At 43.3% G+C, this 229,180-nt stretch overlaps 3 protein-coding genes and 1 pseudogene across 7 annotated transcripts; 2 read left to right on the forward strand and 2 right to left on the reverse strand.

Moving 5' to 3' along the window:
* Positions 1 to 22,005: 22,005 nt before the first annotated feature.
* DLL4 (delta like canonical Notch ligand 4) lies at positions 22,006 to 31,152 on the forward strand. The gene is made up of 11 exons (XM_027553577.1): positions 22,006 to 22,411; positions 22,516 to 22,785; positions 23,276 to 23,333; positions 24,114 to 24,377; positions 24,776 to 24,836; positions 24,923 to 25,053; positions 26,520 to 26,689; positions 26,873 to 27,092; positions 28,242 to 28,944; positions 29,430 to 29,538; positions 30,073 to 31,152. The coding sequence occupies exons 1-11, from the start codon at positions 22,346 to 22,348 to the stop codon at positions 30,076 to 30,078; spliced, it is 2,058 nt and encodes a 685-aa protein (XP_027409378.1). The 5' UTR covers positions 22,006 to 22,345; the 3' UTR covers positions 30,079 to 31,152.
* Positions 31,153 to 43,154: 12,002 nt separating this feature from the next.
* On the forward strand, positions 43,155 to 45,551 carry CHAC1 (ChaC glutathione specific gamma-glutamylcyclotransferase 1). Its single transcript, XM_027553578.1, has 3 exons — positions 43,155 to 43,546; positions 43,978 to 44,013; positions 44,455 to 45,551. The coding sequence occupies exons 1-3, from the start codon at positions 43,325 to 43,327 to the stop codon at positions 44,854 to 44,856; spliced, it is 660 nt and encodes a 219-aa protein (XP_027409379.1). The 5' UTR covers positions 43,155 to 43,324; the 3' UTR covers positions 44,857 to 45,551.
* A 17,522-nt stretch (positions 45,552 to 63,073) lies between these two features.
* On the reverse strand, positions 63,074 to 186,770 carry INO80 (INO80 complex subunit). Of its 4 annotated transcripts, none has more exons than XM_027553582.1 (37): positions 186,066 to 186,770; positions 158,993 to 159,178; positions 158,578 to 158,747; positions 158,417 to 158,484; positions 155,250 to 155,432; positions 152,730 to 152,850; positions 151,439 to 151,653; positions 145,747 to 145,800; positions 144,479 to 144,682; positions 142,087 to 142,282; positions 141,145 to 141,212; positions 139,806 to 140,015; positions 138,751 to 138,831; positions 137,787 to 137,882; positions 131,610 to 131,669; positions 131,052 to 131,194; positions 129,429 to 129,513; positions 128,391 to 128,508; positions 127,390 to 127,475; positions 124,599 to 124,766; positions 124,243 to 124,376; positions 123,111 to 123,178; positions 122,269 to 122,362; positions 121,334 to 121,505; positions 106,651 to 106,791; positions 103,635 to 103,688; positions 100,866 to 101,091; positions 96,008 to 96,135; positions 86,506 to 86,600; positions 80,266 to 80,338; positions 71,477 to 71,635; positions 70,738 to 70,840; positions 69,823 to 69,911; positions 68,160 to 68,312; positions 67,699 to 67,858; positions 66,782 to 66,997; positions 63,074 to 64,657 (listed from the first exon to the last, which is right to left on the reverse strand). In XM_027553582.1, the coding sequence occupies exons 2-37, from the start codon at positions 159,133 to 159,135 to the stop codon at positions 64,440 to 64,442; spliced, it is 4,752 nt and encodes a 1,583-aa protein (XP_027409383.1). In that variant the 5' UTR covers positions 159,136 to 159,178; positions 186,066 to 186,770; the 3' UTR covers positions 63,074 to 64,439. The 4 variants fall into 4 exon arrangements, with proteins under 4 accessions (XP_027409383.1, XP_027409381.1, XP_027409382.1 ...); XM_027553580.1 differs by having other exon boundaries at positions 68,160 to 68,315; positions 186,066 to 186,768; XM_027553581.1 differs by lacking the exon at positions 186,066 to 186,770 and having other exon boundaries at positions 68,160 to 68,315; positions 158,993 to 160,050.
* Positions 186,771 to 201,628: 14,858 nt separating this feature from the next.
* On the reverse strand, positions 201,629 to 202,835 carry LOC113900116 (annotated as a pseudogene). Its single transcript, XR_003513068.1, has one exon. The product of XR_003513068.1 is annotated as a small ubiquitin-related modifier 1 pseudogene (transcript).
* Between the last annotated feature and the right edge of the window lie 26,345 nt (positions 202,836 to 229,180).

Below are 229,180 nucleotides of genomic sequence, written 5' to 3' on the forward strand. Positions count from 1 at the left end.
GTAACTCAGCTGGTAAAGAATCCACCTGCAATGCAGGAGATCCCAGTTCGATTCCTAGGTCAGGAAGATCTCCTGGAGAAAGGATAGGCTACCCACTCTAGTATTCATGGGCTTCCCTGCTGGCTCAGATGGTAAAGAATCTGCCTGCAATGCGGGAGACCTGGGTTTGATCCCTGGGTCGGGAAGATCCCCTGGAGGAGGGCATGGCAACCCACTCCAGTATTCTTGCCTGGAGAATCCCATGGACAGAGGAGCCTGGCGGGCTACACACCTTGGGGTTGCAAAGAGTCTCAACTGAGCAACTCAGCACAGCACTCCCAAGTCTAGGAGCAGGGTCTGTTCTTCCCCTTGGCCAGCAGATGGTGCTGCTCCCCACAGAACTCTCCACACTCAGGCAGCTGGGGGCGCTGACTTCTCAAGTCTTGGTCTGTTCCCTCCCTGGTTGTCCCAGGAGTTTTCTGCTAATCTCAATGCCTAATCATAAATCTAAGCCCCTCATTCTTCCTACCTCCACTGGCTCATGTTAGATTTTGTTAGAATTTGCTTGCCTGTCTCTTCACCAGCCTGGAACCCTGCCTTCTCAACTTCTGCCCAATTTTGATACTGCCCTACAATCGATGTTTGTTTCATTTTTTTCATGGAGTCTTAACCACTGGACCACCAGGGAAGTCCCTTAACCGTAATGCAGAGGTCCACCATGGAGGTGAGACTGCTGCTGCTGCCATCCATAGCATTTGGCAGATATGTTTTCTCCCTATCTAGCTCCTATGACCTACCCATCCCCCCCAACTTATACTTCTTTAGTTGTGGCTTGAGGCTAAGCCCTAGGAAGTCCTGAAGCAGGGCCTTCCTGTGACATCAGCTGAGCACCCTTTGCTCCATGGACTAGTGTTCACAGTCCACTGCCCAGCTTTATGGGTGTGGTCAGTCAGCTGCCCAGACTGAGACGAAATAACTAGTGAGTGTTCCTGGAATCAGGCTGGGGTCAAGTCACCTGGCTAGTGATGACAGGCTTCTCTCTCTTGCCCGGGCAGCCTAATCCTCTCCCAAGACATTTATCCTCTGCAGTTCTGGGAGAATCTTGTCCTGCTGATTTCTTCCCCAACCACTAGAACAACAGGGTTTGTTCATGGCCCCTGCCAAGGGATAGGGCCAGAAGCTGTCCATCTTTGATGAGCCTCAGACTCTCCATCTTCCCCCTGAAACAAGAATGGAAACAAAGGGGACCCTACCCATCCTAATCCTGTTCGCTTTCCAGTGCCCCAGGAAGATTTGGGGGGCCTCCTGCTCCCTTCCTCTCCATGTGGCCTAAGGCTCCCCTCACACCTAGACATGACCAGTCCAGGGCTCAGGGTAATGCTCCCCACTGTCTGCTAGGTAAATCTTGGCCTACCACTGGCCTGGTCACTTGCTTACTTGGAACAGCTTGAGGCTTCTGTTTTTGCACATAATGTGTGCCTAATAACATGTTAGTTAAGCAAAGGCTGCCCTACTGTTCCCTCCTCCCAGAAGACTTGGCTAAGACAACCTGGGACACCCCTGCCCCTTCTGTCCTTTCTTAAGCCTGCCCATCTGGTCCTAGGCTGCTTCCTCTTTCCTGGAAAAAGGCCCCAATCTTCTCTGGCACCAACAGAATGGGGTTCCGTTGAGTCAGGGCAACGGGAAGCCACGGCTCTTAGATCCCTGGAAACCAAGCAAGGCCTGGAGTGGAGGGAAGAGAGAAGGCCCTCGGGGCCTTGGCCCTAAGCCTGGGGGAAGGACCAAGAGGGGGTGGGGTGGGGTGGGGGAGCAGCTGCGTGGGCAGGGGCCAAGATGAATGAGCTGCTTCTGGAGCGGTCACTGGAAATAGGAGGAGTGGCCACAGTCAGTGACGCTGGGATCAGGGCAGGAGGCCTGTAAACAAGGAAGCCACCTGGGGGAGATGCAGGGCGGCCACTGGTCCTGGGGAGCAGGTGCTTCCTGAGGCCCGCCCTTGAGAGGGCCCTTGTGGGGGGGCTGCGGGGGGCGCCTGGCTGAGTCAGCAGCGGGCACTAGGGGGCGCTGTCTACTGGCTTCCCTAACCCACCAGCTCCTTTCCTCTGCCCCAGGGGGAGTGGCCCCGAGGGTGTGCCCGCCCCATGTCTGAGGCTCGGCCGACTGCCCACCGCCCTTCTCCTGGCCAAAGCCAACCCTGGCAGGGAGGGCGCAGGGCTCAGAGCCCGGACAGCCCGGGAGTGAGTTCATTCCCCAGGGACCACCGCCTCCCAGCAGTTCCTGCTCAGCCCCCTCTTGCCCCGCTGCGCCCAACTCGTGTCGCAGGCGGGACACCCTAACCCCATTGGTTGGGAGGGGGCCACCAGGCTCCAGGCTGCCCTTGGCGCTGCCCCCCTGGCGCCAGGGAAACAAAAGGTTAGGGGGCCCAGAGGGAGTTATCTGGCCCCCCTACTAACACCGGGAGAGGGGGCAGGGAAGGGGGCCAAGAGGGGCACACCTCCTCCTCACTCCCTCAACTCTGCAGATTCTTCGAGACACTTTCACAGGCGGAAATTCCCAGAGGTCAGAGGAGGGAAACGGTTAATTCCTTTTATTCAATGGGTCCCCCCTACTCGCCTCCCCCCAACTTCCTCCCTCCACTTCCCGCCCCCCCCTGTGTGAACAGGAAGTGGAGAGGAAAAGGCTTTGAGCAGTGCAGCTGGGAGCAGGAGGCAGGGAGTGGGCGGCAGGCTTAGTGCCAGCCCTGCCCCTCACGGTTACTTGCTGGAGGGCCAGACCCACTGTGGTCTGGGAAAGAACCTGCAGTCCCGCGGGCGGGTGGCAGCAGAGCCGGGAAACTGCCTTGAGTGCGAGCGCCCTTCCCTCAGCCTGCTTCCAGGTCAGAGGCTGTTGCACCGAGGGTGCAAAGCGTCCTCGGCCGAGACCCAGCTGCCCTTGCCACTGCAGCCCCACCCCCACTGCAGGCTGGGCATCCCGAGGCTGGCAGGCATCTCTTCAGGCAGCCGCCGGTCCTGGCACCGGCTCCAGCCACTCAGCCCCTTGGCCCTGCCAGTTCTTTGAAGCTCATGCAGCGCTTCCTGTTTGGGGCAGGCGATGCCAGGGCCCCTCCCCCACCATTGTTCTGTAGAGACCATAGGTCCATCTGTTGCCCCATGGTGGGGCCCCTAGGCAGTGCCACAGGGGAGCAGCCCCACAAAGGACCCTGCTGGCAAGCTTTGCTTACATGGAGTGAGGCTGGGCCCTGCAGCAGGTTGAGGGTGAATGGTGGTCAGAGGCAGGGCCAGGATGAGCAGTGGGACAGAAGGAGAATGCTAGATAGTTCTAGGGCCACCCTCTGCTTCCTCCTTCACCTAGAGCATGGAGACTACACATGCTGGGAGCTATGCATGCTGAAGCCACCAGGAGAGGGACACCATTCTTACGCCCAGCTTCCAAAATGGAAAACGGAGGCACAGGGACAACTCTGTCTAGGGCTGGCCCATAAAGGAGCACCAAGTAGGGTCCTTCTTTCAAGGTGATTAGCCTTGCCCACTGAATGCCCTCTATTAGGGGCTTTCCTCTCTGTGAGCAGCTTTGCCTTTTCTCAGCTTTCACCTTGAAGTAGGCTGTGAACTGAGCAGCAGGAGCCAAGAGGTCATAGGAGGTTAGGGTGGTCCTTGGCTGGCGACCACAATTGATGTCCACTGAGAACAAGCCCAAGCAGGCCTGGAAGAAAAGGAGAAAGGGACATAGGTTTGACCCCCAGGAAGGTGGGTGCTACTTCTGGTTTCCAGGCTGCTGTGGCCAAAGGTCTATTTGTGTTTCTCGGGTGGAGAGGCAAGTGCCATGTGTCTCTAACTCACCTCCTCTGCCGAGGCCTGATCTCATGGCTCTGACCTTAACCTGCTTCCTGCCATAGGGCTAGGAGCCCAGACATGGCTTCCTGCATTTCCCTCACTAGATCCTCTGGCTTCTCTCCCCAGCCCAGGACCTGCCTTGATCACGGCTCCCAGAAGGTCAGAGTTGCAGGGACCTCAGGTGGAGGTCATAGAGTGCTGTGGGACCCTTATTCAAATAAAAGCGTCCCTTATGGATGTCCACTACCTTATATTGATATGCTGAGCTTCCCTGATGGGATCTGGGCTGGAAGAAGGCAGGGAACATCCCTACTCACCATCCTTTCTCCCCCATCCCAATTTCTATGAGATGCCAGGATGCCCAGAATCCAAGTTGGAAAAACCACTGAGCTGGCAACCCCACCTCCTGCTCTTATAGATGCTGAATCTAAGAGGAGAAATTTGTGATACACCAGGCTCCATCCAGGATCCAGTCCCTTCTCCGTGAGATTCAGCATCAGTCAGTAATGATCCCATACCTTCTGGGAGCCAGATGCGGTCCTAGACCCTTTATTGTGCTCGCTCTCCATCTCCAGTCAGGTGGGTTGAGCTGAGAGACAGGGAGGCGATCTGGAAAGAGCAAGTGCAAGTCTTTGCTCTACTATTTACCAGCTGTCAGTTTAATCACACCCTCAGAACCTCAATTTCTTCACCTGTTAAACTCAAACATAATAGACCTTGAGAGGCTCATGTGAGATTAAGGGAGAGCAGGGCAGCACATCTGTGGTTAACCCAGGGCCCAGCGCCCACACACCCCTGATGCTTGCTTCACCTCCACTCTCCTTGTGCCTGTTCCTCTAGAGCTGAGAGCCTGTGACCCCCTCTCATGGCTCTCTCCTCGTGAACCCTTCTGATCACGTCGGAAATCCGAGTAGAAATGGAAGAAAGACGCTTACTTGAGATTTTTCTGCTTCTCAAAAGATGGTGGTTCTGGGGAGGAGAGGTTCAGGATGAGTATTCGAGACGAAGCCCTCAAGCATATAGAGTGTGGCCAGTGAGGTGGGACGGGGTGCTGTTGGGGGGCGGGGTCTGATCTCCTGAAGGAGAGAGGGCACTACTCCAGCTCCAGGGAACAGATATGAGAGGCTGAGGGGACTAGGCCAGGCACGGCTCTTCTGCCAGCTTGCCCTTCTGGTTCAGCCCAGAGCTTGCACAACAGCCTGGCTGGCTGGCACTCCCCAGAGAGCCTCAGGAAGTCCCCCTTGTCCCCCCTTGACCTTTGACCTTTTGGGCCTGCTGCAGGCCAGAATTCCAGGCAGCTGTCCTTTCTTTACCTTCTGTTCCTGGCGATTTCCCTTTAAGGCTGGGACTCAGAGACACCCCAGACCCCCACCTTACAGTTCATCTTTTTACATGCTCCCAGTACAGACCAGCTGGAGCCTCCCCTAGGGCAACTCGCTCTGTGAGCCAATGGGGACCCCTGGCCACAAGCCAGGATCCTTGGCATCGGAACGGCCCTGTCTTTACAGGGGAGCCCCCCCCAACAAGTGCTCCTGAACTCCAGACATCCAACTTTAGCCAGACCCAACTTTTAGCCTTGTCTCAAAGTCCAGGGGGTAAAGCCAGAAACAGCAGACGGAACTCCTCTTCCTCCCCGTCATCCTCTGAGCACAGTCAGGAGAACCCTTGGTACTGTTCCACTTTAAACCATGTTCTACCTCACGGCACTGGGCTCCACAATCAAATAATTCCCTTTGGTTTTTCTAGCGGACTTTTTGCTTTTATTTTTTAGGGTTTCTAGGCCTTTTTTTTTTTTTTTTAAAGCAATCAGTCTAAATTTGTCATCACACATCCCCCATTTCCGCCCCCAAGGGCCTCCTTTTCATCCCTTGGAATCTGGAAACCATATGTGTGGGCAGAAACCCCCCAGCATCCCCCAGGCACCCTGGCTAGGCTTGGCCTCCACAGGGGCAGCCTGATAGCTGGGGAGAATCTAAGACCGGGCTGGGGCTGGAAAGGGAGTTTCTCTTTGGACCTTCCCAGCTCAGGCCATGGAGAAGCCGTGTGGTCTAGTGGTTAGGGCTGGAACACACGAGTTCTGTCCCCAGCCATCTCTTTGACTAATGCCAGAAGCCTGGGAAAGTCCCCTTGGTACCCAAGGGACTCAGTTTCCCCACCAGCTGACAGTCTCAGAGCTTCACTTGCTAGCTCATCTCCTATCTGCCTTGGTAAAGAGTTTTTGATCCAAAAATTTTTGCTCTGTCACAAGCTGTGTGATCTTGACAAATGGCTTCATCCTTCTGAACCTCAATTTCCTCTTCTGTTAATTAGAGAGTGTTATTCTGCCTGTCTCCTGGTTGTTTTTAGGCTTAAATAAGAAAACATACTCTCAAGGACCTAGCGTCAGGCCTGCTGTTAAAAAAAGCTCAATAAACAGTGGTTGTTATTGTTAGCAATAAGTAGAAATATGTAATGAGGTGGGAGTGTGTTCTCAGCAGGCATGGCTCCGAGGCCCAACCTGCCCCTGCCCCTCCTGCCTAGGCTGTCCGTCTGGACCTTCCATGGGCCTTCTCAGCTCTAGAAGGCGCAGGGATGCGTTACCAGTAACTGTGGATCAGGGCCGAGGCCCTGCTGCTCTTCCCTGTCTCCATGACGACCCCAGCCCCTCCCCTCCTTCCTTCCTCGGGAGCTTTCTGTTTACTGTAAACAGCTGCCCCAGCTCTGCCCTAGCCGATCCTGCCCAGGGCCAGCCAGACCCTCTCTGAAATGGGCACAGGCTAGATGTTTGAAGGTCTGGGCCCAGCATCTGGGCTCCACACAGCCTTGAACAGGCTCTGCTTGGCCACCTTGACCAAAGGGGAGGGAAGGAGGGGGAGAGGGGGTTACCTCAGCCTAGGGCAGCCAAAGCCTCAGAGACAAGGAGCAGATGGAGCATAACTGAAGAGAACCATGTTGAGAGAGCCTGACAGAGAGACCTCTGGCTTAGCCTTGGACTGACCTGCGTTCAAATGCTCACCTAGATTTGCTTACTGTGTGACCTCAGGCTGGTCATTTAGCTTTTCTCGATTTCACTCAGTTTATTGATTTGTAAAATGGCGATTATGATACCTTCCTCAGAGGATTGGTTGGTATTTAGATTGGTGATAATGCATGTACATTATCATGGTGTATTGCCAGCCTGCGCTGATGATATCTGAATTTATTATTTCACCTCTCAGATGCTCTCATGCTCAGGGACCTTGCACGAATCCCTGTCTCTTCCACCACCTCACATGCCTCAGTCACACTAACCTGCAGGCTTAGGTATGTATACATGCAGCAAACACATACAAGCCAGGCAACGAAGTGAAACTCACAAGTGTCTGAGGCACGAGAGAATCTTCATGAAAGTGGAGGAAGAGTCGAGCTGTTTCCTAAGCCATTATTGGGCCTAAGTGACCCGTCATTGGAGCTGGGGCGTCTGTGTGTAACACCATCACCAGGTCACCAAATCTGCCTAATTGTGTCTCCAATCAGCCCCCAGGATCACACCCACTCTCCTCACTCAGTTGACCACAGTGCGGGAAGAAAGGGGACGCTGTTAGGGCATGGCTCCCCTTTCCTGGGGTCAAGCTTTTGGGGCAAGATGTCTGGGACGTGAGGGTCCTGGCTCCCAGCTCCCAAGGGGCCCACATTGACTCCATTGATTCTCCAGCGTCCTTGGAAGGACCAGCCAGTTAGTAGAGCCAAAAAGGGAAAAATACAGACCTGCCATTCCCCTGACCACCAGAACCAGGGCAGGCTGGGGTTAGGCAGGGGCATTCATTGATTTGAGTCATTCCCCACAGGACCATGAGTAAGTGTGGCTCTGGATTTCCAGGTCCTACTCCCCACCAAGAGGCCTGCCGGGGTCTTCCAGGACTGGGTCCCTGTTGGCCCCAGGTGTGGCCCTGGGGCTCCGCCTTGGACTTGGCTCATTATGGAACAGGGAGTCACAGCTGGGGAGACTTGCGGGCTTAGCTGACTCTGCCCCCACACCCCTTGGCCGACAACCGGGCCCAACTCTGGGGTTTCTGTCCTCACCAGGGCCTGGGCTGCATGAGGAAGGAGAGGAGCCCCCAGCACTAAGTCAGCCCATGGACAGGGCTGGAAATCCCCCACTTCTTACCTTGGCTGGTTGAGGAAACAGCCTCCCGGCAGAGGGCCGCCTCCCGCCAGGGACTTTTCTCTTGGGGTGACACAGCATCCAGGGCAGCTAGAGGGACCCCAGCCGCACTTCAGCCAGCCTGGGGTATAGGGACCATCACACACAACCACTTTCTCCCTGGTGGGAAGCATGGCAGCCAAAGGTCCTAGAACCCAACGGGAACATAGAGGGCCTGAGAGGGTGGGCAGGGAGAGGGGAGGCCACAGCGGGTAGTGATGGCCCGGAAAGTCCACAATGCCGGTGACGTACGGGCATCCGACCTGGCCCAAATGGTTCTGCACCCAGAGCTCACCAGCCCCTCCTCCACAGTTCCCTTCCCCCACCCAGTCTGGAAGCTCTCACTGATCTCCCAGAGTAGTGGTCTCCGAATTTTTTAGATTATAAATATCTCTGTATAGGTTATATTCCAGTCAAAACACATATTAAGTATTATTAAAGTTCAACTTATTTTTTAGATAAACAATTAATCTCAATAGAAATTCTATTTCCTCACCCCCTGGACAGATAGCCTTGCTCACCCCTGCACACAGCCCACTGTGGAGCTATCACACAGAGATAGGAGGGTCCTTTTCAGAGCTGACCATCCACTTTGCAGGAGGGTGCAGGGCATGGGAGGGGGCGGGCTAGTTTTCTAAATACATTTGCAAACCACAAACAATAGAGTAATCCACATCTAAAGCCCTTCCGTTTGTTGTTGTGAACCTTAAAAAAAAACCTGGTCATCTTAGGTAAGGCCTTATTGCTGCAATCCTGGTTATGCTAAAGCTCCCCGCCCCAAAATCTCAGGCGGCCTCTCCCTAGAACCATAGCACCTCATGTAGAAAGTGAGCATTTATTGAGGAAGAATACAGAAGCCCAGGATGTGTGTGTGTGTGTTGTATATCCACAAATGTGACTGTGCGCCTAGGATGTGCCATTCAGACAGAACTTACCCGATGGGCACTGCTGAGTGGCCTGCTCTTCCTGGCCCGCTAGAGGGAAGGCAGGCCCCAGATCCTCTCCCTGCCCTTGGGCATGTGACCCAGACCATGGATCAGCCCTCTTAGCAGGGAGCAGGGCCCCCTCAGGCAGAGGATAGGGGCCTGACTTTTCTCCCAAGGCCAGAGTTGTCACTGGCTCCAGCTGGCCTGGCTGGCTCTTGGGCCAGCGCTTCCTCCTTGGTTCAAAAGCCCTGCCCTGGAAGGGTGGCAGAGAGGGAGGGTGAAGGGAGGGCTCAACCTCCAGCCCCCTCCCCCCTCACTGACAGCTGTAATCTGCTTGGGAAAATCTCTTTTTTTTCCGCACAGGAAAAAATATTAGTTGTCCCGATAACAAGGAAAACAAAATCCAGCGCAGGGCATCAGAGACTTCCTGAGGCGGGAAACAATGTCCAGGGAGCTCAGTGGAGAAGCCCGAGCTGGGAGGCTGAGGGGGAGCCGAGAGAGGACACTGGTCCAGGCCTATCCGGCCAGCCGGCGGGGCGGGGAGGTGGGCGGGGGGGTTGGGGAGTGGGATGACAGATCGAGGAACTTGGAAAAAAGATTTCCCCCTCAAAACCTTGAAGTCTGAGCTGTTGAGCTATATCCGGGAAATGATTCAGGACCAGCGCACGTCCCTGAACCGGGTCGGGCTCCATCAGCTCAGGTGCTCTGAGTCTATCTCTCTTCCCTCCTGCTCCCCTGTTCTCCTGGTGTTGTCTGGGGGGCTGGGGGTGAGGTAGGAGGGTCCCTTCCTGGGGGCCCGAAAAGGCCATGGGAACCTCCCCAGCCATCTTGCCTTGTCTGCCCAGAGCCGCTTCCCTAGGTAACTTTCCACTGGGTGAGGGGGTTTCAAGAAGAGGAGGACTTTCCCAAAGTCCCCACCCCCAGGCCTAGGAGACTCTGTTGTCCATTTCCCTCTCCGCCCGGGGCACCTGCACTGTTTGGTCCAGTAGGCAAGACCTCTGATCGCGATGGGCTTGGGGGAGGGGGAGGTGAAGCCCTAGGGTTTAAAACAGGGCCCTGTGCTCCCAACAAGTGATAGTTCTCAACTCTGGCTGCACTCTGGGTCACTTAGGAATCTTTTGGAAAATACCAGTGCCTCCTAGGCCTCGTCCCAGATCGATTACATCAGAACCTCTAGGGAGCAGCTCAGGTGATTCTTATGTATAGTCAGGGCTGAGAACCCCTGCTCCATGAACCTGTGACCCTTTGGTCACTTGCTGGCTGATCCCCTTCACCTCTAGCATCTGCACTGGCCTCACAGGATTCTAGCCCCTCCGAATTTACCACCTTGCCGGTGGCTCCAGAGGTGCCCACAGAGTTCCCTGACCAGCTGGAGGCCAGCTGCCCAACCCAATAGCAGGTTCTGGGATACCCCGCCCCCTCCCTCTGCTCCTTCTCCTTCCCTCTGGGCAATGACGCCTGGGGCCTTTGTTCTCAGCCAACAGGAGTGTGACCAGAAACCTACCCGCAGCTTAATTACAGCCCCATTCACTGGCCATAGGCTGGCCACGGTCCATACTCAACCTGCCCAGCTCTCCCGCCCAGCATCCCCCACCCCCACCCCACCCCCTACGGCCTGCAGCCCAGGCAAGCCCAGCACAGCTCCTCTCTACCTCCCAGGGTCATCTCCAGTTTTGTTCTCAGGATGACCAGAGGTTCCTTCCCCACAATGCCCTTAGCCCTTGCTGTCCACAAAACTTAGGGTCCTCAGGGAGATCTCTGCTCTGAGCCTTTGTGACTTTCCCCAGCAACCGGGGGGCCCTGCCAGAGTGCTGCTGCTGTGCCATGCCAAATACTGAGCTTACTCTAAAGTTAGACTATTTCTGATTCTTTTTTTTTTCTTGGTTCATTTTTAAATGTTCATAAGCATGTCCCAGTCTCCTAAGAGCTTTGTCTACAAGGGGATGTGCACACACAGAAAGCCACAGCCCCTCCTCTCAAAGGCTTTCTCAAAACAGAGGGAGGGACTGTAATGAGCTATCACAAGGTAACTACCATCTAAATTCCTTGAAACCTTCTCATGAATTCCCCACCAGCACAGTGCATGGAGTATTTTGAACACTTCAGAAATGTTTGTTGAATGACTATTTGTTTCTTAAGTGGAGCACAGTATGCACCTGCCCTAGCTGCTGCTGCTGCTAACCTCCCCTAGCAGTATACATAAAAGATCTCTCGGGGGTCTGGGACAAGGTGGGGTTCCAGTGGCATCAGATGGGGGACAGTGGAGGGTAGAATGAGCTGGGGCCTGGGGCCTGACTGAAGAGAACTCACTAGGGTATTTTTTTGCTTCTGGCCAGGCTTTTACCAGGTGAAGGGCTTACAGGTCCTCAAGGTCTGTCCAGAGGGCCAGTGGGTTACCATTCCTTCTGTCCAAGTTGTCTTGCCCACCTGCAGAATCACCAGAGATCTTGAAAGGCTGGACTACAGACCAGGATTCTCCCTTCTTGGCCTGGGATTCTCAGGGGTCTCCCCTTTCCCCCTGGAGAAGACCACCCCGGCTCCCAACCTTCATCACAGCCCTTTCCAAACAGGTGGAAAATGCTGTGGACAAGTGGCCACCTGGCTACAGGAAAGGGGAAGCCCCAGTGCAGGTCCCTGGGGCTTCATCCTCCCCCAGGGGGAAATGATTGGCCAAGAAGCCACTGCCTGCTCCCCAGAAGCTAAGGCTCTGACCCTTGGCCTGGGCAGCACGCAGCAGGCTTCAGGAGCTTGGGGTGAGGGGGCTTAGAAGGGAGGGGCTCCAGTCCCAGCTGCCTAGCTTTGGGTACTAACAGGCCACGCCGGGGCAGCCGAGATTGGGGGGGGCACCACCACCTGCTTTTCCTTGTTTTGTTTTCAGGGCACTAATTACTGTGCTGAGCTCTGAGCTGCCTAATGAGGCCGTTTGGATTTCCTGTTGTTCTGGCTTCCCAAGACCCTTAAAGGGCCAGCATCACTCTAGGAGCGTGCCCGGTGGGACACCAAGTGCTCTGGTGAGGGTGAGCAAGAAGGGGCTATCCCCAGGCTTGGCCTGAATGCCAAGGGCAGTGAGGGGCTGATGCAGTAATTTCCCGGCCACCCTCTCGCCTTCCATGAGGACCTGCTCAGAAGTGCCCTTGCCGGAAGCAGGAGCTTCAGAACGTGTAGCCTGGCCAGAGTGTGCGGTGGGGGAAGGGAGAGGCAAGGAGGCCAGGACCAAGGAGGAAAGGCTGGTGATGTCACCAGTGCCCAGACTGTGAGAACCACTGCAGCACCAGGCAGGAGGGAAACGCGGTGACGTCCTGTTCCCCTCACCCTGGAAAATAAACACTTGTTGTCTGAGCAGCCAGCGCCGCTTCCGAAGGGCCAGGCCTGCCGAGTTAGAGGCTCGGAAATGGGCCTGAGCCCAGCTTTGAGCAAAGGTCTTTGCCCAAGTTGCATCCAGAAAGGCTTGTGGGTCAGGCTGCCTCGAGCTCAGCACCTCTACAGCACATCACCCAAATGGGGCATACAGGGTACATTCACCCCCTTCTGCACCTTAGCTCTCATCTTTGCACAGGGAGGAGCTGCAGACAGCTAGAGATGCCAGGGAAGCGCCTTCCATGCTTGCGGGCTGCAGATACACCAGCAGGGCATGCGGTGGCGGGGGGTCACCCGCCTCCTGAGTCCCCCTCAGATTTGAGGCACAGCCTCAGCCCTGAGACCTGTCCCGAGTGCTCCTCAGGTTGCCCTGAACTGTGGGTCCCATGGGCCCCAAGAGGCCTGGCCCACAATGCCCTCCCCCCACAGACGGGGTGACGACATTGTTGTTCTTATACGGGGCCTTCCGCCTGGAGTTCCGGCTCCGCTAAATGGTGGGAATGAGGGTCCCAGAGACAAAGCCAGCCTGGTTCCCGCAGCCACCTCAGAATGGACGGAATCCCCATTGTGTGCGGGCGCCCCGTGCCCGCCCTCCCCTTGCCCGCGCCGGACATGCCAACAAACAGCTCATTGAGCCCGGGGGAGGGGCCCAGGAGACAACAATGTCCCCCAGCGGGCCAGGGCAGTGAGCTCAGCTGGGGGTGGGGGCTGCCATGGAGGCCGGAGGGCGATGATCTCAGCCTGGGGAGGGCCGGCCTTTGCGACAGCCTGACCCTAGCCTGGCCTCCCGGTGAGGCTGACAAGGCTGACGGGGCTGGCCTGGCCTCGCCCTTGCTGCCCCACCTCCGGAGCCGAGCTGGGAATTGACTGGCACTTCTCACGGTTAAACTGCCCCAGCCCAGGGCGCCAGGCAGGCGCAGCAGGGAGGCCCTCAAGACCCAGCAGAGCCACCTTAGACCCAAGAGGCTGGTGGACCCTCCCTCTGGCAGTGCCACTCCAGAAGCCCCTCAGCGAGGCCCAAACAGAGCTCTCCCACACCACCAGTCTCTGATCACAGCAGGACTTTTGGATCAACCAGAGGATGTACTTTCTATAACCAGAACCACCTAAGGAGCAGGATCAGCCTGAGGAGGAGGTGAGGGTCCTGTCTCTAGAGGTATTCAAGCACATGGGTATAGAGTGTGGGGTGGGCCTAGGTGCTCTTGAGAGCTTACCTCATCCTGAGTTTCTAGATATAAGGCCCCAGCTCATTCCCTTGAGACACCTGTAGATTCCTGCAGTGGGTTTCAGGCCTGAAGATGGATGAACCCAAGCTTGACCCAACCCTTTACCCTCTTTCAGGCAGGCTGCCAGGAAGGGCCTCAGGCCTCTGAGGGAAAAAGGAGGAAAGGGGGCGGGATGGGTGCGAGAGGTGGCTTAGACAAAGCAGTCCCCATGCTCAGTATAGGAGTCAGGGATGCTCTGTCTAAGTTGGGGTGGAAGGAGAGAGCAGCTGCTGGCAAGGACAGCGTGGGGCCTCTCCCAGCAGGTCATCAGGGGTCTGGCAACCTCAGGTGCCCAGACATCTCAAGGACAGGACCCAGGCATTGGTGTATACCTGGCCACCAGCCACAGATGCAGAAAGGCTCGTAGCTGTCTCTGGCCCTCCCTCTGCACCTCCCTATTCCAGACCACCTGCGCACCACTGCCAGATAATGGCTGAACACCCTCCTCGGCTCAAGAACCCAAAGGCTCCCCGTTGTTGTTGTCGTTCAGTTGCTAAGTCGTGTACGGCTCTTTGCAACCCCATGAACTTCAGCACGCTTTATTCAGTTCAGCAGGCTTCCCTGTCCTTCACTATCTCCTGGAGCTTGTTCAAACTCAATATCCATTGAGTTAGTCATGCTATCCAACCATCTCATCCTCTGTCGTCCCTTCTCTTCCTGCCTTCAATGTTTCATAGCATCAGAGTCTTTTCTAATAAGTTGGTTCTTCACATCAGGTGGCCAAACTATTGGAGCCTCAGCTTCAGCATCAGTCCTTCCAATAAATATTCAGGGTTCATTTCCTTTAGTATTGACTGGTTTGATCTCCTTGGTCTCCAAGGGACTCTTAAGAATCTTCTCTAGCACCACAATTCGAAAGCCCATTGATCAAGGCTGAATTAATCTGCCTGATAGATCTCCATATTCTGTCCAATGTCACATCCGACCCTCCACATACAAAGTCCACTCCAGCCATACCTACTTCGTTTCTACCTGATCCTTTTCCTCCCTCCACCCTGCTTGGCAGGAATACCCTCTCTTCTCTTTTTCTATGTCCTGCTCTTTTTCTCCAGGTTCAGTGTGTTTCCCCAGTCCACCCAGAAAGCCTCCCTTGACTTGGGGTCCCCCATGCCTCTCTGAACCCTGGTTCCTCAGGACATCACATTCCTTTTCAGGACCGTCAATGTTATCTGCATGTCCCATAGGCATTAGCAACTGAATCTGATGTTCCTTTTAGCCTCACTGACCACAGCCCAGTGCTAGACACATAGTCAACCTCATTCACAACTGGTTTACTAATGGACCAAACTCTGAGTGTACATGTACCACATGCATAGGCCCTGACCCAGGAGGACCCATTATGGGGGTGCACAGAGCCATGCTGCAAATGGAGCAGGTCTTTTGCCTGCATTCTTTTGATGCCCACTTGATAGACCCATCCCAGGTCTTCCCAGCTTCCTCCTTACCTAGAGAAGGGTGGTGGTAATGGGGGTAGGGGATCAAGCCTCTTAGGAGAGGAAGGGAAGCAAGAGACAAGGGTGTCGACCATAGCCACGGGGCGACACACACAGGGATCTCAGTGCAGGATGACTCCAGCAGTGGAAATGTTCGTGCTGCCTGAGCAGGACTCATGAGAGTTGGGTGAATGGGCACAGAACCAAGCTAAAGCCTGTCTATTTCTAAACTTATAGAAATAGCTAAGGCTGGTGCTGAAGCCCCTGGTGGTGGAGATCCTAGGTATTCACCATTGCTTTGGAAATTCTCTGTGAGTTCCCAGACCTTAAAGTAAGCCTGCCCCTTTGCTGCAAAGTTCAGGTGGCTGGACAGCTCCACAGGGCTGGACCTAAGAGCAGCAGCCAGAGGACTGGGGGCAGGAGAGGCAGAGGACATTGACCCACAGTGGTCTAACACTGTCCCCAAACCCCTCAGGGCTGAGAGGAGGCCCAGGTCCTAGTGCCTCTCAGGCTTCCCTGGACTTCTTTCTGGACAAGGAAAATCCTCTGGGTTGGCAGTTCTTGACTAATCACAGGCAAGACAAGTTACTCATTAGCAGCATCAACATGCATTTCTCATCAACTCCAGGGGAGAGTTCAACGTGGATTAACGACTGGGATACATAGTGTAGACACTGTCACAGGAAGTTCTCCCATATGTCTAACCTAAATCCTTCCTGCCACGATTGAAGCCCATTTCCTCTCATTCTGACTGTGGTGGGAGACGGAGTCAGTTGGTCACCATTCTCTGCTTAAGACCCATCACCTACTTGACCATGGCAGTCAGACTGCTCCTCAGCCTTCCTCAGGGAGCTGTTCCTCAGGGACCTGCTCAGGCCGCTGTTCATGGAGCTGGCACCTGCCCCTGGCTTTTCTCTGTGTGTGAGAATATGTGAAGCACAGCACTTCCTGGTTCTAGCCCGACCTTTCCCCCCAGGGAGGCTGGAGGGGACCCTGGCCCATCTGAGGAGTCCCCACTCCCAGGCTCTGGGGCTGCAGAGAGGGAGAGCTGTGACCCCAGCACCTATCTCTTCCTCGCTTCAAGTCCTGGGTGGAGGCTGGGCCCAGAGATCAGAGGTCATGTGGAGAAATGAAGAGAGGTCAGAGTTTCTTCCAGGAGATGAGTTGTTGCTCAGCAGAGCAAGGTGAAGTGCACACGAGGACATGGAGGGGTCAGGTGCAATGTTGGGCCTTGATGCTAAACAGAGGCCAGGGCCAGGAGAGGAAAGTGAGGGCTGAGCAGGCGGGTGGGGCTGGCGAGAGCTTCCCACCTGTCAACGTTTACTGAAAAGAGAGGTTTCAGGGACAGGTGAGCTGTATGCTGGGGAGGGGACAAGAGCAGAGGACATGGAGGCTAGCACACTCAGGGCGGGGGCTAGTGAGTGAGAGGGAAGAAAGTCCTTGGGGCAGAGAAACTGGTCCCAGATAGAGGGCTGAGGAGGCGCCTGAACCTTTACCTTCAACTCAGGCTCTGCTCCCCATCCCATTCTGTCCTTCAGCACGGTTGGCAGAAGGTTCCCTGTTCTCAGCAATGCCTTTGTCCCATGCCCTCTGTTCTCTAGCCCCGTGAGCCCTCTCAGAGTCCCCTCTGTCCTGAGAGACCCAGCAGGAGGCAAGGGCAGGCTGGGCAAGGCCTGCAGCCTGAGGGTCTCCACGAAGCGCCTTCCCTCCCTTCCCCGGGGCCTCCCTCCTAATTTGTAGGGTGGGGACAGGAAGGAGCTAGGGAAGGGGAAGCCAGGGGATCTGGGAAAGTTGCCGTGGAGGCTGCCATAAACCCTGGACTCATCTGTGGCTGGAAATACCCGCGGCATGGCTCCTGGCCCTAGCTCTCCAGGCTTCCCCTGGGTTTGGCAAATGAAGCTGGGGCAGCTGCCAGGTCACCACCAATGAAGGCCCTTGCTTCCAGCCAGCAGGTCTCTGCCCTGCCTTCCTCTCTCTCCTTCTTTCCTTCTAACTAGCACACAGGAAGCCTAGGGAGCGCTTCCTTCCTACACAGTCAGAAGAGGCTTCCCAGGTCAGGGACGAAGAAGTTTCTCAGGTCAGGGACGGACCCTCAGCTGCTTCTCTCTTGGGCCCATTGTCTCTTCAGGCCAAAGCTGTTCTTGTTGAGAAGGAGAGGGCTCAGTCCAGAGCAGTTGCCCCAGCCCTAGGCACCATCTGCCCCAGTCTTCTGAGAAGGTAAAGGAGACAGAGAATGGGGCTAGCCCAGGCCTGCAGGCTTCTGGGAGCCTGGCAAAGAGAAGGTGGGAAGCCCTCCTGGTCTTATGCAGAGCCAGAGCAGGCACTCTGACTCATGTGTAATGGCCTCACCCACTTGGACATCCTTTCCTTGGGACATTTGGGTCATCAGTCACGAGCCATAAACCAGCGGACAGCTCAGCCCAGTCTGTGTGCCCTCTTGCTGATGCACAGAGGGCTGAGACCCCTCAATAAGCAGGGCTGTCCAGAAGTTGACTTCTCCTCCCAATGCCTCTGCTGTGAAACCCCACTGTGAAGGAGTAAGGGTGAGAGCTTGAGACCTACATTGGGCCCTGGCTGGAGGGTCATGTGGTCATGGGCAATTGGTTCTTCCAAACCATCTCTAAACCCATTCTCTAAGCTCCAGACTTCTGCTTTCAGTTGAGAACCTTCTGGTCCTCTTCTCACAAAAGACCCGCACAGGGCCTTTTCCAGTGGAGGTTGTGCAGTCTCCCTTCCAAGCCCCACCTAGCTTTCCTCGCTTTGTTTCCATCCTCTGCTCCTTTGCCTCATCCTTTATAACTGCCTTCAGCTCTCCTTTTTTTCTGCTCTTTTCTCCTGGAACTCATTTGCAAATGCATACTCAGTTGCCCTCCCATCCTTTATCCCCATTGCACAAATAGGAAAACTAAGGTGTAGAGCCATAGTTGAATTACACGCCCAAGACCATATGGTTGAGAAGTGCCCAGAGTCAGGTCTGCATCATGCTTATTCACCCCACTCAGGCAGAGGTGGAGGAGAGGCCCCACTCCAACTCAACCCTCCCGGGCTCTGCCATGGAGATTCTTCAGAACCCAGTGGCTGTCAGCACAAGTGTCCCAGGTGCTACCCCTTCCTCCTTCTCACAGGGGCTCTCACGTCTTATCATCAGCCACTGCATTGTCTTCCCCCTGTGAAGCCCCCAAGTAAGTCTTGAAGGCCACCACCAAGTCATCATCTTCCTCTCTCCTCCACCAGCTTCAGGCCTGTCCTATGGGAAACCCGCTCTGTCCCGCGGGAAAGACCCAGAGCAGGCAGTTCCTTGTAGGGACTCCAGAGAGAGGTGACAGAGGCCCCGCGGGGCGCCGCCTGCCGAGCGGGAATCCCGGCCCTAACCGCTGGCGCCCCTCGAGGGGAGGGGCGAGGGCGGAGGTGGTTCTGCGGCGGCATCTGTCCCAGGCGGGCGGGAAGCTGCTGCATTAAATTGTAAAATCGATTTATTGACCGGCAGGTGCGAGCAGCGGCAGATGGAGAGTAGCGCTGCTGGGGCGCATCTGCGGGGAGCGGCGGCATCGATCCCGGCCCCCCTCCGAAACCCGTCGGTCCTGGTCCTTTCACGTCGGCTCGCTCCCAACTGCAGGGCCAAGGTCCGCGAAACTGCGGCGCCTGAGCGGCTAGGGTAGCTCGGCCCCCCTCCCCCACCCGCCGCCTGGCCTCGGGGCCCGGGCTGCGCCCCCACGGCTGCCAGGCCCTGCCAGCCCCACTGCCCCAGTTGGCACGCGGCGGGCCGGGCTGACGCGTGGCAGCGCCCTGCGGCAGATGAGGCACGCGCCGGCCTCATTTCAATGTGAATGGATCGAATGGAGCAGCCATGTGGCAGCAACAGTTTGCAAATCTCCCCGCCTTCTGTGCAGCTCCCGGGCCGCCGCTCCCTGCACGTGGCCCCTTCTCCGCAGCGACCGCAGCGGCGCCCCTTAAGGCTTAAGCGCCCCGCCCAAGCCAGACTAGCTCCCCCACCCCTGGACCCCCTCGGCGGGCGCTGTCCCCTGCCCCTATCGCGCTCCTACCTGGGCGCAGGTCTTCCCGCAGAGAAGGCTGTCTCGGGGGTGGGTGTGCAATCCGGCGCTGAAAGCCGGGACGACGCGCCGCCCCCTCCCACCGGGTGGGGGCGCGAAGGCTACCGAGTAGGGGAAGGGGCCTGAGGCTCTACTCGGTCCCGGTCGCACCCTAATCATTGGGGGTCAGCTTGGGGGCAAGGCTTCAAGACAACTTTGCCCCCTCCAGGCCCCAGGTGCGGGTCTTGCCTGTTGGGGTCACTGTGTACAGCGGCCAAACGGAGAGGACAGCAGAAGCCAAAGGTTCTTGGGGTGGAGGCTGTGGGGCTTGCTTGAAGCCAGGCCTCGACCCTCCTTGGGCTCCAGACGTTGGGCAGTGTTGTGGATGCTGGTGGAGATGAGAAGCCGTGGACCCTCGAAGGCCCACAGTCAGTCCAAGGAAGCCCAGGTCCTTGGGGCCTTGCTTCCATGCCCTCTCTCCAGAGCCTGGCCCAGGGTCTGCATAGGAGCAGGGTCCACACACGTCCTCGTGGGTCCCACCCCACTGTGATTTTCATCCTCTGACACCCTCACAGCCTCTTGCTCCTGGGAGCCCGCGGACACGTTTTGGGCCACAAGTCACAAGTGGGAGGAAAGTGGAGGAGCTCCAGTTGTGAAGTCTTCACATTTCTATTTCTTGCCCACAAAGCGACCCTCTCCTGCTCACAAATGTGAGCAAAGCTGGACCCCAGAACACTGGAGTGGGTATTTAGGGCCAAAGACCACATCCTAGAGTCCTAGGGGAGTAAATGAACTTCTGAGACAGCATCCCTTAGCAAATAGGTGCTTTCTGAATGCCTTTTGATGGGGAAGATAATTTAACCCTTTCCTCTAGAGGTCAGAGGATTTCTATTTCTTGGATCCCTTGCAAGAATTCTTGATTCTGAGGATAATGATATTTGTGTTTGGTCCTTGACTATTTGCAAAGTGCTTATAGGCGCATTAGTACGGATGTGTAGAGGGATGGAGAGTGTTCCAGTTCTTCCAATACTGAGAAAGATGTCTCCAGTGGGACTGGATGTTTCCCTTGAGTGTCAGGCTAAAGCCAGAGCCAGATAAGGAGCCAGGTTTTTGGGTTTGTTTGTTTTTCTTATTAATGAACTCTCACGCTAGGATTTTTGGGTTGAAAAGGACAGAACTAGATAGGGTTGGATACCACCTCAGAGGAAAGTGAGGGGCACTCTTTGGCACCCTAGGCAGGACTAAGGGACCCGTAGGGTATGGGCGGAGAACCCACTTGTCAAGATCGCTGGGAGGCCAACCCTGGGCTCCCCCTCCCTCTGGCCTGGGGACTCCGCCTGTCCATAACCTACATTAACTCTGGAGCGCAGCCTGGGCCCATCTGCCGGCCCCCGCCCCACCTCGGTTCCCCACGCCAACCCGCTCGCGCCAGATGGTGGCTGGGAGGGGTGGCCGTGCGTGGGGGACCCCGGAGCCCGTCTCCTCACCTCGCCCCTCCCCCAACCCACGCTCCCAACCTCTTGTTTCTCATCCTTCTCCCCCAGTCCACACTACCACCCTCAAGTTAAAAAAAAAAAAAAAAAATCAGATCATACTCGATCTAGGCAGCTGTTGAGCTCTGCGCCGTGCCCCTCCAAGACTCCCCCGGGCCCGCGCCGCGTCCCTGCTCCCCCCGCACCGATCTTATCGCCCGACGACAGCCATAGCTGTGCGGGCGGCCTGACAGCTGAAGCCACAGGGCCCCGCCGCCCTCAGCGTCTCAGAGGGAGAGCTCTCCTGCACCCCCCGACACTCGGAGAAGCCGGCCCTCCGGGGTCTAAAGCCTCCGGGGATCACGCGGGTTCCGGGAAAGCAGCTGCACTGCCGCCGCTCTGAGAAGTGGGGCCACCCAGGGAAGACGCTAAGGAAAGACGGGGGAAGCCGCCTGAAACTCAAACGAGTCCGCGCGCTTCCAGTTCCAACCTACATGTCACCCAAGGAGGAGAGGACCCGGGTCTGCCGGACCTCGGCCCCTCACCCGGACTCTGGTGGCTTGAGCCAACTCTGGAGCCAGGAGAGTTCCTCCTTGCCCCAACGGAGCGACAGGACGCGGGGGCCAGGGCTTGAGGCTGTTGGGGTGGGGGGAGAAGGTAGGCGCTGGAGCTGAAGCTAAACCCAGGTGAGAAGAGGCGCTGAAGGCGGAACCAGACCCTTATTACCATACAGCTGAGGACGCGCCCCCCTTCTTCTATGTTGGGGACCACGCCCCCTTACCCCCAGCACGGGGACCACGCGTCTTGGGACTGGCACGCGCCGAGCCCAGGCGGGAAGCAGAAGGGAGGAGGCACGCGCTGGACACGCCCCCTGCAACTGGGGAGGGAGATGCCCATCAGGTGGAGGAACCGAGCCCCCGAGCCTTGGACACTTGGCCCCTCGCCTAGTCTGCACTGGCCATAGAGATGTTAATGCGTCCGCTGGCTTCCCTGCTGCGCAGGGTGGTGGTAGGGTGGTAGGGTGCGGGGCGGATGGACGCTCACAGGTTGGGGGCCGACGACGTCAGGGCTCCCGAAGCTCCGGGAGGGTAAAGGAGATCCGAGTCCTTCAGCGCTGGTTTCGCTTTCTGAGCTTAAGTTCCCTTTACCTGCTCGAGGGCTGCAGGTAACTAACGCCGGCCGTGGACACTCCGCCCACGGGGACTCCCCAGTGTCTCCGCCCCCTCTACCATCCGGGAACCACTAGCTCATCTTTCGCCCCATTCCCGCTGGTGCTCCCCCTAGTCCTCCCGAGGCCGATGTCTCCTCCTGTAACCCCGCAATTGCGGAGAACTGGTCACCTCGGCACGCTCTGAGCTGGGGGACCCAGGAGCTGAGTGAGAGCGGCCCAGAGGGGCGGGGACCTGTGCCTGACTGGCTGGCGGGGAGGGGGGAAGGCGGGGGCGGAGGCCCCTCCGGGCGGCGCTGGGACTGTAGCAGCTAGAGGCCGGAGGGGAGGGGAGAGTGACCACGAGTCTGAGTGACAGGCGGGTGAAGAGAGGAGCCAATATATATAAGGAAAGCTCGGGAGAGCGCAGGTTTCAGTAGCGGCGCTGAGCGCGGTCAGTGAACGCAAGGCCAAGAGCCGCAGCTCAAGCCGCCTCAGTGCCGCGTAGCCGGACACTAGCCTGCTTACAGCACCAGGATTAACCCGAGGACACGTCCTCAGAGCGGCTGCCACCCAGCCGCCCTCACCTGGATTACCTACCGCGGCAGTTGGAGCGCAGTTAGCGCGAAGGAGAGGCGGAAGGAAAGCCCCGAGCGGAGCCTGGCTTCTCAGGGACCCCTCCGGCGGTGGGACGCGCGGGAAAGCTTCCTAGCCCGCGGGTGGAGAGAGCGACGCCCCAGGGGATGGCAGTCGCGTCCCGTCGCGCCTCGGGCTGGGCGCTACTGCTGCTGGTGGCACTTTGGCAGCAGGTAACATCCCCACCACTCCCTCCCACCGCGCCCGGGGCCTGAGCCCCGGGCGTCCACCGAGCTGACCGCTCCCCTTCTTCTTTCTCTTGGTCCCTGTGCAATAGCCCGCGGCCGGCTCCGGAGTCTTCCAGTTGCAGCTGCAGGAGTTTGCCAACGAGCGCGGCGTACTAGCTAGCGGGCGGCCGTGCGAACCCGGCTGCCGAACCTTCTTCCGCGTCTGCCTTAAGCACTTCCAGGCGGTCGTCTCTCCCGGGCCCTGCACCTTCGGCAGCGTCTCCACGCCTGTGCTGGGCACCAACTCCTTCGCCGTCGGAGACAACAGTAGCGGCGGGGGACGCAACCCTCTCCAACTACCCTTCAATTTCACCTGGCCGGTGAGTACAGCGTTGGGCGCACTGGGAGATCACGAGAGAAGGGGGCTCTCCTGGGAACAAACCCTCTCTCTAGATTTCCTCACTCCCTCCAAAAAAAAAGGGGGGCACTCTTTTCTGACCCTTCTTTCCGACTCTTTCCTGGGACCTCACCCTCCTGTAGGCTCTCACCAGTCTCTCTTTTCCCAGTTCTACGTCCCATCTTTTCCTAGACCTTGGGATACAATTTTCATCACCTGCCACCCCGGCTATTCCTCACCTCCGAAAGACTCCCCCGTACATTACCCCTTCTTCAACTCTCCTCCTACCCGGGATTCTCTCGCCTTCCCTGCTCGCGCGCGCTTCTGAGCACAGACCCGTTATGTTGACCCGGGTGCTGTAACTGTATCCTGCAATTAGATTAATTAAACCGGCTGCCGAAAGGCACCCCCACCATCCCCTGTTCATCTCGCCATCTCTCTGTCTTCCCCCGCCCCCTCCTTTCTGTTCCCAGGGTACCTTCTCACTCATTATTGAAGCTTGGCACGCACCAGGAGATGACCTGCGGCCAGGTGAGTAGCTCGCTTCGCGGCCACAGGGGGGCGACACGGCGCAGCGCCGAAAGAGTTAATCTGTAATAGGCGGGGGAAGTGCAGGGTGGGGGGTGGGGGGCAGGACGCTCAGCTAGGCTGGGAGCTGCGCCCCGCGCTGGACGCTCGGATTCCGCCCGCTGCCTGGACTCTGAGCACAATTGCGTTTCCTGCGGGTTATTTTTGGCGTGGGAACGCGGGGAGCACGGCGGTGAGAAAGGCCGAAGCTGCCAGCGCCGCTGACGGGCCCCTTCCTGTATTTTACACCTTTCGCGAATTCCGCTCCTTTGGAAAGGGAATAATGGCTTTGGGATGTTGTTCTGACACAGAGGAAAAGGATATTTCAGCAGCACAACAATTCTCACTTTGAAAAGGAAAAAGAAAAGCATTACCCATCTTTAAGGGCAGAACCCCTGAATGGGCACCAGAGGACCCTTTGCTCCCAGGGTCCTCAAAGGCCTGGAGAACTTTTCTTTTTTTTTTTCTTTTATCCCCTCATTTTGACCTCTTTTCCTCTTTCCCCTGCCTATCTGCCTCCAGAACACTGGGATATCTTAACATCCTTCTATTGTCCCCTTTTTGAATGGTATCAGGCTCTCTGCACATGCACATACAGAGCAGCTAAGCAGTGGGACGCTTGGGTTCCTGTGGCCCGTGCTTGCTGGCAGGTGGGGGTCATCTGGACAACTGGTTTGATCCAGCAGTTGCTGGCACTACTGGGGACTGGCTGCCCTTCCTTGACCCGGCCCTCTGCCCCTTCAGAGGCCTTGCCACCAGACGCGCTCATCAGCAAGATCGCCATCCAGGGCTCCCTAGCTGTGGGCCAGAACTGGTTACTGGATGAGCAGACCAGCCCTCTCACAAGGCTGCGCTACTCTTACCGGGTCATCTGCAGTGACAACTACTATGGGGACAGCTGCTCGCGTCTATGCAAGAAGCGCAATGACCACTTCGGCCACTACGTGTGTCAGCCAGATGGCAGCCTGTCTTGCCTGCCCGGCTGGACGGGGGAGTACTGCGAACAGCGTAAGCAGCCAAGCTCCCACCTGCCTGGAGGGGGGTCCCCGGAACAAGCACAGTGGCATCTTGTCGTCTGCAGTCTGCCTCCCTTGGAGAGCGGTCTGGGCTGTCCACTAACTGGGCCTCAGGAACAGCTGGGGATGCTTAGGACGGGCTTGGACTCTGCCCTCTCTCTTCTTAGCGTTCCTCCCCATCATGCTAAGTCCACAAACACCCCGTTATTGCACTGGATTCTCCTTCCCTGTGCCATTATTTCTCTTTAAGTCATCCATGGCTCCCTTGGGAGGCCAGGAGTGGGAAGTAAGCCCAGGAGAGCTGGGGGCACCCCCAGGGCAGGAGAGGAAGAATAGGACTTCAGAGTCATTGGCATCCCGCCCTCACCCAGCCCTGTTTTCTTCCCTCAGCTATCTGTCTTTCTGGCTGTCATGAACAGAATGGCTACTGCAGCAAGCCTGCAGAGTGCATGTGAGTAGGGGACCGGAAGCTGTGAGGGGGGAGCTGTCCCCTGGCCAGGCCTTCACCTCACCCCCAGCTTGTCTTTTGTTCTACAGCTGCCGCCCGGGTTGGCAGGGCCGCCTGTGCAACGAATGCATCCCCCACAATGGCTGTCGCCATGGCACCTGCAGCACCCCCTGGCAATGCACTTGTGATGAGGGCTGGGGAGGCCTGTTCTGTGACCAAGGTGAGTCAGGGCAGAGAGAAGGGATGGGCTGGGGGTGGAAACCAGAGCTGTCACCTGGACCTTTCCTACTTGATGACTGATGAACTTTCCCATTATACTTCAAGGAGCTTGGGACTTGGAAGGATCTTAACAACTGGCTTAACGTGAGCTGGTGGGTCCTTCTTCCTCAGGTGCTAGGGAAAGAGGGTGGCTGGAGAAGCCAGGAGGGTGACAAGTTGGCAGCCTGAAGGTGGCCTCATAAATTCCAACAAGGCCAGAGAGAGGGGTGCCAGGCTCAGTTCCTCTTTCGACCTTGTAGTTACCTATTAACCCCCTAAGTGTTTGCTTACCTGCCAGGGCTGTTTGAGCAGCTCTCCCCTAAACAGCTGTCTGGTGGGGTGTGCCCACGGGCTGCCCCGAGGCTGTGGGTGCGGGGGACCTCTGGGCGGAGTGACATCTAACCGCCTTCTCGGTGAGGCAGAAACAGCCTCCCTTGTTCTCCCCAGTAGCACTTGCCAGGCAGCTGCCTGAGCCCACAGTCTTCCTGGTGTTTGGGGGGCCGGTCACTCTTCTGGCTGTATGGGGGTCTGCCAGCCTCAGTGGTGGGGGAGGGAGCCTTTTCTCCTTCATCCTCATAGCCAGCTGCAGCGCGTTCCTCCCATTTTCAGGGTCAAATGGGGTGGCTGCTGCCATGGAGACACCAGCACAGGCCTGGGTAGGGTGGGCAGGACACTTGCCAGGATAGAAGGAACTTGCCTGGGCCCTGACTTGCTGGCAACAAGGGGCTTGGAATTCAGCCCCTGTATTCTTTGTGCGTGTGTGTGTGTGTCACTTTGTCCCCCCTCCACGCCCCTCAAACACACACACACACACACCTGGTTCCTGCCATGTCTCTTTCCTCGCCCCACATTTGCTCCCAGGTGACACAGTCATATACTCGTCTTATTCAAACATAGCCCTTACAGTCCCTGTATTTGCTCTGTCTGGTTCTCCCTCTCTGTCCTCCCTGAATAAGAAAACAAAGACTTATATTTCAAAATACCCCCGTAACACATTCCGCTTTTAAAAAATGCCTGGTAACCACCTATGATGGCTCTAGCCTTCCCACTACTCTTTCCACCTGTTAAAATTGCATCCCCCTTCCAGGCTTACCTCAGCTGCCCCTCCCCCGTGAAGCCTTTGCTGACTTCCTCCTCAGTATGTGGCCTTGCTGTCGCCTTCTCTTCCTTACCTTTATGTGTTTGTGAGCTGACCTGCAGGCAGGTGTCCAACTGTGTTTTTTCAACTTTGATTGATTGCACTCCTCAGATGTGGTTCTAGGTACTTCGATATACATAATTTCACTGGGGGAAGAAGAAGGGTATTTGGACCTGGAAGACTTTGGGTTGAAGCGCCAGGTCTGACCATGGACAGTGAACTTGCACTCCATGGAGCCTGGAAGTGGAGACCATTTTTTGGCTCTGCTCAGTTGGTTCCTGTCTCCACAGATCTCAACTACTGCACGCACCATTCCCCGTGCAAGAATGGGGCAACATGCTCCAACAGTGGGCAGCGGAGCTATACCTGCACCTGTCGCCCAGGCTACACTGGCGTAGACTGCGAGCTGGAGCTCAGCGAGTGTGATAGCAACCCCTGTCGCAACGGAGGCAGCTGTAAGGTGAGGCCTAGGCCAGCCCAGAAAGGCAGAGCTCTGGCCAGGTGGTACCCGGGCATCCCCACCCCAGGTGGCCAGTGAATGTGCAGCCATGGGCAGGCACTATGGGCAGGTGGGAGCTAGGTCCCAGCCATGAATCCCTGCTCCCCATGGTTTGACTTTGGCCCCTTTATGCTCTCATTCCAGGACCAGGAGGATGGCTACCACTGCCTGTGTCCCCCGGGCTACTATGGCCTGCACTGCGAACACAGCACCTTGAGTTGTGCTGACTCCCCCTGCTTCAATGGTGGCTCCTGTCGGGAGCGCAACCAGGGGACCAGCTACGCCTGTGAATGCCCCCCCAACTTCACTGGCTCCAACTGTGAGAAGAAAGTGGACAGGTGTACCAGCAACCCATGTGCCAATGGTGCGTCCTGTTGCCTTGCTAACATGCTGGATTGGCCCTGGGGCCCAGAGAACTTTCTGGTGAGGGAGGGTCACAAGAGGAGGAGAGAGGCCTTGTGTGTCACTCTGGGCAGGCTGAGATGGATCTGCATCTGCTCTGGATGCTGAAGAGCTTGTTTGATTATCTGGGTGGCTTTGGAAGAAGAGCAGGTTAGCAGTGGGTGCAGGCCGTTGGAGAGGAAGTAATATGCACACTGCCTGGCTTCCATTCCTATTCTCATGTCCTGATCTGGCTAGGGTGGCCTCTGACCCTCCCCAAGAAGTCCTGGCTAGAGAAAGGGACTTTGAAGGCCTCATGTCCCTCTTTGAAGGTGGCTAGCAGGTGAGGGCCCGGCTCATGGAGGCCTCACCTTGCCCCATGGCTATGGGGAACCCGGAACCTTAAGGTGTCTGGAATGTTCAGCATTTTGGGGGACACCACGTATGTTGTCTTTGGTCTTTGTCTCCTTGCTCCACTGGTGACCATCTGGGAGACAGACAGACAGCTGTGCCGGGGAGAAGGCTGGAGAGGGACCAGAAGGGCTGAGATGGAATCTGTTCTCTGGCTAGTCACTAGTTAACTCCCCGGAGCCATAGTTTCTTCATCACCAAGTGGGAAAATGTACTACCTGTCCTCTTTCATGTGGTTGTGATGCTTAAGTGAAACAATAATTTATTTGAGCGTTTACTATACACCAGGCACGGGCTCGTGTCTTCATGCATTATTTTACCTGACCTTCAAAAGACAGCCTATAGCATTCTTCTCCAATTTAACATATGAGGAAACTGAGGCTTAGAAATAAAATAAAGCAGCAGGTGCCAGATCCTTAGTTAGAGAGAGACAGCTGAGATTCAAACCCAAGCATATCTGCTTGATTCTACTGTAAAGCTCTGTAAGCAGCCAGTGGTTTTTCTACATGAGCCCACTGAGGCATAGAGGACCAGGGTCATCCTTAACTCAGGGTCTCCTGACTCTTCATGCAAAGAACTCTGTAGCGGGATCTGTACATGCTGGTTGTGTTCTGGAGGCAGGAGGACCTGAGCTCGGAGCTGGTTCCCGGGATGGGGCACCCTCTGCTCCAGGGAGCGTTCCCTGGAGATGGCTGACTTGTGGCCTGTGTGTACCCCACAGGGGGCCAGTGCCTGAACCGAGGTCCGAACCGCGTGTGCCGCTGCCGTCCTGGATTCACTGGCGCCCACTGTGAGATCAACATCAGCGACTGTGCCCGCAGCCCTTGTGTCCATGGTGGCACGTGCCACGACCTGGAGAATGGGTTTGTGTGCACCTGTCCAGCTGGCTTCTCTGGCCGGCGCTGCGAGGTGCGGATGCCTGCCGAAGCCTGTGCCTCGGGACCCTGCTTCAATGGGGCCACGTGCTACCCTGGCCTCCCTCCTGACAACTTCGTCTGCAACTGCCCCTATGGCTTCGTGGGCAGCCGCTGCGAGTTTCGCATGAGCATGCCCCCCACCTTCCCCTGGGTGGCCGTGTCCCTGGGCGTGGGGCTGGTGGTGGTGCTCGTGTTACTGTGCATGGTGGCAGTGGCGGTACGGCAGCTGCGGCTCAGGCGGCCCGACGGCGGCAGCAGGGAGGCCATGAACAATTTGTCGGACTTCCAAAAGGACAACCTGATCCCCACTGCCCAGCTCAAGAACACAAACCAGAAGAAGGAGCTGGAAGTAGACTGTGGCCTGGACAAGTCCAACTGTGGCAAACAGCAGAACCACACATTGGACTATAATCTGGCCCCAGGGCTCCTGGGGCGGGGGATCCTGCCCGGGAAGTATTCCCACAGTGATAAGAGCTTAGGGGAGAAGGCGCCACTGCGGATACACAGGTAAGCAGCACCTGGAGGCCCAGGGGCTTCCCAGGGTCACACCTATAGTCCTGCCTGGGCTCTCCCAGGACAGGTGGGAGGCTGGCCCCAGGCCCTTGACTGCTTTTAAGCAAATAGGGGCTCTTACCGCTGACAGGCTACAAATCCAATAAGATTTCTTCCAGGCTCTTTTTATCCCTCCTTCCCATTCATTCATTCATTCATTCAAATATCCACACTATGTCACTTGTGACTCCAATTTTCCCCCAGCATGGCTTGCCTCCAGTGGCAAACTGGCCTTTTCCAGCCCTGAGACCCTCTGTGGCTCTCTCAAGGCCTGTTCCCAACTGCCTACCAGGCTAGCACTGAGTATCCCTAATCCCTGTGTCTTCTCCCGGAGCCACCTTGGCCAGTTCCCTTTGGCTCTCCAGGGTCCAGCTTAGTGCCCCACCTCCTCCAGCCCTCTGCTCATCTCTCCCTCACCGGCCTGTCTTGTGTTCCCTCAGTGAAAAGCCAGAGTGTCGGATATCAGCCATATGCTCCCCCAGGGACTCCATGTACCAGTCTGTGTGTTTGATATCAGAAGAGAGGAATGAATGTGTCATTGCCACAGAGGTGAGTGATGGGCCCGCCTTCCCGTCTCGCATGTGCCCTCCTACCTTTAGGGAATGAGAAAGTGGTCCGGTTACTCTTGACCCCAGCGGCCGCTCCTGAAGGGTGGGTCGGAACCCCTCCTTGGCAGGCCTGGTTCAGTGGCTCTTGGATCTCTGCTGGCCTCGTTGCCACAGAGGGTGTGAAACAGGAGCCGCAGTGGTGAACCAGCCCGGTCTCTTCCTGCTGTGTTAGTGCTGGGCTGGGCGGCCGTGGCACCTGGCCAGCTCCCGGGAGCTGCTTCCCAGCTGCTGGTGGGTGAGGGTGGTTGCCTTGGGCCCCTCCTGCCCCTACTCACTGGCTTCCTTCACTGGCCCCCTCATGGGCACAGACTTCCAGGCATGGGTATGTGTTGGGCCGGAAGACCAGGAGGGCTGCCCCACTTCCTCTTCATACCACCTGCCTCACTGGCTTCTCCCAGGGAGGCCCAGGGCAGCCGTGGAGGGAGTGCTGGTACCCCAGGGTAACCCACTTTTTCCCTTTCCACATGCCACCCAGGTATAAGGCAGGAGCCTCCCCAGGACATCCCAGCTCCACCCCAGCAGCTGGACCTTCCTTCTGCATTGTTTACATTGCATCCTGGATGGGACATTTTTAATATGCAACGTGCTGCTCTCAGGAGGAAGAGGGAATGGCATGAACTGGACAGACTGTGAACCTGCCAAGAGATGCAGTACCCTTCCACATCTTTGGGTGTCTGTCTGGCATCAGATTGGCAGCCGCACCAGCCAGGGGAACAGAGGAGAGGAGAGGTGCCACTTGGACCCACCCTGCCGGCAGCGGCCTTCAGAGGGCTCCTTGGGGAGCCTATTTTCCAGAGGGAGGGGCAGTGGTCCCATGGGGCCTGGAGCTGCTCTGGCTTCCACTGGCATCTGTGTTTCCAAAAGTGCCTTGGCCCGGGCTCCATGGCGACAGCTGGGTCCAAATCAGAGAGGAGAGAGGAGGCCAGTAAGGGCAGGGCCATCCGCCAGCCAGGAAGCCACCTGGTGCAGCTCTTGGCAGGAGTGTCCCTGCAGGTGAGGTGAGCTCCCGGAGCGGAGAGGAGGAGCGCTTTCTGCCCCATGCTTCCAACGACTGCATGTGGGCCTTGCTCCTGACACCACCCCATCCTCTCCCTGGCCTGGGCTCTCTGGGTAAGGATATTGGTAAGCCTTCCCAGGCTTCCATAGCCTCTGGCCCTGGATGTCTCAGGCTCCTGTGAGCAGATGGGGGAGGGCCTGCCCCTCTTCCCAGCCAGGGGCACCAGGCCTAACTGGGGAGCTCCGGACAGAGATGATGGAAATTCTGGTGAGGGAGAAACTGGGTGCTGTGGACACCCAGATCCTTCCCTCCTTGAAGCCCATTCCAACGGCTTCGAGCCTGGGCTCTGCCCACACCCACTACTGCCCCCGGACTACCCTTGAAGCCGATCTTCAGAAATCAATAATATGAGTTTTTATTTTTTTTTGTAGTTTATTTTGGAGTCTAGTATTTCAATAATTTAAGAATCAGAAGCACTGACCTTTCTACATTTTATAACATTATTTTGTATATAATGTGTATTTATAATATGGAACAGATGTGTACAGGAGTTTATTACTTCTTGGGTCCTGTCTTTGTGATGACAGAGTGGGAATCCTTCTGAATCCCCTTCTCATATTTCTGCCGGCTTCCCCCCACATCCCCCGCAGAACTCCTGGGACCTGTGCGTGCACTTGGGATTGGCCTCCTGTGCTCTGGGCCCTCGTCTTCTTCTAGTCCTTGGTGAACCTGGCTTCACCCATCTAGTCCCCAGCCTGGGCCAGCCTTCTCTACCCGATGGCTTGAGTTTGGCTGCAACCCCCTCTTGCTCCTACCATTCCTTGGGGGATATGCCCCCTGACCTGACTTTACCCCTCTTTTCTCTCTTAGTCTGAAAAGGCTTATGGACACCCTAGTCAGCCTGGGAGATACAGGAATTCAGGGGAAGGAGACAATCCAGCCACTCTTGCTCTTTTCAAAAGGAGTCTCTTGTCAGAGCACGGGGTCTCTAAACCACGATAATGTCTGGGCCCTTCTTCCTGCTGCTGCAGGGTTTTAGATGGACTGGCACCCTGCTCTTTTTTTAAGCCGTGGCAAGGCACTGGTCTTTGTGCCAGGGGATTTGCCTTGGGTCTGTCCTCCTTGCAGCTGGGCAAGAGAGCTGGTGCACTGTGCCTGTTCTGCCCGGAGCTGCTAGAGTTTCCTGAAGACTGTAGAGAGGGGATGAGGAAGAGGAGGGAGGCTTCCCTGAGTCCGGGTTTCTCTGGCTGAGGCACTATTTTTTTGATGGAGTTTCCAGTCTCAACTTCATGGCTAGCTTCCTCTAAGGCTCAAGATGGTCCCTAGGGTGCCACAGTCTTCTTGCTACAGCCACAAACATATCCCCTGGAGAGCAAGTGATGAAAAATGAGCCACTGACAAAAAGCTGAGCAGATGCTCCTAGCTCTCCTTCTGTCCAGTAAAGCAAAATAGACCCAGCAGATGCTCCCAGTGGAGACCAAGCACATGCAGCACTTCGTGCTTCCCTTGTCTCCTTCTCCCTGACATACACAGCATACTCAGCCCTAATCTGGGTAGTTATGCCCAACACAAGGGAGCAAGAGACCGAGGCTCGTGCACACTCACCCAAGTGCACACATTCCACGCCTTGCCACTTCTCTCTGTTCCCCTCACCGCACACACAGGGTATCAAACAGGAAAGCATTCAGGGAACCGTTCCCACAGCCTGAGCCGGCAGCAGGGGGAAGAACAACACGACCTCACTCTTCCTGCCCAAAATGAAACAGGAAAGCAGCTCCCGGGCCCTGGGGGGCGGGGGGAACTGGGCTGGGACACGAAGGCGAGATGACGAGGCTCCCATGTGGGGGACAGGTAGGACACCCGCGGGCCTGCACGTCCACACCACCGTGTTGTGCTGGGCTGCACGGGCTGCCAGGTCCTGAGGAGAGAGTCCTGAGGGGAGCTGGCTGGTCAAACCCCCTCACCCGATCTGATACCAAGCCCGCTTTCTGGGGGAAGAGAGGATCTCCTCATGCACTTGGTCTGGGCAGCTTCACCCCGTAGCTTGTGCCAGGTTCCACCTCTACTGCCATGCACCAGGCACTAAGGGTGTGAACAGGCCACAGTGGAAGCCCTTCTTTCTCTGGGATGTCCAGGTCACTCCCTGAGGGTTTGGCCTCTTCTCATAGGTAAGGTACCCAAGTTTTTCCTGATGGAGTGTTCAGGTGTACAGGAGAGGCCCCAGGCTTGGCAGACACAAAGCCAGATGATAGCTGTGGACTCGCTGTGAAGTGTTCCTCATGGCTTATCAAAACACCCATGCTTAATCTGCACTGGCATTTCACAAGAGAATTCAGAGCTTAGCAGTTCCTTAGCCTGGAGGCAGTGACCCATCTAAAGGAAAGCCTAACCCACGGTGACTTCCAGTTCCGAGGACAATGGCTTTTCCAGGGCTTACTGGCTGGTAACCACCTGGATATTACCTTGGGAGGTGAGGTAGGGAGAGGCTGTGAAGAAGGGTGGTTCAGCTAGGGTTCCCTCTCCTGCCTCAGAGCCAGATTGGTCAGGGGATAGAAAAAAAGGAGAGTGGCTCTTACCTCGCCCTCCTTCCCCACCTCCTCCCCCGCCCCGTCCCGGGCTAGATGAGGCCACTAGAGAACTCAGGTTGTGCGGTTGTTCCACTTCTTACGAGGACCCACAAGGGTCCTCCTCCCTGCCACTCTCTCCCCGCGGGTCCGCAGGATGACGACCCAGCCCTCCGCCCCACGTGGCCAGCTGCATTCCGGGAAGGGATGGAAGTGATTCATTGACTCAGGGAACTGTGAGTGTCCCTTCCCGGGGAGAGGATGCGCCTGGGAGGTCCCAGTGGCCTTCCCCAAGCGGCCGTGCCCTCCCTCGCGCCCAGGGCGCACGGCACTGCTGGATCCCGGCCGGCCTGGAGCCTCGAGCGGCGGCGGAAGAGGCAGGTGCGGCGCGGGCGCACCTGCCGCCCCGGGCGCCCCGGAGGTCCCGCGGCTCCGCGCCCCCCGCCCCCCTCGAGCTCTTTGTTACAGCCCGACTTCCTGTTTGCGGCCTCCCGACCCCGGCTCACTTCCCGGGCCGGGAAGCCGCCGAAGGCCGCGAGTTTCTCGGAGACTCCCCGCCCGCTCGGCTCCGCCTCCTGCAGCCCCGAATCCCGCCCCCGGCCGGGGAGCCCGCGCCGGGCCGCGGCCGCGGGAAGCCGGTGTCGCCGGCGGGCCATCGGGCGGGACTGCCTGGGCCCCGTTGCCCGACAGCAGGGGGCGCTGAGCGGCCGCAGGGCCGCACCTGGACCGGGACCGCGGTCGCTTCGCGAGGCTCGGGGTCAGCCCGTCTCTGCCCTGGAGGTCACCAGGAGGAGCCGGAGGAGGGGGCAGCCCGACGCGAGTTCCGTGTCATCTTTGTCGCGCAGAGCTCCCTCCAGGCCTCGGCCCCCTAAGCAGAGAGAGTAGACTGGAGAAAGCTCAGCGCGATGCTTTCCCCTAACTATGCTTCAGCTGTGCCTGAGAAGCGAGCCCATCCCCAAACTCTGAGTTGTTTTCTCAGCCAGCGCCCTCCCCACCTCACGGCCCTCTGGGCCATCCCTGCCCTCATCTTGAGTGGAAGGAAACGGGGACCGGCCAGAAAGGACACCAGGTTTGAGCTGGGAGGCTGAAGCTTCTTCTAGGACCACCTGTCATTGCCAGGTGACCTGGGACAATCCATGCATTTCTTCATTCCTTCTACACTAACTGAGTAACTTTTATATGCCAGGCATTGGCGATAAAACATGATCTGTACCTAGGAAGCTAGGGGTCTAGTTAATTATCTTTAACCTCTCAGAGAATGGCAATACCTTGTGTACATTACTATGAGGTTGAAATGAGTTAGTGTATGAAAATATTTGTGAGCAACAAGGCTGTTCCCCCTCCCCTGCCACCCCAGGTAGGTTCAGTTCAGTTCAGTTGCTCAGTCGTGTCCGACTCTTTGCGACCCCATGAATCACAGCACAGCCAGGCCTCCCTGTCCATCACCAACTCCCAGAGTCTACCCAAACTCATGTCCATCGAGTTGGTGATGCCATCCAGCCATCTCATCCTCTGTTGTCCCCTTCTCCTCCTGCCCCCAATCCCTCCCAGCATCAGGGTCTTTTCCAATGAGTCAAAGTCAACTCTTCGCATGAGGTGGCCAAAGTACTGGAGTTTCAGCTTCAGCATCAGTCCTTCCAGTGAATACCCAGGACTGATCTTCTTTAGGATGGACTGGTTGGATCTCCTTGCAGTCCAAGGGACTCTCAAGAGTCTTCTCCAACACCACAGTTCAAAAGCATCAATTCTTTGGCGCTCAGCTTTCTTCACAGTCCAACTCTCACATCCATACATGACCACTGGAAAAACCATAGCCTTGACTAGACGGACCTTTGTTGGCAAAGTAATGTCTCTGCTTTTTAATATGCTATCTAGGTTGGTCATAACTTTCCTTCCAAGGATTAAGTGTCTTTTAATTTCATGCTTGCAGTCACCATCTGCAGTGATTTTGGAGCCCCCCAAAATAAAGTCTGACACTGTTTCCACTGTTTCTCCATCTATTTCCCATGAAGTGATGGGACCAGATGCCATGATCTTAGTTTTCTGAATTTTGAGCTTTAAGCCAACTTTTTCACTCTCCTCTTTCACTTTCATCAAGAGGCTCTTTAGTTCTTCACTTTCTGCCATAAGGGTGGTGTCTTCTGCATATCTGAGGTTATTGATATTTCTCCCAGGTAGGTTAATCTTTTTTAAATTTATGCCAGCAAACCACTTTGGGAGCTTTCACCATCCCAGTCCACAGGATGGAGGAGAGGTGCTAGTGAGGAGCTAGGAATCTGGTTGGATAGTCCCCAGCAGTAGCCCTGGACCAAGGAGGCAGCTGAGATGCCAGGTTGCCTCCACCATTTCTTCTCTTTGTGTCCCTGTCTTTAAGGAGCATCACTAGTCTAGGTCAACCTCCTCTGACGTGGGGAGTAACGGAAGAGAGACCTGGGCTGTGGGAAATGACGGCAGGACCCCGAGTCCTCTAGAGTCCCATTCCCCTTGGAGATCTACTACAAGTGGCTTTTAGCCCTGCACTTGCTAGTATTCTGGCCAAGAGTGGGCTCAGCATGTTCCCTTCATCCCCAAAGACCCTCTAAGGCCATGACGCAGGGTCCAAAAAAAGCCAGCTGCAGCTACAGTCAAAGCCAGCAGTCTGGATTTAGCCCTGGGCCCATGGCTGTCCTGTGTCATGGCACCCCCTGCAGGGCAGAGCCAAAACCCTGCCAGGCAGGGCGAACCGTCTGTCTCCAGTGATGCCTCCTCCTGACTCATGCTGGAGGCAAAGCAGGCCCTGGCGGTTAGCAGACAGGTGTGTGCCCTTGACCTGTGCTAGGACTGCTTTCCCTTCCCCACAGAGGCAGATATCTGGGCGAGGCCTATCCAACGACTGTAGGACGTTCAGTTTCACTTCCATCAGTGACTCCCTTCCCTCAGTGCTTCCTCTTCTAGCTCTCTGATAAAAGAGAACTAAAATGTTCTGGGATCTCCTGCCCCTTTGCAGTAGGCCCCTCAGGTTGTCATCCCAGCTGCTGTCATTTAAGGCCTTACTTCCCTGGCTCTCAAGAGTCTGCTTCCACAGTCAGGCCCATTTTGCGTAGGGCTGCTTTTCTAGGTTCACTTCTGAAGCCTGGTGCCACCACAGCCCAGCATTTCTGTGGGATCTGATGTTTGCCTCTGACCCTACAGTCTCCCCTCTTTGCAGCTCTGTCACTCCACTGAAGTGGGCCCCACTGTTGTTCTCCTCAGCCCTGAGCCAACCACTTCCTGCCCCCACAAACTACACCTTTCTTTTTCCTTGGAATTGGAAGAGAGACCCCACCATCTCAGTCCTCTGCTGGAGCCCTGGCCCCTCCCCTTCCAGGACTAAGCCCCACATCTGAATCTCCCAGGGTATCCTATCAGCTGTGTCTTCCCCGCTCCTTGGCAACTAGAAATGGGCAGGGAGCCAGGTTTTCCCACTTACCCATGCACCCCTCTGCCAGGGCATGAGTGACCCCTGACAGTCCCTGATTTTGTGGGCAGGGGACCAAGTGGCCTAGCTGCCCTTGGCTTTGGATTCAGTTGGTATAACCAGCAGAGCAGCTGTCTTCTCCACTTCTCTCCGTCTTCTGAGGTGGACTGTATCAAGGGTTTCAGCTCCTCCTTCCCATCCTGCCTGAGAGTTGGCTGGAGCACATGGGCCAAGGGCCTGAGGATATATTTATCACTCACAGGTTTGCAGGAGATATAGCCCCTAGTGGAATGTGGATTATTTAATTTATTTCTTCATTCATTTATTTAAGCATTACCCCGCTTCCCCCAAGCACACAAAGATAATCTCCCTCTTTGGTCGAGAAACTATTCTGTTAATAGCATGCTTGGATTTATTTACACTAACGATGAAATATCAGAAAGAGAAAGCAAACAAACAAACAAAAATCTTGTGTAAAATTGTGTCCAAAAGAAATACCTAGGAATAAACTTAATCAAGGAGGTGAAAGACCTAAATGCTGAAAACTTTAAAACACCGATAAAGGAAATTAAAGATGGTTCAAAGAAATGGAAAGATATCCCATGTGCTTGGATTGGAAGAATTAATATTATTAAACTGACCATACTACTTAAAGCAATCTACAGATTTAATGCAATCATAATCAAAATACCCATGATATTTTTCACAGAACTAGAATGAATAATCCTAAAATTTATATGGAACCACAAAGCAACTGCTAAAGCAATCCTGAAGAAAAAGAACACAGTGGGATGCATAACCCTCCCAAGCTTCAGAAAATACTACAAAGCTACAGTAATCAAAACAGCATAGAACTGGCACAAAAACAGACATGAAGATCAATGGAACAGAAAAGAAAGGTCAGAAATAAACCCATATACCTACAATAAATTAACGTATGACAAAAGAGGCAAGAATATACGATGGAAAAAAGACAGTCTCTTCAGTGAGTGGTGCTGGGAATGCTGGACAACAACAACCAAGGAAATTAGAACACTCCCTCACACCATACACAAGAATAACCTCTAAATGGTTTACAGACTTAAATCTAAAACAAGACATCATAACACTCCTAGAAGAGAACATAGGCAAAACATTCTGGACATAAATCACAGGAATATTTTCCCAAGGCTAAAAGAAATAAAAGCAAACATAAATAAATGGGTCCTAAGCAAACTTAACGGAAAAGGCGATGGCACCCCACTCCAGTACTCTTGCCTAGAAAATCCCATGGATGGAGGAGCCTGGTGGTCTGCAGTCCGTGGGGTCGCTAAGAGTCGGACACGACTGAGTGACTTCACTTTCACGTTTCACTTTCCTGCATTGGAGAAGGAAATGGCAACCCACTCCAGTGTTCTTGCCTGGAGAATCCCAGGGACGGGGCAGCCTGGTGGGCTGCCATCTATGGGGTCGCACAGAGTCGGACACGACTGAAGCGACTTAGCAGCAGCAGCAGCCGCAGCAAGCAAGCAAACTTAAAAGCGTTTACATAGCAAAGGAAAACATCAACAAAATGAAAAGAGAACTCAATCAATAAAAGGGCAGAAGATCTAAATAGACCTTTCTCCAAAGAAGATATACAAATGGCCCACCAGCACACGAGAAGATGCTCAACATCACTAATTGTTAGAGAAATGCAAAGCAAAACTACAATGAGGTGTCACCTCACACTGGTCAGAATGACCATCATCAAAAAGTCTATAAATAATAAAGGCTGGAGAGGGTGTGGAGTAAAAGGAGCACTTTTACAGTATTGATGGGGAAGTAAATTGGTGCAGGCACTATGGAAAACAATATGGAGGTTCCTTACAAAACTAAAAATAGAGCTGCCATATGATCCAGCCATCCCATTCCCGGACATATAACTGGAAAAAACAAAAACTTTCTTTTGAAAGGATACATGCACCCCCATGTAAATAGTAGCACTATATACAGTAGCCAAGACATGGAAACAACCCAATTGCTGATCAACAGATAACTAGTTTAAGAAGATGTGAGATATATATATCAATTCAGTTCAGTCACTCAGTCGTGTCTGACTCTTTGAGACCTCATGGACTGCAGCACGCCAGGCAGGCCTCTCTGTCCAGCACCAACTCCCAGAGTTTACTCAAACTCATGTTCATTGAGTTGGTGATGCCATCCAACCATCTCATCCTCTGTCGTCCCCTTCTCTCACCTTCAATCTTTCCCAGAATCAGGGTCTTTTCAAATGAGTCAGTTTTTCACATCAGGTGGCCAATTCTTGGGCGCTCAGATCTTTATAGTCTAACTCTCACATCCATATGACTACTGGAAAAACCATAGCTTTGACTAGATGGACCTTTGTTGGCAAAGTAATGTCTCTGCTTTTTAATATGCAGTCTAGGTTGGTCATAACTTTTCTTCCAAGGAGCAAGCATTTTCTAATTTCAGGCCACCATAGTGCCTGTGGTCACCCAGATGGTAAATGGTGGAACTAGGCTCAAATCTGGACAAGCTAGTATTAGAGCTCATGTATGGGAAGATTTTTCATTCCTCTGGAATCAGCAGCTTCATAAAGCAACTTCATCATTTAGCATAATAAATTTGCACAATCCCCAGGCTCCTAAGGTACAGCCTTCCCTCGTTTCAGATAATGGTGCCCACTAACACCAGGAGTTGATTACAGTGACTGGAACGAGGAGAAGGAAATTAGAAGTGACCGCTTGGAAGAACAATAAGGAAGGATTAATTTGGGAAAGATTCAGAGAAGGAAGCCACCATGAATGCATCATGTGCGACTCTGCAAGGTGGAGGCAATACCCTCTCATCAGCTGTTGTGAGCTGGCATCTCTGTGGGTATGACGTCTGTAGCCCCACCCTGAGGGGATTTTAGGAGGAAAGATGGGATTATTGCTGCCAGTGCTGGAGAGGAACTGGATGAGGTGGGCAGTTTACTGCCTGGGAGTGTCCCACTGGGAAGGAAAGAGACAGATGTTGGCAAGGATAAGCAAGGAAGAAACAGGTGAGACAACTTCCTGGGAAGGTGGTCAAGACCTCTGGGCCAACTTTTGTGGGGGTTCCTCTTTTGAAATGGCAACCCACTCCAGTATTCTTGCCTGGAAAATTCCACGGACAAAGCAGCCTAGTAGGCTACAGTCCATAGGGTCGCAAGAGTCAGACACGACTGAGTGACTGACACTTTTACACACTATTTTAAGAGGGTCAAAGTTAAACCTGTGTCTCACAGGATTCCTCCTCCTCTGAACTCCATGGTGCCCTGGACTTTTCTAAGAGCTTCAGTTCTTCTACCTCCCTTTGCAGAGAACCTTCCATGAGCCAGGACTGTGCTGGTTCTCCTGGGCCTTCAAAAATGACGTCTGCTCTCTGGGAGCTCTCAAGTTCATAGGAGACAGGGTGTCAAAAGTTCATTAACAAGAAGTCTCTGGGGTTGGACTGCCTGCCTTGGGCTCCAGGCTATACTTTGCTATTGTGTCACTGTAGCGGGTTACCTAACTTTCCTATGTTCCAGACTGCTCATCTGTGAAATGATATTTACCTCACAAAGCAGCAGAGCAAAATCACTTAGCAAACTGCCTAGCTCAAGATAAGCACTCGATTACACGTTTCTGTTATAAGCATGAAGTGGATGGGACAGAACTGAGGTAAGGGGTCTGGGAACACAGAGGAGGGAGTGACTAACTCTGCTTGGAGCAAGAGCTGGTCACTGATAAACTCTTCAAAGGTGACAGTCGCTCAGTCATGTTCGACTCTTTGCGACCCCACACACTGTGGCTTAACCAAGCTCCTCCGTCCATGGGATTTTCCAGGCAAGAGTACTGGAGTGGGTTGCCTTCTCCAGAGGATCTTCCGGACGCCGGGTTCGAACCCAGGTCTCCCGCATTGTAGGCAGACGCTTTACCGTCTGAGCCACCAGGAATGTTATTAAAGCCTGGGGCTTTTAGAAGAAAGTCATGGAGAGTTTAGGAGAGTGAGCATCATGAAGATATTGCCCAGGTGATTCTGATATGCTATATCAGAGAACCATTAACTACTTAGCCAACAGAGAACCATTAACTACTCTTTAAAAGTAACTTTGTATTGTTAAAAGGTACATTTCATAAGCCTTGCAAAATAGAGAAAAGAATCACCTATACTCTTAATACCCCAAATCCACCCAACATTAGTATATGGTGTCCCCATCTTTTTCCTCATGAATCTTGTTTTTGTTGTTTTAATGGTTTTAATTATAGGACATGTAATAGTTCCTATTTTTGCCTTACTATGCAATAATAAGAATTTTTACTACATTGTTTTCCTATTTTAAACTTCTTTTTCTAAACATAAGTAATTTATGTTCTCTTGAGAAATTCCCAATCTCAATCGGTATAAAAAAGGAAGTGCAGATCTCAGTAGTCCTACTACTAAGAGATAATCACTGAGCATTTTTATGTTCTTCTAGATTTTTTCCTATGGAAATGAACACATATAGACTTTTTAGGTTAAGAAAGTTATTTTAGGTTATTTTATAACCTGCTTTTCACTTAATTACATAAGTGTAGTCATACATAATTGTTCCCAATGACTGCAGATTTAATTTAATGTCTATATCAAATTTATGTAACTAATCATCTATTGCAGGATTTTAAGTCATTTTCTGTCTGTGTGTGCATTTCTCCACCTGTGGATTGACCATAATTTACTTTAACATTCAACTATTTTTGGATATTTAAGTAGCTTTACTTCTTTTGCTTTTGCTATAATAAGGAACAATGCACTGAAAAACCTTGAGGAATATGGCTTTCCACATATTTTTAATAATTTCCTGGAGTTGAAGTAATGGGTCAAAGGGCAGGCTATTTTATGATTCTTGATTTGTATCATGAAGCTGCTTTCAAAGGGTTGTCTGTATCAATTTAGATACTTTCAGCAATGTATTAGTATCAGATTTTCACCTTCCACCCAACTACCAAAGGAGATAGATGGAGGGGGGATATTTTCCCTGAGCAGCAAACGAGGTGCTCATATGGACCAAAGAGGACAGGATAGAGAGGAGAAGAGAAGAGGGGAGGGTGCACATGGCAAATGGAGGGAAGGAGGAAGGAAGAACCAGAAACAAATGTAAATATTTATGGAAAAGTTTGGATTTTCTTTGAGGAACATGAATTACTTTTCCAGAAAAATACAGACGAATGGTTAATATGAAAATCCTCCTCTGGTGACAGTCTCCGCTAACAGTTTAAATATATTATTCCATATTATTTCTTTTACTAATATTAATGTATAACTTATTTTGTTTTTAAAGATCTAGCTTCATACTATACACACCACAGTGCATTCCTACCGGAGATTTTATCTTAGGCACCTTCGGTGAGCAGATCATTTTTAGTTTAACCGTCTAATTGCTTTGCCCCCTTTCCCTGCCGGAGGACTCACCCTGCCCCTCATCAGCAGTTCCCCGACCTCGGCAGCAGTCCTTTGGAGCAGTTCTGCCAAGTGCAGGCCTTCTGCTGCCTCTGTTTGCCTTTGACCCTGGCCGCTGCTTAGGGGGTCAACTCCAGGCGGCCTGAAGACAATCCCTGGGTCGTGAAGACAGTAGCCAAGGGCGAAGGCTGGTAGCTGCTTACGGTCCTCTGGGGACCTCACCTGGGCCCTCCTTGCCTTCCACTTCCAGAACCTCCATGCCTACGATTAACCCCACCGTTGTTGCCAAAATCTCCTGTCCGAACAAAACTAAACCCATTGCCTTGGGGCAAGATTGGTCTGGCTTTGCTGGCTTTATGGCTTCTCTCCGCAGGTCTGGCCACCACCACTAGACTGCTGTTGCAAGCGCTCTGACCGGCTTTTCCCAGACCTTATTTTGGGCTTGGAGCGTCTTACATCTGGCCTGAGGCATAGCCCCCACGTGCTGCCCGCAAGCCCTGGCCGCCTGGTCTGACTCAGTCTCGAAGCTTCTGCAGAACCCCTTGGCAGCCTCGTGACTCAGTTTCTCCATTTGCTCACGCGCGCCAATAGCATGAGGCACTTATGCGGAATGCGGAGGTGCCTCCGATAGCTTCTCCAGAGTACGTGCTCCCAGGCGAGGCACCAGAGATGCGCGTCTACACCGCCCAGAGCTCTCGTTCTGGACGTGTCCTGCACTGACCCTGGTAATGAATCCGTGCTGCCTGGGGTGGCAGTGACTCGGCCAGGTGCACTGGCAGGAGTACTTGAGAGGCATCCTCCGGAGACCCGCCCATCATGGTTCCTGAAGGGACCAAGGCATAAAGGGGCTGCCGGGGAGACAAGCAGTGCCCGCGTCCGTGCCCACTGCCGGCCCCTGACGCAATCTGAAGCGCCCTTGCTGCATGCTTGATCTGGGAAAACCTCCTCCGCCGTTGCATCACTCCTGCCAGGTTTGCTACAGAGGTGGAGTCGAACCAATCAGCGGACGCGCTGGGCCCTGGGCAGGTCACGTAGTTACCCACTCAGAGGGCGGCGCGGTTAACTGAACAGGAAAGTCCGAAGGTGATTGGCCAAAAGGGAATTTGCCCCGCCCCAATAAACGCGAAAGCTGGCTGCGAGGGGTAGGGCTTCCCGGCTGGAGGGTTTAAAGAGCGCCTCTGACGGGGCCGCGCAGCTGGAGCGACCAGGCGGAGCCAGGCCAGGTGTGCGCGTCGGTCAGTCCTTTCGTGCCCCCGCCGGAGACCAGCCCCGGAGGCCGCCCGGGCCCGTCCCTGTGCCCGGCACCATGAAGCAGGAGCCTGCAGCCCAGAACTCCCCTCCCGCCTCTCCGCCCTCCTCACAACCCCTCTCCGAAGACGACGACCCCCAAACGTTGTGGATTTTTGGGTACGGCTCCCTGGTGTGGAGGCCCGACTTCGCCTACAGTGACAGCCGTGTGGGCTTCGTGCGCGGCTACAGCCGCCGCTTCTGGCAGGGAGACACCTTCCATCGTGGCAGTGACAAGATGGTGAGCATCGACCCTGCCCGGGTGAATGACGGGGGTTGGGGCAGGATAGTGGGCGCTGCGCTGGTGCCCTGGAGTATCCGGGCCTATCTGGGCTGACAGTGACTCCGTCCAGATGGGGGAAATGGGAGAACCTTTCAGGGCGTTGTGACTTAAATTTGTGTACCTAGTGGGTCATTGTGTGATGGCTAGAGCCTGATCCTGTGGATCACCGTGTTGATGAATATTTCTGATGACCAATCTGGGCCACTGCCATATGTCTACTCTTACATACATACATCACTCCCTCCACTCCTCCGCCCCCCACCCCGCCCGCCAAGAGTGGGGCTATTTGAGGCCTGGGATAGAAGGGTTACTAAGGGTTTTCTCTACCAGTGATGGCTGAACTCATTTCTAACTTGTTTTCTTTTTCAAAATCTCTCTTCCCTCCCTAGCCTGGTCGTGTGGTGACCCTCCTTGAAGATCATGAGGTAAGTGCCAGAGTCAAGAAAGAGATCCAGCATGGAGGGGTGCAGAAAGGCAGAGCTCATGGACCCTTGGCCTCAGGCTAGATTAGATAGATACCCCTCTGATTGAGAGGAAGGTTGAGTCTTGATAAGTGCTTCTCACAAGAATCACCTGAGGATCTTTTTAAAACATAGATTTTAATATAAGATTTAGAGTGGCCTGAAACGCATTCCTAACAAGCTTACAGGTGATGGCCACTGTTTCTCAGACCAAACTCTGAGCTGAATTTTTGTTCTCCCTGGGGCTAGTCCACCTTCTCAACCCTAGTTAAGGGAGGGTGAGGGTTTGCTATATTGATAGTAGAGGGCTCATCAGCAGACTGCCCACTTCCCTTATTGAGCACAGTCCTGGATGGGATCAGAAGGAACTTCGTGACTGACTCCGGTACCCATATTTTCTCCCAGGGCTGCACTTGGGGTGTGGCATACCAGGTGCAAGGAGAGCAGGTGAGCGAGGCCCTGAAGTACCTGAACGTGCGGGAGGCGGTGCTCGGCGGCTACGATACCAAGGAGGTCACCTTCTACCCTCAAGATACCCCTGACCAACCACTCAAGGCATTGGCCTACGTGGCCACTCCGCAGAACCCTGGCTACCTGGGTCCTGCCCCCGAGGAGGCCATTGCTACACAGATCTTGGCCTGCAGAGGCTTCTCCGGGCACAACCTTGAGTACTTGCTGCGCCTGGCGGACTTCATGCAGCTCTGTGGGCCCCAGGCTCAGGACGAGCACCTGGCCGCCATCGTGGACGCTGTAGGCACTATGCTGCCCTGCTTCTGTCCCACTGAGCAGGCTTTGGCACTGGTCTGAGGGGCTGAGCCCCTGCAGGGAGTGCCTACATGGACATGGGGGCCAGGTCCCCACTCCAGTGCACACAGACAGACTTGATACAGCTGGAGCTCACTGAGAGGACTCAGTGGGCCGACAGGGGCCTCTCTTAAGCCCCTGCCTGTCCACCAGCCCCTAGATCTCCTGCTTGACACCGATTTACTACTTGAAACTTTATTTATTGCACCATGTTGGTGTGGTGGGCAGGGTGGGGGGCCTGCCCTAGATTTAGGGGAACTGCTGAGCAGTGCCCCACCCCAGGTGCCTGGTGCCTGGCTGGAATCCCCCCAGTGCTGCTACTGTCTCCATGCTACCCAGGCCTCCATCTTCCCAGGGAGCCTCCAAGAGCCCTGACTGTCTGCCCGCCCCCTCCAGACCAACCATTTCCCAGCCCCAGAAACACCACCTGCCAAGGGTCCCAGCCTGCTGGTGAGGGTGTAGAAGGGAGTGAGGAGAGGGAGCCCTATAGGATCTGAGGCCCTGCAGCCTCACAGCTGCTGAGGCTGAGCCAAGGCCTCTTCCCCATTTGGCTTTGTTTCCCTGGTCCTCTGTCTTGTCTGTCTGGGCTACTTCTGTCTGTCGGTCTATTCCTGGGAAGCTTCTCACTGTAGGTAGGCCCTGGCCCCTTCCTAATCTGTCCCATACTGTAATCCATAAACTGACCTCATTATCTGTGCTGTGCTGGAATATGGTTCTTTCTTCAGATGGGGGTTTGGGATGAGTGAGGGGGTGTGGCCCCGAAAGACTCATTAGAGGGGGAAGGGCTCCCTCTTCATCCCCCATGGCTCTCCCAGAGAGGGACTGCTGAGCAGGCAGGACTGCAGGGTTCTTAGTGCACACGAAGAATGCCCCCCAAGGTATGCAGATTCTGCCTGGGCTGCTCCACTTGGCAGCCCTGCGAGTAGTCCTTGCCAGTGGCCTGGTAGCCTGCATCTCCCCCCAGCTGCTCTGAAGAGGTGGATAGGTGTGGCGTTCACATCAGGTTTTCCTCCAGTTGCAGGGTCAGCTGCTGCCTCTTCTTGACAGGGAGGCTAGACCTCTGGCTTCCTGATGAAGGAGCCATGTGGGTTCAAAGGGCTTCAAGGGCAAGGTGATGACAACTTGTGAGACAGTGCTGCCAGTGCAGGCCTGGAGGACCCTCTGGCCCTTTGACTTCTGAGGTTCAGGAGTTCGTTCTTGCCTCCTGGGCCTTGGTGTGGGCTGTGCCTTCCCTGTCACCCTGACCTACCTGCCAGGACTCAAATCCAAAAGGGAGGGGTGGCTGGGCACCCCTGGTCTGCTGTTTGTTCGCAAACATCTGCCTGCCTCTGGCTACTCTTCCCTCCCCCAGCCCTCCCCGCCGCCCCATGCAAGTCCCAGACCCCAAGATCTCAGCCTGGCCCTGGGCTCCTCAACTGGAAATGGCCCCTCAGTGGATTGACCCTTTACTCCTGGACCTGTGGAATGGGTGCAGGGACCAGATAAGGCTTTTGCAGCAGAAGCACCTGGCTGTAACCCAGCCTCTCCCTCACTTGCTCAGTGGCCTCCAGAAAAGCCACCTCTGAGCCTCTGTTTACCCTGGGGTGCTGTGTGGTGGGTGTTGCCACCACTCTTGTTACAGCTGGTGCCCTGGTTTGGTCTTGGTGTCCTCAGCAGGGTCAGCTCCGACCAAGCTGGGCAGCCGTTGTGCCTGGGAAGGGTGCCCATGTCTTGGCAGCCTCATGTCTTGGCCATTGATGGGAAAAGGAGTCCAGCCAAGTTCTTCTGGGAGCTTGGTCAGGACAGCACAACAGGAGGAGGTGACGGGAGGCAGGGAACCCTGGGCAGCTGCCTTCTGTGGCAGGGCAGGGCCAGACAGCCAATCCTGGTACTCACATCAGACCCTGCTCTATATGAATGAGTGTAAGGGTGTGGAGAAGGCAATGGCAACCCACTCCAGTACTCTTGCCTGGACAGTTCCATGGACGGAGGAGGCTGGTGGGCTGCAGTCCATTGGGTTGCTAAGAGTCAGACACGACTGAGTGTCTTCACTTTCACTTTTCACTTTCATGCATTGGAGAAGGAAATGGCAACCCACTCCAGTGTTCTTGCCTGGAGAATCCCAGGGATGGGGGAGCCTGGTGTGCTGCCGTCCATGGGGTCACACAAAGTTGACATGACTGAAGCGACTTAGCAGCAAGGGTGGGGAAGGTCACTTGCCTGCTGCACGTGGTCTCACATAGTTCAAGTCAGTCATTCATCAAGTATTTATTAAGGTGCTGCTACATGCTACGCACCAATTTAGACACTGGAGATACAACAGAGAAGAAATCCTGCTCCTCAAAGACCTCTGAATGGTGACCATTCAGCCTGAAATGTGTCATGATGGGAACAGGGCACTCAGTGTAGAAAAGGCTCTTGACCCTGAGGTTGAGAGGAGGTCAGGGAAGGCTTTCTGGAGAAATTATGAGCTTGAGAAGGTGACTCTAGCAAACAGAGGCAGGAACAGCTTGTACCAGAGGGGTGCAAGATCAGCCCTGCTGGGACAGTGTGGTGGGGAAGAGGGCATGGGGCAGGATGGGTGGCAAGACCTCATTTCACTGGCTGCTCTGGTGAGCTGTGCTGTGGAGGTGGAATTCCTCCTGGGTTAGTGGGGGCCCCCTGTGGATTCTGAGTGGGGAAGAGGCTACTAAAAAAGGAACACTGGCTGCTGTGTCAGACTGGAGGAGGAAGGTCAAAGGCCAGTGAGAGGGGAGGTGGCTGGAGCTGTGGGGTACGGTGGGAAAAGACAGGAGGGTAGATTCGAGAGCCATTTGGATAGTGAGGTCAGCGGGATTGCATGTGGCTGGCTGATGAGAGAGTAGAGGGCCAGGGTTCTCCGTGCAGTGGCAGCGTTGGAAAGGGTGGGGGTGGAGATCTGCCCGATGTTTGCCTTGGGGGCGCCTGTGGGGCAGTGGCATGCACATGGCATCCCTGGCAGCTGGATATGTGGGGTTGGGACTCAGGAAAGTCACATGGGTAGAGATTTAGGAGCTCCACCTATCAAGACAGTGCTTGAAGCAAAGAGAAAAGAGAACAAGCCCCAAGCCAACCCTGAGGCCTCCGGCCCTGGTAGGGTGAGCAAAGCAAAAAGGGTTGGAAACGAGCAGCTGGAGAGGCAGGAGGAGAACCAGGAGAGCGTGGTTTTCTGAGAGCCAGGGTCACACTGCTGGGATGTCAAGGGAAATGAGACCAGAGGAATGTCCACTGGATGAAATGCCAGGGGGTCCTCAGTGGTGTCAGTGGTGGGGAACCACAGGGTGCGGCTGAGAAGCTAGTGGGAGGGAAGTAGACAGCTCTGCAAAAAGTTGACTCTTGAGAGAAGAGAGAAGCTGAGGGGTGACCGAGAGTATGGAGAAGGCATGGAAGTCCGAGGACCCCAAGAGCTTCTGTTGATATAGCAATTGACAACATTTAGTGTATTAGGAATTGAGAAGTGTAAAACATATTTTATCAAATAAGAAAAACCCATTATATGTTAACATTTTAGGGAAAAATGATTCTACTTTTTTAATGGAAGCAGCTGAATTCTCATCCAAATTCACATATAGCTGTTGAAAACTCTCCTGTACCCTTGTGAGAAAATTAGAGTGAAAGGCTAATAACCTCTCAGTAGTGTTATAAAAATCGTTTTGACCTCACAGACCTCCTGAGAGGGGTTTGAGAACTCCCAGGAGTCCCTGAGCCATTTTTATTTATTTATCTTTTTATTTTCTTTTTTAGTTGAAGGGATTTAAGCAGGATGGGTGCCCAACCATAGACCACTGGCATTCTGGGATTCAGGAGTTAGCAGGGATCTTGGAAATCATGGCTCAGCGGTAAAGAATATGCCTGCAGTGCAGGAGACATAGGAGACATAGATTCCATCCCTGAGTTGGGAAAATCCCCTGGAGAAGGAAATGGCAACCCACTCCAGTATTCTTGCCTGGAAAATTCCATGGACAGAGGAGCCTGGCAGGCTACAGTCCATAGCACCGCAGAGTCCCATAGGGCCTCAAAGAGTCCAACACGACTGAGCGACTGAATACACACACAGAGAAATCATCATTTTGTCCATCATCCCTCAAGGGCATCCTTCTGGAGAACAGGGGATGAGTAGGAAGGATCAGTCAATTTACTCGAAGTTTATTGTGTCTACAGCAGGCTGAGGGGCCCTGGACCTCCAGCTGCGGGGGAGACGGACTAGCAGAGTCTCTCTCACACCTAGCCTGGGGCAACTCCAAGCTCAGGGAATGGGGCAGAGGCAGCCGGGTCAGGGATGGCCTTAAGGAAGCTGCTGGAATCCACGGAGAGGAGGCGCACTCCAGGTTTGTGGGGATGGCGTCAGCAAATGAGGGAGGGACAGCGAGGAGGAAGCCTGCGGGTGTTGGGGACAAGGTGGCAAGCTACCTTGGAGTCAGTCCTTAGAGCAAGTGTTAGACTTTATCTTGCAGGGAAGTAGAGTTCTGTGGTGATGTTTTTGTTTTTCCTCCCACAGAAGGGTCTTTGTTTGTTTTTGTTCTTTTTGTTTTGTCTGCTTGTCAAGCAGACCAAGTGTTGTGTTCGGGTCTGGGCTTAAGGAGGCTTGTGCTGTGGCAGGCGAAGGCCATGAGGCGGGCAGGGGCTGGGGAGGGCTGAGTTAAAACCAGGAGCAGGGAGTGTGGGGACACCTCCTGGCAGCCAGTTGAAACGGGGGATAAGCAGGAGGGGATCCCAGGGTTTTGCTGCGCGATACAGGGCACGTGAGCAAACACGACCCCCGCCTACAGGCACCTTTCTAGGGCTGACAGGCTCTGGGGGTGCTCCAGGTGGCCCCCACACTGGGTCCCAGGAGGGGGATTGTTCCTCTTAGGGCTGTCGTTTCTCTGAAGACAGTGATGGCAGAGACGCAAAAGGAGCTGGACCTCGAATGGGGAACACCTTGTCTTTCCCCAGGCCCGGGTCTGAGGAGGGTCAGGGTGCTCTGGGGCCAGGTTGTGGGGACAGGTCACTGTGGGCCTGGGTGGGCGCACGAACGCCAGCCTCCTGCCCCTGCTCTGGGATGACCACACACCCCACAGTGCCCGGTAGACAGTCAACAAGCCTAGTTTGCTCCTGTTGTCCTGAGGCTCCTGTTGTCCTGAGGTAGTTATTACTTTCACTCTCAGGAACATCCGGGTTTGGGTAGTTTAAATTGCATGGTGGCTGTGGGAACTGGGACCCAGCAGTTTTTTGCTGTTGTTGTGGTTTTTTTTCTTTTTTCCGTTTGTTTAGTTCTATTTTTCAGCCATGCAGGATCTTAATTCCCCCCCAGGGCCTGAGCCCACGTCCCCTGCAATGGAAGCACCCAGCCTTAACCCCTGGCCCTCCAGGGATGTCCTTGAGCAGGGCTGCTTTATTTGGTGCCTGTCAGAGGCAGCTGACCGAAGCCCCTGACCGCCCCCGTCCTGTCCTGCCCTCCTTGCCCTATCCCTGGATCCCTGGCCCCTGCCCAGGGGCGCGAAGGCACCACTCTTCTCTGCCCTTTCCAGGTGACCTTGGAGAGTCCTGCCAGGCCTGTGCTTCCTGGTTCAGGGTCACCCGGGCATTCCGTGGGCATGAGGGAGAGCAGACACACCCTGAAGGCGCAGCCACCAGGCACTCTCCCCCGTCATCAGCCCTGCCCCTCCAGGAAGGAGAGGGCACTGGGGGCGCCCACACCTCCCACTTGATCAGGGTCCCTGCCCTGCAAACACTCCTCAGGGTAGACCCTTCCCCCCACTACCACCCCCTCCAGGAAGGTAGAGCCCCAGAGTGAGCACCCACCTCTGTCACCCTTAAACATGGGCCCGGTCTCCTTTCTCAGACCTGCTGCTGTCCTCCCCGACCTAAGGGTGCCCTGTCCCGCCCTCCCAGCCCTCCCACCCCTGCCCTAACACTTGCCTCTTTCCCCAGACGACTGTCAAGCCCTCCAAACTGATCTGTGTCCCCAGTTCGGTGCCCTCCTGGATATTCATCTTCTTCTTTTTTTTTTGGATATTCATCTTCTACACGATTTCAAATGTAACTCTGACCACCACTCTGCCCACGACAAATTCCCATAGCGCGTTGTGTCCCTCGAGGTAAACACCCCCACCCCCAGCCCCTCCATCCTGCTCCTGCTTGCTGTCTCCTCCCACCCCATGCTATTTCTGGTCACCATGCCTTTGCTTCTACTACTTTGCCCATGCGACACTGTGCCCAACCTTCTCACAGCTTTTGGAACTCAGTGCCAGCATCGTGCCTGCTGTTGACCTGGGCTGGGGCTGGCTGGGGCCCCACCTCGTGCCCAGGACCCTACCCACAGGGACGTGATCTGCTTCCAGAGATGTCCCCACTAGGCCCCGTCCATCCCCCTTCCCCAGGGTGGGAGCTGAATGTCATTCCGCACGTAGCACAGCTCTGGGCCCCACAGAAACTCAGGGGACCTATGGGGAGTGGGGTTTAATGAGACACCCCTTCTGAGTGCAGTGTCATGCTTCGCCTTGGAGGGAAAGGCCCTGTGAACACCACAGTCATGGCCAAGGGAGACGACGGCCAAGCTGCCTCCTAGGGCCAGCGTTCAAAGTGAATGTTTCTGAGCACGGCCCAGGAGTGTGGGACAGGGAGCTGCTGGGGCCAGGGCGGACCGGTGTGTGCCTGACTGGGGCGGCACTGACCTACCCCGGGCCGCCCCTTTCTCCCCTTCAGTCAGTCAGAGAGAGGTCGGGCCCTAAACACACACCAGGGGAAGGGCCGCCCTCTGCAGGCCGGTCAAGGGCAGGGTCCGAGCCCTTGCTAGTCTTCTCTGCTCGGGGCACCAAGCTGGAGGGCTGTTTGTCCTTGTCTCCTGGGCTAGGGCTCCCTTCCCCACAGGAGGGGGAGCTGGGCCCTCCTGAACAACCTGAGGGTGTTGGTGACTGGGGGAGGAGGGGACAGTAGTCTTGTACCCACCTGTGTCTCCTCCCCCACCGCCATGGTCAGACTCCTGCCAGGCAGGCTGTCATGCCCATGCCAGGTCAGGAGGGTGGCTCTGGCTGGGAGGATGCAGAGTCCATGGTGTGAAAGCTGCTCACGTGAGGTGCCTGAGTCATCCACCCACAGGAGTAGGCCCTCATTCGTGGGGATTTCTGCAGGAAGGGAGACCCACTTCCTGCTCACAGGTTGCTTGCTGCCCTGAGAGGCGTGACCCACACCTGACATGCCTGCCACACGCCTGCGATGACCAGGGTGCCTTCTCACTTTGTAATCCACTCTCCATTAAAGCCTCATCCCTGCTGGCTCTGGCCTGGCTAACTCATCACGCAGACCTGAGGGCTCAATTGAGATTTCAATTGACTTCTCTGGGAAGCCTTCTCTGAACCTTCTCTACCTGTCCATCATGGCCGGGCTTTGGGGCCCTGTCACGCATCTCTCATATCTGTGCTTTTTATCTTGCACATTTGATGGCACTGTGCTCCTGCTTGGCCTCCCCAGTGGACTGTGCGCCCTTGATGGGCTTCCCAGAGCCTGCACACAGTAGGTGCTCTCCTTGTTTGCTGAATGAAAGCCTACGCCCTCAGTAAGAAGCAGACCCTGGCAAGGGGAGGATGGGGTCTGGGGAAGCCGTTCTGGGCTCTATCTTCACAAAAGGGACAAAGCAGCAGACGCGGGTGGGCCAGTGGGGGCGCAGGGGATAGGAGGAGACAGACCTGCAGTGATTATCCTCGACCCCAGATCTGCCAGGGCCTTATACCCTGGGCAGGACATTGAATTGCTGTTCAGATGCAGAGGAAGAGAACTGGGCTGGGGTCCAGAGTTTCCAGTCCTGTTTTAAGCCTTGTGTCTTAGGCCAGGCACTTTTCTTCTCTCTAGGTCTTCATTTCCTCAAATGTAAAATGAAGAGCTGCGGGAGAAACCTACTCCCATCCAGCTCCAGGGGCTGCTCTTTTACAGGAAAGACATGGGCTTGCAGTTGGAGGGACTGAGTTCAAGAACCAGGGCTCTGTGTACCCTGTGGGACCTGGGCTAGGTTATTTAGCATCTCTGAGCTGCAGTTTCTTCGTCTTTAAAGCAAGAATGACAATCATATCTCTCGGCTTCTTGGGATTAGATGTGCTATCAGGTGGAGACCCTTACACACTTTAAAACAACATGTGAATGTTGGTTATTATTGAACGTTGTCATTTTCCACCAACACCTAATTAGTTACTCACCAGAGTATAAGCTCCACAAGGGCCAGAGCTGGCACCTCCCTGTTCATTGCTGTGTTCTTAGGGCCAAGCTTTGAGCCTGGCTTATCTCAGGCCTTCAAAAAATATTTGCTGGACAGAAAAATGGATAAATGAAGTTTGTTGAATGACTGTATGCATGAACTCCATTCACTTAGCAGAGCACTGAGGACAAGTCAGGTTGATGGGCAGAGGGAAAAGGGTGTGGAGGCACAGGAAGAAGGGGGGGTGTTCCCTGGGCTGCCCCACTTTGCTGTGTTAGGGAGGGTGAGTGGAGAAAGGCAGGAGGGGAAATGCAAAAAACAAACGTGGGCCATGAGACAAGGCCATACAATTCTGCTGGGCATCTTGCAGGTGGCCCCTCTGTGTGAGCCGTCTCTCTGGTGAGGGCCCGCCTCCACCTCTCACGGCACTGCCAGCAACTGGGGAAAGGGAGGAGAGAGGAGGGCTGGGCCATGGTGGTTTGTTTACCAATAGCACAGTCCTCCTGGGTCATGACACAGCCAGCAGCATCTGGCTCAGCTAAATATATCTCCTCTGCTGGCCTGGACCACACAGCCAGCCCCTCAAGGCCAGGGACCACCCGCTTGTCCCTCTGGGTTGGGCCCCGGGCCTCCTCCTGACCCCAGAGTTCTGTGTCCCCAGAGAGCCAAAGGCTAATCAGGGCCCAAACCAAATGCAGTTGCTGGCTGAACCCAGGAAGATGGTTTCATTTGGATGTCCCTCTGGGACTTATGGGGTGAAAATCCAAATTTTCCAGCAGTAAGACAACCAAATGGCCCATCTCCCCTCCATGGTGTATTTGCAGTCATTATGAATGTTTAGGAAGAATATTTATTACTGTTCAGAAAACATTTTACTCTTTTTGCAGTACTTTCTTAACATTGCTGTATAATGTTAAGTGGAAAAAAAGAGATACATAGTATGAATACAATCATGTATTTAAAAGCATAGAAATATGTCTGGAAGGAATCACTAGGAACTGTCAGCACAGTTTGCCTCCCAGGAGGGGAGCTGGGGGCCAGGGGTTGGGATGGAAGGGAGACTTTTTATTCTTATGCCCTTTTGTATGTTTTTGATTTTGAACTGTACAAATAATTACTTATTCATAAATAAGTCAAGTATATAATAAAATGCAGAGCGGCAAAACAAAAGTCCTGAGCACAGAGGCCCTGGATATCCTCTAAGAGGTTAAGAGCACTGATTTGGGTGATGGGCCATGCAGAGAGCTCCCTTTTCTACCCAGAGGAAAAGCTAGCCCCATGCCCAGGTAAATCAGAACACCTGTTCTGTAAACCCAGAGCAGATATTGATACTCAGAATCTAATGTGAGGGATGTGAAAAGCCATACCTGCCTGAAACTATCTCCGCATGGTATCTGAATTTCTAGTCTATGCTTTTCCCTGAAATTCAGCTTCTCTAAAGTCCCCCTGAAAACATTAAGGTGCTGGGGCGGTGCTGCCCTGTTATCATTTTATCAGGAGAACTGAATTGAAATTGGAAGACGCATTGTAAGAAAATTTTCACTATGGGAAATATCTTACTTTCGTTTGGCTTTTGAGTTTTTTCTAAATTTCCCTTAAAAACGTACTTCTTTTATTAAAGCACTTATAGTAATTATATAAAAAATAACACAGACTCATAATAGGAAGTTTGGAAAATACAGAATGGTATGAAGAGTTAAAATTCATTCATAATTCCACCATCCAAGAAAGCTTACTTTCTTCTAGTTCTTCTTACTACTCTATGAAAAAACTTACATATATACATAAAAACAAACTTCATCTATTTTGTGTCCTATTTTTTCAACCTAAGATTGAATTGTAAGCTTTTTTCCTATGTCATCAGATACTCTAGAAGATATGATTTTTAATGGTCACCTAATTCAACATAGTGATGTACAAAATTTATTTAACCAATTCTATGTCATTTCCATTTGGGTGGTTTCCAATTTTTTTGCTAAATTCTATTATGCTGCCACAAGCCCTTTGTTTTAATTGCATACAAAATGGTCTTAAGCCAAGGAGTTATTGGTGAAACTCAAAAGTTATGAGGAAGGGAGATTCTGACAAGACTCACTCTGGGTTCCTGCTCCATTCCCCTAAGGTTCAAAGCCCTGCCCTACATCACACTTGATTATTTCTGAAAATATACCCCTAAAAGTAGAGTGGCTAGGCCAAAGGCACGGCTCTTTCTAAAATTCCTGACACAGATTGTCAAACTGTCCTACACAAGGCCCTATCCCTTTTCATTCCCACCCTGGAACTGGGTGTGTGAAGCCTAAAGCTTATACAATTTGGGAAAGCCCCTTTTAAGAAAAAGTATACAAAATTAAGCACAAAAGTGAATATTTAGAACAGAAAAAGAAAAATACCTCAAAAATCATAAAATAACATTATTATAAATAGGTTGAAACATATGAAATTGCCATATTTGTAGATTAAAAAGCAGTTTCATGCTTTTCAACCTAAGATTTTTCCCTTATGTTTTTGGCTGCATCTTTTTTTTTTTTTTTCCCTTCTTTTTTTAATGTCTACGATCCTGTTTATTTGGAAAGTCTATGAAATGTCTACACTGTAAACTATATATATTTTAAAATTTTTATTTATTTATTTTATTTTTGGCTACACTAGAACTTGGTTGCTGTGCACGAAGCTGCAGCAAGTGGGCCCCCTTTAGTTGTGGTGCGGAGTGTAGGCTCTAGGATTTGAGGGCTCCGGTAAGTAGCAGCTTGAGGGCTCAGTGATTGTGGCTCTGGGCTCTAGAGCAGGGGCTCAGCAGCTGCGATGCACAGGCTTAGTTGCTGCACAGCATATGGGCTCTTCCCAGACCAGGGACCAAGCTGGAGTCCCCTGTGTTAGCAGGCGGGTTCTTAACCATTGGGCCACCAAGTGCAGTTAAGGATCACAGGAGAAGTTCAATTAAGTATCTAACTTTTAAGACAGTAGGGGCACCTTGTCCCCAGACTTTCTTCTTCCTATATTTCTGCAAACCAGCACTAACCATGTAGATGAGGACAGAGCATGGAGATGGCAGAGAAAAATGAGGAAGAGAAACTGGGACCTTAAATGTGTAGTGAAAGTGTTAGTTGCTCAGTTATATCCGACTCTGTGCGACCCCATGGACAGAAGCCCATCAGGCTCCTCTGTCCATGGATTCCCCGGCAAGAATACTGGGTTGTTACGCCCTTCTCCAGAGGATCTTCCCAACCCAGGGATCAAACCTGGGTCTCCTGCATTGCAGGCAAATTCTTTACCATCTGATCCCCTGAAGGAAGTCCTGAAATGTGTAGAACATACTCAAATTCTTAAGGGAGAGATATATAGATTTGCCTTTTCATACTGTTCATGGGGTTCTCAAGGCAAGAATACTGAAGTGGTTTGCCATTCCCTTCTCCAGTGGACCACGTTTTGTCAGAACTCTCCACCATGACCCATCCATCTTGGGTGGCCCTACACGGCATGGCTCATAGTTTCACTGAGTTAGACAAGGCTCTGATCCAAGTGATCAGTTTGGTTAGTTTTCTGTAATTGTGGTTTCCACTCTGTCTGCCCTCTGATGGATAAGGATAAGAGGCTTGTGGAAGCTTCCTAATGGGAGAGACTGACAGTGGGGGAATCTGGGTCTTGCTCTGATGGGCAGGGCCATGCTCAGTAAATCTTTAATCCAATTTTTTTCTGTTGACATGTGGGGCTGTGTTCCTCCCATGTAGTTTGACCTGAGGAAAAACAATGGTAGAGTAATGGCAGTAATGGTGACCTCCTTCAAAAGGATTTATGCCAGGACTGTTGTATTCAGTGCTCCTGACCCCCGGCAGGCCACTGTTGACCCACGCCTCCACTGGAGACCCCGGGATGCTCACAGGCAAGTCTGGCTCAGTCTCTTGTGTGGCCACTGCTCCTTTCTCCTGGGTCCTGGTCTGCACAAGGTTTTGTTTGTGCCCTCCACGAGTCTCTTTTCCCAGTCCTGTGGAAGTTTTGTAATCAAATCCCACTGGTCTTCAAAGTCAAAATTCCCCAGGGGTTCTCAGGCCCTTTGCTGGCTCCCCATGTTGGGAAGTCTGTTGTGGGCCCTAGAACTTTTGTAATGGTGCGAGAACTTCTTTGGTATTATTGTTCTCCAGTTTGTGGGTTGTCTGCTCAGTGACTCTATGGTGCGGTTCACATGCCATGCCCCCCTCTCTGCTACAGCCAGAGCCCTCATCCCCACCGCAGGTCACTGCTGACCCGTGGCTCCACAGGAGAGACTCAAACACTCAAAGGCAGGTCTGGCTCAGTCTCCTGTGGGGTCTCTGGGTCCTGGTGCACACAAGATTTTGTTTGAGCCCTCCGAGCATCTCTGAGCATACCCCGGTGGGTATGGGGTTTGATTCTAAATGCGATTTCATCTCTCCTACCATCTTGTTAGGGCTTCTCCTTTGCCCTTGGAAGTGGGGTATCTTTTTTTTTTTTGGTGGGATCCAACATTCTGCTGTTGATGGTTGTTCAGCAGTTAGTTGCAATTTGGGAGTTCTCACAGAAGATGACCGCATGTCCTTCTACTCTGCCATCTTGTGGATTCAAGATCAAACAAGTCAATCCTAAAGGAAATCAGTCCTGAATTTTCATTGGAAGGACTGATGCTGAAGCTGAAACTCCAATACTTTGGCTACCTGATGTGAAGAACCAACTCATTAGAAAAGACCCTGGTGCTGGAAAAGATTGAAGGCAGGAGGAGAAGGGGATGACAGATGATGAGATGGTTGGCACCACCGACTCGATGGGCATGAGTTTGAGCAAGCTCCGAGACTTGGTGATGGACAGGAAAGCCTGGAGTGCTGCAGTCCATGGGGTTGCAAAGAGTCAGATAGGACTGAGTGACTGAACTGATATGGATTTACATTTAGGAATTGCATTTCTGGATCTTTCTTATAGATGGTATGCTGCCTTAACCAATATAAATGATGACATTATTTGCTCAGAGAATTTATGGCCCAACCCATGGAGAGCTGTAATTGAACAGTCCCTAGGGATGACCAGACTTTTCCCATAGAAGTGAAGCATGGGGGAATGGAGATCAGGAGATCAGGTTCAATTACACAGGCCTTTGAGATCTACCAATTAATTTTTCTTGCTCTGGCTGAACCCTAATGATAGACTACATTTGTTTGCATTACCTCCAGCTCTTCCTTGGCAGAGGTGTTCCTAGGTGTTTAAGTTAATCAACTTTTTTTTTGGTTTTGTTTTTTAAAAGAGAGATTTAAAAAAGCTACAACTTTTAATGAACTGATTCAAACCAGAACAGCCAACCTAGAATACTGGGTTTATCCAGAACTCATGTACTAGAGCCCAGCAGAAGCCACAGGCATGCACCGAAGCTCAATGTCTTTATTCCCAGGAAACTGGGCAGTTCCTCCTTCAGGGAATTTACTTTTCCCTGGTTCAGAAGTTCTGAGCTAGGTTAAATGGCTTCTAGCTTCCAATTTGGAAAAGGTAGCTCTGAAAAGGGAGGTAAGTTAGATATCGGCACAAAGACACTTAAGGGGCACGGGTCCTGTTCAAAGCAGACTTGAACAGCATACCAGCGTAGCTGCCAGCATGGTTTAGTGTCGGGCACATGGCAGTCACAGTGAAGGGCACCAGATGCTTCTGTGACCCAGGTCCTCAGGAAGGGTTAAGATATGTTCAGAAGGGTTAAGCTGTGGTATTCATAAAATCTCTTAAAGAGAGTCCCGTGCGTGCATGCTAAATTGCTCCAGTTATGTCTGACCTTTTGAGACCCCATAGACTGTAGCCCACCAGACTCCTCTATGGGATTCTCCAGGCAAGAATACTGGAGTGGGTTGCCAGGCCCTCCTCCAGAGGATCTTTCCAACCCAGGGATTGAACCCTAGCCTCCCTGCGGCTCCTACATTGCAGGCTCCTACATTCTTTACCACTGAGCCACCCTGGGAAGCCCTAACCGAGATAAATTCTGATGCTTTAAAGTGTTATACATCAGCTCTCTGAAAGACCAAGCTATTCAGATTCTGCATGACGGGGCTCCTGCTGCCCTTTCCACATCCACGGGCTGAGACCTCTGAAACTGCATGGCCCTTCCAATCCACCAGATCACCCCTCAGTCCCGCACACCCTCCACTGTCCACCCTCCTCAGACTTTCCCAGGCAAGTGGCTTCACGGTGGCAAGGCATGAAGCTGCCTGGCGTCTTCTAGGCCCCCTCCCCTGGGAAATGTGAAGGAACAGTCCACAGGCAAGCCTGACTCAGGGTGGGGTTTAGGGTGGTGGGTGCTGGTGCAGGGTGTGAAATGTTGAGTGTTCCTGGGCGATCTCCCAGAGCGTGGCTCTCAGGAACAACAGCTGGGCTGGCGGTATGGGATGGGGTGGGAACGGGGCTTAGAAAGCTCCCCATCATCTCCTGCAGCTGTGACCCTCGATGGCCCTGCTTCCTTTTCCCTTCAGAGGCTGTGCAGTCTAACTTCCAGTCCAGACTAGACCCAGAGAGGTCACCTCATCCCTTGGCCCAGGCATTCATTCTTGGCCCTTGGGTCCCAGGACCTCAAAATCCCAAGGGGCAGGAGAGCAGAGAGGTGCAGGCCCTGCAGGGGTGCTCCCTACAGCCCATTGCCAGGCCTTTGGGGAGATACTCTTCCCTAAGAGAGAGTCTCATGCTCAGGAATCTGTGTTTCTCTCAGCCAAGGTGCCAAGAACTGAAGACCAGGGACTCAGAACTGTGAAATGTATCCTGAGCTTTGTAATTCCCAATGTCTGGTTCTGCTTTTACCTGCCCTTTGTTTTGATGAGCAAGAAAACCTTTACTATAAAAGGAAGCAAGATGCTCATTTTTTGGCAGCAAGGCAACCCACTCCAGTATTCTTGCCTGGGAAATCCCAAGGACAGAGGAGCCTGGTGGGCTACAGTCCATGGGGTCACAAAGAGTTAGACACGACTGAAGTGATTTAGCACGCGTGCACACAACAGGAGAGAACCAAGAGGACACCTCCTGCAGCTGGTGGTAAAGGAGGGAAACTGGGATGAGAATGGGCGGCGACGGAGTCCCAGGACCTGAAGCAAGGACGAAACAGGAACACAGGAAGAGTTCAGGGGCCTGGTGATAAGGGAGGCACCCAGCTTCCACAAGGACCCAGGAAGTGGGTCTCAGGCATGGCATCCCTCCTCTTTTCCTTTCCTTCTACCTTCCCCCACACCCAGCCCTGGGACTGGGATCTCTGTAATCCAGCCATGGCACTATTTGCCCCAGACACTTCCAGGATAACAGAAGGGGTTATTCTTTTTAGGGCTGACATAGCCCAAGCTCCTGCCACCCTAGAGTCCTTAGGAACTTCCATGCAGGGACCTACCCTCCAGGCAGATGCCTCTCTAGCAGCACCATTTGCTTCCATGCAGCAAGCACTGGGGTGCACGGTTTTAAGACAACGAGAAGCCCTGTGTTCTCTAGAACAGAACCTGCTCTCCACAGCCAAGTAGTCTGAAAGCACCGTGAAGGTGGCTGGCTGGGGCAAGAGAGACCTGGCAAATTTCTCCATGCCCCTGAGAATGGCTTAGGAATTAGCTGAGAAAGCTGACTGGATGTAGCTGAAAATAGTGGGCCCAGGGATCACAGACTTTGCAGCAATGAAAAAAGCTACAGCTTGGTGATGACTACACAGGAAAGGGCAGCAGCAGATCAGGGATCTTCCTTCATACCTAACATGTTTAACAGGGGTCTACCCAGGAGAGAAAGGCCATGGAGAAAATCATGAATTGATAGATTTAAAGGCAAAAAAGTGAGAAAACATGTATGGGACCTCATTTTCCTGGAAATGCTAGTTTTTCATTTTCTCAGGTCGATTAATATAAAACATAAAATGTATTTCCTGCACAGGGCTTCCTGGCTGGGGTGGGGCGTACAAGCAGAGATCAGAGTTTATTCTGACAGGGCTGGAGCGGGGACCAAGGCCTTGTTATTCCAGGTGTGGCCCAAGGCAAAGCAGCTGAGGTATGTTAGAGATTCAGTTTCAGGTCTCATCCTAGACCTTCTGAAATTGATATGCACTTCAAGAGGATGCAAGGTGATTCATATGTATATTAAAGTTTGATAAGTATTACTTAAATAATTATCACTTATTAAATGTTCCAGAGGTTTAAAAAAAAAACCAACCAACCAAGCCTTTTTTCCCCTTTAGTTTAACGCCACAAAGAATCTTAACCTGGTAGTAAAAGCAGAGCTGCTGTTTAATTTGGAGGGCCCACATCCCTTTTCACCCACACTCACAAAAGCCCTTGAGGCACATCTGAGGATCTCGAAAATTCCAGGTCCAGGGGGTTTCCAGAGACTCCTGCATGGAGACTGTGCTAGAAAGCCCAGCACAGACTACACATTTCCAGGGCTGTTCACAGGGACTCACAATCTTAAAATCCACTTACCTGAGGCCACACAACTGGCTCATGTGGAGAGAGGACTCTAGTGGAAAGGATGGCCTGTGTTCCAGGCCTTCCGGAGGGATGCTTCTAGCAGGTAGGATCCCTCACCAGCCCTCTTCTGTGTTTAGGGACTGGTTCTTTGGGTTCATAGGTGAGTTGGGCTCTCACGTGGGAGGCAGACAAGTGTTCAGAAAGTGTGTAAGTTGGGGACAGGACTCAAATTGTTAATGAGTTTGAAGCCTTCACTTTTAAGATTCAAGCTCCATCTATGAAACCTCAGGTGAGGGATGGACAGGTGAGAGAAACATCAAGGCCATGAGCATCCCTCAATATGACATGTTAGCTGCTGCTTCAGGGACTGGATTGAAAATGCCTAACAGGGGAGCATGGCAGTGTGTGTGGAGAAAGAGATGACTGGAGAGCTCTGGTCCAGAACTCACATGCTTTTCAGGAGGAGACTTTATCTAGCCTATCCACATCTGGGCGAAGCCATGCGAAGATCTGAGTTGTCAGGTCTCTAGAGGGGTGACCACCGTTGACCTTGGTGCAGTTTGAACAGTCTTGTCACTGAGGGGCAGGCTAGGTAATGAGAACTGGAGAGGATCCATCCTAGTGGGCTTGTTGACCAGAAGCCACAGTGGTGATGACAATAGGGTATGGCTAATTGGAAAACTGACACCGGTTTGCTCTGTGCAAGGCCATGGTCAAGTTTACCAGCAACAAAAACAAGACCCAGCATATATGATAGTGCTACTTAAGATCAACAAAAGGAGGACAAGGCTTACCCTTGTGACCAGGGAGCAGCAGATGCTCAGGAGCCAGCCCGCGCCTATCAAGGGTGTGCAGGGTGAGCCAAGGCTCAGGAGGCCACACAGCCAGCACACTCGGAACAGCGCAAACCCTGCTTGATGGTGACGCAAGAGTTTATCAGTGTTTTATTTAGCTCCATCAGAGAAACACTGCTAGCACAGGCTGGAGGATCAGAGAGCTAAGTTTTCAAAGCCTGGATGTCTCTGGAATCCCCAGTTACATATTTCACTGTTTTCTTTCATGATTCTTACGACAGCTAACTCTGAGAACACTGTGTTCATCTCACAGTTCCTCAGTATTTCTGCCAGCTTAACTGACAGTGGGTCCTGGAACTGCAAACGGGGCAGGTTCCTGGGGTTTATATACATGTATTTGTATACACATCACATTTCTAGAAACTGGGACCATCAAGTTCCTATTACTTGGGGATTTTATGTGTAATACACTGCCAGGACAACCTCTCGCTTGTGGTTTTTGAAGAAAGAATCTGTCAGTTTTTAGATTGCCACTGTGTAAATGCCTAATGGTGGGCCAGGTCAAGCCGCCTACACTGAAGTCCTGGAGGCAAAGTCTAGAGTCATAGGAGCCCACACCCCGAGGGCCCTGGCCTGTCAGGCACTTGGTCAAGCCACCTCTCCGATGGCTGGAGGCACATTCCTATGCCCATCAACGCCTACAGGGCACTCCTCATCCCACTGACCACCTCTCTGACGACAAGAACGATCATGATGCCGGGGTTCTGCTTCCTCTTCATCCTGCCACTCTCCCCCAGGAGCCCTACGATGGCCCCAAGGAGAGGCAGCTGCAAAGACCACAGACACCTCAATTTACATAAAATTATCTCACTCCATTTTATTTAAGATTTTCTCCAGTTAGTAAAAGAAAGATGTGTCTCTCTTTATACATATGTACAGGTTCAGTTATAAAAATAGACAGCACATTCAAAGAGAAAAAAGGCTTGGCATTTTTCTGATTCCCTCTAAATAGCATCTGTACACAGGAGTCTGGGTTTGGACAGGGGAATCTTAATGATTTAAATTAAATGATTCCCCTACCACCCCTACTCAAAAAAAAAGTTTAAAAAATCAATCTATCTAAACTCAATTCCGCGATTTTCAGGTGTGCAAATTAGAGGCGGACCCGCCCAGAAGCACCTGCTCCACCAGGGACATCAGGCTGGGGATAGGCAGAAACACCTCCCATGTGAACACCACCCCTTTGCCGCTCCTGAAGGGAAGCGAGCTCGGGCTGGCGGGGCCAGGCTGGGAGGTGGGTGCTGAGCCTGCCCTTGCTCCATCCTCTCCATCTCTCTCCACCGTCCCTTCCTTTCTCAGTGCAATACAGACAGTGCATACAGCCAAGCAGGGGGCTGAAGGGCAAGGGCGGGGAGACTGTGCATTCAGGAGGGGCAAGGGGAGCCTGCAAGAGGGGCAGTGAGGCTGTCCTGCTGATTGAGGTGGCTCCTGGTCTCTTACTGGCTTCTGGGAGTCCCGGGGTGGGAGCTGCGGCTACTTTTGCTGGTGGGACCTGAAGGTTCTCTGATGCGAACCATGCAGGGCAGGAGAGGAAATGCTGGGAAACAACTGCCTCCACGCCTGCTGCCCCTAGCCTTGTGCCATCCTCAAAGCCACCACCTGGTCCTGCATTTGCTGCTCTCCTCAGCCGTAACACTCTGGTGAATGGGTTTGGAGACTTGGGTTGCTCAACAACTGAGAACACCAACTACATGATTTCCTCCCTTCCGGGCCCCCCAGGAAATCACAGCCCTAAGAGAAGTCTCCACCGTGGAAGGCTCTTCACAGCACTTTTAGAGCCTTTGCAAGGGACACGGCCAGAGCTGAAGAGTGGAATGGGGATGGAGACTATGTGCCTGAGCATCGAGATGGGGTCTCTGTCAGCCCTTCCCCAGTGTGAGGTTTAAGACTTGCCTATAAGGTCCTTTGAGAGGCTGTGGGCCTGATCCCTGTCCTTGGGCCTTTTTCCTACAGGCAACCCCAGAGCATTCCTCTTGAGACATGGATGATCCAAGTCCTCACACCAGCCACCTGCCTGTCTTTCCCTTGTTGCAACTGGTCCTTGCTGCCCCGTGGCTTGGGATGGAAGATGCTGCACTGGGCAAGCTATCCAAAGACCACCTGCAGGCCAGGGCATGAGCCCCCGGAGTGGCTGAAGGAAGCTGGAGGGCCAGGTGGTTACCGTCCTCCCGAGGGCTTGGCGCCTTTGCCCTGTTTCCGGACCAGGGAGTCTGGGGCTAGGCTGCTGGTCAAGTGGAGGCTCTTGGGAGTCCCAGGAAGATTATTTCCTTTGCCTAAAGGGGAGCTCAAGGGAGAAGAGGCGCTTGAAGGTCCAAAGTCAGCAAGGCCAGCAGGCCGAACAAGGGACGTCTGCAGAGGACTGCTGGCGGAGATTCCTGCAGGGAGACAAAGAGAGGCAAGAGTGTAAGCGTCTGTCCCATCTGAGCTGCCTCAGCGCCAGACCCTGGTTCCTGGAGTCAGGTCTGGAGGTGAGATTGTGGGGAACCCTGTACCACTTGTTCTTCCTGTCACCTGTTTTTCCTGTAAGAGAAAACCAATACCTGCCCAGCCCTCTCCACATTACTGCATCTACAGGGAGCAGATGTCACCTAGGCAGTCAAGAGCAGAGCACGCGTTACCCGCTGGGAAGCCAAGGCTACAGGAAGAGCTGTGACAGGCATTGATGTGTTTTCTTATACAGGCCTGGTTCCTTCCTGGGACAGCACTTGTGAGCTGCTTCCTTCTTAGTTTCAGAAGATGTCCTTTACTCCTTAGTCCATCTGACCAGAGGGCACAAGGCTGCCCACTCTATCCTATGTCTACACACGCAGTTCTTGTGTTGCACGCAGCCACCCTGCTCTCTAAGCCCTAATGCTTTTAAGGAGCTGGTTCGAATCTCCTGTACAGCAACTCTTTCTAACATTCCTAAAAAGGAATTCTACGTGCTCGGTAGGCAGACTCGTGAATACTCTCACCCACAGTGGAGCTGGAGGCAATGACCGAATCCCTTGCTTTCCATGCCCAGTCACCAAGCACTGTCAATGTTTCTTGGGACACTCTGCCCCCTGTTGCCTCTAGAAGAAAGCCTGAGGAGTGTCATGTTTTGCCCCATGTGGGGGTGAAACCCTGCCATGGCAGCCTTAACTGCTGCCAGACTGCTGTTTTTCCAAGGATGTGATGAGCTGGCAAAAAGTTGAGAAACACAGGGCTGGGCTATTATACTTCACAGTTGTTGAACAAAGGAGAAAGGAGGAGAAAGGGGAGGTAAATGATCACTTATTGAGAACTTTCTATTCAATAATGCTGTTACTTGATGCAACACCCTAAATTTTAAGCGTGTGTTCTGAATGGAGAGCAATGCCTGAATGGCAAGTGCTGCCCTTCTCACCATTCCGAGAGCCCATGGTCACACATCTGATAAGCTTCTGCCCATCAGGTCTTTCCAACCTTGACTCCCACAGGCCCTTTGCTGCACAGTCTGACTGACCTGCTCGGTGACCTCCAATATGCCCAGGTCGTTAAACCCTCTGTCACCAGTGGAAATCTTCATCAACCTTCTCTTTCCTTCTGAGTTTGGAAACTTAGTCATCAAGTACACAGGTCCTCCTCCTCCTGATCTACCACAATTAAGGCCTTTCCTCTTCTCTCACTCAATGCTAACATACTGCCTTGTACTGCTGCTAAACACATTCCATGCATGGCTTCCTTGTCTCATTTTCACTATATATTCAGGTACGGGGTCCATGTGTTATACTCCCATGCACACAAGTGCTGGGTTGTGTGTGTGTGTGTGTTTTGGCACAGCACAGCTTGTGGGCTCTTAGTGGGATCTGAACCCAGGCCCTCAGCAGTGACAGCAGAGACCTAACCACTGGACTGCTAGGGAAGTCCCTACAGCAGGTGTTTAATCCTAAGGTGGTGGCTCACAAAGCTGAAAGCTGCTCAGTTGTGTCCGACTCTTTGCGACCCTGTGGACTATACAGTCCATGAAATTCTTCAGGCCAGAATACTGGAATGGGTAGCCTTTCCCTTTTCCAGGGGATCTGAGCCAAAAGGGAAGCCCAAGAATATTGGAGTGGGTAGCCTATCCCTTCTCCAGCAGATATTCCCGACCCAGGAACTGAACTGGGGTCTCCTGCATTGCAGGCAGATTCTTTACCAACTAAGCTACTGGGTAACTGTTAACTATGCTAGTCTGCACTACAGAAATGTAATTATTAAAATGTAAGTCTGGGGGAAAAAAATCAGTTCTCAAAGCAGGAGAAATGTTTAAAGCAACATGGTCAAGAAATTCACCTTTTTGTTTTTCAGTTACTTCCACTCTGAAGGCAGCACTACACTAAGTCACAAGAGCACAAGGAGTGTCAGGACCACTTGGTGCAGAGGCGCACTCCAACATGGGCTCTGGGAAGGGGCTCTGGGCCCAGGGGTGTCCTGCCTGCTCTACCTGGCAGAATGCTCAGCAGCCCTCCAGACTAGCCCCAGCCAGAATGGCACCTTAGTCCCTGGGGCCCCCGCACCTTTAGACACGTTGTACCCGTATGCAGCATAGGCAGCGGCAGAGGCTGCAGCAGCCCCTGCTTTGGCTCCTGCCATGGCGGCAGCACTGCCTGCAGTGGACTTCCGGCTCCGGCCCTTTCCGGCTCCTTTGGCTGTGCTTCCCGAACCTTTAGGGCGGCCTCGGCTTCGGGCTGAATGACCACGTCCTGCGGCTGGCATTTCCTGAATGGAAATCCCTGTGGGAAGAAATTGGTCAAGAGGGGGAAAAAAGTCAATTTCTTATGTGTGACGGGAATCTTCTCCTGGACACAGAAGATGGCTTTCGGGGTGTTTTGTTTCAGGACTCCTAGGGAGGTCTATGTCCCAATTTAATGGCTGAGCCACACAGTTACACAGCATTAGTAAGAACTGTGAGTAGCTACAACGGCCTGACACTTCAAGTTGCTTTTCAATTCTCTAAGAGTGGTGCCATTACTCCTGATTTTTTCTTTAAACTAGATCATTACTAAACGAACTCCAGGGATGTGCTACTTGTGATTCACCTGCACAGTCCAATGTTCTCCTGCCTTGGGGAATCGACTTTTACTCCCAAGTTGCACATGTAGAGGGACTCAAGAAATAGCAGCAACACTGGGCACCACAGAACAAAGTGAGGAAAGGCCCGGAAAAGTTAACTATAACTAAAAACTAGCACAAATAAGGGTGAACTATGAAGAACAGGAATGGCTAGAAAACAAAGAAGTTCGAAATCTTTATGAAGTTCTTATTTTGTTTTCCCTAAGCTTTCTCATTCTTTCACTTAAACAGGCTAGTAAAACAATGAGACTTCAAATGTTTTCTGCTCTACTCCACTCTTCTTTAAAGAAGGTAGAAAATGCCGTTATCTGAGAAGGAACCAGGACCCCGCCCAAGCGGCAGGGACAGCTGCGTCACTCACCATTCACAGTGTCTGAGACAGAGCCCGTCATGGAAGCAGGGGAGTTGGTGGCTCGGGACTGAGGGGCTGAGGAGGCGGGGTCGTCCACAATGACCAGCATGTCGCTGCTGCTCTCGTCCGGGGGAATGGAGCCAGTATGCAGCTCACTGCTGATGGAGATCTAGAGGCGGAAGGGTCATGATCACCACTCCTCTCAGAGCCTTCGGCCCTCGTGCCTAAGTGAGGACATGCTTCCCAGGCCTCCCCCACATTCCCTCTCCTCCCTGGCATCACTCCTGAGATTCAGACCCCCTACTGTGGCTCTGGAGAAGGCAGTTCGCCTTCATTTGCTTTTCTCCTAATGGATTCCTTGTGAAACCCCCTTTACAAGGCAGGCAAATCCCCCAAAAAGCAAAAGCTACCCAGTAAGGACACAGCCCTCACTGCTGCGATGAAGGCATCACTAATAAAAGGAGCCTCACCTCACTGAAAGGGCTGGGCATGGCTGAGTCCACGCTGATGAAGGAGTCGTCCCCATCCGCAGAGAGATTGGAGTTATCAGCTGAGGGAACAAATGGGATCACCAGGTTCATACCCTCCTTTCTCCTTTTGCCATCCAATTCATCTTCTTTTTTCTTCTGGGAACACACAAATCAAGAAATACAGAAAAAAACATGAGGCTAGGCACTGAGAGAAAAATGGGGTTGGAAAAGAAAGTGATGACAGATATTTGACTCTTTGTAAATGTCTAAGTTTCACTTTATTCAATTAGCATATTATTAAAAAAGAAAAAAAAAATCCCAAGGAAGGAGGAAAGGAATCACTTAGTACAAGTTTATGCATATTCTACCACAATAATACAGAGTTGAAAAGGCCAGTCACACTGAATGGAGCTGTGCCAAACAGAATCTGAACAGGGCGAGGGTCGGTCAGCTTCCAGCGCAGCCTCGCAGCACTTATCAGGCTGAACCAATGCAGCCCCACAAGCAGGAGGGCCCCTGTGCTCTTAGTTTATTTTTGCACATCTGTTTTTACTCTGCCTTCTTTTTAAATATGCATAAGGGGAATGAAGGTTCTTCTCATACACAAGGAATACTGAAGTGGCTTTTCATTATCTCCTCAATTTACATGAAAATGCTTAAGCACTGAGTGACTGAGCTACACCAAACAGTGCTAGAGCCAAGTTCAGCAGGGCTTTGTCACAGGTTAGAGATGTGGAATCAGAGTGTGCTTAGAAAATTCTGGGAATCACATTCATCCACTGCACCTAACAGCACTTGTATCTAGATCTATATTAGGGTAAATATGGTATGTCTTTGGGGCTTCCCTGGTGGATCAGACGGTACAGAATCTGCCTGCAATGTAGGAGAGACTTGGGTTCAATCCTTGCGTTGGGAAGATCCCCTGGAGAAGGGAATGGCAACCCACTCCAGTATTCTTGCCTGGGTAATCGCATGGACAGAGAAGCCTGCTGGGCTACAGTCCACGGGTTCGCAGAGTCGGACATGACTTAGGGACTAAACAACAATAAAGACTAGGTTATGATAAGGATTACTGGCACATGTGCAAAAACAGCAAGACAGGAAGAAATGGAGGGGAACTACATCCCATGTTGCAGCTAGCCTGGTAGGCTCAAGCAGGACATGTCAAAAGGGATACAAAAAAAAAAAAGGGCAAAAAACAGCTCAGCCCAAATCCTTGGCACGAATTGGAGAAAGAGAAGAATAGTGTGACAGTGATTTAATTTTCCCATAGTAGATGATACTAGAAGAATTATGGCAGAAGGACTGGATCTAATGACCTCTTAGGCCCTTTTTAAGATTCTGCAGAATCTAATAATCTAACATTCATCTTACTCACATTTGGACTTAAGCTTTTTAAAAAAGTCCCAACAAAAGGTTTCTACAATTACATGTGACCACAGACCCATATAATATAATTATGTCTGTGTGGGGAGTACTACCCTACCGAGGCTGCATTTCCCCTGCTCGACTGTCAGTCAGGACAGAACTATTACATAACACACACAGATGGAGCTGGATACCAACCAGCAACCAAGATGACAAGCATGCATTGTACAGTCTTTTCTGGAGGGACCACTCAGCACCCCCATCAGCCCCAGTCCACCACCCCAACTTGACATACCTTCTCTGCGTACTTTTCCCGCTTGCGCTTGCGTTCTTTAACTCGGTTGGTTTCCTCCTGCTGCCGTTTCTCTTCTTGCCGGAGTCTCACTATCAAGAAAATTTTAAGATCTAATGAAGCACCTGTGGCAATCCTGATCCTTATTCTCTGAAACTAAGGTGGCCTTATTCTCTGATATTTATGATTCAAGGTATGACTTCTATCCATTTAAGGCAGGCAGATAACTCATGGTTTCCTAACTTGGAGAACGAACAGAGTTCCTTGGATTCTGAACAGTTTTGGGGTTCAAACCATGATTCAGTCTCATTGTCATGGGCCTTTCCATGCCTCTCCTTTTTCCTTTTCTTTTCAGCCTTTTAATATCTGTGCACGGCACAGATCGAGTATGGTTACAGAGTCCTGAAAGGTTTTCAGAAGGCAGTGGCACACGTGGGCACCGTAAGAAAGGTGCTTCATCACATTTTCTGATGTGATGCTGTCCATGCCTGCAGAAGTTTACAAGGTTAAGTCTGAAACCCACTTTCTGGCTTCTCAAAAGCCAGAAATACTGGGAAAAGGGTCTGAATATTACATATGGCAGTGTGCTTTTCCAACTTTTCCATTAATTTCACAAAAATATTTCTCTGGACAGAAGAGAGTAAATTCATTACTGCTGAGGAAATCTAGGAGACAGCCTTCCTGTACACATTTATTTGAAGTCATATTACTCTAAAAATACACCTATTTCTTTATACTCCATATCCTTGTGTGAGCTTTAAAACAAAATATTAACCAAAAAAGTGTTTCTCCCCAAACACAGTCTGGCTTTGCCTACCCTTGGGACATAGTCAAGGGCCTTTTCGTTTTCAGATATGTGGAGCCAGAGGAATCATCTCTGTAAGGAAAGCGCATTAATAAGAGGTCTAGAATACGTACATTTCTTTTCCAACTCTTCATCGTCTAGAAGAAGACTAACCACCTCTTTGGGTTTCAAGGTATCTGGTTTGAAGTTTCCACCAGAAATCACCATCCGTTGAATCTAATACAAAACAAACAAACAAAAAAAATCACCGATAGGCATCTGTTCCCTTATGGAAAATATCCAAACAGAAACAAGTTTCTCAATCTGTAGTTCTGGTGAGGCCCCTGGATTTCCTTTTTTTTTTTTTTCCATTTCTGTGACTGGCTCATCCAGGTCATTTGTGCCAAGAGAAAGGACGATGAGAGCTTCTTTGCCTGAAACTGTTGACAGCTGTAAGATCCAATAATACTGAATCAAGACGGAAAAGAACCAAAAATGATAATTTCTTTAGAAACTAGCAAATTAAGCATACAGCTCAGAGGCTGATCACACCGAGAATACTAGGGCAGGAGCAAAGGCCGTTTCTTCTTCCCACGAATGTGAAACTATGTCAAACACGAGGGCCACAACTGGGATCTTCTTCAAATGAACGACAGGAGAATACTGTGTGTAGATACCATTCCAGAAGAAAAGAAGTGAGGAATGGCCAGGCCAGTACGTGCTGCTTTTGTATAGGACTTCATTTTCTCTTCCAGTCACAAGAAATCTCAGGGCTTTCATGACCAATGAAAGCCGAGAGTCTTAGTCTCGGTCAGTCACTGTGGCTGAACTACTTTCTCTACCAGCACAGTACCTCCTTTGCCTTCTGCTTACCTCGCTCTTCTCCTTTGCTCGCTGCAGAATGCGTTCTTCAATGGTGCCCTTACAGATGAGTCGGTAGACAGTAACCTGCTTTGTCTGCCCCAAGCGGTGGGCCCTGTCCATAGCCTGCTGGTCCACAGTGGGGTTCCAATCGCTATCATAAAAAATCACCTGTGCAGGCAGGACAGGAATACAGCAAAGACTGAGGCACTCTCAGGGCAATACCAGGAATTCTGACAGCAACCCAGCCATTCATCTATTTCAACAGTTTGATACCAGATTTTTTTCTATGATATAAAGATGAACAGATATCTACTCATAAAACCAAGCCATTCCTTCACCTGCTCTGGGCGAAAGACTCTGAGCTTTTTTCAGGGTTTTCATTTAAAAAGAGAATGGCAAAAATATTAACACTTAACATCCAGGGCTTACTATTTGCCAATCATTGTACTAGATGTTTTATGTGTATTAACTCACTTAAATTCCACTACCACTAAGATTTAGTCACTATTAAAAACCCCTGTTTTATATAAATAGATGAGGAAACTGAGACTCAGGGAACTCAGAGACTATCCAAGACCACACAGACTAAATAAGCAGTGGGCCTGGGATGTGAAATTCTTCTTCTTAACCCCAAGCCTACCTTGGTAAGAGACAGGCATGGCTTTCCTGGCGTTCTCAGGTTCGCACTAACAGGGTCATTTCCTGTCTCTTGAATTTCAGGCAAGAAATGTTTAAAGGGTTCTCTGGAAGCTACTTCTTGTTTGCTAAACAACAAACACAAAGAACAAAATGTACTCCCTACTCCTCTGACCCATAGGTGATCCTAAAACCAACAGAATCTTGGATCTTCAGTCCTGAAGCTTCTAGCAATACAGTGGATCTCTTAAAAGAAAGCCAGTTCAAAGTGACCCTCATAGCTCATGTGTCTTTCTCTACGTTCAACCAAGTCACCAAATCTAGCCAGTACTTCTTCAAAACAAACTCATTCTTTCTATATTCCCACTGTCCTTCTCCTGGGCCAGGCCCTCACCACCTACATCTGGTTCACTGATGCTTCAAGATCAGCGGGTTTCTGAGATCCCAGTCTCTTTCTTCAGTTTACTTCGGAGAAGGCAATGGCACCCCACTCCAGTCCTCTTGCCTGGAAAATCCCATGGATGCAGGAGCCTGGTGGGCTGTAATCCATGGGGTCGCTAAGAGTCGGACACGACTGAGCGACTTCCCTTTCACTTTTCACTTTCATGCATTGGAGAAGGAAATGGCAACCCACTCCGGTGTTCTTGCCTGGAGAATCCCAGGGATGGGGGAGCCTAGTGGGCTGCCGTCTATGGGGTTGCACAGAGTCGGATACGACTGAAACGACTTAGCAGCAGCAGCAGCTATATACTAAGACAACTTCACTTTTATTCTTTCCTAATACAAACACACCTCTTCCCTTTTGTCAGATAGTTCTCTTTGGTATCCCTCACTTATGTTAGTTTGACTGTACCACTTCTTGCTCAAGCTGTTTTTCCAACTTAGACTTCCCTGATCTCCCTTGCCTGTAACAATGTTTCCTTTTCCTATTCCTTATGAATTCGTATTAGAAATTACAATGGTCAAAACCTGTTAAGCACTTAAAACAGATGTGCATACATATCTCACTAAATTTTCATAAAAACCTGATATATTTCCTTCATCTCATAAATTGGGAAGACTGGACTGAGCTCACAGTCTTAACAGTCTCCTTTTACAACCCGCACTATTAGCAAAACGTTGCATTGCCTATCCTGGTCCAAGCTCCCACGTAGTCACTATTTTCTAAAGGTATCCAATTATTTCATATGTATTATGTATTTTAAAAATTCTCCTGCCTAGTGTTACTGGAGGACAGACACCATCCACCAGAACAAAGTAGAATTCTACAAATACTAGTCAATTGATACTAGAATCTCTAAGACGTGATGAAAACTAGAAAAAGTGCTAAAATGTAAGCAAAAGAGTAATTCATCTCTTTTGAACTGTTCCTCTAGATGCTTTTTCCATTGCTTAACACTACTTCCCTGGTGGCTCAGATGGTAAAGCGTCTGCCTACAATGCGGGAGACCAGGTTCAATCCCTGGGTTGGAAAGATCTCCTGGAGAAGGAAATGGCAACCCACTGCAGTATTCTTGCCTGAAAAATCCCATGGACGGAGAAGCCTGGTAGGTTACAGTCCATGGGGTCGCAAAGAGTCAGACACGACTGAGCAACTTATGACTTATGACTAACACTATTCCTAAGTAATTTATTTTCTCATTTAATAATGGAAGCAATTCTTCTGCCATTTTCTGCAGAACTCACTTGATGCGAAGATGGATAAAAGGCATCAGCATTTTTAATGTTTTTGCCTCTAATTACAAGAACCCCACTGGCTCTTTCTTATGCTGCTCCTTTTGTCTCTCTCTCATATGAGGTATAATCCCTCAACTTTTAGTGTAAGTTAGAATCCTTGAGGAAAAAGAAATGACAAACTGCCTGCCAAAGAAAGAAAATCATTATGAAAGCTTATTGTTAAGCCAGTGTCCACAGATCTAGGATTTGGAAGTATATGACATTTGTCACTTGTTAGAGGAATACAGAAAACCTGACCACAGGACATTCTGGAACTTCAACACGATAGGCAAAATTCTAGAAAATTCAGTTTAAACTTTCAGGGAGAACAAAGGAAGAGAGGACAGAGTTAATGAAAGTGAGACTTCCAACTGAACTGGGGTGGGGGCAACTGTTTGCCCAACATACCTAACATGACTGCATATGTGGAAAATGAGAGTTGATGTCACACCCAAAAGACAGTACCTTCAATAGTCCAAGCCTAAGGCAATGAATAGTTCAGCATGAACTCATAATGGGCAGCCCTGTATTATGAATCATTTTCACAAGTGTTTCCTCCATATTTACATTTTTCCTAGAAGTCTCAGTGGCAACCAACCCTGACTCAACTTGGGTTCTTTTGAGGTCATCAACAGTAAGAAGATTGGAGCCCAAGGAGATAGGTTTGCAATTTAACTTTCAAGTCCCCTCTTTCCCCAATTTAATGGCTTTTATCTTTCAAATGGATTAAAAGAGGTAAAGAACTGGTGAGGAAGAAAATAAAATAAGATTCTACTTAGCCCTATCTAATAAGCTGTTGATGTTTAAAAAAAAAATTCTACCTAGAAAAAGACACAGAGAAAAATAATATAGAAACATATTATAAGCTAGCAAGTTAAGACAAAAATAAGAGAGATATAAACACCAGATGAGATGTATGGTTATTATCTACCTTGACAATAAAAAATGAACACTGAATCAACATTGACATAAACTCAGGGGAGACAATGTCCATCAGAGTAGAACAGTTATGACACCCGTCTTTATGGAGCTCAGTGACATTCTAGAGAAAAACAAGCAACAATTAAGAATACAACAACTGACTTAACTAGGAAAGATCAGAGCCAGTCCACAATGCGTGGCCCAGCAATGACTAAGGGGAAATACATTAATTGTCAGCACTTTTATGAAGTTGTAAACAGCAAGCTGGGAGGGCACTGGGAAGGGGAAGCAAAGGAAGAAGGTGAGAGCTGAGATGTGTGGGATGCTCTTGGCTCTCCAAGTCAAAGACAGAGAGTTTCAGGGAATGAGGGAGTGAAAATGGGAAAATTGAGAGGAACAACTGGAAACAGCTGGACCAACACTTGGAAGGAATGGGTGGAGAATGCGTTAGAAGTTCAGTTCCTTGGGAGGGCTGAAAGCTGTCCCATGGTGTCTCATGGGACATAAGATTTCTCACACTGCTTGCTACTATGGGACAAAAGCTCCTCAATCTCTTTCTGCACAAACATTTAAAACAGTCTGACACAAAAACAAAACCAATAGCGCAGTTTATAACAATGCCTTACTAAACAATGTCAAATGCCTACTTTAGGAAGAATACACAAAGAACAAGGCAGACAGTAACGGGCAGCTGCCATTAATTTCATGCTAAAATCATGTTTTTATTAACAGAGTGAGTCAGAGTCTCACTGTTTACAAATACATGTTTATATATGCATTCTCAATCATAAAACATTAAGTTTTTCCTGACAGTTTAGGGTGACTAACCTCTTCCTTGTCCATAAATGGTTCTGGGGCTTTTCTGAAGCTAAATAATCTCAGGGCAAAGGAAAAATGCCAGGCAAGCAGTTAAACTTATTGTTTCTCTAATAATACACACAGGGAGTATAACTTGACTCCACACAAACCATTACCTAGCAACTCATTTCAATCGTGTGGTTCCATTTTTTTTTTTTTCCTGAGTATTCTAAGAGGTTCTAATTTGTGAGTCCCTTAGCCTTCCCCTCAAAATTAAATGTAAACTATTTCAGAATTGGAGACTCAGAATATTCAGAGCCTCTATGTCCCAGGGAGTAAAGAGAATACCTATTTCTACTCCTCTAGTTGTGGGGTTAGGGTTAGGTTTGGTTCTTTCTGACTGGCTGGAGTAGTTCACTTGTGAAAGACAAGCTGTGAAAACTAGAAGCATGGGACTTCCCTGGTGGCTCAGTGGATGGGAATTTGCCTGCCAATGCAGGGGATACAGGTTCGATCCCTGGTCTGGGAAGATTCCACATGCCATGGAGCAACTAAGCCCATGCACCACAATTACTGAGGCCACGTGCTCAAGAGCTCACAAGCTCCAACTACTGAATCTCTGCCTAGAGTCTGTGGTCCACAACAAGAGAAGCCTGCGCAAAAAACCCACAACACCAGAAGCATAATGCAGCTCTGCCCCTCAAACCTGCTTATTTTTGGGTTATTCCAATGAACGGCTAGGTGAACCATTCCTTAAGAAACCATAGATCAAACCTGAGATAGGCAGGCTGAGAAGGGAAAGATAGTTTAATCTAATGAACCAATGCTAGGTCTCCCCAGGTGACCTCATCCAGCCTCACGGCCTTAAACATTACCTATGACCTGGTGACTCCAAAATATATCTTGAGCCTCAATCTTTTTCCTAAAAACCACACTCTACTGCCTGCATGACACTTACTTAATGTCTGCTAAGAACCCTGAACTTAATACACTCCAAACCAAACTCTTGAGTTCCTTTCTCAAACCCATTCCTCTGTGCACTTTCCCCTAACCAGTAGCTGGTACCTCCATCACCCTAGTTCCTCACATTGAACACCTTGGACTTCTCCTTGACCCACATGATCCACATCCAGTCTTAGCAGCAAACCTCACTGGCTGTGCCTTCAAAATACTGATACACGCAGATTCCAAGTATCTCTCATCACCTCCACTACTTCAATCCTTGCCCAAGTCACCACTGCCTTATGTCTAATTCCTAACTGAACTTCCTGCTTCCACCTTTCTCCCTATGGTCTTCCCCACTCCACAACCCTGGAAGCCAGAAGGACACATTTTCTCTGCTCAAATCCTTCCAGTAGCCTCTTACCTCAAAATCCTAACCATGGCCCATGAAGTCCCATACAATCTACTTCGGTCACTCATTTGACACCACTCTGCCCACCTTCATTCTGTTCCCCCTACAAAAGGCTTCGCTTCATTTCGATTATGCCAAGCGTGTTCTCACCTCAGGGCTTTGCACTTATCTCCTTTCCCTGGAATGCTCTTGTTTTAGGCCACATACATAATTGGCTTGCTTTTCTCACTTTCTTCAGATCTTGGCGCAAATGTCACCTTATCAGAGCTTTATCAGTCTATATAAAACAGCAACCCCTGATCATGAATGGGGTTTTGAAAAACAATCAGAAGTTCCCCAGGTGGAAGAAGAGGTGTGCCAAGGAGAAAGACCTATGATGAGGGAGCTATTTACGTAGGCAGTGCTAGTGGTAAAGAACCTGCCTGCCAATGAAGAAGACGCAGGTTGATCCCTGGGTCGGGAAGATCCCCTGGAGAAGGGCATGGGAACCCACTCTAGAACTCTTGCCTGGAGAATCCCATGCAGAGAGGAGTCTGGCGGGCTATAGTCATGGGGTTGCACAAGAGTCGGACATAACTGAAGTGATTTAGCACGCACATGATACAGTATGGGAGGTTCAGGAATCAAGTCAATCATTGTTTCTGGAATATGGAAGGAGCAGTAGTCTGGCAATTAGTCTGGAAAGGGAGATAAAGGCCACAAAGTGAAGGGCCTTGTATGTGTAAAAGAGCTTACACTTTATCTTGTAGATGACAGAGACTCCCTGAAGAGTTTTAAGTAAGGGTATGGCTGATAAAGAAGGGTATAAACAAATTGAGGAGGTATGGGGCTGGGGAGCTGAGACTGGAGTCCAAAAGATCAGCTAGGAGAAAGTGATCAATCTTGTACTCACATAAAGAGTAAGACTAATTGGGCCCACTGCTGTCAACTCCTAGGCCACGGCCAGAGGATCCCCTTTAACCTGGGAGAGAACTTAACACTTTGCTGAATTGAATCTGTGTCTGGATCAGTTCCTACGAGCTCAATTCTTTATTTCAAATATGCATTGGCTTTGGCTAGTTGGAGCAAAGCCCGGGATGTGGAGGGGAGAGGGTGGGGGAGCATGCGGATTAGATAAATGTAATAACTGAGACCCACCCTCACACTAAACAGTGTCTCAACACCCATCCAAGAACCAAGTTACTTGTCTCCAAATCCTCCAATCTGCACCTGGCCTGCCCCATTAGGCACTTCTTTGTATGAGGCAAGAACCTAGTGTGGCAAGAGAGACATGCTTGGGATTCTCACCCAAGTACCCTTGACTCTCTGAGGATAACTGCAGTTGGGGTGTGGAGACCAAGGCTTCCCCAGGGCAGGAAGGGGGAAGTGGGAGACCCAGAGATAAACTCAGGCTCAGTTTTTGGGGGGCTATGCAGTGACAGAGCACTCTTCCCGGAGAGGCTTATCTACCAACCCTGGAGGGGACAAAGGTGCCAGAGAAGAAGCTCCTGCCCCTGGGAAGACCCTAAGAGTTTCCACCCTCTTCCAGCCACGCCTCCAGGACACAGCAATGCTGAACCAGTGCAGGGTTCTGGAGTACTGCCTCCCCATTCATCTCTCTTCCTCCTCTGAGGCTCCCAGGCCCCAGCTCTGGCCCTTCAATCCACATCATGTGTGCATTTTTTTTTTACCCACCCTGGGAATCCAAAGCTTTCCCTGGACTCCCATCCCCAGCTTTCCCATAGTAGCAGAGCTGAGCATAGAGCCAGGCAGACAAGGCCTAAGGGAAAGGAAGGCTATTTGCGGCCCAGTATAAATAACAAAGTCCTGGACCTGGCTCTTTCATTAGGAGCTACAAGGGCCACAGGATCCCTGAGGGCTATTAATGTGCAGGCACTGGGCACACATGCTTTCTAGGCAACATTTCACAGCTATAGGAGAAGGAAGGATTATTATATTCATTCTATTGAGGAGGAAACTATGGCTTAGAGCAGTCAAGCAACTGCTTCACATTCACACAGTGAATAGCAGAGCTGGGATTCAAACCCACGTTTCATTTCTCTAATTTGAAGGAATCCAAAAACTATGGAACCTGCCCTCTACCACCCACAAATTTACAACCAAAGTAATTAATCAGAAAAAAAAAAAAAAAAAAAAAGACTATGACTAATTGGGCCAGTATGCGTAAAAACTAGAGCAGAGAACCAAGGGGCAAAGGGAAAGGCAAATTTCTGCTAACATGGCACCAAGTGAGCTACCTCATCAGAGGACTCCCCAGAACAACACTACCACCACTGACTGCCTTCTCTCAAGATGACTGAGGCTGATAATGTACAGGTAAGTTACAGAATCTACCCAGTTACGCCTCCAGCAGACCTGAGGCCCCAGAACCCAGTTCCAATAAGGTTAACTGGCTGAGGTTTAGGTCCTGAGGAAAGTACAGCTGAGTCCTGTGGCTGAGACTCTACTCGGTGATGTTATGGATTCTGTTTTTCATTCTTGAAGGCAAGCAATTCTACAGTGCAGCAGTTAACAAGGAGAAAGAATGGACAGTCTAGAAGTGGAACCTGGGAAACAGGGGGTCTAGTTCAGATCTACTGCTGGGAATTTATCCAAGCTTCTTCACCTTTGGACTTGATTTCTCCATGACCCTCCAGAGTTTGCATCTTTCTTCTATTTGTGGGGATTCTGATGCTCTGTATTTCACAGAGGTACCACAAAGACCACATTAAATGGTATTTGTAGAGTCATGCCATCTACAAAACAATTTCCCATTTATGCATTTTTATGTCTCAAGGTTGCTGAAATTGTTTTTAAATATATATTATATCTTGGGAATAGTTCTGAGATACAAAAGGAATGCTCTTTTCTTCTCCCATACTTCAGATGCTGAAGCATCCCTCCAAGGACAGTGGGCATAAAGGGATAGATAATTTGATGAAATGTCTTTTTATTTTTTAAATCACCAATTTCATTGCTCTCCAACCATGTTTAGAAGTTTAGGATATAAAAATACGAGTTTTTCCTGATGGAATAATACATAAGAGTCATAAAACAACCCTTTCTGATTTGCTCAGTTATAGCTCCTAAAACACACAAATCTTGTTGGTTGAGTTCCCTAACACAGTCCAAGTGTTTAGAATAGTATCAGACACACAGTATATTTTTACTAAATCTGTGTTGAATGAATGTGTAAGAAACTTCGAATAAGAGAATAGAAAGTCTAAAAAGGAAAGCTAAAATGTTCCAGGGTAAATGCAACTACTTCCTTTTAACATAACAAGAGGCAAAGAAATAAAAAGTTTGTGATACATAATAAAGGATAGTATCAACCAAACAACATATTTGCAGTAGAAAAACTACACATCCAGTATATTTTTAGCTCGTTACTTACGGTATCTGCGGCAGTCAGATTGATACCCAGTCCTCCAGCTCGTGTACTTAGCAGGAACACAAAAATGTCATTCCTGCAGGACAGAGAGAGGGAGAGATATTTTAAGAGGAAAAACTGAAAAAGAAAACTGGCATGTAGCAAAAGAGAGGGATCTCTGGACACAGAACAATGTCTAGGCCTAGAAAGTTTTGGTGGTTACCCAGACCTGATCCACGTTTCTGACACACTGAAAGGTGTCAACAAAGGTGCTGGGCTGCTACAGTGAGACTATGGCAGTCATCTTCCAGTTTGCAGATAAACTTCTGCTGTCCACTGACTGACAGGCAATATAATTTAAAATATTTGGCAAATGTAACAGAAAAGTATGCCATGGAAGTAGAGATGCCTCTGTAATAGTCAACTGTTTAGCAAGTCAAACTATTCCCAGTTCATACAGTGGGGAAAAATAAGTCAGTATTGTCTGGTGTTTCCCCAAAGAATCATGACTTTCAATAATCTGGGAACTAATGATCACTGCGGCTGGGAAACTGGAGAAGGCAATGGCAACCCTGGAAAATCCCATGGATGGAGAAGCCTGGTAGGCTGCAGTCCATGGGGTTGCTAAGAGTCGGACACGACTGAGCGACTTCACTTCACTTCAGTGATCATAACTCCGAAGGACTCAAGTTCATATGCAAAAAGTTAGTCCAGAAAAATGACCAGAGGTCAGGATTAAGACTCAGGTTATGACTTCTAAGTATTCAGTTGAATTTAGGATCAATCCATGAAGACAGGCTAAAATTAAAGTACTTTTCTGATGGATACCAACACTGCCCTTAACAGAAATGATAAGATATAGTTTTCTCAGTTCCCCTCTACATCCTATATCCTTTTAAAGAAACCGAGAATTACAAACAAATCAGTAGGTGTGCCTGTCACTCATTCAGGCAGTAAATATTCACTGAATATCTTTTAGGAACAAAGGCCATGCCAGATCAGAAAAGACAGACCGACTATAAGGTTTATCTGTGTACACACATGCAATTAGGGGCTCAGTTCAAGCCCAATTCTTGCAGATAACATGAATATATTCAAGACTATCTTGCATTTTCATGTTTCCGTCACCTGAGGTTATTTTCCAGAATATTTCTACAGGAAAGGGACTGCATTATACCGACGAACAAACTTTACAGCCCTCTAAATCAAGCTGCTGATCGCTTTTCTTCATGACTATAATGAGGAACAAAACTAGAAATTCATTACCAGTGTTATTCAAATTGCAGGTCATACCTATCATTGGTCATGTAATCAGTTTGGTGGGTTTGGTACACATAAATTACAGAAATAAAAATAACAGATTAGAAAATATTATATCACAGGTCATAAGGATAAGTATTGTTTCTGATTTTATGACATGGTAAATATGTATTAAATCTCAATGTAAGATGAATTTTATTCTGTGGATTCCAGTTTAAGAGGAAAAAACAAACACACTGACATCAGGGTGCTCTCGTCCCTTGATGCAGTTCTTCCTTGGTAAAGTCACTTGACTGCTAAAGGTCTGTTTCCTGCACTGTAAAATGAGGATGCTCTGAATAAAATAGCTGAAGTGACTAAATGATGACATATCAATGGCAAACATGAATACCAGTGAAGGAACTACTCTGAAAGAAGTATCCTGGCTAAATCCCTAAGCTGGGTAGGTCCTAGTATTTGCATTCAATTAAACACAGCTTTTCTAGAGGCAGACATGGATAACAGATCATATTTGGAGGTCTCTTGTAGGGCATGATTCCAAAAGTACTGGAAGTTGTGCTCATTTAATCCTTGAATTTTATCATGAAGTCTAATATTTCATAATTGTATTTATACAATATCATCTTTCACAGTTAAATCATAAAGGGCAAACCAAAAAGTTAAAAGGCATCTGCCAGTTTACAAACACATTCTGCCCTAGATATGGGATGATGTAAATGCAAGCTTGATACCTCCTAGCCCGTAAGAGAATATTTAACCACAATAATGCTTCAAATAAACATTGATGTAGCTTTCCAGGGCCATACTAATCTCTACAGGATAATCTTCTCCACTTTGGCCTTAAGAAGACTGCTCAATCCCATGCATCTCTCTCTCCTGCTCTGGTGGGTACAGAGCAGGAGTCAGAAGCTTCTCTCTGATATCTGTGTTAGAGCTGATGGAGTCACCTGACAGCCAGGACTTTTTGTTGATGTGGGGATGGGGGAAAGGGGTGGGACAAGAAGAGAGATAGAAGGTAGATGAGATCTATAAAAAAGAATAGAGGCAGAAAGACAGGTCATTTCCACAGTCTGCACAGCCAAAGAGATAAGTCCCCAGATGTAGCAATTCTTCACAAACAGGGACTATATACAGAAAAAAACACTAGAGAAAGGAATCTAGTTAAAAATAAATTAGTAACAAAATTTAGAGACATGACTGGTGAAAAATGCTCTTCTGGGGATGTTACCTATGTAGCAAGAAGATACCTTTTAGTGATGAGATGGTAAGCAGCAATGTTTGGCTGTGCCCAGTGTAATTTCATCATACTCTAATGGAAAAATAAGGATTATGGGAGTCTTAGATTATTAAAAGTCAAAGAAATTAGTGTCCATCCCGGATCACACTGTTGGATCATATGTAGACCAAAACATCTAAATTGCACTGCTGAGAAGTTCCTTTCTACTTAATAAATCTAGCATTGATAATGTAAATTAATGTTTTGGAAGCTGACTAAAAGGAAGAAAATAGAATCCCAGAAGGCAACATGATAGTTTGGGTGCCCTCTATGAGGCTAAAAAGGAATCTCAACTCAGGGTCTCTATTGGAATGGGTCTTAGAGACCAGGCTTCAGGGTGGTCTGTGAAGCAGCCTATGAAATCATGTAGCAAAGACATGGTTAAATCTCACTCTCATTCTTCTTTAGTTAAGGCCACTTTGCACCAAAATACTGAAATAGTGCTGGGCATGTAGCTGACTGGGAAAGACTTGATGATGAGTGGAAAAGAGCTAGAATTAAAGACCCTGGAGCTTTATTTATAGTCTCACCAAGAAGGAAAAAATCCACACTATGCTCTTACTTTTGCTTATATTTTCCAGTCACCCGAATAATCAGGTAATGGTGGTGGGGGGCGGGAGTCCATTTGGGAAATGTCATGGGATAGGAGGAAGAGAAGCAAAAGGCCAAGGCACCCCAGAGAAAAGCCCTTGTGAATGGCTTAGTCTAGGATCACGTACTGGTCACATGTTCTGACTGTTGCCCAGTCAGGACATCCTGGCCAAACAGTCTTTAGTCTCAGTCAGACTCTTTCCTGGAAGGACCCCTCATAAATCAATCTTGTATGAAGGGAATGTAAATGGCTTTTTATAGGAGTTCTTGTTTACTCTGGCTGACCTTTGAGCCACAGGGCTTTCCAGTTGAAAACTACAATTTTTTCTTTTGATGTCTTTTCATTAATAACAAAGAAAATATTTGGCAAGGATGCTTTCTTGTTTTCAAAAACACCTGTCTTTTTCTCTATATTGGGTTAGCCTTTCAAATTTATAAGTTGAGAACTTTTATAAGTTGAGATCCCATTTGGAGGGATCTATCTCACAGGCTTCTGATCAGCATAAATACAGTTCAGATTCTATACATGAGAGAGAGATTATTTCCTAGCCATAATCCTAATTCTAATCGTCTAGTCTAGCTCATCATGTAGGAAGGGAAAAAGACTTAAGTCTGTTTTTTTATTTTGCCTAAATCTCACTCTCATTCTTCTTTAGTTAAGGCCACTTTGCACCAAAATACTGAAATAGTGCTGGGCATGCAGCTGACTTTGGGATGCCAAAGTTGTTTATTAAATGCCAAGTGTTAATATGATTGTTACTCACTTTGAGTCTAAATAAAATCCATTGCTCCCTAAGTAATTCTTAGTTGCAGAATTTGGACACTCAAGTAAGGTTTTCCAGGAAAGTTTAAAAAACAAAGTATTTACTAAGTATATCTAGTATAATTTAATGGTGAAAATACCCTTCTTTTAAAGCTAAACTACTGGGATTGCCCAAGTAATCACAAGTAAGAGATTTTAAAAGTAGTAAATAGATACATCTACTGATTTCCGCCCCCCCCCACCCCATGAAATCCCCAGTTTAGGGAACTGGATCAGCTAGAAGAAAAGCTGTAGCTCTATAACTCAGAAGCCCAAATTGTTTACAGATCAACACATTACAGCTCTGGTTGGTTATCAACATCAGCAGAATTTTCTATAAAGTAATATGAAAATATGTACAGTCTTAAACACTCATATTCCTTCACTCAGTAATCTCTCTTGTTTGAATCCATACTAAGACAATAATTTAAATGACGACAAAGCTTTATAAACAAAGATATTCAACATTTTAACAACAGAAAGATAGTATATCCAATGTAAGGGAATATAGGTCATTAAAAATAATGACTATAATGACTTTTTGGATGATATATGAAGATCTTTATGAAATACTGCTAAGTGGAAGAAATAAGGACACATAATCATCTGTACAATATGGTATCAACATGTAAATATAATCACACACATGTATCAGAGCCTAGAGGGATAAACCAAAATGTTAACAGTGATGAGACTGTGGGTGATTTTTACTTTATCAAATAATCTCAAATCTTCCTCAATAGGCATTTTCTATAATACAAAATGGCCACAACTGTTACTTGAAAAAAAAAAAAAGCTTTTCTATAAAGGAGATTCTCAAATGTACAATATCAAACATATTAGTGGGGGAAAAAACCACAAACAATAGTAGGTGAAAGACTGATTACTTTTCTTCTAACACATACGCCTGGAGAGAATATAGGCACCCCAGGGAAACAGTCTGTAGATTTCATATGTAAGAGTCTCGTCAGTTGGAGCTCTGAACGTTGGACTAGGTAAGGACATAGTGAAATGTGTTTCATTCGATTTCAAAATCAAGAAAAGATAAAGATCAGCTGGTAAACTTTTTCTGGGGTGAGGGGAGGCACAAAACAATATGCAGTGCTAGGAAGCACTACTTTGCTTATTACACGTCTCACTTAAATAATCAATTCACAAACCGGCCAAAAGCTTCTGCTAGGTAACAAACTAAAACAGGTCCAAAGAAGTTCTTCCCCTCCATTGTTGGTCAAACAGGCACCTGAATTCAGAAGCAGTTTCAACCAGGAGTTATTGGTCTGAGTATGCACTGTAAACTAACACATCAGGATGCACCTCTTACCCACGCTGTATAACGAAGGACTGTGCAATAGCAAAAATTCTCAGAGGGCATGCATGCTATGTTGAATTACAGATTTGTTTTATGTTGAAGTAAAACATGTTTTAAAACTGAAATAAAAGAAATTTAAAAATTATAACCTAAATACAAGTGGCTATATGCTTAATTTTCTTACCAAGAATTCAAAAGCTAAATAGTAACAGACTATACAATTAAAGGCCAAAAATTCAGAATTGTTCTGACTTACAGAACATTAAGACCTAGTCTATTCCTTAGTTCTCAAGGAAAATTAAGGGTTGAGTTCAGGAGACCTGTCACTAGTACAGCCTGGCTTTCTCCTTGGAGAGAGCAGTAACTAGACCCTGCTTATTACAATGAGAACCTGCACTTAGGATAATTATGGCTCTGTAGGCCATCAGCATCCAGCAGGCGGTATTTGAAATTTCACAGGCTTATTATCGGGTAGGATAGGTACTGTAACTGAGAGCTGCCAGATGAAGACTGCACACTATTGCAATTTGTCAGAGTTCACTGTACCACTACAATATTAGGGGCAAAGCAGGAAAAAAAGAAGGTATTTTTCTTTAAACTTATACAAAATAAAACAGGTAAGCAAAACAAAATGAAAATCAACTATAAGTCAATACCCAGAGATAGCCACTGTTAACATTTATGAATATAGCCTTGTGGACTTTTTTTTTTTACATGCATATTATTCACATAAGAAGGATCCTGGTTCATACTCAGAAATTATTTCTTTTATTGCGCAAAGAAACAGGCACTGATTCAGTAAGAAAGAATATTTAGAATACCAAAATCACCAACTATTCATTTCCTCTCTCTCTCACAGCCACCCAGATCTGAACCATCATAAGCAGATGGAGCTACCTCTTAGAATGGCAGGAACTGTATCATGATTGCTTAACAATCTGAGACATACTGGTATTTCTTTGAAAGTCACCATCTCAACTAGAGGAAAAATCAAATGACAATTTCTGTAATTTCTATTAACATTACCTGGTTTGAAAATCAGCAACCATGTCCCGTCTCTCTGAGATCTTAGATGAGCCATCAAGCCTCATGTAGGTATGCTTCCTGTAAACCATATATTCCTGCCAATCAGAGCAAAAAGATATAATAAGCTTGATGCAAATTACTGCATTCTAAATCTCATAAGCATCTACCCACCTTATCCATAGGGGGTAAGTCATTCTATACAGAATGAAGACAAAGCAATCTCAAAAGTACAGGAATTTGATTTGTAAATAAGCTTACTATCAGTGTGTAAAAACAGAGGGTACCCTGAAGATTACAACCACTCTCAATTTCAACTTAGACTAATCTTATTCCTGCAGACTTTTGTAGATTTTGTGAAAAAACAAACAAGTGAAACAAAATAAAATCTCTAAACCAAAATGGCTTTTCAGTCACCAACCAGATGCCTCTCACGGCTATGGAATATCTGGTTTTCTTTCAGGAAGTAGCACTCACCCCAGTGGGTTTCTCTCCAGCAAATTCTTGCTGACTAAAGTCCTTGAATTTACAACCCAAGCTCCCTTCTTTCAGCACAGCATGCACTACTGTTAAGGGAGACCTAAGCAATAAGGTAACTTTCCATGGCTGAGAATGTTCTTGGTGTCATCTGTAAGAAGAATTACAACTTTTAAGAACGGAGGAGGTATTTCAAGAGATGCAATGGAGGGAATATATATTCATTCTTGGAAGCTGCAATTCTTCTTACAGATGTGGAATGATTTCCTCTTTCTTTATCCAATCATATAAATTGCATTTCAAGAAGTGCACTCAGTGAGGGACTAGTATCAAAAGCTAATATAGCTGCTGATTCATAAGAAACACCATGAAACAGTTTTTTTTTTTCAGTTCAAAAAAATTTTTTTTCTATTGAAAAAGACTAATCATTTCTACATTTGGGAGCTATATATGCTAAATAACTTTCTGTGGTCAAATGCTCTTTTATTGTAATACTCATTATGCAGCTCTTATACCTGGCTGGGTACTTCAGTATGCAAGGTTGTTATAGTCTGGTATGGCTGGTGTAGTGTACGCAGCAGCACTCTTAAAGCAAGCTGATATGTATGTATTTTTTATTCTTCTTTTTTTCACTATTTGTTTCTGTCTCCAGGGGATTCTTTAAGGACTTTGGTAATCAAAGAGGGGCAGAAAATATTCAGTCAAATCAAGTTTCACATTTAGCCCATATAGCCCTATGATGGGAATGGGTTAATGGTAAAAGAGTAGTAGGGGATGTTTTGGATAAGGAGGAATTCAGGAAAGAAGATGAAAAATAACAGCATGAGGATGGTCTTTAGAGGCTCACTATTCCTGGGCAGCTATTCCATCAGATGTGGCCATCCAGAACAACAAAATATCTAGATGATAGAAAGCCCACAGATTTGAATTTTAACCAAAAAGTAGACTTCCTGCATAGGCACTCTTTTGCCTTTTGAACCAGAACTTCTAAACTTTAATGACAGTAGTGATGAATGAATCTTCCTGTAGATCTTGCTGTACACATCATTTATATATCAAGGTCAGAACACCACCAGAGATATTAATCCTAGACCATAACCAAACCAACAATGATTACAGACAGCTTGTTACTGAGGCAACGGAAGTGAATCTTTCCCATTTGCTGCTTTAAGCCTCTGCTCTCTCACCCAGGGGAATAGTGGCATTTCAGAAGGCTTAGATTGAGTCTAGATCCTATTTCAGTAAATAGCTTCAAAACAAGTACATGGACATGGAAACAGCAGTTAAAAGCAGAATATAAGAATAGCTATATTCTCACACTATAGAAAAACATCTAAAATACTGAGCTAAAAAGGCAACTCAGTATTTCTTTCATTCACAAATTTTGGTTTGTGAGCTAGAAACCCCCAAACTACCTAGCTTGTGAGCGAGGTGGCCCCAAAGCTACCTTAGACATCTCTCTAGAACTCTAGGACTTCCCTGGTGGCTCAGATGGTAAAGCGTCTGCCTACGATGCGGGAGACTTGGGTTCAATCCCTGGGTTGGAAAGATCTCCTGGAGAAGGAAATGGCAACCCACTCCAGTATTCTTGCCATGGGATCATGGACGGAGGAGCCTGGTGGGCTACAGTCCATGGGGTCCCAAAGAGTCAGACACGACTAAGTGATTTCACTTAGAACTCTAGGCTGTTTGAAAAAGATACTTAATTTAATCAAATATTCATCTGGAAAGAAAAGCCTTATTTTTTCCAATCATTAATTTCAAGAACTGCTCCATTCTTAGTCTAGTTCTCCTATAATCCTAAAAACAACTAATGATTTAATATAAAATTGTTTTTTTAAATAAAAGATGAATTCTAACAACAAACGATTTGATAGTAGTCACAGAACTTTTGAAAATTTAATTTAAAAATACCCAGAGCAATTATTTGCCAATTAAAAATAAATTTAAAAAATCTATCCCCACTTAACAATCTCTGTATCAAAAGGTTTTATAAGATCCATTTTAAGTGCCTTGCTTAATATATTCTTTTCAAAGCCAGCAGCTAAGAGTTGGTTAATCAGTAACTATTTTATGAGTTTTGCAGTTAAATATCTTTTAAGGATGGCACAGGATTCCCATTCACCCCTCAATCCTCTGTAATTCACTCCCATGCCTGAGGACCACAGCTGGATGATTACCGCTTGCTGGATGACTGTACTGTGCTGTGTAGGAACCATGTCATGTTAGCAGTCACGTGACAGGACGACCTGACATTTGGCACTGTGGAGAAATCAAGGGCATTCTCTCACTCAAGTCTACTTGGGTTATTTAGGAAAGGCTAAAAAATGATCCATCAGTATGACTGAATTTCTTGGAACCTTGTAAACCTTTTGCTCCACTTAAAGCAACAAAGAGAGGCACTTCTCTGGCAGTCCAGTGATTAAGACTCTGCGCTTTCTATGTAGGGGGTGATGGTTCAATCCATGATCAGAGAACTAAGATTCCACATGCTGTGCTGCCCACCCCCACAAAAAAAAGCAGCAAAGAGAAGACAGAAACCAAATGTAGACCTTCCTCTCCCGAAAGTCTCATAATTTAGTACTCTCCCCTAATTAAACAAATATCAATACCAGTATTCTCAAGTGGATCAATAACCACCAACCAAAGCAAGCTCTAAATCTCCTTGAATTAATAAAATACAAATTATGGCTTTTAACATTTAGGAAGTCTTTAGACCTATATAGTTCTAATATATACTATTTTTAAAAATTACTGACGAAGGCAAAGGGGTTATGGGCAAGAGGTACTTCTGCCATCTGAGGACTGACTTTCAACCAGGATTAAAACTCCTAGGTCCCATTCCAGGAATTCTGACTCTGTAGGTCTGAATTAGGGCCTAGACTGGTTTATTTTTTAAAAGTTCCAAAGATGCCTGCTGATATAACACATCCAAAGATGTTATAACCAGAGCTGAGAACAACCACTACAGAGCGAAGGCAGAGCAGGGTCCCTTAGAATCATGCTATCTCAGCATGCCCCTCAGATGAGTAACACATGCAGTGTGTTAGAAATGCAGAACTGAGGGGCATACCCCATATATCCAATAAATCAGAATTTGCATTTAACAGGTGTGACTTGTAAGTACACCCACACTGTTACAGAACATACCCTTATGCTATTTCTAAGGCCCTGGAACACTTTTTTCAAGAAAAATGTTATATGGAACCCCTCTAATAGAAAATAGATTAAAAAATTTTACTATTCTAGTTAACAAAGAAGGGTATGGAGTCCAGGGCCCCACCTATTTAATGTCTACACTTTAAGTCTCCTTTCCTGTACCCAACCCCATCTGTTGGAAAACCACTTTCTTAGAATACAAATTGAGAGGACAGGTCAGTTCTGGAACACATTCCTAAGTCCTACTTTTTAAGCACGAGCATGTGAACAGAGGTATTAGCAAAACTCAAAATAGTTTCAGAAATGCCTCTCAATCCTTTAAAGTACACTAACTAAAAGCAAACATTCACACCAGCGATGTAATACAAAGGGTCTAGGTTCACCTTGAAGTAGTAGTGGTAACGATGATGGTTTGCATTTACTGAACATTTACTAAATAACAATCACTATTCTGTGTATTTTACCTGGTTTTGCTTATCCAGAAAGGCTATTTCAGATAGGTGTTATTATTGTCAATCCTATATTTAACAGATGTTAAGATCTCTAAAGTGACACAGGCAGTAGGTAATGGAGCTAAGATGAGAATTCAAGTAGACTAGATCCAGAGCCTTTAGCTTAATCCTTCTACCTACTGCTTCCAGACAGCAGAGCAGCTCATTACCACTAGAGGAAAAAAGGGGGAGGGAGAAGTCCTATAACCCTCTGTATAAGTCTCATCCATCATCAACATAAAGAAAGAGTTAACTGGGCACTTGAAAAAATAAAGGCAAATGTTTACATATCCCTAACAAACTTTCCATTCTGAGACTTCTTTTTTATTTCAAAGTTGTCTCTGGTGTTCATTTTAACCCAATTTCACTGTCATAAAACAATCTGAAGGAAAGTCAGTATGATCCACAAACCTGCAGACCTAGTGTAACTTTATTTTTCTAGACACGCCTCCTCCCTTGAGGTTTATCACCAGCAAAAAGTGAGACTTCTCTCAATGTCTACAATTTCTCTTTTGTCCAAGCAAAACCATGCCTCCTATCCTTGAGGTTTATCACCAGCAAAAAGTGAGACTTCTCTCAATGTCTACAATTTCTCTTTTGTCCAAGCAAATCGTACCAAGTGAGTACAATATGGCAGTTATCCTTCCTTTATCTAATACAAAGCCCTATGGAGCAAGACCTGATCACAAGGCTCTGAAGGGCCCACCACAATCTGCCTTCACCCTACTTGTTATTCCCCTTTCTTCTATACCATATGCTCCAGTTACACTGAACTAACCCCCGCTTTCCCAATCCACACAATGTCATGTACCCTCCAACCTCCATGCCTTTTTACATGTGGCTTCCTTAGTCTGCAAATGCCCTTCTTCCTCATGGTTGAAATTCTATTTAAGTTCGGTTTTATGTCATTGTATGTGAAGCCTTCCTGAAGTGACCAAGTTAGAAATAAATGTATCCCTCCTGCTATCTTCAGCTCTGGTCATGCTTTATTTTTGGCATTAGTATCAGGGTACATTTGACAGTTATTTGTGTGACGTACATATATATAAATTCTTCACTCAACACATCTCTTGAAGTCAAAGACCACATTTAACTGGTGTTTACCTCTGCCTGGCAGAACACCTCCCTCATAAAAAGAAATGAACTAAACAGGAAAAATATAGTGTGGTTGCAAACACAAATTTCCTTCTTTTTTTTTTTTTTCCCACAAATTTCCTTCTATCATTTCTAAGACCTAATGAAAATGTTAGTTTACAGTGACCTCAATTTGCTTTTTTTATTCCATGGAGCAGTTATAAAATATTCAGTTTCCCCATATGTTCGGAACCATAGTTCCCAAAGGTTATTTGGAGTTCTAAGAAAATCAGCCCATAAATGATAGAATGTCTGTTTGGGATGAATCCTTCCCCAGTGAGGTACTTGCTGACTAGGCAACTTATACGACCCAGGGTCTCAAATATCATCATTAGCTATGGATTATCTGGATTTAATTCTGTGTTGTATTATTTTCATATATTGGTGCAGTGCAAGATTTGTCTGGGTTTCAGTACTTAACAATCACAACACATACAGCACCAGTTGGCTGACCCTTCCCAAGTACTCCTGTATTGCATAGAAAATATTGAGACTTATTTCCTTAAACTACAGACTCAGTTGCTTGATGCAATAGGAATGAATCTCAACAGGGATGATGCAGAGATAACATAAGTCATCTGTAGTGAGTTAAAGCTCTCTGCAAATACTAAACTATGGGGAGTGAAGGGGAGTGTCACAAACCAGGGTAAAATGGTGGTGGTAGGGAAAGTTCTGATATCCAGCTGGATGCCACCATCCCAACTGGACAAGGGCTCTATGCCTGTGTCCATAGTAGCCACATCAGCCAAGATCCTATATGTGACTTGGTAAATACAAAATAAACCAATAACATAACATTTAGTGACCTGCCATACCTTCCTCTATTTATGTCCTTAACTTCTACCCATGGCACACTAAAAGTACTTGGCCCTGGAAATTGCTTTCCTTTTTAAATCCCTTATCCAGAAATACTATTTGGATACCATGGGGAAAGATAAAATATTTCTGAAAACAGAATTCTATTTGGAAGATCTGACACATTCACTAGAAATTTAAACTAAAATCAGATTTTTGCCCAAGAGAAGGAGGCTATCAATCGTTTTAGAAAATACCGAACAAATACAAAGTGCCTTGATGTAGTATTTTTCCCAAAATGGAAACCTGGCCATAGAAAAGTGCGTGAGCTTTACTATCTTTTAGTTCTTCTGAATACCAGAAACAAACACATAGCCAGGGTTAAAGCACAGAACAAAAAACCCAAAAAGGCTGTTGGGTAAAAGAGATGCTAACGTACTCCACAGCTACACAGTCCCATGCAAGCTTTAATTTCTGCTCTACTGTAAGTTTTTCTTCCCTTTTTGATACACAAGATGCAAGATATCCAGGGAAAAAGACAATCCTGAAAACTCTTTACTCTAAAAAGTACAAACAAGTAAAAAAAACCACAACACTGTGAGAATGAAGACTCAAGGCCAAGGTGAAGATACTTTTTCTTTTTAATACTTGGTCATGTTTTAAAGTGGAACATGGCTCTAATCAAAGTTTACAGTGAAAGGTTCCATCATGAAAGTGACTGAAAAACCCATAATACTCTGAAAAGAATGAAAAATAAACCTAATCCTGCACTGTCCCAAGATCCACAACACATTTACACCTCTATGAATGATTCAGTTCAGTTCAGTCACTCAGTCGACTCCGACTCTTTGCGACCCCATGGATCACAGCACACCAGGCCTCCCTGTCCATCACCAACTCCAGGAGTTTACCCAAACTCATGTCCATCGAGTTGGTGATGCCATCCGACTATGAATGATTAGACATGTATTAAACACTGTGGGCACTGTAATTCTATGCCCACAAAATAAATTTGGAGGACAACCTCTTGGAATACAAAATGTAATTCATTTGAGTAAACAGTATTAAAACAAATGAACAGACTGAAAAAAAAAAAAAGAAACTTTTAAATTTCATGTTGAAGGAAAATAGCACAGTAGTACCAGGAATAGTACAATGGTAAGGAAACTAGACAACAGTTTCACTTTAATTTTTCAGTATAAACAGCTGCAAAACTTGCTGGCTTCAGCATCCTAGATGCATGTTATACACATGGCTAAAGAATGTTAGCAGTTGTGAAATGCAGGCTTTGAATTGGCTTTTCCCTAATTTATAATTCCCCTTAGAGTGTTGCAACTACATTTAGAGAAGGTTCTCAAGCTGCCAGTATTTGCTAAGCCTACCCACACAGTCCATCCCCTCTAAAAATGCTGCTGGATCATAGAGACAGAGGGACCCTGGTGAATAGGGTTTAGGGCACTCATCCTGAACAAAACTCATCTGAATATACTTTGAATTACTTATCTTAGTAATAAGTAATATTTATGAATACCTAGAAATGTGCAGTATACAGAATAAAGGACTAAAATGCAGGACTCTGTCAAACTTAACCTATACACATTCACCTTCATCTACCAGCGCTAGCTTATGTTTTGGTGGCACTCCCTTTTTTCTGGAACTTCCCTTTAATGTGAACCAGCTTTTAAGACTTTATAACATATTGATATAGCCTTGGGGAAACAAGATCACTGACTCCCTCACAAAATCCTTAGCATATTGCTTTTTTCTATAATTCTAATCAGTGAAACATTACTACTTCATCTATACTTTCCTGACTCTTCAGGAAAAGGCAAGAACATTTTATCTAAAAAAAGTCCCGCTGAAGGAAAGTTACTCATATTGTTTTGGCATCATTTAGTTTGAGCAGAATATTAAGGATTCAGGCACAGACTTTTAGAACAAATGTATGGATACCAAGGGGGAAAGGGAGGGGAGTGGGAGGAACTGGGAGACTGGGACTGACACATATACACTACTGATACTATATACAAAATAGGTAACTCATGAGGACATACTGTACAGCACCGGGAGCTCTACTTAAAGCACTGTGGTGACTTTACAGGGAAGGAGGTCCAAAAGGGAGGGCATACATGCATATGTACCACTGACTCATTTTGTTGTACAGCAGAAACTATCACAACATTCTAAAGTAACTACACTCCCAATAAAAATCAAAAAAAAAAAAAAGAAATAGATGACCTACTCACAATATAAACCAGAAACTTTTGCTTGTTGACAGCATTCTAGAGGCTAAATAAATACTTTTTATTAAACATAAAACTTGGGTGATTAAATTGACCTTGAATATCATTTGTTATGTCTCTTGCTAAAAGAAGTTGCCTGCTTATGTAAGAGCCTGCCACTGAATTCAGATAAACTCACTGTAAAATTCAGTGAGCCAGCCTTGGCTTCTGAAGAACCTAAAATTCTTCCTATTGCTACCCTTCTTTCCTTCTGTATTGAATAGAATAGATAGAATCTATTCTATTATAGATAGAATCTCTAACTCTCTTATTTCTAGATAGGGATAATCATGGTCCAGTTTCTACTTATTTACTACCAACTAGTCTCTGAGTAGCACGGTTAAAATTTAAAGCCTTAGATAGTTAAAACACATGAAAAAAACATGAGAATATTTATACACTATCGACATCCAGGTGCTTTAGTTTCTTGACGGATGATTTTCCAAATTTTTTGCACTAAAGACTAACTCTAGTGGTCTGTGATCATTATCCTCATTTTCACTCCTCTGTTTATATGTCCATGACTTTCTCTCCCTCAAATAATAAGCCACTACTTCAGCAATAAGAAAGCAGAGCACAAGTCAACCCAGAGGTAACAAAAGAAACAAAATATGTCCTGCAAAATAAGACAGAGCTCTCTCTCTCACCATAATCCACTGGTTGCCAACTTTGGTTATATATTAGAAGCACCTTGGGAGCTTTTAAATATCCTGATGCCTAGGCTTTGTTCTCAACTTTTAACATAAGAATCTCTGAGGATGGGACCAGACATTCATATTTGTTAAAGCTCCCCCAGAAGACTGCAAAATGTCATCAGGTTGAGAATTACTACACTAACTCAGGTAGAACAGCTGCTCTCTAATAGAGAACTAACTCCAAATCTTGTTTTCCATATGGAATTTCAGAGGACTTTTCAAGAAATTCCTAGGCTCTGATCTACCTGAAAATTAGGGAATTTCTTCCCTAGTAAAGGGAGGGAAGAGAGGATTCTATTTCATTGCTATAAAGAAGGAGGAAGAAGTCCTTTACACACTTTCATCTCCACCAGAAGTTGCTTTCTCTGCCTTTACAGATGGTAAAAGCATGAAGAATGATGTTAGCCATACACGTCTGATTCTTGCGAGTTAACTGCCAAAGTGTCCTAGTCCCCACAATTCTTTCTCCTACCTCCAGCAGGTCTATCATCCTGGTCATCTGGGAGTAGATAAGGACCCTATGTCCTTGAGACTTGAGCCGAGTCAGCAGGACATCAAGGGCATACAGCTTTCCACTGTCAGTGATGAGGCTCTCCTTGCCTAGGGAGAAGAAAAGAGGGAAGTGGAAAATTGTATTTAATTGAAGCAGCAAAATCACTCACTGCAAAGCTGTATGCAGCCAAAATTACTACAGCCAGGATGCTTGTCCATCAGGAGAGCAGGAAAGTACTCTCAAGAAGAATGCAAAGTGCTTTAAAATCATATCCAGTAGTGTTCTGGGAAGACACACCCTGAAGGAGGGAGGGAGGTCCCTTTCCAACTGACAGTTCCCAATAAGACATTTGCTAAGCAGCTAAGGTACCTGAAAATTTCCCTGTTTCACATTCTTATTCAAGAGGCAGCAGGTCGTGTGGACATCTAAGAGTAACATCCATGCCATACCTGCTCTAAGTGACCTGAGAAGTCTGTTTTTCCTTTGTTCATCCTATCTCTAGGTATCTCTTTCTGCCAGTTCTATGGCTAAATTAAGGTTTACCTCCTGAAGGCATGAGAATGTAGAGAAACAAGGGCTTCTCTTCAGTTCAGTTCAGTTCAGTCGTGTCTGACTTTTTGCGATCCCATGGACTGCAGCACGCCAGGCTTCCCTGTCCATCACCAAGTCCCAGAGCTTGTTCAAACTCATGTCCATTGAGTCAGTGATGCCATCCAACCACCTCATCCTCTGTCGTCCCCTTCTCCTGCCTTCAATCTTTCCCATCATCAGGGTCTTTTCCAATGAGTTGGCTCTTCGCATCAGGTGGCCAAAATATTGGGAGTTTCAGCTTCAACATCAGTCATTCCAATGAATATTCAGGATTGATTTCTTTTAGGATTGACTGGTTTGATCTCTCTGCAGTCCAAGGGACTCTCAAGAGTATTCTCTAACACCACAGTTCAAAACCATCAATTCTTCATCACTCAGCTTTCTTTATGGTCCAATTCTCACATCCATACGTGACTACTGGGAAAACCATAGCTTTGACTAGATGGACCTTTGTCAGCAAAGCAATGTCTATGCTGTCTAGGTTGGTCATAGCTTTTCTTCCAAGGAGCAAGCGTCTTTTAATCTCATGGCTGCGGTCACCATCTGCAGTGATTTTGGAGCCCAAGAAAATAAAGTTCTTACCTGCCCCTAAAGACATTTAAACACCAAGAAATACACTAAAAAACAAAACAAAATAAAAAACACTCTCTTTCAGATGATTTCAAATAGGTTGGCTGGTAAATATCATTATCCTAAGCTGTAATTTAATAAAGGCACTAGGGCTTATTCAGCTTTTTCAGAAAGAATGTGGGTTTCTGTGAAATGGAAGCTGCTCTCACTCACCAATTTGTGCCTCCTTCCTCCTCCCATTAAAAAAAAAAAAAAAAAAGGCATTTCAGCTGGAGATCTTTAGAGAACACTTAACTCAGAAATTTTCATCTTATCCATTCAGTATCATTCAACTCCCATCACATTTCAGGAAGTAGAGTTTCCTGTTTGCAGACTGGTCCATAAACATGCCCTAACAATTGCTGATATTAGGAGGGGAAGAGATGAAACTTAGGGGGATGAGAGAGGTAAGAGTATATTTGGAAGTGGATGTGGGACATAAGAAGGGAGACAGAACGGCTAGAAATATCACATACACAACTACTAAAAATAAAACAAGAAAACTGTTAAGAAAACCATATTGTCTACTTTTAGTTTCTAGGTTTGAACCCATGGTTTTTTTCCTCTGAACTACAGAAGCTGACTGTTGAGAGCAATCCAAAAGTTTTCAATGGTCATTTCTCTGTTCTCGCCACTATCTGCCAAGTGCACAACTGATTGTATAAACTGAATGAGAACGGATGTGCTGACAGCATCACAACAAATCATCAGCCACTCTGTTTTTGCTACAAAGCCACAGGTCCTGGATGTTTACTCCTCTGCGCTACAGCCTGCCTTTTCCCACCTTCGGAACATTGCCAGGCCACATTTCTCTCCCTACCCCCACTCCCTGACGCTGTGGCACACACCTTTGTTCAGTCTCTTTGTTTGGTCCTGTTTAGATTATTGAAATGCTCTCCTTTTTGTTGGTCTCTTGACCAACACAATCAAATGACTGCAGCTGGGACAGAACTGACTGCTAAGCCCTCTTGCTGGCACCAGACAAGGAGGCCTGTATAAATTCCCAGTCTGATCAGGCAGGCAATGCTTTCATAACAACTCCAAGGGTTTCTCCTTGTCACAATTACCCTTCTCTTTTAATTGGGTTCCCTGGGGTCCCTCAATTTTGATAGCTCCTAAACATTCCCCACAGAGGTACCAATCAGCTTCAGACAATAAGTTTCCTTGTTTCTCATTAAAAGCACAGGAAGGGGAAAAAAAAGAAACCCATATATTTTTCAGTCACTGAGTAAGAGTGGGCAAGCTAAGAGCATCAGATTTCTGCAGCTTGCTTATCTCCTCTTTCCACTCGCATATACTCCCTCAAGACAAATATTTAAGCATATACAAATCTGTCTTGTGTGTGAATTTTGAGAAGTTTCAATTCATCTCAAAATCACGATTCGATGATTTTCACACATTCCTGCTTCTCACATCTACTTTACTTTGCTAAGCAGAACGCACTGATGCTAGGATTAGGAAAACTCAAAGATGAAGATGTACATATACACTTAGAAGAGAACTCTGATGAACCTAAAAGCAGCAAGAAACTGTACCTAATGTTAGCTTGTTACTGCTTAGGCGGGGGAGATGGAAGTGGATGGACTGATTTCTTTGGACTTGCCTGAAGGAAAAGATCAAAAAGAAAGTGACCAGCAACACCCTTAAAACACTTAAGCAGAAAAATGTTTTCTTCCATGGCACATACCAGTGCCTTCTGGGCCTGACATCCATTACTCAATTTTCAGGAGCTACCAAAGTTGCCCTGGACAAAAATACCACCTGTAGCTAAGCAGGGCATAGAGTCAAGAAGAGCACAATTCCCAAGAAAATAGAGTGATTCTGCCAAGTCAAACCTGAGCCCAGCCCCTTCTTTAAAACAGAAGCTCAAAAAATGGTGAGATGAACAGACCTACGCTACCATCTTGCAATCTTTCCTACAATCCTGAAATGCAACCTTATAGTATTTTCACTTAGACACAAGCTCTTACTGACCACAGTATAAGATGTTGGGTCACCGACAAATTAATGTATCCAATGGCAGTAAAATTAGGATAACAGGTAAAAGACAATCTCCTTTTTCCAAAGAGAGGAGACTTTTGAAGGGACTGTACATACTTCTCTTGGTGAAACACAGAGACACATTCAAGGTGTGAAATCCAGGAGATTCTTGATCAGTCTTGCAAGGAATATAATGAAACCAACTCTTCCCAGGGAAACAGAAAATGTAAAAGTACAGAGGAAAGAGAGATAAAATACAGGTTCCAGTGACCCCCTCCACCCCCCACTGCCCTGCCCAGCCAGTCTACTGAGCACAATGGGGTCAGTGAGGAGCTGGTTGGTTCTCACAGTAAACAGCCAGTGAGGCTGGTGCTTTTTATCGATGCGAAAAGAACTCAGACACTTCCTGCTATTTAAACAAGGTCCATTTTTCTTTCAAAGAACAGGAAAAGCCACAAGAGATTCCCACAGCGCCAGCAATAAGCCTTCTCCTTGTGTACTGGGAACTTGGGAGTCAGAATGAAGAAGGGAGAAAGGAGAAATAAGGTCTTATCTTGTTTCTTTCAACACCTGTGCCCATCTTCTGCCTGGGACTCTGTGGTTTCCAAACCCGCTGGATTCTATTCCTCTATTCCTACTACCATCCAGGTCTGCTTTATACCTGAGCTTCCCCTTATTTTCCAACAACAGACCTGCACCCACTGCTTTCATCTAATTTAAGTCAGATATGAAGTCATATAAATACTGCTCTTGTATATACAAAACGGTATCTTCCAGTTCAAAGCACCCCCAAAGCAACTAACAGGTTGACCCAAAGTCCCTCAACACTTGACAAAGTTAACATTAAATGGAAAAGCCAGGCCTTAAAGCCTAGAACCCAGTTACCTATTAGAAACAGCAGAACCTTTGTTTTGAACACTTAACTCTAGTTTACTTCCTTCATATGTCTGGAAGATGAACACACTCAAAGTGGCAGAGAAGCTGGACAACTGAAACAAACGTGGAAGCTTTAAGCTCCTACTTCAGTGTGCCAGCAGGTGTAACAAAGAACATAAGCCTATGAATCCTGTATTCAGTTTCCTTAAAAGTAGTCTCACTAAAACGAAGATGAAAACCTAGTTTCCTTTCAACCCTCAACCCTGACCCTAGGAGGTCTGGGAATCCGCTAGCATTTTGGCACAGAACACTGTTTTTCTTCTGGTTATCATTCAGATCTCTAGTGCTTCGTGCAGAACACTGTTTATGCTACTTAAACTAGGCTTTCTGCAAGTGACGACATTCTCATTCATTCCACTGGCAAGGGCACAAGACAACTGTACTCATTCGACCTAAAGCCTTTCCTACCACATTTATTTTCCTACACTCCCTGCACTGCAGCCCCATCCCCGCCCCAACCCCGGCTCCTGGCCCCCAAAGAGTGGTATTCCTTTCTTTTGTCAAAAGAGAGTATTTAGGCAGAAATCTAAAATAGATTTCTCTTTCCAGTCAAGTCACACATTACTTAAGTATTCTTACCTATAGTCACTAAGGGTAAAAGAGGAAATAGAAACACTAAGAACTCTTGAATTCCAAATATTTGAAACCACTGCATGAAGTTAACACCCTGGTTCTTCCCTTGCCAAAGAATGAACATATGCCAAGAGAAAGGAGAACTCACCTGGAATTCTGATGAAAGACCAGCCATTCTGAGGCCTAATGCTCCACAGTCCTCCAGCTGGTTCTGGAAAGAACTGGGACCGTCGATTTAGCCAGTCTGCTGCCAGTTCAGGGGCCCCATTCAACAAACACTGCTTGGCTGCCAGGCTCCCTCCTTCCTTCAACACTCGCCGCTCATATTCTGCACTTCGGTCATTGCAGTAAGAATCCAATGGCACTGCGGTGACCTGCAGGCAAAGATTCACGTAAGATGGTTCTTTCACATTTTCCACACGCACTAAGTCCTTTGGGAACTTTGACTTTGAAATCAGATTTATGTGGATAATTCTTAGGTAGTGGTTTTAACTTCCCTGCTCTGACAAACTTAATAACTGACTTAGTGAGGTTCCCCAGGTAAAAGGCCAATCTCCATTACATGAACTTACAACAAACTAAGGATCCAGAGACTGCTGGAGTTTGGAGATATCTGGGATACTAGGTCAGGAGTAATTCTATAGCAAGAGTCACTCTGCCATCTCCCTTCACTGCCACAGTGCTTTTGGCAAAGTTCTATAAGCCATACACAGTGTGGTGAGGCCACAAAGGGAGTGTGAGACAGCCATCATTAAAGAACTGAAGAGTATTCTCCTGGCGCATCGGAAGCTGTCTTCAACGCTTCTGTGGCACATCGCCCAAGTTTATCAACATTTGTTTTTCCTCTTCCCTGACCAGGCTGCTGACTGACAAACCCAATGGAAGATAACAGAGTCTTTCTTTCAGGATATAAGCTGTGGGGAGCACTAGGTGGTAGGGAACAGAGAAAGCAGTTGGCAGAGAGTAGTGAATTCATTTCTGGGCTAGGGCAGAGGCTTTGCACAAATTTTTATCCCACCACAAGATGGATCTAAATTCAAATGCTAACCCCCAACAGAAGTCTGTCAATTTAAAAACTTCACTTATTTTTTAATGCCCTGAGTCTATTCCCACGCTAATAAGCAACTATGCATTCAATTGTCTGTGAATCACCTGATAAGAAGTCTGAGGTTCCTTTTGTTAAAATTTGGAGGTTTTGATTATGTGTAAGCCCAGGTTGATAAAAAGGCTAAAGTCTCATTATTAGCAGAAAATTGCTCAGAAGAGTCATGGAGCTAGACCAAGAGATAGGAAGAATGTGGCTAGAAGGAACAAGGGCAGAGAGATCGGAGAGATCAGAACATAAAGTACTGTACCTAGTTATAAAGTATTATTGTTTCTATTATTTTTTAGAAGTTAAACATTTACGAAAATCTACCTTGCTACTAACTTCTCTATTTTTATGCTCATCAATATTTAGGGCAATGGTTGTCAAAAGAACCTTCTTGGGAGCTTATCTAATGTGCAGATTTTGATACAGGTCTAAGGGAGGAGTCATTAGTTCTAGGTTTTTGACACGCACCCAAGCACCTCATACTGTTCATGGCAGGAGGAGAAGGGGGCAACGGAAGACAAAATGGTTGGATGGCATTCACCGACTCAAGGGACATGTGTCTGAGCAAACTCCAGAAGATGGTGAAGGACAGGGAAGCCTGGCATGGTGCAGTTTATGGGGTCGCAGAGTCACGACTTAGCAACTGAACAACAACAAAGCCAAACCTTGAGAAATACTGCCTTGGAACAAATAAACATACAGATAGCTAACTATGGGGCCACTGGTTTCTGCTGGAAACTAGTAGTACTAGTGTTAGTCGTTCAGTTGTGTCCGACTTTTTGCAACTCTATGGAACGTAGCCCGCCAGGTTCCTCTGTCCATGGGATTCTCCAGGCAAGAATACTAGAGTGGGCTGCCATGCCCTTCTCCAGGGGATCTTCCTAACCCAGGGATTGAACCCCAGTCTCTTACATTGCAGGCAGATTCTTTACCATCTGAGCCATGAGGATTTAACCAGAGGATACCAAAACTGGAGAAAGAACATCATTTACCAATTTACCAAAGAGTACACTACTCGGGCATGCAGATGAAGCTAAACTGAGTTTGCTAGGAAGCAGTGCCATCTATGGTCCAGATGCAAAACTACACTGGGTAGCCGGCTGAGACCCCGCACTCCAAAACCTAGAAGTGTGAAGTGAAAGTCGCTCGGTTATGTCCAACTCTTTGCAATCTCATGGACTATTCAGTTCATGGAATTCTCCAGGCCAGAATACTGGAGTTGGGGGTAACCATTCCCTTCTCCAGGGATCTTCCCAAACCAGGGATAGAACCCAGATCTCCCATATTGCAGGCAGATTCTTTACCAGCTGAGCTACCAGGGAAACCCCCAAACCTAGAAAGGCGCAGGCATAAATAAATTTACATAGACAGTGTTAGAACAGGTTTTGGTAATCTCATATCACATTTACCCACTGCAAAAGGAGTTTGTTCTCTTGCTTTCAAGTTATTCATTTTTTCCCACTGAAAGCTGAACATAGGCAAATAAAGACTGAAAACACAAAGCAGATGATTAAAAATTTTACACTCAAAGATGACCACTTTAATTTTCTTTAAATTTTACTGAAGTATAGTTGATTTATAATGTTGTATTAATTTCTGCTATATAGCAAAGTGACTCAGTTATACATATATATATATATTCTTTTCCATTATGGTTTATCACAGGATATTGAATACAGCTCCTGTGCTATACAGTTGGCCCTTGCTGTTTATCCATCCTATGTATAAAATAATTTACATCTGCTAATTCCAAACTCCCAATCCTTTCCTTCCTCCCCCTTCTCCCTTGCTATTTTTTTTTTTTTTAAGAAAAGCAGAACTTACATTGGAATTATATAAAAACTTTGGGCCCATGTTCTTGAGGTGAAAAGTCAAAAGCTAGAAAATCATAAAGGAACAAGGTGAAAACAGTTGACACAGGAAAGAATGTTTTTCCTGTCTGGACTCATTTCTAGTCACTCTTTTACAGTTTAAAAACAAAACAACTTTTTAAAGTTACAAACGTTCTCCTGTTTTCCAATTTCATTTTGCTGATAGCCTTCCAAATTCAGGATTAAAAACTAGGAGATTCCGAGGGCACAGCTCGTAGTGAAATATTTTTTAATGTTTCGTTAAGCTTACTTGGCAGGAGCCCTGAATCAAGATATATACAGAATCACAGAATATCATGCTTTAAGTACATAAGCAGTAAACCCACGAGGTCCAAAAGGAGGCAAACATGTCCATTTCTACTTAAATTATGCCTTCCAAGTCAGCTGTATCCTAAACAGCCCACCTCCACCCATTCTGCCCACCCCAAGCAGCTTTCCCAACTGCTCAGAAGCAGGGGAGATGAAGTATGACATACCATTCCTGCCTCCCCACAAATGGAAATGCACACTCCCTTTCGTCTCACATGAGCTGACCCCTGGTGTTGCTTCATTAACTTTCTAAACTCTAGTATCTTTAGGGGCTGCCTCCTCAAGCATTCAGCGCGTCCTTCCTGAGGACATGTAGATTCCTGCTCTAGCTCTAAGAAGCGTGACCGCTCCAAGCACTTTAGTTTTTTGGTATGATGAATTCCCAGGGTCTTAGTTTATTAACCTTGCAGAACGATTTCCTCAGCTAATGATAATTCCTTCCTTAGTGACACAGTTCATCCTGAACTGACCCTAAAGTTTTCATAGCATGTGCCATGGAAATTAATTTGTCTTAACTCAAGGCCAGGGTTGAGGCTTCAAAGGAAATCAGTTTCTCTCCATCACAGATAGGTTTGAAATCAATATAATTAAAATCTCTCAGGAAATATTGCCTTACTCACACCCCAGGCCTGATCTGAAGACATGTATAAAACATTCAGACATGTTAAAAACTTTTCTTCCCGTCCTTGTAATTATGGTGTGATTACTCCCATTTCAGATTTAGCACAAGCTACTGAAGAAACTCTACAAACAAGTATGGGGAGAAGGGCAGAAAAGGCAAGGGTGCTGGAGAGGAACCCTTCAGCCAGATGAGAAAAGCTTTCTCTTGCTTCCTGCTTGCCCCCATACCTTTACACGATTATAGTCTTCTTCAAGTTACTACTGCTTTTTAGGGGCTTTTTAGGGAAATATCAGTACCAGACATGATAGTTCAGACTTCAGCCTCCTCAGAAATAATACTTAAGTAGAATAGTGGGAATTTTTATGTGTAAATATGTCAGGAAAGTGGGGTTATTCTTCAGAGTGGTTGGCTACAGAGCTCCAAGTGGTATAAATGAAAAATTTTATGTCCATAAATGCAATTACGGTCCAGGGCAGTTCACTCTTTATTGGCTCCATAAAACATGGGGAATATGAGAAGTAAAAATGTCCTGACAACCCTCTCTCAAAAATCTAGACTTCCTCTTATAGGTCTCTTTGTATACATTACAGATTAGAAGGAAAAAAGGAAACAACTACACAACTATGAAGCCTGAAGGCTGCTTTCTATGTAAGCACTTGGCTTTAAATGTTGCCTAGAAAAAGTGCTTTTCCCTACATCAATTTAAGCTTCAAATACCAAGAATGCTTTGGAAGAAGTGGGTACATACAAAACCCAAATACTTTCTGGATAATCAGTATAAATCAAACAAAGTTGATCACGGGAAGAGAATCACGTTTGTGTAGAACAGGATCAGCAAAGAAATTCAGGCAGGCAGGAATCAACGGGCCTCAGTACTATCATCTCATTTCCACCTGTCATCTTTCTTTGGACCTCATGCCAGATTCTGACCTTTGATAACTTAATGAAGTAAGGATGTAAGCTTATATAAACAGTGGTAGAAAAACATCACAAAGAAGATTTAAAGTCTTCACCTTCTTTGAATGGAACTGTGAAAACAGTAGTCTTGCTAGGATAAGTGGTGAAAACAAGATTAAAAACACAGAAGGGTAAGAAAAGTCAACCTCTTAAGTGTGTCCTGGGCTAACTGAAAGCTGCCCCTTAAAGCAAATGGAAACAAGCTGGAAAGACAGAAGCTAGTTTTCGCTCTAACAGCAGCCTGGCCACATCTTTACTTTGCCCCTCTCCCTTCATGTACTTCTTTGTGGTTTTAAGAGAGCTTCTGCCTGGCTCTGATTAGAAAGACATGAAAGAGTGGAAGATGTAAGCAAAGTAAACAGCTGCAGTGTTCCGGGAAAGCCTTTGCAGCGACACTGTCAGCTATCACCAGAGGGCCCTGTTTTGACAAACAGGGTATTAGGAAGGATCTAACAGCTGTTTAAAGTTGAAGCCACAATAGAAATTACTCCCAATCTACAAGTAAGACTACAACTACTGAATGGAAGATATGGCACAATAGTCATTTTTCAGAGGGAACATACTTGTGAAGGACAGTCCAGGCAGGGCTGCTGAAGAAAGCTAAGAAGTTTCTTGATGCTGGAGTGTTAGGTTTCCCTTTGTTATATGGAGTCTATACCAAGGTGATAAGGCCAGATCAAATCTCCCTCCCAATCTGGCCCCAGCCTCTGAAAAACCTTCAAAAACTTCAACACAGGTGACAAATGGCTCCCTTTCCTTTTCAAATATTCCACTGTCCCTGTCCCTGCTACTGGGTGGTAATCCACCTGACAGACGGCCTGCTCCCATGGTAGTTTAGAACCCCGGACTAACTAAGAGGAACTACACAGATGCAACATCAGAGAAAGAAGCCACTTCTAGCTGCCATACAGTGGTTCTCAAACCAACACAATTCAAAGTGAGGGATACTGTCTTAGGAAAGCTAGGACCACAGATCCTCTTTCTAAATACTGAGCATTCTTGTCAAGACATGGACCCCTTGAAAACTTGTTTATTTCTTTAAACACCACCTATTTTATTGCTTCCTTACTGCGGCACTTACTCGTGGACTGGCCACACACAAAAAAGATGGCAGCTCAGTGAGCAGGCAGCAACGAAGCGAGGAGGTAGCTGATCTCCGCTGATGGATGACCTGGTCTGAGTAGCCACTCACTGCTTTACAGTGGCTGCTGAAAACCAGAGACTACAAAACAAAGATGCAAATTAGTGCTACTGACAATTGCTTAATGTAAGCAACACCGAAAAAAAGTCACAGTCAAGGTTCATGCTAATTTCAAAATGTGCTTTTATCAGTGTACTTTAAGTAAATGTCATCTCTAATTCTACCTTTTTCTGGAAGTGAATACTGTTTATTATCAATAGCTACAGCAAAATTTTCATTAGACAAAACAACATTTTGTGTATCTCAAGGAAAAATTGGTTCATTGTTAAACTGTCGATACAAACCCGTATTTTGAGTTAAAGACGATGACCAACAATATTTCCTCCCAAATTCATTTAGGCAGATGAGTTTAGTATTACATGCGTGTACTAACAATGCAGTATAGTTCTAGCAAGGTTAGATGTTCTATTTATTTGGAGACATCAATACAAGTGGTCAGGAACAAGGAACAGTCTCTTTAGTTTCTCTAACTACCATTTAAAAAATTAAATCCTTTACTTACATTACTGTATGAATTCATTTTAAGAGACTTAAAGCTCATGTTAAAGCTTCAGTTTGCAGTCATTCATATGAAAGATTTTTTTAAGTATGGAACGTTCACATACAAAGAAGCAGTCAGTGGGATTAGAGTATTATATATTGTAGATGCAGTTCCTTCTTCAGTTCAGTGTTAAGACACTTTATCTTTGGATCTTCGTTCTTGATTATTTCATTTATCTGTCTTATTCGTTTCTCAAGGCAAATCAGTATACAAATAACCATAACAAATAACCATATGAATGAAGATAATACAAAAAACTGCAAGAAGAACAGTAACCAGGACCCACTGCAGGAGAATAACAGTTGTAATTCCAACTGCAGGAGAATAACAGTTTGTAATTCCAACCAAATCTCCTCAAAGCCTCTTTGTACGTATCTTCTCCTAAAGTACATGGATTCTTCAGGATCACAGTTTGAAAGACTCCACCTCAAGTGTCTAGTAAGACAGGTGCATCATAATCTACTTTAAAGAAGCAATCAGCATCTTCTAAATAACAGTCATGAACAAACTGAAAGGCTTTAACTGCTGGGATGCCTTTCAGTTCAGTTCAGTTGCTCAGTCGTGTCCAACTCTTTGCGACCCCATGAATCGCAGCACACCAGGCCTCCCTGTCCATCACCAACTCCCGGAGTTCACTCAAACTCACGTCCATCGAGTCAGTGATGCCATCCAGCCATCTCATCCTCTGTTGTCCCCTTCTCCTCCTGCCTCCAATGCCTCCCAGCATCAGAGCCTTTTCCAATGAGTCAACTCTTCACATGAGGTGGCCAAAGTACTGGAGTTTCAGCTTTAGCATCATTCCTTCCAAAGAAATCCCAGGGCTGATCTCCTTCAGAATGGACTGGTTGGATCTCCTTGCAGTCCAAGGGACTCTCAAGAGTCTTCTCCAACACCACAGTTCAAAAGCATCAATTCTTTGGTGCTCAGCTTTCTTCACAGTCCAACTCTCACATCCATACATGACCACCATGGAAAAACCATAGCCTTGACTAGATGGACCTTTGTTGGCAAAGTAATATCTCTGCTTTTCAATGTGCTATCTAGGTTGGTCATAACTTTCTTCCAAGGAGTAAGCGTCTTTTAATTTCATGGCTGCAGTCACCATCTGCAGTGATTTTGGAGCCCCAAATATAAAGTCTGACACTGTTTCCACTGTTTCTCCATCTATTTCCCATGAAGTGATGGGACCAGATGCCATGATCTTCATTTTCTGAATGTTGAGTTTTAATCCAACTTTTTCACTCTCCTCTTTCACCTTTATCAAGAGGCTTTTTAGTACCTCTTCACTTTCCGCCATAAGGGTGATGTCATCTGCATATCTGAGGTTATTGATATTTCTCCCGGCAATCTTGATTCCAGCATGTGCTTCTTCCAGGGATGCCTTTAGTGACTTCTAATCACACAGTTCGGAAATCTTTACAACCCTTTATTATGATGTTGGACTCATGTAGCTTTGACAGGTTTGGTAATTTTCTCCAGATGTTGAGGTCCAATCATTAACCAGGAAATAAGGTTAATCTTCTGATATCATTTTTCAATAATATTTGTATTCTCTTTATGTTCGCTAGCATCTGCACTGAGATTTATCCACCTTTCTACGTATTTATCTTCATTATCATCTGAATGCCTGAGGATCATTATGAAGATAAATAGATGAGGTGTCACCCTGTTCTTTCAATATTGAATACTGACAAGCTAGGATCAATTATAAAAAAACCTTATTGCTGACACATAGTTGAAGGTTAAAAAAAAAAAAAAAAGAATATATACACACACGTATATATAGCCAATTTTCTTGTGTTTTTTTGGAAGTTCACTTCTGACTATTAGTAACAGTTCTTGCCCCTCCGGGGGTGAAGATGACACAAGCCTAGCAACTGCTGCTCATCTGTAGTATTTCAAGGCTGCTAGCTGCAGTGTCCACCACCAGCCAGGTGGCTGAGATGGCAGCAGTGGCGGGCCTAAAGACTTTTGAATTCTTTACTAACTTTTAAAGACCAGTATCTAAACAGTATCTCAGTTAAGAATCTCTTAAAGTCAACCTCATTTTCAGTATTCTTAAATGGCAAAATCCAACAGGTAAGAGATGAAAAGAATGACTATTTCCTTCAATTATTTTCTCTTCAGCACTGTACCTATTAATAAGAAAGGGATACAACAGTCACTATAGGGAGTCTTTTAAACACATTATTTTGCTTGAGATACCTTTCTAGAAAAAAATGATAATTTTTTTCTAATGATAATTTTATTTCTGGGGTCGTCATTTCTAAATTAGGATGTGTTCATTTGTCTTATCTCAGCTAGGTTAAGATGGGATTCTCATTTGGAGTCACTAAATCAAGGTGATCTACAGCCGATCCCAGATTTAAAAAATAATTCACTAGTTTAAAATGCTCAACATACACAAGCCTTAGCTTTTAAGAAACCCTGACTACTCCTAGTACATTTCACTCATCTATACTTTTCTAGATTATTTTCTCTTAATATTGGTTTTATTAGATCTTCCCCAGTACAGGTGGTCCTTGGTACCATAGTGCCTCATTTCCTTCACACAATGACATGAAGGGCTAGGTATTGCTAGATACAGAAAAATTTAGTGCTTAACACAGAAGAACATAAAAGACACCTTAGACACTACTGTGTGGGATATGGGTGGGTGGGTGGTACAGAAAAAAAGGTTTATTACTTTTTTAGTCTATTTTGGCCTAAAACAGATTAGAAAAAAAGAACGCCACACAATGAGAGATGTGACTTGGTAATAAAGTGGTCACAGGTTTTGCTCTTCTGTTGTCCCTGCCTCATGTCCTGGACTATCACTATCTCATTACTCCGTAGGCACTGGCAATTGTGTGTCCTGCTGCCAGCACCATAATATGCACACAAGTGAAGGTAGGCTTCGTTAGAGTCTTCTGGCACCATGCAAGTCTCAAGTGAAAATCATAAAGCAGTATGATAGGCCCCACAGAGACATACTTCGTGCCACAGTGTAGCAGAGAACACACTGTTATCTGTATTTTCCCCTCAGATAAAGATGTGCCCATTTAACAAGGGGCCATATTTTGTTTTCCATGTCCTATTCAGAATTAAAAAGAGTACTTACGCTAAAGTTAGGTCATTACTTAGAAATTAATTTTCCGCTTTTGCTCTTAAAGAACACATCAAACTCAGATATAGAGAAACTGTCTCACTTAAAATGAAAGGGCACAGTGCTTATAGACCAATTGCTAAGATTACAAGGATTCTATTTTCACAGATGGAAATACAGAAAAAAACTGAAAACAATGGTTTTCCAGAGCTTTCCACAAGGGTGCTGGCAGCTCTCATGATTTCAGGAAATGATGATATACATACTGCAGTTGCAAATTAACATCTAGCGGAGGAGTTTTTGGAAACTTCCTGTTTGGGAGATTCTTCATCAATAGCCATTCAAAGCTCTCTAAGCATTTAATAGAGTACAGTGTTTAAAACTTAAAAAAAAACACACATCACTTTTTCCAAAACAACTCTTTATGTTTAGATTCTTCTGTATATTTTAAACTGCAAAATCTGAAATGCCCTCAATTTCTATGAATTAGCTGGCTCACTAGAGTTGTAGTGAGCCAGTTAACTCATATAATACCTAAGCAGACCATTACCATGACAACAGTTTCTCAGAGACTGGGACAGGAAATGAAATGGATGCTGTACCCTTTCTGCCAATTACCATTTTTAACATGTTATTTAACTGGATATAGTATAAAATCTGTTCCGCCTCCCCGAAAGATGGCTCAATGGTATATTTCCTACAGATTCTGGTTTTTGTCTTTAGTCTTCAAAGCAAAATAAGATTAAAAAGAAAAAAAAAAAGATTCATGTGTATGAGACTTGCCCTCTAACCCCTGCAAAACTGTACAAGAAAGGAGGTCCAGTGAGAGCCCACACTGGGGAGGGAGGTATGTGAGAATGAATTCACAAAAGTTTTGAGCTAAATACTATTCCTTCTTGAACTCATCACCAGTAAAGCAGGGTAAAGAACAATGAGGGTTAGTGGCTTCTGTATCACAAGCATCGTAAGAAAAGGATGATCAGAAAAGCACTTACGTCAAGCAAGAGATTTTAAAAGGCCCTAACTTTGTTCAAAATACTCCTAAAGTGTCATCTCATCTGTGTTCTTAGCCTAGTTTTTAGTTTCTTGATGTTTTTGTATACCCCCCCAAAGCCAGTATTATGAGAATGGTACTTCTTTGAACTCTGTAACACAGGATTCAAATTTAACATTCACTGCTGGGTAAGAAGAGTTTTACAGGTATACTCAGTGGGAAAAAAAAGAGCTTCCCACTGTTAAAATTCATTCACATCCATGAGTGGCAAGAAAGACGGGAGGATTGGATTAGACTGCTGAATATAACTTAGGTAATATGTGATTTAAAGATAGACTATCAAGAAAAAGATGACAACGTGTAGGTAAGTCAACATTCATTAACTTCCTCCTCAGAGGAATAAGAAGAAAGCATTCACCTTGATCTGATGATAGGAAGCTGTATTTAGGAGACAGGCTGCTGGAACAATACCTGCCACTATTTATAACATAAAATATACGAAGGCACAGAAGAGAACAAAATAAAGGGTTTTCTGCAACAAGAGGATAAAAGTGAATATGGAAAAAATTAACTAAAAGTTAATCTGATAGCTCCAAAGGAATTTTATTCAGAGTTATTATCTGAGGGCTTCCTTGGTGGCTCAGTGGTGGAGAGTCTGCCTGCTAATACAGGAGACAGGGTTTGACCCCTGATCTGGGAGGATCCCACATGCCATGGTGCTACTAAGCCTGTGCACCACAATTTCTGAGCCTGTGCTCTAGAACCTAGAAGCCACAACTACTGAAGTCCAGACATCCTAGAGCCCGCGCCCTGCAACAAGATAAGCCACTGCAATAAGAAGTCTATGCACCTCAACTAGAGAGCAGTCAGTCCCCACTCTCTGCAACTAAAGAAAAGTCTGCACAGCAATGAAGACCCAGCACAGACGAAAATAAAAATTATAAAAAAGTTATTATTTGAATAGTACAAGATACAGTATCCTGGTACTCACTTTCAATTTTAGCATTTCCCTTTGTCTCTTTTCTCAGGTTTGCTTGAGAATAATCCCCAATTTTACTTTTAAGACTGATTTTGAACATGGAATCAGGATTCATGTTTTCCCATCAAAACATTGAAACAAATTTGCATTTACTATACATATAAAACAAGGCCACTCAACTTCATGGTATCACAAAAGAAAGCAAAAGCAAAACAAAGGAGCTGGAGAAATAGCATCTCTACAGCATTATGTTTCCAAATAATCAAAGTTACATAATCAGAACTAAGTAGGCAAATCAAATGAAAACGCAAGATAAAATTGTTCACAAAGAGTTAGGGCTTATGAGCAATGAATTTTGGGCTGAAGATAAATGGCAATGTATTATACTATATTAATGGTTTCCCCAGCTGACATTTGCTGTGGCTAACAAAACTGTGAACAGAGAGGTAACATGGAGAGCAGGGAGTTATGATGCCAGCATCCCTTCCAATTTAAGAACTTTCATGGTATCAGTCAGAACTCATATATTGCCTAAGCCAAAATCTCACAACAGAGAATACCAAAACAAACTTGGTAATGAAGTAACTAATATAAAAGGCACTGAGGCTCCTCCATACTCTCTCTCCTGAATGACTCACTCTGGGGGAAGCCAGAGGCCATGTCATGAGGACAATGAAGCAGCCCCATGGAGAAGTCCACATTTTAAGGAACTGAGTCCTCCAGCCAAAGCAGGCACCAAAATACCAGGCATATAAGTGAGCTGGCACTATGGCTCCAGTCAATCTTTTAGGTAACTGCAACCCTAGCTGATATCCTGACTGCAACTTCATAGGATTTTCTGAGTCAGAACCACCTACCTAAGCTGCTCTCAAGTTTATGACCAACAGAAACTATGAGATATTAAAAACGTTCACTATTTTTTGCTGCTACAGTTTTGGGTAATTTGTTTTATAGGTATAGATAAGTATTAATACTACAGGGTAATATCCACAATTGACACTCTTTTTGCAATTAGTCTTTGAGATGTCTAAAAATTAGCTTCCTTCTTCTGGTATATGGAGAAGGCAATGGCACCCTACTCCAGTACTCTTGCCTGGAAAACCCCAAGGATGGAGGAGCCTGGTAGGCTGCAGTCCATGGGTTCGCTAAGAGTCGGACACGACTGAATGACTTCACCTTCACTTTTCACTTTCATGCATTGGAGAAGGAAATGGCAACCCACTCCAGTATTCTTGCCTGGAGAATCCCAGGATGAGGGAGCCCGGTGGGCTGCCATCTATGGGGTCGCACAGAGTCGGACACGACTGAAATGACTTAGCAGCAGCAGCAGCAGCTGCTGGTATATTTCTTACTCCCAAGAAATGCCTCTAGATCTCAGCTCAAATGCATGGCAAAAATAACCAATGTGCAATAAACTCAATGCATGACCAAACAAGTTACCAATGCCACCCATATTTCCCAACATCCAAGGGAAGTTAGAACTCTTCAGAAAATGTTATTTTAAATAGAGAGGAAGATTATACTTCTAATTTTAAGTTGGAGGACATTCCCTCAGATAAGAAAACATACAAAATTTCAAAGGGAAAAAAAAAACATCCTTGTGGTCCAGTGGCTAAGACTCTGAGCTCCCAATGCAGGGGGCCTGAGTTCAATCTCTGGTCAGGGAACTAGATCCCACTGCTGCTGCTGCTGCTGCTAAGTCACTTCAGTCATGTCCAACTCTGTGCGACACCATAGATGGCAGCCCACCAGGCTCCCCTGTCCCTGGGATTCTCCAGGCAAGAATACTGGAGTGGGTTGCCATTTCCTTCTCCAATGCACGAAAGTGAAAAGTGAAAGTGAAGTCGCTCAGTCCTGCCCAACTCTTAGCAACCCCATGGACTGGAGCCTACTAGGCTCCTCCGTCCATGGGATTTTCCAGGCAAGAGTACTGGAGTGGGGTGCCATTGCCTTCTCCGCTAGATCCCACATGCCACAGCAAAGAGTTCACATGTTGCACCTGAGGATCCCACACCTGCAACAAAGATAGAAGATCCTGAGTGCTGCAACTATGACCTGGCACAGCCAAAAAAAAAAAAGACAGAACTGAGCTATTTTTTTCCTTTGGCTATGCCACTTGGCATGTGGATTGTAGTTCTGCAACCAGGGATTCACCCCCTCCATTGGAAGACAGAGTCATAACCACTGGACCAACAGGGAAGTCCACCAAAAATGGCAGAATTATTTAATAGCATTTTTTGTTAAATGTTCAGCTTGGTTTCAGTCTTTCAGGATCTTGTAAAATATTCTTTGTATTTGAGAAGTAGCTTTCTATTAATTAAAGAGTGCCTACCTGAACACTGGTTCTCTACCATGTAAAAAGGACAGTTAATCACTTTCGCATCCTTTATCAATCTTTCTTATATGTTTGATTTCCCTTTGAACTGCCTTCTTCCTTTTTCATCTTCAAATCTGAGTCTCCTTTCTCTTACAAACCTCAGCTTTAATCTAACAGACTCTCCTGCAAGGTGTTCCTATTCTTTTTAATTGTCATACTTCATTACCCACTTCCTAACCAGAATCTCTCTCCTTGTAAATCCCTGCACCTGGGCCTTCTCTATTCTACCTGCACTCATAATATCAAGGAGCTCCTAATCTCACTCTTAAGTGTTCACCTGGAACTTTAGTTTAATACTCTCCTCATCACAGATCCCCATGTCCAATCTTTCCTGTTGTCATAATCTTAAGATCAGTCATCAAATACCAGTGGCAGAGATCTCCACTGATGAGCTGTAATGACACGTGATTTAACAGCCTTCCTAAAACCAACTACCAGATTATTCCTTCCCAAAGCTTGATAGTAGCCACCAAAACTTTATCCCCCCAGGATTACAACTGTAGCATCTACTGGAGAAGGTGAGCCAAAAAGGTTGAAACTCCTGGTTTAACATCTACATCCCAATAGACTGGCATTCAAAGATTCCCTTGGAAGAAAGGTGACTTACTTATCCAGCCTTTTTTCTCACCACTGCTCTTTATTTTGGCTCAAATCTTTAACTTGGAATATTCCTCCTCCTATCCAGGTCCCTACCACTCAAGATCCAATTTTAAACAATACCATTTCTATAAAAGAGTATTTTTTTGTCCATTTTAACCTAAAGTGATCTTCCATCCTGAACTTTACCACTAGTCATCTACTATTATTTTGGCAGTGTAATTATGTCTTCAACGCTGATCTTGACTCATTTTTTTATTTCTAAATTCCTTTTAATTTTGTGCATGTCTTTTTACTATATGCATGAATGATTTTTCAAACTAGAAAATAGAGACTATGATTGTTAACACACCTCGCCCACAACAGGCACTGATGCATGACAGGTTCAAAAACCACATTAATTACAGTACTTTCTCTTTGTAGGAGTAGACTGCCATTGGGGAAGACTACTCTGAAGGAGCATTAGAAAAACCCAACCTTAAGCCAAGATCACATTCCACCCCTGGAGATTCTTTCAATCAACAAGCTCTTCTGATACACATACAAATAATGGATCCATTCGAATGCTCAATCTCATTGGCCCTTGGGATCAAGCAAGTGAAAACATCAGGAGAGAAAGGGTGAAGAGTGCGTGGGAAACAAAAAAAGGAGTACTTTCTCCTGTAAACAGTTCTCTCCTCTATTAACATTTCTTACTCAATTAGGCATCTTTTGCTGTCTAGGTCAATGGTCTCCAGAGAAATTACAGCAAGCTTCACAATGTAAATAATATTAATATGTTATTTGTATATCATTTTAAATGAAATAATACACAGGTACTAGATAAAAATGTTTTAATAACAGGGGGGCACAATCAAGACACATGAGGCTAGTAGTATTGCTGGAAAGAGTTTAAACTAAGACAGATGAGAGGATTCTAAATTTACATGAAAATGCAAAGGGCCAAGAACAGTAAAGGCAATACTGAAGAAAACCAAAGACAGAGGACCTGTGCTACCAGTTTCAAGTCTTATCATGGAGCAAGAATTATTAAGATAATTGGTACTGGTCAAGGACAGACTAATGGACTAATAGAACAGAACATGATAAGAAATAGACCTACACATATACAGCCACCTGTTTGACAAAAGTGAAGCTGTAGTGCAACAAGGATGGGCTTTTCAACAAAAGAAGTTGGGTCAAATGGATATGGATATCTATGATAAGTAAAAAAAAAAAATGACAACCCATAACATACACTAAAAACACAGTTTCTTGTAGATTTGAACAGTAAATCAAAAAAATTTTTGGAGAAAAACAGAATAATCTTCACGACCTCAATAAAGACAAAGATTTCTTTCACAAGATACAAAAAATGCTAACAATTCAACAGAGGATAGTACTGAGAGTGAAAAAGTAAGTAATAGGTAGAACAAAGAAAAATAAGCAAGTGTCTTGAAGAAGCATTTCACCAAGGAGGTTATCCAAATGGCCAGTGAGCATCAGAAAAGGTATTCAATATCATTATTCACAAGGGAAATGTAATTTAAAGCCACAGTGAGATACTATCATATACAAGGACTAGAATGAGCAGACAAGGCACTGTCACATGACTTGTGCACTTTCCTATATGTATGTTAATATCTCTAGGATAGCCAAGGCAACAAGACAAAGGCTACGATTTTTAATATATTATACCTATTATTTCTTCCTGTTTCTCTAATCACCTGGGCCTGTTATCTACTAATGGAAAGCAAACAGTCATATCTTCAGGATCAACTTAGCTACTTCTTAGGTTCATGAATTCAAATGGTTATTAATTAATATCATTAGAAAAAAAGTTTAACTCTCTAATCATTGACTAGGGTACTTCCTGCCCCCTCAAGCTTTAACGACCCACAATTACATGTCAGTCTTTTTCTAATCTTTCAGGACTTTTCTTGTCCTTCCTGAAGTTCTAATTCACCATAGGAATGACAGCAAATACCTTTCAAGGTATATTTTCAGGATATATGCTGAAACTGGTAAGCACAGTTATAAATTTGCTTCCTGTGAAGATAAAATTTTTCTCTCTGATTCCACAGTAGTAGCATCCCTGTATAAGCAAAGGATCTTTCAGAGGATTTGTAAACTGTATTAATAATGCCGGAATTTTTTTGTAGAGCTCAATGACAACAAAAAAGTCACATCAGGAAAAGGCACAAAGCACATACATGATGAATTTATCACAAAGAAAGGACAAAAAGAATTCAAGACAAGGGACTTTCCTGGTGGTGGTGAAGAATCCACCTTTCAACGTAGGGGACAGGCTTGATCCCTGGTCGGGGAACTAGGATCCCACATGCTATGGGGCAACTAAGCCCTCGTGCCACAACTAGAGAGAAGTCCATGCGCCACAACGATAGATCCCACATATGACAGCTAAGACCTGGTGCAGCCACAAATAAATAAAAGGAACCCAAGACCTTGTATTTAAATCCTATCTACAAATCCAAACATCATCAAGACAGATAATTATTAGACTTAAGTCTCGCCACTGTTGTCCATACTTGACAAGTTACCTTCCCCCCACCCCAAAGAAAGACTCATTTTTTGTAAAAAACTGTAAACTGGCAGGATTAGAGGAAGTGTGTTTTTCATATATGTATGTACACTAAAATGTCATGCATCTTAAGTTTTAGCTTTTACTCTATACTCTTAACTAATAAACTTTGGAAATCTGTTTTAAAGAATTAAGTAGTCAAAATTTCTTTCTCTACTCTTCTTGCAAAATAGGCAATGTCATGTTCTCTAAAAAAATATTTCTTGAATAAGAAAAACTTGGTTTGGAGAAATCAGTGTGAGAAGCAGCATGACAGTGGTGAGAGGCATATTCTAGCAAAGCCACTCTTAGGGGAGAGTTTCCATAATAAACTATCTGCTCAGGTTTGAATCAGGTTTTTTGTTTTTTGTTTTTTCAAAATTACTTAACTTTATACGATTTTTAAATAGAAGGAATATAACAGGTACATGCCAAAATAGACTAAGACAGTCATCAGTAGTAGTTGATCATAAACTACATGTCAGAGTAACTCTGCAATGAAATATGCGTACTGCTCTCTGAGTAATTTCTGATGGTCTCTTTCACATTCAGAAAGTAAGACCCTTCCTTAGTCCCAAAATGTCAGCTTCTTTCCTTACTATTACACAGAATGATCCAGAATCTTTCTACATGGTGATTCTATTCACCTAGTCTTGATTCTTACATAACTACAGGTAGTATAAAATATTCTTGTGAGTCATGGCCAGACTGAAAAAGCCACAGTTATAATGGGCTTTATTAATTGTTACACATGGAGTGTCAACAAAATGATTGTTCAATCAGAACCCAGTCTAACCTTTAAGGCTAGGTATCATGTAAAAATCATTCTACTTAATTGAAAGCAAGTATTTCTTAGAAAAGATATATCAACCAACTCTGGCAAGATACACTGCCTGGTTGATATTTCAACATATGTATGTTGGAGATAAGGATGACGAGAGCCAAAGCAGAACAGCATCTCTACACATCCATGATTAGCTTTCAGCTACCTGTGGCTCAGTAACTCAGTTCTACATGCTAAGCTACTACAAAAGCAAATGTCTACCTACAACATGAAATAAAAGTAAAGAAGAAGAAATGGAAGTGAATCTAACTTTGGAAAAACCAATTTCACATAAAGCATGCTGCCCACATCTAAATTTCTCAAGAAATTAACTGACTGAAGGACAGCACGGAACAGGTGCTTTGAACACACTACTCTATTTTCAGAAAGCAGAAGAATACAAATAATTGACGCATCTCTTTCAGTGTTACGTAAGATTGAAGCATTGACATAATAGGGCACAACAAAATCCCAGGGGCAATGGTGCTTTCTGTATCAAAAATAAAACTAGTAAAAAAAATTTGTATCTTTAGCAATACACAGTATCAAATGTAAGGAAATCAGACTACAAGAGGTTAAGCAACTGTCTACCAAACATAGCAGTATTTACTAGAAGGAAGTCACCTTGCCACCACTGACTATATTATTCCAAACAGAATTGGAACCCAATTCTATGCTCCTTCTGCATTACTGATCTTATCTTCGGAATCCAAAAAAGTACATGGAGCAACACTTGAGAAAGAAACTGGGAAACAGAAGAAAAAGAAACCACACGGGTTCTTCAGTGGACAGCAGGCAAATAATAGATACAGCCAAAGAACAGCCTACATTCTGTAGGCCGTGTGACTGACGACCCCTTACATTTTCTAGAGGATACAAAGAAAATTTCTACCTTTTAAACTTTTAATCTCGTTAAAGAACTATAAAATAAACATACAAATCGCTTCTCAAAATTCTCCAGCATTATCCATTTCATTCAGAATAATACACAGATCCTTAGCATTAACTTATAAGGTCACACATGATCTGAACCTGCACCTATCACCTATCACTTTCTCCCTTACCTTTCTCCCTTACCTATATAAAGGTGAACAATTACATGAAAAAGTGTTCAACATCATTATTTTCCATGGAGATGAAACTGAAAATCACAAATTCAAAAAATGAACTGACAGTACCAGGAGTAGGCAAGGAAGATGAACAGTAAATCTCTCACACTGTTGGTGGGACTTTAACTTTGTAATACCATTTTGGAAAAATATGTGGCAATGGGTTGTTGTTCAGTCACTAAGTCATGTCTGGCTCTTTGTGACCCCATGGACTTCAGTACGCCAGGCTTCCCTGTCCTTCACTATCTCCTTGAGTTTGCTCAAATTCATGTCCAGTGAGTTGGTGATTCTATCCATCCATCTCGTCCTCTGCCACCCTCTTCTCCTTTTGCCTTCAATCTTTCCCAGCTTCAGGGTCTTTTCCAGTGAATCAGCTGTTTGCATCAGGTGGTCAAAAACTGGAGCTTCAGCTTCAACATCAGTCCTTCCAATGAATATTCAGAATTGATTTCCTTTAGGAACAATTGGTTTGATCTCCTTGCAATCCAAGGGATTCAAGAATCTTCTCCAGCTCCATATTTCAAAGCATCAATTCTCTGGTGCTCAGCCTTCTTTATGGTCCAACTCTCACAAGACTACTGGGAAAACCAGAGCTTTGACTATAAGAACCTTTGCCAGCCAAGTGACATCTTGGCTTTTTGATACACTGTCTAGGTTTCTTACAGCTTTCTTTCCAAGGATCAAGTGTTTTAATTTCATGGCTGCAATCATCATCTGCAGTGATTTTGGAGCCTAAGAAAATAAAACTTGTCACCGCTTCCACTTATTTGTCACGAAGTGATGGAGGCCATGATCCTAGTTTTTTGAATCTTGAGTTTTAAGCCAGTTTTTCCACTTTCCTCTTTCACCCTCATTGGCAATGGGTACTAAATCTAAACATACATATGTGTGATGATACAGCAATCCCACTCCTGGATATAAACGCCAAAGAAATTAGTGCTTGCATTCATCAAAAGACATGTACACGAATATGTATAGCACTTTTATTCATAATAGCCCCAAACTGGAACCAACCTAAATATCCACCAACATTAGACTAATAAACTATGATTAGAAACAGGCAATGGACTACTTCACGGCATTAAAAAAGAATATCTTTTTTTTGGTGGTCAGTTCTGAACTTGAGGTTTCAAATGGGAAGAAGTATAAGAGAAGACTTCTGGGTGCTGGAAATATTCTATACCTTAATCTAGATAGTTGTTACACAAATGCATACACAAGTGTAAATTCATATATTTTAAATGTGTACTTTAAAATATGTGTACTTCCCAGTAAAGTTATGTATAAAATATATATTAAAATATAAATACATATACTGTATACACACATAAAATGTCTATTAAGTTGTATGTAATAAATTGTAACAATACTCTGCTCTCACTCCTCTGGGAACTTTTTTTGGCCGCTTCAGGTCATCTTTTACTTTATTACTTTTATTGATTGAAAGAAAAGGGAAGGGAGTATTACACAGATAACTGATGCTGAAATAATTGCTTACCTTTAACAAAGGGCAGCTGGAAAGGTTGGGAAAGGAGAGTGGAAAATTAACCCCAAGAAGGAAATCCTTGTTTCTCAGATATTTCTCCTGGCTCTCCCCTTCCGGCTCTCCCCAGGAGCGCAGCTGATGGAGCCTGTAGGAGGCTTTCAGAGACAGGAAAAGAGCTAACCATCTGAAACAAACCACAGCAGACATGCTTATTCAGTGCTCCATGGAGGTTTGAGGGTAGTTCATAGCAGCGAGGAACCTTGTCTCTCATTAACTGTCTCTTCTGTCAATCTTGGGCATTTTAGACACAGTTCTTTCAAAGTCGGTTCATACTTTTGTTCTATAAATTCTACCTTTGGCATGAATTGGGTTTGCTACTATGAAAACGAAAATCCTCCGTAAAGCTCCTATTAGTGTTAAGGAATATTCAACTCTTATCGCAAAACCTTTATAAAAACATCCTCTTATAAAGGAGATAAGCCTCTCCTAATGAGGTCATTATTTTTTACACAAATATAATACAAAGCAGTAAATTAAGTAAAAGCCATTATTCCAAAGAATAAGAACAGAGAACTAAGTTTCCCAGAATACATAAGGCAGGTTACGCTACAATCCCTACTAAGTAAAGGAATCATCAGCCATCATTTGCCCTGAACAAACAAATAAAACAAATTTCTACCTAGAAATTAAGACTTGAAGACCTTCTGATAGCATTTGGGAGAAGAACCTAAACAGTTTTTATTTAAGGTATAGCATGAGGCATTGTACAATTATTAAATTTTCAAAAGAAAGTTATGACTTCCTTATAAAACTTTAATTCTTAATACAAAAAGAATGAGATGCTCTGTAAGATCATATAATACTAAATATTTAATTTCACAGTATTCAACATTTGCCCCTATTTATTCTCAACTGTTCTCTCATCAAACAATGAACAAACTTCTCACCTGGCTAAAAGTCCCTGAAGCATGAGGTTTGCCATTTCAGCTGGAGATACATCAATAAAGCGAAGGAAAGAGAAACAGCTTTCTTCATTAACACCTGGAATATCAAAGAACAAAGTGAAACCCAACAGAAAACCAAGAGACAACACTCAACTAAAGCCTGCTGAACTGCTGAATTTTGACTTAAAAATTTAAAACTATTCTAAAGGTTCCAATACAGCCACTTTGACAGAATATAGAGTGTCATATTTTTGTACCACAATCACAAGTAAGAGAGGCAGACGTATGAGATATGACATATATGAGCCAGAGTGGAGTTGGCTCATCAGTTACCTCTGGGGTTTCGGATCCTTGGCTAACTGCCTTCCTCTTTTTATTGTGCCAGGAAAAGGAAAAGAAAAGGAAAGCACAGAGGTGAAGAATTCTGAACTTCTGCCTCAATACTTTGGACAATGCTCAAAGTTGAGCAGGTTCCTTTCTTTAGACTAAGCAGCAGGGACCTAAAGAATCAAACTAATCAAAGAATCAAACTAAGACCCTGCACTGTCTCTATCATACCTTTATTCAAGGGTGTAAGACATTTTTATGAGACAGATATAAAATAAAGATGGAAGGTCAACTGAAACGGAAAGAAATTTAAAAAAAAATTTTTTATGCTTTCTGTTATAACCACAAAGCTTACTAGCATCTACAGATGAAGACAACTAACTTACTTAAATCTTATCAAGACTATAAACAAAAGCCTAGCATTCAGGCAAAGCCACTATTAGTTACAACTCAGCAAAACAAAGAACATCCTGATAAATCCTTGGCATACTTTCCTTCTCAAAGACCAAAACACCTACCTTTTCTGTGAAAGAGAGACTGTTGGATATAGTCTGGTGCAAATGGAGAAAGAAGAACCCTTAACCACCTGTAAAGTAAGTAAAATAAAATAAATCCAAACCCAAATATAAATATCAGAAAGTTAACTAAACTGGAGGCTCCAAACTAAAAGAATCTTTGAAGGTTTAAAACTGTTTATACTTTTGAGAATTTTGTTGCCAGGCAAAAATGATACCATATAAAATACTAAATATTTACTAAAGGTAGTAGATGATAATACAAGTTCAAAGCGGTCTCATTTTATTTCACATTTCCAGAAACACAACTCCAGCACTGGAAGTTGCCATACACTATATTAAACAAAAACCACTACAACCCTGTTCTGTTAATCCCCTTGCCCATGTAAAGTATTAGCCTGGAGCTATCACAAAGAATTCTAAAATTAAACCCAAGAAATGTGTCTCAGTTTCAGTAATGTTAGGCTAGATGTTGTTGATGATTATTTTGATAATATTGTTTATATAGTTTCTATACAGAAAGAGCTTTCTAAATCTATGGTTCTCAAGTGCAAGTGTATGCAAGACTCTTTTGGGAATTTGTTTAAAAAATTCAAAAGCAATTGTTAAATTTTCAAAATAAAATCATTATTTTCTGACTGATTCTGCATGCAGAGGTGAAGAATGGACCTACACACCTATTTTCTGAATGGAAGTGGTTTCCAGCATATTACCATTAACAACACTTCATTTTTTTAACCAAATCTATCATTGCTGATTCTGGGAAAAAGGTAAATTTGAAATCAAATCTGTTTTTCCACAAGTGCTATTACAAGTGTGAAATAAGCCACTACAAAGCAATTTCAATACTTAGAGATATTTGTTGATCTCTGTTGGTACAAGTACATGTTTGCACACATGCACATTCCTCATTCAGAAAGGGAACTGCAAGTAGTTAGGGCCTTTCAGGTCATCCAGTTAAACTCTTGATAGTACACAGACCCTATCACTAGATCCCTCAACAAACAGTTGTCCACCCACTGCTTAAATACCTCGCTGTTGTGGAACTCACTCTCAATTAAGTTTATCTACTAAGCCACAAAACCCCAAATTACAAAAGCACTCTTAGAGCAAATAGATATTAGTATGTGCTCACCTGTCTCGTGAATGGTTGAAGACCCTGATCTGTCCATGACGGTAGATAAACTTTGAAATCTGGTATGGCTTTAGGGAAATATGAAATGGAGACCAAGTTTCTTGTCGTTCAAATAATTCTGGGTGATTACATACCTAAGAGAAAGGGAAATGATAAGACAATAGGGTGTCACGTGCAGACATCACTATGAAGCAACGGGGGAATCCTAAACCCTGCATATTTACCTTTATAAATATATATATTCCCATTCTCATTCTTTAACAGCCTTTGTTTATTTGGCATCAAGGCTAGCTACAGCCTCTTCCCTGAAGTGGGTTAATAAAGACAACTCTAGGGCAGCTAACCTAAGCTCTTACCTTCCTAAACTGCATGACTAGATTCATGAGGCTGCTGGTGGTTGTCTGTGCTTGCTGGGTAGAGCCCATAGAAGACTGCAATAAATCTTCAATGGAAATTTTGTTCTTCAGTGCCTGATACAGCAGTTTCTGTCGGCTGGTTAGTTGGCAATACATTAGAATCTCAATCTAAAAATCAATAAGGACATTTATATTTTGAAAAACAGTTTGTAAGAAAGCTCAGTATTACCATAAATTTGGAAACTCACGCAAGGCAGATTATGGTTAGAAAGAGAACAGTATACATATCTTAAGAAACTCAGTATCTCTATAAACTTGTGATATGGCTAATTCAAGAAACTCAGTATCTCTATAAACCTATGATGTGGCTAACTATCCAGAATATGAGCTTTTCTTGATCCTCTTCCCTTGTCACTCACTCTACATGCTGTCCATGGGCAACCTCTTCCATTTCTAATAGCACCACCTACCATCAACCACAGTAACTTGCAAAAATATATTTCCAAACACCCCTAAGCCCCATACTTCTAACTACCTACTAAAATAGTATTACTCAAACAGTCTGTAGCAATTGCATTTCTGATCTATGAGGAAAAAAATTTCTCTTTCACAATTTACTTGATTAACAGCATTGTCATTTACTAAGTTGCCCAAAAAGAAACTTCAAAGTCAAAAAGTCAGCTCTGATCTCTTCTCTTTCATACCCCGTGTTCTATCATTTTCTAAGTTCCTCAACTCAACCTGGAAATTTTTCTCTAACCACTCTGACATACCACAGAATCTCACCATATCTAACTTAGACTGCTATTACTATGGGAGCTTCCTGCCCCAATCTCTCCTGGTTCCAAGAAACCTTCCATGCAAGTCTTCTAAAGTACCCAAGTGCAGGAAAACCTTCAATGTAAGTTACTGCCTATGGTAAAATATTACAAATTCTCCTGTAGGCAGAGGCCTCCCATAGTCTAACTTCCTGTACTGTCCCAATCTCATGATGTTCTCCTGTATTTCTTAGCAACAACAGTCTGAATAATGTTTGCCACACACGCTGCCTATTTGAGTATTGACTTACCTTTGTTCATTCTTGTTGTTTAGCACCCACTTCCCACCATATTTCCTGGTAAAAGCCAACTCATTATTCCAGATCTAGCTCACATGTCATCTCTGTTTTGATGCCTTCTCTAACCTTCACTAACAGAACTATCCCCTTTCTGTGTTCCCATTATACTTCACATAGATCATCACTGTATATCCTATGATACAGAACCAGCTATCTATATATTCATCTCCCTGGGAAGTCTGAATAGAATCTAGAAGCTGCATCTCTACATATCAGCTGCTCGCAGAGAGTAATAGTTCAACAACATATATATTATTTAATTCATAGATTAGAAACATTGCTGATGTTTAAGAAATTTATAATACACACAGTAGTTTACAACCACACATCTTCTGATCACCTCGCTAATAACCACTAAATAAGAGACATTATGATGCTGCTATTGTTTTTAAGCTGTTTCTGATATAAAAGCCTCAAAGATCTATTTTTCTTTAATGAAGTATTTTCTATCAGGTACATCTGTGTGATACTTCTATTTAGGCAAAATCAACCAGTTTCACAAAACAGCCATATAGTTTTTTTTAAAGGAATAAAACAACGGTACACTTCTTTCCCTCTCTTTGAAGGTGTACGTCACCACCACAATCCTGTAAGAGAGTTACTAAATTTCACAATGATCCAGCCTCTGGCAGTGACAGTGAGAACCACCTGACGTTATCAAGAACCTGGAAAGATGCCTTTTATATAGACAGGAGAACTATGAGAAACAGGTGTAATCTATGTGAGGCAGGAAAATACTCCAAAGGAGTAAGAACTGGGAGGAAAAAAAAAAGACAAAAGGAGAATATTGGGAGGATTCACAAGCAATAACAGAAAATTACAGAGGTCGGGGAAAAATTCAAAAAAGATATTTATGAACCACAATTATAGACTTTATGAGAAAAAGTAATACAACTCAAAGCACAGTATACTTCTAAATCTACCTCTCAGTCTGCAGAAATACAGGAGACAGAGGAACATATCAGAGAACACCACAATGATGCATTGAGCAAAATTCGATACGTGGAAAACTGTGGACAAACTACCCAGTTTCCCCAACAAAGAATTGCAAAAGGGAAAAAAGAAGGGTGGGCCTAAAAGATATCTAAGGGACATATCACCCAAACACTACATATGAACCTTGTTTGGATCCTGACCTCGAAAAGTGAAGACTTTAAAAGATAAAGAAAGAAAGAAGCATACACAAAGACAACTGGGGATATCTAAGCACTAACTGGGTATGTGATACTGCAATGAAGTAACTTCTTTTTTTTTTGTAGAGATGATAATGATATGTGATTATATATTTTAAAAAAACACCAAATCTTTTAGAGATACATATGAAAATATTTATAAATGAAACAAAAGACATTCAAGATCTGCTTCAGAATAATCTAAAGGGGTGAAGAATGGTCATGGGTTGATCATTTAGGCTATATGGAGGATTCATTATACTATTCTTTCTTTTATAATATTTCAAATTCTCTGTAATAAGTATAAAACAAAAAAGAAAAAACTATTACTTGCCTTGATTATGTGACTCATCTTAAGTCTATGCTGACCCTCCAAGTTTAAAGGTTTTCTCTCAAACTAATTACGCTTCAACTGAACATTTACCAAGGAATTTTTTTTTTACCCTGGAATCTTAAGTTGGTGTTTATTAAGTCCTAAACTCACAAGATTGACTTTCCTTACCTTGTCAGACAATTCATTTTCCACATCCTTCTTGATTCTCCTCAGCATAAATGGCTTCAATATCATGTGTAAGCGAGAGAGTTGATCTGAAATGGCAGGAGACCCCCCAGACAAATAATACATTATATCAATTTAACACAAACAAAAGAAATATCATGATCATCTCTCACTGAACGCCTATGGCATAATGATTTATTTGCAAGACTGAAACAATCTTTCCCCAGGTAGGAAGCCAAGGATCTGAACTTTCCACAGCATCTTCCTACAGTAACTGGCAAATGCATTTTGCTATCATTTACTCAGACCAATAAGGATGACTTTATTTTTATCAGAGTTCACCTTCAGAATGTTTCAAGAACATTTTATCAATAATAGGGTTCTCAAACAGGTCTAATGCAAGCTATATGGGACTCCCAGTGTTGCCCCAAAATCATTTTTCAAAGTGTGTCAGCATATTAACAACATGTAGAATAAGAAATTACTTAAGGACTTTTCTAATGGTAGATATCACTTCACATTGTGTAATAAATACTCCACAACTCTCTTAAAAGATACTAGTTAAGAGATCAAAAAAATTTATAATAAAAATTCAAAAATGTTCAAAGAAGAAATAAATCCTAATATGTAAAGAAAAAATACCAAAAATTATCCTTCTAATATTTTGTTTTTATTACAGGCAAAAAGTCTTACCCCATTTCACAAAGAATATAAAGTTTTTTAGGATCTATGTGGAAAATGAGGATTTTGTAAGCCAAAATGTGAACTTTGCTTGTTCTGCCTTGAGTAAATAGTCAACACTACAGCAGCATCAATTGATAAGTCCTTTTTTGACTCTTAAACACACACAAAGCACATAAAAAAGAAAAAAATTTTATTTTAAAAGAGAAAAAACTTTTGTCTCAGATCCTCTTATGCACACTAGAAGAAAATTCTTTACACAGAAGAAAATATCCAATATGTTGCCTACAGTAGCAAGAATGCAAGTTCATAAAAGTACTCACTCTCATCTATGGCAGATTTGTTTTCGGCATGGCTCTCAATGTCCTTGGAAAACCATTCATTAAATTCCTCATGTGAATCAAATAACGTTGGCATAATGAAATGCAACAGAGCCCAGAGCTGGAAACAAATGAAAAGTAAAATAGCTACAGAGCAACGAAATGACAGGATGTGAAGACATAATGAGTTCAGAGAAAGCAAGTGAACTTGATCTGTTTACCTGTGTCTAGGTGCATGTGTATGTGTGACTAAGTGAGAGTGTATAAGCACATGTCTCATCAACCAACTTTAACAAGGCACTGTAGCAAAATGTGGTATTTTTCAATTAATTTCACACCCAAAGTCTCAAAGTCCTGCTCAGATTTTGCAGTGAGACAGTTTTAAAATTTATACAAAGATCCATTCCACAACTGAACACAGTCTGAGGTAGCAAAACTTGCTAATAATAACTCTAGATTAGGGATCAGTAAATTATGACTTGTGGTGCCTAGTCTGGTCTGCCATCTACTTTTATAAATTAAACTTTATAGTGGAACATAGTCATACCTACTCTTTTATATATCATCTATGACTGCTTTCACATCACAATGGAAGGTTGAATAGCTGTGCAGTGACTATATGGCCCATAAAGTCTAAATATTTACCATCAGATTCTTTATAGAAAGTTTTCTGATTCCTATTTTAGATGATAAGAAAGAATTTTAGCTCCTCTCAGTGTTAAAGAATATTACTAGTATATTACTAGTAATTACTAGTATATTACTAGTATATAAACATCCTAGTATAAAAATATCTCTGCATTAGATGAGTAGCATTCTTAATGTGATCATTATTTATTATATAAGTACCAAAGAATAAAGAAGTTTACTTGCCTTGTGCCAGAGAATAAGAAAATAGGAATGATGCCTCCTCTGCACCTCCCAACAAAAAACCACATAGGGCAAATTCTTCCTTTTACATGGGGGATTATAAGTTGTATACAGCTGTTAACACTCTGGGTGGGCCTGGGTAAAGAATTCCAATCTGTTACTAGTGCCTACCTCTGCCATGGTGTTCTGAATGGGGGTCCCAGTTAGCAAAAGCCGATTCCGACACTGAAACTGCAGGAGTATCTTCCAACGAACACTGTCCAGTAAAATGAGCAATAAATTCCAAGTTAGCAGTAAATCTTTATTCGTCCTACTGAGAACCCTTATTTCTAGAAATGCTTTTCAAAAAATAACAAACATTCAGACTCAAGCAATCTATAATAAACACAATTGAAAAATATCATTCAACAAAGCTGAGGATAGGAAATTTCAAAGGAATTGACTTCTCTATACTGAAAACATGATATTAAGGTATTAAAGTTTTAAAACGTCCTCAAATAGGCAGTGAAAGTGTTAGTCATTCAATTGTTTGCAACCCCATGGACTATAGCCTGGCAAGCTCCTCCGTCCATGGAATTCTCCAGGCAAGAATACTGCAGTGAGTAGCCATTCTCTTCTCCAGGGGATCTTCCCAACCCAGGGGTCGAACCCAGGTCTTCTACATTGTAGGCAGATTCTTTATGATCTGAGCCAGGAGGAAAGCCCAAAAAGGTAGACTAGGATCCGTTCTGGCTTGATAAAGTCCTTCACTATCTTTGGTCAGTTTTGTTGGTACAAACCATATAACTGGTGGCACGAGAGGTAAAGAATCTGCCTGCCAATGGAGGAGACCCAGGAGTCACACGTTCAATCCCTGGGTTGGGAAGATCCCCTAGAGGAGGAAATGGCAACCCATTTCTGTATTCTTGCCTAGGAAATCCCATGGACAAAGGAGCCTGGTGGGCTACAATTCATGGGGTTGCAAAGAGTCAGACACAACTAAGCGACTGAAAATGCATACTAGAAAGTTTTAAAATTATTATTCTATATGCTTCTAGTGTGAGTCTGGAGGGAACAATGGAAAATGAGAAAGGGTGTGAGAAGAAATACAAAGTGAAGCTACTGCTCCTGGCCACAAGCATGCCCTACTTCAAAAGAGTGAAAGAGGAAATTATGCTCTTCAGAGAATGGAAAGGTCCATGGAAAATACTATTCTGCCAGTTAACATGGACTTCTAAGAAAGTCCTATGAATTCACCAAGAGTTAATAAAATCCATCAAACTCAAGGTCTAATACCACTGAGTAACACTTCACAGCCAAGCACTCATTTACTATTCAGTTTGGGAGCTAAAAGGTATTAGAACACTTTAAACATGTAACTTCCAATTAAAGGATTCTTGGGAGTCTAATAACCATCCAGGGACTAGGATAACCTGTATAAAATAGTAGAAGCTATAATCCACAGAATTTAACATTCTGCTTCCTACCAAGATCTGTAAAGTAATCCCTCAAGCAAAGGGCAGATACCCCTTCCTCTACAGAAAATTTCCTTCAAGAACAAAAATCAGTTAAAATGCCATAATTATTGAGTGGGGAGGAAGAAGCTGAAAAAAATCCTCACACTCTAAATATTAATATTTATATTCCATGAAAATACAAAAAAAGAATTTATGCCTTCTGGTCAGATACATGGTTCATGCAGATACCACGTTCTGAATTCTCTCTGACCTTCATTCTTGTGTGCGTATGTCAGACACATATCTATGTATCTGTATGCCCTCAGTCCACAGACTTTATTTCTATTACTTGCATTACCTGGAACTACTCTTGAGTGCCTGAGCCTCATCCAATACCATGTACTGCCACTTGACTCGCTGGAAATACTTTACATCCTGTACCACCAGCTGGTAACTGGTGATAACCACATGGAAGGGGGCATCCTGAGTGTAGAGAGTCTTCTGTAAATATAAGAGGGCAAGGGTGAAAAGAGAAACCTAAACAATTCATAATAAGACAATGAGGAATGGACTGTATTTCCTAAGGCCAAGAAGTTTAAGATAGCCCTAAAGATATGTTTCTCCCATGTAGGAGATGTGTAGTGAATTAAAGCATAATTGTTTTTAAAGTAGTCACCTTAATCACAAACTTTGTTAAAAAGTAGTCATCAGCTTATTAAAGAGAAAAGTTCTTAATCCTGGCTGACTGTCTATCACAGGAAAAACATTGTAAAAGAAAAAAAATTACATCTGCATAGAAACATGTAAGATTTTATGTAAGAGAAATTATTCAAATCAACTGGAGAAGTAATGACTGCATATATGTGTGAATATGTACATGTGCGTGTGCATATGCTTACAGTAAGCTGAAAGTTACCTGACTCCAAAACCTCCTGATGACTTTTCTGTCGTGAGGATTTCCCCAATATGGTAGCACCTAGAAAAAGGACCAATATGTATATTAGTTTCTACTGATAATCTTAAAAGTATCATCACAAATATAGGATTTTCTGGTGGCTGAGATGGTAAAGAATCTGCCTGTAATTCAGGAGACCTAGGTTCAATCTCTGGGTCGGGAGGATCCCTTGGAGAAAAGAATGGGTACGCTCTCCAGTATTCTTGCCTGGAGAATTCCATGGACAGAGGAGCCTGGGGGGGCTACAGTCCATGAGGTCACAAAAAGTTGGACATGACTGAGTGACTAACACTTTCAGTTTCATCATCACCAATACATTATTCAGAAAGGCTTTTTTAAAAAACTTAACAGAATGAATATATGAATTTCTCTTCTGTCATTACTGCACTAGGAGTTGGACTAGCACTCTTTCTACTGACCCAGTTAAAACAAATAAAAAACAACTGTTTGAAGGCATCAGAGAGCTACTTGGGCAGTGAAGAATTATAGAGTCCAGATCTAGAAAAGACAGGAAAGCCTGGCATTGTACATGTTCCCCTAGAGAGTGCTGATCATTCCCAAAAGTTCTAATCGAGACACTATGAAACTGAGAAGTTGTTTTTCTTTTTTTAAAGGGACACAGGACCCACAAACAAAAAACTGTAGTTCAAGGAGGAAGATTTCTGATAACTACCCACCTCCCTGGCCTTAAGTTGGGAATGAAAAGATACATACACACTGGTAGTAAAGATAAACTATACACATACTTGTTTTATCAGATTCTGAAATCTAGCTTCAATTCATCCCAACTCCTGACTTAGATTAATGGGGTTTTGGATTATTACTGTCCCAGAAAAAAATTACTGTAGGCAAAAAAATCCACAACAAAACCCCAAACACACATTAATCCTCTCTCTGGAAGAAGAAAATAACATTCAGAGCCCACAATTATCTCCAGAATTTTTCCTATACATCTGGCATTAAAACAAAACCAAAACAAAAATTTTAGAAACAAACTTTTAAACAAATGCTTGTTTGTTCACATTTAAAAAAATTTTTTTTAAAAGGCTTAAAATGTATTTTAATAAGTTCATGTTGCATTATTTCATTTCTCAGAAAAACTTCAAAGGTATTAGGGACAAATCAAACATGGTACACCAATAAAAAATGCACAGCATAACTACCTAAGATAGGCAAAGCTAAGAGCTACCGTCTGACACTCAGCATACAGCAACCCTGTTCTCAAGATTGTACTAGGCCTATCAAGAAAGCTGTGAATGGCAACATCACAGACACAAAAGGGCCATTTCTGGGTTGTCCTTACCCAAGAAAAAGATGGAGGCAAGTTTAACACAAGATTTTTTAAAGATAAGAGAAAATGTCTTCCTTGGGACACGAAAGGGTAATATATGGGACATTAACAGAACCGTATGCGTGTTGTCTGTGACCTCTGTGGACATGTGCCTCAATTCCCACCTGGGAGTGATTGGAACAGTGGGGCCAAGGTCATTGGGGGATGTTTGGTTTTTGTGGTATATGTGGCAGGATCTCTGGGGTGAGACAGTGCACTAAGTCGTGTCTGACTCTTGCAACCCCATAGACTGTAGCCTGCCAGGCTCCTCTGTCTATGGGATTCTCCAGGCAAGAATACTGGAGTGGGTTGCCTTTTCCTTCTCCGTGTTCACAGAATTTAAAGAGGAGATTTAGAACTTCAGTGTTACACTAGAAATTACAAAAGAACCAAAGGGAATTTCTAGAACTAAAAAAATAACTAGAATTAAGAATTAGATGATGAGTTCAACAGACTGAATCAGTTGAAGAGAAAATTACTGAACTACAAGAGAGGTCAGAAGGAAACACCCAGACCAAAGCATGGAGAAACAGAAGAATGCAAAACTCAGCACTTCTGTAATGTACCTAGATGTAACTCTCACTCTTTTTATTGTTACGGGGTTCAAAGTGCTTCTTGAATCCATAGCTTGATATGTTTTGTTCTTCTGAAAAATCTCAGAGATAGAAGCACAAATATGCAGGAAGGGATGAAGATCAATGAGAAATGAATGTGAATAATACAAATAAATCTATATAATTTGAAAAGTATAAATAGTAAAATGTCTTCTGGGGTTTAAAATACAAAATATATATACAAAAACAACTGTGTTAAGTCTAGAGAAGGGGAGTGTAGTTACAGTACTATACTCAGGTCTTTCTACTATCTGAAAAGTATTAACAGTATTAACTTGCATTTTTTTTTTTGAGAAAGTTAAGCATATGTGTTGTATTTTCCTGGGAATCTACTGAGTAACAGAATGAATATATAATTAGCTAGTTTAAAAGGGGGAAGAAATACCACTACTTCCCCAGTAGTCCAGTAGCTAAGAATCCACCTTGCAATGCAGGGAACTTGGTTCAGTTCCTGGTCGGGAAACTAAGATCCCACACACTGTGGAGCCAAGAAGCCTGTGCTCCACAACTACTGAGGCCTGCAGACCACAGCCAGAGAGTCCCTGCGCCACAACAAAAGATCCTGCTTGATCCAACAAAGATCCCTCGGTCTGCAACTAAGACTCATTGCAGCCAAATAAATAAATAATACTTTACTATTTTAAAAATATTATTTATTTTATTCTTGGCTGTGCAGAGTCTTCCTTACTACAGATGGGCTTTCTCTAGTTGCAGTTCACGGGCTTCTCAGGGCTCAGTTGCCCCGCAGCATGTGGAATCTTCCTAGATCAAGGATTGAACCCATGTCCCCTGCATTGTCAGGCAGATTCTCAACCAGTGGACCACTAGGGAAGTCCCAATAAATAATATTTTTAAAAAATAAATAAAAGGAAAAAAAAAGGATAAAATCGAATCAATTCAAAAGGACTCAAAGGGAAAAAAGGAAAGTTAAACAGGTGAAAGAAGAAAGCAAAGAGGCAACAGATTTAAATGCAGCGTATCAATAATTACATTAAAAGTAAGCACAGATATTCCAAATAAAAGAAATACATGTTAAATATAAAGATACATAATATTTAAAAGAAAAAAGAGAGCAGGCAAACACTAATCAAAAGTGTTTGGTTAGTTAATATCAAAGAAAATAGATTTTAAGATTTTCCTTCTTAAAGGAAGAATTTCGAATTAATAAAAAGTTCATTCACCAGCAAGATAAAACTGTAAATCTGTGTACATCTCATTGCCTCAAAGCAAAAACAAACAGAAGCAAACAAAAATGTATAAATCCATAACTGTTGCCAATATTAACACCTCTTTCAGTCAGTAATAGGAAAGGCAGACAAAAAAAAAAAAAATCAGTAAAGATGTAACAGTAAAGAACAAATTAACAAATTTGACCTAATCAACATATATACAACAATGTACTTAACAAGTGCAGAAAAACTATTTTCAAACTCACATAGGAACATTTATAACAACTGCCCATGTGCTAAGCCATAAAAGCAAAGCTCAACAAATTTCAAAGGATTAAATTATTAAGAAGCAGCATATTTTCTTATCAGTGGATTTAAGCTATAAATAACAAAAAGATATCTAGAAAATCATCCTTTGTTTAGAAAATAAGAAAAACACTTTTAAGTAACCCATGAATCAAATAAGAACTTGAAGTAGAAACTGCAAAGTATTTTGAATGTTAAGATAATAAAAATGTGACACCTCAAACCTTTGGATGGCTATGGTCATGCTAAAAAAACAATACCCTTGAATAAACATTAGAAAAAGCTGAAAATAAACCAATTAAGCTCCATCTCAAAATGACAGAAAGATAAAGAAGTTTACCCAAAAGTAGGAAAAGAATAAAAAAAGAGTAGAAATAAATGAAATAGAAAACATATTGAATAGTCAATTTTAGGAATGAAAAGTGGTACATCAGTCAAGAGAAAAAATGTAAATCGTATTTCATGAGGAAAAGGAGGGAGGTCACAGGCACTAAGCATACTAGAACCATAAAACCAGTGTTACTCAGGCAGTTGCCAAATAAAATGAACTTTTAGATGTTATCATAAGAGATCTAAGTACCTTTTGAATGTAACCAGACCTTAAACTTGAGTAATGTCTACTTCTAACTATGTGCTGCAGGGAAGTGAACACATTTCTGACAATTTAAAGGAATAATGACAATAGAAACAATGAATAACAGACCAACTGTCATCAAACTTTTTCTATAAATAGCCAGGTAGTAATTTTAGCTTTGTATGCCAGTCTCTGCCACAACTACTCAACTCTGCTGTTATGATGTCAATGCTGCCATAAATAATCAAATTTAATATTTATGTAATATATATATCAAACATAATATATGTGTACTTAAATTTCATATTTCATTTGCAATGAAATAATTTTATAAGTAACAATTTTAAAAAGTAAAAAAAAAAAAAAAAAAAAAAACTATTCTTAGCTCATAAACTGTACCAAAGAACAGGAGGTGAATTCCTCAATAAATTAAATAAAAAGTGATAGCATTTCCACCCCTAGGTTATACCCAAAAGAAATCAAAAGAGGACAAGTGTTCAAATAGAAACCTGTACATGAATGTTTACAGCAGTATTATTAACAATAGCCAAAAAGAAGAAACAATCAAAAGAGCCATCGACAGATGAATGGATAAACAAAATACAGTATACCCAGAAATTCACTATAATATTATGCTCACTATAATATATATTATGACTGAATATTATTCAATCAGAAAAAGGAATGAAGTGCACAACATGACAAACACCTTGAAAAAATTGCTAAATGAAAAGACGCCACATGAAAGGCCACATTCCAGGTGTACAAAATATTCAGAATAAGCAAATCCAGAGAGACATTAAGAGAATTTGTGGTAGACAGGGGCTAGAGGGAAAGGGAAATAGGGAAAGAGATTTCTGTTTGGAATGATAAAATTCTGCAATCAGACAGCAGTGATTATCACAACAAATGTACTTAATACTATTCAACTGCACACTTAGAAGTCCTATTTTACTGACCCCTAAACTAGAGCTTCAAAAGGAAGCTCAACATGCAAATGAAAACTCAGTTTCAGGCACTGGTATAAAGTCAAAGGAGAGGTACCAATGACATTAAGGAGTACTACATTGCCATCTATTGGCCTGTGAAGGAAATATTGAAGGTGGTTTCGAAGAAAATTCTAAGGCTTAACTTTTTGACCTCCTAATTGTTTACCATGTAACAACAAAAGAGTAGGAAAAAAGATGAGGGGCTCCATATTCAATGCGAAAAAACTCTATAGAGAAAATACTCAACAAATTGCCTTAGAATGACCTCACCTCCTTAGAATGAGTTGGCCAAGCTAAAAGCCATATACATAATGTGCCTTGTAAACAGTTCTTAGGTCTATTAATTCAGCTACAAAGGTGGGGCCACAGACACAAAGGTGCCCCAAAGTGGAATATCTCAGACATGTCCCTATTCCTTAAGGCATTAGCCAGAAAAACACCTCCCATGCTCTCTAAATTGCGTGGAACCCCTGTTTATTATGGAGACCCAAGATCAGAGATCATGTCAATATCTCTTGATACATAATCTCCATAAAATCCTCCTTAACATGCAACTTCATTATCATTATATTCCTTTAGAGACAAGTATCTAACATTTCCTTCTTTTTACTTGCAAATAAGATAATAAATCCTATCCATTCTTTCTTACATCCCAACAACTTTGCATAATGAAACGCCTATTTAAATCTTGTCCATATTTGATGTACCATATTTCCTTGCTGATCACTTCCTATGTCAATCTCAATTATTTTCCTCTACATTAGTTAAAATCAATTTTCGCATTGTTACCTTAGGCATTATAACCTGGACCAAGACCGAAGAGGTGGCTTTGGAGTGTCAAGAAAACTGATTATGATTTATCAAAACCTACATTAAGTCAGCAACATAGATACTTTCTATTATGGCAGTACAGCTAGGAGCTACAATTCATGTGGCCAATGCAGCAAAATCACTCAAACTGGACTTCAGCTTTCTCATAAAACAGAAGGATGCAACATACTCTCTTATCGTTCCCATCAGTAACTTCAATAGGAAGTGTATGCAACGTTATTTGAAAAAAATGCAAGAATTAAAAGCTATTATGAGCAGTTAAGGAAGGCAGCAAAAATGGAGTCAAAACATTTATTTTAAAAAGAGAATTATTATTGATTTTTACCTTAAATTTAGGAACAAATCTAGTAAACTCCTGGTGCCAATTGTTAAGTGTGGATGCAGGCGAAATTATTAAGAAAGGTCCCCAAATGTTCTCTCTCTGAAACAGAAAATCTGAGTCAGCCAACTGCAGGAAAACTGAAGAGATTAAACTCAAAATTATAATTAACAACAAGAATAGCTTAATAGGCAATGCACTGTAATAAGAGAAATGGTTCCCATTTCTCATTCCTATACACTCAATAATAATAATATCATATGTTAAGAAAAATAATATTCTGTGTTACAGTAACACAAACAAGGAAGTTGCTAGAAACATCTTGAGAAAAAACAACAAGCAATTACTCCCACTCCTCCCACCTCTTACAGGTCCTAATTTGTATCATTCACAAAGCACTTATAACATACTGACTTGTATGTGTTGCTTTTCCTTATACTAGATGATCACAACAATATTACTATTATTTAATTGGAATAGAGCATTTTGCTTTTTTCAAAATGACTTCACACATTCTTTCTCTTTTAATTCTTACAAAATTCCTGTAAGGTAGGTATGAGCACCACTTTGCAGAAGTGGAAACTAAACCTCAGAGAGTTAAAGGGAAGTCAGGTCAAAAGAGACTAAGTGAACTGTCCAAATTAACACTGCTAGTAAGCATAGAGCTGAGATGTGAAACCAGGTCTTCTGATCTAACTAACTACAATGTTTTTGCCACTATACTGGTGGTTCTCAACAGAAGCAGGAGATGGGGAGTGAAAACACATATGCTCAAAACCTGTCCTAACATTCTTGAAAACTAGAAAGTTTCACCACACTGTGTCACCTTGTAAAGGCTTTCAAGGCAAGGACCAAGACCTAATGTCGTGGTATGCTACAGAACCTAGCATAGTGCTTGATAATGGCTCAGTAGAAAACAACCCTAGGATTGAGAGAGAGGAAGATGAAAAGACTGCATGCATCTACCCACCTCAGCCAGATGGGCCAGGAGGGCAATGCTCTGTACTGTTTTACCAAGGCCCATTTCATCTGCAAGAATGCCATTAATACCCTGGGGGGAAAAAAAAAACAAAAACACAGAGTTTTTTCTCAGGCTTCATTACTGCCAAAAAGAACTACCCAAAATGTCAAATTCTGTTTTTGTTCAAACAAAAGTGACTAGAGATACCCAGTTTCAGCACTATTACTCATTACTGTAATGATTCCTTTTGTCAATTCCAAGCTACAACTCTGAATCATGATACATGAGGCAAATGGGCCAAACCCAGTTTTTCAGCTAATCTAATCCAGGTATAAAAGCAATCAGGCTTACTAAGACCACTTAAGACAAATTTTATACACGATACAAATATTTCCCAATAAAGTTTCCAGGTTAGAAATAGAGGGATAGAACAATCTTTTGTACTCTGTGGGAGAGGGAGGGGGGGGATGATTTGGGAGAATGGCATTAAAACATGTATAATATAATATAAGAAAAGAATTGCCAGTCCAGGTTCGATGCAGGATACAGGAAGCTTGGGGCTGGTGCACTGGGATGACCCAGAGGGATGGTATGGGGAGAGAGGTGGGAGGGGGGTTCAGGATGGGGAACACGTGTACACCCGTGGCGGATGCATGTTGATGTACAGCAAAACCAATACAATATTATAAAGTAAAATAATAATAAATAAAAATTTGAAAATTAAAAAAAAAAAACTCACTTGCCCAAAATGGTGCTATTTGTTGAATAAAGAATGCTTTTAATATACAAAAAAAAAAGAAAGTGAAGGTGAAAGTTGCCAGTCACGTCTGACTTTTGTGACCCCATAGACTATACAGTCCATGGAATTCTCCAGGCCAGAATACTGGAGTGGGTAGCCTTTCCCTTCAAAAAAAAGAAATAGAGACATCTTTCTGATTCCTGTCAAAAGACAAAGCTTTTTTTTTTTTAAAAAGGATGAAATCTAAAACATTATCTTGTGCTCATTTCACAATATATAATTTACAAACAAAACAGAGGGGGTAGCACATAGTTCTAAAATTCACCTGTTCATAGAGATTTGCCAACCAATTCATGCCTTTCAGCTGATAACCTTTTAATTTGCCATTAAAAATTGTAGGCTGTGGAATATCCTCACCAGCCCGGATAGATGGGTTTGCCAGGCTATAACTCTCCCCAAACCCAGTGCCAGACTTGTTTGCTGCCCTCAGGGCAGCTGCTCGACTTTCTTTTGCATCTTCATCAAATGACCTTGTCTGGAAAATAAAAGTATATTAGAATAAAAATATGAGAGGAAAATAATTAAATTCAAATGAAATTCATAATGCTAATGTATCTATCTTGTGCTGGCTGGAACAAACTTTCTGATAATATAATGTAATATATCGTATTACATATAAAGCATGATATAACTGACTCTTGAACAACAAGGGTTTGAACTGTGTAGGTCAACTGACATGGAAATTTTTTCCACTAAGTATGTACAAAAGTACTACATGATCCTGCCATTGGTTGAATCTGTGGAAGTGGACCCACAGACATGGCAGGCTGACTGTAAAGTCGTACAAAGATTTTTGACTTCAGGGTGTGTTGGCACCACTAACTCCCACAGTTACTTAATGGTCAACCGTACATTAAAGTATATTACTAATATTTCAAAATTAATTTAACAGTTGTATTAAGCATATACTTTTGATAGACAGGCACTAAGCCATATTACATGATTACCTGCTTCATCAATGAATTTATTTAAAATGTGATATAAAATCTATTTGATTGGTCAGAGTTCGTGAGGAATAGGCTGAGTTTGTCTCTATCCTTGGCTTGGATTCTGTCAAAGTGATACAGGGGCTCCTATGCAGTATATTAAATGGTGTTTACTTAATTGTGTTTAATTAATGTTTACTTAATTCTTTATTTAATTTAATCTGTTTCTTTCTGATTTCATATGTCACTGTATCATGAATAAGCAAGTTATTACTAAAGTGAAAGAATGTGCTAACTTAGCATTTTTTAGGCATGATACAAGCTTTCTTAACAATCAAGAGTGTGGTATTTTTCACTAAACAATGATGCATTTCACTTGGTATTATCCATACATACTGGAGAGGACAAGAGAAAAAAAAATAGAAAAACTCTCTTAGCTTTAGTCAACACATTTTTAAAGCTTAGAAAAGCAAAAGCTCGTTTCCCATCTTCCCTCAAGTATTCCTACTATTATTCTAAAGTAAATAGGGCTACAATCCCCATCCAATACAGTCTCATACATATATACATATTCAACAATGTTTTTAATTGAAAATATGATTAACTTAAAGGAAGACTACCTAAGTGAAAGGCTGTAAGGGCATTTCCAGGACCCAATAGTTCATTTCTAAGACTCACCCGAGCCTGATGAATATGATAAGCATTTTCAGCATTCTTTAGGGCCTGGGCTTTGAAATGGTTACTATCTGAAAAGGGAAAAACTTTGATTATAACATCTCATTAACTGACCTCTTTCGAGGATGCAATTTATACTAGCATGTGTGGATCCCTGACTCCACATTCTGTTTATCCCTAAATTCAAAGAGGGTGAGGGAGAAGAAAAAGATCTAATTACTTGACAGAGGTAAGGACCTGGAAGTGGTAATGGAGGCAGGGGTCTCCCATGGTCTCCAGGAGCCGAAGTCAGCTCACAAAAGCCACCAGGAGACTGAGCTCCAGTTTCCCAATCCTGCATTTCATGCACAAAGTAATGCTAAAGTCAGGAAAAGCAAGACAACGAGGATTCAAAATTGTAATATATTTATACTGGGTGAAACTATTCTAAAAGAAAATAATAGAGAATGTTTAAATCCCAAGATAATCTGAAACACTCTCATTTTCTCTTACTCAACATGATCTTGAGCACTATTCTCTGTGAAATTCCTCTTAAACTTTACACCAATTCCTCCCTCACTGTGTGGTCACAAAAGTATCGAAATAGTCTCTTCTCATGTTTTACTTGTATCACCAAGAATCCTGTTATGTGAGAGACAAATTCACTGCATTCTTCTGATAAAATATCTTTTATTTCTATTAACAAATCAAAACACAAAATCTTCCCAAATTTGCAAGATCAAATAACCACACCTTTTCCTCTTTAAATTCTTCAATAAAAGCTTTTTATATGCTTATTTTATAGAAACATTCATACTTTCCCTACTCCAATTAAAATAAAGTTTCCTTTTGATCAATACTACTTATTGATCAAGATAAAACTTACAAGAAGTAATAATGAATATAACCTGAGATATGAAAAAATGTGGGGTATCTCCTTTCTCTAATTTCTGATTCAGGACTCACCATAATCCTCCTGTGTGATGTTAACTACCACCCCTCCGCCAATGTCAATTTGTCTCTGTGCAGAACTATCTTCCAGTTTCCTTAAGATTTCTTCCTGGATCCCATCATGACCCATGTCTCGTTTACGACTCATGAAATGGGCATACAACTCTGTCTGGGTGATCAGGAAGTTCAGTTTTCGCTGTTGCCTCTTAGCCTAAAAGGGAAAAAAGTTGAAAGTGAAAAGAGTCAAATCATCAATTACATACAGGGTAGTTAACAGCATTCACTAAACCTATACATAGTCTGCAAACAACTCCTTTACAAATTCTTTACATTTAAAAAGGGAAAAATTGCTAATGAACAAATTTTATTTATAATCAAGACAGTGGCACTAAAAGCCAGGAATAATCTTCACTTATAGCCTAATAATAACCTATGTTTTGCTCTCCTTTACAAAATGAAATCTTTTTTCCACTAGGCTGCTGTCTAAAATGCTTAATTCTTTATTCCTTTACTTTTCTTTAACAGTACTACCATACCAACTAAATTCAAACAACATATGTTACTTAATAACTCTGGTGACAAATACACGTGTACAGCTTTATTTTTAAAAACATATATGTGTTCAAACTCTTCTTTAACATCGAAAGTCAAAATAAGTGATGAAGAGCTATAAATTATTCTGCAGGAGGTATCTGAGACTAAGAAGCCTATAAGAAAATGCTGCCCAAAACAACCCATTGTTCATCTGTGATAATGATAGCTACAAAACATGAATACAGACTAAATACAATATCACAAACACATAATTTTTTTTAATTTTTTAAAAAATGAGGAAGATAAATTCAAAGTGCCTCTGAAATTATCTAGTAAGAAAAATAATGTTCTTTATACTGACATAATGTTTCATTATGTCAGTAAAAATCATTCTTCAAGATAAACAATAAAATGAGTAAGCAAATGATCCAAAAGACTGAATTACATGAAATACAGCTCACACAATAATACCAAATCAAAGGGTCATTATTTCGCATGAACTATTTTATAGCAAAATTCCTATGAAGTATATTTGAGTTATCTTTGATCCACCTGTACAAAAGAAAAACAGTACTAAAATAAGGAACATGGCCAAGGAAAGAAATAAGTCCCAAAGCATGCAACATAAAACCAGACTTCTCCTTAGGGTTTTTTTGTTGTTTTTTTTTTTTTTTAAAACACTTTAGCTAGATTCAGATTAGGGAAAAAAATCTGAGAGAAAACAGATTTCTTTTCATAAAGTATATGGATTTTCATATTCTAAAGCTAAAGTACCGTCAAGAAAACCTTTCTAAATTAAAACAAAAGAGCAATATTCCCTTGTACCGAAAGGAAGTAAATTACCATGTGTTTAAATAAAGAAGGCAAATTAAGGGAACAAGAATCCATCAAAAATGTCTTAATTCAGAAACTCAGAGAAAAAGATGGAAGTCAACATAATCACAGATGAAACTCTTATCAGTTAGTTATCAACATATTGAGACAATGTCTCACAAACCTAGATTATAAGCCAAGTCACTTTCAAAATTTCAAGACCTATGACTAACTCAAATGCCTCTAAAGTCAGTGAGCAAGTATTTCTAATACATCAAAAGTTTACTAACTCAAAACACATTTGTCTTGCAAGTAAAAATACACATTGCCCAGGGATTTAAGAAAACTGGGCAAAACCTATATTGCCCATCAAAGGCATGAGACAGGAGGGAAGATGCAGAACTCAAAAGAGCCTCCACAGCTCTGTTTGACAGGAGTACTACTTATACCTGAAAGAAAATATGCAATCCTCCAATTCTTTTCCTTCTCCAGACCTCAACTGTCCTTCCACTCATCCCAATGGATTTACCAATGGCAACATAATGGCTTTGTCTTCTTAATCTCTCCTCTTGCTTACCTGAATAATATGCTCACTTGATATCAAGCTTAGCAAGAGAACTGACTGCAAGTTAAAACAGAAAGGTAGGTGGGAGAATGGGTCTCAGAAAACTGCAACCAGTCCTGATCTTCCAACAAACTAACATAACTTAGCTTGGAACCAAGCCAAGCTAAACTATAAGCTGTTCTCTTTTTCTTTTATTCCTTCCTTTTTTTTTGGGGGGGGGGGGGAGTGCATGTCCTCCAGAAATAAACAAAAGAATAAGGCTACAAAGAATATAAGAAATTAACACAAAAAGAGAGGTGAAGGCCAGGGAGAAGACCTTACTAAAAGAATAAAAACAACTGATTTACTGGACTAGAATCACTATCCTCAAAGTTATGTCTTAAAATATTTTTTCGATGGTTTCATTGGTTAGATTTATAACTTACGAAATGTACAACAATCTCTCAATATGGCTGCAGCTATTATGGTTTTCAAACTTTCATGCTATTGCCCTACCTCCCGCATTTCTTCATCCAACTTCCGCTGCTCCAAGGCTTCCTTCTCTGCACGTTTGCGGTGTTCCTTCTCCACTTTCTCATACTTCTTCCAGTATAGAAGCATTTCCTTGGTGAGGCGGCGGGCACGAGGTAAAGTCTCCTTACAGTTTTTTTGGGCTTGCAAGGCGGCTCGACGCACCTCCTTCATGCATTGGTGGGCGAGCTGCAGATGACAACGTATTGTCACAATGGAGGAGGACCCAACACTGGGGCCAGTTCTCCCTGGACTCTAAACCACAGCATCCCTCAACTTGCCCAGTGCATATATCATCCTCCTATGGCCATATCTTTTTCTCTTCCAATGTGATTAACATCCCTGAACAGGAGTGTGAGCTAGTCCCAGGTCTGTGAGAGATCTACAGACTTTAGAAGACGAAAAAAATATATAGTAACCTACAATGTTCTAGGAAGTTTTGAAGTATTATTAAACACATTGCTAATAAGAGCTGTTGGGAACTCCCTGACAGCCCAGTGGTTAGGACTCCAAGCTCTCATTGCCAAGGGCCCTGGGGGTTCAATTCCTGCCTGGGGAACCAAAATCCCGCAAGCTACATGGTGTGGCCAAAAAACTTAAAAAAAAAAAAAAAAAAAGAGCTGTCAATATTTATTATATGCTAGGCACCATTGTAAGTTTAACATAACTAATTCATTCTCCATAAAAACCCTATGAAGTTGGTATTTTATATATAGATAAGAAAATGAGGATGAGTAACTAGCCCAAGGACACACAACTAGTAAGGTTACCTCACCTAATTCTCACAACACTCAAAGTTGTGCTGTTGTTGTTGCCCCGTTGCTCAGTCCAGTCCAACTCTTTGCGACCCCATGGACTGAAGCACGCCAGGCTTCCCTGTCCTTCACTATCTCCCAGAGTTTGCTCAAATTCATGTCAATTGAGTCAGTGACAAAGTTGTATTAATTCCTTCTATGAGAAAGCATTAATACCCCAATTTCTTAGATGAAGAGTCTGAGCACAGGATGATGCCATGGATTGACCAAGGACTTAAGAGTGTGCTATGGTCTTACCCAAAAAGGTATGAAAACCAAAAAGCCAAGGAAGAGCAATTTTATTTATAAAATAGATTGAAAACATTTAGAAACTCTCTCAAGTACTATTAGATTAATTATCAACAGGTCACAAGAGACAAGAACAGCAAACATAGATCTAAATAATAAGAACATAATCCAGCAAAACATAAAACAGGAAATATAAAACTATAATCTTACCTTGCGGCTATTGGTGAGAAACAAGTTACGAGCTGAAGCTTTCTGCTTATTGGCCTAAAATATTTAAAACAATATCTCAATTAGGATTCCTTTTTGAAAAAAAGATTGTGTAGACTGGTACTGTCATTTATTGATCTCCATGAAGATTTAAAAAATGTCAAACCAAGCATACTCAAAGTACATTACTTTTTCAGTTAAAAAAGACACATCACTTCCAAGAGTTATCCAAATGTACCAACTCAAAACCACACATAAAGTCCTAAAGCAATGTTAAAAAGAATAAGCTGATCCTGTGTCTGCCTTAGATCGAATCTTCTGTATACTTCTGGGAAGAATTTAAGTTATATTTAAGGCTTGAACTAGGAAAATGTAACAACGTATACTAACTCGAGCACCACCCTGATTAGGACATTGCTTTCTAGGGCTAATCTGCAAAGAAGCTTCAGACAGCAGGGCACTCACATACAGAAATCATCAGGAGAAAGGTGAACTAGCCTCGCAGTTTGTGATTCCAGGCCTATCTCCAGCCAAGGAGCACCCACTGCCACTATTACTTAATTTCTACCACCACCTGACCTCATCTTCTTCAACATAAATTCCAAGGCAGACCTAATACAAGATGACTCAGCAGCCCACAACCAAGTCTCAAGCAGCTTATTATGTCTTCCACTTCAATTAAAAAAAAACCAAACAACCATCTGCAATAAAGAAACCTGATTTCCCATGATAGCCCATTTATTTGATGTGAAAAGAAGAGACAGAGCCTAGTGGCTCTCTGATTATTAAAGAACTCTCCTGACTATAAAGTAACAATAGGTTTAAAGGTACACAAAGGGCCTGAAAGTCATTTCTATAATAATCCCACCTCAGACCATCTGATTAAGGGAATTTTTTTAGGGCTTTTATCAAAAACTTTCTCTAAAGCAGCTATTGTTACTCTAAAAATAAAAATCTAAAATACTCCCACTGAATTCCTTATCATCTGAAGGCTCTTCACCAGGTATGAAATAAGTTTTTCTATAACTTTTCCCATTAAGAATGTTCATACCAAGTCAACAGGGCACATGAAAAGATGCTCAACATGACTAGTCATAAGAGAAATGCAAACCAAAACAAAAAGGAAATAGCATCTCACATCTGTCAGAATGGTCACTTATCAGAGGACCACAAATAACAAATGTTGGAGAGGATGTGGAGAAAAGGCACACGGTTGGTGGGAATGTAAACTGGTACAGGCGCAATGGAAAACAGCATGGAGATTTCTCAAAAACTAAAAACAGAACTAGCACATCATCCAGCAATTCCTCTCCTGGGTACATATCCAGGGAAAACAAATACATCAATTATTTAATGAAAACATTAATTGATTCAAAAGGATACATACACCCCAGCATTCATAGCAGCACTATTTACAATAGCCAAGATATGGAAGCAACCTAAGTGTCCAACAACAGATGAATGTGTGCCATTTGCAACAACGTGCATGGACCTAGAGAGTATTATGCTTAGTGAAATAAATCAGATAGAGCAAGACAATTACTGTATGTGGAATAAATTCCACTTTTATGTGGAATCTAAAATATAAACAAATAAATATAGTAAAACAAAAACAGTGTCGTAGATATAGAGAACAAACTAGTGGTTCCTAGATGAAAGAGCAAAGAGAGGGAACAAGATAGTGATAGGCGATAACAGGTTCAAACTACTATGTTTTTTTTATACTGAGTTGTGTGAGTGGTTTATATATTTTGTATATTAACCTTTTGCCAGTCACATCATTTGTAAATATTTTCTCCCATTTTGTAGGTTTTCTTTTCATTCTGTCAATGGTTTCTTTTGCTGTGTAAACGCTTTTAAGTTTAATTAGGTCCCTTTTGTTTATTTTTGCTTTTATTTCTTTTGCCTTAAGAGACAGATCCAAAGAAATATTGCTACAATTTATGTCAAAGGTTGTTCTGCCTATGTTTTCTTCCACAAGTTTCACAGTTTCATATCTTATCAGATCTTCTCAGGTCTTTAATTCAAGTTTATTTTTGTATACGGTGTGAGGAAACTGAACTAACTTTAGAGTTATGGAAAAGCTGCAAAAAATAGAGTTCCCTTACTACTCCCTACCCCCGCTTTCCCTAATTTTAGCAACTTATATAATCATAGTATAATTATTAAGAAAGGAAATTAACACCAGCAAAGTACTGACTAAATTACAGGTCTTATCTGAATGCCAAGAATTTCTGCACTAATATCCTCTTACTGTTCCAAGATCCCAGAACAGGATCCCACAATGCATTCAATTTAGTTGCTCTTCTCCTTAATCTCTTCCAGGATGTAACATTTCCTCAATCTTTCTCTTTCATGTCCTTGACACTTTTGAAAAGCACAATCAGTTATTCTACAAAGTGTCCAAAAATGTGTGGTTTTCTGGTGTTTCCTCAGGACTGGAATGACATTATGCACTTCAGCAAGAAAAGCAGAGAAATGAGGCACTGATGATGTACTCCTCCCAGCGCACCACATCACGGAGTTCATGGTATGAAAATCTATACTACTCGTGATATTTACTTTGGTCATTTGGATAAGGTGCACTCTCTCTACCAGTTTTGAGGCTATACAAATTCTGTTTCTCCTCTTCTGCCCTCTAATTTTAGCATTCATAAATGCATCTAGTCTGCAACAAGTATTACTGTGGTATCTGCATTAAGGATAATTTTATTTTCTTCTTTCCTTCTGTATTAACTGAATTTCATACTGAAAGGTAGAGATGCTCCATCTACACCTTTGTCTATTCAGGTATTTATGAAGTATGGGCTGATAACTATTTATTTTATTCTATGGGTTAAAATTCAGTATCATTATTATTTTGTTGCTCAAATTATTCTAACTTTGGCCATGAAGTAGTCCTTTAAGTTTGTTCCTGTGTTCTTTTGACAAACCCCTCCTTCCCCTCCAGCTTTTTTCAGAACTTCCTCACTTTCTAGCAGCACTTAGAAGTGTTCTAAGGTTCATTTTACTGTTTTTTTTGGCGGGGGCTGGTGGGGGGCAGGGGGCGGAGGTGGGGAAAGGCTGTGCTGTGTGGCTTGTGGAACCTTAGTATCCCAGAGATTGACACACCAAGTTCTAACCATTGGACCACGAGAAAATTCCCTAAGGTTCATTTTGTATTCTCCCTGCTGAGTTCTGGAATACAGTACTTCTTTAAGGAGCCCTGATTCTTTTTACTAGAGAATAAAAGTTGTTTAGAAACCAAGACCTGGTTGCCAGGTATCCTCATTGTTACTAGGGTGTCACTGCTACTAGAGGCAGAAAAAAAAAAAAACAAACATACACACCCAAGCATATCTCTGTATCTGGGTGTGTGTATAAAACCATGAATTTATACTGATACCTCTGATTCCAATCAAATTTCATGGGCTTCATTTTAACTTTCCCCTTCCTTCTTACTTTTAATTTCTTTCTCCAGCAGTGAAAAACTGGCTCTCATATACAACATATTTACTTATTTGTTCAATGCTAATACACACATAAAGTAGTTTCAAAACTGTTAACCTAGAACCCTCGGAGAAACACTTTTTCTATGTCAATCATGGCATTTACGAATAGCTCCTTCAGTCCTTACCCTCTCATATCTGATCAAAATACTGTTCCCCTCAGTTACTTAGACGAGTTCCTTATTCCACACTCCCTGTAACTTGATTGTATTATTCATTTCTAATACAGTTAAGTATACTTGTTCCTATTTTATTCCATTTTGCCCACACATCCCCCTAACCTCCCTCTCCAGCCACATCCTGACTGGTTTGATATTTTATTTTGAAGTATGTCAGAGACACATAAAATATTAGTATGGTTCTGAAAATCAGCCTTATATAAGATACACTCAAAGACTTCTTCCTCCTCATCCCTGCTACCCTGTTTCCATTCCTTCCCTTCTTTCTATCCTTTTCCCACCTGCCCTTTATAAGCAATCAATCACTTTAATTTCTGGTTCATCCTTCTTGAATTTCTTTTGAACAGGTATTTGTGCATTTTCTTATATTCCCTTTGTTCTCACATGAAGCGTATGTTTACTTTTTTATGTTTTGCCTCTTTAACTGTATGTCCTAGAAATTACTTTATATCAGCTCAGAGAGGTCTTCCTCATTCTTCAACAGCAGTATGATAATCCACTGAGTAGACCTGTCGTTTAATTTAAGCCCCATATATGGACATTTAGACTGTTTTCATTATTTTGCAATTACAAATAATGCTACAATGAATAACCTCGTTTACATGCATTTTTGTGTGTTTACTATAAGGTAGATTCCTAGAAGTGGAAGTACTGATTTGAAAGGTAAATGCATCTGTAGATTATTGGGTGTTGCCAACTTTCCCTCTAATACAGTTCTAATTTGTATTCCTAGCAGTAATGCATGAGAGCACCTGTTTGCCCAGAGGCTCCTTAACAGAATGAACTGTTATATTTAAAAATTTTTGCCAGTGTGATAGGTGACAAATAGTTTTATTTTTGTCTAAGGGTATCTAAGTGGTTTTTCATTTGTATTACCCCAATTATGAGATACTTTGAACTGAATCTGTGGTAATTTTCCCCCTCAATTTTTAAGTTCTTTCTGTGTTGGAGACAATAGCCTTGTAACTATAGTACTCAGTGTAAATAATGTCTCACAATTTGTCAGCTGTCTTTTGTCAGGCAAAAACTTATTTTTATGTGGTCAAATTTAAGAGTATTCTCTTATATTACCTCTGGAAGTTGAATTATAAACTCTTTCCTACACAAAAATTAGATAGAAATGCAATCATTTTATTCTAATATTTGTATGATTTCATTTTTTTTACACTGACATCCCAAATCTATTTAGAGGATATGTGTGAAACACAGACCTAATTTCACCTTTTTTGAAATGGCTATCTAGTTGTCCAGCACCACTTACTAAATGTACCACTAGTCTATCTGCCTATTCATGTGTCAATATCACACTATTTTAATTGCAGAGATTTTACAGTATATTTTAATGTTTGGGAAGGTTTTTTACTGTTTCTCTAGCAATTCTTGCATACTGACTTTTCCCACAGAGTTTAGAATCAGCTTCTAAATTCATGAAATATCCTGTTTATATTTCAATTAAGATTGCATTCGATTTATAATGAAGCAATTAATTGAATAAAATGCAAACCACTGGTGAATCCAAGGAATACAGACATTCCTTGTATTATTTCTGCAACTTTTAAGTTTGAAATTAGTAAATCAAACTAAAACATTCAAACAAATTCAAAGAGCAAAATGAATGCTTATACATGTTTTTCCTAATCATTCACATTTTCTTCTAATACCTGTGATTATTCAGTAACATCTAAATGTTTACGTTGTCTAAGAAAACACATCTCCATCATTTTGTTTTAATCTCCTGTATTATCACTTTAAAATTTGCTGTCAAATCTCTATTATTTTATGTAAGAAAATTGCATTTCTTCCTCAAAGAGGCCTCCCTCCATTTTTTTGGCAAAGCAGCATAACACAACAATTATCTTGTGAATCCTGATCAAATTCTAGAAAATCAATTAACCAAAGAGAAAACTATCCAGGATTCTCCTAATTCCAATAGATAGTTTCTTCCTGAATCCTGTGAAAGAATCCAGCACCCCCAGCTTCTTTTTGGAGGGCAGGCAAAGAAAATTCTACCTGGAGGCACTGACTGACCTTTGGTAGTTCCTTTTTCACAATGCTGAGCCATACTTTCCTGCGACGGGCATTGAGCTGCTCAATGGATAAGTGCTTCTTCTTGGTGCCAGGAGGAGGTGCATCATGAGAGAACTTGGCAAAGACTTTGGTCTGGTGGTGGTGGCGACGAGGGGATTCTTCAGAGGAAAGTTCTTCATCTCTTCGCCTTTTCTTCTTCACTTTTTTCAACTTAGCTGCAAAGGAACAGACTCTCAGAAGGTTGCTTTTCTTTTCTTCCACAGGAGAAAGTCATAAAACAACCTTATCACTTTAAGAAAAATCAAGATTCTTTTCTCATTCCACTTAGACTAGCAATGTTTATCCCTTTATCTATCCAGGTCCATGAATATTCCAAGAAGAAGATCACACTACCTTGGAAAAGAACACTGGATACTCCCTCTGTTTACATGAATGAGAAATAAAAGAGAATGTTGAGAACTGAATTTCTTTTGAACCCCACAATAGGAAGGGAGGCTTACAAATTATCATGAGCTCAAGTAATGATCAGAAGGAAGGAAACATTTCTATTTGGTGGCAATGTGAGGTGACTAAAAAAATAACAGAGAAAGAAATAATGCATCTGCTGATATTACACTAAGATCTGTGAAAAGAAAATTATACATCAAGAAAAACCTAGCTTGAAAGGGAGGGTAGAAGGATGAGAGACTACAGAGATAAAACAAGGAGGATGTGGAAGAAACAAGGGAAGAAGGCTAAAAAGAGTTTTTCTGAATAGCGTTTTAGGGGAATAAAATCTGCCTAGTACAGATAGTCTAAAACTTTCCTTTCCTATTTCCTTCCTGATTTCCAGACGCTTGGAACTCAAGAGAGGAAAAGACATTTCCGGGCAAACATGCAAACAAACACTCCTGAAGATCAGGAGGTGATCTATTTTAAATCACTACATACAGCAACAATTATAACTTATTCCAAATACTTCAGGTTACTCCTCATACCTCCCTGTGTAACCAACTTCTTTCTCTCCCAGAATATTTTCACTATTTAGACAGTATGTAAAAGAAAAAAAAGGAATAAACTAATCGGCTTAAACCTCTGGCAAAGAATCTATAGTTCTCCTGTCTTCATAATTCTAGAAAAGATCATAAACCAAATACAAAATAAGTTTAGTAATACTTAAAATTAGTAATGAGATAAAGGAGGCTAGGGTTTTTCAGATGAAGCAAATTTCTACTACATGGATTACGTTCAAAGTCCAAATGTACCTGAAACTAAGAATGAGTAAAGGTAGACGGCAAGTCAATATGTTTACCTTTAAGTTTCTTTTCTTCCTTGAATTTCTTTTTTTTGGGTCCTAGAAGGTGCCGCTGCTGCTCATAGAAAGGGTCATAGGTGGACAGCAGCCCTGCACTGTAGTATTGGTATTGCTGCAACTAAAACAGGCAAAGACATGATGCTTAGAAGGGCCTGTCTCTCTTACAGCTCAGTCTTCAAATCATTTCTTTAAAAAAGCCATTCCAGAGGAAAAACCACAGTTGCTACATATAGTATTCTTCCCATATATGTATTCTTATACATATAGTATAAAGAGACCAATGAAGATCTAATACATCAAAGTGAATTATTCCCTTTACTTCAAAACAAAATGGTTTCATTGGCTATGCACACAGCAAGTTGTTGAAAATAACAAACAAACAAACAAAAATCCTTCATAATTCTGAGTCTCCACCAGAGTATTTACTTTGTCCTGACACATATTTGTCATTGTTGAAAGGTCTCCTCTTGAATTCATCAACAAGAAACAAACGTATTTCTATTACCAATAGGTCCTTAGATTTACTAAGATTCCTAACACGTGCTTTCCCAGCTCTTAGTTTTATATTTGGTTTGAATAGTCCCCGCCATCCAATTCTTCATTGTTTGAAGTCTTCTCTCTCCATTTCCCACCAAGAGACTTTGACAACATTATACATAGTGTTTTTGTTACCAGAATTCAAACATACAAATAATCTACTTTTTTCTGTCCAAAGAGTAATTAATCTTTTCAAATATTTCATTTAAATTGACTTCCAAAGCTCAATGGATAAACATGATGATAAATAAATTAGGTAGTCCCTTGTTGAATCTCCTTCCTGAATTATAGCTAAATGAATTGTTCAAGGACTGAACCTAGCATGGAAGGGTGCTGTGAAGAACTACTACAAGGTCTATTAAAACATTCATCGAACTGTAAACTTAAAATCTGTGAACTTTTCCACATGTGCATTTTACTTCAATTTAAAAAAAAAACAAAAACAAATATTTTGAATGCTGCTGCTGCTAAGGCGCTTCAGTCATGTCCAACTCTGTGTGACCCCACAGATGGCAGTCAACCATGCTCCTCTGTCCCTGGGATTCTCCAGGCAAGAATACTGGAGTGGGTTGCCATTTCCTTCGCCAATGCATGCATGCATGCAAAGTCGCTTCAGTCGTGTCTGACTCTGTGTGACCCTATGGACAGCAGCTCCCAGGCTCCCCTGTCCACAGGATTCTCTAGGCAAGAATACTGGAGTGGGTTGACGTTTCCTTCTCCAATACTTTGAATACCAACTGCCTTAGCACTGTACTTTAAGAGGGAACTCCTTATCTAAGTCAGAAGTTATATATCTTACCATCTGTCACTTCTACAGGTTTATAACTTCTAACATATTATTCAAAACTCTCTAAACTAACTTTGGACCTTAATGGTGGAAAGCTTTTAGGTCTTCAAATATCCTATTACTCATTGTGTACAAAGTGTTGAGACTTCTGACAAAAATCAGAAGGCAATGATAACAGCATTCAAATAGTTGCCACTTAAATCATCAATCTAATGTTATTATGTGAAGAAACGGACTTTTTCCAAGATAGGAACACGTTCAAAAAAACAACTGCATTAAAAAAGCAACCATAAGAATTTTAAATGGTGCAGCTGCCTTGGAAAACAGCCTGACAGTTCCCCCCAAAGCAGAGTGTTACCATATGACCCAGTGATTTTTTTCCTCCATATATGCTCAAGAGAAATAAAACATATGCTCACACAGAAAACCTATACACAAATCTTCATGGTAGTATTATTCGTAAGAGCCAAAAAGTGAAACAACTCAATATTCATAGCTATGATCCATAAAGCTCAAAAAGTAGAAGCAATCCAGTTAGTTCATCAAATGATGCATGGATAAATAAAATACAGTATGTCCATACAACGGAATATTATTTGGTAATAAAAAGGAAGTACTAATAATACATGCTACAACATGAATGAACTCTGAAAATATGCTAAGTGAGAGAAGCTGGACATAAAGCACCACATGTTCCATTTGTACAAAATGTCTAGACTTGGCAATTTATAGAGAAATGGTGGATTGACAGCTGCCTGGAACAGAACAGAATGAAGAGAATGAGAGGGGAGTTCCCTAGTGGCCAAGTGGTTAAGATTCCAGGCTTTCATTTCTGTAGTCTAGGTCAATCTCTTATCAGGAAACTGAGATTCCTTAAGCTACAAGGTACAGCCAAAACTAAAAAAAAATTTTTGAAAAACAGAATGAAGAGCAAGAACTAAGGGGAACGAGACTTCTTTTTGGAGAAAATATTCTGAAATTAGATAGTGATGACAGTTACAAGTTCTAGAATATACAAAGAACAACTGAACGGTGTACATTAAAAGACTGAACTTTTATGGCATGTGAAATGTTTTCAATTATTATAACTACAACCACCATTTAAATATAAAGTTACAAAGATAGTTACAATTAATATAAACCAGGGTAAACACCCAGCATGAAAACCTGAAATTTCTCCTGGAACTCTTTACCTCCTTCTCTTTACTATACTTATTCTGGTGAAGTTTCTTATATTTGTGCAGTCGCAACATATTATGAAGATCTTCTCTGCTAAGACTGAGTTCTTCCTCTTCGTCATCATCTTCTTCTTCTCCTTCATCGTTGTCTTCACTATGAGAATCTGCCTCACTGGATTCATCACTCAGCAGAATGCTCTGAAAAAGGGAGGAAATGGAAATGGAACCTTTGATATGAAACAATTACTTTCATAATCCAAGGATTTTTTTTTCCACTTTTCAAACGACAAAAACAGCTGGGGGATAATCATTCTAGTTTCCCTTATACTATTCTTTACCAATTCAACTGAAAAACACAAAGATATAAATTAAACTTACTACGTCAAAGCTGTATATTGTCACCCTGCTTATTTAACTTATATGCAAAGTACATCATGAGAAACGCTGGGCTGGAAGAAACACAAGCTGGAATCAAGATTGCTGGGAGAAATATCAATAACCTCAGATATGCAGATGATACCACCCTTATGGCAGAAAGTGAAGAGGAACTAAAAAGCCTCTTGATGTAAGTGAGAGAGGAGAGTGAAAAAGTTGGCTTAAAGCTCAAGATTCAGAAAATGAAGATCACGGCATCTGGTCCCATCACTTCATGGGAAATAGATGGAGAAACGGTGGAAACAGTGTCAGACTTTATTTTGGGGGGCTCCAAAATCACTGCAGATGTTGATTGCAGCCATGCAATTAAAAGATGCTTACTCCTTGGAAGGAAAGTTATGACCAACCTAGACAGCGTATTAAAAAGCAGAGACATTACTTTGCCAACAAAGATCTGTCTAGTCAAGGCCATGGTTTTTCCAGTGGTCATGTATGGATGTGAGAGTTGGTCTGTGAAGAAGGCTGAGCGCCAAAGAATTGATGCTTTTGAACTGTGGTGTTGGAGAAGACTCTTGAGAGTCCCTTGGACTGCAAGGAGATCCAACCAGTTCATTCTAAAGGAGATGGGCCCTGGGTGTTCTTTGGAAGGAATGATGGTAAAACTGAAACTCCAGTACTTTGGCCACCTCATGCGAAGAGTTGACTCACTGGAAAAGACTCTGATGCTGGGAGGGATTGGGGGCAGGAGGAGAAGGGGACAACAGAGGATGAGATGGCTGGATGGCATCAATGACTCGATGGACTGAGTTTGAGTGAACTCTGGGAGTTGGTGATGGACAGGGAGGCCTGGCCGTGCTGTGATTCATGGGGTCGCAAAGAGTTGGACACGACTGAGCGACTGAACTGAACTGAACTGAAAGCTACTGATCCCCAAGTAAAAAGCACTAAAACATGAGAAATGCTATCAAAAGCAACAAGGCTAAATTTCACTTAGTACATATACTACACATAAGATAATTTAATTAAATGTCAAATTCCAAGACAAAAAACTAAACAAAAGCTAAGAAACTAGTATAGCATAAAAGGGAATATAGAACACTAGTTGTGATGGCTGATAAAGGAGAAACCACCCCAAAATCCATTAACTGATGAACAGATACACAAAACGTGGTATTATCCATGTAACAAAGTATTATTTGGCAACTGAAATGAAGGAAGGAGTACTGACATGTGCCACAACATCAATGAACCTTGAAAACATTATGCTAAGTAAAAGAAGCCAGACAAAAAAGACCACATTTGATGTTTCCATTTATATGAAATGTCTAGAACAGGCAAATCCACAGAAACAGAAAACAGATTAATGGTTGTGAAGGGCTGGGGAAACTAGAGTATGAGTAACTGCTAATGAGTAGAATTTCTTTCTGGAGTGATGAAAATGCTCTTGAATTAGACAGTGGTGATGGCTGCAACAACTTTATGAATGTACTCAAAATTATTAAATTATAAATTTTAAAAGGGAACATTTAATGGCATGTGAATTACATCTTGATTTTTAAAAATGTGACGGCAAAGCATAGAGGTTACTGCACTCCCAACAGTTTAAAACCTCACTGACACGAAGCAAATCAGGACTTTACTGAGTCTTTTAAATGCCCTGGTGATAAAAATGAAAGGATAACTTTAAACTACATTGAACTCTTCACAAGAAAAGTATCTAACAGAGAAATAATTAGTTTCATTAGAAGAAAGGCTATCCTTAATTGAATCGAGCTAAAGACAGTAATCTTGTAAGAGTGTAAATGAGATTACGTCACTCCCTTGCTTACAAATACTCCAATTGCTTACCACTGTGTGCTATGCTAAGTCACTTCAGTCACTTTCCGACTCTGTGCGACCCCATAGACGGCAGCCCACCAGGCTCCCCCGTCCCTGGGATTCTCCAGGCAAGAACACTGGAGTGGGTTGCCATTTCCTTCTCCAATGCAGGAAAGTGAAAAGTGAAAGTGAAGTCGCTCAGTCGTGTCTGACTCTTAGCGACCCCATGGATTGCAGCCTAAAAGGCTCCTCCATCCATGGGATTTTCCAAGCAAGAGTACTGGAGTGGGGTGCCATTGCCTTCTCTTGCTTACCACTGTAACAAGAGTTAAAATACAAATTCTTCAACACAGTGTACAAGGCCCAACATGATAAGCTAACCTCAGCGTCTACTATCCTCTTACTGTACTCCAGCTGTATCAGCCTTCTTTACTTCCCCAAACATACCAAGTTGCTTCCTCTCTCAGACTTTTGCCATTTTTCCTTCTTACTGAAATGCTTTTATCTTAAACCTTTAGAGTTCTCTCTGATCATTCAGCTAAAATGTTACCTCTTTAAAGAAACTATTTATTTACTTATGTACAGGCTTACTCCCTTCATTAGAATGTTCCCAGGGTGGGAACTCTGTGTATTTATGTACAATAATGTTGCCCAAGGCAGGAAGCCTCAATCAACATCTGCTGAATGAATGACCTACTCAGGTACTAATAAAAAATAAATTTAATTGTGGTTACAAGCCAGTAAAGGCAAGGATCTTATCTATTTCTGTACTCTCTTGCTTAGCATAGGGCTTTATTCCTAAAAACTTTGTTAAAATGAACTTTGCTGAGTCCTCTAGACTTTTCTCTATAATCTCTTAAACCACCACCCAGAATAAAAGACTCATGTCTAGGAAAATCTCTGCCAGTGTACCAAAATTAATCAGTTACTTTTCTATTTGCAGTTTTAGTGGGTTATTTAAATTATAAATGTTCTACCTTATCTCTTACCTTTAGCCACTTTCTGCTTTTCTTCAACTTAGAGAAGTTATATAAATTCCCTTTGTCAAATTTTGATTCTGTGTAAAGAAACACAAAGAATAAAAAAAAACGAAAGGACAACTGACCCAAGAGAACTGATAGTTCAAAAAGGGATCTCATACCACACTGACCTGACTGTAGAACTCCATTCAATGAGTATGTGTTTAACATTTCAGAAGTGCTTGCTCCAGAAGTCTCACCAAGCAATGAATTTGGAGGTTCTTCCTTAACTTGTATCAAGGGATCTCCAGACTGAGGCAATAGAGGATTACTGTCATCCAGTCCATCTTCACTTTCATCACTACAAATCAAAGAATGATGAATCCACAATAAAAACTGACCCAGAAAAATATTATAATTTATGGTTAGTAGACTAAACACTTTACAGAAGAAATTGATCCTTTGGTTAAGTTGACTGTATTTTATGAAAGAAAGAAGGAAAAAAAAATTCTAAAACCAGTAAGATATTTTAACCCTAAAATCTACAGGAATAATGGGAATCAGAAATGTGGTAAAAAATTACATGGGGAAGATGGAATACCATACCTAGAAATATTCCTGTTGAAGATGGCTGATGTTTGTCGCAGGAAATGGTCCAATCGGAGGGCCCTCTCCAGGTATTGAAGGTAGAGGGGCTTTGCCAGCTCAGTGCAGCCGCCATCGTCCCCGGCACCCAACTCCGAGGCCATAGAACAAATCTGTCTTCATGCACAAGGGTTTCTGACTGCACGGCTGCAGAATGGAGATAAGTAGTAAAAAGATGAAATGCTATTCCCTCTCCCTTTATTTTGCCTGCTTGCTATCAACGTGAAGAGAAATCAGAATATAAGTCTACAGTATCATCTGCCTCCTAATGCAAAGGCAGAAGTTAAAAGGATGAAAAAAAATCAAAATATAGAAATACTGTCATCTATCATTATGAAAATTCATGATACTCTTCTGAAACAGTGCCTTAAAATTTATACCCTACAATTCTCTTTCACCCTACAATTAATAACTACTCACAACTATCCAAATCTGTACCATAAATTCACTGTTGTACATCTCACAGAGGAGCACTTGTTCTCAGCATCACCCTTCCAAACAGCTACTTCCTTTTTCATTTTGTATCTACATTCATACACCTATGTGTGAGGTAGTAATTGTAATCCATTTACAAGGGATTAGATACACTGGCAAAGTTTTTTACTATACACTCTCTTATAAATATGCCATTAAATATAAAGATTTAGAGATGATTTTAAAAACTGGAGGAAAGAGCATAAAAGTGAGAGTAAGAAACCTGAGCATTTTCTTTGCTAACTTATGTTGTTAAGGAGAATGTTAGAGTCAGGACATCTTCACTAGAGAATCGACATGACAACTTTCCCCCAACTGTCTTTCATGTAACATCTTCTACCTTATAATTGGGTCTCTTTAAAGAGTTATGGGGTTGAGCCAGGATTAAACAATGGGACAATACAGAGCAATTAGCCCACCATCTGATATACAGTGAGTACTCAACAAATAGTAACAGTAAATTATTTTGTAAAGTTGATAATCCAATAAATTCAGGTATAATCTTTAAAGGAAACCAAAATATCTTTATCGTGAGTTGTCTTCTCTTTTTATTATGAAGCATTCGTCACTCAGTCATGTCGGACTCTTTGCGACCCCATGGACTGTAGCCTGCCAGGCTCCTCTGTCGATGGGATTCTCCAGGCAAGAATATTGGAGTGGGTTACCATTCCCTTCTCCAGGAGATCTTCCCAATCCAGGGATCAAAGCCAGGTCTCCTGCATTGGAGGCAAATTTTTTACCACTTAGCCACCAGAAAAGGGGCCTTTTTATTTTTATTACAGGTTTAAAATTTTTCCTAATATAATCTTTCTCTTATACTCCCTTAATTTTTTAAGAGAATGTTAAAAATTCTCCCCTGATTGTGCTACAGATTCAACATGATCCCTATCAAAATCCCAGCAGGCTTTTCTCCTCCTCCTCCCCCGCCCCCTGCCCAGAAATTGACAAGCTGATTCTTAAATTTATATGGAAACTCAAAGAACCTAGAATAGTCAAAATAATTCTGAAAAAGAACAAGACTGAATGATTTATACTGTCTGATTTTAAATGTATTTATAAGAAAGCTACAGTCATTAGGACAGTGTGATACTGGTATGAGGATAACCACACAGACCAATGAAATAGATCTGAAAAATCCAGAAATAAACCTCATATTTACGGCAATTCATTTTCAGTAAAGGTGCCAAGGCAATTTCAATGGGGGAAAGGATAGTCTTTTCAACAAATTGTGCTGGACAACTGAATAAATAACACATACAAAAAACTTAATTTAAACCATTTACCTCATACCATGCAAAAAATTCAAAATGGTTCAGAGATCCAGGTGTAAAACCTCAAACTATAAAACTTCGTTCTACAAGAAAAAAAACCCTCATAATTTCAGATACTTTGCCAACAAAGGTCCATCTAGTCAAGGTTATGGTTTTTCCAGTGGTCATGTATGGATGTGAGAGTTGGACTGTGAAGAAAGCTGAGCACCAAAGAATTGATGCTTTTGAACTGTGGTGTTGGAGAAGACTCTTGATAGTCCCTTGGACTGCAAGGAGATCCAACCAGTCCATTCTAAAGGAGATGGGCCCTGGGTGTTCTTTGGAAGGAATGATGCTAAAGCTGAAACTCCAGTACTTTGGCCACCTCATGCGAAGAGTTGACTCACTGGAAAAGACTCTGATGCTGGGAGGAATTGGGGGCAGGAGGAAAAGGGGACGACAGAGGATGCTGGATGGCATCACCGACTCAATGGACTTGAGTTTGAGTGAACTCTGGGAGATGGTGATGGACAGGGAGGCCTGGTATGCTATGATTCATGGGGTTGCAAAGAGTCAGATATGACTGAGCGACTGAACTGAACTGAACTGAAAGAACTCTGGCAACTAAATAAGATAAGTCAAGTAAAAAATATGCAGAAGACTTTGAACAGGTATTTTACCAAAGAAGATATACAAATAATTAATAGAAGATGGAGATGCTCAACATCAAAAACTGCAAATTAAAATTACAGAGTGATACCATTTACACACACTACAACGGGGGAGCCCAGTAGGCTGCAGTCCATGGGGTCGCTCAGAGTCGGACAGGACTGAGCTACTTCACTTTCACTTTTCACCTTCATGCATTGGAGAAGGAAATGGCAACCCACTCCAGTATTCTTGCCTGGAGAATCCCAGGGACAGGGGAGCCTGGTGGGCTGCTATCTATGGGGTCGCACAGAGTCGGACACGACTGAAGCGACTTAGCAGCAGCAGCAGCAGCAGCAGAACAGTTCTGGTAAAAAGATAATTGCTAGGGAAGATGTGGAGAAACTGAAACCCTCATACATTGCTGGTGAAAATGTAAAATATTATAGCCACTACTGAAAAGTTAGGCAGTTGCTTGAAAATTTGAATACAGAGCTACCATGTGATCTAGCACTTTCACTCTTTGTTATCTATTCAAAAGAAATAAAAACACACATCCACCATTCAAAGCCTTTTATGTGAATGTTCACAGCAATATTATTTATAGTAGTCAAAAACTGAAATAATCTAAATGCCTATCAGATAGTAAACGGATAAACAAAATGTGGCCTGGACAATGGAATACTAATCAGCAATAAAAAGGAATAAACAATTCATATATGCAATAACATGAACGAGCCTCAAAATTTTGTTAAATAAAAGAAGAGAAACACCAAAGACCACATACTGTAAGATTCCATTATATAAAATACCCAGAAAAAGCAATCTGTAGATACACAAGGTAAAGGACAGTGGTTTGGGGAGGTGTAAAGGGGGGAGTGACTACAAATGTGTATTAGAGATCTTTTTTCAGGCGAGTTGGAAATGTTTTAAATCAACACTGTAGTGATGGTTGCACAATTCTTTAATTTTGCTAAAAATCACTGAATTATAACTTAAGGTGAATTTCAAGGTATACAAAATATCAGCCTTGGTAACAAAGTAAACAATGTTAAAAATACTTAAAATACTTTTTATCAAAGTCTTTATAAAAAACTTTTAAATAAAAGTTCTTTTTTTTAAATAAAAGACTTCAATACATCCTACTTTTCAAATGAGGCCTAACATGTACCCATTCCAGATGATTTCAAAGAAACTTGGTATTTATAAACAAAGGGACTTCCCTGGTGGTACAGTGGATAAGAATTCACCTGCCAATGCAGAGGACACGCACTGGCCTGGGGAAGATTCTACATGCCGCAGAGCAACTAAGCCCATGGGCCACAACTACTGAGCTGACATGCTGCAACTACTGAAGCCCATGTCCTAGAGCCTGTGTTCTACAACAAAAGAGAAGCCACTGCAATGAGAAGCCTGTGTACTGCAATGAAGAGTAGCCCCCTCTTGCCACAATTAGAGAAAGCTTGTGTACAGTAATAAAGATGCAGTGAAACCAAAAATAAAAACAAATAAATAAAATAAAGCAAGGGATTTCCTCGGTTGTCCAATGGCTAAAATTCTGCATTCCCAGTGCAGGGGGTCCAGGTTCAAACCCGGATCAGGGAACTAGATCCCACATGCTGCGACTAAGACCCAGCGTGGCCAAATAAATAAAAGTAACCATTAAAAAAAAAAAAAAAAACCTATTAAAAAAATAGAGCAAAACTATCTTAGATAATAATATAACACATTTAATATACATACAAATTAAAGCACATCAAGCTGCTACTTGGAAGACCTAGGCAGTCATTTTTCCAAAGAAGACATAGATGGCCAACAGGCATGTGAAAATATGCTCAACAATGCTAACTATCAGGGAAATGCAAATCAAAACTACAATGAGATATCACCTCTCACCCATCAGAATGGTCACTATCAAAAAGTCTACAAGTAATAAATGCTGTAGAGAGTATGAAGGAAAGGGAATACTTCTACTCTGCTGGTGGGAATATAAACTGGTTTATCTGCTGTGGAAAACAACATGCAGGTACCATATGACCCAGCAATGCCACTGTTGGGTATATACCCAAAAGAGATGAAAATTCTAATTCAAAAGGATAAATGCACTCCAATGTTCATAGCACTATTCATAACAGCCAAGACACGGAAGCAACAGATGAACGGATAGAGAAGATGTGGTATATATGTTGCAGCAACATGGATGGACCTAGAGCCTATCATACTAAGTGAAGGCAAACAGAGAAAGACAAGTATTATTGACATCACATACATGGAATTTAAAAAATAACACAAATGAACTTATTTACAAAACAGAAACAGACTCACAGAGAAAACAAACTTATGGTTACCAAAGGGAAAAGAGGGAGGGGAATAAGTTAGGAGTACTGAATAACAGATACACATCACTGTATTAAAATAAACAAAAAGGATTTATTGCATGTTACTGAACCATTTTTTCTGTACACCTGAAACTAACACAGTATGATTAATCATCTATAGTTCCATATAAAAAGAAAAAATTGCTGCTTAGCTCCCTCCTAAGGTTTTATTACAAAATAATTGATATTATGCTTTACTTAATTTGCCTGATAATAAAAAATGATCTTAATTAAGGGACTGTAAAGGTATGACTACAAAGGAACACTAGGTGATTCAAAAGGAACTATTTCTTATATAATTCCTTAGTATCTAGGCTGCATACTAAACATGAACTCAAAACCAGGTAAGTCCAGGGAAGATCAGTTATTTGTATGGTCTTACAATGCTCAATGTGCCCCCCGGGACACCCCAGTCCTGTCGTCTGATTCTCTCAGAATCGCCTTTGTAGCACATCACCACTGACAGCTGAAACGGCCAACATGAAACAGCGCTCTCTTATTTCCACAGGACTAAAGGAGGAGGTGTATGAAGTTCTCCACAACAAGTTTTATGATGACATCTGGAGAGTCAATTAATATTTTTAAAGTGCTTGATTAGATTTTGTCATAAAATATACATAAAATTCACCATTTTAATCACTGTTAAGTAGAAAATTCAGTAGCATACACAAATTAAGAACACCCTGAAAATGCTTCTAAACTTCCTGTCAGATCCATCCCCATCTTCATGTGAAGAGCACCTTTTAAGATTCATCTAACCACAGGCTCTCACTGCAGTTTCAAAGGATGAAAGAACTATTAATATATGATGTCAGAGCAATTCACCACTGAGTGACCTGGTCCATACCCTGAACTCTGGCTCTTTAATTCTGATTACCCTGCAACTTGGACTGTGATCACCCTTTAGTTCTCAAATAAAGCTTGATATCCATGGTAAAGTATCTGCCTCGAAATCAAACCCATATACATCAAACTTACCTACCTACGTCCATGTATGGTTCTAGGCTGCTTGCATTGCACTGCACTGCTTTGCATTCTCTAACCACTGCTATGCCTTTATGGATACTGCCTTGCCCTTATCCTATAAATAACTTCTCTGTAAGGTAAGTCTCACCAAGCTGAGATGAAATCTCTCAAAGACAAAATGAGATACCCTGTTCCAGGAAACACTTTCAGATTATTCTTAGCTAAAACTTCCCGCTTCTTTGAACATCTATATGGTTATTTACAGAAAGGATGGCACTTACATGATCTTATACTTGACTAACTGTACATACACATGCATGCCTTAGCTCTCTTACTAAATAAACTTGCTAAACTATTTGGGCAAAGAATCCCTATCTAATGAATCTATTTGGCTCTGATATTTAAAAATGACCATATTAATTTGCTTTTCAAAACAGTCTTAAATGTCAAGGCTACAAAACTCTAGTTCTAATGTTACTTTCTATATAAAGACAATCTGTAGTCAATGACCATAGTCCTCCACGTCCATCCTGGACAAAAGACTTGCAGATAAAAGTTTAAATAAGACAAATCAAAAGATAACAAAAGTCAGGTAACAGAAACTTAAGCAGAATGGATTCAACCATTTATTATCTGTTGAACAACAGGAGAATGCATGAACTGAATGAATATCTTTCAGGGACTCCCCCATAAAATTTGTCTCCCAGGCAAGCTGAGATAAATATGGGGATAGAAGAGATCAAGGCATTACTTCTAGACAAGAAGCTGAAGGACACCTGCACCAACTGCCAATTCTTAGCTGAGAATTTCCATCCTCCCCCAAATGAAAGACCCAACAGGGAAAGCCATCCTATTTCTGAATAGGGGTAAGCTAACAGGCTCTGTTCAATGGTAGCCTAATCCAAGAAACAGTTTTTAGTTTAATTTTAATTTTGTTTTTTTAAGGGAAAGGGGTGAGTTCTAATCTTTATTTCTTAACAGCAATGGTAATAACATGCTATATCACAATTAGCTCATAAAATACTACAATTACAATTCTGGCTATAAAGTATTTTTCATAAGACCTAAACATTTAGATTTTCCATAACTCCCCCCCCCCCATTTCTCTTTATAAATACTGCCCCAAGTTAGTTTCACACCAGTCATTTAGAGAACCATTTCCCAAAGTTTACTTCTCTGAGTGCTAGCTCGATATTAATAAATGACCATGGATATTAAAAATATTGGGTTTCCCTGGTAGCTCAGCTGGTAAAGAATCCGCCTGCAATGCAGAAGACCCCGGTTCAATTCCTGGGTCAGGAAGATCTTCTGGAGAAGGGATAGGCAACCCACTCCAGCATTCCTGGGCTTCCCTGGTGGCTCAGCTGGTAAAGAATCCACCTACAATGTGGAAGACCTGGGTTCAATCTCTGAGTTGGGAAGATCCCCTGGAGAAGGGAACGGCTGCCCACTCCAGTATTCTGGCCTGGAGAATTCCATGGCTTGTGTAGTCCATGGGGTCACAAAGAGTCGGGACACGAATGAGCGACTTTCAATTTCATTAAAAATATTAAAGCATTAAAGTCAGACTTAAGATTCTTCACATTTCCAATATGCTAATGTACTTAGTCTCTTTCCAAGAGGAATTCTCAATTTATTTGACCATTTTATGGCAAAATCACTCATCAAAATATTTAAGAGAAGACCAGATTGAGAATCACTGACTTAGTCAGATACCTAAAGACAGTTAAATCGTAACTGCCTTTAAGAAGTAATTCCTGGTGGGAGGGAGGTTCAAGAGGGAGGGGAAAATACATATACCTATGGCTGATTCATGTTGATATATGGCAGAAACCAACACAATACTATAAAGCAATCCTCCTCCAGCTAAAAATAAATAAATTTTTAAAGAGAAATAATTCCTAAATTTATTTATATTAGTACAGAAAAGTCTGAATTAAAGTACAGCTCTTGTGAAAACTATAGCTTTAAAGCATTTTAAGGACTGAAGACAGTCTATAGCAGGTTATAGGCTAAAGCTCTAAAAGGCCAAATATTAAGGTAACAGAACAACTGGATTTCCCACCTGCACTCCTCCATAACTCAGGCAATCTGTAACCCAAACCTATTATGAATGAATGTGATTTACTGAGTTCAGAGCCACAGGCTACATTAATAATCTGCAGGGCTATGGCACAAATAGCAGGATCAGGCCAAATAAATAAGCTTTGTAATATTTTTAAAGATATAAACAGACCAAAAAAGAATGGAGATGTTATTTTCACATGAATAATAAAGTCACATTTCACTGATTCAGCTATTCAGTTGCTGAACTCAGTGTAGAAAAAGATATTTCCTTCAGAGATTTAGTCTAACAGAGAATGTAAAGCTAGAACATAAAAACCAGAATAAAATGCACACATGGGAAGTTACTTAAGAGATGTACAGATAAAGTGCAATGGAAGTTCAGGAAAAAAACTTCCTGAACTTATGAGTGTCAGACTGTGTTGAATGATAAACAAGGAATCTGCATGACTTACAAATATCTATCACTCTGAATTACAACAACACAAGAGAAGACTCTACACGTGGACATCACCAGATGGTTAACACCGAAATCAGATTGATTACATTCTTTGCAGCCAAAGATGGAGAAGCTCTATACAGTCAGCAAAAACAAAACCGGGAGCTGACTGTGGCTCAGATCATGAACTCCTTATTGCCAAATTCAGACTTACATTGAAGAAAGTGGGGAAAACCACTAAACCATTCGGGTATGACCAAAATCAAATCCCTTACGATTATACAGTGGAAGTGACAAGTAGATTCAAGGGACTAGATCTGATAGAGTGCTGATGAACTATGGATGGAAGTTTGTGACACTGTACAGGAGACAGGGATCAAGACCATCCCCAAGGGGGAAAAAAATGCAAAAAAGCAAAACTGCTCTCTGAGGAGGCCTTACAAAGAGCTGTGAAAAGAAGAGAAGTGAAAAGCAAAGGGGAAAAGGAAAGATATACCCATTTGAATGCAGAGAGGTAAGAAAGCCTTCCTCAGTGATCAGTGCAAAAAATAGAGGAAAATAATGCAATGGGAAAGACTAGAGATCTCTTCAAGAAAATCAGATACACCAAGGGAACATTTCATGCATAGATGGGCACAATAAAGGACAGAAATGGTATGGACCTAACAGAAGCAGAAGATTAAGAAGAGGTGGCAAGAATACACAGGAGAACTGTACAAAAAAGATCTTCATGACCCAGATGATCACAATGGTGTGATCACTCACTAGAGCCAGACCTCCTGGAATGTGAAGTCAAGTGGGCCTTAGAAAGCATCACTATGAACAAAGCTAGTGGAGGTGATGGAATTCCAGTTGAGCTATTTCAAATCCTGGAAGATGATGCTGTGAAGGTGCTACATTCAATATGCCAGCAAATCTGCAAAACTCAGCAGTGGCCACAGGCTGAAAAAGGTCAGTTTTCATTCCAATCCCAAAGAAGAGCCAATGCCAAAGAATGCTCAAACTACCGCACAGTTGCACTCATCTCACACGCTAGTAAAGTAATGCTCAAAATTCTCCAAGCCAGGCTTCAACAATACGTGAACCGTGAACTTCCAGATGTTGAAACTGGTTTTAGAAGTCAGAGGAACCAGAGATCAAATTACCAACATCCGCTGGATCATCGAAAAAGCAAGAGAGTTTCAGAAATTTCCGCTTTATTGACCATGCCAAAGCCTTTGACTGTGTGGATCACCACAAACTGTGGAAAATTCTGAAAGGGATGGGAATACCAGACCACCTGACCTGCCTCTTGAGAAATCTGTATGCAGGTCAGAAAGCAACAGTTAGAACTGGACATGGAACAGACTGGTTCCAAATAGGAAAAGGAAGTACGTCAAGGCTGTATATTGTCACCCTGCTTATTTAACTTATATGCAGAGTACATCATGAGAAACGCTGGGCTGGATGAAGCACAAGCTGGAATCAAGATTGCTGGGAGAAATATCAATAACCTCAGATATGCAGATGACATCACCTTTATGGCAGAAAGTGAAGAACTAAAGAGCCTCTTGATGAAAGTGAAAGAGGAGAATGAAAAAGTTGGCTTAAAGATTAACATTCAGAACACTAAGAACATGTCATCCAGTCCCCTCATTTCATGGCAAATAGGTGGGGAAACAGCGGAAACAGTGGCAGACTTTATTTTGGGGGGCTCCAAAATCACTGCAGACGGTGACTGAGCCATGAAATTAAAAGATGGTTACTCCTTGGAAGGAAAGTTATGACCAACATAGACAGCGTATTAAAAAGCAGAAACATTACTTTGTTGACAAAGGTCCATCTAGTCAAGGTTATGATTTTTCCAGTAGTCATGTATGAATGTGAGAGTTGGACCATAAAGAAAGCTGAGCGCCAAAGAATTGATGCTTTTGAACTGTGGTGTTGGAGAAGACTCTTGAGAGTCCCTTGGACTGCAAGGATATTTAACCAGTCCATCCTAAAGGAAATCAGTCCTGAGTGTTCATTGGAAGGGCTGATGTTGAAGCTGAAACTCCAATACTTTGGCCAGCTGATGTGAAGAACTGACTCATTGGAAAAGACCCTGATGCTGGGAAAGATTGAATGGGGGAGAAAGGGACGACAGAGAATGCGATGGCTGGATGGCATCACCAACTTGATGGACATGAGTTTGAGTAAACTCTGGGAGATGGTGATGGACAGGGAGGCTTGGCATGCTGCAGTCCATGGGATTGCAAAGAGTCGGACACCACTGAGCAACTGAACTGAACTGATAACTCTGAATGAGGCAACAGCAGAGTTTAGGATACGGATCCTTCTGTATGAGCTAATGAATAAAAAACGAAGTGTGATGAATACAATCACCTAAAATTTAATGCTTCCAACCACAAAGAAAAACTCAGGCCAAATGGCTCCACCAGTGAATTTTACCGAACATTTAAAGTAGAATTAATACCAATCCTTCACAAACTCTTCCAGATAACAGAAAGGAAACTCTACGACATCTGCATTACCTTGATTTTTAAAACCAGGCAAAGACATCACAAGAAAAGTACAGTCAGCCCTCCATATCCCATATACAGAGCCCACGGATATGGAGGGCTGACTATACCATTTTATAGATGGGACCTGAACTTCCACAAATTCTGGTATTTGCAGGGGATCCTGGAATCAATCCCCATGGGTACCAAGGAAAGACTATATAGACTAATAACCCTTTTAATGTAGATATAAAATCCTCAACAAAATACAGCTGACCCGTGAACAACATGGGGATTTGGGGCCACCAACCCTCCTTGCAGTTGAAAACTCATATATCATGCTGTTTTGTACCTAAGGCTCCATATCCACAGTTCTGCATCTATGGATTCAACCAACCACAGATGGTGCAGTATGCAGTTACTGAAAAACAATCCACATATAAGTGAGTCCATGCAGTTCAAACCCATGTTTTTCAAGGGTTAACTGCATCATACATGGAATCCAACAACATATAAAAAGAATTACACACTATTACTAAAGTAGAATTTATCCCAGGAATGCAAAGTTGGTGTCATACCTGCAAATCAATGTGTTAGATCTCATTAAAGCACAAAACCCACTTGATCATCTCAACAGAAACAGAAAAATGATTTGACAAAATCCAACACCATTTCCAAATAAAAGAGTCAACAAACTAGGAACAGTCTTCACTACTGACAGCCGTGTTTAAGACTCCATGCTTCCACTGCAGGGGGCAGAGGTTCCATCACTGGCTGGAGAACTAAGATTCCACAGGCCACACAGTGCCGCCAAAAAATAAAAAACTTTTAAAAAAAGGGCGGGGGTGGGGGCACTCCCTCAACCTGATAAAGGACACTGACACAAAACAGAGCTAACACCATACCTAATAGTGAAAGACAGAATGCTTCCCCCTTAAGATCAGGAACAAGACATGGTTGTCTGCTTTCACAACCTCTATTCAAAAGTGGACTGAAAATTCTAGCTAGGGCAATTAGGCAAAGGAAGGAAGGGAGGGAGAGAGTGATGGCAGGCACCCAGACTGAAAAGAAAGAAGTAAAACTATATTTACAGATGACATGATCTTGTACATAGAGTAGATAACACCAAGGAATGCTCTAAAAAATGATTAGAACTAATAAGCAAGCTCAGTTATCTTGTAGGATACAAGATCAACATACAAAAATCATTTATATTTTTATATACTGGCAACAAACAATCTAAAAGAAAAACTAAGAAAGTAACTCCACTTACATTACCATCAAAAAGAACAAACACTTAACCAAAGAACTGCAAGACACTGTTGAAAGAAATTAAAAGAACTAAAAAAATGACAATATCCCACAGTTCGTGATCAAATGATTTAACATTTTTAACATCTCAACAATACACATCAAAAATCTACGCTGCCTTTTTTGAAGAAATAGACAAGCTGATTACAAAATTCAGGGAATTCCCTGGTGATCCAGTGAATTCAACACTTTCACTGCTATGGTCCAGGTTTCATTGCTGGTCAGGGAACTAAGATCCTGTAAGCCACAGTGCAGCCAAAAAGTAAATAAAAAATAAAACAAAATTCATATGGAAATGTAAGGGACCTAGGAGAGCCAAAATAATCTTTGAAATGACAAAGTTGGAGAACTCATACTTTGATTTTAAAATTATCCACACAGCTGAAGTAGTTATTAAGATATATGGTGTTGACATAAGGTGAGAAACATAGATCAATGGAAGAACTGAGAGTCCAGAAATAAACCCTTACATTTAGAATCAACTGATGTCCAACAAGGGTGTCAAGATAATCCAGTGGGGAAAGACCAGCCTTTTGAACGAATGGCGCAATGACAACTGTACAGCAACATACAAAAGAATGAAGTTGGAACTCTTCCTTACACTACACACAAAAAATTAACTCAAAAGGGATCATAAACCTAAATTTAAGAGCTAAAAGTATAAAACTCTTAGAAGAAAATGTTAGAAAAAATCTTCATGACCTTGGATGAGGTAACAGTTTCTTAGACAATATACCAAATATAGCAACAGCAACAGAAGGAAAAACAGATCAACTGGACTTATCATCTTTAGTGCTTTAAAGGATACTCTCAAGAAATTGAAAATTCACTAATAGGAGAAAATACTTACAAATCATATATCTGATAAGGAATTGACTGATATCCAGAATATTTTACAAATCTCTTAAAACACAGTAATAAAAAGGTACTCAAATTAAAAATGGACAAAGGGGACTTTCCTGGCAGGCCAGCGGTTAAGACTCTGCACTTCCAGTGCAGTGGAGGCAGGTTCCATGCCTGGTCAGGAAACAAGTAAGATCCCCCATGCTGTTTGGCAATCCCAAAAACAATTTTTTTAATTAATTAAAAGTGGGAAAAGGATAAATTTTCCTCCCAAGGGGGTATTTCAATGGCTAAAAGTACATGAAAAGATGCTTCAACATCATTAGAGACCAGGAAAATCCAAAGCAAATCCACAATAAAACCCACTAGGATGATTATAATAGAAAAAAAAAGACAGTAACAAGTGTTGGCAAAGATATACAGAAACTGGAACCTTTCTACACTGCTAGTGGGAATGTAAAATGGTGCAGCCATTTAGGAAATGTCTGATAAGTTTTTCAAGTAGTTGAACATATGTTTACCTTTGTCCCAGCAAATCCACTTCTAGGTATACCCAAGAGAAATAAAAATATATGTCTGCAAAAAAAGTTAAGACTTGAATCTTCACAGTAATATTCACAACAGCCAAAAGGTGGAAACAACACTAACGTCCATCAACTGATGAATGGATAAATATAATGTGGTATATCCATACAATGGAATATTATTTGGCATTAGAAAGAGTTGGAATAATTACTAACAGACACTGTAACACAGATGAACTTTAAAAACATTATACTAAGTAAACAAGCCAGTCAACAAAGCCCTTATATTGTTTGATTAATTTATGAAGTATCCAGAACAGCAGCTCCACAGGAAACAAAAAAAGATCAGTGGTTGTGTGGGACAGGAAGTTGGGACAGAGTTAAGTAGGGGCTTCTCTGGTGGCTCAGTGGTAAAGAATCCACCAGCCAAAGTAGGAGGCACAAGAGACACAAGTTCAATCCCTGGCTCGGGAAGATCCCCTGGAGAAGGAAATGACAACCCACTCCAGTATTCTTGCCTGGCTTTTTCCATGGATAGAGGAGCCTGCTGGGATACAGTCCATGGGGTCTCAAAGGAGTCAGATACTACCTAGTGATGAAACAACAAGTGGGGAATGGAACATGACTGATAATAAACAGAGGTTTCTTTGGGGGCTGATGAAAAGGTTCTGACAATGAGGTGACTATTGCCAACTCTGTGAATATATTAAAACCAATGAATACACTAAAGCTATATGCATTTTAAATGGTGACTTTTATCAACCAGAAATTATATCTCAATAAATGTTACAATGTACCATTTCTGCACAGGAAAAAAGTTTAAAAATAACCAAAAATTATTTGCAACACTATACAAATTTAAATATCATATGGAGGGTTCTTACAAAATTCTAACAGTAGTATAATACCTCTAGCACAGAGAACCTACTGGATAATTTTGCTTAAAAAGATTATTACTATTATTATCCCACTTACAGATAAGGAATCAAAGGCTTACATGTTAAGTAACTTGCTCAAGTTCATACCACTTTAATAGGGAATGTGGATTTGAATCCAAACAATCCTTGAACCACTATAAGACTAGAAATTTATTATTTAAAGGGAATCATACTGCATGGGGTCACAAAGAGTCAGACACAACTGAGTGACTGAACAATAACAAATACTTTATATATACTTTTGTATCTGAATTCTTTGAGTTTTTTTTTGAGTATGTTTTTGAGATTCATCCATGTTACTACATATAGTTCATTCCTTTTTGTTGCTGAATCAGACTCCATTACAAGAATGAATATAATCACAATTTATCTATTCACTTGCTGATGGATATTTGGGTTTTCATTTCTCTTTGGGTAAATTCTGAGGAATGGAACTTCTAGGTTAAAGGTAGGTATATGTTTATCGTTAAAAGAAACCATCAAACAACTTTCCAAAGTTGTTCTACTATTTTACACTCCCCACCCCCCAACAATGAGTAAGAGTTCTAGTTGCTTCCCATCTTTGTCAACACTTTGTATTATAATATCTCACTGTGGTTTTAATTTGTACATCCCTGATGACTGATAAAGTTGAGTACCTTTTCATACGCTTAATGGCCATTTGTGTAAATTCCTTTGTGAAATGTCTGTTAAAGTTTTTCAACCACATTTCAGAAAATTTCAGTCTTTTTATTACTGAGTTATATAAGTCCCTGATATATCACAGATATAATCCTTTTGTCAGATATATGTATTACTGTAACATCCTTCATGTACATTCTCTAATTCATCTATAGTTTCTCAATCAAATCCCAGTTTTTGAAGAGACTGACAAGCTCAGTCTAAACTTTCGATGGAAATACAAAGGATGCAGAATAGTCCAAACAAGTTTAGAAAAGATGGCTAAAGTTGGGAGTTCACTGAAATTTTCAGTAACTCTTGAAATTAGTGTAATCAGATGGTGCTGCATTGGCAGAGGACAGACAAATCAACAATACAGAACAGAGTTCAGAAAGAGATCCACACTTACACAGTAACACTGTTCTTGACAAAGGCACTAAACAATTCAACAGGGAAAGGAAGGGGTTTTTTTTTGACAAATGGTATTCGAACAACTGGAGATCTATATGGAGGAGAGATTGAACGTCAAACACCTACACTTCGTATCATACACAAAAGTGATGTGGGAGACAAATCAGACTTATATAAAAAGTTAAAACGATAAAGCTTCTAAAAGAAAACATAAGAACATATCCTTGTGATTTTGGAGTAGATAAAAATTTAATAGATAGGGCACACAGGAAGTACTAACTACAAAAGAAAATACTGATAAACTGACTTCATCAAAGTTAAAAACTTCTGCATTTAAAAAAACTAGTTAATCCTTCTTTGCTTGGTTTCATTCTTTATCAGTTTGCAACAGTATTAACAGTCTGCAGAGAAAGGGTATTACTGCAAACTATATGTAATCAGACGCAGTAGCCCTCTTTGCCATATCCACACCAGATAAAGGTGCAAATTCCCTCTAACACAAAAGCCTTACCAGGATTCTGCTGGGTTCCAAGGCCACTCAGAATTACTCCAGAAGATCCTCATTACAATTTCCCTTTTGCTCTTCAGATTAGGATTCAATTTCTAGCCACTGCCCTTAAAGTATTTTTTGTATTTCTCCAGTACCAGGTAACACAGATACTAAAAGTTCCCATTAACATATGCTATGCTTAACCAGTATTCCTTACTGTTAAAATATCTTCCCTAACTCTCCAATATTTTACAGGCAGCAACAATTTACTGTATACTTATATACAGTATACTTAAGTACTGTATACTTTTACTGTATACTGTATACTTTAACAGTAAGGAATACTGGTTATACAGTATATAACCAGTATTCCTTACTGTTAAAATATCTTCCCTAATTCTCCAATATTTTACAGGCAGCAACAATTTAATGTATACTTAAATGGGCCAACTAAGTAACTCCCATTTCTCTTAGTTCTCTTAGCTGGATCTGCTAACACTGTGACTGTTCTTTACCCTAGGTCTTTCTGTATTACCTTATTATCTGTTGTTTACTAAGTAAGAAATCATATGCAATATCAGAAGTAGGTGGAAGTTTAGTATCTGAATACTCCCCTCTTTGCCTTGTACTAATGCACAAAGTACAACAAAAACTGATTTTCTTTAGTTTCCTTTTTAAAAATTCACAAATAATTAAAATGGATTAAATTTGAAGAATATAAAAAATATGGGGAAAATAATCCAAATTCCAAAATACATAATCTGTACAATATACTGACAAGAAATTTAATAAAATTCTCATTTAAATCACTTTTTCCCTAACCAATAAAACGTCTTTGTATCATTCCATTTAGCTGAAATAAAGATTACCAGCAACTTCTTTCCATTACTATTAAATATTATATAGTTTATATCTTATAAACTATTAAAATCTATTAAAATATCATTTAGCAATTCTACAAAAAATAATCAGGGTAAAATTTTTTTCTCATGAATGCTTTGAAAGAGTAATTAGGTTCTACAGGCATTTATTTCCTGCCCATCATAATTATACAACTTTAACAAAAAAGAAACTCAATGGCTCAGCCAAAAAACATTTCTGCGTTCACTGAAATGTTTCACATAACCTTAACCATAAAAAAAACTTTTAAAGTCAGCCTCAGTTGGAAGTATGGCCTGATGAGAGGAGGACAAGGGACCTATCACTGAATAAGAGCACACTAGTGTGAGGGGCTTTTCTGTCCTAGGTGCTTTAATAATACTAGCTCATTTAATCCTTTTAGTTAGGTTAAATAACTTGCCCGAGCTAGAATTAGAACTCAGATGTATTACCAGTGACTTAAAAGCCCCAATTCTTCACCACCCAATTCTTTACCACAGACTCTACTATGATAAAACAACAAAGAGACAAGAGTGATCCTATGAGTGGGTCTCCCCATGACAGTTCAATTTTATGCCTGTTGTCTGAAACATAATTACCAACATTCTCTCCTCACTTCCAAAAGTATCCACGTTTGGACAGTATTTGGTCACTCTACACATGGCAAAGTTAAGAGGAAAATAAATCATTAGGTACTCTTTAAATATTCTAGTTGAACCTAAACTTTCCATTCAAACCACTGAATATACACTAAAAAGTTAAGGAAGCCACTGAACTAAACAGGAGGGAAAAACCTTATCCTCAAAAAGCACAGGCTGACAGAGCCCTCTACATAGGCTGAGAGGAAGGCCAGAAAGCACCTGCTCAACCGAAGAACAGTTCCTACTATAAGAGCATAGGAATAATTTAACAAACCTAGGGTTTCCCCAAATCAAAGTTTGAGAGACAAAAATTACACCTGCATAGGTTTTTGTTTTTTTTTTTTTTCTGAGGACGGGGTACTGGGGAGGGGATGGTTCTTGATACTCAGCTTGCAGAATCTGAGTTCCTCAACGAGGGATATAGTCCTTGGGCCACCACGATGAAAGCGCAGAGTCCTAACCTCCTAACCACTGGATCGCCAGGGAACTCCCTACATCTGCACTTTAAATGGAATGAAGAACTCCTGGCTAAAAAATCATGGCCCTTCCACAGAGTTCTATTAGCTTATCTTACAGGTATATTGTGAGAAAGAAAAAGTGCTTATCCATGTTTACCTTTCCCTACTTTTCTTCCTCAATAAAATCAGAATATATACCAAAATGAAGTATGTTTCCAAGGATGACGTCAATGTATTTGCTTTCTTCTAGGTAAAGAATCATTTCAGTTTCCTAGAATAGCATCTTCATCAATACAGGGAACAAACTGCATTTTATCAAAATAATAAAAAATAAATTACTAGCACAACTGCCTATAGGGAGTTCTGTAGTATACACCACAGACATGACATCTGGTCAAACAAATTTAATCCCTGTTAATTAAGAATTAATTAGAGTCTAAATCAAAAAAATCCAAAAGGGAGGAAATGTTTCAAGGTAGCCAGTGGACCTTTCACATGGTAATTAAAAAAAAAATTGTTTTATGTTAGGCTATGTTAGAGGCCCCTAGTATATTTCACAAGTCTTCTGGTGAAAAGAACCCAATCTAAATTAATAACAATTTATCAAATTAAAAATTTGAAAACAAAGCTAAAGATTCCTCTTACTGAAGAATGAGTGACTTTAACAACTTTCACAGCTAAATTCATGAAAACACTTACCTTTTTCAGGAAGTGAGATAGCTGAGAAATATATGCACCAGTAAAAGGGAAATTAAAGAACCGAATCCACAGGCCCAAAATCTTGAGCAATTCAGTTTATTTCTCATCAAAAGGAAGTTAACATTAACTTACTTGATAGATATTTGTGAAAAATAGAGATTCTCACAAAGAGCTGAGATAACTTAGTTATCAGTTCCATATAGTTAACTGTCCATTATTACAAAAGTAATGGTGAGAGTTTATTATTGAGAATAAAAGGTAAGAGACATTCATAACAGCCAATATTATAAAATTGACTTTTCTATTCAGTTTTCCTATACCAGAAGTCGGTTTTCATTTTTGGGGTAAACACAGTATCCAGTGTGGGTGGTAACAGAGAAGCTGTGTAAAACTGTCTTCACTAAAGGAAGTCTGAGAAATCAAAGTTCAGGTAATTCATCCTGGCAATGAACCATCTGCAAACAAGCATGAGGTGAACTGTATACTAAACAGCTCTTGCCTTTCAACTGTATTCCAGGCACTTAAGACATGATATTTTTATTAACACCAAATATAATTACTTTCATTATCTTTATAATATACACAGATATTATAAACAAGGCAAGTATGTTTACACCAAACTAGGTGTCCAATAAACACTTTTTTAACTATTCAAGAAGCCTGGGGGTCAGGGAACTTCATCACAAGGAATTCCAACTGAGAATTCAAATTTTTTATTTTGTTGCATCAAATGCAATAAGACTATGTACACACATTCTATTGAGAACCAGATGACATTTTATTTGCATATGTACTTCATATATACATTCACATATTTAATTGTTTTATGACATAGATAACACTATAACCCTTATTTTACAAACAAAAAAAAAAGTTAAGCTTAAGGTCTCCCCTAAGGTCACACAGCCAAAAGTGACAGAGCCAGGACTGGAATCCAACAAGTCTGACTCCAAACTCCCACATGTTTAACTATTCCAATATTGTCTGAAGGACGACCTCCAACAAGCAGAGGTTCCAAGGGCATAAAGCCATGTTAATGAAGTATTCCAAGCAGTATATTCATTTATTCAATCATTTATTTAGACCAATATAGAGTCATAAATATTGATTTTATGTTATGGGTTATAATCCAATGCTGCTTTATTTTGCTGCTCAAATCGTTGAATTTTGGCCACTGGGAGCTTTTTCAGTTGGTCCCTGTGCTCCTCTGACATATCCTCATCAATGTGGAATGCTGGTGGTGGAAGCTGTAGTACTTCCTTACCTTCTGGCACAAGATGCTCCAGGCTCATCTTGTAGATTTCCTGTATCAAACCTAGAGTTAGCGATTTCTCCAAGGAGCTCCAGTTCCTTTTATTACATAATGGTATAAGAAAAACAATATGTGGGTACTAGGTATGCTCCTAGGTTTTTAACCTTCTCTGCACAGAGCACAGAAATATACCTGTGTATATAAACCCATGCTATGTATGTGCCTCTAAAAATTTGTATATGCAACCACCTATATCTGTATAAACTAAACACGGATTCATACTGATGATTCCAACTTTAATCCATCACCACAAGGATTATTCTAGCCTCCTCCCCTTGATTATCTGTAAATTCTTACTCTGACAGTAAGTAGTCTGTCTCCCACCATCCATTTACTTAATTGTTCAACTGTAGTCTGTGTTTCAGTATCACAATTAAGTGGTAATCTCATAGAACACAACTGTAACAATTAGACTACAGTGCTCATATGCAGTTCCTTAAGAGTCCACTCATTTTTCAAGGTTACTTAGGTTAGCATTTCCCTCCTCCTAATTTTGGAGAAGGCAATGGCACCCCACTCCAGTACTCTTGCCTGGAAAATCCCATGGACGGAGGAGCCTGGAAAGCTGCAGTCCATGGGGTCGCTAAGAGTCGGACACGACTGAGCGACTTCACTTTCACTTTTCACTTTCGTGCACTGGAGAAGGAAATGGCAACCCACTCCAGTGTTCTTGCCTGGAGAATCCCAGGGACGGGGGAGCCTGGTGGGCTGCCCTCTATGGGGTCGCACAGAGTTGGATACGACTGAAGCGACTTAGCAGCAGCAGCAGCCTAATTTTAATAAGGCAGTTTCATACATTTATAATATTATTATATTCTCCTTTCACAATCCGCATTCCTTCCTGGAATCCTTCAACCTCCGAAATGATTTTCGCTTAATGTGGACATACTGAAGTTTACTCTGTGCTATAAAGGCCCTGCGAGTTTAGCGAATGCATAATATCACTCATCCACTACTATTGTAGCCAACAGAATAATTTTATCAAGCAGTATTTTAAATGAATCAAATGGTATTACAATCCTCTATGGAAGCAGCATGGTTGGGTAGAAAGAGAAGGTGAAGTCAAGAACTTTAAGTTTAATGCTACTGACAAGCCATACAGACTTTAAGAATAACAGCTATCCTTTCAGGGTCCCAAGAGTCTCAGTGTAAAATGAGGGAGTTTCACCTAGATGACAATAATTTATAGCATTTATTTAAACACTTTGTGTCAGGGATGCTGCTAAGCACTTCACATGGATTATTCCATTTACTTCTAACAACTCTACATATAAAGTAAATATTTTTATGTATTATCCCTATTGAAATGATGGAATTAAAGGCTTAATATTAACTAACACAAGATCACCTAGCCAAAGAGTTACAGAGCCATGACTCTAGAACAGGAGTTGGCATGCCCTGCATGTCAAACTCAGCCTGCCACTCATTTTTATAAATCCTGACAGATAAGAATGGTTTTTAAGTTTTGAAATAACTGTGGAAAATTCAGGACACATGAAAATTATATGAAATTACAATTTCAGTGCCCATAAAGTTTTACTGGAAAATAGCCCCACTCATTCATTTACATATTCACTATGGCTGCTTTCACAATACAATAGCAGACATGAGAAGCTGAAACAGAGAAAGCATGACCAGCAAAGCCTAAGATTTATTTGACCCTTTACAGAAAACCTTCCCCAAGCCCTACTGTAGAGTCTGGCTTACTATTATTTTCTAAGAATGATTCTAAAAAAAGGCAAATTATTACTAACATTAGAATGACAACCTGGAGAGAAATATTTTAGACCCTGAACTAAAAAGTTTCATGTTGTAAAACATCATCTCTTTGAGCTATAATTTTAAATAGAAAGATATTTCTATCTACTGGTATTCATTACATAAACACAAGGTTAATGCATCGTAATGATTTTCTTTACTGATGTATTTTTACCTGTTATCTAAAAAAAGACTTGAGATATTTTCTATTCATAATAAAAAGTTTCTGACTTCAATACTTTACAAACTAAAACTCTAGATTAAACTGTCAAAACAAAATGGTACTTACAATTACAGCTAACGTTTGTTGAGAGCACCCTTTGCCAGGTTCCATTGTAGGTCTCTGTGAGCAAGTGAGTGAGTGAAGTAGGTATTTCTATTATCTTAATTTAAAAGATGAATTAACTGAGGCTTAAACAGCTTTCCAGAGGCAACACAGTTAATAAGAGAGCTAAAATTTGAACCCAGGTCATCTGGCTCTAGCATCTAAAAGGGGTCTGGCTATACTACAAGGCCACTGGATGACAATGCTTCTGTTAACAAGGCAGATTAGGACCTTTTAACAAATGAAAACAATGTTTCACTATATTAAAACAAACAAAAAACCTAAGTACTAGTAATTTATATCAGCACGTCAAGAGAAACATTTAGGTTTATACTTTTACACTTATCCATGGCACCCTATGGCGTCCCTGGTGACTAGTGGTAAAGAAGCCACCTGCCAATGCAGAAGATGTGGATTCAATCCCTGGGTCAAGAAGATCCTCTGGAGAAGGAAATGGCAACCCACTCCAGTATTCTTACTTGGGAAATCCCAGGGACAGAGGAGCCTGGAAGACTAAAGTCCATGGGGTTGCAAAAGAGTCAGACATGGCTTACTGACTAAACAACAAACAAAAAATGACATCCTAAGAGTCTGCACAATTCTGTTTCTCTTTGCAGAGCCCCTCTGTACTCTGCATACCTAAACATGCTGTTGTTCAGAAACTAAGTCAAGTACAATTATTTTGCGACCCCATGGACTGTAGGCCACCAGGATCCTCTGTCCATAGGATTTCCCAGGCAAGAAGACTGGAGTGGGTTGCCATTTCCTTCTCCAATATATATACATACAATTGGATTAATTCACTTGTACATACCCAACAGAGTCTTACCACAGTCCCTGAGTGTGGCAGACGCTCAACAAATCACTCTTGGGCAGATCAAAGCACATTCAGTATGTGTTCAATAAATAAACATTGAGTGAATGAATGAACAGAATAAGGAATTTCATAAACCATTAGGTTCAAGTATCATTAAATGGTTGTTCACCTGAAATGAACTAGGGATGGAAAAGTCTCTGGCTTTGGAATATTTAAATTGGGTCTGGTCTGTTCATGAGCTTTAACCACTTTCTGTGTTATTAAGTTTCATAAACAAACCACTCATTATACATCTATCTAACAATATTCATCTTTCAAGCTAGTTCTAATTTTCCAGATTAACAATTTAATAATAGTCCACCTCAGTCTTCATCACTCCATTGTGAAGTCAAATTTATCTTCATATGAAAGCCTTCATTATTTATACTGGAAACTTCCCTCCTGCTTAATTTGTTCTTCTTTGAGGTGTAATAATTTAAGTCTAAGAGTGAATGCACTGTGGTTTTCTACAAAGATAATACAAATACAGTCCATTTCTAAATTTTATTTTTCATACTTCTCTCAGGAGTGACTTTTTTAAACATTTATTTACTTATTAGACACACCAGGAGACATTTGGGATCTTAGCTCCCCAAGAATCAAACCCATGCCTCCTGCAGTGAAGCATGAAGCCTGAAACCACTGGACCAACAGGGAAGTTCCAGGAGTGAAATACGTTGACAGCCTTTCTAGTAATATTCAGACAACAATCTCAGAGAGAAACTGACCACTTGGCCTAGCATTCCTTTTACCATATTGATGTTCACTAGCCATTTTTCTGTTCATGCCAAGGAATGAAAGATTTACCCAGTTTATCCTCCTCAGTTAACTAACTTCTTGCCCAGAAAAGGTAGCTGTCACATGCAAACCCAAAGGCAGCTTATCTGTTTATATTCATAAGAAATATGAATCATTTTAGTACCAGTATAAAAAGGTGAACACTATACATGAATACCCTGAGAAAACCCTATATGCCATACATGTTCTTTCCTACTGCATAAGTTTCCTCTTCCAAATCAAAACTAAACGTATGTTAAAGTTTTTGACATGTTCTTCAAAGGTGAAAATAAACTAACATTTCTTAATATGCTGTCTTATAGCTGATATGTCATTTAATCTCAGAAGTGAAAATTATTGTACCTGTTTTACAAATACGGAGAACTGAAACAAAAAGTTCATTGACTTATTCAGTGCTAAGTGGGACTCAAACCTAAGTCTTTTTAAGTTCAAAACCAATGTCTTTCTATTATACAACAAGGTTTCTCTTCAGCTAAATTATCACTCGCTTTTCCCCTAAAAAGTCCTGTTCATGTGAATGCAAATTTGAGCCAACAATCCTTCTACTTCTTAAAAAAAAAAAAAAAAAAAATCACTGGTTTGATGCATATCAAATGACTTAGCTACATGTTGGACTCTCCAAGGCAAAGGCTCTTTAAACTAGGGTCCAAGAAGTTGGATGGGAAAAAACGTACATCCTTATTTTCACTAACCTATAACTGAAATAAACATTTTCTTCTATTCTGAATGTAGTTCCCGTAGCATACCACAGCAGTATGAGCAGGACAATCACTAGTTGTTAAAACGTGAACTATATTTTATACATTTGAAAAATCAAATTCTGAGAAGGGGTTCACAGGTTTCTTTAGACTATTAAGGGGTTCAAAGCACATAAATAATGTAAGGATACTGCTCCGACACCATCACACAGTTACCAAACCTGGTAATGAAGGTTTACAAAGGCATGTCACACAGTTTATTCATTGTCTTTTAGTCAGTTTAAAATGTGGGGAATTCCCTGGCGGTCCAGTGGTTACGACTCTGCTTTTACAGCCAAAGGCTCAGGTTCAGTCCCTGGCTGGGGAACTAAAATACCACAAGATGCATGCCAAATTTTAAAGAAAAAAAAAGGACAGCATTTAGTCCCAGTGATTTTTTTCACATCGAATTTGTCAATGACATTGGCTATTACTGATATCCTACTTCTGACCTAACACATATGGAAATCTCTCCTATGTACTTACAAAACCCAGGCATTAAACTTCTTTGTGACCAACTTTTCAACTCTAAGCAAACCTACTGTACTACAATTAGCAAGAGAATCCAGTACTTCTACAACTGAAATTTCGCACTTAATACACAGCCATAGTTCAAATGTTTAGGTCCCTTCACTCCCCCAACTCATATGCTGAAATCCTAACTGCCAAGGTGACGACGGTATGAGGTAGAACAGGAGCCCTGCTGATTAGATCAGTGCCCATATAAGGTATTTAGTAAGTATTAACGACTATGCTCTTCTCAGTCTTCTGCAGGCTACGACCTAGTGTATCAAAATCCTTGTGCTTAAGAAGCAAACCTGTCACCAATTTCACTTCTTTTCCTACACAAATTCAAAGTTTCCTATTAATCTTACCCAATTCCTACCAATCTTATCCAAATCTTATCCACTCTAAAACTCAATGCATCCCAGCATTTGTATTTTGTGTGAACTTTATGTTAACATGTTAAATCCCCAAGCCAGTTTTAACCTTGTGGGCAGAAAAGATGCCTATTAGTCCTTCCCTCGTCCTATGTCTACACAAGTTAACGGCAGTCAAAAACTGTTTAACGATACCTTCCCTTGGTAGTACCATGACAAACTTTCACGAAGTGAAATTATAACATCACAGCTTTAGGTCTGTAGCTGAGCCTGAATCACATTTGTACCTTGATGTACTCAAAATGTTTTTATTAGTCATAAAATTTCTAATCATATTTGTGCTCCTTACATTAGTTTTTTTCCTATTAAAAAACACAGACCTTTAAAAATTGATTCGTATTCTTCTGAAACAAATTGTAGAGGAAAACATAGAAAACTAAAACAATGGAATTTAACTCTCAAAAATACAAATTTATTTTAGAATCTAGTTAAGTATGTGACTTTTACCATACATAATAACCAAATGAATGTTTTATAGGAAAAGCTTGAGAATTTCAAGAATAAAACACAACCAGAATTGGAACACTAATTGGCAACAAAAAGAAACAAAGTCCTGATACATGCTACAACATGAAAGAGCCTTGAAAACATGGTTAAGTGAAAGAAGATACCCACAAAAGGACACATATTGTATGATTCTGTTTATATGAAATATCCAGAGTAGGCAAATCTACAAAAACAGAAAAGAGATTAGTGATTGCTAGGGGTTGGGTGAAGAGGAGAAGGGAGTAACTGCTAAGGGGGCTTCTTTTTGGAGTGATCAGTTAATAGTGCACTGTGCTAGCTATACAACTCAATTCGTATGCTAAAAATCATGGAATTGTACACTTTAAAAGGCGGAGCTTTTTGGTATGTGAATTATATCTCAGTAAAGGTGTTACTTTAAAAATGAATTACAAAAAGCCGCCACTTGTAAACCACAATGAAAATTCCCTTTGGGAAAGGAAATCATGAAAGTCATTGACTGGAAAAGTAAGCTGGTTACCTAAAATGTTAGCAAAGTCAACCACCTCATTTCTTCTTCCATTAAAATAGTGAGTGCCTTCTTAGAACCTCTCACTCCTAAACTGTAGGGGGCTTCCACCCTCGCTGATTACGGAAGTAGTAGTTTTCAACAGCGACCTCAAGAAGGAACGTCAAATTGGATGACACTTGCCTAGACGCCCTACAAAGGCCAAAAGCCTAGAAGGGGTGACACCTACACACTCCTAAGTGTGCGCACGTGTTAGGCTGCACCCACCCAACACCAACAAGCAAAATGGACCATTCACCCAGATCCCAACTCGCTCGCATAAACTGACACACTATCAAGCCCTTAGAGCTCATTTGTTTAAAAGGACAAATACAGCAGTCCACACCGGGTTCCCACTCGGGCCCAACCAGCCCCCGCCCTGCCCCACCCCACCCCCAAACCCACACACGTGTTAGCCGACACCGCCCCACCGGGTCCCACGTGCACCTGGTCTAACACACTCCTCACGTGTGGGCACCCCACGGGCTTTCTAGGCTGGCCGAGGTCACCGCGTGACCCCAGGTCTCCAGAGGTAGGAGAGAGTAAGAACAAGGCCCAGATCCCTGAGGTCCCAACCCTGCGAGGAGTGTCCACACCCATCCTCCCTACTAACCCCAACAAATCCCAGGGCCGGGGGCGACGGCCCCTTTAAGACGAGGCCCAGTCGTCGCCCACAGAGAGGGGCGCAACGGGGCCTACACAACCCCCCCTCCGTTCGTCCGCCCACGTCTAGTCGCCTCACCTCGGGCCGCCGGGCCCCGCCGCCGCGGCGGCGGCGGAGGGGGGGCGGGGTGCGGGCGGGGTCCGGAGGGGGGGGTCGCCCCGCCGACGGTGGAGCCGCGGTTCGCTCTCTGAGGCCGTGGGACGGTGACTGCGTTGGGCGTGGACGCTCCTAGCTCGCTCCTTCGGCGGCTCCTGGGACCCCAAGATGGCGGCGGCGCTGAGGCGGCTGCGGGCGCTGGGCCGGCGGCGGCGGCGGCCACTTTCACTCACTGAGAGGAGCGGAGCAGGGACACGGGGAGCCATGGCGGGGGGGAGGAGAGGCGCCATAGCCAGGCCAGAACAATCGAGCCGCTACTCAGTGGGCTTACCCCCGCCCCGCCCACGCTCACTGCTCGTCGCCAGCCCGTGGCCGTCCGCAGTGCCGCTGCCGTCGGCCTCGTGCAGCTCGCACCCCGCCGCTGCCGCCTGACGCCCCGCGCGGACCGGGGTTCAGGGGAAGACCCTGATCCATGCCATCTGAGGGCAGATTGGTTGGGGCTGGGACTGGCGAAGATTGCCGAAAGGCGGCGGGGAGGAGGAGGAGGATGTCATCGCTAGAGTGAGCAAGCAGATCTCGCGGGAGCAAATGTCGCGAGACCTCTCTGATCTGCAACCGCCAAAGAAAGGTTACTTTTCCCGGAAGTAACGTCAGTCCAAACGGCCCGGGATCCTGGGAATGTTTGTTGCTGCAGATGGAAGTGGGAGGGTACTTGTGATTAGTTTGTTAACGGCTACCAAACACTGCTCAGTTCACTTGAGGAAAAGTATAGGCTCAGGTGTGATATTTTACATTGTTTTTGGTCCCTTTGGGCAGGGTCGTATTTTGTGGGGAAGGCCCTGCTCTGTAGGACCACTCTTAACACAGTAGTTTGGGGCTCCAGTTTGGGCTCAGGGACCAAAACTGCGATGCTGTGGCACAGTTGGGCAAGGTACCTAAGTGAAGGTTTTAGGATTCAAGCACCTGGGAATACACAGACCCGTCATCAGAAATGTCTCAGTATTCTAACACCCACCCAATAAACCTCCGAAAAGGGAGTAATTGACCTGTCTGTGCCAGCTCAACAGTTTGCACCCTCTGCTGCCCACATTTACTAAAATTAATGCAACTCGGTTACCAGCATCTGTGATGAGAAGTACCTAGTGTACAGTCTAATTGCAGGTAAGGATTAGAAGAACTTACTGAAAGTTAACTATTTCATTTCCCTCATGTCTCATGTTTTAATTCATTTAATTCTGGCCCTTAGCATTTAAACAAAACAACATTCGCTTAAAGTCGTAAGTAGCCTTCTTGTGCCAAATTCGCTGGACTTTGAAAAGTTAAATTTGCTTAAAGGCAAAAGTACTACACACTTTCTGGGGACTTTCCTGGTAGTCCAGTGGTTAAGAATCCTTGCAATGCAGAAGGATTCAACCCCTTTTTGGGAAACTAAAATCCTGCATGTAGTGGAGCAACGAAGATCCCATGTATGCAACGAAGACAAGGTGCAGATTAATAAGTTTTTTTTTTTTTTTTAATTACACCTTTTGTGAAAGAGACAAGGGGATGTAAGAACACACACAAATACCTGCTCATTTGTCCGGGAGAGGAGTCAACACCTGCTCATTTGTCAGGGGGAGGAGTCGGGGGATACACCAGAAGATAAAGTGAATTATGTCCTGTATGAGAAGGGTGGGGAGAAGGGGAGAATGGGAACAAGGTTGCAGGATTAACATGGGAGTGGCAATTTTGTATAAGACTGTCTTTTAGAACCCTATGTTTCACATACCTAGAAACATAAACACCTAAAATCAACTGGGATAATATTTAAGTAACAACTAGCTGACTGGAGCTGAAATCGAAAGGAATAAAGGGGGAAAAGTCAGTAAACTAGGGAGGGACCAAGATGTCGAGTCCCTTAAAGTTCAGATGTAGGTAGTCAGTTTGTTTTCTTTGTCTGAGCTAACAAATTACTACAGAAGAGTGGCTTGCTGTTGCTGCTGCTAAGTCCCCTCAGTCATGTCCGACTGTACGACCCCGTAGACGGCAGCCCACCAGGCTCCTCCATCCCTGGGATTCTCCAGGCAAGAATACTGGAGTGGGTTGCCATTTCCTTCTCCAGTGCATGAAAGTGAAGTGAAAGTGAAGTCGCTCAGTCATATCCGACTCCTCCTGACCCCATGGACTGTAGCCCACCAAGCTCCTCCGTCCATGGGATTTCCCAGGCAAGAGTACTGGAGTGAGTTGCCGTTGTCTTCTCCGAATAGTGGCTTAACACCAATTTATTAGCTTACATTCTGTAAGTCAGAAGTCTGACAGTCTCAAACTGGACCAAAATCCAGGTGTTGGCTGGGCTGCCTTTATGGGGGCTCTTGCAAAGTGTTTCCTTTTCCAACTTCCAGAGGCTGCTTGCATTCCTTGGCTTCTGAGGCCCTTCTTTTTATCTCAAGGCAGAAATGACAGTTTGTTATTTCTCATGTTACATCAGACCAACTGTTAACCCTTTAAGGAGCCCTGTGATTACAACAGGGCCACTCAGATAATCTAGGATAATCTTCCTATTTTAAAATCAACTGATTAGTAACCTTTAGCTCACCCGCAACCTTAATTCCCCCTTGTCTGTAACCTAATATATTCAGGTGGCAGTAGTGGTAAAGAACCCGCCTGCCAATACAGTAGATGCAAGAGACGCGGGTTTGATCCCTGGGTGGGGAAGATCCCCTGGAGAAGGAAATGGCAACCCACTCCGGTATTCTTGCGTGGAGAATCTCATGGACAGAGGAGCCTGGCAGGCTACAGTCCATGGCGTCACAAAGAGCCAGACATGACTGAGCATGCATGCTCATAGTTGATCACATTCTATTTAATTTATTCACATGTTTCGTGGATATCCTTGGGGGGATAGCATTATTCTGCCCCCCTCCCCATTCTGTCCTAGAACTTTTGATATACAACTCTAATCTTTCATCTATGACTTTCACATTAAAGTTCAGTTTTTTCCAATCTAATAGTCTTGCGTTCTTTTTTTTTTTTTCTGGCCTCATTGGACAACTTGTGGGATCCCAGTTCCTGACCAGAGATTGAACTCTGGCCCCTGAAATGGAAGTGCTAAGTCCTGATCACTGATCATTTCTGTGGTATTCTTGCTGAATGTATAATCTCATTCAATCACGAAAAAAAAAAATTAGGCAAATTGAAATTGGGGGATGTTCCAAATAATTTCTCAATACTCTTTGAAACTGTCAAGATCATGAAAGACAAGGATCTCAGGGCAATTATAGACTGATAGGGACTAGGAAGAAATAACAACTAAATGTAATATGGTATCCTGTAAAGAAAAAAGGACATTGGTGGGAAAACTGGTGACACGTGTATAAGGTCTCTAATTTAGCTCCTAATGTACTAATGTTCATTCCCTTGTTTTGATTACTGTGCTAAGGTTCAGTTCAGTTCAGTTGCTCAGTAGTGTCCAGCTCTTTGTGACCCCATGGACTGCAGCAACACCAGGCCTCCCTGTCCATCAGTAACTCCCAGAGTTTACTCAAACTCTTGTCCATTGAGTTGGTGATGCCATCCAATCATCTCATCCTCTGTCATCCCCTTCTCTTCCTGCCTTCAATCTTTCCCAGCATCAGGGTCTTTTCAAATGAGTCAGTTCTTCACATCAGGTGGCCAAAGTATTGGAGTTTCAGCTTTAACATCAGTCCTTCCAATGCATATTCAGGGCTGATTTCCTTTAGGATGGACTGGTTGGATCTCCTTGCAGTCCAAGGGACTCTCAAGAGTCTTCTCCAACACCACAATTCAAAAGCATCAATTCTTTGGCGCTCAGCTTTCTTTATAGTCCAACTCTCACATCCATACATGACTACCGGAAAAACCATGGCCTTGACTAGATGGACCTTTGTTGGCAAAGTAATGCCTCTGCTTTTTAATATGCTGTCTAGGTTGGTCATAACTTTTCTTCCAAGGGGTGTCTTTTAATTTCATGGCTGCAATCACCATCTGCAGTGATTTTGGAGCCCCAAAAAATAAAGTCTGACACTGTTTCCCCATCTATTTGCCATGAAGTGATGGGACCAGATGCCATGATCTTAGTTTTCTGAATGTTGAGTTTGAAGCCAACTTTTTCACTCTCCTCTTTCACTTTCATCAACAGGCCCTTTAGTTCTTCACTTTCTGCCATAAGGGTGGTGTCATCTGCATATCTGAGGTTATTGATATTTCTCCCGGCAATCTTGGTTCCAGCTTGTGCTTCATCCAGCCCAGCGTTTCTCATGATGTACTCTGCATATAAGTTAAATAAGCAGGGTGACAATATACAGCCTTGACGTACTCCTTTTCCTATTTGGAACCAGTCTGTTGTTCCATGTCTAGTTCTAACTGTTGCTGTAAGATGTTAACATTGGGGAAGTTGAGTGAAGAAAATACAGAAAATCTTTTTTCCACATTCTCTGTAAGCCTAACATTAGTTCAAAGTAAAAGTTAAATACTTTTTAATTCCATTTAACTTTTCAACTATATTCATCTCCGTTATTGAAATATAGTCTTCCGTTGACTTTGGAATCACAATGGTCTGGTTTTCTTTTTCACTTTGGAGAGTTTTTTTTTTTTTAATAACTGTAGCAATTAGTCCACTAGTTCATAGATTCCAATCTTGACAAAATTAGGGATATGCAGGAACTTACATGAGAGTACAAAACTATTTTAAGACACACTCTGGACTGTAGTCCAGTGGTTAAGAATCCACCTGCCAACACAGGGGACGGGTTCAATTCCTGGTCTGATAAGATTCCACATGCCATGGGGCACCTAAGCCCTTAGGCCACAACTACTGAACCCTGTGCTCTAGAGCCTGTACTCCACAACAAGAGAAGCCACCGCAATGAGAAGCCTGCTCAGGGCAACTCGAGAGCGTAACCCACCCCCCCACTCTCCAAAACTAACAAAGCCCACTTGCAGCAATGAAGACCCAGTGCAGCCAAAAATTAATTAATTTTTAAAAATAGACATACTCTTTTCAAATTCATTACCTAACTTGAAATCACAGGAGACACAGAGGGACTTCACTTGGGAGGAGCTGGAGGTCTAAACTCAACCTCTTCTCAGATGTAGCAGAAAAAGAAAGGCAAGCATATGAGCAATAATAACCATGAAACTACTCCCACCAAGCATCAGCTCCATCCAGAAAAGGGATACTTCACACCATGCTGACTGCTAACAAGAATTCCAGGGAAAACAGTGAAGTGAACAACAAGGGCATCCTGCCTGGTATCTGTAACGTACACACTTGAAACATTAAAGCAAGGGCCAGAAACTGATGGTTATTGGCCATAACTGGTTTGTCGTAGCTTTTCTTCCAAGGAGCAAGCATCTTTTAATTTCATGGCTGCAGTCACTATCTGCAGTGATTGGTAGTGAACACTTAGAAATATTTGATGCAGGAACTATCCCAGATGAAATAGTGAAATGAGTTTTATCACACTGTAAGCATGGAGCAGCCAAAATCATACTGGAAGAGAGTCTTGTTCAGAGTGGAGAATGAAATGTTCTGACAGTTGTAGAATGAACGTCAGCAGGAAACTCAAGTCTTCTGAGAAGGAAAACAAAGCAGTTGTTGGAGGATCTTTGAGAAGTGTAAAGAATTAATTACAGAAGCTTGTTACTAAAGATACTTTCTTTCTAGAAAGGCAATCTGGCCAAGTTGAAAGAAACAGCAAATAACTACTAACTGTAAATAGTATCTTTCACAGCAAGTTTCTCAGCATTTAATATCTACAGATGAGACATGTATAGCTAAACTGATTAAGAAACCTCCACATATATCTGGTATTAATGTTATATATTCCATTCACATTCATCATCTCATATGATACTGTAAAGGTGATAGTATGAACATTTCCATTTTACGAATGAAAAAAAGAACCTCAAGGAGATTAAGTCTAAAATCACAAATCCAGTCAATTAGGAAATCCAGGATTTGACTCAAGACATTTGAAAGAAATCCACAGCATTGTGGTGAAAAGCTCTGAGGTACAATGCAAAAGATTTTTATCTCCTTAGGGCATGCTGGAATTTTAAGATATATGTCAAAGTACCAAACAAATTCAATATATTTAATGATAATGACAACAGATCCCTTTTAAGTTGGTGCTAGAGGGACTTAGCAGCAGCAGCAGCAGCAGCAGAGTCAGCAGCATGGCAAGAAGGAGGATGTAAAAAGGAATAAATAAATTTAGCCATGAGTGATAAAACATGGCCTATAGAAAATTTTATAAATAGCATTATATGTTTAGCTTCTTTTCTTCTTTGTGGTTATTTTATAATAGGGAAGATGTAACAGGGAGAGTTAGATTGTTATGAGGATATATTTAAATATCTATAGAAAGATAATTTTTAATATTGCCTTAAAGGTAGGTGAAATAGATAGTTCTAATGCCAATAATATATTTCAGGTGGCTTGTGCTTTCAAATATCTTATATGATGTGATAGTCTGAGTTTCTACCTTGAAGTTGGAAGACTATGAAAACCACCATGTGGGTAGGTGAGTGGAACACTAGAAATAAAGGACAAAAACAGTGCGAAATGGTGTAGCCACCGTAGAAACAGTCTGGCAGTTCTTCAAAAAGTTAAGTACATTGCTACCATTCGATCTAGCATTCCACTCCTAGGTATAGACACGTATGAAAACATACGTCCACATAAAAACTTCTATACAAATGTTCATAGCAACATTATTAATCATAGTCAAAGTATACCTAAATGTCCATTAACCAATGAAGGGGTTTACAAATGTATATTCACACAATGCAATATTATTCAGTAATAAAAAGGAATGAAGTACTGATACATGCTGCAACATGGATGAACCTTGAAAGCATTACACTGAGTAAAAGAAGTCAGTCACAAAAAACCACATATTACATGATTCTATGCATGTGAAATGTCCAGAATAGGCAAAGTCCTAGAGATAGAATGTAGATCAGTGGTTGCTTAGGGCAGAGGAGGTTGTAGGAAGAGACAATAATAGCTAAAGTATATGGGGTTTCTTTTTTGAGGTGATAAAAATATTCTAAAATTGATTGTAGGGATTTCCCTGGCAGTCCAGTGGTTAAGACTCTGCACTTCCCCTGCAGGGGGCATGGGTTCAATCTCTGGTTGGAGAATGAAGAGCCTGCAGACCATGCTACACGGCCATAAATAAATAAATAAAATAGATTGTGGTGATAATTGCATATACCTGTGAATATACTTGGAGAAGGCAATGGCACCCCACTCCAGTACTCTTGCCTGGGAAATCCCATGGGTAGAGGAGCCTGGTAGGCTGCAGTCCATGGGGTTGCTGCAAGTCGGACACGACTGAGTGGCTTCACTTTCACTTTTCACTCTTATGCATTGGAGAAGGAAATGGCAACCCACTCTAGTGTTCTTGCCTGGAGAATCCCAGGGATGGGGGAGCCTGGTGGGCTGCCGTCTATGGGGTCGCACAGAGTCGGACACGACTGAAGCAACTCAGCAGCAGCAGTGAATATACTAAAACTGCTAAATTGCACACTTTAAATTGATGAGTATGTGAACATATCTCAAGAGAGCTGTAAAATAGAAAAGGAGCAGCATGAAGAACTTAGAGACCAGATCTCGCCAGCAGCATCCTCAAAAGCCCCCTTTTTTTCCCCTAGACAATGCTTAAAGCAGAACAACAACAACAACAAGCTAGAGTTGTTCTCCATATGACCCAGCAATCCCACTCCTAGGCATATATCCTGAGGAGACCAAAATTGAAAAAGACACATGTACCCCATTGTTCATTGCAGCACTATTTACAATAGCTAGAACATGGAAGCAACCTAGATGTCCTTCAACAGATGAATGGATAAAGAAGTTGTGGTACATATGCACAATGGAATATTACTCAACCATAAAAGAACCTAGAACCTATTATACAGAGTGAAGTAAGTCAGAAAGAGAAAGAGAAATATCGTGTACTAACACATATATATATGGAATCTAAAAAGGTGGTACTGATGAATTTACCTGCAAGGCAGCAATGGAGAAACAGACATAGAGAACAGACTTATGGACACAGGGAGAGAGGGGAGGAGAGGGTGAGATGTCTGGAGAGAGTAACATGGAAACTTACATTACCATACGTAAAATAGATAGGCAATGGGTATTTGCGTTATGTCTCAGGGAACTCAAACAGAGGCTCTGTATCAACCTAGACGGGTGGGATGGGGTGGGAGATAGGAGGGAGGTTCAAGAGGAAGGGGATATATGTATAACTGTTGGCCACGGGCTGGGTTTGGGCTGGGGGTTGGGGGTCGCTGATGACAGAGGAGCGTGAAGAAACATTTGAACGATGGAAATGTTCCATATATTGATTGTGGCACTGTTTGTCAAAATTCGTAGAACTACACATTCAAAAGGGTGAATTTTACTGTGTAAATTTTATCCCAATAAATCTGACTTTTAAAAATGTTAAAAAAAAAAAAACAAAACAAACTATGGCTGATTCATTTTGATGTTTGACAGAAAACAAAATTCTGTAAAGCAATTGTCCTTCAGTTAAAATATAAATTAAAAAAAACAACTAGAGGCATTCTTAATCAGATAGTGGATGTGTCCACATTTTAGCTGTTCAGAATAATCCCAGCATGGTTATGATTTGTATAATAGGACAGCCCAGAGGCCAATCTGGTTCTAACCCAAATCAAAGATCCTGTGAGGCTACAAGAGTATTCCTTAGTTGGTCCCTAACAACCCTGAGTACCTGTACATGTTCCACACCTATCCTAATCTGAATTCATACCCCATAAGTCTAGACCATATCCAGACAGATGTCAGGGACAGAATGAATAGCACTCATTATCTCTTCTCTTTGCCAGTGCAGGCAATGAATGCCTGGGGACTGTTGTGTGTCAGATCTTAAAAAAGGGAGAAACCAGTTTGACTTCATGCCAACACTAGAGGTGACATGCCTAAGAAGGCTGGAGCTGAACCATGCATGCACTCTGAAGGAGAAGAGAGGACTCTTGGGTTTTTGCTTTTTTTTTTAAATTTATTGGAGTATAGTTGATTGACAACGTTGTGTTAGGTTTAGGTATACAGCAAAGTGAATCAGTTACACATGTATATACATCTACTCTCTGCTCATTTTTTTTTAGGATTTTTTTTTTCCATGTAGGCCATTACAGAGTATTGAGTAGAGTTCCCTGTGCTATACAGCAGGTATAGTTAATCTATTTTATATGTAGTAGCGTGTACATGTCAGTCCTAATCTCCCAATTTATCCTTCCCCCACCTCTTATCCCCTGGTAACCAGAAGTTTGTTGTCTACATCTGTGACTCTGCTTCTGTTCTGTAAATAATTTCATTTGTACCCTCAAGATTTAAAGCAAGAGACAAACCCAACAGGCTCTAGGTTGTTTCTGCTGTTGCTGCAGTTGTTGAGTTGCTAAGTTGTGTGTCTGACTCTGCGACCCCATGGACTGTAGCTCACCATGCTCCTCTGCCCATGGGATTTTTCAGGCAAGAATACTGGAGAGGGTGGCCATTTCCTTCTCCAGGGGATCTTCCATACCCAGGCATCAAACCTCTCTTGCATTGGCAAGCAAATTCCTTACTGCTGAGAAGCAGGCCAGCTAGGTTGTTTCTACAACCAGCCTATTTTCTTTCTCCATGTCAGAAGCATATTGGGCAGGGTTTAGAAGAATTTCCATGTACTTATTTCCCTTTGACGTGTGCTCAAAGCAAGTCTCAGAGAAAGCAAACCCCTTACTCCCAGAGGGGCAAATCCAGCTGGTTCTTGACAGGTTCACTCATCCTACAAAAAGCATGAAACATTCAGGCAATTTTCCAGCATCCTCTCCACCACAGTCAACTCTTAGAAGTCCTCTTTGGGTTTCAGGCTCTTCCCTCACCAGTGTTTGGTCTCACCTCACCTCAAGGAGACACTACGTTGCATTTCATCAACAACACACTTTCCACAGTACCCTTTGCCCTACCAAACTCCATTTCTGGGATTGTAAAAGCATATTGGAGCAGAGTTCAAAGAGGATAGGGACATTAACCAGAATGGAGCATCTATGTGTTCCATCTTTTCCCTAATGTCTGTGGTTTTTTGTTTTCTTTCTTCAAGATCCAGCTCGTAAATTTGAGAGAAAGTTAGTGAGAAGAAGGAGTCAGTCAATGAGAACCAAGTCTGGAATGTGAGGCCCAGGGAGACACTGAATTCATGCCAAGGATGGGCTATCCAGGACTTCCCAGATGGTTCAGTGGTAAAGAAATCTACTTGCCAATGCAGGAGACATGGGTTTGATCCCTGGACTGGGAAGATCCCCTGGAGGAGAGCATAGCAATCCACTCCAGTATTCTTGCCTGGAGAATTCCATGGACAGAGAAGCCTGGTGGGCTACAAACCATAGGGTCACAAAGAGTCAGACACGAATGAGCAGCAGAGCACACACACACACTGGGCTATCCAGCAGACTGGGCTGCTATCCACTTTTTGGCCTTTTATGGTCTACCTTGAAACTGTCAAGGCATAAAAGGGGGAGTGATTTTTAGTATTATGATGAAGGCATAATGAGCTAAAGATCAATGACAGAAATATTCTCGAAGTCACTTTGGTTGCAGCCAGTTTTTATTGCATCCTAACAGCTGCACCCCTTCTTCATTTATCTATCGGTTGCGTCCAGCCACTTTCCCTCCTCTCTCAGAATCACCAAGTGGGGTGCATTCCACTTAGGAGGGAGCTGATTTTGAGGGTTTTTAGATACACCTAGGTCCTGGTGGGAAGGAATAGCACTTGGTTACCATATTCCGTGAGAGTTTTCATGGTTTCTTCTACCTGGAAAGCATACTTGAGTTGTTCCATTCAAGGGAATTAAGGTTTGAGTCCCAATCTGAGTTACACAGTTTCAATCCCATTCAAAAGGATCATCCTTTCCTTTCAACTTTTCATATAAAGGCCTAGATATTAGACCATATTTAGGGATCCAGATGGAGAAGGCAATGGCACCCCACTCCAGTACTCTTGCCTGGAAAATCCCATGGACAGAGGAGCCTGGTAGGTTGCAGTCCATGGGATCACTAAGAGTCAGGCACAACTGAGCAACTTCACTTTCACTTTTCACTTTCATGCATTGGAGAAGGAAATGGCAACCCACTCCAGTATTCTTGCCTGGAGAATCTCAGGGACAGACGAGCCTAGTGGGCTGCTGTCTATGGGGTCGCACAGAGTCAGACGCGACTGAATCGACTTAGCAGTAGCAGTAGGGATCCAGATGTGACAAAACCCAGCCATCCTCAAGAAACTCCTAAGCTATCTTCCAGTTTTGGGTAGGTGAGGCTGAAAATGGCTTCTTTTCTTTTCTGGGGTAGGCTTCTCTGACCTGTGAGAATGAAGCCTAGATAGGACACCCTAGTTTGTGATATTTGAGCTAAATCTGGGACAATAAATGTCCAGGTTTTAGATGGACTATCACAGGACTGGCTCCTGCAGCTAGCCTACCCACACACCCATCCCTGGGCCCAAACCTCGGGATTTAATCCTAGGAGGTCCACTTGTTCTGCCTAGGTAAGGTTTTCCTCAGCCATTACCATTATCTCTTTGTGCCTTGGTCTAGGGGAACACCAATCTCCAGTTTGTTTCCCATTAGGTGGATAGTAGCCCCAATGTTTGTATGATACACAGGGGTACAGGGTGTTCAGGGACATATAGAAAGGAATGGGTGAGAATGTGTGCATGCAGTTTATATTCTAATGGTTCTGTGAATGCCTGTTCTTAGGCCTCTCCTGATATCCCCAGGCCCTTTTATCCTCTGACTTTTCCTCCTCTATATCTTGGTTATTAAACACCTGGCAGGCAACCTTGCTGAGGCGAGAGGCCGGGAGGGCTATCTGGTTCTGCTTCCACTTTTTGAAGTTTTCACCTCATGTCCAGGTCACTTTGGGAAGTTAAACAGGACCTCAGGATTGCATTCCCTTCTAATCACTCAGGACCAGTAGTAGTATAGATTTGGTGATATTCCTTGGGGCACTCTAGGAATGCTGAAAGGTTTTGTGTTGGTTTCTAATGATTTCCTTTATCTTATTATGATTGAGTTTTTTGTTGCTGTTGTTTGTTTGTTTGTTTTTAATCCCTGCTGCATGGTGTGAGTTTCTCTGAAGTAGGCAGGGGAGCCCTGTGAGCCCTTTGTAAGACCGGGAACCCCAGTACCTGGAAGACCTGTGAGTTGCTGGCCAGACAAGAAACACTCACTGCCTACCTGGCCCCTCTGCTTGGCAGGCGAATCTTGGGTGATTATCAACTGAGGTTCCACAAGTTCTCCTGCTGGTCTCAGCACAGAATACCAGGTGCCTTTAGTGACCTGGTAAGCACCCCATGGGACTCCCTCGTGCTTTTAGCACTCACATGGTGTGAAGTCTGAAACTCCTTCTTTTTGGTTGAAAGGAGAAAAGAGAACACCCTTGACTCAGATAGTTGTGCCACTTCCTAACAAACAAGTAGGTTAAGAACTAACGTGCCTAAATGGCTGTGGCTCTGAGGCAGTCCTGTCTAACCTGTGGGTTATTCTGACTGGGGAAGGACTATCTTAAGCACAGGCTGTTATAAATTCAAGGGGGACCCCCAGTCACATCAGTCTGCCCCATTGGATACCGCCTATTTTGGTCTTTCGAGGAATCCATTAACAGTTCGGCACTGGTTCCAAATTTCCTGAACCAGAAATCTTATTTGGGTTGAATCTTAAGGTATTTGTGTGACTAATTTCCAACCAGGGTCCAACAAGCTGGCAGGACTTCCTTTGAGGTAGGTCCCCCATGGAAAAGGAGGCCTCATCCAGGTATCAGATCAGATCAGATCAGTCGCTGAGTCGTGTCCGACTCTTTGCGACCCCATGAATTGCAGCACGCCAGGCCTCCCTGTCCCATCACCAACTCCCGGAGTTCACTAAGACTCACGTCCATCGAGTCAGCGATGCCATCCAGCCATCTCATCCTCTGTCGTCCCCTTCTCCTTCTTCCCCCAATCCCTCCCAGCATCAGAGTCTTTTCCAATGAGTCAACTCTTCGCATGAGGTGGCCAAAGTACTGGAGTTTCAGCTTTAGCATCATTCCTTCCAAAGAAATCCCAGGGCTGATCTCCTTCAGAATGGACTGGTTGGATCTCCTTGCAGTCCAAGGGACTCTCAAGAGTCTTCTCCAACACCACAGTTCAAAAGCAGCAATTCTTCGGTGTTCAGCCTTCTTCACAGTCCAACTCTCACATCCATACACGACCACAGGAAAAATCATAGCCTTGACTAGACGAACCTTTGTTGGCAAAGTAATGTCTCTGCTTTTGAGTATGCTATCTAGGTTGGTCATAACTTTCCTTTCAAGGAGTAAGCGTCTTTTAATTTCATGGCTGCAGTCACCATCTGTAGTGATTTTGGAGCCCAGAAAAACAAAGTCTGACACTGTTTCCACTGTTTCCCCATCTATTTCCCATGAAGTGATGGGACATTTATGAAGACATGTGGCAACCTATGAGTGAGACTAGACTAAGCACAAAGAGGAAAAAAAAGATTTTATTTTATTATCCAGATTCTATTTTTATTCCCTGGGAATTGTTACTGGAATTTGCCAGTGACAGTATTTAAGACAAAAAAGCAAGCTATAACACTGAAGGCATGCCCTCAAACACACACACAGCCCTTTGAAAAAGTCTGAATTATAGGTTCAAGGCATGTAAAATTTTCTCTGCTCATAACTTGACTATTAAGCTAAGAGGAAGTATCAGACAAAAAAAATTAGGTTGTTTCTATATCTTGACTATTATGAATAATGCCACAATGAACATGGGAATGCAGGTATCTCTTCAAGATCTCATTTTCATTTTCTTTGGGAATACTCAGAAGTGGGATTACTGATAATATAGTAATTCTACTTTGAAGTGTTTGAAGCTCCTTCATAGTGGCAGTACCAATTTCTAATCCCACCAATAGTGCATAAATATTCCCTTTTCTCCACATCCTCACCAGGACTTGTTAGCTCTTGTCTTTTTTATAATAATCATTTTAACATATAAAATGATGATTTTGATTTATATTTTCCTGATGATTCTTGATGATTAGCACCTTTTCATGAACCTATTGATCATTTGTATGTCTTCTTTGGAATAATGTCTATTCAGCTCCTCTGCCCATTTTTAATATCAGATTATTTGTTTTGATCTGTTACAAGGCAAGGGTCAAGGTTCATTTTTTTTTAACATATGGATTTCCAATTGTTTCCACAATATTATAGATCCTTTGTTTTTTCATATAAATTTTAGAATCAGCTTACCAATTTATATCTGAAAAGGCTACTGGGACCCTGATAATATTTATGTTGAATCCACAGATAAACTTGAGAAGAATTAACAGCTTAACAATATTGACTCTTCCAATACATAAACAAAGTATGTCTGTCCATTTGTTTGTCTTCTTTATGTCATCAATTGTAATTTCAAAATATTAATACCAATCTTGTACATATTTTCTTAGTTTCACCCCTAAGTATTTCATGGGTCTTTTGCTCTTGTAAATGATATTTTTAGCATTTTAATTTCTGGTTGCTTGTTGCTATTTTATAGAAATATGATAGGTTTTTATACATAAATCTTATCTTCCTACAACACTGTAATATTCACTTACAGATCTAGTAGCTTTTTGGTAGATTCTTTGGGATTTTCTACATAGATAATCATGTTGTCTTTGAATAAAGATATATCACAGGGAAATATTCAGGCAAGTGTCCTCAATATATGATGTTCAAGCTGGCTGGTGAAAGTTTGAAGAATAAGAAGATATTTTGTTGTTGTTTAGTTGCTAAGTCAGATTCTTTACACAGTCTCAAAATATCTTCCTACAAAATACTTATTAACTAAAAAAGTAAAAACTTCATAGTGGAAAAGCCTGGGAATCATCACCTTAACCAACTGATCAAAGCTAACAAAGTTAATATCACTGGTAATAATACTAATTGAAAGCATGTGCCTTCTGCTATGATGCACTTCTGTGGAACTATGGATAAAGTAGTGTAACCCTAATCTAATCATGAAAGGGTATCAGAGAAACTCAAACAGAGAAACCCTGATCTTGGACCTTCTGCCTCCAGAACTGTGAGAAATAAATTTCTGTTGTTTATAGTTTATAAGCCACTCAGTCTATGGTATTTTGTTATGGAAGCACAAATGTGCTAAGACAATCACTGTCTGATGTTCTAAATATATAAAGAGGAAATACAAGAAACAACAATGCTAGAAGTTCAAGAAATGCAAAAAGGCAAGAAAATAAAAGTCATTCCAACTGGAAAGAAAGACATAAAATTGTCCCATTTGGAGATGACATGACTATCTACAAAGAAAAATCAAAGAATTTACTAAAAAAAAAAGAAAAAGAAATCTAAGAACCAACATGTGAGGTCATCAAGGTCTCCAGATGCAAGATAACCATAAAAAAATCAATTGCATTTTTATATACTAGCAATAAACATGTGGACACTGACATTAAAATACAACACCGTTTTTTTTTTTTTTTTACAGTTTTTACAAATATTTTGTTTATTTTAATGAAGCTGGTACAGACACTGTCCATTTAAAACCCATATCCCAGGCCAAAAAGTACAAATAAAGTCAAAAAGAGCAGTGTTCTGTTGTATACACTTCTGCATGAATAACTTTAACTGCTAATGAAAATTAGATCTTTTCTGGGATATTCTGACAAGATTTTTCTTTCATCTTAAAATGCTTTCTCTTCAGTGAAGCCATCTTTGGAGTTAGTCATTATTCTCTGTCATTTTGACTCCAAATGGATATTCCTCTTCTTTTGGTCCAGACCCTCAGATTTTAAAAGTAGCTTCAAGTTAAGGAAGGGTCATTTTCCCACAGTTCTGTTTTCCGAAAAACTTCCACCTCCCACTGAAAGTCATAGTCCAGGAGTGAAGCAATCACATGCTAGAACGTCAGGGCCAATTGGAAAGTCATTAGGAACACTCGAATTAGTTGATCTTATGTATCACAAGCCTGCAAATGCACAGTCCTGGAAAAGGCGGGCTCTCTATGCACACATGTAATTTTTAAAAAGGAGAGAGTGATATGAAGGGGGCTGAGGTTTGATCACCAAAGATCAGCACAATGAAAAGAAACAATAATGAATAATGGGCACTAGAATTCAAATTACCAGATGTTTTAAAGAGATGGGGTGCCAGTTTCAATTATGTTTTGAACACCACATTACAAAAGAACTATTTTTAAAAATAAAAAAGGATTAAGGGGAAAGAAAAAAAAATAAAAAGAATATCTAAACCGTTGAATGACCCCCTGTTTGTTCCTGATAAACTTCAATCACATCTTCTTCCTCCATTCCCAGTTCTTTTGGAGTGTGATTATCAGCAATTCTCTGACCTTCAAAGAGAAACCTGAGTGAATTCATGGGAACTCCCTGTCTTTGACAGTATGATTCTTTGAGTTTCTTGAGATGTGTCGTCATTTTCACTTTGAAGTGACTCTCACTGCTATCCTGTCTAATGACTTTGAGTTTAATATACTCTTCTTCCTTCTTATCTCCCAAGTCCTCGGTTGAAGGTTTTGCTTCCTGGTCAGACATGGTGACAGTGGTTCCCCCCGGGGTCTCCGCACACCAGCGGCCTCGGGTAGGTAGAACCTCGCTCCGGGGTTTACAAATCCGTCTCTCTACTGGACAGCACAACACCGCGGCTGGAGGGACTTCCATTACTCCTTGCGTCACTTCCTTACAACACCATTTAAGTCACTCAAAAAAAAAAAAAGAGAGAGAAATACTTGGGTGTAAATCTAGCATTGTATCCTATAATGCACAAAAGATACTAATTTGTATAAAGTTCAATTACTACATATTTTTTCTTTCGTTGCTTGTGCTTTTGGAGTGATACCTGGGCAAGCATTGCCTAATTCAAGATCACAGACTCCAACTGAACTGCAAAAGCAAATCAATGGAAGAAGAAACCTTTTCAACAAATGGTGTTGCAGTTAACTAGACATTCACAGGTAGAAAAACAGGCCTTGACCTAAGTTTCACGTCACATGAAGAATTAACATAAAGTCCATCCATCATGGACTCAAATGTAAAGTGTAAAACTAAACAACTTTTAGGAAAAATATAGCAGACAATCTTTGGGATAGAAAATAAAGCAAAGAGTTTTTAGACTTTAAAATTGTTATCCCTAAAATTAAAAAAAAAAAAAAAGTTATCCCTAAAATAAACTGATAAATTTTACTTCATCAGAATGAAAACGTTTTGCTTTATGAAAGACCCTGTCAGGAGGACGAAAAGACATGCTACACTGGAAGAAAATACTTACAAAGCACATATCCAACAAATACAAGTATCTAGAACATATAACAAATTCTCAAAACTGACCAATAGCCTTTTGCCCTGTCGCATCCATGAAAACAAGATGTGTTGGCAGCAATTCTACTGAAGTCACACATGAAAATTCAGTCAAGGTTCTCACTCTTGCTGCCACGCTCCCTAAACCTATACCCTTGATCCAGAAATGCATGCCACTGGTGTCTGCATCAGTATGCAAAGGATTGGGGTTTCATTCACATTGTAATAAGTGCTCTTCCTTGACTGGCTCATCCTAAACATCTACCAGTCAAAAGTAAACAATGCTAGCTCTTCCTACAACAAAAGCAAACTCCACAGTAAAAAGGAAAACAATCCAAAAGCAAACTATCCATGGACAAAAGACGTGAAGAGATGTTTCACCCAAGAAGATAAATGGCAAATGAACACATGAAACGATGTTCACCATCATTAGCCATTAGGGAAGTGCAAAATAAAATCACAATGAAGTACCACCTTACCCTACTCACACTCTAAAATAAAAAATTACAGACAGTATGTACAAAGTGTTATTGGTGATTTGGATTACTCATACATTGCTGCTGGAATGCAAAATGGTACAGCCACTTTAGAAAACAATCTGGTAGTTCTTCAAAAACTAAATATGTAATTGCCATGTGACCCAGCAGTTTCTCTCCTGGGCATTTATCCCAGAGAAATAAAGACTTACATTCATGTAAAAACCTGAACACGAATGTTTAGAGCACCTTTATTCGTAACAGTGAAAAAAATGGAAACAACCCAGATGTCTGTCAACAGGTGAATGATTGAATACACCATAGTATATCCACACCATGGATGAATCTCCAGAGAACTATGGTGAAAGAAAAAAGCCCATTAGTAAGTAGTTCTCTTTATCTAACCTCATTGAAATGATGAAATTATGGAAATGGAGAACAGATTACTGCTTATCAGGGTTAAGGAGGGGTAGGGATGGGAGGGAAATGGGGGAGGCTCTAAAAGAGCAACATGAGGGATCTTTCTGGAGATGGAAATGTTCTGAATCTTGACTTATCAGTGTCAGTATATTGGTTCTGATATTGTGCTGTAGTTTGGCAAGATGTTACCATTGGAGAAGATGGGTGAAGGATATATGAGATCTCTTTGTATTATGCTTTACAAGTGCATGCAACTCTAGAATTATCTCAAAATAAAAACCTAATTTAAAAAATAACTTGCCTATATTCTTCAAAATGTCATTGTCATGAAATATGAAGAAAGATTTGGGAATTGTTCCAGAATAAAGAAGACTAGAAAGACATGATAGTGAGTGCAACAGACATTTTTAGATTTTCTCATGCTAGTCAGGATATTATTGGAACAGCTGGCAAAATCTGAACACAGTCTTTAGCTTATAAAATAGTGCTATATCACTCTCATCTCCTGATTTTGTTAAATGTACTCTGGTTATATGAGAGAATTTCTTTTTTGTTATTAGGTGATATACACTGAAGTATTCCAGAGTAAAGGGATGATATGTCTGCAACTCAACATGATTGAGAAAAGAAGTAGAGAGAGTGAGAGAGACGATAAAACAAGTGTAGGTAAATGCTAACACTCAGAGAACCTGAATGAAGGATATCTAGAATTCTTTAAGCTATTCTTGTAACTTTTCTATCATCTGACATTATGTATAATTGAATAAAAAACATTCAAACAAAAAAAAATAAGCTATTGTATAAACATAGAATGAAATGCTATTCTTCAACAAAAAAGACCAAACTATATGGGACAACAAGGATAAATCTCAAAAACATTACACTAAATGAAAGAGGCATTACAGAAAAGAGTACATGCTGTATGATATGCTTACATGAGGTTCTAGGATAGGCAAAACTATGACAGAAAAAATCAAAACAAATGTTGCTTCCAGAGGGTGGAGGAGAGAAAATTCCTACTGGAATGGTGGCATTAGATGATTGGTTAGGATGCTACCTGGTGGTTAATAGGATGAGTACGTGTGTGCTAAGTCACTTCAGTCATATCTGATTCTTTGAGACTCCGTGGACTGTAGCCCACCAGGCTCCTCTGTCCATGGGATTCTCCAGGCAAGAATACTAGAGTAGGTTGCCACACCCTCTTCCAGGGGATCTTCCCCACCCAGGGGTCAAACCTGCATCCCTTAAGTCTCCTGCATTGGCAGACATGCTCTTTACCCCTAGCACCTAATATGGAGTCAGGGCCACACTTTATATTATGGGTGTTCAAGTGTTTGGGGTGAAGTGTTCTGTTATGTTTAACTTCCTCTGAAAACCATCAAAAAATAAGGTGACACCAATTGTAGAATCTGGGTATGGATGTAGTGTGTGTATGAAAGTCACTCAGTTGTGTCCCACTCTTTGCAACCCCATGGACTGTCCATGGAATTCTCCAGGCCAGAATACTGGAGTGGGTAGCCTTTCCCTTCTCCAGGGGAATCTTCCCAACCCAGGGATCGAACCCAGGTCTTCTACACTACAGGCAGATTCTTTACCAGCTGAGCCACAAGGGAAGTCCAAGAACACTGGAGTGGGTAGCCTATCCCTTCTCCAAGGGATCTTCCTGACCCAGAAATCAAACCGGGATCTCTCCCACGTTGCAAGCAGATTCTTTACCAACTGAGCTATTTGTGCACATATAGTAAGATTATGTTACAGGAGAAGGGGAAACAAGATGATGGTCACTTCCCAGGTCTGGGGTTAGCTCCTGGGATGGGCTGCCAAGTGAGGGTCCTTGACTTTATGTAGGAAAGAATTCAAGAGCAAGCCAGAGTAAAGTGAAAGCAAGTTTATTTAGAGAGATACACATTCTATAGGCAGAATGCAATCTCTCTTAGACAGTGAGAGCAAGCCTTGGCATTTGGGGTTGTTAGTTCTTATGGGTTGGGTAATTTATACAGTAATGAGTGGGAGGATTATTCCAACTATTTCAGAAAAGGGATGGTAATTTCCAGGAATTGGACACCACCTACATTTTTGGCCTTTTATAGACAGCCTTGAAACTGTCATGGCACCTTTGGGTGAGTCATTTAGCATGCTAATGTATTACAATGAACATATAATGAGGCTCAAGGGCCACTGGAAGTCAAATCTTCTGCCATCTTGGGCCTATTTGGTGCTAACCAATTTTTGTCGTATCCTCAATAGCTGTGTCATTCTTTTAACTGTTGTGCCCTGCTCCCTTCTTTCCTGTCTCTATACCAGGAAAAAAAGTCACTAAAATAAAATAGTATATATTCAGAAATTGTTATTGAACACAAGTTTGTGTCACACAGTGAAGCCAAATAAACATTCCAAAGAATTTGGAGCAAAGAAAATTTTATTGCAGGACCAAGCAAGGAGAACGGGTGGCTCAGGTTCAAAAAACCCAGACTCCTCAATAATTTTCAGGCAAGAGTTTTTATGGGCAAAATTTGAGGGCTGCAGGGTGTGTCTATGTGGCTTTCTTCTGATTGTTTAGAGGTGACGTAACAGGGCGGTGTTATCATCCTCCATCTGGATGGGGGCCTCAGCTCCTGCAAAACTCAAACACATTATTATGTATATTCCTTCCTGAGGAACCACGACCTTGCCCTAAACTGAAGTGTAGTTGATTTATGCTATTGAGTTTGAGAATTCCTTATATATCCTAGAAGCAAGTCCTTTGTCAGTTTTGTGGTTGCTTAAATTTTAACATAACTTCTCCAGAAGAAGAAACAAGTAAAATTTGCTGAGTCTTCTTACATGGTAAGTCACTGACTTAATTTGCGTTCTTATGTGTTCCATTAAGAGAATTAAGATACATGAAGTAAACACACCTAGTAGAAGGATCCTGGATCGAGTAAATACTGGAAAATATTTGTTGTAAAAGCAAAGCCAAGAATCACTTTGGGACATATGCCTGCCTAAAGGCCAATACTAATATGAGTAAGAGAGAGTGTGGGTACAAATGACCATGTTCATTGACAGTAGTGACATATAATATCACTTGACATTTTCCCCATTTCTCCCACTAAAGTGGGTGGGAGTTTGTCCTTTCTGTCATCTCTCTTTTTTTTTAAGCCTACTGACTCTTACAGGACTTGTCCCATTGCAATGACAAGAATTACAGGACTTCCGGCTGTGCAGCTTGCAGTTATGAAGCAGCATATTAGAATTATGCAATTATGAAGCAGCATATTAGAACACTGTTGTGATGACCTGGATAAAGTACCAAGGGGGAAGGGGGGCAAATTATGTTGCTGAAATCTCAGCCTGTTCTGTTAATGTTTCAGCTACTATAAACCCAAAAGGATTTTTACCCTCTTTTGATTCCCTGTACGAATTCTTGGACTTCCCAGGTGGCTCAGTGGTAAAGAATATGCCTGCCAATGAAGGAGACATGGGTTCCATCCCTGGGTCAGGAAGATCCCATGGAGAAGGAAATGGCAACCCACTCCAGTATTCTCGCCTAGGAAATCCCATGGACAGAGTCTGAGCCTGGTGGGTAATAGTCCCTGGGGTCACAAAGAGTTGGACAGGATTTAGCCAGTGAGCACACATTGTTTCTTGGCTGCTCCTCCTTTGTTTCTGCATTCCTTCACTTCCCTGATTAGCAACTGTTTGAATTTGCCCTCTGGAACTCAGGGAAGGTCTAGGGGGCTGAAGCCTATTCCCTACAAACAAGAAATGGGGAACACAGAGAGGATATGTACCCAGGAGGGCCCCCCAAAGGTTCCAGCTTGGTTTCAGATTTTTGAAAAAAATCTAGGATTCCATTGCATACAAATAGTGAAAATAACTGTCACTAGGCTACAATTTTGATGAATTGCTTACATAATCTGAATCATGAGAAGGGATCCAGATGTGACCTTGTTAACTTAGACCAGTAAGTTTCATTTTTCATACTGACCATTGATTTCTCAAACTCTTTTCAAATTCTCACTCCTCCATGAAACTTTTGTTTCCCCCTACTCTCTTGTTAACTCATCCAATTGGATCTATACCTGTCTTATGCAGAAATTGCACTCTTTCATGAACTGCTTCCTGCTTGTTCCAGCCCCTGTCTCAGACATCTGCAGGCACTGAGAGCGTGCTCTTGCAGATATTGTCCCACCAGCTCCAATGAAGACCTCGCCTGGCACGATTTCTGTTTCTTTTCTTCTAATGAGGACGTGTCTTCTGCCCTCAGCCTGGCGTGAACAGTCTTGGATGTCTGCAGGAACACTGAGTTGAGTCTTCTTGTTTACCCCTCCAAGGGCAGTCCAGACGAAGACGTCTGGCCTGGGTTGTTGGTTCTCACGCCGGTTTCCTTCCAGGATTGCAGCCTGCCCCTGGAGCCTATTTCTCAGCCAAAGCCCTGACCCCTTATACAGTTTCAAACCACCCTTTCTTGCAGTATTGCTTATCCTGATTCAAATGACTCTCTTTTCTACTTGTTGGCCAGTCTCTGCACTTGATCTCAGGTGGCCTCAGCCTTCAGCAGCCTGAAATGGGTCTTTGGTTCCCGGCCAGAGATTGAGGCTGGATTGAAGTGGTGAAAGCACCAGATCCTAGTCACTAGACTAGTCACTAGACCAGTGGTCAGTGACAAGGCCCTGGCCCTTCAGCTTTGCAGAAAAGAATTTCCACAAAGACAGAAAGTAGTGAAACAAAGTATTTATTAGGAGGAAAAATAGTATAGTATGTGTGGATAAAGAAAAGGGAAAAGAAAAGAAGAAAGGCACCAAAAGACAGATGAATATCTTTTGGCCAGATTCAAAGGTGATGATGTGAAATACAAGGCCAAGCTAACTGGCATTGATGATGTGCCAGTTGCAAGAGAGGATAAAATGAGCCAAGATTCTGTGATGAAACTAAAGGTAACAGAGGAAAGCATAATTTATCACTATGTTAAGCAAATCTCCAACAGAGGAAGTTAATATTAGAAGTTTGTATTTACCTATGGCTACCTATGGTAGCTCAGTGATAAAGAATCTGCCTGCCAATGCAGAAGACTGGGGTTCAGTCCCTGGGTTGGGAAGATTCGCTGGAGGAGAGCATGGCAACCCACTCCAGTATTCTTGCCTGGAGAATCCCCATAGACTGAGGAACCTTGCAGGCTACAGTCCATGGGGTTGCAAAAGAGTCAGACACGACTTAGAGACTAAGCATCATGTGTGGATAGACACAAGGGCAGACTCAGGGAGGACCCCTGAATTGTGCTCGCGTGGTAATTCAAATTACTTTTATGGGGCATTTCTTCTGGGTCTCCTTGGCCAATCAATTTGATTTGCCTGGTTCAGAGGCCATATTTGGTATACATCTGGATCCTCCCATGTGTGCACACACATCTCTTAGCCAAGATGGATTCTACTGAAAAGGCCTATGGGTAGAGCATCCCTTAGCATCACTCTCCTTTGACCTCTAAGGAGCCTTTCTGCACATGTGTGGTTGGGGAGGTTTCCTGACTGTGAGAATGAGAAATATGTGGTTTGGGCAGGGCTCAGCCTCCTGTCTTAACTGTCCTGCAAATCTCCAATCACTTTGGGGTGGGGGTGGGGGTCCATCTACCTCCTGCCTCACACTGATGAGAAATCCTGCAACCATGTCCTGACCCCTCACTTTGGGACCGTCAGAAACCAACCCCCAAATTATGTTCTTTAGACTCAATGATGGGGCTTCACCCCAGCACCCACTGCTGGATCCTGATCTCCCCTGTTCTGAGGTCCTTATTAGAAGGTCCCAGCACGTGAATATGAGAGCTGTGCCACTGCAACAATTATTTTCACACATCTTTTTTTTCTAACTATAGGAGTGTTAAGCATAAAAGCTATGTCTAATTTCTCACAATACTTAGCACACTGCACAGAGTGGCCAAAATATATAACCAATTGGAGATTTCTAAGACTATTTTCATCAATCGCTGGAGAAAAAAATTCTCAATCTCAGTCAAACTGGACACCTAGGTATGTCCAAATAGATTCTATGCTTGCTGGGCTTACACCTACTTTTTAAGTACATGTATTCTCAGGATTCACCCTAAACTTACTGAACACAGATCTCTAAGGGTAAAGTCCCAGTGTCTGTTGTATGGGTAGGAGCGTCACACACAGTTTTGCACAACAAATTATTACAGAGGGTTCAGATTCTAGCACTCAATCACCTACTCCAGAGGACCCTCACTTTAGGATACCACCTGGGGAGCTATTCAAAGGCAGCTTCCTTGAACCCAGTACCAGAAACTAGAAGCGCTTGAGAGGAGGCCCAGAAATCTGTATTATAAATCAGCACACAGGGGTTGTGATGTTGGCAGCCCTGTGACTGTGAAAACACTGGCTTGAGAAACTATCTTTCTACCATAGAAATCCCTGTCATTCCCTCTTGGCAGGTATCATCAAAGGGGAGGCTTTCCCAGTGTGCCATTTGGTCTGTCCAAGAGTCTCACCTCTAAAATCTGATACACATTCCCTTAACTCCCCAGTGCAACCACCTGCCAAATCCCCTCCCTGAATATCCTGTCACATCCTATTCCACTCTCACTAGCCTGCCATCTAGTACAAACTCTTCATTATTCATGCATTCACTCCCCATTTATTCATCAAACATACCAAATACTAACCATTCACGTGATGACTGGGTACAAAGTTGAGCAAAGCCTGATTCTCCCTTAAAGAGTATAGCTTGATAAAGACAGTCTCCAAAACCAATCATTATGACTCAATGCAGTGGATAGAAAGATAGTGGTAAGTATGGGGAGCTAAGTGACATACCTAACTCAGTCTGGGGTGGGTGGTGGGACAGAGTTTTCCTGAAGGACAGAATACCTGAGCAAGAGTTGAAGGATGAGTAGGAGTTATGAGTTCTCTCTCTTCCTCAGGGAAATCACTTTAAAAAAAAATGCTGTAAGACTATACCACTCCCACTCAAGAACTACCTCAGTTCTATCAACCCAGATATATGAGACATACCAGCCTGAAAAACATTATCAACTCAGCCATCACAAACATCCTAAATGTAGAAGATAACAGCTGCAATTCCAATCCAGAGGTCTCTGGCACATACTCAACAATGACTTAAGAACTCCTTCTTGGAATGTAATCAAATGGGGAACTAAGAACACATACTTGACATTATACCCTTCCTTTCAGCTTTTAACACTATCTACCTTCAAGATACATGATTTTTTTTTCAGTACACACTGCTCTTTTTCAGGTTCAAAAAGTATTACTATGTGTTCATTACGGAAAATTAGATAAAGACCTTAAAATCATGGGATTTCCCTGGTGGTTCAGTAGTTCCCTGGTGATTCTGAGCTTCAGCTCTAAGCTCATGGGTTCAGTCCCTGGCCAAGGAAGTCCCTGGCCATGGAACTAGGATCTCAGATGCCACAATGCACAGCCCTCTCCCCTTCAAAAACCCACAATTTTGCAATACAGAGATGACCACTGATAGTATTTGGGTGCATCTTCTTCCTATCTTGTTTTACTCTAGATTTTTAAAAATAACTTTATTTACTTTTGGCTGTGCTGAAGCTCCAATACTTTGGCCACCTGATGTGAAGAACTGACTCATTGGAAAAGACCATGATGCTGGGAAAGACTGAAGGCAGGAGGAGAAGGGGGCAACAGAGGTTGGATGGCATCACTGACTCAATGGACATGAGTTTGAGCAAGCTCTGGGATTTGGAGAAGGACAGAGAACCCTGCATGCTGCAGTCCATGAGGTTGCAGAGTCAGACACAACTGAAAGACTGAACTGCACTAAACCGTGCTGGGTCTTTGTTGTTGTGGAGGCTTTTTCTCTAGTTGTGGCAAGCAGGGGCTACTCTATGGTTGCAGTGTGCTGGCTTCTCATTGCAGTGGCTTCTCTTGTTGCAGAGCATGGGATCTTGGGTGCACAGGCTTTAGTAGTTGTGGTACATGGGCTCAGTAGTTGCAGTTCCTGGAGTCTGGAGCACAGGCTCAATAGTTGTGGCACACGGGCTTAGCTGTTCTGAGGCATGTGGGATCTTGCTGGACCAGGGATCAAACCCAGGTCTCCTGCACTGGCAGGCAGATCCTTTACCACTGAGTTACCAGGGAAGCCCTACTATAGATTTTTAAAAACAATTTGATTTATAATTCTGATCGTTGCTTTCTAAAACATAATGTAGTATATGTATTTTTCCACATTATTAAAAATTCTTCAAAAATATTTTAATGATGCATCATGTAGGTTTGCTGCTGCTGCTACTGCTAAGTCTCTTCAGTCGTGTCCGACTCTGTGCAACCCCATAGACGGCAGCCCACCAGGCTCCCCCGTCCCTGGGATTCTCCAGGCAAGAACACTGAAGTGGGTTGCCATTTCCTTCTCCAATGCATGAAAGTGAAAAGTGAAAGTGAAGTTGCTCAGTCATGTCTAACTCTTCGAAACCCCATGGACTGCAGCCTACCAGGCTCCTCTGTCCATGGGATTTTCCAGGCAAGAGTACTAGAGTGGGGTGCCATTGCCTTCTCCATCATGTAGGTTTATCATAACTTATTTAACTCTTTTGGATAAGGATACAATAGCACAGTTATATAGGTAGTTGTAGAAGTCCCGGAGAAGGCAATGGCAACCCACTCCAGTACTCTTGCCTGGAAAATCCCATGGACGGAGGTGCCTGGTGGGCTGCAGTCCCTGGGGTCGCAAAGAGTCCGATGTGACTGAGCAACTTCACTTTCACCTTTCACTTTCATGCACTAGAGAAGGAAATGGCAACCCACTCCAGTACTCTTGCCTGGAGAATCCCAGGAATGGAGGAGCCTGGTAGGCTGCCGTCTATGGGGTTGCACAGAGTCGGACATGACTGAAGCGACTTAGCAGTAGCAGCAGCATTAGAAGTCCCAGTAGGGGATTACGGATAGAGAGGGAAACCTGGGAAACTTTGGGAGACCACTGTAAGTTAATGAGAGCTCAAGAAAGCTACTGGAATGTCCTGGAATGAAGTAGGCTTGCTTAACTATAAAGCTATAAGTAAAAGCCCAAGATATGTCCTAGGCCATTAGGAAGTCCAGACATCAGGTGAGTTATTCTAATTAAAAGGTTGTGCATTGAGTCACAAGCAGGATTTTGGCCAAGTCTGAGTTCCAGGCACAAGGGTTCAAGTCCCAGTCTGAGTTTTGGCTGGATTCAAGTCCCAGAACATGGGTTCAAGCCCAATAAGATAAACGGTTTCAGCCCCATAATGCCTAGGCTATTTCTAAATATTTTCATTGTTAAAATAACACTGTGGTTAACATATGTGTCTACACTTCATTTTTAATTTTTAGAATTGACTTTTAAAAGTAGGATTACAGAATCAAAGGGCTCAAACATCTTTATACCCCTTACATTACCGTTGACTTCTCACATGTTTCCACTGAAGCTGTTTCATCTTACTCTCCTTTGTGAACCCCTTTTAAAAATTCTAGATATACTTTATATACAAAATTTACCCTTGTGCAATGTATAATTCAATGAGCTTTAGTATAGTCACAAGGTTGTGCAATCATCACCACTATCTAAATACTGAACATTTTCATTACCTGCCAAAGAAACTCTGTGTCCAGTATTGGTCACTCTCATTCTTCTTCCCTCTAGCCCCTGGCAACTACTAATCTACTTGTGGTCTCTATCCATCTACCTATTCATTTATTCAACAAACATTTATGGAGTACCTCTTATACATCACACAATCTTCTAGATATAAAAGATATGTAAGACTTCTACGGGAAAAAGTATAAAAGAGAGAGGTGTTAAAACAATCTAAATAGAAAAATATGCCAAGTTCATGGTTTAGAGTTCATTATTTAGTAACAATGTCAATTCTCCCTAAAGCAATTTATAGATTCAATGCAATCCTAGTCAACACTCTTAAAAATTTTGTGGTACTTACAAGCTTATCATTTTTAGGGATATACAAAAAGCCAAAGAGAGCGAAGGGTCTTTTGAAGAAGAAAAAGGAGTTGTTCTGGAAAACCAACGTCTATTATAAAGCTATAATAATTAAGATAGTGTGTTATTGACATATACCCAATCAACAAAAGAGAGAACTCTGCAGCAGACACTGACACTGGATGCCAGAGTGTATCAACGCTGGATATCTGATAATAGGAGTGAAATGGGAGGGAAGAGCACAGGGTACAACCTTTAAAAGAATTACATAGCCATATGACACGATAAAAACTGGTTAGAACTGGGGCTTCTCTGGTGACTCAGTGATAAAGAATCCACCTGCCAATGCAGGACACATGGGTTAGATCCCTGATCCAGGAAGATCCCACCTGCCGTGGAGCAACTCAACCTGTGAGCCACAACTATTGAGCTCATGTGTTGCAACTACTGAAGCCATGCACCCTACGGCCCATGCTCTGCAACAAGAAAAACCACGGCAAGGAGAAGCCCATCCATCATAACCAGAGAGTAGCTCCCACTGACCGCAATTAGGTAGAAGACCATACAGCATCCTCAAAAATAAATAAATAAAATTACTTTAAAAAACACTGGTTAGAACCAACTAGGTCCAAGATGGCAGAATATTTGACTTCCAGTGGACCTTGAGCCTCATACATTCACTGTAATACCCTGACACACCCACCAGCACCATGACAGCTCTGAGGCTGATCATCAAAGAGGAAAAAATGGGCATTGGCCCAATCCCTGGAAATCTCTGCTCCTTTCCCCAAATAATTAAAATAATTCTCCCACTAATTAGCCTGTGAAAAACTAACCATGCCATATTTGGGGGCCTCCTGCCTTCTGAGATGGCCCACTTGTTTCTCTCTAAACAAGTCCACTTCTTACCTATCACTTTGTCTCTCACTGAATTCTTTCTGTGATGAGACATCAAGAACCTGATCCTGAGACCAGGTATGTGATCTCAATTAAAATACCATGGGTTCAAGTCCCAATCTGAGTTGTATGGTTTCAGCAGTAATGCAATTTATCAATAAATAGTGCCAAACAATCAGGAATCTGTATAGAGAAACCAGTAAAACTGGATCCACACTCATATTTAAAAGTCAATCCCGGGTGTATTATAGACTTAAATGTGAGCAGCAAAACAAAAAGAACATAGCAATGGCGATATCTTTAGAAATTTGGAGTATAAATGTTCTTAAACATGAGAAAGAAGCATAACTGCAAGAAAATTTTATATTGGACATCACCAAATTTAAAAATTTCTACTCATCAAAGGATACCTTGATAAGTGAAAAAGGAAACAACAGAGTAGGAGAAAAATGGGCAAAAGATCTGAATAGCCATTTAAAAAATTCCTAGTCAATTAGTGTGTAAAGCAGTGTTCAATCTCTTTGATATCTGGAAAACACAAATTAAAATCACAATGAGCTATAACCATTTACTCACCAGAATATGTTACCTAAAATTCAAAACCTTTCGCCTACAGTTAGTGAGGATGTGGCACGTTTGGAACTCTTGTACACTGTTGGTTGGTATGTAAAACCATTTTGAAAAACAGGCATGTGTAGTAAAGTTGAAAATACACATCTAGGGGCTTCCCTGGTGTCCAGTGGCTTACACCCTGTGCCCCCAATGGGGCCTGGGTTTGATCCCTGGTCAGGGAACTCCATACCCCATGGCGCCACCAAGTGTTCACATACCACAACTGAGATTCTGCACACTGCAACTAAAGATTCCGCATGCCACAACTAAAAAGGATAATAAATGCTGGAGAGGGTGTGGAGAAAAGGGAACCCTCTTACACTGTTGGTGGGAATGCAAACTAGTACAGCCACTGTGGAGAACAGTGTGGAGATTCCTTAAAAAACTGGAAATAGAACTGCCTTATGATCCAGCAATCCCACTGCTGGGCATACACACTGAGGAAACCAGAAGGGAAAGAGACACGTGTACCCATCGCAGCACTGTTTATAATAGCCAGGACATGGAAGCCACCTAGATGTCCATCAGCAGATGAATGGATAAGAAAGCTATGGTACATATACACAATGGAGTATTACTCAGCCATTAAAAAGAATACATTTGAATCAGTTCTAATGAGGTGGATGAAACTGGAGCCTATTATACAGAGTGAAGTAAGCCAGAAGGAAAAACACCAATACAGTATACTAACGCATATATATGGAATTTAGAAAGATGGTAACACTAACCCTGTGTACGAGACAGCAAAAGAGACACTGATGTATAGAACAGTCTTATGGACTCTGTGGGAGAGGGAGAGGGTGGGGAGATTTGGGAGAATGACATTGAAACATGTAAAATATCATGTAAGAAACGAGTTGCCAGTCCAGGTTCAATGCACGATACTGGATGCTTGGGGCTGGTGCACTGGGACGACCCAGAGGGATGGTATGGGAAGGGAGGAGGGAGGAGGGTTCAGGGTGGGGAACGCATGTATACCTGTGGCGGATTCATTCTGATATTTGGCAAAACTAATACAATATTGTAAAGTTTAAAAATAAAATAAAATTTTAAAAAATTAAAAAAAATAAAAAGGATCCCACATGCCACCAACTAAGATCTGGTGCTACCAAAATAAATAAATATTAGGGTTAAGGCATATACCCAGAGAAAAACATGGTCCAAAAGGATACATTCACCCCAATGTTCACTGCAGTACTGTTTACACTAGCCAAGACATGGAAGCAACCTACATGCTCATTGACAGAGAAATGGATAAAGAAGATGTAGTACATTTATCGGAGAAGGCAATGGCACCCCACTCCAGTACTCTTGCCTGGAAGATCCCATGAACGGAGGAGCCTGGTAGGCCGCAGTCCATGGGGTCGCTAAGAGTCAGACACGACTGAGCGACTTCACTTTCACTTTTCTCTTTCATGCATTGGAGAGGGAAATGGCAACCCACTCCAGTGTTCTTGCTTGGAGAATCCTGGGGACGGTAGCCTGGTGGGCTTCTGTCTGTGGGCTTCCGTCTATGGGATCGCACAGAGTGGGACACAACTGAAGCGACTTAGCAGCAGCAGCAGCAGCAGCAGCACATTTATATCATGGAATATAACTCAGTCATTTACAAAAAATGAAATAATGCCATTTGCTGCAATGTGGATGGACCTAGAGATTGTCATAGTGAGAGAAGTAAGTCAGAGGAGAAATATCATGTGATATTTACATGCAGAATCTAAAAAGAAATAATACAAATGAACTTAATTTACAAAACAGAAACAGACTCAGGGACTTAGAGAACAAGATTATGGTTTCCAGAGCAGGATTGGGGGAAAGGATAGTTAGGGAGTTTGGGATCAACGTGCTATACTTAAAATGGATAACCAACAAGGTCTAGTGTCTAGCACAGGGAACTCTGCTCAATGATATGTGACAGCCTGGATAGGAGGGGAGTTTGGAGGAGAGTGGATATATGTATATGTATGATTGACTGAGTCCTTTTGTTGACCACTTGAAACTATTAGAACATTCTTAATTGACTATACTACAGTATAAAATAAAAAGTTAAAAAAATACACTTAACTAGCAATTCCATTCCTGAAGAAATTCATGCTCAATTGTACAAGGCTACATATACAAGGAAACTCACAGTAAGACGGTTTGTGATAACCAGATATAAGAACATTGATAGTGGTGATGAATTATACCATATTTCCTATTTAGAAAACTATACATCTTTCCCCACCATGTGACCTCCATGCCTCCTGTAGAAGGGTTATGCATACCACCTAATTAGCTTTTGGTTTGGACATGAGATATGCTTTGGCCAATAAACTATGGGCAGAGTAGACATGTATTAGACTCGTGAGTTTCTTTCAGAGCTATTGCTTTTATCTCTTCCACAAAAAGGCATGTCCTAAACAGAGTTTGCTGCTTTATTCTGTGTCTTGGAATGAAAAAACACATAGAAAAGAACCAAAGCTGATACAGTTTACAATATCAAGAGCATGACACAAGAGTTTGTTATTGTAAGCCAGTGAAATTAAAGGGTTGTTTACTACAACAAAATTAATACACAACAATGGGATAGCTAAATTCTGGTATATACCAAAATGGGATATCATATAGCAATGAAAATGAGACATACACTCACACAATATAACAACAAAATAATATTGAATAAAAAGAAGCCAGATACATGGGAGTTTCCTGGTGATCTAGTAGTTCGGATTCAGTGTTTTCACTGCAGTGACCTGGGGTTTAGTCCCTGGTTAGTAAACTGAGATCCCACAGCCCCCTCCCCACCCAAAAAAAAATATACAAAAGAATATATCCAATGTGATTTCATATATATAAAGTTCAAAAACAGGCAAAGCTACTTGCCTGCTAGAGAATTCATAGGTAGAGGGTGACACTGTCAAGAAAAGCAAGGACATGATTGCCATAAAATTCAGAATAGTAGTTATCTCTGGGGATGGGGAGTTGTAATGGGAAATGGAAACAAGGTAAGGTTCTATGCTACTGGCAATGGGCTAATTCTTGACCTGGGTGATCATTTCAGATTTTTCTTTAAACAATGCATTTCTATTATATAAGTGCTTATTTCACAATAAAAAAAATTGTAAAAAATTCCCTGCCATTGCTCATTAATTCCTCTAAACCTTCTTTTAAAGTTTCCAGTTATCACTCTCACCTGGAAATCACTATAAATTAATTTCGTAATTGAGATTTCATAAGATGCTAGCTTAAAATGCTTTACTGACTGCCCAATCTAGAATATCTAGTACTTCTTTTCTTTTTGTTCCTGGAATTTAAAATCCAAAAACCCCCCAGAAAACCACTCACGCCAATCTGGCAATGTCCACTATTTATAATTAATCACTGCTGTTGATTAGTCAGAATTCCTTCATCCTTTAAAGGCTTGCACATTTTTTCTTTTTAAATATTTATTCCACTATTTTATTTAAGGTTGAGATCATTGTTGCGTGATGATTTCCAGGAACATTTTTTGAAATTCATGTATTTATTCCTCATTCTTCCCTAATTCCTATTACTTATTTAGCACCTGCACTACAGATGGAAATGAAAGAAAATAAAATGATACACTGTTGAGATTTTAGAAAAATTACAATAGAGAATATTTAACCCATGTAATATAATGAGAAGCACTATTTATTAATGGGCAATGCTTTGATTTCCATGTTGTTTTTTAAACATTTTCAGTGAGTCATATGATAGTACTGCTGTTTACAGTTCAACATGACTGGGCCTTTTTCCCTCCTTACTGAAGGGAAATTTTCAATGGACATTCAGCTTTTTAGTCATCTGCTTGACTTTAATTTTCTAATCCCTCCTTGGTTATAAAGTTTTGTCTAATTTTATTAGATATCACTCCAAAGACCACTTCCCTTCCTAAAGTTATAATTCATTAATATATTCAATACCATTTTCTTGGTATTGCAACATCCTTGCAAATTATCCTCTATAATTCCAACTGCATCTCTGAAAACAAGTTTCTCTTACACCTCCAGGCATTACATGGGTGGCAGGACACAGATATGACCACACAAATCCATGAAATATAATTTCCTGTCTCTGGGAGAAATCATAGATGATTGCAGTAAGCACTACATGTACCCTCTTAGAATATATTTCAAAAACTATGTGGTATACCCCTATAGCAGTCAGGATCTAACCAGAAAAGCAGAAAGCACTCTAAGTATATGAAACAGAGGGAATTTAATATAGGAAATTTATTACATAGCTAATGGAGATAAGCCAAGAGTGGATGGTGAGGCAGTCCCGGAGATTATTAACAGCAGGAAGACTCTACTACACCTAGACTGGAGGAACAAAAAGCAGCAGCAGTGGGCTTCCCTAGTGGCTCAGCAGTAAAGAATCCACCTGCCAACGCAGGAGACATGGGTTAACCCCTGATCTGGGAAGATCACACATGCCACACAGCAACTAAGCCTGTGTGCCACAATTACTGAGCCTGTGCTTTAAAGCCTGGGAACCACAACTCCTGAGCCCAGATGCCACAACTACTGAAGCCTGTGTGCCCTAGAGCCTGTGCTCCGCAGCAAGAGAAGCCACTGCAGTAAGAAGTCCATACACTGCAACTAAAGAAAAGCCCACACAGCAACAAAGACCTAGCACAGCCAAAAATAAATAAATAAATACAATTATATATATATTTATATTTATATTTTAATGAAGAAGTGGTATTACTGGGGCCAGGATCACCTTGTAGAAGTTGAAACTATGGCAGGCCTGTCAGGCTGGTAAAGAAGCCATGGAATAGATGCAGTCAATGTTGGAGATACCACCCAGGGCAGAAAGACAGAGATATGAATAGCTTTGCTTCTCACCCTACAACCTTCTACTAGAGCTTCCCATCAGCCATAGCTAGCTGAGAAACAACAGAGCAGGAGAATAAGGAAAGGGCAAGAAATGGACTTCGGTGACAGGGGGATTCAGAGAAGTCTTACCACTTGTCTCCAACTAGTCAAAGGGCTACCACTTCGGAAAGGGAACAGATTTATTCACCATGGTATGATGGGAGGATCAACAGATGGAAAATTCAATAAAATGAATTTCAATTCAAAATAAGAATATGTCACAATGGTGTGCTCACTCACCTAGAGCCAGACATCCTGGAATGTGAAATCAAGTGGGCCTTAGAAAGCATCACCACAAACAAAGCTAGTGGAGGTGATGGAATTCCAGTTGAGCTATTTCAAATCCTGAAAGATGATGCTGTGAAAGTGGTGCACTCAATATGCCAGCAAATTTGGAAAACTCAGCAGAGGCCACAGGACTGGAAAAGGTCAGTTTTCATTCCAGTCACAAAGAAAGGCAATGCCAAAGAATGCTCAAACTACCACACAATTGCACTCAGCTCACACACTGGTAAAGTAATGCTCAAAATTCTCCAAGCCAGGCTTCAGCAATACATGAACCGTGAAATTCCAGATGTTCAAGCTGGTTTTAGAAAAGGCAGAGGAACCAGAGATCAAATTGCCAACATCCGCTGGATCATCGAAAAAGCAAGAGAGTTCCAGAAAAATATCTATTTCTGCTTTATTGACTATCCCAAAGCCTTTGACTGTGGGGATCACAATAAACTGTGGAAAATTCTGAAAGAGATGGGCATATCAGACCAACTGACCGGCCTCTTGAGAAATCTGTATGCAGGTCAGGAAGCAACAGTTAGAACTGGACATGGAACAACAGACTGGTTCCAAATAGGAAAAGAAGTACATCAAGGCTGTATATCGTCACCCTGCTTATTTAACTTATATGCAGAGTACATCATGAGAAGCACTGGGCTGGAAGAAGCACAAGCTGGAATCAAGATTGCCAGGAGAAATATCAATAACCTCAGATATACAGATGACACCACCCTTATGGCAGAAAGTGAAGAGGAACTAAAAAGCTTCTTGATGAAAGTGAAAGAGGAGAGTGAAAAAGTTGGCTTAAAGCTCAACATTCAGAAAATGAAGATCATGGCATCTGGTCCCATCAGTTCATGGGAAATAGATGGGGAAACAGTGGGAACAATATCAGACTTTATTTTTGGGGCTCCAAAATCACTGCAGATGGTGATTGCAGCCATGAAATTAAAAGACGGTTACTCCTTGGAAGGAAAGTTATGACCAACCTAGATAGCATATTCAAAAGCAGAGACATTACTTTGCCAACAAAGGTCCATCTCATCAAGGCTATGGTTTTTTCAGTGCTCATGTATGGATGTGAGAGTTGGACTGTGAAGAAAGCTGAACGCGAGAAATTGATGCTTTTGAACTGTGGTATTGGATAAGACTCTTGAGAGTCCCTTGGACTGCAAGGAGATCCAACCAGTCCATTCTAAAGGAGATCAGTCCTGGGTGTTCTCTGGAAGGACTGATGCTAAAGATGAAACTCCAATACTTTGGCCACCTCATGCGAAGAGTTGACTCATTGAAAAGACTCTGATGCTGGGAGGGATTGGAGGCAGGAGGAGAAGGGGATGAGAGAGGATGAGATGGCTGGATGGCATCACCGACTCGATGGACATGAGTCTGAGTGAACTCCAGGAGTTGGTGATGGACAGGGAGGCCTGGCGTGCTGCCATTTGTAGGGTCACAAAGAGTCGGACACGACTGAGCGACTAAACTGAACTGAAATAAAAAGAAATACTTAATATGAGGAACATTTTGCCTTGGAAAGTGGTGGTCCTGGAGTTCATAATTTTGTAAACATTTTGAAATATTACTAACAGACTGTCATTAAAAGTCACAGGAAAACAGTGATAAAATCTATGTGGTGGGTATAGGTGTTCTCTATAAAATCTTTTGATTTTGCTGTATGTTTGAAATTTTCTTTAATAAAATGTTGGAGAAACATCACTGAGCTCAGTAAGAGAGTTAGGCCCACAAAGTGGGATCATTTGTTCATAATTGTATTTGTTATTTCTTACTGAGTTAAAAAATATCCCCAAAATTACTTGCCTCAAGCAGCAAATATTTGTTATCTCATAGTTTTTGAGGATTGGGAATCCAGGATCAGTTTAGGTGAATGGTGATGGTTCAGAGTTTCTCATGAGGTTGCAATCAACTGGCTGGCAGGGGCTGAGGTCACCTGAATGCCTGACTGGGGAAGATGCACTTCCAAACTCACTCATGTGATTGTTGGCAGGACATAGTCTCTCACAGGCTACTGACTGGAGTTTTCCATTTGTTGCCAGGTTGACCTCTCTCTGAGACTGCCTGAGTGTTCTCCCAATATGGCAGCTGACTTTCCTCAGAACAAGTGATCTGAGAGAATCCCCAAGGAAGCCACAGGATTAGACTTCTCAGTGGAAATACACATATATATCTAGATTCTGGGACGATGGCAACAGTGATTATAGTGGCATAGTTTCTGTTTATTTGTTTAATGTTTTTCTAATTTATTTATATTTATTTTTGGCTGCACGAGGTCTTCCTTACGATGAACAGGCTCTTCGTTGCTGGGCTCGGGCTTTCTCTAGTTGCAGCAAGTGGGGGCTACTCTCTAGTTGCAGTAGGCGGGCTTCTCATTGTGGCGGCTTCTCCTGTTGTTGAGCATGGACTCTAGGGCTCCTAGGTTTCAGAAGTTGTCGCACACAGGCTTAGCTGTCTTTGCAGTATGTGGGATCTTAGTTCCTGGACCAGGGATTAAAACCGTGTCCCCTGCTTTGGCAGGCAGATTCTTGACTACTGGACCACCAGGGAAATCTCAGTGGCTCAGTTTTTATATCTTCCCCAATTCCCATACAAAAACAGAATAATTAGACAACAAAACCCAAGGCCTTTGAAAAGTATTTACAACAAAATTTATAGCAAAGTATCCAACTGTGGACCTAGCTGTCTTGTTGAGTTCAGTGATGTTTCTCTGACATTTTATTAAACTAAATTTGAAACATACAGCAGGTGAAACTACAAGCAGATGGGCCCAAATCACTAAGAGCCACTAGCATTCATATAAGAGAAAAAAGAGGGAAACAATGGAGCATCTGACAGACTTAAGAAGAAACCCCTAGAATAGCCAATAGGTATTCACTTGAAAGTGGTAAGGGCCAATTTGAAAACAATGTCTGAAACCCAGAAGGGTTTTGCCCATTACAACAGCAAGTGAGTGTAAGGACCTCACAGTATGAAGTCGATATAGGCTGGAGAAGTTCAGACTCCCATATTCTAGAAAATAAACAACCATGGCTCCTTCCTAGCACAAAGTCCCACACTGGAGAGAAATTGCTGGAAATGAAGTCAAAACTGAACAGGGCAGGTAAAACAAAACAGAAGGAAAGAGAAGCTCCAGATAAAAGTGGGATAGGAAAAAAAGAGCCAGAAAATCTCAAAAAGCAAACCGGCATAGATTTAACATTATACAAAAACAACAAAACAGGGAGCTCTGTGAAGGCAAAAAACCAACTGAACCAAGCCTCCTAAAATTTTAGGAAAACTAATTTTACATAAATAAGGGCAACAGAAAAGTGTGCCACTCAAATCCCGTACAAGTTTATTGTAAAAAAAAAAAAAAGAGAGAGAGAGAGAGAGAGAAGAAGCAGAATAACATACCAATGAAATCATGCCAGAAAGACACAGTCAAAAAACAGATCAATACTCTAATGTACTAATGCATAAAATGATAAAAGACATTAAACATATATGAAAAAACACAAGAATTATAAATATTCAAAAATGAAGTGATATAAGCCCCCCAAAAGAAATACCATTAAAAAAATAATTTAAAAAATGACTAAACTAGATGCAACACAGGAAAAAATCAACACAAGTGATATTTTAAGAAAAGCAGGATGAAAAGATGGTACATTATTTAAATAAAAAAGGAAGAAATTTAAAAGATTTGAGAGAAGATGACAAATATTGAAGACAGGCAAATAAAATCCAACACATGGGTAAAAGAAGTCTTCAAAGAATAAAAACCAAACAAGGGAAGAGAATAAATACGAACAATGTTACTCAAGGTAGCATTTCTGTTCTGGGCTCTTGTCTAACACTAGGAAATGAACTGTCTGAGGAGACACATGTGCTGACAAAGCAAGAGATTTTACTGGGAAAGGGCACCCGGGTGGACAGCAGTAGGGTAAGGGAACCCAGGAGAACAGCTCTGCCACATGGCTTGCAGTCTCTGGTTTTATGGTGATGGGACTGGTTTCTGGGTTGTCCTTAGCCAATCATTCTGACTCAGAGTCCTTCCTGGTGGTGCACGCCTTGTTCAGCCAAGATGGATGCCAAAGAGAAGGATTCTGGGAGGTGGTCAGACAGGTGGTGTCTCCTTTTGACCTTTCCCGAACTCTTCTGGTTGGTGGAGGCTTATTAGTTCCTTGTTCCTTACCAGGACCTCCTGTCGTAAAAAACTCATGCAAATAGTTACTATGGTGCCTGGCCAGGGTGGGCGGTTTCAGTCAGCGTGCTTCCCCTAACATTTCTAGAATAAAAAATAAATGAATTAACTTAAAACTACACATTGGAAAAGCATACAGTGTACCTGAAAATGATGATCCAGAGTGACCAACACCAAGATATAATCTAGTAAAATTATTTGGCTTTAAAGAAAAAGAAAAAAAATACTTTGGGCATCTAGGCAAGAACACCACATGACATAAACTTCGAAATATTAGACTAGTATAGTTGACTTCAATAGCAACATTTTGTGCCAGAAGAAAATGGAGTATATATTTAAGACACTCAAGAAAAGAATATATGAATCAAGGATTTTATATCCAGAAAAACTGATTTTTTACATCATCAGGAGACCCAGAAATGAGAGTTCGATCCCTGGGTCAAGGAAGATCCGCTGGAGAAAGAGGTGGCAGCCCACTCTAGTATTGTTGCCAAGAAAATGCTATGGACAGAGGAGCTTGGTGGGCTACAGTCCATGGGGTTCCAAAGAATCAGACACAACTTAGAAACTAAATAACAACAGGAACTCAGGCATTATTGCTCCCATGAGTCTTTGCTAATGATTCTACTAGAGGAAGAGCTTCAGACAGTCAAAATGACTAGAGTCACTGACAGAAGAACCAGTGGTAAACATTAATTACATAGCTCCTTGTAGAAACTAAGACTAAATGAAGATAAGAGATAGATTGTAGTATGTAACAGCTATATGATCTGACAATGTAGATATAACATGATAATCAAAAAATGTGCAGAGGATGAGGACAACACAGGCAGAAAATATTTTCAGTAATCATAATTTGGTGGTGGTAGTGGTTCTAGGATCACTATTATGAAACTTCTGTATGTATAATACAATTATCAGAATGGTGCTATTTTTAGAGAGAAGCTAGGAACTGTGATGGATTTGGGGCATCTGAAGGATATACTAAGATGGCTGGCAAAGTCCTATTGCGTGACCTGGGTGATTTCTACAAGGGTGTTCATCTTATTTTAGTAAGCTATTGAAATGCCTATCTCCTAAAAGTAATTATAAATCCAAAGTATTAACTAAAGAAATCTTTAAGATAATTTGTGGTTAATGGTGCAGTCACTTTGAAAAAACAGCTTGGCAGTTCCTCAAAAAGTCAAATGTATAGTTACCATGGATGGATGGATGGTGTGTGTGGATTCAACCCATGTCTCTTGGGTCTCCTGCATTGGCAGGTGGATTCTTTACCACTGGAACCACTGGGAGCCCCTTAGTTACCATATGATACAGCAATACCACTCCTAGGTAATGAAAACATGTCCATACAAAAACTTAAACATGAAAGTTCATAGCAGTTTTATTCTTAATAGCCAAAAAGTAGAAAAAAACCCTAAAAGTCCATCAACTGATGAATAGACAAAACATGGGATATCTATATAACACAGGGTTATTCAGCAACAAAAAGGAATGATGTACTGGTACATGCTACAACATGAATGACCCTTGAAAATTTATGCTAAGTGAAAGAAGCCAGCCACAAAATTATACATGGTATATGATAGCATTTATACGAATAGATTGTTGGTTGCTTAGGTCTGAGGAGAGGTGTGAGGGAGGTGAGGAGTAACAACTAACAGGTATGGTGTTTCTTTTAGGGGAGAGAAGATGTTCTAAAATTAGATGTGGTAGTGGTTACAGAACCCTGAGGATATACTAAAAAACTTTCGTTTTTTAAATATTTATTTATTTATTTTTGGTTGTGCTAGGTCTTCACGGCTGCGCACTGGCTTTCTCTAGTTTCCATGCACAGGCTTCTCATTGTGGTGGCTTCTCTCATTGTGGATCATCGGCTCTAGTGTGCACAGGCTTCAGTCATTACATCTTGCTGGCTCTGGAGTGTGGGCTCAGTAGCTGGAGCAGATGGACTTAATTGCCCCATGCATATTGAGTCTTCCTGGACCAGGGATCGAACCAGGTCCCCTGCATTAGCAGGCAGATTCTTAACTACTGGACCACCAGGGATGTCCTAAATTGTACACTTTAAATGGGTGAATTGTATGGTGTGTCAATTATATCTTGCTGCTGCTGCTAAGTCACTTCAGTCGTGTCCGACTCTGTGTGACCCCATAAACGGCAGCCCACCAGGCTCCCCCGTCCCTGAGATTCTCCAGGCAAGAACACTGGAGTGGGTTGCCATTTCCTTCTTAGAAACAGTTTGTGATTGATATGTTTATAGTAAGGGTTCATCAAACCACAAGTGAATTATTTTCTGGTTTACATGAATTTTCTTCCTATTTGTCTTCTCCTTCTTGGTATCTGTGAGTATCTTGTTCTCCTTACCCTCCTTTTAGAATGTGACTCTCATTCCTTTTCTTTTATATTCCATACTCAAAACCTAGAAAATATGGTACATGTCCGATAACTTCAAAGACAATTTATATAGTAATTCCCTCCAAAGCTCTCTAGCATAGATCTTTTTCCTGCTCTCTATCCCCATATATTCAACTACCTATTAGATATAACAATTTCAAAATTCCAATGTATCCTAAATGGGACACATGTAAAAACCAACTTACTATGGAAGCTCTATTCCTCTGACTTCCCTCTCAATGGATTCTGTCTATAAATGACATCAACTTTCAAATAGATATTCAGAACAGAAACCTGGGAATCAACCAAGACTCTTCTTGTTTACCACCCATATTCAATTGGTCTTTCAGTTTACTCTACTTACTAAATATCTTTCAAAAGCATATTCCTCATTAGCTTACCAACTTCTATATCCCTATCAAATGCAAACATTCAACATTTCCCCCAATCAATGCTAGAGTTTTGTACAAGTCTCCCTCATACTATTCTTGCCCCTTTTCAGTCCATCCTCAAACCAGAATGATCTAAAATCTACATTTCTGATCATCTTAGTTTCTTGTTCATAATTTTTCAGTGATCTCCTTTAGTCTATAGGATAAAATATAAACTCAACAATACAAATCCTCAGGGCCCTCACATTCTTTTTGCAAATTACCTTTTCCCCACGGTGGACAATGTTGGCAAAAAAATAAATCAAGGTGCCCTGGATGGATGGATTTATGACATAAAGTCAGTTATACCCTCTCAGGATTTTGAGTCCTGAATCAAATTACACAGAGATAGAAAAAAATGTATTGGCACCCACTCACTCTGACAGACAGTTGAGTAGTTCCTGCTGCCTAGAATTTGCAGCTGCCCCTGATTCTATTTCCAAGCCTAGTTTCCAGCTTTCCCGTCAATACTATGAGCCACTCATCTTTCCAATAAATCCTTTTTGTTTACATTAGCCCAGTCAGTTCTTTTGCTTATGACCAAAAAACCCTAACAGAGGCATGGACCCTATTTCCCAGCCTTACCTCTCACCATTACACCCTATATGTTTTTCTCTTTTATAATAGTGAACTCCTTGTAGTTTTCTTAGCCAAAATGCACCCTGCCCCCATCTCTTATGAAGCCCTTTGACACACAACACAATTGCAAGGGCAAGTGCTATCTCCTATCCAAGGCTACTCTGCCTCCTCCAACCCAAACCCCACCAATTCACTGGTATACCTTAAACATAACTATTATTTCAATTATAATATTCTCTTACTAGACTCTAGGTTCTTTGGGAGTGGGGACTGTGTCTTTATCTCTGATTCCCCAGCACCAGCCCAGTGCCTGGCTCCAAAACGAATGCACAAATGAAGCCTACTATGTGAGACACTACACAGAGGAAGCTTTACAGCAATGGTTCAGTGTTATCTCTTTTTTAAAGCCAAGTATGAGTACATGCTATTCATGCATGCAATATCTTCATTTTACTTCTTTTAAGTTCTCCTTCTCAGAAAGAAGGATTAAGCACGAGTTTCCTTTCCTCTATCAAGATTTTGCTATTTCATTGGCTTCTTAAAAAGCAAACTGTGGATGGCATCCCAACAAGTTACACAATAATGAAGAGAGTTTCTTTCCCTTTTCTCCCTCATTCCTGGAACT

Source organism: Bos indicus x Bos taurus, chromosome 10, assembly GCF_003369695.1.
Source record: "Bos indicus x Bos taurus breed Angus x Brahman F1 hybrid chromosome 10, Bos_hybrid_MaternalHap_v2.0, whole genome shotgun sequence".
Lineage (NCBI taxonomy): Eukaryota > Metazoa > Chordata > Mammalia > Artiodactyla > Bovidae > Bos > Bos indicus x Bos taurus.

What these genes read in the sequence shown, in the direction of transcription:
- DLL4 (XM_027553577.1), top strand. Translation starts at nt 22,346, where the DNA reads ATGGCAGTCGCGTCCCGTCGCGCCTCGGGCTGGGCGCTACTGCTGCTG. An exon ending in AGGCCTGTTCTGTGACCAAG is followed by an intron (nt 25,054 to 26,519) that starts GTGAGTCAGGGC and finishes CTGTCTCCACAG; the next exon opens with ATCTCAACTACTGCACGCAC. An exon ending in GCGCCACTGCGGATACACAG is followed by an intron (nt 28,945 to 29,429) that starts GTAAGCAGCACC and finishes GTGTTCCCTCAG; the next exon opens with TGAAAAGCCAGAGTGTCGGA.
- CHAC1 (XM_027553578.1), top strand. Translation starts at nt 43,325, where the DNA reads ATGAAGCAGGAGCCTGCAGCCCAGAACTCCCCTCCCGCCTCTCCGCCC. An exon ending in ATCGTGGCAGTGACAAGATG is followed by an intron (nt 43,547 to 43,977) that starts GTGAGCATCGAC and finishes TTCCCTCCCTAG; the next exon opens with CCTGGTCGTGTGGTGACCCT. An exon ending in CCCTCCTTGAAGATCATGAG is followed by an intron (nt 44,014 to 44,454) that starts GTAAGTGCCAGA and finishes ATTTTCTCCCAG; the next exon opens with GGCTGCACTTGGGGTGTGGC.
- INO80 (XM_027553580.1), bottom strand. Translation starts at nt 159,135, where the DNA reads ATGGCCTCGGAGTTGGGTGCCGGGGACGATGGCGGCTGCACTGAGCTG. An exon ending in TTCTCACCAATAGCCGCAAG is followed by an intron (nt 144,683 to 145,746) that starts GTAAGATTATAG and finishes TGTCATCTGCAG; the next exon opens with CTCGCCCACCAATGCATGAA. An exon ending in TTCAACCATTCACGAGACAG is followed by an intron (nt 123,179 to 124,242) that starts GTGAGCACATAC and finishes CTTACTTTACAG; the next exon opens with GTGGTTAAGGGTTCTTCTTT.